Below are 214,687 nucleotides of genomic sequence, written 5' to 3' on the forward strand. Positions count from 1 at the left end.
TTAGTGTAGTTCAGGAACTTAACTATGATATACAAACACCTCACCAGTCAGCCATTTCAAGTTACAAAAATGAAAACAATCTATTTTATTTCTCCTACAAGCAGTTACTGATATCCAGGGTAGATACAGGGACCTACATTTCATGCTTCCTTCCCTTCTTTAAAGGAAATTTGAAATAAATGAGCAAGGCCTTACATCCATAAATTGAGTAACTCCAGAGCATTTCAGAACAAGAGCAAGAAAGCATGTAAAAGATATTAGAGGTCCCAGTGAAGAATATCCTGCCACGCCCCCATGCTTGGCCCAAGGAGGGCACAGCATGAACATCTCTGCCATTTCCACCCCTCACTGCATGGAGGGAGAAAGGAGGAAGGAGGGAGGGAGAGGATGCTGCCTCCTCACACAAACTGATCTTTGGCCACGAGTCACTTGTTATCCTCCTGGTGCCTCACAGTAGACAGTATGAAGTCATCACTAAAAAACAAGCCAATGTTTTAAGGACTGCAGAGACGTTTAATGTAATGGTGGGTGCTGTAAACAACTGCTAGGCAATTGATGACCTCCTGTTTATTATAAATAGCTAGAGCACTTGTTCAGGCTGTAATAAAAAGAGAGGTGTTGACATATATAATTTAAACAAGAACAAATTTGAAGATTCAGTGATACCCTGCAGTCTATGGAAGTACATAGCGGCATAAGGAACTTCTCCCACTTTTCTGAGCATTTACTAGTGCTTAATATCCAAATATGAACCACAGAATATTTCAGGAAATACTATACTTACAAAGATGGGGGAATACAGCCCCCTGTCAGATTTTTCCTGACAAAAAAGAAAAAAAAAAAGAATAGATTGATATTTTAGGAGTTTCAAATAAAGACCATATAAGATATACTCTGAAACCTATATAAAACATATATAAAACAAAGGGAGCTAAATATTCCCAGGTGTAATTGACAGATGAACTCAAGTATTAGAACAGTATTCCACGGAAGTCATGGAAGGGGGAAGGAAGATGTGGGAACTGGGTGATGGTGTAACACAACCTGTAGCCACTCCTTTCCAGAAGTGCAAGCAGAGAATATAAAGTCCTTTTCTTTTGTTTCTGGTGCTGGGTCCTGCAGCTCTTTCTGTCATTTTATAGTAACACCTTGGTCACATTATAGTTATCAGGAGAGGGGATGGTGTTGCCCACACTGCTGGGGAGCAAGGCCACAGCTCCTGAAGCTCTGTGGGTTCAAACACATTGTCCTGTACTGATTGTGCTGGTGCTTACCTCAGCTACCCATGGACCCAAAATGCCTTTGCAGTTCCAAATTCATGTAAGTAGTCACTGTAGCTCTGCTAATGGCTCCTGCTCCTCAGCCCCTTCTGCTCTCCAGCTGGACTGTGCACAGGGCTTGGCTAACCAAAGGAGTCATTAAACAGACTTCCTGTCCTGCCTTGTGAGTCCATACCTTTTGCTCACTAAGGCACATTTATGTGAGCTAAGTTGTCTGGACTTATGCTCAGTATTGCAGCTACACAATTTATCTTGCATTATTCTATGCCTGTTTATTACACAAAGTATCTCACCTGTACCATCAGCAGCAAACTGCAGGTCTTGGAGCCCACCCTTTGTTCTTGTCTTACCACCAGATGTCGATATCTTCCTCCTTCACCTCCACAATGAGGGCAGCTCTGCCCTTAAGGCCACAGCCATCAGGATTTCATTTGTCTAAAATGAGAGAAGATTACAGCTGATCTTCCTGGCTCTCTCTTGAAACAGCAAAATAAGAGATAAAATAAATGGCTTGACTGAAACCCTGTAAGAACATAAATTGCAGCGTAGATTAAAAAGTCAGTTTGGTCATAATAGTAGGCAGAGCTTATCATTACATTTCATTTCTTTTAATGGACATTTTCTGCTGTATTTACAGGAACAGGGCAATTCTTTCTAAGCTGAATTGTGCATGTATTCCAGCGTGATTTAAACCGGTCATAGCTTCAGGGTATATATATCTGAACTGCACCATACCCTTCCACTTCTGTTGTTTTCATTCCTGCAGTGACCAAATTGTGATCTATAACTGTTTCCAGTGTGATTATAGAACGTCTCCTTGTTTCGAAAGGACAAATATGTTAACTAAAGCAAAATTTCTCAAATCTCTGACGGATACTTTTTCAGTTCTCTCCTTCTTCTCAATGTTCATCAACTCTGAAGACATAAACAGCTCTTTCCCTCATTCTTGCTAGCACTCAAAAAAAATTCTATTTTTCACTTTAGAAATCATTCTCCCCTGTAGGATTTTTTTTTGTTTGTTTTTACTTTTTGTGGGACTTCATTTGGTTGATTGGTTTTGAGATACGGCATCATTAGAATGGGAGTACTTTACCATTTTTATTAGCATCTTATCTGGGAGACACTGTACATCCATAGCAGCTAGTAAGCAGCACTGTTCTGGGGTCATCTAAAGCACACAGAGCTGTATGCAGCAGTCCCTGCTGGGGTTTTTACATTATTGAATTTATCTGTGTAAGCCTATGCTAGAAGCCATCTTCCAAACAAGTCCTCACCAACAGTACATGCCAGTAGTCCTTGAGAGTGAGATAATGTCCTAAAATGTACCTCATTTACAAGAGCATAAAAAGGGAAAAACAAACAAACAAACAAACGTAATTTGGAGAAAAATAACCCTTTTGAGTCCAATCTTGTTTTGGCTCTTTATCTTAAACTTGGCATATGTGTCCCTGAATATCCTCAGGCCTTAGCACCACTGGAAAGCAGGAGAGCCATGAAGGCAGTTGGTAGCAAAATCTCCTTTCTGTACACCCTCACACTGGCCAGAGACAGGTAGGAATAGCTCTGAAATTATCCTCTCAGACCCAAAATACTGTCTAAACATGAATTGCTGGTCAGAACTTTGAAAGAGGTGCTATGTGCTTTTAATCTGTTTCTCCCTGCACACTTAGTTCAAACAGCAATTTTGACTTGTCTTCTAACATATAAAGCTTGACATACTTCACAGAATAGAGTGGTGCTGAACTATTTCAAATGCCCACAGGACTTCAGTTATCCCTCTTGCTCTTCTGCAATGATGAATGCTGTTGAAAACAGAGAGGCACTGGTACGGCTAGAGCAGGCAGGTGCCTACTGCATGCCTGCAGGCAGAAGCAGCATCACCAATGCTGTGCTGACCGCAGGGTCCAGTCAATAATCCATGGCAAAAAATGTCACAACCTATACAATATATCAGGAGATTTGACAGCTGGCAAGTGGCATTGCTAGCAGTGGGATGCCTCGATGCAGATCTGATTTTAGAAACTTTGGAATGTTTGGAGGTTTATTTTTCAAAGCCTCTATTAGGTATCTGCACAACAGAAATTAGAGAATTTGTAAGATGCAGTCATTTGTATTGCTCCATCTCCATAAAAACACATTTTCCCCCAAAGTTGAAACAGTGGAAATGAAATGTGTTCTGATCTCTAGTTGAAAGTGAACATTAACATACATTGTATTACAATTGAAAGGATTAAAAATGTACATAATAATTTCTATAATTTTCAAAGAGTATATTAACATGCGTCAGAAGACTTGTTAAATTATACTTGTTATATCTGTTAAATCAAGATACTCTCTCTTTCTCCTCTGCCTAATTTCTATTCCTCTACGATCCAGTCTTTCCCACTGTTGCACAATTCTTCCTTCTTTCACTCCTATTCCTCTTTTTTTTTTTCACATCTTTTCTCAAGTATCTGCTGTCATCATTATCACATCTATTCTTCCCTGACACTACATTTTTTTCTCCTTTATTTCTCTACTTCCCAAACGTCAGAGTTGTCACCTCTTTCTCAAATCCCTTTAAAAATATTTCCTTCTTTGCTAGCTACCTTTGGGCCTCACCTAAATCTCACTGCTTAGGCAGCAGTTCTTTCTTAGGTGGTAGAGAGGTACTGCATGCTGGTAAGTTGAACTCATGTATACAAACAAAGAAAACTACAATTACAGTCTTTGGTTGTAACAGATAATTTAACACCACACTAATTAGGTTTTAAGGACTGGTTCCTGAACAGTGCAAAGAATCCTTCTGGACATCCCTTCAATCAATCAATTGGCTTGCAGTCTCCTTACAGTGCTCAGAATTTTCTCTGGTAAATGCATCATCACTCTGAATCTACTGGCATTTTTACAAATACATTTGGTCATGGAATGACAGCTGCAAGCAATGCAGATAACACTCAATTAGTAGGAGACTGCAAATAATGTGCTTGTCAGACACCTCCCAGTCCTGCTCCCTTTCTCTGAACATTCAGGCCAGGGAATATATTTTTGCCTCTACTTTTCTGTGATTTGCATTTTCATTTGCTAAGAGTATTAAAATGTCTTATTTATCTTGGACTGCAGCATCAAAATCTTTGTGCATCTCATTCCCTGCAGAAATTTCCCAGGCAAGTATTTCCCCACTGCATCTATTTGTTTAACAAAGGCAAAAGATTACTCCAATGAAAAAAAAAAAAAAAAAAAAAAAAAAAAAAGAGGCGGGGAGTGGATGCAGATTGTCCTCAGAGAAAGCCAAAATCCTTCTGAAGAATAATTAACTTTCTGGATACAATTCAACAGAATGCCATTGTGTGTGTGAGCATGTGTTAGCAAAGACCAGAAGCTTCACAGTATATAAGCCCTCTCTTAGCTGATTGAAATAACCAGAAAAAGACCAGTTCAGCGCATTTCAGCGTCTTTAGCATGTATCTTTAAGCTCTCAGCCAGAATTTCTGGAACCACTTATATATCCTCTGAGAGCCCTTAAAAATTATTCCCCTCTTCCAAGCACTGGATTCTTGAACAGTGGGGAGGATGAGCAAGAGAGAGATTATTATTAGAGAAACACAGCTTCAGCCTGAACACTGTCGTTGGCAATGTGTTTCAGATGATACATAATATATTCCCTTAAGCTAGTATTAGAGGTAGGTCATTATTTTGATACCTCTCTTACAGCAGGAATACAAGCAGCCAGCCACCACTTTGGAGCAGAGGTGAGGTGCTCTTAGTGTGGGACACTCCACAAGGGCTCACAGAGAGGGAGGACTCTGAACTGAACCCTACATTTAAGTTCAGCTTAACTATCCAGACTAAGTTTTAATTTGCTTCCTCTTACGTTGGCTCAAAATCATCAGTGGGGGAGTGCTGATCTCAAAGCTGATGCAAATGAAGCTTTCTGATGGCTGACTTTTCCCTGTGTGCCAATATTTTCTGTGGTTTTACCCCATTAGGAGCTTGGGTAAATAGTTTATGCAGATGGGTTAGCTCCCTGCCCATTATTTTCCCATTCACCTAGAGATGAAATTCCTAAAGATTCAGGCCATGGGGCTTAAATGAGGTTTTATGAAATAATATTTTTCTATTCTAGAATAATACCTGTCATAAGGAGAAAAAAAAACAAAAACCAAAACAATTACAGGAGTTAAGATTACCACAGGCATATCCCAGGCATATCCCAGTGGTGGTTTTTTTTTGTTTGTTTTTGTTTTTGTTTTTTTTTTTTTTTATCTCATTATCATTCCAGACTTACCACAGTGTTGGTGATACTTCACAGAGGTGCAAAGTTCTTCAGCTGAGTCACTGTTATCAGATGTTATGCTCACTATGAAAACAAAGAAGTTTCTGTTGATTCAAGGTCAGGCAAGTCCCACTGCACTGGTCTACTGAAGTTACTTATGACTGAGCACACTTTCTTCAGTTTCCTCTCGGAATATGTGTCCTGTGCCACACGATTCTTTTTTAGATCTTTTCCACTCTTATTTTTTCAAACCAATTTTGACTCTGTAGCTTCTTCCCTCAACATAAGGCATAAGTTTTATGTTGTAAGCCTGTCTTAAATTCAGTAATTGTAGGGATTTTTCTACCAGGGCACACACTTTTTCAGATGTTACATTATGTACGTTCTCTTTCCTTCTCCACAAACATGCTGAGATTACTAGTTGCTTTGTCTAATCTTACCTTTTCCTACTCACTCAGCTCTATAATCAAAGGTGTCTGAGAAACAACTGATCTGACTCCAGAAGCAGGGTATATTTGATTAGTTAGTGCTATGCAGATATAGCTGACTCATCCAGAGCAAGTCTGGGGGATTTACAGGCTCAGTTCAGCCTGCTGAAGTTTGTGCCACACCATCTTGCATGATATATAGGTAAGTCCTCCCTTGCCCATGCAATACTGCAGTGATAGCTGTGCCTTGAAGTCCTTTACTTGGACAGCAGACCCTGCTCTCTGCTTTTCTGTAGTTGTCTCAATAGGGTAACCATCTTCATTTATTTATTTATTTATTATTCTATTAACATTTGAACTAATATATCTGGAAGGCCACCTGGTTCTCACTCCAAGATCAGCATTATGGGGTACTTTTCCTTGGAAATATTCTTCACTGAGTTTATTAAAAATTTTGGCTACCACTAGCTATTAATTGGGGCAGAAAGATGTACCAATACACTAATCTGAGCCATAGGAATTAATGGGAATATGAGTCCTCTGCTTAGCAGAGTTATCATAACAGGAGCAATTTTAATCCCTCTTGAGCAAAACTGGATTTAAGCCAGTTTAACCAATACACAAAAGACTCTGTAACTAATTAGCAGGTCTTTGTAGAATCCAGACCCCAATAAATATTAATGTGATGTCCTAAAGAACAAGCATTATGTTCCTGAATCATACATTTATTAAGTCAAGATTTGACCTTTTTGGAGATTACATGGGCAAACTCCTTCACTCTCTGCAAACACAGGCAAAAATCAATCTCCTGAAAGCATACGCTAAAAAAATCCAAATGCCACATCCTACATTTAATGGACATATCTGATTAAAATGAATACAATAAATAAATACATACATACATGGAAACCTCCTAACCCAGCTACAATAAATGAAATATTAACACAATACACACGTCTTTAAAATACCATGCATTAATGTTGAATAATGTCAGCTATTACAACTATTTTGTTCCTCCCACACTAAGAGGAGAGTCTATATATACATAATTACTGCTAAAAAGAATCTACACTGAATGCTTGCTGTAGGTACAAAGTCAAACATGCCAGAATTAGTAAATGCTAAAATGAAATCTATCAGTAGTGCAATCATTCTCTATTATGCATGCATTCTGGTATTTTCCTCCCAAATAAATGATCATTGTGATTTCAGTTTTTATTCTTTGTGTGCATCAGCACAGTGCTCTGATGCAGAGGAGCAAAAGATGGCAGAGGTGGTTGCTGTCCTCCACATGGACCAGTTGGGAAACAAACCCTTTCCACCCCATGGGCCACAGATTGAAGTGCTGGTGGTGAATGGGGGAATTTTGCTTGGTGTGGGGCCTCCTGGAGCTCAAACAGGTCTGCAGTGCTCAGAGAAATGATTTACTCAAATAGCAGATGGGCTTCCTACAAGGAGCTGTGCAAATGAGTTGGTGGGAGTTCATTTTGCCATGTTAGCCACCTACACTGCATTCCCATAAAACTTTGGAGAATAACACTGTAGGCTAATCCAGTTCCCTCCAAAAGCCTTTTTCTACAGTCAGCTGATATAATAAATATGTGGCTGGAAACATCTGGGATAAGAAGCATCCTCTTTTATCAGGCCATCATTATTTTCAAAACTACATTGATGTTATTGAAAAATATTTTTTACTCAAAAACTAAACAGCGTTGTAGTAACAGATATGCCTACTGCACATCTGCAGCAATACTGCAACAGTTACTTAGCAACCAGTAAGATTTTTCTTTCCTGACAGGACAGGGAAAAAAAAAATGATATCATGTAAAGGAAAAGAAAAATTGGAAACAAATTGAGTTGAATAAAAAAAAAAAAAGGAAATACTGTGTTAACATTCAGCAGGCATAATGATCTGGGTATGTTTCTGCTGTTTGAACCAGCAATTGCTGCACAGCATTAACTCAACCTACACGTTTAAAATCAAGGACCAATCTAGTTTATGTTTTTCTATCATTAAGAAGCATTATCTACCATCTTCTGACTATATTCTCTTACCTGTATCATATTACACGCCGAAAGAGGCAGAAAAAAGACAAGTGTCATGATGACTGAAATTTCCATCGGCAAGCACGGTTCCTTGCACTGCCCAGGGAAGGCAGCCTCACCTGGAGCAGAGTTCTGCGGGCAGCAAGAACCACCAGGAACCTGCCTGTGCCTTTTGCTGAGCTGGAAACTGGGTGTTGCATAAGGAAGAGGAAAAGCATGTCTGTGCACCCTGCCCTAGCTGGCTAGCAGGTGTTAAAAACCACTGGGACAGATAGACAGACAGAAATACACACACACACCCCTCCCTTGAGTGGGTCATCCTCCTTCCTCACTGCTCCCTACCACCTCAGGCAGAATTTAGAAGTTGCTTTGATTCACTTCAAACAGTGAAGATTTAATGTACATTCTGGCATGGAGCAAACTTAATGAAATTTCTATACATTAACTGATCAAATATAATTTTTTTTTTTTTTTTGCCTGGCTTTTATGATTTAGGAAGGAACGAATCATAGTCTGAAGGAAATTACAGACTTAATTACTGAAAGTAATGGTGCTATGAATAAACATTTAGATTCTCAGCAGGAGGTAATTACATTTATGATAGTTTTGAAAATTTAACACTGCAGCTTTCTCTATAACACAGCAGGGTTTCATCAGGATGCTATTATATATATATATATTACCTTCCAAGGCAATAAGAGTCTTAAGTATAAAATACCAGAGACCAACATTCCATTCAGTACTTAATTATTACATTGTTTTTTTATGGTACATTTGAGCAAAGATATTAGCAGTTAGCATTTATTGAACATTTTCTATGGAAAGTGTTGATCAAAATACAATAGTATTTTACCTGGTGTTTCCCACTGAAATACTTTTTGCCAATAAAAACTAAAAACTCAGTGGGCTTTTGTTTTCTTATTTACTTGCAGGTAAAATCATTTCAGGATGAAATCCCTCCAAACTCTGTTAATATATGTGTGTGTGTATATATATATATTTTTTTTTTTTCCCCACTGAAAACACTAGAAAAAAAATCCAACCTGTTCTTCCACAGCATTAGAGGTGGCACAGGTCTGCCACCATAATATTTTATATTTCTATAAAACAAGTCAAACTCAGGAGAAATTAAAGGATTTTTTGCAAAGCATCAAAGAAAGAGAAGGGGTTGTGCACTTGGGCTTTGTTAATCTGAATTTTCAGTTAAGTATCCACTTTTGTAAAAGGCCTAAGGGAAAGGCCATGGTGAGTGGTGGCCACCAGGACCACAATTGCAGCATCTCTTTACTGAAGCCTGTTTCTCACTGATTTCTCGTATTTGGTATCCCTTCCTTGTACAACAAATGTTTTATTTTGTTTGTTTTGCACAGTGTTTGACCTTTCTTATGCAGGCCACTTTCTTTTACAGCACAAGTGGAGTTGTGGCTGTCAGAGGTAGGTACACCAGTTTCAGCAGACCTGAGATGACTGTAGGCTTTGTGAAGGGCATGAAGGTGCCATGAGGAGCAGATAAGACACCGGAGCTTCTTCTTTGCTCTGAGCACTAAGTGAGACAACTGATCCAAAGGAAACCTACCCTACAGTAACTCAGCTTTCAGCATGCTGGGCAATTTCTGCAATTCAAGCATTTTGTGCACTTGCAGGATGCTACCTCACCTTGCCTATGAGCTTCTTCCTGAACAACAAATTCATCAATGGGGTTTTTGGGATCTCAGTGCAGAACACCCATGACACACCACATCTCCAGTTTCTGCAGGGTAAGATTCCTCTCTTGCTGTTTCCAAACATTCCCAAGCAAGGACGTATTTTATTGTCTAATGATGAGCAGTATAAGAGCTGGCTTCGTTTTGGCTCTGTGCAACCAGCCTGATGTACATTTTCATTTTCACCCGTGCTTGGTAGAAGGATCTTCTCAACAAGGAAGTACCAGTATCAGTGTCTTCTTGCTGCTTTTAGCCTAGTCTGTCACTGCCAAAAGAGGCTCTCCTTGCTTCTCAATGTGATAAGTCACAGATTTCTCTGCAGCTTGTCCGAGAAGGCAAGGTAAGCCATAAAAAACCTGTGGTGAAGTGGGAAGTTCTGACTTACAGCAGTCAAACAGGGCTGCGAAAGCTTAACTGAAGACACAAGAATTTTAAGAGGCTCAAATGGGTATCAATGCACAGCCTTCTCTTTTTTTCAGCCTTTCAAACACTGCAAGAATTGCCACTCTGTTAGCATAGATCTGAAAAGCTACTGCACATTCTCTATGGCCATGGCAAATGTGATATTGTTGCTACCAGCCTGAACGAGACAGCTCGACTCCTCCACTGCAGAAGCAGCAGCAGGCAGATTGAATTTCCGTGGTGATCGTAGTCCTATAGACCTCTTGACACTTGAGAGAGAGATCTTTCTTATGATTGTTTCTTTATTCATATTACACCTTCAATGTCCTTCCAGTAGGATAGTCACAGGACTATTTTGAAGAATTTCTAGTTTCTTGTTTTGTTACTTGCAGCTAAATTAAGTTTTCTATATGAATCCTGGAAAGCCTGAAATTCAACTGTATGCAATTCAAAAGAAAATAGAAATAGACATCCATGTAAACAGATAAATGAATATCAGCATCCTGGTGTGGACCAGGTGCCCTCCCTGGGCTCATGGAGCACACAGGAGGCTTGCAGTTCCAGGCTGGGATTCTGCCAGACATGTTTAAACCCAAGATTACATGTAGCTGATTTTCCTTCCCTCTTTAAAATGAGAAGTTCATTATCTCTTCTTTCCATCTACATGCCTCACTCCAAACCTTCAATTAAGAGAAGGATACAATAGTTTTTTAAACTCCCCTATTTTAGACTTGCTTCTTCACTTTCAGTGATTCACCACATTAGGGAGACTTGCTTATAGAGGAAGTAACTCTGAGAACAGCTAAATTAGCTAAACAGGCTGGCGTCTGTCATCAGGAATGGATTAAAGTGACCTTTTGAAGCATGGGACCAGGTTCATAGTTACCTGTGGCCATACTGAGGTGGCTGCACCATGCTGCAGGGAATGCAGGACAAAACACGGTTCCTCTTTGAACTGTGTGGGTGGAGGGACTGTCCATATTAACTCCTGCTTTTTGGGAAGCTTATTGCTTCTAAACCCCACTAAGTGTTCAAAACAGAAAGATGGCAAGAAAACAGACTAAGACAGGCTTACTTTGTCTCCTTACGGAAAAAAAAAAATTCTCTGTGAGGCCTTAAGTAGGAAGACACAGAACTTTAAGCCTATCACCTAGACAAATATCTGTATTCAAGCAGCAGCCAAAGCTAGTTTCTAGGCACCAGAACAGGCTTGTCTCCTTCAGTCAAGCCAATCTATTTCTGTGCTATTTGCTTCTGAATCAAAAAAAAAAAAAAAAAAAAAAAGCAAAACAAAGAAACACACAAGATAAGCATGATATTGCAGCCTGTTAGTGTAAGTTACCAACTAAATGTATAAAAATTTGGTAGAGCTTTGCTACCCAAGAAGTATATACATGTACATTCAAAGACAAATGATGTGATTTCAGCTTCATTAAGTCAAGAAACCTGAAATCACATGTGAATTATCACAGTGAGAGATGTGTCCAAACAGATTGATTTGGACCAAAACCCAAACAAGTAACAAAGTAGACTATTTACCAAAGAATCAGCAGAAGGACAACTCTTGAGCTTTGTTATCAGATGTGCTGTTTAATTTCTAACCAGCACTGACTGCACTTCAAACCAGAACAGGCTTCAAGAACCAACTTCTCGTATAGCACAAAGGCTTGCAGGTGTTCAGGCAGAGGTCTATCCACAGGACTGGCTATCTTAAGTTTTAGTTTTCAAAGTCTTTAGAACAAGAATCACTCTTTAGATTGACTAGGCACCAAAACAGTAGAATCAGTACTGACAACATAGAATGCTATCTATGAAAGACATTGTACTGATCAAACTGCTTTCTGCAATAGGCACTGTGCCTGGGTGAAGTGTTAGAGATCTCATGTCAGTTCAACTCAAAGAAACATGACTTGCTTAACTACTCTTTAAATATGCGTTACAAAAATGCAGAAGCTCTACCTTGCTTAGTAAATATCCATCTTTAGAGGTAATAAAGCTCTTGATAGAAGATTGTTCCTGTTACCTGTAAGTGACAGTCCATACCTGCAAATGAAGGCCTGTTTGGAAAGGTAGCAAGGGAGCAACAGAGGATCTGGTCTTCAAAAAATCAAGTATTGAAATAAATCTGATTTTGAAACCTAACACCAGCCTTGAAAGGTAAGAGATCCTCTTTAGAACTGAAAGAAAAAAAAAAAAAAAGGTAAATGCTAAAAAATAGTTCACAGTTTCAGTGAGGAAGATACATCTTGAGACAAGTGAGTGAGGGTTCAAAGGAAGGCATCATGTGGGAAATACAATCCTTTGCTTTTTTTTTTTTTTTTTTCTTTAAAAGCACAGTGCTGGAAAGCTTAGTGAGTGGCCTTAGTGGGCCTTCTAAACAAGTGAGAGCAAGGTGCTGAGTCAGAGAAAACACCTACCCAGGCTAAGGACCAGCATCTCTTAAAGTAACCTGAGCAGAAAAAGTCCTAGAGTGAATGACACCTAAAAGCAAGTGGCACCAATATGAGCTAAGGGGTAAAGATGACAAGATCTGATCACTATAGAAGCCACAAAAAGAACACTTATCCCCAAAAGCTGGATGGGCAAAAGCAGACTGATCTTTCTCTGGAAGAGAGATGCAGTCATAGCATAACAGCTACATGCTAACAACAGAATGGAACAAGAATGCCACTTCTATTACTATTATTCTCTGTTTGTCCTATTCCCCCTCCCTTTTTTTTTTTTTTTTTGTCTTGCTATATACCTAAGCTGTAGGTTTTCTGGAGCAAGATCATCATTTCTGATATGCATGAGCAGTAACAAGCACAGTGGATGCCTGATTGCTGGCTAATGTGACTTACAATATAAATACCCAACAAGAAATGCTGGGGTAGATGAAGGGTTACCTATCAGCACATAAAAGATGACAATGGGTGCTTGAGTCTTGCACGGAAGTTCTGCTTACCCAGTGTTATACAATAAAAACAAGACTAAGTTAACACTGAAACTATTTTCAACCATTTTTATATGTTTTGCTTAACTTAAACCACATTTCTTATCTGTTTAAGATTGGCTAGATCCAAAGCATTCACCCTTTCACTTGAGAGGCTGATGAAGGCCCTTGTCCCTGATAGGCTCAGATGCTTTTTCACAGGCACAGAGAAACATCTCCTTGAAGGTGTTTTAGCTGCCATCAGTGCCTGTAAAGGTGAGAACTGTGGACTCATAAGGAAGTTCTGAGCTCCAGACATGAACGTTTCTCTCAGCAATGTTAAACTGCATGAAAAATACATACCTAGGGTTTCAAAGAAGTAAAATGTCTGGAAGAGTATGCATTTAATTGACTGTCCATTTCTCTTACTTAGCATAACAACATTTCACTGTATCTGGAACAGATACTGCATTTCTCAAAGCAAAAGTGACTTTTGGAAACTCTTTGGTATACAGCCGGATGGGATTGCTGATGAACCCTATGGTCTTCTTGGAAAAACATCAGCTTCAGCAGCTACTCTTCTAGTGTTGTTCTCAGTTTTGCTGTTAGCATTCAAGGGATAGTTAAGTTCCCTGCATTGCAGATAGCCTTTTCAGTCAGTGCAAAAAACTATGTAACAAATTTATTTTCTTTCCAAAGCTGACATTTATAAAGACTTCACAATTTAGTTCAGAGCCATTCCATTTAGTAGACTGGTGATTTAAGCCTTCCATGGCAAATGAATCATAAATGCTGAAATCTAGCTCAGCTTTAGTTTTACTGTTGTGATAGGAAACTGCACTGAACAATCTATAAATAAAGGAATGTGGGAGACTATACATCATAAATATTTATTTCCCAGTTTATGTTTCCCTATCCATCAGACAGACCTGTGGCTGAGGCTGAAAATGTATTTGTGACTAACACTTGTAGCAGCTGCAAAACGAGCAGTGGGGACATCTCATGGTCTTTATTAATTTAGAGGTAGTGGGAAAGTGGGACCAAGTGTCTTAAAACTGTGTCCCAGTAGTTTTCCTGACACATTTCACAACACGAGCTAGCCAGATGTTCTCATTGCCTCTGGAGACAAAATGAACATAGCTTTTGATATCAGTGTGACTTCTGTCTCTGTCAGAGAGCCACCCCCACAAGTGAAGAGCCGCTCTCAGCAGTTGCTGCCCACAAGCCCACATCCATTCTGCACTGCCGGGTATGTGGCAAGAAAAGCAACAGAAAGACTTCAAGAGGTAATGTTAAGTTTAGATCTCTGAAATCTTGAATAACTAAGATTTTCCAAGAAAAAGTGTATCCTTGATGGAAATGCATTCATCTACTAGGAAGGCCACAAGCCCTTGTCATTATGCAAGCAGTTGACATTGGAAAATCTTTAATTCTAGAGCCTTTGAGGGGAAAAGGGAACAGATATTTCACTCAGTGCTCTCAGTTTCTGCTTTTTGCTGTAGAGTATTTTTAACAGCATTAATTATTGTTTGCACTTGAAGTGTTCTCTATGAGTCAGGCTACAAGTTAACCCACACTAAATAATAATATAGAAGCAGCCAATTAGTAAAAGTGCATCAAAGCTCTCTGTAATACAACCGTACTAGTGGCTGATATGGGACTTTTGATTTAATTACCGGGCCTAAGATGTCAAATGATTGAACAAACCAGCAAATCAATGAACCGTGCATATACAGACTTAAAATCTGTGGTGGCAAGGGATCTTAAAGTACCAGTCAACACATTACTCTTCAGTGAGTCATTTTTGGCAAAAGTTTGCTGAGAGGTTATGAAATCTCTGATGTAGGTTTTCAGAACAAAGCCTAAGCAATCAATGCCAATGCTTATTCACCTGAACTATGAGATTTTTTTCCCCTAATGTCTAATTTAAATCTTCCTTCCTCAAATTTAAGCTTGTTACCTGTCCTGCTAGCCTCAGTCAATATGAAGAGCACTTTCTTCCCTCCCTTTCTGTTGCAGCCTGTTACAGACTCTACCTGTAAGCGCAGAGCGTGCAGGGGCTGGAGTGAAGGGACCCCCTTCCTGTGTGGTGCACACAGCTCCCACTGCAAGTGGCAGCAGGTCTGTGTGGGATCCGTACCACGTCCAGTGATGTAAAGAGCTAAATCAGCCCTGGAGCCACAAATCATTGTAAATCCCATCCCTGCTACCCAAGCCTCCGCAGGGACTCTTGTTTATTTCCATAGATGAGAGCACTGGAAACCAGAATTGCTGTTGTTGAGGCTTGATAATGTATTGGCCTTAAATATGACTCTAAGTTGGAAATACATGCTTAATTCTCTCCTTGTAAGCAAAAGTAACTCTTGCTTTGGCTAGAGCTTGTCCAACCTGCCTAAGCTAGAGCTTGGCCACTTTTGTGTACAGTCTTCACTTGCATATTGTGAGTATATTGATATTTTATTTCTTCTTCACAAATTTTTGTTTGACCTATTTAAATTACACAATTTGGAAAAACAAACCCAGAAACATTATCAAGACAAATTTTAAATAACACAAAAGAACATCTCATATCTGGCTTTTAAAGATTGGGATTATTGCTCTAACAGGAGAAAAAATACTGAGAAGTTGCTGGGGGCAGAAAGTGAAAGTTTTCTGCTTGCTTTCTTTTCTAGCGAGTCCTGAAAGTGGAGCAAATGCTGACCTCTAACTGTGATACTGCAAAGTGAAAATGAGGACATTCTGACAGAAAAATGGAGCTGTGTGTGCCACTGTGTGCAAGTTGTATTATTACCAGTGCCCTCAAATTACTAGATATTTAAATTTAGAGACCCATAATTTAGATGAAGAGTGTAACTTCTTAAAACAAACAAGTTGAACAAGAACAAATAGACAAAAAAAAAAAAACTATCACACAATTTAAGGTAATAGAAAGTATGGAATGGGGAAAGATGAAAATTTCAGAGATATAAAAGAGAAAAACAACTTAAATTTCACCTCTCCATGAAGTATAAGCCATTACATTTTTTAAATGAATGTTCAATCAACTGAGGAATCTCAAACTGATAGCTCAGTTGTGCCCTTAGCCCTAAGGATAGCAGGCTGAATGCAACCCCAGTGTTTCCATTACAAGACACATGACAAGAGATGGAGAGGATGATACTCATGGCAGGGTTACAACAGCCTCCATTTCTGTGTAAACATCTCCCTATTTATACAATCTATTAGCAGACATCACATGGGAACTAGGAGCTGAAGTGAAACTTCTGAGGTGATTTCAGGGCTGTTTCTATCAAGCCAACAGAAAACAGCATACAAATGCAGTGTGCAAAACAGACAAGCTACTGAAAGGTGCCAAAAGCCTTTATAGTGAAAGAAATTGTTCTTTGTGAGGTAGGATAGAAAACTAGAGTGTTTGGCAGGTGTGTAACAATGGTGGCAGACTTCTCTACAGAATTAATTCACAAAACACAACAATTATTTTTGAAGAATAAAGAAACTAAAAAAAAACATTAACACATGTCTTCAGTAAAAGGACTTTCTTGGGGATCATGCCTGAGAACGGAACTGCTGACATACTGCCCTAGCAGCCTGACAATACAAGAAGCGAAGGGGAGCATCCTCCAAGAGCCTCCCCCAGCTCACTAGGGCTGCCCGCGGAGGCTGTGGTCTCCTCCCCAGCGCTGCGCTGCAGGTTTGGGGCTGGCTCCCTCCCCTTCTGCAAGGCATGCACCGGCACTGGTAAGCCTTGCAACTTCTGCTCTGAACAGGGTTTTTTCCTCGCCAGATTCACTTCATGAAGCATTATCTAGAACACCCTATTTATTACCCTGAAGCTCGTATTCCCGGTTATATTGCATGAGCAATGCTTGAAGTCACTTGAATGGTATCCAAGGATGCAACTTTACACAGCTAAGCTAATTGGTCATATCTTATTGCTATCTGCACTTGCTTCTAAATAGACAGTAACTGATCCCAGAGAGCCCATTACAGTTTCTTTATACAGAATATTTTATAAAGATACGCAACACATTTATTAGAACTGGTTTTGCTACTAAAAATAATGTCGTTAAGCTTCTCTACCCCATTCACAACATATTTTCTACTTCTTGCTGTCAGGCTCCAGCTCATATTATGCTCCCCCTGGACCTCGTTTTCCTTTAGTGTCAGTGACCCCCATGTCACCCATGTGTCCTCCCTGCCGCATTATCCCCGTTTGCCACCAGGTGTCATCAAACCTCCCACCAGCAACGTGGCTCTGCTTACTGCAGGATTTGGGATTTCCCCCCTCCCCCTTATTTTTTTTTTTTTGGGGGGGTGGGGAAGTGAAATCCTCGTTAGCTGCCAACAAATTCACACAACAGTAAGAGGGCCATTTTTCAGATTTCCCCACACCTTTCTCTGTTTTGCTAATGTTTGTATCAGAGCAACAAGATGCAAACAGCACCCTCCAAACATGCACCCTTGAGTAGTTAGCATCGGCTCACCTGGCATTTGTTACGATTTTCTCCAAAGCCTGTCTGGACACACAGTGCTCACCATCAAGCCTAGAAAAAGTTTTCTTTGTGTCCAGCTGTCCTCACGTTTCAACAAGGTGTCAGAGTTCCCAATTACACTGCATCTACGGGGTGGAAAAAGGTGTGAATTGAAGAGGCACCAGAAGGAACACATCTATTCAGGTTTCACTTAAAAAGAAAACAAAACAAACAAAAATTAAAACCCCACAACTCTTTGTGTATGTCCTCCACCTCTACCTCCCCAAATCTTTGCATTTTCAACAAAAATTTTAAGTGCTGTTTCTACCAGTCACAGTCTAAACGTCCCTTTCTGTCATTTGTCCAGTTCTTCATTTCTATACTCATTTGAGATGCAGGGGATTTTATTTTATTTTTTAAGCCATCTGGACCAGAAGCTTGAATAAATTACAGGCAGTCACCAGGGCTGTTAATCAGATCCCTGGTACAAAATCATTACCTGGCAAATGTAGAAATAAACCTACCCTGAAATCCCACAGGGATGGTAGTACTTGCTGTGTACTTGGGGGAGAACAAACCCAGCCCAAAGTGTGCACATCATTTATCAGCAAATACAGCAAATTACACATTGCAACAAAAAATTGTGCCACCAAAGCTTCCAGTATCTTTCCAAAAAGCAAATCAGATCCAGTAAGTAAATAAGTTATGTATTTCCCAGTCTGTTACTTTGTTTCAGCTCACACAAGACAAAACCTTTTCATTGATCTGCCTTTCTGGAAAGGCCTTTTTTTTTTCCGTACCTTTTGAGGGAGCTAGGCTGGACTGGATGTTACCCAGTGCCGTTCAGCTCAGCTGCCTCCTGCCCAGGTCAGCAAAGATTCTGTTTTCTTCCTGGATCTGAGGGAAGCACTCATGTCTTCACTTGTGGTTATTTTTCTGTGAGGCAGTTTGCAGGGTCTCTTTAACTTATTAAATAATAGGTAATTTCACTTATTAAATAATAGGTAGAAAGAAAATAAATTACAAAAGAATAAGGAAAATTGCAACCTACAGACCCTCTCCTTTCTGTGCCTGTGATGCCCAGAATTGCTCATAGAGGAGGCAAGCACACCAGAGAAGGATGATTTGGGGGAAGTTTCCAAAATCTACAGAATTCCAGGCAATTCTGGCTTTGACCTATGCAAGACTTACAAAAAAAAAATAAAAAAATAAAAAAAATAAAAAAATCAGGCATTGCAGGATTCTACAGAATGAACTTTCTGTTAAATATAACCCATAGATTTCACACAGAACTGGTTATTATTAACATCACATATATTTGACCTAGATTCAGTAGCTTGCAAAGTGCTACATTTAACTTCTAAAGTAAGAAATAATTAAATTGAAGAATAAGTCACCAGGCAATTTCCTATTCAGTTCATTTAAAGTCAGATTCTTGCTGCCTTAGAGAACATGAGTTATACTACTTTAAGTTTTCTTAATGGACCAAGTTCAGAAGTGTTGTGAAATTAGGCATAACTGGGTACTGGCTGATGAGTCTAAATTGGCATATAGCAAACATATTGAGAGAGATGAACACATTTACATCCTCTTTGAGGCTCAAGAACACAATGGGCAGGAAGTACTACCAGATGTTATGGATAGCTCAAAAGATTGCGGCTCAGTGGACACATACCTGCTTCTTTCTTACTTGGGCAAACACTCAAAGCCTGGATTTGGCAGAGGGATCATTGGGCTGTTTCCAAAAGATATGTTTGCTGCTATGTTAGATGTGCTCTGCAATGGGTGATCAACTTTTGCAATCGCAGCGGTTCCATTTCTGCTGTGTTGCATCTCTCTAGGGTGCTTTCTTCAAGAAAAAAAAAAAAAAAAAAAAAAAAACAAAAAACAAACAACTGGGATGTAACAAACATTGTACAGGCTGCTTCAAATTTTATTCCCCTTTAGTCATCAACTCTATGAGTTATGTTTTGAATTCGTGTTGAAATAGCATCCCTAATTAGATTATTATAGGTTTTAATCTTACATCTAACTAATTCTCCAGTTAGAGGTTCTCTAGGTTTGCACCCCCCCCCTTTTTTTTTTCCAAATTACAGTGATTACATTCAGCTCAGAACATTTTCAACAGAAATTCTTAGTATTGTGAAGTATAAATATTTCCTATTTTCATCATTATATATATGTATCTCCATTGTTCAGAGACTTTATCCCAGTGTAGTTTGGATCCAGATTAAGATATATAATTAAAAAATTAAGGATTTTAGGATTCTTTTTTTTAAGTTTCCAGTCTATGACTAATAAAGTATAGCAGTTTTTAAGGTCTTTACAAGATGCTGTTACAAGATGCAACTTTTTACTCTATACTGTATTTTCGAAGTGTCTTGTTAAGTTCTGTGGCAAACAATTCTATTGACTTGCAACAGTAAACCAAAGTAAAAAAAGTGTTTTGGTTACTTATTGTTTTAATGCTGCTAGAAAGAAGAAGATTCTTCTTATTAATTCAGAATTAATAAATAGATAATATCACCATCAGTAACGTATACAAGCCAACTATCATGCCTTCTTAACAGTACACAGAAACAAGCACATGAATCACTCTGGTCTTCTGTTTTGTCGAGATACAAATAACTTTGAAAAGTGGATTTTTCTCTTTACAACACCTGCACATACTTCCCAGAGATCAGCTTCTGCATGGCTCCAGGTTCTTCACCAGAAGGAAACAGCCCCATGCAGGCCAGCTGAAGAGTCACAAATTTTGGGAACATTTCCAAAGCTCAAAAAAAAACCAACAAACATTCGAGGTTTCTAGGAATCATGACTCAGTTGGTTAGAGGTTTCACCCTTTCCTTATTGTCATTGTAAAGCCACCTCCAAACATCATCATAATTTTAAAAAGTGATGTGATCACCATTTTGCTCTTCTAGCTCTTCCATTTAATAACAAACAGTGGGTGAGGCTAATTTCCCATCAGCAGAGTGGCTTGGCAGCTGGTTTCACAGGCTGTTTTGATTCAGTCCTAGTAGAAATGCCCATGGTTTCCCCTTTGCAAAGAATCACCAGCTGTTTTTAAGGCTGTGGTCTTTCTTTTAATCAGCAGACAATAATAAAAACTCCCTGTATCACAATTATATACAAATGAGATGCTCACAGAGCTGATTTTTTTTTATTTTAAATGAAATTAGAAAGAAAGTGGGTCATCTGTTGAAATGCATTGTTGTAAGAATTGCTTGTTGGAAGCCTACAGACAGGTAGGCTAGAGCTGAGTAAAGTCCTCTCCTTGATGGCCCACTTAATAAGATCTATCAAACAACTTTTTGTTTTATTTCTTTAGATATTCTTTAAGTCACAACACAGAAGTGCACTGCAAATCACAGCTGAAATCTTGATTACTCAGAATGTAAAACAAACATTAGCAATGTGAAAACACACCTTCACAAGCACATTTTCCTCCTTAACTATGTGAGCGCGTTGTACCTCCTAGCAGCTCACAAACCACACCAGTGTTATGAGAGCTCCCTTTCCTTTTGTGGCCCACCCTGCCCACTCTCATTTTTACAAGGAACTCTGGTTGCCTCTTTGCTTGGGGAAGGAGGCAGGAAGCCCAGACACAAGAAGGGCACTTCTGCCCTAGGGAAGAAGCAAGGCCTAGACTCAGGTGCTCCAAAGAATCAACTTTTCAAGATACGAAAGGGGATTGCTGTAGTCTTGTCTTGGTGGCAGACAGGCAAGAGGAGACAGACCTCTTGTCCCTCTTATATCATCCAAACCCCTACCATTTTCTTTGCCCTGTTTGGCAAGAGGTAGGCTCATGCTGTTCAATCATGTCAGCCCTCTAAGCAGCTCCTGTGAAGTCAGGCAGTGAAGACCCATTTTTCACTCAGCCTCTGCAGAAGATGTTAGAGAAGATTTTAAAATTTGAATTGCTTGTGAAAACCTGATCTGGCACAGTTGAAACCAAGAATTAACTTTGAATGAAGCTGCCACCTGCCTTCCTGAGGAGATAATATATCCCAAAAAGGAAGGGTTTGCAGGCATCACTGGACCTCTAAAGCAAGCATCAGATCTGGCAGAAAATGTGCTTAATGCAGTCAAGGCTGACAGAGCTTAGATGAAAAGAGAAGGGTCATGGCTGTATTGTCCCCTATTCTTAGGTGTTCTTATGTACTAAAATTGACATCACAAAATCTCCCTAAAGTTGTGGTGGTTCTTTATTTATTATTGGTGTGTGTGTGTGTGTGTGCATACAGGGAGTTAAGGGAGAGATGGGAGGTGGGTTTTTGCTTCTGTAAGTGGGCTGTAGGGAGGATTTTGAAGATGGACTCTTTGGTTACTTTGTTATTTAGGGACCGACTTTCAAGTTCAAATGCAGAATGGAACAAAACCTCACAACTTACTAGAAAATGAAGATGGGTTTCAGTCACAAAATGGAGGATGGAGCTTTGTTGAGAGACAAGAGAGCTGATACTCAGGAGAAACAAGTGACGTGGTTTGATGTGGTCAAGAAAGGAGCTGGAGAGAGGATCAGAGTCATCTGATGCAATCAGAAGGCTAAGCAGGATGCTGCTGCAATAGCTTGTGACGTAAGATGGTGAGATCTTGGCTAGCAGAAACCGGTCCTTGAACAGTGGGAAAAACCTTCCTCTTACAGCTGGAGTGGAGGAAGTGTCTGAACAGAAAAATAACTTGGATGGATTGCTCAGTGGAGAAAGCTTAACCAAAAATGGCATCTTCTTATGAGCATGAGAGTTACTGAAGGAAACACAAAATCCCAAGGAAAAGAAATGTAAATATTTCTTGCTTAAGAAGAACCATTTTGGGGTCTGCAACACAGGAGGGGGGCTCATTGCCAGAAATATCCTGAAAAACAAGGATCAGATTTAGTGGTTTGACAGTACCAACAGGCTGATGTCCCTGTTGAGCATTTAAATCTGCCAAAATTACATTGTATAGCTGAAGCATAAACTGCAGTCTCTGAAGAAGTCTGTGTGCCCTGGTAACACTGGCTGCACCTAGCCCAGGGAAGGAGATAACAGCAGTTAACACCTCCTTACCAATGCATCTTCCAACACCACTGCAGACAAACAATTTTATGTAAGACTGATCTAAACTTGGCAGCACCCTTCCTGTTGCAAGAGACTTCATCAAGCTAGACGTGGCCATCCTGCCGCTTGTGCTGCCCATGTTGTGCAGCTGCAAGCCTGTCTATGCCTGTTCCTCTCCTCAGTACAGCTGGTGGAGAAGGGCTTCTGTGCAAGTGGAAGTGGTATCTGGTTTCTCACTGCTTTCTCATTTAACAAAGACACAGCAGAGCCCTGCACATACCCAGCCTCAAGTAAAGGGGATAGCCTGATTCTGCTTCTTCAAACAACATATGATTTGGTTGATGGGATTTCTTTTACTACTGTTTATTTCAATTTCATAGGAATCGCTGTACCTCCAACCTAAGCTGTGATGTTAACACATCACCTTTGCCATTACATTGCATGTAACTTAGACAAGTATAACTAGGTGGCTAAGGTGTGAACGCCAACTTCCATTTTTGTTCCATTTTCATCTGTTTTGCACAATAAAATCACAATATATGCCTACATTTATTTCAGGGGGAAGAAAAGAATCATTTCTGTTTATATGGTTATACAGCTCTGGATTTGTTTTCAGAGAGAACATTTCTGAGAAGTACATTTACATTAAAAAGAACATCTGTCCTGCAGATATTGCTGACCAGAAACTCCAGACACAGAAAGCTGTCTCTAGCTTCTGTAGCCCTTCTGTTGCAATTCAGAATCTTATCTGCATAATTCAAAATATTACCTGCATAAACCAGTGCATATTCATCAGGTTCAGCTAGCTGTGGCCTTACTGCCTGTTGCAGTGTCCTATTATAATCCATCCTCTTGCTTCTACTTGGCTACATTGCCAACACATCCTTTAATAGACCATGCCTAAAAGAAAAGTGACTAATTTTTATATAAATCTTTTATTATTAGGTCTGATAGAGTGAGAAATAAATACGCAATTCAAAAACAAAACAGTCAATTGCTCCAGAACACACTTACTGAGAAATAAACGCAGAACCAGTGTTAGTCCTGGTACTTGATGCAATAATGGAAGTCGCTTAGCTGCAAACACATGAAGTGGCCAAGACTGGCAAGAAATTTTTCAGCAAAAAATATTTCAGGTTAAAGTGTTTCATATCACCTAAACAAATTAAGCTCTGTGAAAACATATTTGTTTTAGCAAAACTCACCAGGCCCCAAAAAACACCACGCTGCAATTACTGCAATATCCCTTCTTCTAGATTGAAAAATACAACCTCAGAACCTCCAGAACGTAGCCACAAACCTGTAGTAAAAATAATTTCCCAACCCTGTAACTTTCACTCTTACCTTTCCATATGCACCCGCTTTTAATCTCCCCTTTTTCATCCCATTAGAGATAAGATGCTTGTCTTCATTTTGTCAACGTTTCACAGCCAGTCCCACTGTGCTGTGAATGCTCAGTATATTTAGCACCACAAAGTACAAGGGTTTGTGACCTGCTGCACTCTGAGCTTCCCCAGGGTTGGACACGGCAATAACCTGCCTGGACATCATGCTCCACTTCTACTGTGAAAACTTGTTACCTCTATACAGCCAGAACATCCCTTCCTGCTGCTTGTGACCATCACCTCTCACCCTTTATGGGCTGCTCTGAGAAATCTCTGTCTCTCTTCTCTACAACCACCAACTGGACACCTGGGAACAGCAGTAAGAACTGCCATCCCCAGCAAACTCATCTCACCTCACTCTCTTGTAAGCCACGCGTGCATATCCTAACCATCGTCCTAACCTCTTATACTTGCTCCTATTTGGCAACATCTCTCTTGTGTCAGGGGCCCCAAACTGGACAATGAAACCAGGCGCAGCTTCAAAAGTAACCAACACGAGAGTTACCATGTCCCTTAACCAGCCGGCCATGGTTTTGCTAACGCAGCACAGTTTTCAGTTAAGCCCTACTGCCACAAGGGTGCAGTGCAGACTTGTGTTCAAGTTGTCCACCACAAAATTTGGGTGTACCCCCACCCCCGGCCCTGTCCTGCAAAGCTGCTGTGGTGAGGGGTCCCCGGGCTGCTGTATTGCAGGGGTGAAGCTTTCTCTGATGTAGGACCTGGCTTTTGTCCAACTGTTCCTACAGCTTGCACAGATCCCTCTGGACGGCAGCCTTCCCTCCCAGCCCTCTGCCTGGAAGAGCAGGCTCCCCTGTACGGTATGACCCACACATTTGTTGAGGGTGGTCTCCATCCCATTGCACAGGTCGCTGATGAGCATGTTGTGCCTTCCTGAAGGCGAAGTAGTGGCATCCCCAGCTCTCCCCTCAATGGTCATCTCATCACGGACAACATCAGACTGCCCTGGCATGATTTTGCCTTTGGTAAACCTATGTCAGCTAGTCCCAAACTATTTGTCTTCATAGGCCTAGATCCTTGGATCCTCCTTGTTGACTTTATTGAAGATGGGTATAACATTTTGTGGTCACTGGGGACCTCCCTCAATGGCAACCTGTCAAAGGTGACAGGCTGGATACAGCCTCCTCCATGCCTCATGTTCAGCACCAGTTCACTGTCAGCATTCTGCAGCACGTGCAGGTTCACTGGGTCTGCACAGTGCCTAGCACCACACTGCAGCAATACAGATAAATATAACTAGGATGCTAAACCAAAGAGAAACATTTGTATCTCAATCTTACTTTAATCCCCAAACATTATATATAAGAATTTGAAATACTTAAAAATATACACTTTCACCTGAAATTCTGCTCTTTTCAATAAATACTTGGGAATATTTAGGAAGCCACTTGAAACAACAATAAGAAGAAGAAAGAAAAAAAAAAAAAAAGAAAGAAAAACAGTTAAAAAATATACTAGGCATCATAAGAAAATCATCACGACCACTGTGACCAGAAGGTGACAGCTGTGGAGATTTACTCTCCAACCAAGCATGAATAAACAGGACAGTACCTCACTTATTCAAGGTGATGTACAAAAACATACAGTGGGGCCCACTGGGTTGCTGCCAGGTGCATAAAGATAGTGAAATACTTTTTCTGGAGAGCTTAAAACAGCCATGTCCTTTTTAGACACAAAGGTGACAAATCCTTTGAAAAACTTCTGAGCATAAAATTTATAGGTCAAGAGTAAAGGTGTAAAAATAAGATAATTTTGTTTTTAATAAAATAATTTCTTCTTACAGGAAATGTTTATTAGGTCATCAGAACATGGAAATTAATTCCCAGTGTAATGTTATCATAGGGGTTCAGGTGGTGATATGGTCAGAGTAGTGTGTACACTAGCTTCTGTCTTCTTTCTTCTGCCATCTGACCAAACTGAGAAGGAAAGATTTTTGTTAGTTTTCTGAACTGCAGCAACGAGAGGCACACAAGTATCCTGCAGCAGTCATAAACAATCTTATTTCTTTGTCCTAAAAGCATTTATCTGTATCCTCTATTTGATAGCCTTTCTAGAAATCTTTTGCAATACAGGGACTGTGGTCCAGCCACATGCATCAGCAGCAAAGAAACCCATCTGATGTGCCTGTGCCTAGTCTGGATCCTCCTTCTGTTGCAGGAAGATGGCAGTGCCAGGTGACAATCCCTGGCTGACACAGTGCTCACTGTAAGCCTTCTTCTGGTGGCACAAACTTGGCTTCGTGCACAGGAACAACTTGCAAGGCAGAGGTAGAGCAAGCACCCAGCATTAGTGTCCCTTCACACTGTGACCATTCCTGCAGTGAACAGACCTGAAGTAACAAACCTATGAGGGGATCAGACCCTGTTACTGAAACAATCAGCTCGTGGTTTGTGCATTCAGTGTATTTATTCAAAATGGCAACTGCACTGTAAATACACATTTCAGAACTGTTCTTGGCTAAAATAAATAAATAAATAAACATAGCCAGCTACCTGTGAAATTTCACCTCAGGAAAAAACATCCTAATGGATCAAAAAAGCAGATGATGGCCTTTGTACAAGTATGACACAAAATCTTCATTTAGAGCTCATTTCCAAAATTAAAGACCTCAGCAGGCATAAGGGGAGGCTTTGCCATTTATCGTCTAATTATTATCTCAAATGCTCAATCCTGTGTGTCATGGACAACACTTTAGTGGCAAAAGGAGCTACAGTGCACAAAATGTAAGTTAACGCGGCAAAGAGTACAAAGGGCTTTGAATATGGCTCTGAACACCAGTCCTCCTTGGGTCACAGTTGCAGTCTTTTAGCTCCTTGTGTTGCACAGGTTAAATAATTCCACTCATTGCTGGATAATGTGACAGAGCGTTTCATTCCCAGTGACCTAAATATTCCTCCCATGAAACATATTCTTGGAAAAAATCAATTTTACAACAAATCTGCATATCACTGACCAGTCCCCTCCTTAGCACAGGTTTTCTGTATTTCATATGGTAACATTTCCAATGGCAGAAACTAGTAATTATTTTCGATTTCTTATGAACAATAGTAAGCTATAAAAAGCAGACAAAATAATGTTTTAATTCATGGACAACATCTGTTTCCTGAACATCCAACTAAAATGCATGCTGCTGTAAATGTACCTCATGTCGAACAGAAATCAGCTCCTCATGCAAGGCACTCCTCTGGAAGTGCCAAGTGGTTGAACCTGACTCCATCCGAGCATGAGTTACAAAATCAGACACAAACAGGTGCACAAGGAGGAGTGTCTCTGTACCACCTTGTAATTCTCACTGACTACAAGATAATACAGCCATGGCTGCTTCCCCAGAGGATGGTAAATGCCTGGGCTCCCTTTCCTATCCATTTGTAGGTTGTTCTCCAGCCAGTTATCCTCTCACACCACAGTTGACTGCTCCACTGAATAATGGAAACTGGGCAGAATTACATTTGCAGAAAATGCTCTCTAATATGTTGCAACTATGAGGTATATATTGGTTGTAAACTCTGTATTGCAAAGTACCTGACATTTTTACTCCTTGGCCTTTGTGGAGTTGCAGTGGTACTGTCAGACCAATAGTTAAGTCTTTTTACTCTTGAACTCCTTAGTTTTCACTTTGTAGTTATGAAGAAAGGATTTTTACAGGGCAGATGAAGCTTTTCAGCAGGGAAAAGGATCATTTCAAAGCTTCCCCAAACACCTGTCTTCAACAGCCTGCTGTGGCAAGCTCTGCCCATGCTTCAGAGCAAGTTCTGGCTGCAAAGCAACCTGCTTGCAGCCTCAGGTATGCCCAGGCTGGCTTTAAAGTTAATCCTTAACCTCATCAAGAGAAGGCATTACCATGTCACAGTACATTGGTGGTGCAATAATAAAAACCATTATCGCCCACCTGGCTCTCCTGCCTCTTTCTCCAACTCTCAGATATACTGAATGTTTACAGTCTTACTGCAAAAAAGCCCCAGAAAAGGCTGTAACAGGATGTAGCAAGGCAAAGAAATTAAGATATTAGGGAAGTAAATACAGGTTCTGTAATTATACTTTATTGCAACTTGAATGCTTTGCTTGCTCCTAAAGACTCCTTTAGCTAAATTTGTTTGTTCCAAGTGTTTTCTTCTGTACCAACAAATAAACACAAGAAGCATGTATATTTTCCTTATTATTTTATTGAAAAGATACATTTAAAAAAATACACAGACATTTTACTATTATGGATTGCAGATAAAGATGCTCTAAAAGTTAATTCTCTATATATTTTTTTGTTCCTTTCTTCCATGTTTTCCCCTATTGTCACATAATGACTTCAGTCTGAGTACTGCATATTGATATCACCTTTATAAAAGGGTTGGGGAGGTAAGAAGAGAGGAGGGGCATTACTGCAATATAATAAGTAAACAGATAAGACAGTCAATTATAAATATTTCATGTTCTGTACATTATTGCATTAGGGAGCCACAACGTTATGCAGCATCGTTACAAAGGAAACTAGTTAGAAATGAAGAAAAAGGATATTTACGTACAAATACATGGATCCATTGTCTTCTTGAACAATGCATGTGAGCTCTGGTAATGTGCAATTGAAAAGCTTTTTTTTTTTTTTTTTTCTCTTTAAACATTGCTTAGCAACACCAGTGAGGAAACAACAAAAATAAGTTAAATAAAAGTAGCAAACAAGTAGTAATCTTAACTATATGTTATATGGCTTTCTAGTTTTAATCTCTCTAAATAAAGTGTGACACAAAAGAATTAAAAAAAAAAAAAACAAAACAAAACTTTAGCGCTGCATTGAGTTCAAACGTCTGCACAGAAACTAAAAACCTTAAAATCAGACATGTGATACATCTTCAGTACTACACAAGATACACCAGTACTGGGGCCTAGGACAGTATACAATCCCTGTCAACAAGAGCACATTGAAAAGAAAAGGACACAGTTCATTTTTGAGATGTTACCCACAATCAAGCACTTGGCTCATCTATCTTTTTCCATGCTAGATTGTACCCCATTGGTTTCCAGAGGGCTATTTACATAAGTGTGAGCGAGGAAGACCCTAGTTTTCAAGTCTGCCAGGAAAATACTTTATGTTCCTTGTTTCCAAGGTGTGTCATACACATTGCAAAAAATAATAATTAATAGATACATGAATCTTTAATGATATAATTTTATGAGCGTTTAAATTTTTAGTAAATCACTGTCTATTTGGATTAAAAGAGAGAGAGAGAGAGACTGAGAAAGAGAGCTGTCTAGACTCCAAATGCAGTACCATCAGTGATGACTTTTATGGTGCAGTGGGTTGAGGTGTCACACCAAATGGCATTTCAAAAGAGAAAGACCCCTTGCTTGCTTTTCTTTCACCCTTTCTACTGGCCATAGCTATCTCTTGTTTACGTTGATCAAATCAGTACGGTGCAAAAAGTATCGAGGCGGGTGTTGCACGGATGGGCCCGTGGCCCGGCCGGAGGAGAGCTGGGGGTATCGCTGGTGCCTGGAAGAGGGAAGCAGAGGGACGAGGAGGGAGGGACAGAGCAGATGACACTGCTGCAGCCGCCGCCAGCGGAGAGGAGAGAAATGCAGGTGCCAGAGGCTTGATCATATCCTTCTGGAATGCAAGTTTTGCCTGGAATAAAGCAAACAAAAAGGGCAGTGAAGTACATTTCTCCCCACGACCATTCATTCATAGGGGAAGAACAAACCCTGATGCACAGAGCCTGGTGTTGGCTGCTCAGGGGTAACACCCACATTACCCTCTTGCTCTCGAGGCAATTAAAGCAACTAAACTATATTCCACAACACACAAATCTCAAGAGTAGGGCAGTCAGGCAGGTTTAGAAGGGAGCGCCATTTGCAAGTGAGCAAGAGTAAATTATATAAATCATTATTGTTTGAAAAAAAAAAAATATATATATATATATATAAACCACAACTAAGACATCAATGTAAAAAGTCAAGTTTTTCACTTGCAAAAATAAATTGTAGAAATGTCCAGTGGTCAGATTGGAAAGCTGATACTAGTTCAGCCATCTTTTTACCTGCTGATGCAGAGCTGTTCTTATCAACACACACACACACACACACATATTTTAAGATCAATACCATAAATTTTTCTGAAAAAAATTATCACTCAGCTTAGCTTGTGGTGAAACTTATCACTCAGAACTATCTTGTGGTGAAAAAGCTAACCAGAAACACATACAATACAGTTTCACTGAAAATGGCAGGTATCACAACACATACATGTTTGTGGGGCAAAGATGCTCAAATCTTTCCTTTGTTAGTGGAGGCCTCTGCATACCTGATACATTATAAAACAGTGCACACAAATGGGGAAGGTTATTGAATAGGGAGACTCACAAAAAGCCCTCAGCATTTTCATTTGCCTCTATACAATTAGAGAGACCCATTAGTAGTTTAGCTTTTAAAGGCTTTTCAGTGCTTACTCTTGCGCACACACATTTGCATGTCTCTCTTTCCAGCCTATGACTTGTTTTTGCACCATAGATGACATGCACTTTCCCTTAATGAATAAAATACAGGCTGAGTCATGAACGAGCAAATAAACATACAATCTGTGTTGTGCTGCAGACAGCCTGAACTTAGGCTGCATTGGACTGGCAGAGCCAGCTTGGGGAATTCTTGGAAATGCAGGTGGGTGTGAGAGGGGAACAGCAGGGGGCACAGAGGGAGGCAAGGTGTTTTGATAGTGATAGACACTGCCCAAGCATGCTGATAGGCAATCGATTCTCCTAAAGAACTGATAACTCTTTTTCAGCAACATAATACATCTGCTCAGCCCTCTGCTTTGCTACATAGAGAGTATGAGCATTAGTATTTTTATATCTTAACATCATACGTCCTTTTCCCTGATTGCATCCATCATAACTGAGAGTTATCTCAGGTGCCTGGAAAGACAGAATATATGTTTCAGACTTCAAGAAGTGCACCAATGCAACAGAGCTGATACCTTTCCACAGGGCATGTGGTTCACATTCCACATCCCACTGATAATTCCCTCCTTCCTAGAGGTAAATAACACTCCCAGAGTCGTCTGCATGCCTTTGATGGGGCAGACAGCATACATAACTATCTTCAAATCTGATCCCAGCACAGAGCGAGCCTGCAGGGGGAGAAGCTCTGTGCAAGTGTCAGGTCTGTCATGCTCCTGTCTCTGTGTGGCGGGAGTCCCCAAGGTCACAAATTCATACAGACAATGATGAGAAAAAAAAAATACTTACTGCTAAAATACTTGGGCTGCGCTGCAGTTTGTTGTAAGGACTATATTTAGGTTTCATAGGCTTTCCTGCAACTCTGTCCTTATGCCTTCGGCTGGAAATGTGCTGAAATAAATATTCTCACATTTAATTAACTGGTTAAACATTTCTCAACTTTGAGTTTCAGACTGATTTATCGGCAGGGTATGCCTAAGCCCCTGTTTGTAACATACAGTAGGTTCTTTAGAGAGAGCAAAGATGAGTTTTGCTAAATTAAACATAACCATTTGGAGCACATCAAACAGAGAATGAGAAACTAATCAAATACAGCGAATTCTGTGATCCAAGAAAGGCTCTGCAAATTATTGGTATTTTGGTTAGTACTTCCGTTTTCTACTTGAGAAACTTTGAACCAGGCTGAGTGGTAATCATTAGGTCATAAGGATATTCAGACATAGGAGGCGAACTTCCGTCTCTCTAATACTGTTCAGTTGCATAAATAATTCAATATTAACTGAAGGAAGAACCAGTACCCAGGGGTATGTGTACACCATGCAATTTAATACTGTCTTAGAGATAACTGAAGTAACTGTGAAGGAGAGCACAGGTTCACACAGCACAGCACCATCCAGTTGGAGATTCCAGTTTGGGTATCAGAAACAACAAATTTGTATTGCATTGCTCTGAACCCAGGGCTCATTGGCTTGGTCAGGGCAGACCTGCATCTTCATGCAGCTATGCTGATATTGCAGTGCTAATGATAGGGGTGCTCCACACAGTTGAGACATATCCCCGGTATTACCCTCCCACTGATTGTCCTAAACCAATAGAGTCAAGTCACATTCTCCCTCTTGGATTCAAAGATTATTAAAAAATATCCCAACAGATTAAAACAGAACCAAAACAGGAATTCAGAGAACCTTGGCCCAGGATTTCTGGTTGTTGGGGGACCTAAGTTCAAATTTATTGAGCCACAGAAAACTTTTAAACTAGATCTACTGTGCTATTAATTGATACTGACATTTTGTCCACCCCTGCTTTACAACTCTTGAGTCACCTTCCCCCCCCCACCCCCCCAATTTTTTTTTCTCAGTTGTAACAATTAGGTGAATTCAATGGATATTTAGAAATATTTGTGGGGTGATGGAAAACAAATACTTTGTAGAAGTTCATTTTATGGCAAAACATCTTCACACAGATCTATATCCCACCTATAATATTGCAACATAACTAACAACAAGAGATTTAAGCCTCAGACACACACAAGCTACCTGTTTAAGTTGAATTTCTGAATTAACATGGACATCGCAGATTTCACAATGAAATGTCTTGTTCTGCAGTCCTGAGCCTTTATTGCCATTCTGAACCTTCAGCCGGGATCCAGGTCTAGGGTAAGACTTAATGGGGCCAGCACCATTTCGAGCCTCGACCATTGTCTTGTGCTTGGAGCCTAATGGACACACAGATTGAAGATGAATTAATGACCAGCATCATACAACCTTGTCCATTAGCCATGGCACTTCTTGTAACACATTTATTTTCAAGACAGAATAGTCAGAACTACCACAGGTCAGGATTAACAAAGACCTTGCTTTTGGTCAGCATTGCTCCCACTTCCTCAGTCCAAGGGGAAGCACAACAGAAGAAGCATTTGTACAGAAAGGAGTTGCAGGGATGCTGGGCTGCTGGCTCCTGTGTGGGGGCAGTGTGTGGCTGCATGACCTGGTTTGCCAAAACCCTTCGAACAAAATCCAGAAGCTAGTGGATCACAGCATGAAAAGGGCATTAGCCAAGAGAAAAAACAGAGGGATCATTCAAAATCTGTGAATTTGTGACTAAGCCAGCAGCCACAATACAGATGGATGATATGTGGAAGAAAAGAGACTGCATGGTATATTGTCTCTGTTACTTGGATTCATTTTTTTTCCAAGGATTTACCCAGGGCCAGAATTCAACCTTTGGCTTTAAATGTGGGAACTGATAAACGGTCAATGAGGAAATACTTAAAGATTTCCCCTGAATCTATATGATTTTGGAGGTCCTGGTCACCCTGAAACTTGAGGTGTAAAGAAAGACTATACTAAGCAGAGACAGGAGTTTTCTGGATTAATCTCTTTGAGAAAACTTTTATGCACAGGCCATCATAGCAATTTCTCTAGTACAGGTGCCTCAGAAATAAATCTATACTGACTTCTGCTGAAGTGGAGGAAGGCAGATTTAAGAGCAGCACATATTTCTAAGAATTTTAATAATTAAAACAGAATGGTGACTGTGGGACCATCCAGGAAGGTGTAAAATGAGAGACTGTACAGGCACACAGTTATTACCACAGCTTGTCATCAGAGGTGGTGGCGGTGATGGAGACTGCAATAAGTATCCCCGATTTGGAAGAAGTGGCTGCTTTTGCCATTTCAAAAATGGATTACAGCTGTAAAACCAGCTTCAATGGTTTGTTAACAAGCTTTACATCACCAGCACATCACAGAGCAGCCAGAGTACATTAGAGATTGCTGCTTGTGGCCTTTTAAAAGATTTATGAGAGGAATGAGGAGAGCATATCTGATTCTCAATAATCCAAAGATTCTAGGACATCTAGGAAATTTAAGGAGTCCACACTAAAAATAGCAAAAATATCAAATAACAAAAGTTACTAAAAATTGTGCCAGCAAAAAGCAGACACCAGAGACAGACAGCTCAAATATGAGAGAGATACAGAACTGACATTTTAGAAACCTTGGTGCTACAGAAACCACAATGGAGATATCATGGAATATGACAAAGTAACATGAACTGTAGGGATATTGTCAGCTAAAAGCTTATAGAGTACTTGACAGACAGTTCCAAAATTTATAGAGAGCTTTAATAAAATATCAAACATCACACATCAAATTGCCATTAACACAAAAGTTTTAGCAACTTGCCATTGTAAGTTTTAACTAAAAGACTCTTCAGTGAATTCTGGCTACCATGGTATCAGAAAGCCAGTTTTTACCTTGAATTTTTGGAAATTAACACAAAACTCACGTTGTGTACCTACTCACCTGTATTGTGCGCTTCTAGTTGTGACAGAGAATTTACAGCCACTTTGCATAATGAACAGTAAAGTAGTTTTTTGGCTTTTTCCTCTTCTGACTCAGACACTGTGCTAGGAGCCCCATTTGTGCTCTTGGAGGATGATGCAGGTGTTACAGGTGCTGCTGCTGCTGCTCCAGGCTTTGGAAGAAAAGCACCCGCTTCTGTACTGGAATTCTGACTTGCACTATTGGTTTTTGCTTTCCCTTTGTCTTCTAAAAGAAGCAAAATATCTGTCAAATATGCTGCGCACAAACAATCATACAGCAATAGTCCTGTGGTTTTAGTGAAGCTAACACAACAGGGGCCTAAGTCATCCAATTTTATACAGGCCAGCAGCATCCTTGAAATCTTGTTAAAATCCAACCACAAAATGTGTGTAATGACTTTCCTGCTTTTAAGTTTACCATTACCAATGACTTCAACAAAGTCATGCCAGCTGCTGTTGCTGTCATGCTGCAGCTCTGGCCAGCTGAAAGGAGCCCAAGAAAGCTCAAAGGCAGCCAGGGTTAAAGAGTGAAGAGTGCTTAGAAACTCATGAGGCTTTGTACTGGGGATTACAAAAATACTCCCAAAAAGCAATATATTGTCTTTGGAATGGCTCGAATTTCTCAAAGTCACTGGGAGGACACTCAAAGGCTCCAGCACTGTCTTGACATATGATATCCCTCCATTCAGCTAGAGTATGGTGCTACACTATACACATGAGCACAGCTGTTAATATTTTTAGATTTTTCCAAGAACTATTCCCCACACATCCGGAGATTTGATGGCTCTGATGTGCATTCAGCATATTCCTTTATCACTTCACAACCATGAATCAATAATCTGTGCTCTTATGAGACAGGTAGGCAGGTATTACTTCATTTTACAGATGGTAATCACAAGGCAGAGAGATTAAATGTCTTAAATGTGTCTAAAGAGGAACTTTGAACCAGAGCCAATATTCAAATTGTCCTTGCGTACGTGTTGTCTACAAGAACTCATTGCATTTTAAGTTATTCAGTTGCAGTCCTCCTGACCACAAGCTATACTGGTACCAGCTCACCTATAAAGTACAAGTGATGAGAGGGGGAAAAAGTGCAGTGTTGCTGGTATGAGCAGCCCTGACAAAATGGACACATGAAATGAAAGCCTCAGACTGAGACCTGTTGTCACTGAAAAAAATGCCACCATCAGTGGAACAAAAGATCACAAAGTTTCAATTCTATTAAATAACGGTGGCATCTGCCAGTTTGCATTTTAAGATTTTTTTTTTTTAATTTTTATTTTTTAAATATATAGAAAAGGACTATAGATCTAATTTTATTAAAGACCAACCAATATCAGCCTAGACATTTCTATATCTCTGAGATTTATGCAGTATCAAAGGCCAGCTCTACATTTAGGATTAATCATAGTTCCATCACTTGCAGCACAAGCCCAAATAGGACATGATACAAAACATATGGGATAAAGTGCATAAAGTAATATGTATATGATGATGCAGATTAGCATCTTCTCAAAATTAATGTTTCTTTCTTGTTTTATCAGAACAAATTAGAAACTCATATAGCTACTTTTACATTGTATTTTTTTTTCCATGCACATCATTTATACTTTATACTTCAAAACACTTAATCTCTAGTGAGGAATACCACAAATTTATTAGTACTGTCATTTCTTTAAGTCCACAAGATGACTGTTCCCTCTACTTCAGAGAAGAAAATCTGGAAAGGGATGAGAAGAGCATTTCTTATTCATTCACCCACTGCAATTAATATTTAAATGGCTTGTATAAATAATGTCCTTAGTCATTCTTTATGACCACTGCTAGATTCTGTCTTGACTTTCATGACAGTTTTTTCTGGTTGAGATGGGACGTTTTGATGTCCTTCAGATTCAAAAGAACGCTAAAGTATTAAGTAACTGCAACAGGAACCAATGTCTAAGTACAATCACTTAACAGCAACCTCTTCAAAATTACTTATATCCCATCTGAAACCTATGGCATAGTTTAAAATGTGTTGAACCAATTTAAAAGCTAGGTTCTATTTTGAACACTCAGTTATTTTTAAATACTGCTCCTTGAAATATGTTTACAGCTACTACACTCTGTTGTAACATCACTCTGCGCATCCTCCCAATGCTGCATTACCAAGAATTCTGAAAACAGGATTGTACCCCCTACAAGAAATTGAGAGCACGTGTGAACTGTGAACAGGCATTTTGATACTCAAAATGCATGGGTTTTGGCATATTTCCCAGAAGTGCATTGCAGTACATCAATTTTAAATTGTTAAAAAACAGCAGAAAGGAAATTCTAATAAAAGAATTGATTATTTTTTAAAATAGCTATAAAAATACTTTGAAATTACACAATATGAAATATACAGGACATAAAATGATCAAGTATGAAGCCTGCTATTAGGACTGAATATATGATAAAGCCAGATTCTGAAAGTATTTTGATTGATAATGTATGACAAAAGAAAGCGATGTTAAATCACAGTTCATAGACTATTCAATTTTAATGTCACTGTAGTAATCAGTTACATCTGCAAAAACCTCAAACAGCATATGGCTTGTGAGCATACATAAAATAAAGGGTTTTGATAAATTACATCTGCTAACATGCTAAATTAAAGAGTTTTCAGTATGGAAAGTTCTCAGCAGTGCTAATATCTACAGGGAAAGTGTTCTGAACTGCTGCCATTTGTGAGTTCACATTACAGGATAATAGACTTCTTGTTGTTGTTCTATGCGATAAACTGCCAGACTGCAAGAGGCATCGTGTCCAAATGTGTGGGGGCCTGACTCGAGCAGAGGAAGGTTCTTTGGTATTTTGCCTTTCAGGCCATAAAAGAAAAATACACCTACAGAACTGCAAGTCTTATGTTAGTATATATATAAACTATACTTCTACTTGGTCTGTCTTATATTGTTTCCCATTATTTATTTATTTATTTATTGATTGATGTAAGCTTGGTGCTTGGTGGTTTTGAAACACTCCCTGGAGACTGAGATGGGCTTGCTCTGGACAGAGGAGCCCAGCAGAGAGGGGTGGCCCTCACTGCCCCACGTGCAGGCACTGCACAGGTCTGTTCTCCAACCCCTCTGTTACATAGAGGAACAGATTTCCAGTTGTGGATTTTGCCATTAAGCACCTGTAAAGTAGGATCCTAAACAATGGAGAAAGATCCATTTTACACAGGTCACCAATCACCATCAGAGAATGACAGCTTTCCATTGCTGAATTTAAAAGCTGATTGAAAAATGCAAGATTTCATTTCCCATTTCTCCTCACTTCACCAGCCACCATTAAGGGATATTTAGTTCTGAGGCTCAAATGCCAGCAGATGTAGTATGTCAATATTTAAAATATTCCCAAGGTTTACAGCATTTTCACTCTTCATAATACAAAGCAATTCTAGAGTATATAATGCGTAACGCGATGACAAGAAAACTTCTGGAAAGCTAGAGAGAAGTTAGCAGCATCCAGCTGGGCAAAATTCTGCCACTGTCTGGGCTTTTGGAAAGAACTACAGTTCACATAGTAATTGTATCATTTGGAGAGCTTCCTCACACTGATCAGCTCCATGTGCCTGTGTGTTTATGTGGAGAGATACATGCCTCTATATAAGTTGATGTTTCCTTCCACCGTTTTAAGTGTTTAATGCAGAACATCTTCAAAAGTCGTAATTGGAAGGTTATTAGACAGTTTAACTCACACAGAAAGTTCAGTGAGCTAAGTACATATTTATCACTGCAGTGGGACAAGATTTTTTTTTTCCTGCCTTCTAAATCAGAAAATTGCACTTCCCCAAATGGGCTTTGGATACTAACTTATTGTTTTCAGTCTACAGAATTCAAAACACCATTACCTACAGTTTTGTTTGAGACAAATGCCTACCAAGTATTCAACTATGCAAAGCACAGGAAATGCAGATCATATACATATAGAAAGCAGGAAGATCACCATCCTACAGCTCCTCAGAAGGGAACTGGAATCAGAAGACCCAGACGGTGTCAGTCTCCTCCCAGCAAGCTGCAGCTGTGACTCAGTCTGACCCAGGGTTAACTTGAAATGCCCACATCACAACTCACATGCAAGGAGTCCATCGAAAATCTAATTTGTACTGTTGCACTGTACTGGACTATGTTTGTTTTCCACACAGAAGGCCATACTTCATCTGTGTTAAATTTCTGTCTTTTAATTAAGTCTGCCTTTTCCTCAGGACTCCAGAGAAATAAATCAGTGTTTCATTTTGAGCTCTTACTGAAGCCTGAATTTATTTTGAAATAGAGCCCAAGGAAAAAATTAAGCAAGCTAATTAAGTATTGCTTTGGGCTTAGTAATACCAATGCTCTTGTTGCCTACTTACATTGTTTCAATTCTGCTTTGAAGTTGTTTTCATATATTCGTGGTTGTTTGCCTCATGTCTGCGTCAGCACCGTTAGAATTCAAGACTTATTTATTTAATTAGTAGTACCTCATTTTGGCTTTATGTATCCAAGTTAGAAAACAGCATAGGATAACATCTGACAGCCTTAAATCTAACCGGTTCTAGCTCCCTGCCAGTCCAAGTGACGTACCGCCCTGTGTAGTTCATGTTTCTCTCACTACTGTTGCTGTTACAGAGCTCAAGAAGGGGCAAAGCCACTACCATACAACTTCTTCCCTGTGACACTCAACCTGCATTTCCTTTGTGCAGTTGTATCCTCTCCTGGTTCCTAATAATGGCATGTCAATGCTCCATCCCCATGCACGGACTGACCATCAGTGCAGGCCATACAGAAAACAACACAATTTTTTTCCCCTAACCATTTCATCATTTAATTAAGCAGTTTAGTTAACAAGGTACTTTTAAGAGAAATCACTTTGCTTACTTTGTAATTTGTGTCAAGTGTTTATAATTTTATAATATATATATATCTGTACCTTAGATTTTTATATTTTAAAATGGTCTCTTACCATATGAAAATGTACTAAATAGGTCTTGCTTTTTACAGCCAGGAAATCACTATATATATATATATATATACATATATATATATATATATATACACATATATATATATGTATGTATATATAATTTTATTTTTTTCTCTAGAGTGTGAGTGATGATTTCCATACACGATAGATAGAAGTTTTCACTTGGAATTTATGATGAAAATATATGTGCTGTTTTTAATGGAGAAATAAATTAAAATTCATGTTTCTTAATCCAGATTCCTAATAAAAATAAAAACAAGCAGAATTATAAAACTCGTGTATAAACCTAGAAATTCAAATGATACCAGTTTTATGTATCAATAATAGCTATTTCTACTTACATCCTACAACATGTCTACCTACAGTTTTTATCACTGAAGATGTACATAACATATCTTTGCAATAAACTTCTGCTTCACAAGCTTGTTCAAATAGCAACCGAAATAAAATTTACAGGTTATCCAAGATTTAGATTATGTATGGGATACACCTGCAGAAGCCCTTTCCATCACATATACCAAAAGCTTTTAGGTAGAGAGTACTGCTACAATCCTAATAACCCTTACAGAACTGTCATGTACATTTTCTACCTATACTTAAATAAATCTACTCAGAAGTAACAATGTACTATTTACTGAGAATACATTTCTGCGTGTGTGTGTACGTATGCTTCACACTTATCTTTGTTACTTGGTCATACCTGGCATCACCCAGCTGAGCAGTAGCCTTACACAAACTACTTACAACCAAAACACAGTACACCAGTTGTAAAGTGGCCACTGCTGCTCTACACGGCCCTGCACCAGAGCTCTTTTGAGGAATTTGCTAATTTCTCATCCCACAAATTGAGATTAGATTTTATGAAAGATTATATTATTATTATATAGTTTTCACCTTCTCAAAGAACAAAACGTACTTCCAGCCTGGAAAAGAGCATAATGGAAAAACTGTTTCTGGTAGTCTAGATATTTTTGATTCTCTTTTATAAAAGTAAGAAAACAGTAAATACCTGAAATACTTATGGTCCCTTTCATCTTGAAGAACCTAAAAGAAACAGTTGTGCAATTTCCAGTGTAACTTCCAGCCTCAAGCTATGTTAGGAGACCCACAAGGAACAAACTAAAGCACAGCTTGATCACTGAATAGTTATCAGTGCCATGCTACCAGAGAACAGATGATGCATGGTTAAGTGCAAAGCGTCTGGCAGTATCAGCCTTATTTACAGCTCTGTGCTACACCACATCACTGCTGATGGAACAGCTTTTAAGAACTTGGATAGCTTGATGATTCTGACCACCTCATATTAATTTCTGACTATGGAGTTTCCTATGGTAACAACAATAACGAAAGTGATTTCTGAAAGGAAGAGTTTCTGTTTTATTTATGGGTTTTACAACTTTGAATAGCTTTAGGTTGTCACTAGAAATGAAGTGCAAAGAGGTACGACAGCCCTGAGTTCACATGGACTGTGTGACTGGGCACCAGTATTAACCTGAAGTGCTTATTTTTTAGACTATTTGAGACTCTGAGGTAAAGCAGGCATATCTCCCAAACAAGCAGAGCTGTACTGAGGGAAACCAGCTTTCAGGTTCTCCCTGTAATTTCAACAGCTCCAAATATGATTATGACAATTGGGCTGCATTAAACAACCTTTAAAGCATTCAGTGACTGCAGAATGAGACAAGGAGATCAATCACGTTGTTAGACTGTTGTATAAATATTTATACAACAAGTTATACAACCTTATCAAGTGCATAGCAAAGGTAAACTAAATTATATTAATTACATCCATATAGAATCCAAGAAATTTTGCTGAAAAACTAATAATTGTTGTTAAATTGGTCTCACTAAAGGCAGAGTAAAAATGTATTTATTGAAAGATAAAATTCTAACTCAGTTAAAACTCAATATTTTAGATTGTTGGCATGTCTGACACAAAACTAAGTGAAACTTAGTTTCTTCCTACTCTCCTTTATAAAGCCACTGACAATGCTGAAAAGAGGCCAGTTAGTTGGTATTACTGCAGCTTTTCATTTGACCTTGCCATTCTGAGCTTTCTGCACATAACAGCAAGACGGTCACCAGACCAAATGATCAACAGTTTAAAAGCAGAGATCACAGCTGCAGACAGACATATATGAAATCACAGGAGACAGAACAGGTCACCAACATACGCATTGGTGTGGCAGCCAAACTTTTCATAAGCTTTCTTCTGTTTTTCACTCCATCACGGATAAAAAATATATCTCAAGTGATGGTAACAAAAGTAAGTGTGGCAGCTGTTTGTAGGAAGATCTTCACAAACAGAAGAACCAGAAAAGGTGTGAAGGTGGTCACAATGGCTGAGGGGTGGTAAGTGCAAGTCAGCACCTTAAAAGCACACTATAACAGGAAAACAATGCACAGAGAGCTTTGAAAGTGACGGATTTGAAGAATTTGGAGAGAGAAAATCAGCTGCTTTAGTTCATTTCACCATAAAATGGTGAAATAACATAGAAAAGCTACTGCTCTCCTCCCACTGAGAGTCCAGGAGTATCCCTGCAGCATTGCTTCTGAACATACCTGGCTTTGACCTAGCTGCATTTGTCAAAGACAATAATGCCATTATGAAAAAGGAAAACTATGAAAAATAGTAATAAGAAATAGTACAGGGAAGAAAGAACTGGATATTAAAAGCTGCACATAGAAATACCATAACAAAATTCACAGTATTTAAGTCAAAAATACAGTAGCAGAGAGATAACCAAAGAGGTTGCAAGGCTGTCTGAAATTTTTAGCTTAAATATTTATATTTATATATATAATATATAAATATAAATAATTATATATTTATACATATATAAATATTTTATATTTATATAAATATAAATAGATATTTTAGCTGAAATATTTAGTTTAGTTCTGTTTGCCCTGAAACAAGATACAGAGGGAGAAGAGGATCAATGACTGAATTAATAGGAGGACAAAAAGGGCCTTTCTCAATCTATCAGCAGAAAAACTCTAGTGAATAGAAATGCAGACAATAGTTCCAGTAAAAAAAAAAAAAAAAAAAAAAAAAAGAAAAGCATCAAACCATTGTTCTTCACAGAAAGTCTTATCTTCTGCTGGCTCACACTGTTACAAAGGAATAAAGGATGCATTTAAACAATTAGTTATCCTTTTCATGAACAAAAAGATGAACACTGAGTAATATATGCCATGAAGCCAATAGAAGGAAAGCAATTAAGTCACTGGTGGTCACAACCTTTACAGCATTTGTAAGCACTCCATCCTGCATCTCATCATCACCCAAAAAAAAATAAATAAAAAAAATAAAAAGAGCATTAGATTATTTCTTGACACTCATTAAGACAGAGTTAGCTAACTTTGATAAGGGATTTTGAAATCTTTTTTGTTTTATCTCCACATTTGCTGACTAATGAGACTCTAATGGCTGTCAGACAAAATATCTACTTTCTCACCAGTTGTGCAGTCTACTGAGAAATGAGGCTGAAAAACCCGTAGGGCTCTGTTCTAGAAAAATTCCACTGCAAACCTACATGCAAATCAGGCAGCACAGAGTATCCATTAACCCTCTGGTTACCTTTAGCTTTTGTAAAACGCTCTTCCTTGTACCTCAGGCCTGTCTGAAAAAAAAAATGGCTAGGTGTTATATAATGAAAGGTACTTACATGAAATAAATGGTTGACACATTCTAAAGAAAACCAATTTTGTTTCCATACAAAGATGAGAAACAAATGGAAGCTATAAATATGAAGCTTTTCATCTCAAGCACATATGTGCACTGAAATAAGCTACAACACGTTTTGTCAAGATACTGAAGCTACATCAGGAAACGTTTGGATGGCTCTGCAATATTGAGTGAGCTCCTTAGCTAGACTGATTATTTGATTAACTGCATCACTACTCTCCAATTGGCTTAACTGAAGGATCATTTTCATTTCAGAAGTATTGCTTGCTTGGCTATGGTACAACAGTGATGTTGATACTTAATTTCTTAGATATTTTATTTCTGAATTGGCATAGCAAAGACTCTAGGGAATTCTTTTACAAAGGAACCTGTCTCTTTTTCAGAGTATGAAATAAATTTGCAACTAATTGGATTAAATGTTATAAAGGTTTGTTTTAGAAAATTTGGATGCTCCTAATTCTTATGAAAGTAGATTGCTGACAATCAGAAAATACTCAGAAATCCACATAGTTCTGCCACTGCAAAATCTTGACCTGAAATATTTATTTCTGCACCTACTTGTACAACTTCTTCAACAGAGAACGCCTGCTGTTCCAACTACTTGGTGCCTTTGAGATGACCCTACAGCGTCACCTACAGTTTTTAGTCAATTATTTGCATACTTGCAGACATTTTTCCATACATAAAAACTTATATTGAAGTAACTGTGTAAAAGTTATGGATCAACAAGGAAGACTCACATTTCAAACATTCCTCAGTTACAGCAGTATTCTTAAGTGAGAATATCCCACACTTTGCATTCTTCAGTACTGTTGCTCTATGACTTGGTAAATTTATTTTAAAACTATCTTAATCTTTCATGTTTTCTAAGGTATGCCAGTCTATACTGGCTGGAATGGAAAAAATTAAAACAGACTTGGAGAACTATTATATAGTTTGGGCAAAGTTTGAAATATAGTACATGACATGATAATAATAATAATAATAAAGTGACACCCAGGATAAAGAAAAAAAGTTTTACTGGTAAGACTTACTTTCTCTAACACCAGACACTATTGTGTTTTGTAAATATTTTATACTCCTATTACAGACTGCCACATTTATTTCACTAATACAGGAATGCAGTATTCCACAGTATTTTATTGTCTTTTAAACATTTTAATAATATAGGAATATTTAGAAAAATATTATTCAAAAATTATAACAGCGTATTCTATCCAGACATCCTTCAACTTCTTAAAAATGCTTTGGGTCCTCTCCTCAACCATAAAATTAATGTTATGTCCTCCATCTATGAATCTGAAATACATTACTAGAAACACATTTTACTTGCAGTTTGTGCTTAAATAATCTTAAAATTCTACCCACAGCTTCTAAAGTGATTTGGAACACAATACAAAATTTATGGGCGTCTAAATAAATTAATCAAGAAGAATGGACATTCAAGTACGTACATGCAAGTACATTTTCACAGTCCTGTGTCTGAACTACTGACTCAGTACTTGCCTGGGCAGATCTGCCATTGAAGCTGACTATGAAACACTCATCTTCATTTCAGTTAAATGACATCTGTAATTGTGCATTCTTACTGATTTCAGTGGCAGGTTTGCCTGAAGACTGCAAGTATGTAGTCACATCCTCAAGATTTGACCAATAAATTGCATATAACTTGCCTAACAGACATGCAAGTTGACTTACTCGCCTTGAAAGAAAAAAAAAAAAAAAAAAGGAAATAAAACACAACCTATTGACCATATATACATATTTATGCTATAGGAAATGCAGCATGTTTCTCACACCAATTCAGTAATGCAGCAGCTGTAGAATTAAGGTTGAAAGGATAATAAAGTAAATTTTCAAAAGACCTATTTAAATGTCTGATGTACCAGCCAGGGATATTTTTGCTTTTGTTTTCAATTCTGGATTTATGAACTATTTTGTATCAAAACCGACTCACAAACTTCATGGTCTCAGTTGTCTGTCATGCCCTAGCAACAAGCATTTTTTCTTGAGCATTGTATTCGAAATGTTGCCTACTTTTATGCTGCATAAAAAAATAAGTATGACGAATATAAAGATGAGTAAAAACAACATTTACCAAAAAAAAATCTAGACACAGTATTGATGTATGGAAGTTGCTACTAGACTAGACTGGCTTGTACTCTTTGAAGTCTTTTCCTTTACTTAAATAGTTGGTGAAAAAATACAGGGGGGAAAAAAAGGCCACCAGCAAAACTATTTTTCTCACTTGTAAGTGCATGTTTTCCAGGAAAAAAAGGTTCAAAAATAGAACATTTACTTCATTTAGAGGCCAAACCAAAGCATCCTGAAGAAACAGTATTGGGTCTTACCCATTGTTTTACATGTGGAGACTAAGATCACTCAAAGCCTGAGAAAAAGAAAGACCTTTAATTCTCAAATTTTAGAGATTTGACACAACCTCCAACTTTGGCACAACTAGACACAGACGAAACTCCATTCAACTACTAATTGCACGAGTTATCATAAGCACTCTGTTATTTATTCTCTGATTATGTGGGAAAGCTAAATGTCTGGCATCAGATGAACAGTCTTACTTCTTCAGCAATATCTTCAATAAGCTTTGGGGAATTATTAGATACAGATAAAGCAACTCCATCCCAGGCTTGTTATAAAAACAAAACAAAAAACAAACAAACAAACAAAAAAAACCCTGCAGATATCTTTATTGGGAATTATCCATTCTAATGAATTTAAAGGTCTAATTTAAGTCCTGCTGAGAATATGAGAACATCCACTGATTTGAATTTCTTAGTCATCTAAAAACAAACCTCATTCTTGGATCACAAATGAATTTTTTTCTTATGCAAATAATACTGTCATTTGCCATCAGAATAACTATCTTGAGGTGACAAAAAAGGATATATCATTTCTCTCTTTTGAAATTTTTACAAAATCTCATTCAAAAACCTTCACTTTTTAAGATTCTTCTGAATCTTCTTTCTTCCTACTAGAAAATTGCAAAGCAGACGAGTGACATTGGTATCTCAATGTTACACTCATTTTTTGCTAGCTGCTTCTTTTATTCTCATTTTCCCTCCTTCTCCACTTCCATACCTGAAGACTTGAGAACTCTTGTAATACGTTGCATAACCAATTATGAATAAAGAATGATGTCATACATACTAGTTCTGCTAGGTTAGGGACATTGTGCCACCTCTGGCTTCCTCTATGGAAATATGTATTTGATCATTTGCTAGTATATTGTGACTTTCCATATTTATTTTTTCATTCAGTTATCATCCAAAAAAAATTGGATATTCAACAGGCACATCATTAGCAGAACAAGCAAGAAAAACAGATGCCCAATATAACAAGAAAAGAGTTGCCAAGAGATTCAATGTATATAAGTGGATTCTTTAAATGACTGTATACATATAGATAAAAACAAATAAACAAAAAAGTAGCTGAGAACATCCCTGGGCTCTGCTCCAATGACCAGCTATATCTGTAGTCACTCTTGCTTAGCCCAATGCCTATCTTTACCTCTACCCAAAGTAAGAAAAAAGTGCATAATTTTAAAGATGCTAATGAAAAAATATGCAACAAATTTCCAGTTTTTACAACTGGAATAATTTATAGTAGTACACTGCTTTAGTGATCTAGGGCACATGAATGTTCTGGCACACAGCAAAGCACAGAGTAGTATTTAATCTTTGTCCTGGTTTCAGTTAGAATTAATTTTCTTCCTAGTAGCTGATGGAATGCTGTGTTTTGGCTTAGGATGAGAAGAGTGCTGATAACACCCCGATGCTTTAATTGTTGCAGAGCAGTGCTTATACTAAGCCAAGGACATCTCAGCCTTTTGCTTTGTCCTGCCAACGGGCAGGCTGGGGGTGCAGTAAGAGCTGGGAGGGGACAGACCCGGGACAGGTGACCCAAACTAGCCAAAGGGGTATTCCATACCATCTGACGTCATGCTAAACAATATATAGGGGTGGCTAGCCGGGGGGAGGGGGCCGGACTGCTCGGGGTTAGGCTGGGCATCGGTCAGCGGGTGGTGAGCAATTGCATTGTGCATCACTTGTTTGTACATATTATTATTACTTTCCTATTATCACCATTGTATTATTATTATTGTTATTATTATTTTTATTATTATTATTTTCCTGTCTTATTAAACTGTCTTTATCTCAACTCACGGGCTTCACTTTCTATTTCTCTCCCCCGTGCCAGAGAGGGAGGGGGGAGGGTGAGCGAATGGCTGCGTGGTGTTTAGCTGCCGGCCGGGTTAAACCACGACAGTATACTTTTAATGCAGAGCTTCTGCTTTTAAATAAATACAGGAGAAAAAGGTTACCATTTCTTCAAAACAATCTTGTGCTTACATGTACTTCTGATTTATATAATGACTGGAGAAAGAAAAGATTGACCTTTTCCAATTTGAACAGGAATTGGAAAAGCTTAACAATGTAATTGTGTCAGTCACAGAACTTATTTTTTTTCAGTTAATTTCCTATAATCGGTTTGCAGTAGAGGTGCAGAATTTGATCTGTGCTAGTTAATATTATAGGCAGGCTGAGGAAACACCTGAAGAATTCCTTGGAGCTCCTGGAAGTCATCAACACCAAACCATGCAGAACAACTGCTTTCCCATTTAGCTTGTTAGAAGACACACGTGGGAAAGATGAGGCTTGAAAATCCCATTTTGAAAAAGTATGACCAGTAAGAATGACAGGGAAGAAAGTGTTTCAAAAGTTCAAACCTAATAAAATGATTTCTTGTTAATAGACTTTGATTTGCTAATAATCTTTCTGATTAAACTTTCATCCTAAGGGCATAAACCAAAGAGCAACATCCTAATGTAGGTGCTGAAATAACCCACCAGTACATGCCCAGAGACTATTTGCTACTAAATCCAATATCAACATTGCATCACTGACAGCATATTTTACATATCAATACTGATAATAAAATGTTCATGTAAATGCATGCATGGTACTTGCACATGAAACAAAAGCATACATGTGATGAATTTATGAGAATTCCTGAATTCTGTTTTAGATCATCCACCAAAAAAGCACTGTGGTCAAGCAGCAGATTCCATATAGTGCCTTTATATCTATTTTAGGGATGGAGTTTCAACAGGTGGCAGTATAGAGCAATATAGAGCATTTTTCTGAGGGCTGTAAAATGCTTAATGAAAAGAGGACAAACCCTACCATCCTCAGAGACCTTCACAGAAAAATACCACTGGAATGACTCTCCTTGGTGGATGAATCTGATTGAATTTACCTCTTAGAGCTGACCATAAACTAACTTCTTTAACATAAATACGTCTGTACTTAGCAGGCACTATCTGAATACACATAAACACAGATGCATTATTATTTTGTAGCATATAATTTCAGTAGAATTCTTTATATAAGCATAAATGTGAAAAACTGATGAGGTTTTTCAGTAGCTTTTGATGGAGACTAGACATAATGACAATCATCTCAGACAGGCATACAAAAAAACCCCTCTAAATATGACTTGTTAACGTTGATGTACAGCAAGCCAAAGAAATCATTGTCATGTTCCTCTGCTTCTACAGCCTCTTTTCCACAAAATTCAACTTCATCACAATATAAGCAGCATAGACTTTGAGGTCTGGATGACTTGGAAACTTTACAAAGGATTTAAGAATAAATACCCTAGAAACATCCTAAACTTTGAAGTTCTTATAATGACATCTCCATGACAATAGCCTAGAATCCCCCAGAACAGATATACTACAGATAGCTGTGGAAGCTGTCCTATCTCCTTGTTCTTTCGATGAGATTATTGTGATTTAAAACAAACAAAGAAAAAGTTTATTCCTTTAAAATAAAGTGATGAATTAAAAATAAATATTAAGAGGGTTTTTCAGAATTGGATATCATTTTTAGGATACTCTAAGCACAGAGATGCATATGGAAAAGTTTAGTTTGGCAACTCAAGCAACATGACCAAGGGAGTGTCCTGATGGTTGGCTTGTGAAATATGAACTAAGCCATCCCATGGGACATCATGTCTCATTCATAGTTGATGAATAAATAGCACTGGTAATCGGGACACTGAAGAAATCCAACTCGTCGTAACGTGCCTGAGTAAGTGTGATTCAATATGTAGCACTCTACTACGGAATAAAAGGAATAAAATATACAGGTTTATTTTCAAAGTGCCCACAGAAAGCCCTCAATGAACTAAAATCACTGACAAGACCTCAAGCTCAACTTTTTTTGTTTTGTTTTTTGGTCTAATGAAGCTTGTAGTTACTGGTGCTACTTAATGGACTAACTTATTACCATATGTCTACATGACAAAGTAGCACTTACGTCTATCGGTCTGTCTGGGCTGTTTTGAAAATCTGAGCTAGCCCACTTGGGCAGCAGACACTATACCATGTTTTAGCATGCTGTAATAACTGGACTAACTCCTAAAAGACCCAGCTGGATCAAGAAACTGGCAAAAGAGGTTTCCAGTCACATCTTTTTCCTGCTTTCCTCGCCATACACAACAGACCAGCACAGGACTGCTTATATGATGGAATATAATCAGCATGACACTGAACATTTAGCTGCTCTGAGATGCAGTTACAGAACAAAATGGTAGTAAGAGGGGCCAGAATTTGAAACAGGATCCAGAATTTGGCCTGGTTAGGTGCCTGGTATTGCAGATGTACCAGCTGAACAAAAAGGACTTTTCATAAAACATCCAAAGGGTGCATCTGTAACAAGTCCCAGGTAGCAGAGCCTGCTGATCTTATTTGAACAAGAACTGAACTTGAAATGCCCATATATATCTGTATATATATACAGATACACAGACACATATATGTATAATTCACAAACAGCTCTCACTGAAGAGGAGAGAGTTCATATACAGAATGGCTCAAAGAAAAAAAAAAAAGTCTTTATTTTTTAATTCTGAAACCTGTTTTTGACTTTTTAATAGGTTATAACCATTGCATTTAATTCTTGATTTGTATATCAAAGCAGAATTTTAAGAAAGTGATTCTGCATCATGTCTCCTTCATTTTGAACAATTTATTTCGATTTAGAAGTGTAATCAAAGAATTCCTCTTCATTTGATAAGTAAATAGTGGCATTTTAGTCCATTTATTATCATAAGCATTCCTGAAGGACTCATCACTATAAGCATCTAGAATATGCTAGACTGGAATCACAGACACCCATCTTCTGTTGCATTCTCAGAGCTATATTTAAAATGCACTCTGCATATTCTAAACATATTCTATGTACTTGTAGCTACCCCTGCCCCTTTCTAAAGGGATGCATTTCACTGGAAATACCTATGCGCACACGTGTGTACATTACATTAACACAACATCTTTCAGCCTAAAGGGCTTGACAAACTACTGAACAGTGCAGACTTTTTATAAAGTTTCTCCCGTATACACATATATTTCTGTTGGAAGCCATCCTGAAAATCATGGGGTCCCACAGGGAGGGAAGGTGATCTTTGCCCCACATGAAAGAGCAGTTCACAGGCTTGTTAATGCTGCCATCCTGTAACTCTCTCTCAAAGCAGCCACAAAAAAGCTTGCAGTATCACAGCACTCATCTTCTAGCATATGAAGCTGTTCCATAGCTGTTACTATACTTGCTTGGGGTGTTTAGAGAAATTGGGAGACAAGTTCAGAAAGGATACCCTATGGACAGCTCCTGTTTGAAAGTACCCATCAGGACAAGTAGGTATAGCCTAATAAGAGGTGTGGGAACAACCACATTGCACCCATCATCTATGACTTTTTATTTTTCTCTGCTGAAACAATGAAAAGGATAAAACAGTGGTACTCCAAACTAGTAGTAAACAAGTATTTTCTAAATGGTGAAGAGTTTTGTGCTTAGAAAATTAGATCACATAACAGTCTGATCGCACCAGAATGCAAAACTCGTGCAATCCAACCCATCAATATATCCACTTACCTGAAGATGCAGCAGATTCTGCATTCAAATACTATGGCTTTATCACTACATTTGCTGATGATCAGTTTACAGAAGTTATTTCTGAATCATATTGTATTAATAACAGTGGCAAACATCTCTTTCACACACATTAGGAATCATCACAGTGAGACCAAGTTCCAGAGTTGCCCCTGTCCATGTCTCTGCAGGAGCCCACATTTTCCTGAAAACTCCTCAAAATACCTTAAACATTAGTTTAATCGTTGTAGCTCTAACAGCAGCCACACTTCTCAAGTTGAAAGGAACAGTTGTAGAGAGACCACTGCATCATAAGATGTGAAAAATAAGAACTGGATGAATTGGGGTCTTGCCTGTGATAGATCCATCACACAAGATGAGCTAACACTGAAATTATTTTTCTGATTGCTACTGCTTCTGAAAAATAGCATGACATCTAAAATAGTTACGTCTGTCCTACAGAAGAGGTGGCTCTTTAGCAAATTTGACATTTTATTTCAGTATATAGTATCTGTTCTGTCTGGAGAGCTTTGGGTCAGATGCCAACAAGTCACTCAAAATGATAGCAAATCAAAAAAGCTGTTAGTGCCCTTTTATTAGCAGACCTATGTAACGTAACAGTAAATTCAGTTTATCAGTGTACCATGACACTCTCTACCCATTCTGCATTAATACCAGTAGAAGTACAATAGGCAACAAAGGAACACTGGAACTTAAGTCTCTTCTCTTCTTAGCTTCTTATTCTCCTCTTCCATACTCAGTGAATGGACACCAGGAACAACATTTCTTGATGAACATTTCTGAGGAACATAGCAATGCTTCAAAATACAACAGTTAAAACAGTTTCACAAGTGGTGGGATTTAATTCCTTTCCTTGATTCCATTTAGCCCCCATCTCCTTCCTATACTTACAATGCATTTTTTTCAGGCCTACGCCACACCCAAATAATCCAAACTGAAATCACCCAGTTTAAGGCAAACAGTGCCAGGCCAGCCAGTAGGCCAAACAAAACAGAGCTCTCTGCAGCTTCTCTCAGGATGGAGTATATGTTAAATCTTCTATTCTACCAAGTTGCCAATTTTCACCATACTTCTATTTAACATACTTCTACTTCTTTAACACACATTCATCTCATTAACTTTTTTACATGAGGCAATAGTTGTGAAAACTCGTGCAGAGCATGACAAAGATAAGAATAGATGATATGACTAAGTTTCATTTCCTTAGGAAAACAGGATGAAAATGCCACGGCCACAAACAGAAATTAAACTCTTAGTATTAGATATTATTTTTGTTTTTAAGGAAAAATGAAATATACCTATACAGTGAATATTTGGTAATCCATTTCTCAAAGAACGAAAGCTGTGTTAGAATATTCAGAAATAAATTAATGGAAAAACACACACACACACAAAACAAAACAAAAACACCACTGACAAGGACAAAAAAACATCCACCATAGCATTGATTCCCAGCAGCAACACAGTGATTCTTCTTGCTGAAATAAGCATTATGTTAAAGAGCTAAACATGTTCAAGAATGCTTTCCCTTACAGAGGCTATTGTTCATGTGCAGCTAAACAAAATTATGGTTTGGTTTCTTGTCCATTTTTTTTGTTTGTTTGTTTCTTGTCTAGTTCACTAAAAATTCCTGTCTCCAAGACATTTCCTGTCTCTGCTAGCAGCACTCCATTTGGATGTGGAGAGTTTGTCACTCCAGGTTTAGAGTTTTGTCCTCCTAAACATCTCACCTTCAGTCTTACAAAGAGCAGCAGCAGGCTTTGAGCAGCCTGCTCTTCACAGGCAACTCTGCTGTTCCCCAGACTGGAAGAAAGCATATAACTAAATCACCACAGAAATTTATTTTGAATGTAGAAACACTTTTAGTGGTGTAGTCCAACAGACACAGATGGCAATCTGTCTAATTTGTGTTGAGTAATTAATAACATGTAACAACATACTGTCAAAACAGGGGCATTATAACAATATCAGGAGCAGGTTTCTCTTGTTGCTTAGATTATTTTATCCTCTCTCAAAAACTGGAAGTAGAGGAGTAAATGATTTTAGATATATTGCACAGAGAAGAAGAAAATTAAGTCACAGACAGATCTTACAGGCTGGACTAAGAAACACATGAGACAGCTCTAGACTTAGAGAAAACATTGAAAAGGAAAATAATAGAGTTGGTAAAGATGCTGCAACTTGTGTTACTTGGCCATCAGCCTTTGGCACAAGCAGGGCAGGCAGCGCATAACACAACTGCATAGCAGGCATTCCTACACAACAGTTAATTCCTCTGAAGTTTTAACTAAAATCTTATTAAACAATTGTCTGAGGTTTTAGTGTACATCTGGAGTGGCAAGTTGTTTTAACTAAAGCTATTTTCGGTGTTTCACAGTGTAAAATATTTACCAAATGTTTTAAATCTCTTCCTATTCGATAATGCACATTTTATTTAGAGCAAATGGTACCTTGCAACTGTTTTATAGTAAATTGGCATGTTTCCCTGAACACATATCATTGCATTCACACTATCTCACTCAAATCTAACGTGATTTTCTAGGTGATTCAATGCAAAATTTAGCTCATTGTTAAGGAACCAAATGCAGTTTTGTTGCTGTGGGGAGAACAGGACAACAAATACCCATGGGTGTGGAAATAGTTTTGGTCCCTTCTTTCTCTCTCTCTTTTTTTTTTATTTTTTTTGGTCAGAAAACTGTCTGTGCCAATCATCCTATGGCATCCAAATCAAGCTCAGCTCTGCTGAAGATAAATGGATATCAAGGCAGCAGCAAGTCTATCACAACCAGATATCAGACCAACATTTGGGTAACCCACAGTAGGTGCTTTCTCCTGGATGACAAGTACAGTATTTCAGACTGTCAGCAAGTTCAGGAAATTCTCCTGTTTCACTCAGTAACACAACACTGACAGTGCAGAAAGTGACTCAACTCTACTGCAATTAGTGTTACTGACCTTCCTCAAATTACTGGCATGGGGGGAAAAAAATCGTGATGTCAAAGAGATAATGAACTGTGGAAGTCAGGCAACATCTGTGCCATAAGGCTTCACTACATTTCCATGGGCGTGTTTCTGATTGGAGTAGTACTATTCTACTCAGAAAGGAAAAAAAATGGGGAGAGATTTTTTGTACTTCAGCAAGAAATGTACATCTCAGATGGATTCCCCACCCATGTCCATCTATTACTATTCTCACATGAACAACAAAGCTTATATGAATAAATTTGATAAGAGGGTCTTCACAGTTAATAAGAAACACCAGACATCAGCACTCAGAGACACCACATATCACAGATGTGGGGAAAAAAAAAGCTTTGATGGCATCAAAAACAATCAATTCTGTACAAGAAAACATAGCAAATAGTTTAGAAAAGACAAGTCATGGATCAGTATCATGCAATCAGATTCTCATACAAACACCAAAAAGTAGAAAATAAACAATGTATAGGACAAAAAGTTTTCATTGACCTGATTTGTCAGAGATGTTGGCTGTGACTGGCGTAGAGCAGCTTGTGTTAGCCTTTGCGCTGTCCTTGGAAGACCCAACTTTTGGTTTATTTTTCGTTGCCTCTAGTGCTTTGACCTTCTTGGCATGTTTACTTCCTTTGTAGTGGGCCTCGGCCTGGCTCTACAAAGGAGAACAAATCAGGCTCACTTTTTTTTCTGTACTTCTGTATAACACAGTGGACAACAAGGCAGAAAAGTGACACTTTCAATAGTAGGCACCATATTATTCCACTTAGAAAGTTTTAGCATCTTTATATTAGTAGTTTTCCTAGATGTATTTTCTCATATATTCAGATGACAGGATTTTAACGAACAGTTTGTGTTTTCACTAACTAGGAAAAAGAGGCCTCAGGATTAGATAAAGCTCTGCCACTTCTAATGTAATTCTTTGTTTCTATGCTGCTTGAAGATTTACATAACTATACAAATGTAAACAAGACCAATTGAGAAAGATGCTCCTCAATTTTCATGTACCTTTCCCTAGTCTTAATAGCTTGTAGTGTGTAGATGTACCATGCTGTAACACGATTAAATAATCCATTTTTTTCTTCTGTTTGATCTAGTACAAAAGTCAAAGTATTTTCATCATTACACCAACACCAATTGAAACAGGCATTAATGAAAATGACTTTACTATTAGATCAAGCAGAAAGGGGTAAAAAGAAGAAACACCGTACTTCTAAACTTCAATAGGCCCAAGTAAAACATAAGAAATATTTATCAGTCTTGATTGTTTTATAAATTGCCTTCCATAGTTTTTTCCAAACACTAAGAAAATTGGAACCAGAAGGACATGAAGTAGGTAAGCTGATATGTATTATTTTCTCTCTAGCGAAGTGTTGTATATGTATATTTACAGGCTGACGAAACAGAACAGCAGAAATATGTACTAAGATGCAATGTTTACTTCTCCTTTGTCATCAAACTATCTGTAGAAACTAGGTCAGTGTTTTTGAAACTGCACAGCTAAAACTAGACACATAAATAAATGCCTGTTTTTTCAGTGATTTTAGTTCCCTATTATTCTTCCTGAGTGCATATTACCAGCTACTTTGACAAGTCAGGCCACATCATTAGGTGCAAACTAATGAACTGCATGCTTAAGCCAAACCCAAAAGTTTGGAAATATTTGCAAATGAGTTTTCAACACTTTTCTCATTTGCTAAGAAATCAATTCACTAAAAATGGATAAAGAACACAGTTTCATACAAAGCCTAATATATTTTCATAACATTTTATATATTGCTATAACGTTTTCATACTACTATTTAGCAATAGGTTTGTATTTTTACTATTACCAAACAAGGTTTATTTAATGATTTGAGACATACTACTATGTGCCTCTATTGAAGGTTACATATTAACTATAAAAGTTAATATTGTAGTTCATTTCAATGTAAAATGGTCAGAGAAAGCATGCTTCATGTAAGAAGATGACCACACCTTGGCACCTGGCATATAACAACATCAGTGCAAGGAAACTTTTACTATGTTCATGCAAAACCACATTCTCACTATGTTATTTAGTTCATTGTGTTAAATGAAACAAATTACATGCTTTATAAAAAGCAACTATGGAATCCAGACTTCTTAGAGGTTATAAAGAGTGCTGTCATAATGAGGAAATTGTCGTAAGGTCAGCAGAAATAGGCATTACAGTACAGTCACCTTGGGACAGCATAAAATATATATATATATGTATATATATATTTTATACAAAGGAGTGAGCGAACAGCAGAAACAGCTGGAATAGACCAGACAATAGGATAGACAATTTCGTGGAGTCTTCACAAAAATTATATGCACCATTAAAAGTGATGGAGAACTGCTGTTAAAACATAGGAGTTAAGTTCTTACATACTGAACCTTTGTGATTATATACCCTGTGGAACACAGTGCTTTCTAACTCAAAAGGACGTTGTGGCTGCAATTTTTTCCCAGTAGGTTTCAGAAAGCAAGCATTGAGTAAGAAAAGCTCATATGTAAGTTTTACTTTGATTTCCTTTGAAATTGGGATTTCTAATCTTCATTAAAAAACAGTAAAGGTTCTACTCATCAGTCGCTATTGAACTATATCATGATTTAAAAGTCTTTGAACTATTAATACATGTACAAACACAATGTAGTATAAAGAAAAACTACATGGCTATACCACTACTACTACGTGCACTACTTAAAGGGACACTTGTCAACTTCTGGGTTGGAGCTCCTTGGCTCCTGATGAGGTAGAGAAGTACAAATTGTTCGCATCCTGTTACATCAATGTGCCTTAAGCATGAACAGGAGCAAAGTACCATCACCCTGTCTCTCTCCACCCTTGCTGAGCTTTGTTCATTTCTCTTCATTTTGCTGTTGCCACATGATGCACTAGGAGTGTCAACCACCAAAAAAATTACATCAACTATTCATGTTTTGCACATATGCACATGCTTGTACATATGTACAGAAATTGAAGCTAAAATTGAGGTGTATGTATACCCTTTTCATTCTGATACTTTCAACTTTAGAAAAAAAACAGTACGTACAAGATTTTCCACTCAAGTGCTCTCAAGTTGATGATGTCCCTTTAAATACCCAAACTCTATGCTTCGTGCATATGTGTGCTGTTGTACTCCCTGAGACCAAAGCTACAACATAGAAGACATAGGTGCACTCAAGAGAAAGGCTTAGTAAGTCAAATTCTTGATAATAAGCCTTTCTGCTGATATTTGCAATAATAGTGCCAGCAATATCAGTTAGAACCTACTACAGTCTTTGATTCCTTTCATTCAATCCTCATATAGTGTACATGAGACCTGTTGAAAACAAGCAAGCCCAAGCAGGATTAAAATTTAGATTTTCACAAACACAAATGAAGCCTCATGGAATGTGGTGAATGGCTTCACTTTTGATTTAAATTTCATAATTATGATATTTACATTATCAGTTTCATAGTTGTATATTATAAGGACCGAAGGTAGAGCAGTGACCATCTAAATCTAGCTTCTGAAAACACCTGCCTTTCCCAGAACTTTTTAAACAAGCCAATCATCCTCCAGAGTGGAGCAGAGAGTCCATCTCTGTTTTAAAGTTGCTAGGGATGAAATAACTACCTCAGCTAAATTGTTTCAATAGTTCACATCATCAGTTAAGTACATGCTATTTATTTTTTCACAGAAGTTGTGTATTCTCAACTTTCAATGGCTAGATTTTGTTAAAACTTCGGGTTTTAGGCTTTTTAAATGCATGTGTATTTCCATGGCACTGTGCATGGTAACACACAGATACTCTTTTCAAACGTGAAGTTAGAAGAGCATCCCTTGAGGTACTGAAGCAACATTTTCTAACCCCTCCAGAGGCACCTGAAGTTCAGAGCTTGCTTATTATCCACTGTGAGATGAATCATTGGATTCCATTGTTTTCTGGTAACTAAAATGCAGAATCAACATTAATGGTGTTTCCTGTTACTGAATTACAGACTTTATTGCTCTTCAGAGTTTTCTGGAGTCATAGTAAACAAAAGAAAAGGACAGACATGGGAATCTGAAGTTGGAAAGCAAGTTCTAATTATTTCTGGTATCAATCATACTGATTATTAATGTCCTGGGCATTACTAATCCTAGTTTTGTAACATATTTACACAGCTACCACATTATAGGCAAACTTATTTGCTCAACGTCCCATTTAAAACTTGTTTCTGGCAAAATACAGCAATATATTACAGGCAACAAGCTTCTGTAACATGTGACTGAAATATTAAATGTATCTTTGAAACAAGCCATGACATTTATTTATTTATTTTCAGTTAAGACAAGAAGCTGAACTTTTAATTTATTTGAAAGTCCAGAAGTTTAGGACACATAAGTTTTAAAAGACACGTGCTGTATAAAAGAAAGGTAACTTAAAAATTTTAATGATACAAAAAGAGCAAAATTATAAATTACTATCTTTGGAATATAATATTTTAAATAGATAGTGAATGTACATTTTTATCAATATTAACACTATATTAGTAACTAACTCATGAAAATTCTTTATAATCAAAACTATATCTATCTGTGAAACAAAAAATGTTGAAAACAACAGAAGTGTTATTTAGTTTCTGAAAACGAGAGCTCTAAAATTAGGAAAAGTCAAAATACCATAACTTTAATGGATCTCACTGTACTCACGTACTATGATGCTTTTTAACTGCATAATAATTTATTACTGTATATAGGCCTGCATTTACTATAGAGATGAATCAATGAAGGAGAATAATTTTGTTGATGTCATTGTGCCACAATTCAATATTATTGGAATATTTATTTTTTCATTTAAAAAGATCATTACTTCTGTTCCTTATATTATCAAAACTAAATGTCATCATTGAACTTGCATTACTATTATCATTTTAAATGAAATGCTTGCTAGGTCAAGAAGGGCAGGGGTTTTTGTTTGTTCAGTTTTGGGTTTTGTCTGCTTGGTTTTTGTGTTTTGAAAAACTGGAATAAAATATTTCTTATGAAAGAGCTCCCTATCTAAAATGAAAATCTAATTTTCACTTGTTTCTAAAGCTGAATGTGGTCTACTAGCTTGATATATACACATTTCTCCATTTTAAAATGGAATCCTCCTCGTTATTAGAAATTATAGGAACCCACTGGGTACTGGTTAGGAAGTTTAATGAACAAGAGGAGTGTCAAGCTACAATAAATGTGGAATTAAATAACAGAATGCAAAATATGTCTTTGTACTGATATAGGCCAAATTCCACAAAATTGTTCATGCATTTGTCTGGCATTAGTATTTGATCAACAGAATGCCTATTATAAGACACTAAACAAATGTCTGTTTTTAGAATATCATTGTGTAGTGAAAAAGACATGTTTTGAGATCCTTTGCAAATAGCTTAGAATATACTCAACAAAGACAAAAATACGCAGTTTTTGCTTTTTTTTTTTTTTCAAATTTCTGTACCTTAAAATATTTGTCTGTCCACTCTTTAAGCAATATTGATTATCTCCATTCAAACCCATTAAATAGTATGCAAAAACAGACTGTTAAGCCTTTTTTTAAAAAACAAACAAACAAACAAACAAAAAAACAGGCTTACAAGGCTAAAACACTAGCTATAAAGGTTAATGACTTGGTTGTATGGACAAGCTCTTCCTCTCAAAAATATATAAAAATATATTCCATTTGAGACATACAAATCATCCAAATGTCACATTTTACTCAGAATCTGAAGTTACTTGTAAATTGCTGCTTTCAGCTGTCAATTCTTAAGTTTAAAATCTAAACATCAGGACATTCATCTTCAAGACTACATGCAATACATTTGCTATGATGTATTGCCTTATATACTAGATTCTAACAGAATCTAATAGAACATCAACAATGCAAATCTTCATCTTCTACACATAAACATGCTTCCTAAGAAAGTGTGACTATCATTAGCAAGTAATATCACGAGTAGCTTTACTTTGCATAAACTTAAATGTATGCATATATAGAGAGACGTATATAGAAAGATAAAGATGTATAAAGATAACCAGGAAGAACACAGATCATATAGATTCATTGAGAGCCATATTACCTTCAAGAACCTATTAAAATTCTGCTAAGTACAAAAGTACAAAATGCAGTACAAAAGATGACAGAAAATTACCTGTCTGGAGCAGTGACTGACAGTATATTTGAAATCAGCGCTATTCATTTTGACAGTTCACAACTGAGTGAGTTTGAGAATCTATTTGCTGTGTGAATGACTAATTAAGTGAATTTATTACTACATAGAGAAGGAATATTAACCTATCAGATCTCTTCAATGACAACCTGATGCACCTGAAACGGTGTTGAAAAATTTTATCTCATCTGATATTAAGAATAGATGTAATTGAAGAAACCTGTAACACCGAAGTATTCATGCTTTTGTTACACCAAAGCTGTGTGTTATTTTTAAAATTTTGTTTTCAATATATCTCCAAAATCTAATTGCTCCAAATAGTAAGGTAAGTTACTATTGAAACAGACATGGAGAAAATGCAAAAGCTGTGAAAATCAGTTATGTCATAAGAAAGCAACTAGTCAAACTTAGTTTAAAGCTCTGTTAAACAGCTGTTTTTGAACAGAACTTTCAGCACATTATAACCCTGCACTCTGTAATCATGCAATATTTCTGTCATGTTGAAGCTAACAACTTTCATCATTTTGTCATTTCTGCCTTCAAAACAGAAAATTACCTTCACAAGTTCCTAAGATTTATGCTTTTAATTACCTCCTTTTTGCTTCACTACTCTTCAAACCCAAAGAATCAATATAAATAGTTTATTTATAGGAAAAATATAAAACATTTGACAAAAGATTATAACAATTATGCAGATTTTTATTTGATGCTATTGATTATTTTGTATGTTATCTTTTTGATAGTACAAGTAATCCATTCAAATTTGCAAAGTTAACGTTTGGTAACAGTAGCCTAAATTTCAAAAACTTTCCTTCTGTTTTTGTTTGTTTTTTTAAAAGAAGATCACAGTCATCACATCATTTTTATTAGCTATAAAAGCATTCAATAAGTTGTCTGTCAGCATCTCTTAATGCCCAACTGTTACATCTGCTTTTTCTGATCTGCCCACAAGGTGTTTTTTTCTTTGGTTTCTGAGCCTTTGCAGGCAATAACAAAAAGCAGCACTGATTTAGAGTCATAAATCAGAGAGCACAACATGTTATACAAACACATGTTTATGTCAATGAAATGATATCTTATCAACAAGGTGTTACCTAACTGGCTGCATCACAGCCAGGGACTTTTCTACAAGAAAGGGAAAGTGTGCATTGAGGGAAGCACATACTTCTTTTAGATGTGATCAACAGATGTTAAAACTTTTTCAAAAGGAAAACAACAACCAAAACAGCAAACAAACAAACCATGTGGACTGCTGGTGTAATATTTGTGAATTTGGAGTACAGATGGTGAGGAAAGGGACTGGATTAGCACTGACAGTATCAGCTAGTGCCCAGGCTCCTGAGACTCTGGGGAATATCAATGCAAATAATGAGAATAGAGCAGAGGAAAGCTTCTTGATTTCTATGCACAAAGAAAAACAATTTTGCCAAAGCCTAACAAGTACCCTTGCAAGCATGACTTACTTTTCTCTTACTGCTGCAATTTGCAGTGCCAGACACTAGAAAAGAGCATAACAGAAAACTTGGGAACAGTCTGGCCAAAGTTCCACAGCTGCTGAAGGGACTTACTGCCACACAGCAGCTACAGGAGATGCTGCAGACTTGCCTGGTGGCCAAAGGGAAGAGGAAGAATGAGCCAAGTGTAGGCAGAGAAGAAATCTACTGGGGATAGTAAACAGCCATCTTTCCGTTGCCCTGTTGCCTCTGGACCTTTTATAGATACCATAAAGATACAGCAGACCTTATTTGAACTGCTTTTTGTTTCTGCTAGAATGTCTGCAATATAAATAATTAATATCTACAAACCAGACCTATAAGGTTAATATGAAAACTTATTTAGCAAAGCTTATCTATATAGCCTATATAGATAGATACACCACAGGTTTGGAAAGAATCCCAGAATTCTTAAAAGGGAAGGAAAACTAAACAAAACAAACAAACGAAAAAAAAAAAAAGTGAAAAAAAAAATCACCATTTTTCAAAGGTTAAGATACATCTGCTTGCTCTTGGTGGACTAATTTCATCCCTTGCTCTGCTGGCCTTTACATATGAGTAAGATCTGACTCACCACTACAATCTGTTCCATGAAGAGGACTCTTTCTCTTCTGCTGGATAGTGTCTGCTGGTAGCAAATGTAACTGAGATATTTCACAATTTTTCTGAGCTAGATTATTAACACAAAACCAGAACTTGAACTTTACTCAAATACTAGATTTTGCTGTGTTGGAACACATACTGTTTCATCATCGTGTAGAAATTAAACAATAAAAATGGTGGTAACAAAGGTTTTAATGCAAAGATGGAAACACCTATGTCTATTATAATATACTGAAGTGAATACAACAGCAACAATTAATAAATATTATTTTATTTTAAGCAGTTTTCTAAAAAAGGCATAACAGAATAAAGTTTATGCAGGAAGAAATCTATATCTCAATTCTGACTACTCTGATTAATCAGTCTCATCAACTACTAATCCTGACATTGATATCCCTTTTAAATTGATATTTAACTTAATCCAATGCTATTTGACTTCCAGTACTGACCATCATAAGAGTTTGTTTAGGAAAAAGCTTCTTGCTCTATTTTGTCCTCCTTTTTTTTCTCATTTCACTTCCCTTCATGGTTGACAACCCTACTAACTTCCTTTACTTTTTTTTTCTTCTTCTTCTCCCCTGGAATCATATTCTTTAGGTCAATTAACTTTCTGCTATTTCTTTAAATGCTTCTCTCATAACTAAATTCTGCTCCCCACCTCCACTGAAAAAGGAAAAATAAATAAGCACAGTTAACAAGCTGAAAATCTTAGAACAGATTTTAAAGTTTCTAACAAAAAAAAGCTCTCTACACTCAAAGTGTGGAACTCTGCTGTCCCCTCATCCGTGTGGAATTATTTACATTTCTCCTATAATTGCAGGTCTCTCTTTCCACATCAGCTCCGTTTTTATAAAATAAAATAAATAAAAAATATTCAAACAAAATATTTGATTTTGTAAAATACCATTCCATTCTATTTTAGTTTCCTTATTTTCACTTTTATGAAAATCATACTAAACCCAAATATATTAGCCACAGTCCCCAGTTAAAGTAGTTCAAAACAAATGTTGCTCTATACAAATGATTAAATAATTCATGAAGAAAAAATCATAATTCATTCAGAAAAATGTATGTGTTCTTGTATTTTACTTTTGCAAATTTTCTTTAAAATATATTAGAATAAAGCTGAACTATCAGACACACTGTTAGGCCCACTGTGCCATGCGAGTGTCTTGTGCTGCAGTATAGTTTTAACTGTCTGGTATTAACAAAAGAACTTTAAGTAGTACTTTTATACTGTGTGACAAATACCTGAGCATCTCTCTACAAAAACTGCATCTACAAACAACTTCTGTTCTCTGAAGGAATAATACTGAGTGCCTGAATGTATACCAACAGAAAAACAGGTATATAAATTTGATTCTCTTTAATTGAGAAAAACATGGTGTTCCTTAACTCAATGGTCTGCCTACTGGCAAAGTTAACTGCATTCATTTCTAAAGGTTCATTTGGGAAATGTTCGTGATTAGTATTAGTGCATTTGCATAAGTGTTGTACAAGTAAAACGTATACCCTGTGCCTTCTAGTAATGGTACATAGCAGGGATGATGGAAAAAAGGACAAAGGGGACATAGAGTTGCACTGACAGTCATTGGTAACATATAGAATCTTCCTTAAATTAATTATATATTCAAGCTATAGCATCTTTCTAGAAAAGATGAACTACATTTGTTTTTCATATTTTCTACACAAACCTTGCCTACCAAGTCTCTTCATACTATTTCACATTTCATTCACATTTTCTTCATGAGCTTACACAAGCAAAACAGCATAAGTAGTGAGCAACTAAGGATTTCTCCTTATTCTGCTTTTACTAAACCAGTCTTACAGTGTAATATACCCTTTTGTTCCCTCTGTAAGTCTAAAACCTATAAATTATTCTATTTATAAATCATTGGAACTAAACTCTTTGGTTTTCAACTCTGTAGGTAAACAGTTAACAGTTTGGACTCACCTCAATCTTTTCATAAGTACCCTTTCAACCATATACTGTATGACAAATAAAAATTGCATATATTGTTCCTGCATACTTGATACATTATAATAGGCATAAGTAGTAGAAACTGGAGTCAGGTTCTTGGTATCTTGGTTCTTATTATCAATGCCCTGTTATACAAATGATTTGTAACAGAGCTTAATTAAAAAAATAATGCTGACCACCTTGCAACCTTTTTCCTATTTTTCCTTGCAACCTATTTTCCTATTTTTGCTATTTAGGCTTTGCTTCTTTGAAACACAAAGAAAAACAATGCATGATTGTTTTGCATGAAAAACAATGCATGTTTGAAAAACAATGCATGATTAACAACAAAAAGAAATCCAATATGACTGTGAAGAAGAAACAAGATGAAGGACAGAAGTACTACTGACAGAGGTCACTTTTGACCTCTGAAATCTGCTATTCCAAAGTCAAAATATTATGTCCTGAAGAGTTTTAAAGATCATAGATATTTTCTTTGCTAACCAAATTATTATCCTGTTTCAGAAAAGAACAGGGAAAGAATAACCTCACCCCTCACTCCCCCCTCCAAACTCCATATGGTTGTTCCCTAAATTACCTTTTGAGATTTACAAAGCAGAGACAAGATAAGGAAGAGAACATCTTGAAGAGACATATTTATTTCCCACATGTATTGACAGATCAGACTCCAATGCTTAAAAAGAGTATAGTTTGAAGAGTATGAGTCAAAATTAATTTCTGTCTTGAAGGAGGATAAACTGGTCAGACTAAAACTAGACTAAGTTTGCATGCGGATCTTTCCTCGGTTTTGCTTTTAAAAAATGTTTTAAAATTACAGAAGATTGAAAGATCCTAAAGAATTCAGTTAGAAACTCTTTAGGAAACTAAAAACTCCCAGAAAACTTTGCTTCTCAAAATAAAGAAACCATCACTTCAACATTAGGTATGTTTACTCCTGGAGTGAAGACAAATTATTTTAAAAAGTGTTCCATCCCTGATATTAGACTTTATCCTCCTGCAGATAGCTGCAGATCCCTGCTTCTGTATCTGATGTCAGGACACTCTTAAAAAAGCTAAACCAACAAACACACTAACGGATGAAAAGAAATCTGAAACCTTTGCAATTTACTGCGTTAATTTAATGGGAGGCTGGAAAACAATAAATTGACTAAGTCAGAAATATTTTGGTCTATTGATCCAGACCAGTGAGTACCCACAGTGTCAAAAAAAGATTACAGGCAAGGAAACCAATTTTCTTCTCACAGACAAATATCCAATACTCAGGCAGTAGATAGAGCACTACCGGAATCAGGTCAGAAGCTTCAAACACTATGCAGCTGAAATTCATTTAGGAGGAAAAAAAAAGTAAGAAAACTACTTAATAGCTATTTTTTGTCATTTTTATTTCATTTGCTTGCATAATTTAGGTCAAAGGAAGTTCAAAGGAACAAAATGCCCATCAACTACAAGGAGCACGTCAGCCTTGTAGAGCTAGAAGAAGGAATTGTAACTATGAAGTGGATGAACTGCAAATTTCATTCTGCAATGTGCTACACTCAAGAGTTTGATGAAAGTTATAATTTGATGCCGCCAGAAAGGGTTTCAAAACATTCTTCGAATGTTGCACAGTAGAACAGATCCACTGAAAGATTCAACAGATGTAAAGACTGTTCCACACCCCAAATAAAATTTCACATTATAAAGGTCCAAAAAGAAAAATACAAGCAAAGAGACCAGGTTTTTATTTTTATGAAGGAGGTTACAAGCTAAGAAGGAACTATGCATCATCATGTCAAGGAGTAACAGACACAAGAAAATCCTTGTATGCATGCATGTAAAAAAAAAAATAAAATCAAGAGATTACAAAGGAGTCTGCAGAGCTGATTGGAAAGGGCATTATCTCTGAAATTATGATAATGCAGATTACCACAGGCTGTGGGGAAGGAATAATATTTAAATAAAATAAAATCACACACAAGGAAAAAAAAAAAGGCAACACACACACAGATGAATAACTCTCAAGGTTAGAAGACTGAACCTGGAGAAAAGGTTTAAAATCTTATGTAAGCTTCCCAGGAGAAGCTGAATAATGTGATGAAAGGCTACACAGATTTTACAGTAGTAGTGCTATTCTATGAAAACTTGTTTTCCAAATATTTTTGTATGCTCTGGTTATGAAATGTTTTTGAAACTTTAAGAATTTTCTAGTATTAATAACACTACTAGAGTCTCAGCACATTCTAAAATCAAATTTCCAGGTTGCTTTTGAAAGCCCTGTTAAAACAAGCTGCTGTAGAAAGTAAGGAACTGCTTTTTATCACTACCAGCAACATGGTCTTGATGCCTCATCCATTCTTAAAACCATCCTTTACAAAAGGATTTATCTCCTAGTAGCTAGAACAGAGCATTTTGAGCATGTTTAGAAAGAAAGGAGTATGACAGAGTACGAATACAGCCACCCCAGAAGAGGGAACAAGGCTGTAATCTGACATGCTCTTCTGATGTCACCATTTAAAGCAGAATACAATATGCATTGTTTGTTCTACCTTGTCAGCAAGTCTAGATAGGAAAAATTGCTCAGTTGGCAGATGTACAAAATGATACACTATTTCATCTCTTTTTTTGTTTTGTGCCACTGAGTTGCGATATAAGCTATCTGCCTTGAAGTACTGTTTGTCCATCCAAATGTCACTGTAGACAAAATGAACAACTCCTCTAGGGACCTGACCCATGAGCAGGCAGGACCCTGACCTCAGAAAGAGAGGGAAGAGAAGGAACAGGCTGAGCCAGCCTGTGACAAAAGAAGGTTGAACTCAGAAGCAGAACTTTATTGGTTCCTTGTTCTAATCAGTAGAAGTAGGTATTTGGACCAATAATCAGAGCAAAAAGATTTTTTAAACTTAAACCTTAACCTTAAAGAGAAATGACAAGTGAACTAAGTTTAAAAAAAAAAAAAAGAAAAAAAAAAGAAAAAAATACTTTTGAAATCTGTTAAGTAGATATTAACCACTTCAAAGAAAGTTTAATAAGCTTGTGAAACGATGACAGATTTTTGATTCAGAAATCAATTTGAAGGTAAGACTGCAATGCTTCAAAATCCTCGCCAGCGTAGACAAGAAAGTCAAACTGGGAAAATCACATTACAAAGTCACTTCAAAATAGAATGGTAGAGGCAAGAGCAAGAAAAGCAGAGCAAAAGGTACCAATACTTTATTGTGAAACTCCAGTAGTTCCAACCACTCAATAGCCTTGAGGAGCTGTCTTCAAACTATTATAGACTGAAATTATGATAGCAAAATATTTAATCATGCATCACTTAAGTAATAGTTCTTACACTTGAGAGCAAGTACAGAGAAATACAGAGGTGCTGTTTCATTGTATGTTTTTACTGAAAATCATGCCTAAAGATTTACTGTCTGGAACTTGAGAAAAAAAAGTATAGTCTAGTCCTCAAATCCAAGAACAAAGGTGCATGGTAGCAGTCAGCACCAGTCACTCAGCTGGTCTGTTTGCCTTGGCAGTATCCCTCTCAATCAATTAGTTAAGGTTATGTGTGAAGACCACTACTTTCCAGATACTTTCAAGAAAAATGAAGAACAATGTACCACTGCAGACTTCCACTCTGAGTGGGCAAGGCAACAGCCCAGCAGGTTGAGCAACATGTATGCAGAACTATGACTGACTTTGGGAAGAAAAAAAAAAAAAAAGAGCCTTGGATTAATTATTGAAATTGTTACCAAATAAAATAGACAAGGGGTGGGGTGGAAGGGATGAAAACAACCAATACTCACATCAGAGTTAAAGCGAAGCTGGCAGACATTACAGGAAATGACTTGTTTCTTCTTTGGGGGAATGGACACTCCAAAGGTATGGTTTATGACTGCTTTTTGCACAGGATCCATCTGGAGAACAAACAACGATCCATTTACAACTTCTCAGGGCAATATACAGTAAAGAAAAAATAAATAAATAAAAAGTAGCTTTCTACTGGAAGTCTATTCTTTTTTTTTTTTTTTTTTTTGAGATAAACAAAGGGAAATAATATTTCAGTCCTCATAACCTCATAATAATTAGATTTAACACAGTTTGGGGATTTTGTAGCCTGCCAGAGCTTATAAAAACAACAGGCAGCTCCATTACTGCTGCCACCCCCAGGCTACCAAATAACCTCTCCCCAAACCCTACACATCCTCCACATTCTCAGCACCTGACAGTCACATCTAAATTGCAAAGAGGCCCCAAAAGCCTCCCCATGTTATTCAGCAGGCATTGTGAAAATCAGTTTTGCCCCCTAACAAATCCATGTCATTTTTCTCTATTTGTTTTTCTGTTCAGTGATAGATATCATCAGTTATTTGGAATATATTATCTCCTGGAGATTTCTTTGTCAGAGAAAGTCCTTTGCAGGCTCCATTAGAAACATCATTTGCTTAGAAAATGGTCGCAATCTCCAAACATTTCTATGTAGAACTGGTGAGTGACAGAGCCTGTGGTAAGACTCAGGTTCAGAGGAGCAGGCAGGGTATGTTTGCACAAGGAAAAAGTAACCAAAGTTAACACAGTTCAAAAAACATTTTGACACTCTGAAAAATTGGAGATAAGTAAAGCACTGACTATAATAATCCTAAATTTGATCATTTTCACGATTTGGAAATGATTACATCTATGCTAAATTCCAGGACCACTGCTGAACACTAGTTGAGAATATCTAGTTGAGAAGTCTGCAGAGAGCTCTGTTGTTAACTCTACCGGCATGGGGGAACAGCACTGGAAGTTAAAGGGTAATAACTGCTACTGCATTAAGGTCTCAGTTAAGCATAATGTCTTGTTCATAATGCAGTATAGATACAGATTAAAATGAATTTATTGATTCAAAGATTCAGTCATTTTATCAATTCGTATAAAATAGTATATTTGGAGTGATCTCACAGCTGACACTGCTCTGAGCAGGAGGTTGGACCAGATGACCTCTGAGGCCCCTTCCAACCTCCATCATCCTTTGAGCACTTGTGCATGCATGGTCTCAATTTTTAAATTAAGATATGAAATAGATTCTGAAAAGGAGAGGAGGAAAACGGTGATCTACAAGAAAAGATAAATGCTCATTTCCCAACCTTGTCTTTAAACCAGCACAGGAGAAAATAGTTCAATTTGCTTGAAAGTTACATTTTTCTGAAGCTTGTTTTGCAGTCACAGTGATGATTTTTCCTTTACAGTACTATTTTAAGAAATGAAACCTGGCTGTTTAATCTTGGATGATACACATCACATATCAGATAGTAAACTGACTTATAAAAGGAAAAAAGGAAGTTGAAGTTAATGATTTATTAATTAAAGAATTATAATTTCAAGTTAGCTGTTTCCAGAGTTTCCAAACCTGAGAATAAAGATTGTAATTTTTCCTTAGAACAAAACCATGCTTCCAGAGAAACCTGCATTAACAAGGATTTGCTCTGCATATATGCACATCTACAAACTCAAAAATGTAAGAAAAACCTTTTGCATCATATTTGCCTAAAAATAGATTCTCTAATAATCCATTACCTAACATTCAACTCCTACTAAGCAATTTTATTTTCATTTTTGGGACTAAAGCTACAGTGGTTTCTTGCTAGATTCCTCTTAAACCAAATGCATGGTTTTGTAGATGTTATTGCTATCTAATTTTCTGGAGATAATACCATTTTTAATCAGCTTTTGCTATTAAATTCTGGATTTCATTGCCACGGCGGTACTATGTTAATACAAACAGCTACAAAAGTAAAAACATCATTTAGAATGAAATAGCGGATTATTAAATGACACTACAGTGTTGCTACAACAAATGTGATAAAGTCTAAAATAAAAATTGAAATAAACATCCTTATTTCGTGTTTCCTTATGGACTACAATAACAGTTTAAAGTTTAATAGTTTAAAATAAAACAAAAACCCTGTTTCTGTCTTGTTCCACTTTTTGCATCCCCCCACATAATATACCACGATTATACATGCAGATTAAAAGTTTTTTTTTTAACATTCATTTTATAATATATATGCTACTTGATACACATTATCACATTTATAATATATTAAAAGATTGCTGTATCATTAGGGAACAGCATTTATTTATTTATTTATTTTTAATGGCGCATATGTTTTACTTTTCAACTTAACTACTAGATCTGGTAATCTACAACTAAAAAGTAATGCTGAAAAGTACCTCAACCATTTGAAGCGTCTGAGTTCAGTGAGAAGTAATAGCAAAAATACCCACTAGTGTCTGCAGTCCCATTAAAAAAAAAAAAAAAAAAGGAAAAAGAAGCATTGCTCAATGATCCCTCTGTGTGTTCCAGATAGCAATCCACAGTGCTAACATTAGCAGTCGTCAGTCCAAAAACATACAAGGCAGACTATGCACAGAGTCCCAGTTTCAGACAGATGCAGCAGCACAAGGACAAACTCTCACAAATAGCAGAGCCTGTGCTGCCTCCAGAAAGTACCACTCGGGCTCCCCTGGGAGCAGTCACTGATCCTTCCCCAAACCAGAGCCCCACATGTAGTCACAATTAGAATTCAAGAAGCACAACCTATTAACAATTAACAGGTTTTACACATATCAGAAACCGGGGTAGATTACAGCATCCTGGAAAAAAAATAAAATAGTATCTCTCTGTTGGAAGATTAATGCTGCAGGGTAAACTGATCTCAGATTACTAAACAAAATTATCCTCTTCATTGCAGGGAGGAAGGGCGTGGGGAAGAGGGAGCAAATTATTTATTGAGATATATATTAGGAAACGACGCAGCGCAGTTCGCACAGTTGGGAGCACCAGTATTTAAAAAACAGTTCTATATTAAAAAAAAATAGTAACTACATAGCTACCACAAATTCAAATAAAAACTTGCACTATGCTGTTTATGCTACAGAATAAGTGAATAAATAATTGATTCTGGTAGCCATAAACAAGTTTAACAACCTTTTAGTCTTGCTCTCTTATTTCAGTTCATTTAATAAAAAGTTAAATTAAAAACCATCTTTCCAACGAAGTTGGATATACTATTGTTTTGCAATGAGTCTTCCTAAACCCATCTGAACTATTACAATGTGCAAGGATTATTATTACAGTGAGCAAGGAATCTGTACTGGTTTCAGCAGTAATCTCCCACTAGTACTTCTTTTTCTCCTGTTTCAGAATATGTAAATATAAGAGACATCTACAACCACTGAGGTTGGTGACAGTGACTTTTGAAGCACTTCTGAAATGTTAATGCAGCAACAGACAATCAAAAAGCATAGAAGAACACAGGAGCTAAACTCTACTGCACCTCCACCTCATTTTGCCCCCTGCAAACAGCCATATGCAGTCATCAAGAGAAAAACAAGAGCAGCACAAACATACATGGCATTTCCCCCAGATATATTTGCATTTGATCTATGTATTTTTTCCTATCTGAAATTTTGCAGAACTGAGCTCCATTCCCTACAACCTGCTGTGTCAAGAAACAATTTTTCTTCTTTAAGCCTGACTCCATACGACTCATTTTTCTAAGGTCTGTACCCCATACAAAATTGTATCTGCATTGCTTGATCATTCTGCACTTAGAAGTTGTCCCGTCCTTGGACCATCCTTGCTGCCCTTCTCAATTCTAAGAAATTGGTACAAATTCTATCTAACTTCTCAAAATGCTTCATATATTACTCAGGGTGGATCAGAGCTGAACTCTGAGCAGATGTTTTTCACAGAATTCTATATCATAAACCCAAGTTTCCACTCCCAAGTGAGAATGGCCAACTCATAGCACATTATGTTGCATGTGAAGTTTTGTGAACTTTTCCTTCATCATTTCCTGTACATCACTTTATATTTATCTCGATGGAATTTCACCAGCCATTTGTCTTGTGTACACTCTCAGTCTCGTTACAATCTTTCACTTTTTTTTTTTTTTGTCTTATCTTTGTTCTTACTACCTTGAAAAACAATTTCCCCATTAGAAAACTTCCTCAACTCACCGCTCAAGTACCTTTTTGGCTTGCAGTAATCCTCTTATGCCAGGTTTCTTCAAAATCTTTGCTAAGGGGCTTTGTAAAAAATCTTATGATAATTCAAAATATCTCAGTCAAAACATCCTTACATATTCGTTGACCCCTTTTGAACATGCTTGTAAAGAAAGTTTCCCTTTAAAAAGTAATTTATGATGACAATTTCCAAACAGTTTACAGTATGATGTGTCCCCTCATACTATTCTTACTAAGGTTCCTATTAATTTGCTTGGCAAAAATATGTCATCTAATAGCTTACATTTTCCACAGAATGCATTTTAAGAACTTGCATTACATTTCACACAATTCAGCCCTCAGGTACAAAAGTAGTTTATATGACCTGTTACACACTATCATCAGTAATTCATTTTATCCTTGAGTTCTGTTATAACACTTGCTAACAGAAACTCTCCCTGCCCTATTTTTTTTTTTCATGGTACCACAGATTCTTCTTTTGTGCCCTTTAGGAAGCAATCCAGACTACATGTATACTAAGAGACATCAAAATAGGTACAAGAAGGAGGGGAAAAAATTGAGCAAGGGCATCAGGAGAACTTCTTCCATTAAACTGAAGTTCTTGTTATTTTAGCATGTCTCTACACATAGCAGACAGCACAAACAACAACTTGTAGGCCTCAGAAATAACTGTAGTGATCCTGTTAAGATGTAAGCTGCTGCAAACAAACAAACAAAAAGGCTGGATAAGATTTCTAAGCCTTTTGATTGAATAAATTGAACCTACACTGCAAGAAGAGCTGCTTTTTGTGATATTGGAAACCCAGAATACTTTCATTATTTTTTGCTCAGGTGTGATCCTCAATTTAAAAGTTTGGATAAACTTAGATATTTATCTGAACTGAAGCTTTTGGTGCTTGCCTAGTATCTAGTTAATAACAACGCAAGCTGCTGATAAAGTAGCAAGGCTAAATTGCTCATTAGACATCTACACTTGTGATGGTGCATTGATCTATATTTGCCATTTCTACCTAATGACGTACTCTAAACTTTCATTCTGTTCCTGATCTATTTATCTATCAATACATGGTAAGCAAGTGTCATACATACTATTGCCACCACTTCAATGAAAATCTACACCCAAAAGCTATCTTCTCATAACAGCAGCAATAAAGCTTCATGTCAGTGGAACCAAGGATCTCCAAATCAAAGTTTAAAATTGTGACTGGTAATTTATGCCCTCCACTCAGTTACTTTCTATCATGACAACTCTCAGGTCAAATCTAAAATTGTCTGTCAGAAAAATATTTGTAAACAGAATATTGATAGGTGGCTATGAGAAATTTAATGAAGTATCACTTAAGAAAATTCTGTACAAACACTGACAGTGGCTCTAAGGCATACTGTGCTGTTTTACTCTGATAAAATAAAATTTTTAACCGTATATGGAACAAACTGATAATACAATCCAGTGCTTACCTCTGGCAATCAAGGGGAGCAAAGAGTGACATATATAAATTACCAATGCAGGGCAGCACCTAAAATAAATCCTCATATTTTCTAAACTGCTGGGCTACCCTCTTTACGAGTGTGCCTTTTAAAAAATATTATAAGCAAGTACCTAGGCAAACAGCAACAAACATCCTGCAGATCAGATCTTCTCAACATCCTTCTTGATCATGAAGCTGTGTGCTGACATGGGCTCATTCTGTGCTTGAGCTTGAAGTGTCAAGAAAGCTGAGCATGCTGCTATCATGGAAAGTGGTGATATGCTGAAGTTTACTGTTAATTCTGCCAGATACACACAGCCTTCTACCACAACCGTACATATAACGATGGCCAAATCAGTTATGGAAGTGAATAGCCATACTCAACAGAGCACATAGTTAAAATGTCTTGCACAAAATCAAAACATTCAAAATGTCTTGCACAAAATCAAAAAATTCATCACTGTGATGCAACATTTGACATGATTAGCAAGCCCAGACTGTCAATAATCTGTTCTCTCCATGCTCGTGATGCTTTTGTCACAAGAGAGAACATATTTCTCATTGGGCTAAAGCTAGGAATAATATACTGTTCAAGTGGACACTACACCATTTCACATTTCCTTGGTTATTTTACAATACCAGGAACATCTACTAAGGCACACCTCTCACTTTTTTTGAGGCAGCTCTGTCATCAATGCCCATGTATTGGCCCTGCTCGGCTAGCACAGAGCACATCCCCAGAGAAGTGCTTCTACACCGTAAACATGCAGGTCTCCAACCCCAACCTCCCCACATTTCTATCTCAATGCTCATTGCAATGTTTTGGGGTTCAAAAAATCAGACATGTAAATGGCTAGTAGGTGAGCCAGCAGACGTAAATGGCTAGTAGGTGAGCCAGGGGAGAAGTCCTTCCAGATTGTCTGCAGCTGATTCAAAGATTCGTGCAAATATTTAATTAGAATAGAAAGAATAATGAACTTGTGACATTATAGTTTTTTGCCATAATCCTATGGTCTAACTGAGGATTGCTCTTATCATATTTTGTTGTTTAATTACATCTCTTTGTACTTGCACATCATGTATTCACATATAGCATGAAATTTGGATCTTACTGAGTCAAACCGGACCATATTCAGGCTGCATTAAGTCCATAACTTTACCATGAGTGTCTTTGGAGCAGCATCTCTCCGTTTTGTTCTTTTTAAAAGTCTGAGTAAGTGCATTTTCCCAAGTTCAGAAATACGTAAGCATTCTTGCATTCACTGAGGCAAGGCAGGCTGCAGGGACTAATATCTCCCTTCCCTCCCACATGGTTCCCAAAATACAGGAACAGCATTGTGCTCTGAACACAAATGTCCCCGAGTACAACTCCTCACTGTGTTTGCCTCTTCCCCTCTTGATCAATTTGGCAGCAAGCTCTAGCTTCCCCAAGGAAAACAGTGGCTGTGATAGCTGTGACCTCCGCACACTACTACTAGTAAGGGAAATCAGCCTGAAGACATTTTAAAGCAAAACAAAAATCTTGCTGTAATTCAGTTGCTAACATGTCAGACACTACAGATACCCAGAAAGAGTTCTTGAAATAACAGTGAGTACTTAAAAATAAAAAATAAATAAAAAGGAAAGAGAAAGCTTTGGAGTTTACATTTCGACATCATTTTTAGTACAAGACAACCACAAGCACACCCAGAGCTGGGAACAACCTTTTATGTGTTAAAAGAGATGAAATATTAATAAATTCAGCTTCATCATTTTCCTTTTAGAGGTTAGTGTTGAGCTAATTTCATTTTTGAAAATTCTACATTATTTCTGCCAACATAGCTGCAGGGCTGGAACCCTGGGCTCGGGACATTGATTTTCTGTCTCCTGCCAGCGGCAGTTAGGCTCCCCTCCCTGCTTTATGTCCACTCCTACAGCATAATGCAGAGTCCCTTAGTGTACTATCATCTTGCTTGTTCCCCTTTTGAAGTCCAGCCTGCACAGGAAAATGAAAAAGGGTGATTCTCTCTTTGTACCTGTATCTGCAATCACACAGAATACTGAAAGCAACATCTACAGCAATTTACAGATTTGTTTTAAGTTAGAAGAAACCATTACATTTGATTTCCTGAAAAATGCATGACAGTTTCTCATACACTGGAGAGCTTCAGTCCTTCCTATTACAAAGTCTAATAATGTGTGGTCAACCAGAATCTAATTTATTTTTTTTGGGGGGGAAGGAGGGAACATGACCTTGATTTAAAAGTTTCCAACTAAGATAAATTTACACCATCACTGGGGAGGCAATGCTAATGATCAACTATTCCCACAGCTAACATCCACACTGTGTCTGTTACAAACCACTCAATCTAGTTGTGCCTCACTCAATTAGATTAAAGGGCACCCTAATGTCTGAATGTGTAGACACTTGTATACACTGCAATCAGATCAGCTCTTAACCGTCTCTTGGGTAAATCAAATAAGCTGAATTCCTTAAGCCTCTCATTATAAAAGCCTTGATCCATTCAATAGTTTTTCCTCTGACTCCTCTTCAGATTTTCAATATGCCATTGAACTATAGGTACTAGAAGTGACAACAGTATGCTCAAATACACTCTCTCTTTACCTACTTAATTAAATCTTATTTCTTTTAACAAGAAATGCACTCATCTTCTTTTCTCAGCATCAACTTGGGAAGCATAGCCCTACATCTTTACTGACAGGCCCATTTATTCATCTTGTAGTCTAGCACAAACAATTTTGCTGTATTTTGACCTAGTCAGAGGAGCAGAGCTGGCTGAAACACCACCAGCCTGGGAGTCTTCTGTCGGAGCAGAGGCTGCTCTCAGTTGGGGTTTCATTTAGAAAGTCTAATTCACAAGAACTTGTCTGACTGAGCTCAGGAGGCCAAGTGTGAATCCTGGTCTTCTCAGCAAAATTTTTTCTCTCCTAAACCAGTGCAAAATAGTTGCTTAGAATAACATAAACAAAAGTAAAAATGTTCTACACTGTCTGACTGAATTAAAACCAGGGATTTCCCGATCTTTTGCTCTTCTGTTAACCCTATCTTTGCATTTGACTTAAATCAAGAAAATCAAATATTAAATAAATAATGTAAAAATGTAATTATTTTAATCTCTCCCTTCCCTTCTCCCTATATAATAGGGTATGATTAAGCATAGAGATCAAAAGAGAAATGAAAAAAACATCTTTTAATGCTTTTTTTATTATCTCTCTCTTTTTTTTTTTTTTTTTCCATTGCTAAGACTATTCCCTCTTATTCCCTCTACCCTCCCTTCCTTTCACCCATGGATATATTTATTGTACATTAAAAATAAATACTGGTTTAGAAAATCATTAGGAGAGCCTTAAAAAAAAAAAAAAAAAAAACTGTTCTAAAAATTAAATTCCACTGCTGTTTTAGAAATTGTAGTAATTAAATATATATATATATTATAATATTTGATGTCTATAGAAAGACAACCCAACAAAACAAAGAATTGGCAAGGCACCACAGTAAAAACTTCTGAATTTGGTCTCAGTTTCATATAAGGCTTATCCACAGGTGAGGATACAGGTACATAAAAGGACCGAGTTTGCAAATGTGAACACCAAATTATGCTGCTTGCATCGTTTAAACAGAGGATGCCTCCATTTAAAATAGGTTAAACTTATGGAGGAAAAAAAAAAAAAAAGAAAGGTTAAATTTTCTGCTCTTGACAGGAGTGGAGATTCTTGTAGTTAAAATAAATAAACAGAAAGCTGCTCAAAATGTTTTGGGACAAAAGCTGGGACAAAGGAGAATTCCCCCCCCTTTGCAAATGGAAAAATGGAAAACAAGGAAAAAAGTAAATACCGAAGGTTTAATGCTTTGTTTTATACTAAACGGAACCAGCTAAAAGAAATCAGCAGCTTCATTTTCAAAGCATGCAGATTACTCCTTTACTACCATACAAGACTTTGCATCTGTATGATGAGTTTTGAGGACCATGACAGACTAAAATTGAGAAAAACAAAGTAAAACCCCAAAGGCTAAAGCAATACTTAAGTGATATTACAATTTCCCTTCCATTTGTGATTCTAGTGGCTCCAAAGTTTAACTGTACTTGTATTATTCATCTCAAAAATGTGGAAAAATATATTTGCAATCTTGGGAAAAAAAAAAAAAAAAAAAGTTGAAAGGTCTAAATAACATGTTTACAACTCTTCAAAATCCTCTGATGGAAAATGCTATATAGCTGCTATTTATTATTAAGGCTGCTGTTATTCAGAACACTTGGCTGTGTTAAGTTAAATGAAAAACACTACCAGTAATATCTTCCCTTCAGATGAAGAAAAAAATAAAAACATACTACTGTATGAGACAAGCTGGAAATCAAACCAATAGCATATGCCGAGAGCACAGCTCTTCTTTTTACACTGTCTATTACCATCTGACAATAAAAAAAATACTAATGGGTAAACTAATATGAAAAATTACCTTTCAGTAGAATCCTGACAGAAGACTCAAGCCGAGGAGGTACTAGTCAGAAAAACTTAGATAATGTGTGGGGTGAGGAAGATTCCTAATTCTTGCTTTCCTCTTTAAGGATGCCTTTAGACCTCACAATTTTATTTTTGAGGGTCTGCTTTAAGTTTTGCTGGCAGTTCTCTTGCTCCCAGCCTGTTCCAGAACACCAATATCACATGCACATAAGAGGTATCCTCTTAGGTAGATATGAATTTCTTCCACATTTCTGAACCATGTTAAGAGAAGTTAGAGCCAAATTCATGGCCTCAATCAATTCTTTGAAAAGGAAAGAATAAGGACGCGGGAAACCTAGTCTTCTGAAATTAATTAGCTTTGTTACCTTTCACATACTAAAAATATGTATCTAAAAATTGATAAATTATATGTATATATGCATTTTAGCATAATTGTATAAAATAGATGAATATAAATTAGAATCAAGTCAGAACTGAAAATTTCTTATGTTAGCTGACAACCATCATCTACTCTCCCCAGTAATGGATAAGGCTTTCTTCACACAAGCAACATGATAATGTTTCTGTTTGTTTTCTTATCAGTACCACACACTACACAAGCAGTTTTTAAAATGCTTGTGATTAAAATAAAAGAAAAACACTGTATTCGTATAAGAATCTCTAAAAGAGAATTCCATTTCTAATCAAACCTGCCCTGAAAATTAATGCATAATCAAAATCTGATTGTTTGTATTTGTTTGTAAATCTAAGTAAATGAGATACAGAGTAGGCAAAGGGAAAAACTGGTCTTTTCTAACACATCTCATTCTCTTTCCATAGCATTAACTTGGGGTAGCATATGAAGTTTGTACATATCCACTGTGGGATCAGACAGATTGTGTACAGAGAAGACCAGGTTGAAAACTACAGATCTTGAAATGAGCCCTGCTCAGGTAGTTGAAATGGGCTGGTCAGGACCTCAGACCTGTGTACCATCAGTTTTCAGGAACGCCAACAAAAGACAGCTTTCACACTATGACTATAAATTGCCATATGCTATTCTTAAATTCCTGTAAAACTGAGTGAATTTAAATTAAAAGACCAGCAGCTATATCCACATTCAAAAAGAGAGAGTACAACAGCCATTAATTCTTGGCTAATTCTTGTCATTTATTAATTAATCACTTCAGTAATTTTTACTTTCTCATGGTGGGATGAAAGCAAGCTGTAAGTGAGGGCAGGAATGCTGAGCAGGTACAGGCAGCATGCCACACAAGCAGGTGCTTCTGCATTCAGCTGACACATCAAGAATTGAGACTTTTCTAAAGGTGCTCTGGATTCTTTCTTAGGACAAGAGATCTTGTAATTAGAAACTACTGAAATCTCTATAAGCTCAGTGGTGAAACACACGCTCCCTGTTTGTCTTAGACTGCAATTTTGCAACTGCCTGCTGTGAGAGGAGACATTTGCCTCATAGTCCATCTTTCTGTGGTCTAATGTCTGAAATATTTATGGTTAATAATCTTCCTCCTTTAAATATCTTCCTTGTCATGAAGACACTACTAACTTAAGAAAGCAATTCAATGAAGATAAAAGCTTTTCGGCTACTCCGTGTGCTGACAAGGAGAAGGAATATGTACTGTGGAAGTGTCAGGGAGACTAATTCCCAGCTTTCTGTAAAGACAGATGAAACAGGCAGCCAAGGAATTGATCTTCTGAAGGACTCAGGAAATGTTAGAATTTGTATGCAGAAACTGTAGTTCTTTAAGGAATTAGGCTGGTGACCTAATTACTTGTATGGACAATAACAGAAACAGTGGAACAATTCAGGAACCATTTTTCAAAAACCACACCATCAACATTGAATTCCGTTAAGGCAGTAGAAAGCCAGTGTGCTGGGAGACATCTGCTTCTCGCTGGCGTGTGGCAATGCATTTGCTCCTTAGAGACAGGGCTTCCTATCTGGCTGCTGAAACTGGGAAGTTAAAGAACCAGGCTTATCCATCCAGATCCTGCTAGAGAAAATGTAAGATAATGGGAATCTTCAAACAATTATTGTTTGAGGAGAATCACCTGTAAAGACAGTCTATTATTTGAGTTGTTTCCCCACCCCCCCTTCTCCCACCCCCCCAAGAATAAAATGCGTTAGAGACTAGAAACAAGTCAGAAAAATATTTATTTAGACTCTTATTTAACAGAGAGTTGTTCTTTGAAGAGATTTCTGACAGGAGCTAAGGAACCTACATCTTTAAACTGAAATACCACAACTGTAAAACCTGTCAAAGAGTGAGTGACAACTCCCTGCTTTTGGCAGCACTTCTCCCTCCAGTGTTCCCTTTCCACCTCCCTTTCCACAGACTCAGTGCATCTTACCAGGTGTGTGCTTCAAGCTCAATCTTTTTTGAAAGTTTCAACAGAAATAGCTCAAGTACTTTGTGGGAAAAATACAATGCTTTGAATAAACATTTTTCAGGGCCTCCAAAGACTAAGAATCTTCCAGAAATTCATGCCACGTTTGAAAGAGGTTTCTGATGATTTGCATCAGAGCCATAGAAGGACAAGGAGGATTCCCTGGCTTGGTGTGAAAAGACTAAGGACACAAAGGGAAGGGACAGACACTGCCAGAGGAAAACTGTGTCACAGCAGCAAGAATTAGCCTATGAACACAGCAGCAGCAGCCTGTGCTTCCACAGTTCAGGCTTTATTATGGGGTTCCTGAACATCTTTTCTCTTTTGTAAACAACTGGGAAAATATGCATTATGCTCTCTCTCTCTTTTTTTTTCCCCTCTGTCATTCATAAAAGGTATCCCTCAATTCCTCATATTGTAGTTTGGATGATTTTGGCTATGCTCTGGAAAACATGCATTATTCAGACTGCAGAATAACTAAAGGTAAAGGAGGGTAACTTTGAAGTGCTCCATGAAGTGCACCAGAGGAAAACTGAGGAGATCTGTGTGCCTGCACTAACTATAAAAAAGGGCACATAAGAGGCCTGTAAAAAAAAAAAAAAAAAAAAAAAAAACAAACAAACAAAAAACTTGCTTTTTTTTTTTTTTTTAAGACAAAAAAAATCAAAACATAATCAAACCAGGCCAAACCAAATATCCAGCTACTCTACAAAACACTGCTTTTAAATTATTTGCTTCATTTTTTTTTTCCTGTGTTGTTAGGTAATGAGATCAAGGTATGCCCTTATGAAACTTCACCAAACTTCACCTGTTCTCAGGAGCAGAATATTTCTGAGGGAGACGAACAGAGCAGGTTCTGTTCCCTTGGCACTGTGCAGAAGGGAGAAGGGGAAATGAGAGCACAAGGACAGGCTGCATGGGACAGGGGACAGTAGGTAATAGCCTGGCACCATCCAGTTGGCTGCATCTGGAATCCACTCCTCCTGTATACAAGCCTGAGCTCCAGTGTGTACTTTGGCATGGCAGCACAGCTAAGTGGCTGAAATTCAGATTCTGCGAAGGAAACAGAAAGCTCCTGCACTGCAGAGCAGTGCCAAAAGCAGGAGAGGCTCTTGGCACGCAGGGTGAGTAGCCGGCGATATGAGGCACAGCGCTCTGATCTGCTTGATTAGGGGGCCCTTCAATTTTGAGGGAGAGCAAACGAGAACCAGAGAAGTAGCATCTAAAAATGAGGAACATAATTGAAAATGCAGAAGAGGAAAGAGCAAATTAGTCCCTGCCGGTAGTCTTGTTGGGTACAGGCCAGAGATACTTAGTCCAGGCAAGGCTAATGATGGAGAAAAGACAGAGATATCTGACTATGTTACCAGTCAGCTCCTCTTTCCCTTCCTGTAGGCTATTCCAGCTGGCTCACCTTCCCTGGCAAATGTAAAATACTTCTGGTCTGCTTTGCAAGGGGAGATCTGAACTGTAATGCAAAGACTCAGCATAACCTACTGGAAGAGAAATAGACTCTGAGGCAGCAACCAGGCCACATTAACCCCTGAGTCCTCTAAACTATGAAGGCACAAACCAGCATTTAGAAACCAATTGTCGTATAGTTAGATGGAAAATATCTCACTAATGTGAATGCTACAAGAGATACTATAATTGTTGATTACCCCTGAGGCCATAACAAACTTGGAAGGAAGCATATGAATTGCTGATTATTTTCTATGATGATGGAATCTCAGAAATTGCTGATACTGCTTTTGATACTGCTTTTGTGCAAATCGACAGGTCCCTGGCTACACCACTTCAACTAAATTTGAATCAAGCAGTGCTGCTCTCATTTCAGGACAAGGTAGAATGTGCTGGAGTTTTCAGTGCTTTTTTTTTTTTTTTTTCCTGGGGACTATACATCCCTTACAGGGAGATGCAGGCAGTGATCATTCAGTTTGCTTTGTAAGATAAAACTTTGCTTTCATCCATTTTAGCTCATGCATAGATATAACCTTCTGTGATGTGACCACAAAGCATATTTTCCTCATACAGTCCACAGAACAGATGACATAATAAAATGCATCAAGAATGTGCAGAGAAAGACTGGTAAGGAAGATGAAGCTTTGTGGTGAAAGCTGGTGAGATAAAATCCAAAGATTGCATTATAATAGATGCACAAAGGGGACATAATTAAAACTTGTGATAATCTTACTTTTGATTTTCACTAACATTATATACTTTGAAGTCTCTCAGATCTTAAAATGTAATCAACATGCAAGATCTTACATGTTAAGGAATCATTAGTCTTTTTTTGCGTGTTAAAGAGCATCTGTATTTAAACAATACCTTTTTGCACAGCTTCTGTTCCAAACTGGAGGTACCAATTTGGGAACCTCCTGGATGCCATTCTACTATAAATAAAAAATATTCTAAGTCATACTAGCCAAAAATTTGATTCAAGTTATGCATTTCATACAGAGGGATACAAGTAACTGAGTAAGAGTTTACAGAACTTGATGCCAGGACTAACATGCTGTCCCCTGTTGCTGCAGCACTTCTGAGAGCACTCCTGTCCTTCCATGCACCAGCCCATGTTCAGGCTGTGACAACCTGATCACACTTGTCCTAAAATGACAAAACTAGTTGCCAGTGCTCCGAGAAGTCCAGGAAAGAACAGTGCACCTGTTCTGCAACACCTTGCTGCTTGGAGTCCTTTATTCTGCACTCAGAAGATCCCTTTCTGGCTGATGCATTGAAATAAATAATAAAAAAAAGCTCCCTAGCTGAGGAATAAAGGCATGTATCCAAAAGAGTCAGTACCAGCATCCCCAACTAATTTGGCCTACATAATAAGGCCAAGTCCTAAGGAACAAAGAAAAAACCATTTGGAGCATGAATTGCTAAGTACTATGCACACACCCACATTATTTTTAGAACTACTGCTGATTTATGAGAAACAGCAGAGAGGTATCTTAAACTAAATCACACAATTCTGTCAAGAAAATAAGATATACATAGGGTATTCTTTCCTTTTAAAAAATCAGGGTCTGCTCAGCATTTTGTCTGAAAGTACCCCATGTGGAGAGAAGCATGTGATCAGAAAATGTTCACAAAGGAAATGGGAACACTGATGTTTCATCTGTAGCACCACAGATGTTTTCAGAATTGAAAACTGTCAAAGTTACCTATATAAAAAGAGGATTTACCTCAGATTTTAAATATATTTCCATAAATAAAGGAAGTTATTTTGGAAACACGGTAGGGGGTATTCCTTTAAACATGTTTCTATTTAATATAATTTACCTTATTCTTTGTGACCTGGTAGTGGCAGTATCAAGCTCTTCAAAGAGAAGAAACAAGAAACTTTTATTTTTCAGGCCACTGAAATTAAGTTAGAAATAACCTCCTGACAGGATTTAGAAAAAACACTTCTGTATCTGTCTGCCACTGAAAAATAAACAGGTTGATGCAGAGAAGTTTTCTCTCGAGACCACATTTCTTTTTCCTACCTTCAGTGAACATATGAAAGGATGAACAGTGGCCCTGGCATGTGCTGGCGGTTCCCTCAGTCCTACCAAATGCAAAGAGATTCAGAGTTGCATGCCAGAGGTGTCACTGACCACAGCCTTTGACAAGTCCTCTTGTGAGTGATTAATTTGTAAGGCAAATGATGGTGTGTATGTGCATGTGTGTGGCAAAAGCTCTTCCAATACTCTGGTACTGCATGAGAAGAAAAATTAAGGAACTTTTGAAGATGCATACATCATGAGTGAACTGAATTTTGGTTATGTTTACTCAAATTTGATCTTCTGGAAAAAGGATTTAGACTTTATTATATTTATTTATTTACACATCTTCCCTCTCCACCCTCCCCCCATTTGTATTTACTTTGATAAAAAAGAAGAAAAAAAAAGCATAGAAATGTACATTTGCAAAGGTTGTGCTAAGTTAAAAAGAAGGGAAATGTATGACAACTGGTGTTCACTGTGCCTGTCAGAAGATAACTATGAATGATTTAGTTTTCCAATGAGCTTTAAAGTCCATTATAAAAGGCTATTAAGGAAAATCAATACATACAAGATAAATGGCAAAGTCTATGAATTAGAAATAGTGTAGTGCTGAAATACTGATCCTCCAAAAGGAACATTTAAGAATGTGGTGTCTGTGGTGCATGACAGTGTGATTTTAGATAATTATCAAGAATTCCAAGGGAGGAATAGAAGATATTTGCTGATGACCCCAGGCTTCTCTTTTAATAAAACTCATAGAAGTTTGGAGAGAAATGGCAGGTGTGAAGGATAAACACTCTGGCAATTAGGCAAATAGAATGTAACCTAGATAAATGTAAGCCAGTGTACATAGGCAAAAACAGCCTAAATATACAAATTAATCTGCCTCTAGAGGCTACAGCAGCTCAGAAATTCAATAAAAACACTGGCATGCAAATAATGGTTGACTACAACCAGAGCATCCCTAAAGAAAAGGTTCTCTAAGACTTATGTACACTTCTGTGACAAAGCTCAGCTATAATACCAGTGCAACTGGAAAACAGAAAAATCAATAACAAAATTCTCAAATGTATTAGACAAATGAAAATGAATATGAATTGCATCATGCCCCGGAGATGAGCATGACATACTGCTATCTTAAATTGTATTAAGTTTTGACTCCTGCACTTTAAAAATACCTGAATTTTCATCTTTTCTCTCTTTGTACACAAGTATGTGTGTGTACCCTCCAGATCGGTACACGTGAATAACCTCACATCTCCCACAAACACACAAACTTTACATGCCTGTTTTGTAATGAATTAATAATATTTGCTACAGTTTATAAAATAAGTTGGGCTGCCAACATTTGAAAGAAGCTGGATATATGTTACCTTATAACCATCCCACAGTACTGTGTGCTCAAACACAAGGCCTGTCAGCAAGGTTTATTTGCAAATCAGGAAGAAGAATAAATCCTCTTGCTGTATTAACTTCAGACAGAAGGAAAATTTGCAAAGGAAATGTTTGGTGGTGGCTCAGTTGATCCCTGCCTGCTGGCAGTGATAGTGCTCCCCTTCCCGTCCCTCCACAGCAACAGTGACAACCGTGAGGCAACGGTCATGGATGAGCAAAGCATATTTGCTGACTCAGCAGAAATTACCTGGAGCAGTTTCTTCCTGTTGCTATTAACTTACTGTTTGCCGATTTGTTCTATGCTGAATTAGCTCCACAAGCAAAACTGAGTGGCAGCATGCAAAATACTAGTTTCAGTGCACTCAACATGTTTAAGTCAGTGGAGGATCTAGGCCTTACCTGCCAGTCTGGTTTTTCCGTTAGCTTTTTCTCTTTCTTGTTCTTTTTCTTTTTTATTATTTTTTTTTTCCCAACTCATGGAAACATATACACTCAGGTAAACACTCAAAATTATGCCATTACTCATTAAAGCTCTACCATGGGCCTTTTCTGTGTGCAAACAATGCCCTCACATACCAAGTTTAAAAAAAAAAAAGATGGGGCCCATTTGCAGTAAGAAGGTTGGGTAACAGCCTGAGACTTTCACACGAGGGAACAGTAACAATCACAGCACAGACAAAAAACAGGGTTCTACTAAAACTAGGCTTGTTTCAATACTGCATATTTTAACTGGCTTGGAAAACATTACAGTGAAACTAAATGCAGAAGCACCTTTACTTACTGTGTTAAAATTTGGGAAGAATCCAACAGCAGAACTGCTGTCCACGGGGAAGGGCATAAAGGGTTTGATATCCAGGGAAGGCTGCATCATCAAGGCAGGTGTGCGCACAAGGGTGGGAAGTGTAGTAGTGCCTGCCAAGAGCAAACAAAACCAGGAATTCATAGTATTCTCCTTTTCACGTTACACACAGCATAGCTATCTCTTGCTGACACAACCGCCAAGAACAAATAATGCATGGAGGTAATGAAGTGGCTCTGCAGGAGTTAATATCATTAAAAGAAACCTATTTCCACACACTAGCGATGAGGCAGAACACTTCCCTATGGCCATGCATACTCTGAAGCTGAAGAGGAGACATATGGTATATAAATCACCCTGGCAGGTAGAATAAATCCTCCTAAAGCTGAAAAAATCTTCTGTGCCAAAAAGGCCAGGATGGGCGCCCATGGAAGTCAGATGCTTTTGCAATTCATGGTTGCCTATTAGATCAGCTAGCACAGGCAGTACATGCAAGCTGAAATCCAGAGGTCTGTTTCCAAACAGTGAGCTGTGTGTTTGATTTTTCTTCTTCCAGCAGCTTCTGTAACTATTAGGTGCTGTACAAACATCATTTCATATTTTATATATATATGTATATATATATATTTAATTCCTTCTGTTTTACAGTGCAATGCAAATATTAGAAAATGGACAACAGATAATCAGCTTGCACATACACAAACTCTCTACACGCAATGCAAATCAACATTTTCTTAATTGGAGCACAAATCTTTCTCCCCAAAAGTGGGCTTTCCAGAAATGCACATACTGGAATTGTTGCTGTATACACTTGAGAATCACTCCCCAACAAGACCCCAAAGGAATGCGAAGGCACAGATGTCCAAACATTCATTTGTAACTAACTGTTTACCCACACGACAGCATGCCTAGCACACTGCTTCCAGCTATGCCTGTGGGAGTAATTTTTCCCCCCTGAAATCAAACAAAATAGATTTCAAACAATATTTCCATTCACTGAAATCAAAAATTAACTAAAAAACAAACAACAAAATTCAGATGCTCCTTCCTGGGTTGAATAAATAATTCAACACAGACTTGAGCAGGCACTGGAACACAATCATAGAATCATAGAATATCCTGAGTTGGAAGGGACCCTTAAGGATCATCAAGTCCAACTCTTGACACCGCACAGGTCTACCCAAAAGTTCAGACCATGTGACTAAGTGCACAGTCCAATCTCTTCTTAAATTCAGACAGGCTCGGTGCAGTGACCACTTCCCTGGGGAGCCTGTTCCAGTGTGCAACCACCCTCTCTGTGAAGAACCCCCTCCTTATGTCAAGCCACAAGTGTCCCATGTCTTTACAGGAGGGTGAGTCATTCTCTGCCTCTCTTCTAGGTCCCTTCTGCCAGAATTTCTCCATCATTACTTCCCTCTCCTGCTCACCAGTGGCCAGCACATCAGCCAGGAGTGTAACAGTTCTCTAGGGAGCTTCTTTGGTCTCAAACAGAGCTGACACAGTAACTAAACTTTTTTTTTTTTCCTCTCTCTCTCTCTCTCATCGAAGTTGTCAGAGCTTTTTAAACTCAGGAGGAGAAAAAAGGAGAAAAGTAAACCAAGCAGTTTTCCCTCTCTTCTCCCACAAAATCAAATAATTTGCATCTCCCTATTAGGGACATGCAAAATTCCAGGCAGAGAAATTTTCCTCCTTCTTCATCTCTTCGCTTTGCATCCACAGACATGACTTCAAACCTGTAGTTTCTTCATTCTATAGTATCTGAGAGGAAAGCAGAGTTCAGAAGCCAGATGGGGCTGCATGAATTTATTGGATGGCCAAACACTTGAAACTAGCCCTGAGCTCAAATTTTGTAGATGTTGGAGACACAGTCAATTTGATCACAGCTGCAGCATAGTAAACATTGTATTATGGCCTAGCAGATGAGTAACAGGCTATAATCTATTCTCTGTTCCTTCTACAGGCAAAGGGTGAGGATAGCAGAAAGATGGGTCATTGACAACTACAGAGAGAAAACTATTAGGACTCCATCCCAACTGAGCTGCACAACTTGAAAGGAAAAATATGCTTGAGATATTGAGAAAATATTCCAGAATATTTTATCTCTTCTCCTACCCCAATACTTTCATAGATGCAAGTTTTTTTCAGATCTTTAAGTCAGTTAAACCCTGCATTCTGCATGAGCCCCTGTAACTCATTGACACTTGTGCTTATTTAAGTCAAAGCTTATTCAAGTGGAGTCACAAATGTCAAAAAACTAAAGGCTGTCTAACATGCCCATAGTTTCTACTTCATATCCATAATGGAAAAAAACATAATGCATCAACAGGAAAGCAACATCTCAGAGGATTTAACCAAAGAAAATATCTTTGACTGCAAAAATGATGATTATTTCTACTCGCTGGTTCTGAAACAGTAGCTTTACATAATTTAGATTTCAGAGTTGTACTCCAACAGCAGCTACACTGTATTCAATTACCTAAACTCCATAAAGTGCCATCATCATCAAACTTCTACAAGTTTCTCTTTGAAGTTCAGAAGCAATTAAAGATGCACGGAGTTAAAAAAGATCTGTCCTCTCTTTGCATATACACACTTCAATTAAGCTATGAAGCTAAATATGAAGCAATGAAGCTAAATATGGTTACATCTTTTAACTAAATTTTACAGAAAAAAAGACAACAGAATAGAGTTAAATTGTGACTTGTATTTAAAATCAGAACTAAGCGAGGTTTGTGATGCTATATATAACCGAGGTATAGAAAACATTTGGCCTAAAAATTTTAAAAATTAAAAATCTATTAGCATCCTCTGCTAAACAATGCAATCTTCATTGTATGCTTCAACTGAGTACAGATCATTTAAAATACATCTGAAATCTGCCCACAGTTTAGCAGCCCATGGTGTTTCTGCTGCCAGCATAATGCATGATCACTAGATTAGGATACATTCAGAGCCCCTGTGGAATAGAAAACATACACACCTACCAGATTGATTAGTGTAGGCATTAATAATAAATTTGTTCACTTCTGTTTTGCTGTTTACTACTCCTACTTTTGCCGACCATATACCAGTGGTCCTGTTTGACTGAAGTTCGATTTTCAGACTCACGTCTGAAAGCCTCTGGAAGAATGATCAGGCAAGGATGACCCAAACTAGAGGAGGAAGCACTTCAGGACAATGATCTGATCTAACAGAACAGGGCATACTTTTCCACTGGCATTTCTTCAAAAAGTCAAATAGATTTTTGCCATCACTACACCAGGTCTGTATGCAGACCTGAGCTAAGCAGGAATACTGGCATAAGAAAGATGTAGCTGACAAGCTTCATTATCATAAATTTAACAGATGTTTACCATTTCATTAGCATTTTAATGATAAAGACAATTTACCATGTCAAACACAGATTGTTTTAAACTACTAGTCTTTGGCATAAATATAACTGATCTTTCTTGTAAATTCATTTGCTCATTTCAAATTTGTAATTTCTAACCTTAAAAACAAACAAACAAACAAACAAACAAAAACTTCATTTGTGACTACCACTGTGGGAGCTACCTAAGCACAGGGGATGAAAGCAACAGACTGCCAAAATTATGCACCAAACCTCAACTGGTCTGCTTGATTGTTGTCTAGGAGAGGGAAAACAAACTCGTCTGATCCAAAATGTCTCATTTAAAAAAAAAAACTTTTCTTCCTCCTACACATCTCAAAAGCAAGTCCCTGTGTAATGTGTTCTGCTTGTCTTTACCATGTACACATGGCTTCATGCACTCTGAAACTCATTGGGCCACTGAAGGCTTTACAAAGATCAGACTTTGTTGTCTTTATCCAAACTTGATCTGTGTCTAAAAATAAAGGCACATAATTAAGCAATTAAAGCAATATTTTGGGGGGAGCATTTGGAAAGTTTTGTACCAGTCTCTCCCATGGCAGTACCAGTGAAAGATGTGTTACAGACAGCCTGGCAGGTGGCAAAGGGTCACAAGTCTCCAGCAACTCCCCTGCTCTTCTTTTCCTCCTCCACAGAACTGCAGAAGGCACAACTGGCAAGATCACAGTCGAGGCAGAGGCAAACACAACTAGCTCAAGAGAGGTGTCAAGTCCAGTGAAATCCAAGCACACAACTGCTCCCTTTGCACCCCTCTGAAAACTACTTGTGAAAATATTACCTCTGATTTTCTCTTGAAGAAGAAGACCATTTTCTATCACATACAAACACACAAAAACATGTAATGCCTGCACGTTAATTCCTCTAATTTGTGTCAGTATTTTTGTATGTGTGCATATTACACATATCATACAAAATCATAAATTACTCATCTAAGACATTTTGTGAAAAATTTCAGCATATATAAAGAAACAAATTACTCTTTTCAAAGTTGAGAGCATGGTCTTGGAAAGCTTTCACTAAAGGTCACTGTAGAGAAATCTAGAGCCATATTCAATTCCTTCCCATTTTTAATTACTTAAAGATGTTAACACAACACGACGGTCTTCACATCCAAGGAAGAAGTCCACAGTCAAGCCAGGAGTAAGTGGAAGAGTAACTGAAGTGCTATCAGGACTGAATTAAAGTATCCTGTAAAAAAATTTGTATGGACTGGACAATCTGCATCCACTTCACACTGCATGTGGTCATCTTTGTTTAACTTGTGCCCAACACAGTATTGGGTAAAACATTAAAGGGGCCTCATCTGAGTTATCGACACCCACCACCAGTTACATCAAAGTTTCAGTTTAGGGAGAGGACATGCTGGCTTTCTCATCCTTGAATTGTCTGACCATTTCTGGCTATAAGGAGCCATCACTCTCTAGAGCAACGTTTAGTTGTCTCACCCAGTCAGGGAACCGTAGCAACATGTGAACAACTGATGGGATGGGTGAATCCTGGGTTTTCTCCTCCCTTGACCTTTTTAGTGAGGCATTTTTCAGACACTGCTTGAACCAAAAGTATCCCTTCAAGGGGCAGGGGGTGACAACTTGTCCCTTTTGTTTTGCACGTTGGCTGAATTTGTTACGGATTGCAACCACAGTATGCACAGTCACCCTGCCTTTACACTTCACACTGTCATTTCAATTTACAGCTTTTTCCTTCAAAGTTCAAGCAGCCTTAAGACCAGGCAGAACATGTTTGAAATGTTTCATGGAACAATTCTGAAAGAATTCTGCATGCATTCACCCATAACCTTTATCTGAGTCTCCACGGCTTTCAGTTAAATTTATTAATTTTGTCAGTGGAAGCTTTGAATGTTGTCAGAAACATTTATTTCAGCATGTGCCTCAAAAACTGTTCTATAAACAGGTTAGAGCCAGAGGTAGTACCTAGGCTTTCATAACTATAAAACTATATTCAGCTCTATTGCCTGTGACGTAAAACAAAACAAACACAGGAAAAAAAAAAAAAAAAAAAAAAAAAGAAAAACACAGCCAAGCCTACACTTGCTTTTATGCACCTTTATGGGAAAATTGGTATAATTACATTATGTTTAAAAAAAGAAATCAACACCTAACTACAGAAAAGCACCCCATTAAAAAAAAATAAATAAAAATCAATAGGTATCTTGCCAAGGTTCCAATACCTCCATTTCATCATGTCGCAGACCTAGCTACACTCAATAGCATGATTTTTTTCACCATAAATTAGAGGCAAAATTAGTCACTTGAATGTTACTAAATTTTTTAATTTTGGTATTCATATGACATCTGTCACCAGAGCACCTACCATATCTCTCTATATTGAGCAATAGAATACTAGTCTTTTTTCTTTCTCAAAGCTTACATGATTTAAGAATCTTCTAATATTGCTTGTTGTATATTGCTATACATGGGCATTACAGAATGTCATGTGCTCCTTTTCACACATAAGATAATCTGCTAAAAAAAAAAAAAGTGGATTCCAAGTAAAATACTTCTGAGTTTCTGAAAAGCAGGTGCTGATATCAAAATGCTTAAGGTAAAAGCTATTCAAGGATATTCATTAATATTCATGAAGTTTAAGACATTTTCGCCTCTTAAATACAAAACAATGTGAAGAAATAAAGCATTTTTTTTTTTTTTAGAATTCAATCAGCAAAACATTGATTCCTTATAATATAAAATTATGATAAATGAGATTTATGATATCCATAAATTGCATTGTGTTGAAAGTAAAGTAGTAAAGAAGAGAGAAGGCCACTCCTTCAGCAGCTTCCCTAACAGCAAATTAACATGATCCGAAAATATATTCTCTATCCAGACAATGTAACTTGTTTTTAAAAATACCTTGAAACAAAACCTCAGTATGTGTGAGATATGACACAGCCCCCAGTTGACAATAGGAAAAATACTAAGAACTTCTGTGTCCCCAGGGCACCATGCAAACTAATTCATTAATGAACGAGGATGCAGGTCCTTTGAGGGTTAATATGGTTATCACCAGAGCTAGTAACTTACACGTCTTTTAAAACTTGGGATGCACTGAATTCATTCTTCAAATGTTATTCAGAAACCAAAGGACCAATCAGACCTTCCACTGAGATGTTAACTGACTTAAACAGCACAAATCATACATGTACACCCTCATCAGTCTGACAACTAAAAATGGATACAATCCTCAAAGATTTTTTTTGTGTGTTTTTTTTTTTGTTTTGTTTTGTTTTGTTTTGTTTTTCTTTCAGAAGCCACAAGGAGAGACAGCAAGAACTGTTACAGAGCTTACAACTATTCAACAGCATTCTTAAGCAAGAAGCACTCTGCATAAGCATCTTAACACAAGTTATGAGAAAGCATTAGCCCAGGCCTATGTTGCAAAGCAACATACGCATACAAAATTTATTTTGTATTTATTTTTTCAGTGGTTGTTTCAAAAAAGCCAGAGGCATTTGATGCAACTTCACTGCAATGTACAAATAACCTATATAATGTGCAGTTTAAGATCTTTGTGCTCAAGTATGAACTATCTAAAAAACACGTCAGATGATGAAAATAATTCTGTCCCTGCAAATTAAAATGTGATTTACAGTATGCTTTAAGTTACTATTTCCATTATCATCTAGAAATAAATGTATTATTAAGACATGTTAACAGAATTCCATATTCTCTTTTTGTATAAAATCAGATACCATGAAATGAAGTATTTCTACTTTTCAAATACGTGTAGGATTCCACTGACTAGGTCAATACCAAAAATTAATTGAAACTTGATGCTGCTGAAATTAATGGAATTTCTGCCATTTCATCAATCCAAAAAGTCGACCATTACTTACTTACCTAGTGTTGATGATTATATATAGCTTATTTACAATCAGAAAAAAAAGAAGTATAACTATATATTGCATGTATTTCTTAAAAGGATTCTGAAATAAAAACATAAATCTGACTGACTTGGAATCACTAATTTCTATGATTTTTTAATATTCTTTCTCCAATGTTTTATGCAGACTAAATATTGTAAATACCATACATACATTTGATATGAAGGCAATCAGAAAATCTTTACTGTAATAATAATAATATATATAGAGAAATACAATAATATTTCTTCTCCTAATCTCAACACTTTGTACACCAAAATCATGGAGAACAAATAGCGATGTCTATCAATAGTAGGGGGTGGGAGCATAGATGGATAACTACAGAAAACTGTAATTTCATTATTCTAGAGACACGTAGATCAAAACATTGATCAAGAAATTCTTACTCTCCTTGCAGTTGTACTGCATTTCTAGTAGTTTGAAATAACTAGAATCGCTGTAGGTTTTATATATAAGATAGCACAAAGATGGAATATGCAGAGTAGTCCAATAATTAGAAATTGAACAGACAACCTTACATTTTCCTTAAATAACTTACAATTATCTGCTCCTAACTTTTGGGAGAGCTCCATCCCTTCCCAGGTTTACAGAATGTGACCCACATCAGCATTCTTTCTCCTTTTGCCTCCAGTCTTGCCTGGATTCTTGCAGCAGAGAATCCAGTGCACACTAGTGCAATACCCAGATTGAATTTTACAGCAATCATGCTACATTGCTCCACACACTTTTTGCAATATTTATATTCCCAAGTCAAACAAACTCTAGAAGTATTATACTAGTATTAATACATATCTGTTGGTACTGGCTCCTTCTCAAGCTTAAGCAATTAGGTAAAATGAGGACCATTCTTCACTAATACATGTATTCAGAAGAAACATTCTGGCTGCAGCAGAACCACAATTTCTTATTATGTGTAGGCAGTATGGAAATATTTGTCATTAGTAATTTAAAGAGCTAATTTTCTTATAATTTTCTAAACTAAACAAGATGATTTGGTTGACTGAAAAGCAGAGCGGCTTGTTACATCTTAACACCATCTAGTTCAGTAAGTTGGATTTTAATCTAAACAAACAGTGACAACTATTAATAAATGCAATACTCCTGCCTGCATTGAGGTCAGCTAGTTTTGCAGTCCACTCCAGCTTCTTTTTCTTGGAAACTCCTGGCTTGTTCAGACCTCTTCCTCTGGTACCCACAGCCTGAGCAACTCTGCCCTCTCCTCTGTTCCCACCTGGTTCTGGGAAATGCTGCTTTGGAGTTGTTTTCTCTTTTGAAGTTGTCCAAATATGACAGAAAAAAAATAATATATAAAACACAGCGAAAACAGCTGTTTCTTTTTCAGCTCTCTTGCCATTTATACAGAGATCTCTCTGAAATCCTAAGGATCTCTTTTGTTGTTTTACTCAAATCATCTGCCCCCCCCCCCCCCCTTGTGTTTTCCACTCTCCCAATGCAAAGGTGCAATGAGAAAGCACTATTTGCTTTTATGCTGTCATCTCTAATGAAAAGAAAAAATATCACCACCAGCCTACTGAAGCCACAATCTTGTCTAGAGCATAGGACAACTTACATCCCATGTTTGTTTTTATTGTTTTTTGTTTTGTTTTGTCTTAGATGCGTGTTCTTGGGTCCTGGACATTGAAACAGTTAGCGTCCCAGGATGAAGCACAGTAACTATCTCAGGATCTCAACACAGTAACTGTGCCAACAGTTTATTACCATGCCAGTACAAGCCCAAGCGCTTTTTCCCCTTTAGGGAACTGCTGTATAGTGATGAGCAACTTCTTAAAATAAGTACCTTTATCTAGAAAATGGAAAAATTATTAGGGGAGAGTATAAAAGTATCCTTTGATTTAACACAGTGTTTCCTTACAAACTGAAGTGTCCCTACTAAGGAACAGCTGTAAAAAAAAAAAAAGACTCAATTTACACCACCTTAAAAGTTCCATAATACTGGGGATAGAACCTGGTTGCACTTTGCTTTCTAGAGAGTGAATTTCCCCTACACTTCTCATATGATAAGATGTTTCTCAATATCTAGTCCTTTTATCCCAAATTCTGACACAACTGAGCTCATCATCTAATTTTTAGTGAAGCTCAACACAGCCTTTCCTTCAGGACGTCCTGAGCTGCTATCCACTAACAACAAACAAGTATATCAAAGAGAATGTTGATGGGTTACCATTTTGTTAATGCTCACATAAAGCCATCACACCTTATCTTTTACATTTGGAGCATTTATGTCTGCACTTGGCTTCTTTCTCCTTATTCCACTTCAATACCCCAACACAGCAGCTTGGCAGCAGTGTACACAAAGTTAAAAGTGAGTCTAGACCCAGACACAACCTCACAGATGTGTCTAACCATTTAACCAATTAGACAATTATCAACTCTCTTAAAAGTCGTCATGGCTCAGATAATTTCATGCTTCATTTGCTTTTCCCACTTTCTACACAGTCACCTCTGGAAAACTCGGTTACACAAGTTGTTTCTCATTTTCCTTTTCTAAGATCTTCTTTTGGCATTACTCCCTAAATGTCCATCAGATAAAAAGATTGTATCAACAGGCAATACAGGTTTTTGAAAGTGCTCTACTGAAACTGTCTGCCATGGAAACCAGGTTCACTGATTAATAAAGTTTAGCTTTCTGTCTAATAAAAAATTGTCAATGTTTCAGAAAATAGAAGTGCTATAGATCACCAGTGCCTTAGAGTATTCAGAAGCTGCAGAGGTTAGCTAAGATCACACAACCGTGAAACATTTTAGCAAAACAAAAGCATAAAACAGACCATGCAGTCCCAGTTCCCACTGCTAATCGGTGTCATGATGCTTACCTTAGTACCCAGGGCTACAGTCCACCTCCACCACAGCATTTAAACATACGCACAGTGTGAGACTCAGAAATAAATAATCCTTTCATTTCAACATAGTGCGTTTGTGATGTTAGGTGCTATGAGACAGTGGGCAACCAACAAGTCCAAACAAATCAGGGCTTCTGTAATTGTGTGCTTTACTTTAATTACCCTTGAGGACAGTGTTTGCAACATGACTCCAGAGGGAGGGCAGCCTACTATTTGACATCACCACACAGTGGCACCTTTCCCATTATTATTCTTGTAATTAAAGTTAGAGGTTACTGTTTTAGATGGCTAGCTCGCTGCTACAGAGCTGTATCTTTTAAATAGGTTCTTTTTATTTTATACTTTATTTTATATTTTTATTTTCAAAAGGGATGGTGTCTGAATTTTTGAAAAAGTTAATAAAAGGGGACCTTGGAGCGCAGGGTTACAGAGACACTTCAGGGTCATGAGATTCAGAAGAACAGAGTCCTCAAGTCCTCAAATGTGAATTAAGGAGTAGTGATTTATGTATTCTCAATGTTGGGATTGATGAATAAGTAAAAAATTAAAAATCTATAAAATTATAATACATGGTATGTACCCTCTCTTACATGGGAAGGAATGAATAAATAGATTTAAAACTAATTGATCTGGTAGCACAGATCACCACATTAGTAGTGTTATTGAACATTGATTAATGACTGGCATTCAACTAGAAACATTTTCGCTTTTGGAAGCAGCAGTGCACCAGCTCTACCAGGGATATATCATAAAGAGTTTCAATGCTGTTATGTTTTCAGACTGCATGACAAGAACTTGGGCAACCCTACCCTTACTTGCATTCACAGTCAAAAAACAAATATAAAAAAAAGTACTTAACAGAATGTTTCTGTAAAATTAAATTGAAATTGGACCAAAACAAACAAACAAACAAACAAATAAACAACAAAAAAAAACACTTTAATATATTCATTGACTTTCAACAGAACTTCAGATAGTGTAACTCTTGGAAAAAAAAGTCAGCCCTAATTTCTCAAAGAATAGTTAGTATCACTTTAATATCACATTTCATAAATTAAATCTAATTAATCAAATAATATGGAAATAAACAGAAGGTAATAGTCGATGTGAAAACAGCATGAAAGGAGTTTTATGAAAACTTCCATGCAGCATGCATCTAATCTACTTTCCATGACCACACTTGAGCAGACTGGGCAGCCCCACTACCCCTCCATTCCCAACTCTTCCCTTGAGCTAGCACAGTGAGTCAGGCCACCTGGAAACAAACCAGCAACAAAACAACAGAAGAGAAATTTCCTTTCAACCAGACCCATGAGCTGATTAAACTGAATCCACGATAATGCAATGGAGAGTACTGAGATGGGGGTGTACGAAAAATGAGAAGTGTTGTGACCAGTGCTGTTTCTCACTCCTACCCAGACTCACCTGAACCATCCCTCAGCTTCCTGGCAACATAGCAGACAAATTTAATGCCTGCCAAATTGTTTCTGGTTTTCTCTCTCTCAGGACAGCATCTGTCGAATGTGTCAATGTTAACTCAAAATCAGCTTGTGATATGCAGCAATCCTTTTCTGCATTCACAGAGCAGCGATCCCTGCTTGTGTACCCTATTGCTTTTTACTCAGATCCTGTTCTCCTTCGTATGCTTTGGCACAAATTCATTTGTCTGCTTTTTCAAAGGGAAGATAACACATTAGTTCTTAAACTCAGTTTGGTCCTTCTCCGCTTTTACAAACACTGTGACCCATCTGGTCTCTTTTAATGATCTGGGACTTCCTCTTCTCCTCACAAGTGGTAAGAGCTCCAGAATTCCACTAGCACAAATGTCCCTGTACAGCATTTGTCAGATCCAGCATTTTGAAGATCCCAGTTCAGCAAAACACTAACTCGTTCTTACATTGCAATCTCCCCCTTTCACTTAACTTCCCCTCTTCACTTATTAAGACGATCATCATGTTAAAACAATTGATCTTTCTGACACCAATAATGCAAAAATGGCACCACGCAATCCCAGCTTCTTGACTTCCTGACATCCATATAATAACAATCCAGCTTTTTCCCTGGTGTTTTGTAAGCATTGTAAGTGCATTTACAGAAAAACTTCTTAAAGTTTGATGCTTATTCCAGTTTCATTTCTTGCTCTTTTTTTGTTTGTTGTTTCTGTTTTAATTTTGTCCTATATATTTATATTACTCTTTCTTTATTATCCTTTGTAATTTGAACTACTTTCCATTTCCTATCTATACGTACAATCTTTGTGCTTTAGTACACAAAGAGCTTATATTTTAGTCAAATTATCCTTGCTGCACTTCCTGACAATTTGCACTTGTGCTCTTATTAGATGTCTTTAAAGGAACTTGCAAACTCTCACAGTAAGTTTGATAAAAGAAGTAGTCAGATAAGTGAGTCTTGAAGAAAAATAACACTCAATCCTCTGTGCAGAAGTCCTTTCACTACTGGTCATTTCAGGTGCTACATTTTTTCTATTAACAAATAGTAGCATTTTGGTGCATAACTTAACAGGAAAGAAAATTAGGTAAGATGCCTATCCTGTACTTATGCCTATTAAGAATATAACTCCCTCTTATCTCTAAAACATATTTTCACTATCTTAAAATGTAATATTTTACTCTGTTTTTAAAAGCAGTAATCTTTAACATTTAGTTTCCTCAGTGCTAATAAACTGGACAGATCTAAGCAGCATACAGGCTTTGGCCTGCATCCTGGAATGGGTAGAAATATTTGCCTTGTCCATTCTCTTTTTAACCCCCTGACTATTTACCGAAGTAAAGATTAAGCCTATGATTTTGAGAAGTAAGAATGAAGCAATGCACAATCTTCCATGCATTTTTCTCTGCTCTGAACTTTACTTCTCCTGTATTAAGAAATAGACCATGTTTCCAATCACTGGTCTTTAAATTCTTGTTTGAACCTTTTCCTTAACTCTCTTGAGTGCCATGCACATTTGCTATTGCTTCATACTTAGTTCTTGGCAAGACTGAAGTAATGGAAGCTTTGCTGACTGAAAGGCAATACACATTAGACACAGGAAAAAAATCTATAACATAGTTCTGCTCTTTTCCTTTTAATTACATATATTTGCTATTGAGAAATACTGAGAGAAGTAAAACTACTTGTGTACCTGGAGGTATAATGTGCAATGTACAAAACTACAGCAAATGGTCCAAACCTGCACGCGTTACCCTGGTGTGAATCCATCGTTCCTTTTAAGTCCCCAGACTCACTGGAATTAGCAGCAGTACAAGAGTGAAATTTGGCCAGTTAACTTGAGCAGAAGGAGCTCTGTGTAGACACACCAGCTGACAGGCCAGATGCTATAGCTAGCATTTTGCAGTGCAAAGGAGTAACAAGAGGAGGTACTAGGGCATTTGTTAACGCACTTATACATTAACAAAAACTGCTGCATGCTATTCATTGGCTAATACTTCCTAAGCTGCTGCACAAAGACACCCAGTAAATGCGTGGGATACACGAACACTGAATGGAAAAAGGGAAACAACTATGATACCACAGAGATCACAGCATCTGCATCAGGAGGACCAGAGCAACAAGCCATGCAGAACGACCTGTAGCCTGAGGAGGTGATCACAGCTTATACCCCTCTATCTACCACCACATATTCTGTACCACATGCTGCAGCTTCCTCATCACAAACACTCTCTTTCCATTGCTTTGCAAACATCCTGAATCACATCTCCTTGCACTAATTATTGCCACAGTAGCATGCTAAATTGGGCAAGAGAAGTTTGCAAAGATAGAGATGAAAGACTGGTTCCTTAGTTAAGGCCCAGGTTTATACATTCCTGTGGATACAGCAATCATGTTTTCACAGTCGCCTACATTCCAGAATGGGTTTAAAATATGCCATATATTTCTGCAATAGAACAGCCTTTCAGAGTGAAAGCATACTCCAGAATACGCTCACTGCTGTATAATCTAGGGAATCTAACCAATCTAAACAGAGTCACTAATTCAGGAGCCGGGGTTGATTAAGGTAATTAAGAACTAGGCTCTGAACTTGCATTTTCAGAGGTATTCCCTGGAGGTCAACCACCTACAGGAAGAGCCCATACTTTTAACATGGTCATCCCCAACAGATAACATGAGTAATCTCCCTCTGCCTCCACTGGTAGTAAGTACACCCTTATAATTTGTCTCTTTTTCCAGAATTTTCAAAACCATTCTCTGGAAGGATTTGATATTAGAGTCTGCTTGAAACTCATCCATAACTATAGTATATGCCTTTAAGCACAGGAAGAAATCAGGCAACTGAACTTACCATTAATCTGCTTTTATGTACTCTAATCAGAAAGATCGGGATGGCCTAAGTTGCTTCAAAATGGAAAAAACGTCCTTAGGTATTTAATTATAGCCAGAGTGCAGAAGAGAACTGGAAAGAGAAGAATAAATCTTTTTTTTTATTTTTTTTTATTTTTTTTCCAGTAGTAGAATATTTACAATAGAGAGAAGTAATCTACATCTACCCTTTAAGTTACACATATTAAGATTTTTGCTTATTTTGCCTTTTTTGTTTTAATTGAATGTCTATTTCACTAGTTTTGTTTTGCAAAGACAGTTTCTATCTTACAGCTTACTTCCAACACAGAAATGCCTACCTCTACGACACTTTTTCCCTGGACAAGAATCTCAAACATCTCCTATTACACACTTCTGAAAATTACACAAAACAAAAATGAGTCATGCATAGTGAAACTTAATCCTCAGATGTCTTTTCTATAACAGAAAAACAGAAATGTATGTAGCATATTTTAAAACTGAAACACACATTTGAATACAGATCAGTGACCGATACCTCAATTAAAAAAAAAAAAGAAACAAAAACCCCTTGTTTTTAAACCACAATGCAGCCAGAATAGGGAGATAAAATAAAATAAAATAAAATAAAATAATAAAATAAAATAAAATAAAATAAAATAAAATAAAATAAAATAAAATAAAATAAAATAAAATAAAATAAAATAAAATAAATCTCAATATTTTTTTCCCCCAGATTTAACAGCATTGATTTCAACAATGAACATAACCATCATTTTACAACAAAACTTAAGGAAAAATGTCTTCTGGCATATTTTAAATTATTTTCCAATATTTACTGCGAAATGTTCATCTTATGGGGTAGGATCTCACAGTATTGAAGTCTTAGCATCCATGATGAAGTAAAGGGAGAATGAACTCAAGCTGGAAATAAGAATTTCTAAGCGCAGCTGGACTCCACTGTGGTCAGAAGAAGGAAACTTCAACAAGATTTGAGATTGTAAACCACTATGTCTACATTAACAGGGGTATGAACCTGATGAGCTTTGTCCAATATTTCCATTTCTGTATGTGCATATTCAATCATAACAGTAGAGTAAATCTGTAAATCAATATAAGACCATATGGTCTTCATATGGAGGGACAGGTACAGATCATAGATTGACAAATCAATCTATTAGGCAGCTGTATAGCAAAAATAAGGCAGACAAAAAGCTACAGAAAAGAAAAATATCTGGATGTTCTATCTGAAACGTTTATTATTATTATTTGTTTGTTTATCCTTCTAAAGATAACCTTGGTTACATAGCAAGAAATATGAAAAGGTACACACAATAAAAACATCTGATATGTTTCCAAATAATACTTCAGTTGCAAGAGTGAGGGACTAACCTGCCAGAGTAGCAATTAAGGTTAATGAGGGAAAAGCCCAGTTCCCTCTTCCACATAAAACTACCATGTTTGAAGCCAATAACCTGACCACAGCATGAGGGACAAAGCTCAAAGAATCAATAATTTTCCATGAAGCAAGGAATTATTGGTCCCTTACTGACAATGCTTACTGTGTTAAGCAGTGGGTACCTTTCAAATTGAAAAGGATTTACAAATTGAAGAGACTGATATAAGAAGCAAGCTGTGGAAAGTCTAGCATATATAAAGAGTTACATATGTATGTGCTAGTAACAATACACAACAGACAGAGAGGCAAGGGAGTAGACTGGGTATAAGACTAGTAAAGAATTGTGGAAAGGTTTGAAAAATAAAAATATTTTTCAAATATTTTGAAATAAAAATAAAAATAAATAAAAATAAAATAAATAAAAAGACACACATACACATGGGTCTGAACATTGGGGAAAGTTTCTCAACACCAAGATTACGCTCAGTGACATTTAATGTTCATGGTGGCACTCTCTGAGCTGAACCAGACTGTGGAAATAACCTCCCAAGAGAATTTTGGAGTCTCAGCAGCACACACATCAGTATCAAGACAATAAAATAGTGTTATACATACAGCAGAAGCAAAGCTATATGGGCAACTAAAGAATTAAATGATCACCAATGGATACAGTCACTGCAGACATTAAAGAAAAATTACAATAAAGATATTTACAGCCAGTGTCATATACTTTTCTTTTTTTGTAGTATAAACATGGCCTTTCTTGATTTCAAGGAGACCGTGTCTTTCAGAGATAGTTTTATCACAAATTCTAGGTAATAGATAGATACAACAAAATTTAACAGAAGAAAACAAAAACACAAACATATCCTACAATTTGCATCAGTGACGTCACAAGTGCAGTGGATTTTATCCTGTGCAGACCACAGCCTTCCTGCACAAACAGGATTGTCAAAATCTTAACATCATAACATGAAAGCATATAGAAACATCTACTTTTTTGTTGTATAAAGAAATAAGAAACTTTCATGTAATGTTTAAAGTAATTCACTTATTTTGTATCTGAAATTTGCGTTTTTGTTTTCCTGTTGTACTTGCACGTTCTTGCATTTTAATTTGAGAGAACAGTATAAACAGTAACAGAATCACTCTTAGAGTTATATATCAATTCCTGCAGAAAATTAAAGCGAACAAAAAAAAATTTCACATCTAGACTTCTGTCAAATATGATTGTTGACAACTGAATAGTTTATAGTGCCCAACACACTACTTGCAAATTCTGGGAAAAGAAGATTGCTAAAATTCCCTCTCACTCCGAAGGTGGAATTTTCCACTTTATATAATACTATTTTTGTCAAAGCAATTTGTACAGAGTCCTGCTACCACCATACATGAAATGGAAAGTTCCATAGCTGTAATGAAACTGGGAACTTTTGTTCATGGAACACTTTTATTTTCATATTTTCATTAAGGACTAACATATCGTAGTCAAGAACAGGGTTTCTTATCTGTGCAATAAATATATAAAAATTACAGTTTTATTCACAAATATAATTTGCATCTGTTTTTAAATGTTATTTTTCTATAAGACATTTCTAGAAAAGTTCATGATAACACATCGTAAGCACTGCTGCTCATTGCCTTATACCCACTGTAACAATTTGTTTGCACGCAAGTTGCTGAGAGCTCAATCAGTGAAAAGGACAGACAGCTTGCATTTAGGGACATTAGGGTTTGTGCAAGTTACAAAGAAAGATATTTATTAAAGCATTTATTTTCTTTATTTTATTTTTATTTATTTTCTAGGGTGACTAACGACTTTCATCCATTATTACTAGATGCATCAACAATCACTGCAAAATAGGACTACACAGAATCTAAAGAAGTCATCCAATCCATCTACATAAAATGAAACCTCTTGATAATCTGGAAAGAATTCTACTTTTAAATCTATGGCATCTGTCTAGCTCTATGCTATTTGAAAATCCCTTTACTATAAAAAGGACTCAAAACACAGGGAAAATAAGTAAAGGTAAGAAAAAAGCTGGCAGAAGAAAAAGTCTGCTACTGGCTTCATGGTATTTAGTGAGATTCCTGTGCACGTGCATAGCTCAAAAAGTTAAAATCAGATCTTTGAGACAGATCTTAGTGAACTCTAAAGAGATATCCATTAAAAACTACAACTATCTGTAAGATGTCTCACATTTAAAAGAATGGTCAGCAAGATTACTTGCTACTTACTTTGCATATATTACATAATGGGAAGCATCAAGATCTTGCTTAAAGACTGGAACTTCAATTTCTTGATAGAAAATTTGGAGGAAAATAATCAGAGTGATTATTTTTATTAATTATACAGATTAATTGATGGAGTTATAACAACTGTTTAGGCATTTCAATGTTCATCCTTTGATAGCAACTAGATTAACAATGTAGTCAGGCACTGGAACAGGTTGCTGAGGGAGGTGGTGGAGGCACTGTCCCTGGTGGTGTTTAAGGAAAGGTTGGACATTGAGATTGGGGATATGGTTTAGTGGGTAATGTTGGCATCTGGGGGACAGTTGGACCGGATGATCTTGGAGGCCTTTTCCAAACTTAATAATGTTTCTGTGATTCTAGATATTGAGAGATCTGTTCTAATACCAGTGAAAGCAATTTAGACATGTGGTCCACCTTTCCTTGAGACTCTGGAATCCCACTTCTCAAAGTTTTTCTCACACTGAAAAAGTTAGTTTCAAAAGTATAAATACATTTTTGACTTGCAAAAATATTCCACTGGTGATAGATCACACAAAAACGAATTGTATGCAACCTTTAGTTTTCAAAAGTGTTTATAGAGATGGATTTAGAAAAATAGCAACTTTGTTTTATAGGTTAAGCAACGTTGTTAGATTTAACAGAGAACATATCAGAAGGGAAATACTCCCTGGAAGATTCAAAGAGGGGATAGGATGGCAACAGGATAAAAAATGTCACCGTAAGACAAGGTACAGAACTAAGCCTGAAGTGATAATGATTTAAAGCAGGCACTGCTCGGCTTGGGGCCAGTCTGGAGTCAGCTGGTGGCCTTCAGTTCCTCCTGGTGTACACAAGACAGACATGCAGGCATATTTGGCACTATTACATATGTAGTTGTCTTTCTCAGGAAACAAAACAGGTATAGAGAAGCCTCTATTACTCAAGTTATTGCAAATGGAGCCTGTCAATCTCAAGTGTTGCTGCTCTCTTGTCTCTCATAAAAATATAGTTAATTTTTCTAATCGACTACAGTCCTGCAATTCCATCAACTCATACCAATTAATCTCATCAAAAACACCCGAGTACATTTGCCTACATTTATTTCAGTTTCATTTAGATTCCCTCCATTCTGTCTTGTTTCTTTTATATATTACATATATTAGCATATATTACATATATGCTTCTTTTACATATTACATATATGATTCAGGTTTATCTACAGACCTTGAAAACCAGAGGTCTGCTCAGAAAGCTTTTGGAATAGAGACAAATGAAAACAAATAAGGAAACTGAGCTTCTTGAGTGGGAGATGAGGCACTAGCAGCCCTGAAAGCTTTGAAGTTTTGTTTTATGAATATCCCCTCTATTACCCCCACCACACCCTCCAAAAAAATAAAAACAAAACAAACAAACAAAAGGCAAGAATATTTTTTTCTACGCATAAGGCAAGGAGACAGTGAGAGCTGGACATGTTTCTTAATGCAAACAAGTATCTGAATAAAAGAAAACTAAAAAAAAAAACAAAAAAACAAAAAAACACTGTTGCCTTTATTCAGGAGGGATAGAAACAGGTGTAACTGAAGCCATGAGTAACCAAGGACCACATGAATATCTGCCCAGTTCTCTGAAGTCTAGAACAGACATCAGATGGTGTCTTGTACTTTTGTTACTGAACGAAGTTGTTCTGTTTATCTGTGTCAAATAAGGGCTTGTGTGATGCTGTCAAGTCTGAAAAACACCTGGTTGCAATCTCCACCTTCCATCTTTCCTGTAGAGTAGAAAAGCCTTCTTTGATAACAGACAGCTCAAATCAGGAACCTTGGATTCAAGAAATGAAGTGACACCTTTACAAAATACAGAGCACTAACAACACATTTATTGGAGAAAGTAGCATTTGAATTCAGCTAATTTAATACTCCAGAAGACATTTTGGTACATGCTGTATTGATAGGATACATATATATTAAGAGGCAGAATTTCCACAGTACATCTCATTGCCAATAGTTTAAAGAGAATTGTCAAATATTGGACAAAAATTACTTAAAAGAATACAGTTTTATTTTCATTGACTCATCCATCATTACTTTTGTTTATGAACAGATTTCCTCATTCATTACCTCTCAACTACATAAAAACTACTTTAATTCCAATTCTCCCAGCTCTAACATCAAGCATCTTTCTTAAAATCATTCGCCTCTCACAGCTGGTTTCCAGCACTAGTCTCAGTCTGATTTACTCAAGGCTTTTTCTCCAAGAATGATTTTCAATTCTACATGTCAGTAAAATATCCAAGCCCCTGGGACCATGGGATTGAGATCAAAAGTGGCAATAGCCCCCTTTTATTTATCTGTAAGAAAAGCATTGCCTTTTTTTTTTTTTACATGCTTCCTTTTTCAGATCAACACTGAAACTAGATGAGAACATTAACCTTTAACTTTTACCCTATTTAGGAGCTTTGTTCTCTATTCCATTGACAAACCAAGCAGAAACCTTGAGTTCTCCTCTTGAGGTGGCATATAATGTATATACAATGAGCATGCAACTCATGCCATTACAGAAGGCAAACCACAGCTTTCTGTTGAATTTTGAAACAGTACCTCATGCATAATTTATAAAATCTGCTGATTGCATCAACCTTACTTTGTAATATGCTTTCTGCTTTAAAATGTCACATGCAATACTTCTGTCATAGGTGCAATATCTATTACTGACTGTATGTGACCCTGCACTGGCATCCATTTTGTTGTTATCAACAATCACTTGAGCATTACAGATTTTTATTTATTTATTTATTAATTTATTTGGCGGATAACATCACCTACTTCTTTGTTGTTACTCTTTAAGTTGCCATGGAAGCAAAAGAACAGTTGAATAGCAATTTTAATGCTTGAGAAATGCTTATTCTTTAGTAATAGGATGCTACTTGCCAGTGTGGACTCTCAGGGTTTAATGGAAGCTATTATAAATAGTAACTTTTGAATCAAAGCCTTACTCAAAAAAAAAAAAAAAAGGCAAAAGCCAAAAAAAGAGACTTGTGTTTCTTCCTACCCGCCTTAGTTCTACTAATAATGAACTGATGCAGAGATCTCCCTGCTGTGACACAATGCATCAACACAGGAGAGTCCTGCCCCGTATTCTGAAGTAGACAACAGTTGCTGCACAGAGAAACCGTGCTTACCTTTTCTCTCCAAGTGTCTCTATGTTGCAAGTAATCTCAAAATGGAAAAGAATAAGAAAATTCCATATTTCATCTTCCTCACCAACTCAGGTAAATTGCTGCTACATCCACAGAAACACAACACAAGCTATGAAAATATCAAGGATCGTCTCCTTGAATTAATTCTCTTAGCCACACAGTTCTCCTCTTTCTCTAGCGCAATCCTTCCTACACAGAGTAGGAAGCTCAGACTAACAGCTGAGTCCTGCTGCTATCTGCCCATAATCCACAAACTCACATAACTGTACAACTTGCCACTGATGGGAACTGAGCGCACGCAGCCCATGGATACTTGGCACATTTCAGATTCCTGTCCTAGACGCCCAATTCCTCTCATCTCCCCACAGCTGCTGAGCAGACAGAACATAAGGGATCAACATGAGTATCACCTGAAGCCTCTTCTACCTTAAATCCTGTTGTTAATCAGTCAGAGAATTTCTAGAGGTGATTATAAGCAGCAGAATATGACTGGTTTGGTACAGAGACAACATGCAATACAGCAGAGTCTTGCTCTGCAAAGCCAACCAGTAGGCAACGTGCAGCTGTCAGAGACAGCTGAATGAATATTTTCCTACACAAGAGCTTTCCCCTCACCCTGCTGACAGCTAGCACTTGGCACTGCTGCCCCTCTCCCAAGACCTCAATGGCAACAAGAATGCAAACCCTGCCCCCAGGGACTGCAGGGTGATCCTCTCCCAGTAGCAGAAGCAGCTTTGGCTCCTCAAGCTTTGGCCCCGTGAAGACTGAGGACTGACTTTCCCTTTCCCATGATGTACAGGATAATAGTCAGGAAGAAATATTCTAGCAGGGGAGCAAGTGCTAGAGGAGACGATGAGGAAGACTGAGATGAAAAACGTTTATCTTTCTTCACCAGACATCCCGGCAGAAAGATGGCTGCACTCCCTTTCCCAGTCACTGAATCATCTCTGCCTTTGCTGCCCACAGCCCTGACTCCACACTTGTTGTTCCTCTAGCTTTTACAGAAACCTTCCTGTAAAAACCCACAGCTTTCAACAATGCCATCTCTATGTCAAGATGCATTCTGTTGACATCTGGAAGATCACTTCACACTGAGGATTATGATCTTTTACTTGGGTTGGACAAAAACTGCTTTAGCTAAGAAGCCTTGAATTGACTCTGGAGCTCAGGGAAGCAAAAGCATTAAATGTTAATACATGAAAGAACATGCAGGCTCTGAGAGCAGGGGGTTGTTTCTCTAGCTTGGGAATTTCCAGCTGAGTGAGAACCTTCTATTGATAAACTGAATTAAACACAGGTTGATTCTGGTTTTACAAATTCTGTGATCCATAGCAAAGGTGTTTAAAGTGGAAATAAAATTCTGAAGTAGCACTTGTTTAGTTCTTTTGAGCCAATACTTTTTTATTACTTTAGAGGGAAGAGGGGAGACAATGAGGAAATAAATTCTCACAGTTGTTTAACATCTCAGACACTTGCCTGTAATGCTAAGACCTAAGGGACATGATGCAAATGATCAAAACAACAAAGAGGAATGAAAACATTAAGAGCAACTTCATCAAAAAGAGAGCGAAACCACACTTCACATACACTCCTGGCCCACTCCTCAGAGTTTCATTATTCCAGCCTCAGTTTTTCTTAAGCAGATCCTTGTTCTAAACACAGGCTACACAGTACATCTTTACAGACATCCAGTGAGAAAGGAACTCTGTTCTTACAACAAGCAGTTCATAGGCATCAACAGCCCAAGGACAGAGTGCAGATCCACTCTGGGAGAGCTCCCAGGGGAGCAGGACCTGGGCATCAATCACCCCACCAACACTGCAGCAGCTGCTGATTCCCAAGGGGCCTGAGCGATCCCACTGGTCTTGGGCTCCAGGCAGAAAAATAGAGCCCAGCACATCACGTCTGACAGGACCAATCCCACACCTCTCAGAGATGGAGGCAGAAAATAAATCTGCTAACAAAATAATGTGGTTTCTGATCTGATGGAAGGGAAGGAAGTTCACTCACCATGAAACAAGGTAAAATTCAAAGAGAAGAGGAAAGACTGGCAGCGTCAGCTTAATCCTATTAGCATTTTTATCAAAAATATTTGGAATTGTTCCCATCTTGGAAGAAGATATTCTCTGAAACACAATTTAAAGAAATGTGTGACAGTGCACGAAATAGAAGGGCTTCAATTTAAAAGGTTATATGGAAAGACCATGCTATATGAGGAAGACTTTCAGAAAAGTTTGTTCTGTGAAAAAAATCCAGATGGAATTCAAAAAGAAATAAAAGAGGAAACTGATAACTTTAGGGTTACACTGTATTTGAGGACTGACATATATTCAGAAATTATGAGGAATATGAGAGAATGAGCATTTAAAGTATAATAGCTATTCACATAATTTGTGAGACATGCTGGTGTAGCATCTATGTGAAGTCTAGCTTAATTCACTTTGTTTAAGGAAACTGGGGACATGGGGGGACATAACTTACTCAAAGTGAGAGGTGTTCTTTCACCTCAGGCATGACAACTATGTATGAAAAAATAAAATCAGTGCCCTGAGATAAATTATAGACAGTTACCTTGTAGTGGTAAAGGTTTGCCTAAGATTTCAGCTCCTATATTTGTATTTTAAATATCTTAAAGAAGGACAATGACTGGGCTAGCTAGGGGTGTGGGAGAATGGTACTCAGACTACTCAAGTGCAGAGGAAGAAAAACGTTTAAAACAAAACAAGTGGAGGGCAAATGCATGTAGTATTAGAAAGGATCCAATCAAATTATGAGAATGAGAACAGTGAAGAAATTGGCAAACTAACAAAGATCATTGGGAAACTTCTAGCAATGAAGACAAAAAGGAATTAACAGTTTTCTTGCCATATTAGTTTAGTACTTTCTATCTAGGCCTTAGTCAATGAAATGAGTGACTCCTTGGTGTGCAGGTATAGACCTGGGAAGCCTTTCTGTCTAGAGGTTTGGCAGAGAGGAGCCACACTGCTACTCACAGCAAGGGGCTCTGGGAAGAAGCTGGTAAGGTGATTAGAACATCCATGCAATGGCCTTGTAGCACCTCATGTTAAGAAACTGCTGCCTTTCCAGTAAGTCCACCTTTGTTTCTCATGGTGCAATCATTCCAGATGCAGTTTAATGGGAGTTTGCATATTTCTTCAGAGGTCAGCATCAGGTACTGGGTTATTTATGTTTCTGGTTCCTTAGGGTATGACAGCATCAAGAGGATTTTCAAAATTCTTATGAAAGGTTTTAAAATTCCACCTGGAATTGTATTCATAATTGGCAGTATTATATAATTTTTAAGTACAGAATGACTCAGAATTGGATATGAAACACTGACTTTATAGCAACTTTGTTATGCTTCTTAATATTTCTTACACTTTCCTTGCTCTAAGGGTCTAAGATTTCAATCCCTGATGTTTGGATTTACAATAATTCCTCTCTTTCATGCAGAAGTCTTTCCTTTGTTTAATTTTAAAAAGCAAAGACAGTGCTGAAATCCTCATTTTTGTTAAACTTGCATAACTAGCTCTCAAAGCACTTCTCAAATAGCTGTAACAGAAGGATTTCCCAAATCCTACAGCTAGTCCTCTAAGAGCAAAATAAATCCCTGTGCTTTATAGACTCAGCATGTTAAATGTATATGGATGAACGTTTTCTATGTAGACCAAGAATTAGAAAGTTTTTTTTTTTGTTTGTTTGTTTTTTGTTCTGTGGTTAGTTTTCCTGTAAACAGCCCACTCTCTTCTTCCACAAATGCTGCTAATTCTTTTAAACTCTAAGATCTATTCAGATCTTGTAACCTATCTTTGAAATAAAGACTATTACTATACTGTAGTGATACTGGGGAAGCTAGTAACAGCTTTTACTTTTATTTAAATCTTATTCCTATCCAGGAATCCAGATGAATTTTTTTTTGTTTGCTTGTTTCTTTCACTATTATTAAGTCTTAATAGAATTCCATCCCTTTCATTATCTCATACCATTTCTCAATGGCCAAACTTGAACAGGGACTCAAAAAGTAAAATGATACTGTTATAAATATCCCAACAGCAGACAGCTAAAAAAAGTAAGTTGACACCATTTACAGCTGTTGGAAGTAAGTATTTGGCTTAAAGAACTTCTATGTAATCTAAAAAAATATTTCAAACACCATATATACAGAGTATGCCACTAAAAGTAACTGCAAGATTACTGCATACAAAAGAAACATCAATAATCAAGTGACAGAACACCAAACATCACCTTTATGAACCCGGCACCCAGGATAGGAACCACAGACTAACATGATCACAGGGAAAGTGATATTCAAAAAGTATTTACAAGTTCTCTAAATAAAGACAATTTTGAAATAAAATATTTTAATGATGTGAGATCCTTAAACACAAGCAGAGAACACCATTTCTAATGCTGCTACTATGATTAGTTTAGAAGGAAATAGTATATGTATCCCTCACTGTAGCACAAATGTTTGAGGAGTAAATATTGTAAGCAAAGAATATTCCTTAACTTGATGCACTGGGACATAACCATGAGTGATAAGATTGAAGAAGGAAATGAATGGTATTCCTAAGGATGAATACTGGGAAAACCAGTAGGGCAACTTGACCAATAAAGCAAAAGGAGAGCATCCCATGAGAAAGGTGGGAAAGCCAAATGGCATAGTACCTCTGCAAGAAGCTCAGAAAATAATGAAGATGGTGAGTGTAGCCGATTTTCAGATATCTTAATATCAATTTCACTAATGTTCCAATTTTATTTTTAGTATTCAACTATCAGATGAGTTTTCAATGTGATAATTACTGTAATTTTAAAATTTTAAGAGCACAGAGCCATGGAGTAATCTTGTAGTCTCTAAAATTGCTGATTTTGAAGTATATATTTTACTATTGAGTGCATTCAGTGAAAAGCTGATTGATTTTGTTCTACAGCTGGAGTTGAACTTCATCAGAAACTACACATCACTCCTGGTGGATGACTGCACTCAAGATGCGGAACCAAATGGAAAATGACCTCCCTTCTAAGATTTTACTTCTCTCTCATTTAAATCAGATAAATACCAGATCTTAAAGATTTCTGAGCCTATTTCTGTTCTCACATATGCTCACATCAATGAGATTAATTTCATTAACCTCACAGGATGCCCAACAATAAAAAAAAAAAAAAAAAAAACTAATTAATTAAAACAAAACAAAATAAAGCAAAATAAAACAAAAAAATACACGAGAGAAAGAGACAGAACAAGCCAGTCAGAAGACAGTTTCAAGTGAAGTCTGTGTCCCACACCACACTGATCTGCAGTACATAAGGCACCTGATACCCCACGGACATGCTAATCAGCACATCAGAGCTGCAATACATAATTTCAGGAACCAACTCCTCATTCCACTGTAATAAGTGGCAAAAATGCCAGCAAAACCATAATTAGAAGCTAACAATTCAATGCTTAGGAATAACATTTACAGGAAAATAGAGTACACAGTGCTTCTACTTCATAGCCTGTCACAGCACAAATTATAAGGACACTGGTAAAAAGGGACACTTCACCACTTCACTCTGTCTCCAAATATTCCCTGTATCTTTTATTGTTTGAACAGCTACCCTGTCAGTGCCATCAAAATCCCACAGGCACAGAAATTACTTTTTCAGTAAAACTATAAGATTGAATCTCTATCCTTATTCCTCAATCTTTTCAAAACCTTTAAACAATTTGAATTAGTCTCCTTTTATGTCTATAGTGCCCTTAGTTTCCTATAGCTCTAAACACACCTGGAGTCAAATCTCACTTCCCACCTTCAGTGATATCCTTACTCTGCTCTTGACTGTATTTTGTTTTCAGTTCAGCAGCCTCACTGCTTCTGTAATTCTCTCTACCATAATACTGTTGATACTTGTTCTGATGTCTCTTCTGTTCTTCAGTTTTTGACAGCACAGTTAAAAAGCAAAACCAACAAAAGTGAACAAATAAATAAATAAAAAACAGGAGTTGCAAAGGGATGATTCTTACAAAACACACACTTCACCCATACAGAGTTTCTTATCAGCCCCAGCCATTGATTCACTCTCATCGGCATCTTGAAAGCTAAGTTTTAAAAGGCATATTCCAAACACTGTAACTAACAAATCCCCTATTTATAAAGCAGCATTTTACTAAGTTTCCCTTAATTCTAGAACTTAGGGCTACCTGAAAGAAAATAGTCTGGCATTTGTATTAAACTAAATGAAGTTTCTTTGCTTTGCCAGAACGTGGGATGGGAGACAACAGGGATTTATGGAGAGCTTTAGCTCTGGATGTTTTCTTTCAGGACAAATTAATGAATTCCTATGAGTTTTTAATTATTATTATTATTTCTTTAGGACTTACAGCTTTTTTTCTTTTTTAATAAGTGAATAAATCTAAGTTCCTAAATTAATGTCTTATAGTTAAATTAATATTCATACATCAAAGCAGACAAAACCTGATTTCTACTCAGGGCCAATTTTTCTATGATTTACTCATACACACAGTTCTTTGGCTCTCTGTCAGGAGATAAACTCGCCAATATCACAGGGCTGCTTTCTTGTCCTATTGTGCTACTATCTGTCATGCAAGAAAGCTGACTAACTTTTCAAAGAACTTTTCAGAACTATTTTTAGATCTATTACTGACATCTCTACCTAAGTTTCAGCTGTGCCACCATGACATGCTGACAGTCATTAATATACTGTAACTCAAGTCACTAAAGAGCAGCTGTTGATGTCAACAAACTGATTAATTTTTAATCACAGGACAAAGCACGTGAATCAACCAAAGAAAAGGCCTGGAAGTTATCATCAAACAACCTCTATAATCCATATAATTCTCCTAAATTCAAGTAAAACAGAAATAAAAAGATTTAATATTTATTCTTAAATAGCACAGAACTTCCAAAATAGATGGGAAAAAATGCTTTAAGATTTCTGGGAAAAGCATAATTCTTTTGATATTTTAGTTATTTTTCTGGGATTAAGAATTAGATGTCTATTCATAATTCTAATATTGGATTAAGCATCTAAGATTTATGCTACAAAAAATCAAGAAACATAGAACTGCATATGTTTTCCTATCTTTCTTTTAAGGTAATTTTGGATGTTGTATTTTATATCACATTTTCCAGGGCTAACTCATTAGCCTCTTGCCATAATTATATCATTTAGTCTAAGTCTGGTTTCATGAAGCACCTCATTTTGGAAAGACCCACCAAACAGACTGCTAAACAAGAAACCTGAACCACATAAGATTGAAAGGTCAGCCCTTGTGCATCCCCAGTGGTGGTGAAAAGAAAGAGCCTTTCAATTCAAGTCCAACAAGCAAAAATGAGGGTCCTGGTCTATCATTACAAGTATGTTTGATAATTGATTCTGAAAATATATTCTTAATCTTTGAACTACAGCTAATATTTCATCTTCAGCAGTACAACTTTGTATCAGGGAACTACTTTTTCCACAGAAATCATTATCAGCCTGTATCCAAATGCAAGTTATGAAGTTGAATGTTTACTATTAAATTCCAGAAGAGAAATTTGAAAGTGTTTGTTATATCCAGCAGCTTGGTCAAATACTTCTTACTGTTTAGTCTTTGATAAAATTTTTTGTTTTCAGAAATACAATCACCAGAGTTGACTGGTATTTAGTGTCCTTATGAAAGTTGCAAGATATTTTTCCTTCAAGACTGTATATAACAAGTATAGCAGCTAAATTATTAATGATCCCCACTGTGGTTTAATCTTCCATTTAGAATTTAATTAAGTCTGAGGAAAAAAAGTGCAAGAAACCTATTGGCTGATTTGTGCCAATTAAATGCCTAAGCCTTTCACACCTCCTTGCATATGCCGGTCTTTACTTTCGGTCCACTCTCTAAAACAACACTAAGCAGCCAATTTCACCACCTTTTTTTTTTTTTTTTTTTTTTTTTTTTTTTTTCTCCTGAAGTCAGCCGCTAATGCAAAGGCATTTCACAAACACACGGGCAGCCACAATGTTATGTTGTGCTATTACCACAACAGAGAGACAGAGGTAACATGAGAGTATTCCTTTTCATCTAGCATGGTGTCTCACCATGTCAGACACTGACAAAACTTGTATTACTAAAGCTTCAGGTAGTCTATATATGAAGCCATCTTTTCATTTACTAAATTACCATGATACTTCCTAAATGCAGATGACAGAGATAGATGAAAATGATGCTGACCACTCCAGAACCTCCAGCCTTCTATGATAATATTCGTGAAATGTTTGGAAATGACCACACCCTTACTAAGGTATGGTTTAAAACAACTTCTAATACCTGTTTAATATTACTATGAAATCTCACATAAGAAGCCAATCTGATTATTATGACAAGTATAAATTGAAATTTGAGCAGTAAGAAAAGTGGTTTTGCTTAGCCTTTTCTCAATCAGGATAGGTTATTGTATAAGATTAAAACAGATTATTCAATATTTTATTCTATAAGATTAAAACAGACACCATCCAAGTTATTAAGCAATATGGTGTTTTAGTGTAATATCGTAAAGTGTATGACTGAATGCTTTCATGAGCAAGAACAAGAAATGCTGGTAAGAAGGAGCAAAATATAGTAGGATGAACTTGAGCATTCGTTTGTGTTGAGCAAATGCCTTGACGTTTAACAATACATGTATTGTTGAAGAATTACGAAGAGTAAGAGTTCAAAAAGAAATTTTCTTTACTCCATTATGAAAACTCTCTTTCTTCAGGTTCCCAATAAAATTTGGAAGGAACCATCTAATTCTTTAGCCATAACCTTCAGTTTAGTACAAAGCACAGCTTCTCCGAGGACATGTATTTTAGTCTAAATACTTGTAAAAGTAGAGGGAAAAAATGCTTAGAATCTAATTTAGCTAAACATGAAAACCTCAATGTACATTCTCTCTCTCTTTTTTCCTAGTACCACACAAGCACAACCATATAAGCAGTATGCTAAGCAAGAAAGCAATACCAGATAGAGACATGAAGATCTGAGTTGGCCAAACACTGTTGTTGTGTTTTTTTTTTTTGAAAATAACATTAACAAGTACCTTGTAAATGCTGCTGAGATGCCTCATCTCTTGTGGATAATTGCATTTATCAATGTTATAACAATTATTATCTCTTTAAGTGAAGGAACTTGCTTTATCAGGTAACCCTGGACACCAATTTGGATCTGTGCCCAAACAGCATATATAACAGTTCTCTGGGTAGCATTGCCCTTTGAAATATATGTCTGAGCTTCATTTCTCATTGGTAACAATGGTTAATGAAATCACCAAACAAAAACTTCAATCACAAAGACTAGACAATTAAATTGGGTTTCGTAATGTGAGCTGAACTTCACTTACTGGCTTGTATTATTACAATAGGTAACACACTTAGAATAACTAGGGGGGTTGCAGGATACTTTTTATTATTAAGACCATGTTTTTTCAGTAGCCTATAATCTGTCAGTCAGACAGCTGAAATTTTCCTTGTCTAGTTTAAATTTCTGTTATCATTTTAAATTTTAACTCTCTTCTGAGAACACAATAAAAATAAACTAGAGGGCATATATGCTTAAAAAAAAAAAAAAAAAAGAGAGAGAGAGAAAAATTGATAGATATCATCCAGTTATGATTACCTGATAATCTCCATTGTTTAGAATTCTTAAACCTTTTGCGGAGGACTACTCACACTTCTGTTGACTACAGATATTTGAAGAATCTCTTGTGTCTGTCCGCCTGATCTTTTATCTATTGACAAAACTTCTGAAGAGTTAAAAATCATCAGTTCTTACCCTCACCATTATCCCACAGAGACTTCAACGACTTTCCAAGAACTCCAACTAATCTCAGAAACAATCCTGTTATATAAAAGCTCGTGTCATACCTTCAACCTCCACACACTTGTTCCCCTACAACAGTTGGAGCAGTAAAAAAGAACACCAGGGTAGTGAACAAAATGTCCACTCTTAAAACTGAAATTTAGCAAAGTGTCTCAATACTTCAGCTACCTGCCCTCCCTCCAATAAGCAGTTCTCCGCAAGGAGTAAGGGGGCAGGCAGGTCTTTCTCTCAATAATTCTTTGCACATAGCACATGCCGTTCACAATCATTCTTAGCCACAGAATTTAGGGAACAAAATTTTTCAGAGTCCTCACAATAAGTATATTGGAAAGAAAAGGAACCAAGACAGGTTTGACTTCAGAAAAGTTCCTGGATCCAGCAACCTTCCTCTAGAATTGAAAAATTTCATCTTAATTGTCAGTTAATATAATCAGCCCTACAGTTGAGACAATTACAAGTATTAAGTATGCTGTCCCCTCTTGCCCCTTTCTGGTTGCACTGAGGTAGGCTGTGTTCTTGCTTCCCTTGCCTACAAGCCTGAGAACATGCCCCTGAAGGCACCCAGCACAAACAGAAATAAATATCACAACAAAGATTGCAGGAAGATTTATATTCTGTATATCATACAGAAAGAAATTATGCTAAGCCATATCAGAACCAGATCATTCCATAACTAATATATGGAGTCTCACAAAAATGCAAGTGAAAGACCTGATCAAAATCCCAGGAATTAAGCCAGGAGAAATCTGTTTCAAATACATTTTTAAACAATCCCTTGCTTTAATTGCACAACTCCAAATCTCAGCCAAAAGGTTCTACAGAATTCAAGCCAAACCCATCCGCAACCGTACCCATCTTGAACTATAAAGAAAGTTGTTGTTCACAGGGATCCTACCTTCTTTTACCAGCTAAACCAAGTTTTGTAGGAGAGAGCACTGCTTGTCTTTGTGTCTACTACCCTATTGATTGTAGTGTAAATATTAGGCTTCCTGCTTGTGGAGAAACTACTGCAAAGTTTCTTTCAGTTCTGTTTGCACATTTCAAACGTGTGCGTGGTTCAGAACAGGGAAGTTTATGTAATGTTCCAGAGAAACAGCAGTACATCACGGCTCATTTTAATTCAGGTATGAATACATGACACAGATGAATTCACAAAACGCTCCTTTCATCTGAAATTTAAGTAGTAACCCTATTTCCCCTGAAGGTTTAAGCTGCTTTAAGTGACGAAATGATTATATTTTCCTGTTTCTTTAAAGCAGTACTGGATAGAAACAGCTTAGGATGAATCTCCTGAATTTATTCAAAAGAGAGCACACCATCAGCTATAAGGATATTTGAATAAGTCAATGCAAAAGATCTCAATGTTCTCTGCAACTCCAGAACATGACGATTTTAAAGTTTGCTGGAAGCACTTTAGTAGTAGAGCATACAAAATCATCTTTTCCCCAAAGGCCAAATTCTCAAGTATTAAACAAAGCCAACTATCTACTTGCAGAAAACAAGAAATCTGTAGGTGCACCTGGAATATTCACCTATCTAAACACAAACATATGACACAAATTTTATATGCACTCTGTCGTTCACTTCCCATCACTGAACATCCTGCTTAACAGTAAAGCTGGCTTCACCTTTCCTATAGAGAGAGCTTTTTAAAGTTATTGTTATTAAGAAATATCATTGGCAAAGTGACAGTGGAGTACTTCTGTACTTCTGGATTGCTCTTGCTATCCAGACACCCACCATAAGCCCAGGGTCCTGTTCAAACACACCCTTTTCTGCTCTCACTGCTGCTTCGTGCTCCTACCCTTGCTAAAACTCACATTATCTTCCATTCACAAGTTTCCACATTCTATTGGGTTTCCTCTTTCATTTGGGTCTCAGTTTAATAGAGCTGTATGTTCTGTATAAAGCAGTTTTGATAAGTTAAAACAACCCTTTTGCTCTGTTTGTTTGTTTGTTCTTTAAACTTTCTGCACAGACAGAATTTTCTCTGCAGTTTTCATTACATTTTAACTGTCCTCTAAGGCTTGATACCAACTCTGGGACTCTCACTTCTCTCCCTCTGCTTGCAAGCCACGTTGCCAGGACAGTGTCACCTTGGGCTCACCAGCTCTCGGCCAAGAGCAACAGACAGCCACTGCCTGGCCAAAACACAGACCACCCAGCACCTAGACCTTATCTCCTGGGAGCAGGCAGTACTGAGATTTGGGGCTGTCTACACTGCCCAGCAGCCCTTTGCTGCAAGTGACACGCAGCAGCCTTGCTCGTCTTGCTCGTCACTTGAGCCAGTGAGAAACTGCAGGTAAACATGAATCTTGCTGTTACCTTGCTGTCTGGTAGTAAGCAGGGAAGTTCTGACCAGTGATCTTAAATAAGCATCCTGAAGAAGGCATGGAAGGCTCCAAGTTCAGAGAGAACAAATACATTTCTAATACAGAATGCTGAAATCACTGAGCAAGCAGTAAGAACAACCAAAGAGGCAGATTTCTCTCAGACTTTGCTGTTAAAACCTTCCATAGCACACATTTCTTCACAACACAGCAAATTATCATCATGACTGTGACTGAATACACAACATGAGACAGGGAAGCAAAGGTCTAGAAAAATCAGAGGGCATTTACCTACCACAAACACTTCAGCACCCAAGCTGCAATACTGTGGTCATCAAATGAAACACGAGCACAATGTCTCGGGCACATACGGAGAGAGACCGGGCAAGGCTTACAAAATAGCTGTACTTGCAATCCTGAAGCACCTACAAATATGCAACTTACTTTGCTTAAATCTGACCAATCTAAAAACTACACGAATCCTAAACTCTCAACAAAATCGTCTCCCTAGGGCATTTTCTTGCCTTTAGAATATTAAAACAAGGAGATGGTAACCAAAAATGACGGTCAATGGATACATGTCTTTCTCGGTAAACTGAGAGAAAAAAAAATGTTTTAAAAACAATGAAAGCCTATGAAGCTAAATTTTCCACAGCCCAGAGATGATGATACACAGAGCAGAGAGAGTTTTATAATGTTCAATTCACTGCAAATGAGCATTTCATCAGTATTTATTTTGATATCTGAAAAAAATTCCAACTGCATTCCTCCCAATAAGGTTGCCTTGTATGACATAAAAATGTTTTCTACAAGGTAATCTTTTAACTACAAGCAGGACTTTGAGGATAGGAGAGAATTTATCTGTTTTCAACCTAACAAGACATCCTAAGAGGAACTTTCTGAAAGCATCATGCAGATATTTAACATTGGTGTTAAGCAGTACAATGAAATCTGCAACATATTAACATTTCATAAGCTCAATAATTTGAAGTTGTTCTTTAAAAGAAGGCATTCCCTATTTCAAATGTTATTACTATTTATGGTTGTTGGAACTCTCATATAACACTGTATCAGTCAACAGGATTTAGCAGCATAATACTAAAAGGAAATTAAATACATTCAATAATCAGGCATTAAATTTTTACACTCAACTATCAGCATGTTCACAAGTAAGAAACAAATTTATTTTAATATTTAATATATTCTTCCAATGGGCTTACTAACAAGAATTTTCATTTATATCTTTCCTTCAGAAAATGTCATGATTACCATCTTAACAAGGGAAAAAAAGAGAAAGTTCAAATGCTGATTTTGGCATTTGTATTTCTCTGATGTAGTTTACCTAAAGATGAAAAAGTATCTAGAAAAATAGATCGTAGACACTCACAAAGTTAATATTTCCTAATTCAACTACTCAGCTCCTAAACTATAGCACACAATTACAGCTTTCACTAATGGGTTGCTATTAAAAAATAAATCAGCAGAAACACTGCGTGCATTTTTGCTTCCGTTCAACCGGAGCAAGCATACAGTGTTGTATTATGCAGCTAGGTGAGACAGCTTTCAACCTCCACATGGTATTACTTACCCAGAAGCATGTTTCTCATCTACAGTTAGTTCAGCAGAATATGAAGCTCTGCACAATAGATCTAGCAAAGGGAATGTTCCCACAAACTCCTTTTTTGACTCGGGTTGAGTTTTGAGCAGGGTTTGAACTCGAGCTGCTGAGAAATATGCCTTGCCCCATAAAGCCACAGGGATACTTTACTTCACTCTCATTGGTGAATGACACCTCTTCAGACTACACCGAAGTGATGCAGACAGTCAGTAGCTGGTGCCACTTTAATTTGAGGAAACAAAACCACAAGAGAAAGAAAAAAGCAAGTAGACACTACTCTAAAGTTTTAAAGTGGTATATTTTAATAAAGCTGCCCTGAAACTGCTTTTAGTTGCCTAATCTTTGAGCAAGGCAAAGACTCCTTGCAGAACTCCTGTGTTACACAGGGTGTTTATTTACACAAAACTAAGTGTCTCAACAGTAGGCTAAATTCAGGTTCTGTAAAAGAGAATGTCTGATGTTACCACAGTGCTTGATTACCTCACAGCTGAATTTGTCTCATTAGATACAAGATACTTATTTTAAAGAAATATCAGCAGTGAGCTGGTTTGAGATTTTTTAAACCTGGAATAGCATGGCTCAAAAATCACCTCCAACCCTAATCTGAACATGGAATAGAAATGTTTAGAATGCTACATGGTAAGTACCGCAAGTCCATTAAACCCCATGACAGACTGGTTCTGTGCAATCACAGTTAACCCCTTATTGCAAAAGCAAAAGGCAAGACACATGAAAGCTGGGACTGGAACAATAAATTGCTAAAGGAAAGAGGTGTCCATGCCCTGGATCACCTTGCTTTGGGATGTGCTGTTGCAGCACATACAGTCTGTACAGAACTTCTGACGCCTCGGAAGAATGCTTCCAAGAACAACTAAATCAGGATGCTTGAAAAAAAAAAGTTTATCAAAACAAACACACACACTCATGCATCACCAGGAAGTCCAAGAGCATTAGGGACAGTTCTTTATCTGATGCAAATTTGTGCAGTTGTAGTAAAGTCAGACAATCCCTCATAGTCAAACTGAGGATTATGAAACAAACTTTGTGTAGAACCCTCCAACTTCAGTGCTTTGCCTTAGATGTACAGAGATAAGAACTACTTAATTTCCCTGTTTGCTTTTATAAAAATAAGAGGATAGGAGGAGGGGGAGAATAGGATTTTTAAAAGCAAACTACTTGAAACAAATTTCCTCAAACCTAGAAATAATAGACAAAATGTTTCTGAACAGATTAATTTTGTATTCAGTCCTTCATAAAACATTGTTCCAGTGACAACACCCTTCTTTAGGGTGTGACTATTGGTTACTCAAAGCAGCACACATGAAACTTCAGCCTAATCTTCTTATTGTATTCTAGAGCCTACCACTCCTCATCCTCTCTACTAAAAAGCAGTTTACTTCAATAATTACCTGCCAATATGAATTGGCAGCAATTACTTGATTTTGTTACATGTCCTGAACTATTCGGTACTCTTAAGAGTCCCCTCAATTTTTATTTTTATTTTTATTTAAAAGGAGGGACATTGCTAGTAGTAACAATCTCAGAAGAAAAAAAAAAAAAAAAAGTGGAAAAAATGAATCAGTTCTGACATAAAAAGGCAAATAAAAATGAAACCCAATTAAAAATAAACCCCTCTGATTCTAAGTAAATCTTGTGATCTTGGAAGATGTGACTCATTCTTATTGCGCACTTGGTATTGGCAGCACCAAAACACTATGAAACTTTATGTGGGTTTTATATAGACTCAGATGACTTAGCAAGATGACCAGTATTCCCAAGTAAAAACTACATTCTCTCATGCTGACAATTATACTACTACTTGTATTTTCTGTGAAGTCTGAAAGTTTTTTTTTTTTTTTAAGTACACTGTAAACTGCAAAAGTGTTTCATACGTTCCATAATCATGTTGTATATTTGTGCATTATAAGACGATGAAATGGCAAGGACTATATGCCCCTGAACCAGCAGGCATGCTTCCCTGACTCCCTCCATTTGTTCAATGTCTGTAACATCTCCTTTTTGGCAATGCTTGATAGCTTCTTGTTAAAGCCATTACAATGCACTGGCATGCTCTGGTCCAACCATGTAGCTGCTTCAATGCACTGTAGCTCCCTTCTATTTCCCTCAACAGCACACAGCAGCTGGTCTCACAGAGACTAGCCTTCAGTTGCAGGCATGCTTTCAGGACTCACTAAACACAGTTTCAGGGTTTTGGCTCACATTAAAAATGTGATTTCTGGGACTAGACAGTCCAAGTTTTAACTCCAAATCTCCCTTCCCTCCCATTTAAAACACATTAACTCCCATCTACTTCTACCAGGGCCCACTGTCCCACGATTGTGGAGGTCCCTTGATTATTTTTGGGCCTGATGAGGCCCCTTTGGAGATACCCAGACAGTGCCAGTACTGCCATGGCTCCTCCACCCTGTGAGCGTGTTGGCCTGCTGGGCCACGAGGGCTCACCAAATGCGTGTGCAGGCCCAACTGAGAGGACAGGGGTGAGGAGGGAAGCCAGAGGAGAACACTCCATTCAAGCACCAGACTGAAGTTGTCATGCAGCTACTGCATTATAGATGGTGCTAAAGAGCTAAAGAAGGAATAAAGGTTAGGGAAGGTGCTGGAAAAGAAACTAGAGAGAGAAACAGTGGAATACAGAGGATAAAGATGAGGGGAAAAGGGCTTACAAAAAAAAACGCACAGCATAGTATGTGAGAGAAGAATGGAATAAAAGGCAAGGCAAAATGCTATTTTAAGATATCGAAAGGCAGATAGGGAGAACTGAAAAGAAACTAAAAACATTAGGGAGAAATCAAAATAAAAAAGGCAAAGAACAACAGTAAATGAAATATGACAAAAATGAATGCATTTTTTCCCAGCTAGCTATCAGGTGCCGACATTCCAGAAGATAAGGCGGTACAACATTCACTGCAAGCCTGGTACCTACCACCACAAACCTAATTAAAGGAAATAAAGCATGCACAAGAGCATGCACGCTGGGACTGCAGAGCAGCAAGAAGATAAGCAGTTGTTGAGCCGCTTATCTGAGGGCCAGTACACTCAGGACTTGCTCACAAGCAGCTCCCATAGCCAAGAATGAAAAGCTGACAGACAGCTCAACTGGTAAGATCCTCGGGTGGTATCTTTTTACCAAAGTTAATGCTTTAAATTTCCATACACACCCTGTGTTTTTCTGCCATCTCTCATGTGTCAAGGCTAGAGAAGTGATACTTGAGCATTTGTAATGTCATTTATTATCTTTGGCTAACAAGTTTTAATAACAAAAGTAACTTAGAATCCAACAATATCTACATAAAACATGGGACTTCCATTCTTTCTGCTGCTTTGATACAGACAAGTCTCCCTAGCAGGCTGTGATATAACAGGCTTATATTTTGGCTGATTCTTAGAAACCTGGAGAATTGTACTGTCAGGATGTGACTGAAGCAAAATGAACAGTATATGTAGATGTACTTTATTTTCAGCTTGAGCATAGAGCAAGTCATCCTTCCAGAATTCCAAAATTTAGCACTCGGGACTTCCATAGAGATTAGTGTCAAACAGTAATAATGGCATCCTGCTGTCAAACCTGTAAGAGGCTTCTCTGCATGACTGTGCTTAGATCCTTTAGGTTTAGTCCTTTGCTTTCTGTGCACGAATAATTCTTCAGGTTTGTTGTACTTGTTCTCAGGGTTGTATCTTCAGTGCAACATCTACTAGTTGCATATAGAAGTGTTGCAGAAGTTTTTCACAAAAAAAAAATTGACTATAACTACTACATCTTGTAATAGCTAGTAAGTTCTGTTTTTATGCTAAATTTTTGACCATATTATTATTGTACTCCCCATAATGATTCTTAACCTTCATTTCTGTCCACCGAATATTTTCATATATATATGTTGAATAGAAGAATGTTAGTGTTAAGATCTTGATGAATTCATAATGAAGACAGATAGATGGAATATTGCAATGCACACCAATGAACTGCAAGTACTCTCCAGAGAGACTGACTTAAACCAGCAGCTAGTATACGAATAAAAGACCTTTGTTCAATGAAAAACACAGCTATCCGACCTCTTGTAATAAAGGATTCACACCCATGCTCCAAATTCTGCTAAATACAGGAAGTACCAAATCACGCACATTTTGTTTTTAAAATTCAAGGCAGGATTCAAAGCAAAAGCAAGGAAGGTAGCTTCACCAGGCAACAGTGCAAACCTGTCACACATGCATGGGTTTCTGAAGGTCACATTCAAGCACCATTTTTGTCCAATGCATTTTATGCAATCCCTAAGAATCATCTCAATTTGAAGGAGCAAAACAGAAGTCAGGAGACTGGTAGAATAACATGATCCTACTGTACAGACACACAGGAACATGCAGGAGACACTGTCAAGTACAGATGAAATTTTGACCTAAGATAAATATTTGTCATTATAAGGTCCAGATGACAGCAGACATTTCAGAGTCATTCCAATAAGTAAGTACTTCACTGCAATCAGAAAACAAGAATAACAAATTTATTTTCTGCTTTGGATCTTGTGCTACCAGGCACCACTGGAAAACAAACTTTCACGTGCAGTACATCAGATCCTCTTACCCCCTCCTTATTGCAATAAGCACAGATTCTGAAAGACTTGTAGCCTTCCAGTTCTCCAACTCAGTTTGCACTGGATTCCTCTATAACCTTCAGAAAGGTTTAGAATAGAAAAAAAGGTTATACTTAAAAACAGCAAAATTTTAAGTCGTACATATATCTTCCCCAGCTTTTGCTTCTAAAATTCAAATAGATATATATTCATCATAATGTTAATGATAAAAAGAGTTCATAAATAATGTGAATAGAGGAGAATCACAGAGCTTAACTAGCTGCAAGCTAGTCTATACAAAATTCTGTAAAACATCCCTTGATGATTTTTAATTTTATGTATTACAGTGATGCTGAGAGGTGTCAAGTGACATTAAGCTTCACAGTACTAAGAGCTCTGCATACAAGAATTCCTGACCTAAGAGATTTCAATGTAAGTAAGCAGTACCAAAAAGGATACAGATGACAAGTACATCAGGTTTTCTATGTAGTGAATTAAAGCATCTGTGACTTTCCCAAAATCAAAAAGAAAGTGCTTGATATGCCCTGCTATATAATACCAAATCTTCTTTACTATGTTTTATTCTGATTTTATTTTAAATGACCTGTTCAGACATCTTTACTAGAGCTAGAAAGCAGTTATCCCATCACAACAGATAAATGCCAGTGACATTGTTCCTTAAACATAATCAGCTTTTTTAGAAAGTGATGACACAACATTTAAAGAAAGAAAAAATACACAACCACCACCAAAGGCTTAACCATTCCTATGCCATTTGCAAAGCACTTTGTTGCTGAGGAAGAAGCAACTCTCATGCCCTAGAGATTTCAAATTGTGGTGCAAAGAATTTCATGGTCAAGTTGGGGAATATTTTTGCGCTTGAATGAAAGCACGAGTGCTTTCAGGGCAAAAGAAAATAGGAAAAGGCAATAGGGGACAGGGATTCAGACTACTGAAAGTACCTCCTACAACTTGTACAAGGGCAGGCATATTGTGGCATATAGTGATACCAGAAAGAGATACTGTCTCATTTGTACTGAAAGTATTTGACTCTGCTATCAAGAATACCTTGAAAGGAACTCTATCTTGAGAGCCACCCTTTCATTTGACACCAGAAATATGAAAATATGGTAAAGGCTCTGGGAGATGAGTATGCTCATGACTTTTTTTAATCAGCATGCTTCTCTCTGTTGTTAAGGGATAATGGACTTTAGCAAACCAATCATCAATTCATGGCATAAATGGAAGCAGAGTAGGTTGCAGTCACAGAAATGTCAGATTGATGATAAAAAATGAGAAAGACATTTATACTGACATGAAAATGTAAGTTTAATACAGCCTTCTGAGTAATTATTTAGTTTGAAAATACATTCAAATCCTTCCAATGACTGTAAGAAGCTTAGGAATTAAAAAAAAAAAAAAAAAAGAAAAGAAAAGAAAAGAAAAGAAAAAAACATACTGTTTCTCAGTACAAATATGCCAAAAAGTTTAACATAGACAAGAAGTATCAAAAGGCAGTTTCTTATGAAGTCATAAAAAAAATGAATGACACATCCAGGTGTACTATACTCAGGGCTAATAGTTTAAACTCCATTAATCCCATTTTAAAGACAATCTCATAAAAGCTGCTCATTTGCCCTTTTTTCACCTCTCTGTAGCATTTCAAAACAAAATTTTAAATTAGAAGCAACAGCATAGCAAATGTAAAAAATAAATAAATAAAAACAGCTGAGGCACTGATTTATTTTATTTTATATTTACATTTTTTAAGCAGATAATGGCATATTGATCAGTTTAAAGTTCATATTTTTGGCAGAACTGGCCTTTTTCATAAATAACACTCAGAGTGGATAGAGCAAGCCAATGACTTGTTCAAATTTGTACTAGTAATGACTCAAAATTACTTTGTGATGTTTGAGTGCTGGGTTATGAAAACAACATCCTGATGCAAGAAGGAACAGAAGATAAATGAAACCATGTAAGGAACTACCATCCCTAATTCACAGGTTCACTCATTAGGGGAATTTATTGACAGACTTATCTGAGACATTAATGTCTGTTTCTGCTCAGATTTTACTCCACTCCCCCTCCCAAGCCCTCCCCAAATGGACATTCTCATTTAATGACAGGGCACAACAGGAAATTTCCACACACGAAAACACTTCTGATAAAATACAGGGCTGGAAGGCTATGCAGTCTCATCCTAATCCGGGTGTTCCAAAAGGATTCAAGTATGACAGAGTGCAACTCACTCAGAATTTGTGTTAAACTATAGTTGTAAAACAGATGCTGAGAAAAGTCTCCTGCTTTCAGGGGCTGAGTTGCTTAACTGGCACAATCTGAGCAGCACAATTTCCACCCCTGCTCTGTAAATGTGAAGCAAGTCGTCTGTTCTTCCGTGGACTGTGTATTGGCTCCAATCTTCTCCCACACAGCCTCTCCAAATTAAAAGAGAACTGCATATTCCCCAAACTCCTTTCCCTTCAATCCTTCCTCTCCATTTGCCACTTTCTCTGTTTTCCTGTTCTTTGTCTTTCCATCTATCATTTCTCTACTTAATTAGCACTTAATTGCATTATGTGCAGCTATGATGATACTGGCCTCTTTGTTTGCTCTTCTTGTACAATGAATCCTTTTCCTCTTTGGTGATGTTCAAGTTAGCAGCTATTTTTTCTGGGTTTGCACTGGATCTCATACTGAAACCTTAAAGTATTTCTGCAGTCCACCAGAGCAGTGATACCTACTGCAGAGCTGGCTGGAGTGAAAGCACACTCCTGTCCCGGCACAGCTGCTTTGCAGGTCATGGGAAGGGAGAAAGCTGCAAGGAACGGAGACATCCAGCACATGAAAATCCATGTCAGTGTATTTTGGAAGTGGAAGATGTGACTGAGAAGTAGACCAAGGGCTCTGCACTGCAGGGTGGGGGAAAGTTTCTGGGCTTAGGCAGCTGAATGCCAGTATGATAGGACAGGGTCTGTTGTAATGAGTTCCCTCTGAAACAGACAGATGTGTGCTACTCTACAAAAAGAACAGTCTCCCCCAGAGCATGGTGACAAGTAGTAGCTCGTTTTTATTTCAGCCTTAGGTGTGAAAGCCAATTAAACTGCTTAACTGACACAAGACACTGAGTTAATTTTTCTTGGCAGCCAGCCTTCTCTTTCTACAAAGCCATCAAATTGTGCACGAGCTTTCCAGAGATGGCATCTGTACAGACGCATCAGAACTAGAAGCAGATTTACACCTGTTAAAATCCATCCCCAAAGGTTTGCAGGTTCACAGATGCACATGGTTATTTGAATGTCTGTGAGACTCCATAAGTATTTATATCTAATACGAATACAAACATATGCTCCTAAGGCTGTGTATGAACAAGTGTGAGATGTACAGAAGGTTGGCTGAAAATTTCCAGGCTTTGGATGGGAACAGAAAACAGCACCACAGACCTGGACTCACTATCAGACCTCCACCCCTGCACTTCTGATGGAAAATTCCATCAGTTTGCACTTTGGCATCCAAAGCTTACACTTCTAAAAGCATCACATGATTTTTGTGTAACGTATGTTGCTACCAGCCCAAAAGCTCAGTATTTCAAAATGAAGTAATTGCCTTCTCTCTGAATCACGTTATATTCAGTAAGCTTTTTGCCCAGAAGGTTATTTGCAATATATCGATGACGTCCTCTCTTTCCAGTCTGGATAAAACACTAATCTTACAATGTTAACATCTGAGCTTCTTATTGATACCTTCGCTGCCTTTTCCTGCATGCATTTAGGTATGATTATTTCCTCCAGGGAATAGGAGACATACTTGCTTTATCCGTTTGGGACAACCTGCTCACAGAAGACGCCCTTCCTTCATCAGAGTATTTACTCGGCTAATCCAAGTTCTCCAAAGACATTTAAAGCACTGATAGCAGTAAGATCATTCCAGATACCTGTTAAGAATTTCTGAGCAATCTAATTTAATTAGTCATCTGAGTTTGCTCAATTGGAATGGCATACATTTTCACCAATTTCTTAAAATGAATTGCTGTGTTCTTCAACAGATTAGCACTGCAGTCTGCCACCTCTTTGGCAAAGTACCAGCATATTGCAATCCATGACAGGACAAATTTATGCCCATAAAAATATAATTGAGTTTTTAATTGTCATAGAGAAAAACAGATAAGCACCACTTTTTTTTTTTAATGCAACAAGCATGAATATTCATTTTTTCCATCTATATCTCATTCAAATTCCCTTAGTTCAGTAGTGTTGTTATCTAAATAAAAATAGAACTGTAAGGCTGACTAATTTTTTCCTAATCTGGTGATCATTCCTGAGGGCTATTTCAATATTATCTACCATTCAGACCAGTTTCAAAAAGCCTCTGAAGCTACACAGAAGCAGAGAGAAATTGCAGATACTGTGTCCTTGGATAACTGGGTCATATCTGCCTGGGACTTGAACCCTTAAAAATAAAAATAAAAATAAAATAAAAAAATAAAATAAAATAAAATAAAATAAAATAAAATAAAATAAAATAAAATAAAATAAAATAAAATAAAATAAAATAAAATAAAATAAAATAAAATAAAATAAAATAAAATAAAATAAAATAAAATAAAATAACTACTCAAGCTTCTTTAAGCAAATGTTGCTGAAGCAGTGCAATTGCAGTTTTGCCTGCTTATCCAGTACTAGTTCCACGTACCGTGATAGTCCAGTCCTAAACAAAATATGGGCAAAACCTTCTAATATGGATGAGGATTTCATATGTCCTACTTGAAATGATACTACAAGACAGATTTTGTTTAGCTAGTCAGTTCCCTAGGGAAGCATTATACTTCCCTACACAGAATGAAACACAGATAATAACTGTATAGGAACAGAGGAACTAAGAAGAGCTGATCGACATGGACTCCACACTACAGTCCATTACCTCCTTTAGCCAGACAGCATTTAGGCACCTAACAGGATAAAGACAGTTTAATGGAAATTAGAGACAAATACATTTTCTTTAAAGCATGTGAAGCAGTTTTGGACACTTTCCTTGAAGTACTCAAGATAAATCAAACCTTCAGAGGAAGGCTTGTCATCAGTCCTCTCTTTCCAAACATACCCGATTATTCCCAGGTTGCTTTCTCCAGTAACATCTGGCCTCATGGGCTCCGTAAAAAATTGATATTACTCAATATTTTTCCTTTTTTTTTTTTTTTTTTTAATATAAAGCTTAATTTTAGAGAAGTAAATTTTGTCTTAAGCAGAGGACCACTTTCTGTGCCTGAGTCAGTGTTTAAAGCCTGCTCGTCTTGACAGCTGTAAAACTGCACCTTAAAAAGATAACTTGCACCGTAATTATTATTATTATTATTATTTCTGAGGTAACAGTAAATTACCTTCCATGTCTACTCTAGCAATCAAATAATGATGATAAAATGCCCTACCCCTCTTTATTTATATCAAAAAAACTTCCATATCATTCTTCCTAACTGCTTCAAAATTCTTTGGTCCAGCATCAAGCATCTGATAGGATCACAGTGGAGGGTTCTTTTATGCACACCCCCATCCATCAAATGCAAATCAGTTCTTGCACCAAGACCATGATGCTAGATAAACAAGTCTACGGGACCTGTTAAATGCTGTATCAGGCAGCAGATGGAGCCAGCACCTACCTACAAGCCTAACAGAGGAACATTAAAGCCCTACATTCACTTGTCTAAATTTGCCCTGTGAGTCAGGCTGGCAAAGTAGTTAAGAGTGCTTCCAGCATATGAATTTGGGCCTGAAAAGTCACCTGCTTCTCATCTCCCCAGACTTTCTGACTGGTGTAGTGACTCTCTGTACCTCAGCCCTGCTATTCCGGGCTTTACACTATTTCGTGGCAACTCCAGGTCACTACTTCAGTGGATTTGTACGTTACCTGGGATGTTCTCTTTCAGATCCAAGGAAGACGTGAGCATCTAGCAATAGGGCTGCACAGAGCAGCCTGCAAGGCTAGGGCACCCTGTCTCCTTTCAAAGGTAGATGAATAATGGTGGTCTGTACTTTTAAATCTCATTTTCACTTCCTCTTGCAATATACAAAAGTATGTTTTGCTGGGAATGGATTAGCTAAGTGGTTCAGGCTTGCTGACTGCAGTAGTGCCAGTTAAAGTAAGTGCTTTAACAAGTGCCTGCACTCAGCGAAGGGCAGTGGGAGAAAGGAGCTCCCTCGCTCCTGACTGATCTGCACTTATTTAAGAAGAAGGATATAATTTTACTATTCCTGCATTTTTGTCCATGCCTGTTGCTCTACTGAGCATGTCATACCTTCTTTCATTTTATCAGTTTCTAAGGAAAATTTAACTGGTACACAGTAGTTAAGCAGACTTTATGAGAGATGAGCAGAAATGGTTGACCTTAGGGTAACTCAGACTAAGATTTTCTCTTCTCAGTTTCACATTCTGTAGGTAAAAATAACATCTTTCTTTACAATGTTCTTCCAAAAATTCACTTCTTAAGAGAGAAACTCAATAATCGAAAGACTGACTTTGGTTTCATATTTAAAAAAAAAAAATGGGACCTCTAGAGAAAGTCTAAAGAAGGGCATACAGGTAAACAAGCATTTCATTTTTTATCTTGAGTCATTAAAAGTAGTTATATTTTGTATACAAGAAAATAATTATCTCAGGAAGATGTATAGGATAAAAGATGTATACAAGGCAAAAATAATCTATACAAAAAGTGGCGCAAAAAAATAAAGTTTGTGTAATTACTCAGATTGTTCTTAAAATCCTACAAGTCTAGAACTTCTAGTCCTTCAAAATCAGAGAGAAGACAGACCAATATCCATCTTGTCACAGAGCATATTCTCTCTGCAGTGGGTTAGCTTGCAACCGTCACCATTCTCGAACATATCACGAGACAGAGATAGGTCTCTCCTGAAAATCAGAATGGACCCTTACATAAAATCTTTGTGCTCTTCAGAAATGAACTGGACCTGCAGCCAAGCAACTTTCTCCCATCATTGTAAGCAAAGAATAACAATAATGGAACTGTGAAATACAAATATTTCAACACTAAGAAATCAGCTAAACAAAAATGTATGTTATTTCTGGACTACTCTGAACAGAATAACACAAGTAAACTCCTGTCTGTCCCTCCTGGACAGTTCACATCCATTTGTATCAGTCAGCATTACTGGCCCTTGACAAGACAAAAACTGACTAATGAGACAAGCGTTGCATCTATACCAGAGTCAGATTTAGATCTGTACGGAAACTTGAGATGCAAAGAAATGCCAGAGCAGCTTTATCTCAATCCTTCATGTAACCTTTTATTTTCATTGGAAAGGCTGACCAGACTATATAGTTAAATAAAGACTGGCATCAAAATTTATTTTCCAACCTCACGTCTCCATTTTGAGGTAGACTCTTATCCTACTTTTTCCTCACAGATAAATGGACTTTTTTTTTTTTTTTAATTATTATTTTTCCCAACAAGAACATATGCATAAAGGAAGAGAAAACAGCAACCATGTCTGAAAAGACCGGCCGTGAATCCAAACACAAAGACTGAAGAACCGCATAACCAGCCCTGGTCATTTCAACTACTTTCTGAAATTTCAGTATGAAGCAAAAACATGCTTAATCTTAACCAGTTTTGCAACAACATATAATAAAGTTTATAAGTATACATACATCTGCTGATCATGAGAAAAATGTGCTAAAAAGTCACAAGAACGGTAAATTAACCAGATCAAAGACCTTATCTCCTGTTCACCCTTTTTCAAAACAGCTATTGGAACTCTGCAATGACTTCCACAGTTCAGCGTGTACAGTTTCTTGCTTAAATTCCAAGTCACTCCCACTATATATCTATACAGTCCATATATAGTCCATAGGAAAAGAGACATTTTGCCTAGCAATGTATGGAAGACCTAAACATAACATTCGATAACATAAAAACAAGATCAAGATATCTCATGAAATTTGTAAGTATCAACCTAGAAGACAAAGTTGCCACCTATGTTGCTAACAGCTGCAGACCATGTGAAATGATTAAGAGTCCATTTTTGGTACAGATCTCTGAGACATTAAAACTATTGGTTCTTATGACTAAATAATCAAAATTTGAAACATTGTGACTTAAAACTTTCCAGAAAAAAAAAATAAATAAATAAACAAAATCTGAGAATGATCCAGTTAAGAGGCCTTTTAAAGACCTTTACTCTTTCAAGTATTTCTTGATGCTCTAGTTTGAAAATTATAGGAAATCCACTTCTATTTTCAAATTATAGAAATAAGATGTGTAACATAATGCTTTGGAAAGGTAAATATGAAAAACGTCTAGTCTTCTTCAGTTGGTGAAACAGGAAGGGAATCAAAAAACAACAACAAAAAACACTATGGCTTGTCATGTTTTATTTTCTCTCCTCTTCTTATAACATGGAAAAAAAAGTGCTTGTAGACTGTAAACCCCTGAAATAGCACCTCAGACTACATACCCTCTGCTCCTCTTCTTCAGACAAAGCATTTGCTGTAGCAGATAACAATAACCTGTTCACACTGATCTTGAAATGGGATCGTTACCACCTCACATAAGACTAGTGTCTTATTATGAAACTTACTCATTAGATTTACAATTAGGTAAAATCCTAAATCCTTTACTCATCTTGTACCTCCTACTTCTGTGTCATCCAGTGAAAATTTAACTCTCTAGAAAGAAGTCATATCAATTTTTGGTATCACTATGCCACAATTTTTCCTCCTCCCTACCTTACTGGAAAGGAACTTTATTACTGCAATTTTAGTTACCATTTTAACTTAAATAATTTTCCCTTTTTTACATGTTAAGATAAAGCAACACATAAGACAGACCAGAAGAAAATTGCAGCTGAACCTCAAATGAACAATTTTATGTTAGGAGTTCATAAGCAAAGCAAGCATTGGACCTATCAAGAAAAACCTGAAATATGCATCAACTCACAAGTCCCTGGATAAAGAATATTGAAGAAAAAACAGTTTATTATTTATATATTTATTTATTAAAGTGAGTATTCACTTTAATCACACCTGCCACTTCACCTCTGCTTAACATCACTAACACTCAAATTAAAAACAGAAAAATAAGTTCTGCTAAACATTAGTTCAGGAAATGAGAGACTGGCTGATCAATACAAGAAACTAACTTAAAATTCAGACATCTCAGACATCTTCAAGAAATAAACTAGTTGGATGTTGATAAGATCCTTTCAAACATCTTTGCACAAATGACACGCATGTACTAAGGGTGAAGCATTTACTGTTTTAAATACATTGACCAGATGTTAATATTTATGAGCTTTAATATTGCTCATAATAAATGGATTTCTTTTTTAAAAGAAGCCATCTCATATTGTAATTAGATCATTAAATTCACTCGGACTAAAGAGAAACAAATTATAAAGAAAACATGCATTTTTTTTTCCTCCTTTCTACCTTCTATAAATATTTTTATTTATTTTTTATATATTTTTTTTCATTTCTCTTCCTTGCATGCACAATAGAGGACATGTTTAAGCATGCACAGCTACCTTACTCAAAAGGACATTAATGCTTAAGATCCCAAGAGCAGACATTTTCATAACTTAAATTCGTTAAAATTAAAGGAGAAAGCTCAAACCACATTATATATATTTATTTTCAATTTGTTATTATGTATTATGTAATTTCTGTTTTTTCTCAACTTTTTAACAAGAACAAAACAGTTTGTGCTTTAACATAATTTCCCTCTTGTTTTGAAAAGCATTCCTTGAGAAAACCCTCCCAAAATGGGTAATTCCTGGTCTGGTCCTTTTTGTCAGCTATATGTTTGAGAATCAGAGCTGCTTTCACTAAATAACGGAACAGCTGAATAAAAATTCTGCTCATTTAACATCAAATATTTTGACATGCTAAGAGTAAAATTTAAAAAACTTTTCACATAGCAGCCACTGGCAAAGTCCACATTTTTATCATAATTGTGAGTTTTTTTGTTTGTTTGTTTGTTTTTACCACAATTCTTCATTATAAAACAGATACAATTGTTTGAGAATTGCAATTACATTATCCCTTGGTGCTTCTTGATTTTACAGATTACTATGACAGTTAACATTTAAGAGAGCACAACAGTGTTTTCAGCTGTAAAATGCCCAGTATCCAACTTCTATTAACAGCATTGTGTACGAAGGTGAAGTTCAGCATTCCACATGGGAACTGAAAAACTGAAATGTATCTTAACATTAACTACAGGAAATACAGCATATTCATTTTTATGTCTGAAGTCACAGAAGCTGTGACAATTTTGAAATCAATTAAGGATCTGTCACAAAGATCATTTCCTCAGATGACTCTGCAACCCTAGTTTCCGAAAAGTGGAACGGGTTCCTTGCCAGATAGATGTATCTGCAGATATGCTTAAACGTGTTCAGGCTCAGAAGCCACACGATGCATACCTCAGTGTGAAATAGCCTGGGTTTTATATCATTATGAGCCCACTCTGCTTTCCCCTGCTCCTCCCCAAAATGCACTTTCACCAAGAATTTGTGTTAGGTAAGTTTATTATAGTTGCAGATGACTTCCAGATCTTTAAAAAGAAAATATATAACTTAACACAAATGAACTGCATTTCAGTCTTGATCAGATCGCAAGAATACAGTTTCATTGATTCTACACCCATGCAAATTAAAATACATATTAAATACTTAGAGAACAAAAAAAATCTTAGTCTTGTATTTCAGCTCCACTTTACTCTTCTTTCTCCTTGAACAGAGACAAACAGGACTGTCCTGAAAACTCTTCAGTCAAGTTTAGAAACCATTAACTTAAGCTACAAGGTCATCAGGATAAGAACAAAATCAATAGGATTGTCCTTCTGGGCTCATTTCAGATATGGCTAGGAAGTCCCTACAGCACTTTCTTCTCCACACTGGTTCCTTTTTATTCAAATATTTACCTTGGTTGTAATTTAACCTATAGTTTGTTTTGTAAGGTGTCAGTGTTCTGGTTTTGTCTCTAGCACAATTTCTCACATCAAGGGGGACTGAACTGCTGTATGGCCTATACACATCACATCTAAATTGAGCTGAGGTAACCCGCAGCTTGCTGAAGAGAATGAAAAACATGATCTTCACGCTAACAGAAGATAGTACTCGGATATTGAAGTTATTTATGACCACCATTATAAGCTGAAACGAAAGTCTATGTTAAATTTGATGTTATTCATTGAACGTAGTAGCAGAAACAAAACTATCTTGAAACTCAACAGACAACAACTCCAGCATGAGGCAGGGACTGGACTCCATATGGCTGACCAGAGCCACCACAGCTCGCTTGCATCAGCTGTTAGTGGAAGAGCTCTCATCAGGCAACAAGGAGTATCAGCATAGCTTACATGTATGTTTAGGTGTTGAACAGAAACTTCTAAGGCCCTTTGCAATTAGGTCTCTCTCCCACCAATCCTTCCACAAATAATGTGAGCATCAACTAATTTGTCTTGCAAGCAGATAATACCTTATGCCACCCCTTATCTTGGAAATTCCTGTCCAATGGCCACCCTGTTCACCATCATGAACTTTATAAAGGATTATTTTAAACAAACTGTCATCTTCTAGTAGCTAAGTAGATAGTTTGGGAGAGAATTAATATTTAACCTATTTATATTGTACGGCTTTTGAAATAGCAACAGCGATACATTTCTGGGTTATATATCAGCTATTTTCTACATCAACTTGTTTATTTTGGCCTATAACCTTGTTCATTGCCTTTATCTGTAAACCCATGCTTCCCACGTCTGGTTGTGCAGTACCCTGCAGATCTGGAAATCAGTATCATCTTGGGCACTTTACCTTGGGGAGCCTACCAAAACACCACCAATATGCACAGAGGGGACACATGCAAAAATATATACATTTTCATCAGGATACTGGAGTTACTGTTACAAACATAATAAACCAAAGCAAGAATTTTGGGGAAAAAATGAGGAAGACTTAATAGTCAGGTGTAAAACTTTACATTATTTAACTCCAAGTTGTTATCTTTACCCTCAGCGTTCTTCTAACTTTTTAAATGGGCATAGCCTGTAACAATGTAGTGCTTACTTAATTTAATCTCATTTACTTGAGTGCTTCTAAAAGAGTTAAGAAAGTATGCTAAAAGTGTATACTAATAAACTCCGGAAATTCAAATGAAACAAAGCATAATGCATATGAATAAATTCACATTTAACTTATATGGGAAAGTATATAGCATGATAAAAAAACCCAGCTGGTTTATCAACGAATAAACTGTTTTTCAACAGCAACAACTGCAATGGAAAAAAATAAAAATAGGTATTTGGATACCACTGAAATCATATTAAAAGACAATATGTATTCAAAATTTATTTCTTAATTACGGATTAAATTTAGCTATTTGTTCCAATTCAGTGACAGGCACATATCACACATGTGGCTGGAAAAATGACAAACCTATGATATGTAAAACTCTAAAGCTCAGAGTCATAAATATGGTTAAATAATGAAAATACCCTACCCATATTTATAACTCGAAAATGAAAATATTAAAAATTTACTTAAAAATATTTAAGTAAATTAGTACTATACAGAACTTTTCAGCCACTCCCCTTTAGTTTACCTGGATTAATGTGTTGTAGATTTATTTCTTTTAGGAATAAGAGCAAAGAATTTCTAAATGTTATAAAACTGATCAGCCACATATTCACTGACTACATAAATCTTACAGAGGTAATGAGTTAAATTTCAGTGCCATAATCATAAAGTCTGAAAATGTTCATAAACAATATGAAATTTCCAAAATAACTGCACATCTAATATTGTGAGGATTTGCAGCCTTATGAATGTTCTTGATTCAAAAAAAAAAAAAAAAGCAGTTAATCTAAGAAAGGTATACTTGTGAATATTATTTATGGAGAAAAGAGAATTATTAAGAAATATTCTAGGAAGCGTGCAGACACAATTTCTCACACAATGTAATTTTGGTGTATCTTACTGTATGTGCAATGATAAACAAAGCACGCAGCAGTGCAGACATAAGACTTGTTAGTTCAACATGAAAAATTTAGCTCTGAAGTTCCATTCTTTTTTTTGAAATTATTCAACATTAAGATCAGGTACAACCACAAGTCTGTCTCTAAAGAATAAAATTAGATAAATCTTTCTTTTTATCAGCTACATTTGAAATTTGAATGTAACTAAAGAAGAGAATACATTGATTGAATTTGAGTAGTACTGCTAATATGTTTAGGCACAGTAATACAAGTTGAGGTTTATTAGGTGATAAATATACAAACTTTTCTACTTTACTGTAGAAACACAATCTGTTTTATTTAATTAAGCAACTCTTACAGATTAAAATAGACAAAGTCTAGAAACACATTAAAAGTAGTTCTCCATCAATTGTGTAGAGTTTTGTAACATCAATACTGCTTTTTATAATTTTTGAAGACAGCACATTTCAATAAAATCACATTGGAAGTTTACTTTAAAATGAAAATAATCTACCAAAGTAATAAAAAAAAAAAAAAAAAAAAGAAAGAAAAAAAGCTCACAAATAAAAGGATGTGGGTGATATCATCTGAATTCAAATAAAATTAAACAAATTCCAAGAAGTCTCCAATTATGGCACACTGGACCTCAAATTTTCCACATGTAGCTCAAGATTTGCCAAAAAAACAGCTGGAGTACTTGACTCATCTCACAGAATGCTCCTGACTGTTTGACCTTGCTGTAACATACCATCTGAGTGGTATTCTGTATCAGTGGTGAAACTCCAGGGTTTCAGAGGTTGCATTGGTTTTACTGAGCCACTGAAGAGAAACTTGTGTTTAATTACAAAGCTTCAAGACAGTTACTTAAAAACTTAAGCACATACTCAAGTGCTCTGTTGGACTGCAAACTCAACACCTTGCTGACACCAAAACGTATGCCATTTAGTTTAACCATTAAGCTGATATGCACAGGATGAAGTAGAATACAAGTTTGCCTTGAGTTTTCCTAGCTTTGCTAATTTTGCTTCGTATCAGCAATATTGATATTTAAAAAAATAATAATAATACTGTTTTTTTTCCTCAACAATAGCCCAAAGCAGAGTTTTCAGAGGAAAAAAATAAAAAAAAAAAAAGTAGCAACAAGAGCACTTCACATTAGTAGATGAATAGAGGCTCACATTATTATGCAAGAAGCGATGGTGGGTTTATTATTTATTATTTTTTTTTTAGCATAAATTGTAAGCCAACTTGCCCTGTGGTATCATTTTATTTTATTTTATTTTTTTCTGATAATATTATCATATTAGTCATTCCTGGGGTCTATCACAAATAAACGTAGCTAGTAATTGAAAAATCAGGACTTAATTCAGCCATGAACCATAATTTTGCATTATTACATAGGTTTCTGCCAATTTAATATTCATATACTAAGATAGTTTAATGTTTTCCACAGGTGTTTGAAGACAGTATGACCTGTCTAAAAGCAGAAGTTTCAAGATCCTCAACTCAATTCTTTGTACACTACCACCTTGAACAGGGAAATCAGGAACACATTTCTGGAATGGAAATTGTTTCAAGACTCCTACTGGATAAAGTAAGTGAGCCGCAGAAACCTTCCCTGAAGAGTGCTCAGTAGAAAGCAGTTTGGCAACATAAAACTTCACAAACCTTTCAAATCTCAGAGGATCAAATGCACAATTCTAGATTTGTGGCACAACAATCTGTAACTGCTTCAGAGACATATTTTAGAAACTAATTAATAGTAGTAGTTGGTAAAACTTTTTGTTTATTCTTGTGCAATAGCTAAACTGCGCACAATACTTTTCGATGACAAACACACTGTGATTCAGCTTGAGTTTCATGAAGTGCGACTTGATCGCAGCTACAACAGTACATTTCTTCACAGATCTAATTTTGTAAGTGATAATTCTCCTTTGATCGGTTGCTAAGTTGAGAAGATAATCGAAGGACAGAGAATATCTGAAATCAACTACATAGGACACATTAAAAATACAAATAAGCTATGACAACAAGAGCAACCCATCTTCTTTAACAGACTCGGTATAGCAGTATTCCCCATAAATGGACTACAAATGATCAATGCCCTCACATTAGGGGCAATACCACCATGGTGTGCTAATCATGAATATCCTTGCACAGCCATTGACAGGCTAAGCTTAATGACATGCCAGAAAAAGAATGTGAGGAATAGACAGTAATACCTACTATGGATGCCAAATTAGCCTATCTAGCTTCTGTTTTCAACATCTGAAAAAGACAAAAGGAAAAAATAAATCAAACTTTCTTTTTTTGAACTATGCAGTGTTGCTTCTATCTCTTGCTCTTTGTAGAAGGAGAAAGGTCTTTATCTAATAAACTAAACAATGAAGGCAGTAACTGCCTTTACAAATACAGTTGAGAATCATCTCTGTCCTTTGGATCAATAATACACCCAAAAACTGCCAGTGAATATCCACTCCCTCCACTGAAGACATCTTAATTCACAAGGGATACTGTCTGGAAGGAGTTTTCCTAATGGCATATACAGATCTGAACTGTTCTCCTCCAAGATGCTGACAACCATGGCCATTTCATCATTCTCAACTGACAAAAATGAGAGTAAACACAGTAGTTGGAAAAAAAAAAAAAAAAAAAGCCATAAAGTTTACTGGGCTAAAAAATAACAAAAGGACAAAACCAACCAAGCAAACAACAACACAACTCAACCCCAGTGTCACAAGTACAAGACACAGATACTTAAACTTGTTATTCCTAAAGCCTGTGATTCCTCTTGCCAGGCACCCCAGAATACACCACTACATACGTATCCCAATACATACACCACTATGTATTTAGTTCATAAAACCTTCCTTCCTTGCAGTTTCCTTCTGTTTGCAGAAAGGAAGAACTGCATGCAACATAAGGTCAACACAACTCAAAGTAATTCTGAGGGCATTCAGTATGACAGTGATAAGTGTATAATATAATAAATACAACATATTATAATTTTATGCACAGTTGTTTACCTTACATATTAACAACCCAAAGGTAAATAGCAAACAATTCTAAAAAAGCAGACAAAAACAATTTTAGTCTTATTTATGGTTACAACAAACAACTGAGAAAAATGATTATTCTGAGGTTACCCTAGAAAAGCATCAAGATTTGAGTTAGCTGAAAACCCAAGCTATGGACTTCCAAATACTTCCAGATGTTTCTCCAGTAAGATTTTAGTAATTTATGTCAATGCCACAAAAAGCTTGCCATATTTTTGAACAGCTGTAATTAAAGCGCTGCAATTACATTATGAAAGACATTTAAGTAATACATATCTCTCAGTGACTTGAACTAGTATGTCTTTTCCACTTTTGCTAGATGCTGTAGTCCTGAATTCCCAAGCATATAAAAGGAAATAAATTGAAATGAGAGCCAAATAATTTATGCCCTCATTATGAATATGCACAACTCTGAACTAATTGCAATTCACTGAAGTCATCTATCATTGCTTAGATGACTAGCACAGTACTTCTCTGCCAGCCTCCGTTTCATAGTCTGGAATTAACTTTAGTTATTTTTGAATTCTACATGTGTGTATATTACACACAAGTATATATATGCCTATAAAAGTATAAATTGAAACACTGCTGTTTTAACCCATTGGACAAAAGACTAATAACCAAATCATTCTGAAAATCAAATCATGCTTTGAACAATGGCTTCAGTAATAGATTAGGTCATGCCTTTATCCTTGAAAGCCCAGTTATGAAGAAATACACTTCGAATCAATTCCACATGCCCATAAAACTGCGTGCAGAACTTGATTTCTTATTTTTAAGTTCTGTAATACTGTACTCTGCTTATTTCCAATATCTCCTTGGGATATGTTCTTGCACTCAGGTATTTCCTTGAGTTACATTCACGTACTTTAAGTGTTTTCACTTTCAGAAATTACTCAGGACTTGCTTCCCTTTTCTGTTTTTTTCATTATTGAAATGTTTAAAAGCATTTCAGAAGTTTCCTGTGATACAATCTTTACCGACTCCTATAAAAATAGCACAGTTTTTCTTTATCCTTACCCTTTCCACACAACCTCAATCTCCTAATGTTTGAAAGAACTGTGTTCTTCTTCAAACTGTTTAGATCTTATTTTCTTTTGGTGTTTAAGATTTACTACCTGTGACATATTTTATTGCCTTATTTACTGGCTTCAGTGGCCCATTCTGGGAAAGTAGGCAGATCAGCTACATGCACCCCTAAAGACAACGATGTTAATGACTCCAGCTGATGTTTCTACTTTTCCAGCCAATGGAAATGTGAGCCCTGCTCCTGCAAGCGGCATGTTTCCTGAAGCACTGCCCCAGCTCACTCCAAGTGCTCACTACCTGGAGCAACGCCAAATATATACCCTGGCCTGTTTCACAAGACTGTAGAAGACTATACTCAGTCACCTAACAAAGAAAGAGAAGTCATTTATACTTTCCATGAGCAGGACTATTCAACATAAAACCAGGAGAGATGTCGGAAGGAAAAAAAAAAAAAGGCTTATTGTCTCCAAGAAAGTGGCTAAAGGCAAAGACAGTTCAGTAACATTAAAATAAAAACCTGAAAGAGTATTTCCATGAAGCCTTTCATTTAAGGATCCCCAAGTCATGTAAAGACATTAATTCACTTAGCCTTCTAACACATCATTTCTTTGTTCACATAGCAATGAAAAAAATCAATATGCAAGCCTTTGCTCACAAATCTGACATGCATAAAACCAAGAAAAAAAAGATTAAAAAAATGCATGTTTTGGAAATGGTTCAGTTGCACACATTGTAAAACACCCTAACAATGCTAAATTTCCTTTGTCCAGCAATATAAAACTGGCCATTGAATCATCAATGAATAAACAACAGAAATGAAAATTCATGCAACAAATACCTGTGACTAAGAAATTTGATTCTTCCCTTAAGCAATGAGAAAGAGGTGACAAACCTGAGGGAAACTATCCTGCTGCTAGTTCCTTCCAATTACTGTGGCTTCCCAGACAGACTGTGTAGACCTATCAGCAGTCACTCCAACTTTCTTGATACTCTTGTAGGTACTTACATTCTAAGACATATGGACAAAATATTTAACACCATCCCAACATCTCATGGTCAAAAAGCACTTTAACAGCATTTGACAGATGAAAAGAACGAACAGACAGTGTACAAGGACACTGATTGCAATGATCAGCTTACAGACATGTTTCAAAAACCCTTAAAATATATGCAATTTTATGTTTATATTTCAACTGAAGTACAGAAATTTAAGATTCAGGAAGCATAAAATTTGGACTCTGTGCATTTATCGCTGAGGAACTGGAATCAAGATGCTGAAAACCTGGGCATGAGCAACATAGCCCAGACACCACAACCCAAGACAGGGAGTTAGAAGGTCTCCGATTTCTTCCTCTTACATTCTTCATAGCAAGAAAATCACTTGACTTTAGCAGAGTGATCGTTTTTAGATTTATTTTTTCTCCTACTTGCTATAGTGTCTTCATGCATTATATTTCAAAGTAGATTTTAAAGTTTGGGGGATAAAAGTCTTTCCCATAATTTTGTACAAGTCTAGCATAACAAAACTGTTGATTTTAAGACACGCTTGCAATATAAATAACCATTCACTTGATTCTTATGGCATAAAAGACAACAAGCTCTGAGTAAAATGCATCTCATAATGATGATCATGACTGGTCCTATGCCAAGACAATCCTGAACACATTTTAAGAAATACGAATATCACAAAGAAGTATAAAATCTTTTGTAAAGTGTTTTTGTTGTTGTTGTTATTTTTGCCACAAGGCTATATGAAGAATTATATATTTTTTTTCCATCTTGAAATCAAGATATACAGTACCTCCATATGTAAGATTCCCTTAATTGACACTCACTCACAGGTATTTTGTGTTATAATTTATAATATCTGTTCTGGTTGGTTTTGTTTTGTTTCAATTTAAAGGCATTTTATTAAGCCTCCATGCTCCACATCCTCACCAATTCTTATTACCATTTTGATACCCTATGGTGAAGCTGACAAGAAGCACTGTTGATGTGACAACCAGAAGCACAGAAATCTAGCAAGAAATTACTATGCAAATGTGTCTGGGAAAAGATAACATTAATAAATATTTGCTGACGGGCCTTTTGCTGTAGTAGGTGGCACATTTATAATGAAAACTTAACAATATTTTAAACCAAAGACCAGAAACCTCAGATGTACTTCTGGCTGATGGATGACAAAGAGGAAAAACACTTCTGTGTGTTGTCATTTTAGAGAAAGCAAGCCAATCTCACTACCTGAGATGAAAATATTTTCTTTCCAACTTCTCACATTCTATAGTTTATTTTATTTATTATTATCATTATTATTTTTTTTTTTTGGTAAATAAAACAAGTCTTTTTTTTCAGCAGTTACTAGCAACTTCCAAAACTGTGTTTTTCAAAATACTCAGATAATCTCAGAGCTGAAACATGAAAGCATAACAGGTAAAATTAGGTCATTATCTTTGCCATTAAAAATAATAACAATAATAATAATAATAAAAAAGTAAGTAGCTATTTACAAAAAGTTTTATACATGCTAAACTTGAGTTAATTCTACAGCTACAGGAATGTACATCACAGGAAAACATTCCACATTTTGACTTCATTGTAGAGAAAAAACAGTTCTAAAATTTGACACAAAATAAAATATAAGAAAAGGGGAGGAGATACTAGCAAGTGATCACAAAAAGAAAACATTTAGTTCTCAGTTTAGACTATAAAAGCATAAGAAGATGTTTCAGAAAAAAACTGGCCTTGGGTAACTACTTAACCACAGCAGGGGGAACCAGAGGGAGTGCTCCTATGGCAGGAAAAAAGGAAGCAATTCAGAAGTGACCAATTTTTACCAGTCAATGACATGCAGAAGAGAGAACTCTGCTTCTATTTTAGTTTGAGTGGCTCCACACTAGAGAATGCTATAAAGCAACTTCCTTTTTTTTTTTTTTTAAAAAAAAAAAAAAAAAAAAAAAAAAAAAAAAAAAACTAACTGTGATTTTTTCTTTTAAAACAACAAATTGCAACATCATTTTGGATCTATTCATGGCCTGTAGTCTCAAAATCCTTCCACCCTGAATGAATAGAGGAACACATATGGATCAGGGGTCATCCTGACACCAAAGCATGGGCTTAGATAAACAGCAGCTTATTACATTAAAAGGTGAAGTTTGCAAGCAATATAGAATTCACAGAAATAAATTCCTAGCAATGTTTAAATTTACAGAGCCTTTTCACTTCTACTTCTGTGGGAGAAAATTTGGTAACAGAAAAAGGCCATATTCTGTCAGCAGGCCCTTTGGAGTCAAAAATCCTGAACAACAATTTGTAAGGTACAGAGAGATTAGCATTACACATTACAGTCATAGGCTTAAGAGTAAGCCTGTTAACGGGGACATGTTGTCCAGGCAGTTTTTTGCAATTAAACTGTAAGCACTACTTTAAGTGAAACAGGAAGGAATTAGTCATCCAAATAAATTAGTATGCTTACGCTGTGCCTCCACTCCTCCCAAAAACTACAGAAAGAAAGCTTTGTAGATGGATGGATGCGGGTGCTGTGGACACACTCCAAACAAGTTGAAGACATCCCAAGGATAATAGTCTGAATATCACACAGCATGGTATTGTTCCTAAACAATACAGATGAAACAGGAAAAGACAAGATAACAGGCCAGATACTAGTACTGGTGTACTGAAAAAGACAGACTCTATGAAGCTGTTTACATGGTTGGATTGTGGATATTCTTGGTTTCAAAACTTCAGGTAAAAATATACGCAAAACTTCTGTCAGGTGAATCACATGCTGTGTCTTTACAAACTGCCTAGGAAATAGGCAGAAGATTCTATACTCCCTATTTTCTGTGTCTTTACTGAAGATATGCTTTAGATAAAAGTCTTTTAAATTAATACTGATAAAATTATGTGAAATATTAAATGTGATATAATGGAAATCCAACTAAAACTGAAATCCCTTTTTTGATATTAAGCTTCATGTGTCTAAAAAAAAACAAAAAACACAAAGAGGAAACAATGGTTAGCATAAGTTTAGGTGACAAAAGTCACTGCATAATCATGCATAAACACCATCCTAGGCGGTATCAAGAAATGGTCGTACAACTGCTGCATAGTTGTCATTCCCTACTTAATATACAGGGCTAGAATGGAGGCTAACCTCTACAGAAGAGCAAAATAGACTGGGTATACCACAGGTGGGGGATTCAACCTGGAAAACAACTGTCCTTTCACAAGTGCTCTCTGAGAAAAGCTTGAGCCTACCAGCTGAAAATTAACTGCAGGAGAGGAAAGAATAGCAGAAGTCCAGAAAAATCTTACGAAAAACTGGTAACATGCCACTAACTTGATACTAAGAAAAAGAGCTTTATGCACGCAGTTCTGACTGAAAGAATATTATGGGTAAGAGTACAATGTGAAGACTTCAAAAATCAGGACCCACCATCCTGCTATTGTGGAGGCAAAACTGTCATTTTGATTCACTGGAGAGTCCCTGAGACCACAGATGAAAACCATGTTATTAAAAAAAAAAAAAAAGGTAATAGATACTCTTTCCAGATGTTGCATGATTCGTGTTTGTAATTGCATACTTAATATAAACAGTGCTGGACTTTAAATCAAGCTACCTGGGCATTTTAAAAGGAGAATGTATCTAATAAGCGATTTAATAGTAGGGAAGAAAAGGCACTTCACAGCTTATAATTAGAAAATTTGAATTAGAATTAAAATTAAATTCTCAGCTACAAGGGTAAAGGATTCTTTAAACAATTTAGCAGTGTAACAGATAAATTCATCAAGTCCTAAAGTCCTCAAGTTATTTAGAGACACATTCAAGTTCAATACGTTCTACTTCAGTTGCAGAGTTATTGGACTTAACACCAAGCATTCACATACTAGGGAAAGCAATTTCTTCAATTGAAGAAATTAATGTTTGCGATTATTTTGTCTGTTACTGTACGAGAGGTATGGCTAGGTGATTCCTTTGATCCTCAAAATCTTCCAGCCCCATTATGCATTTGGTTCTGATTTTACTTATACCAGAAGAACCAGGCTAGACCGTACATGGGATACAAATTCTTTGACTTCCAAATATCTTTGTAACAAGCTCGCTTTGATCCGTGTAACAGGAATCTTTTCCTCATTATTCTCAGTTAATTGGTATATGTCCCTTCAGACTTCACTTGGCTCTGGCAGAAAATTGCTCCACAAGCATTCAGCAACAAGGACAAAAAAAGATTGTCCTGTTTCTTGAAGACAGTGGTTCTACAAATGGTACTGTGTGTCTGCGCTGTTACTTGGTTTTGCTCCAACACCTGAAACTTGAGTTTGCAAAACAATTTCTACTGACCCCAGAACTCTATTAAAGGTAGGTAATAAACAATGTGTTCATGCAAATGGTCTAGAAAACAACATAGTGAGGTAAAGAGATTTCAGTTTCAGGATAGGTAGCATATTTCCAATAGGACATTAGTTTCTTGCAGATTATCACCACTCACCAAGTTGCTATTTTGATATATTTTATGATGCATCATTTCTAGCTACATTTTGTGACCATTCAAGATAAAAATTGCTATTTTTTCACCCATGTTCCACACATGCTCTCTATCTTATACATAGGCACCTCGCCCAGTCTTTCCAAACCCCTGACATTTTTCCAGCAGCGTGTCTTTGCCACAGAGAGATCAGCACTGAATAAATGAGGCATATCCTCTTTCAGAGGGGCTGAATCAGTTCCCTTCCACACAGTACACAGCTGTCAGTCGTGAGAATGAAAACCCCTGGTGCAGGAGGGATCAGGCTTAGAGCAGTCGAACAGGCTGCTAATCAGTAACCAGCAGAAAGAACACGCTCCTGCTGCTCTCCACTCTGTAGTTATTCAATTAATTCATGACAATTCTTGTGATTTGCATTCCTATCTTAGTATATTTAAAACAGTTAAAGTAACTTTGATGCATTGCATCAACATTGCAAAAGGAATACTTGAAGCAACCCGGGTAATGTGCTCACTATCGATGTAACCCCAGGTTTTCAAACGGGGAGAGTAGAAGAAGTACAAATACTAGAATTGAACTTTATTTGCACAGTTTATCCACTTCAAGTCTGGAAAATCATAACATAACCAAAGCAAAACAACAACAACAACAACAAAAATAAACAAAAAATGACTGTAGTTAGTCTAAGACAGGTTATGGAATGATAGATATATGCATTCTGTTAGGTATTTATGCAAAAGGGATGAATATTATGATCATAAACACGGCTTGTCTTTGCCAGAGTAGATAGCCCAGTGCAATTAAGTGCAAAAGACAGGATCATTATCTACTAAAACCTGCTCTTTCCTTTTGCCACTGGAGTCTCGACATGAAGTGTGAGTGAAATCTATAATTTTAGCTTCATATAGGTCCATGAATTTCACAGTGATGCTCAGTTTTCAATAAATTAACAGTCGTTTAAATGTATTTCCTGTATATAAAAGACTACCACCTAGAAAAACCTATACTAACAATCAGAGAACTCCACAAAGCTTCTCTCTGAAAGTATACAATTTTTCAGTGAAGGTGGCTTGAAGTTCTACTTGAAACAATAATAATAAAAGTTAAATCATCTGACAAAATTATTATTTAGTAAGCTATTCTTAACCTTTTGAATATTGTTCTATTTAAAAACATACCTATTAGGCACAAAATGGACTTCTAAAGAAAACAGATCAATTTAGTACATTAAATTGCATTTCATAACACAGATAAGAATGTGAAGTACATCATATTTATTCAAATACTAGTCTTTTGCTGTACAAATATAAATCAATACAAAATACTTAAAATCAAAACACTTGTTTTTCTTTAGAATTATTTTTCTGTTAAGTTGTACACTTCCTCAAAACAAATTTTAACTTTCTCTACAAAGAAGTTTCCCAGATTTCTTAAAAATATGTATTTAAATCTAACTAAAACAAAAAATACACTGCAAAATTCATGTTTTCCAGCCATTTGCCTAGTCAGCTGTGATCAACTTCATTTCTAGCTTACAAACACAGTGAATGGAGACAAAACGTGAGGATGCTTAGCATCCCTCACCTCATGGGGTAGAATGCTGCACTGTTGCACCCCTCACATTAGCTTCACTTTCTGCAGACAGAAAGATGAGAGACCAGATCAAGCTAGCAGCCAGGAAGTGAAGAAAAAAACAAACAAAACAACAGTGCATATCTCTTTAGTATTTCTTTACACCTATCCCCCCAAATACCATGTTACTTTGCATCTTGATATCATGTAAAAATTCAAAGGTGGAATTATCAGTGACCAGAAGCTGTATCTTCTTCTGACCTAATTCAAACTCCTATTCATGAAAAATACCCAACATTCTGTGAACACTAACACAAATATATAATGTTAAAAGCAAGAATAATCACCACTAATGTCTCAGGTCAAGCATGAGTGGGAGTGTAGGTGGCTTTAGAAGTTTGGAGCACCCTGACTCAAGTGGAGCTGCTGTTTCATTTCATGCTTCAGGATGCAGCAATGCCTTCTGCTCTCACAAGTGTCTTCTTATTTTAATTTACTTCTTAACTGCTACATTATAAGGAAAAGCTCTACTCTAAATTTCTCCCTCTTCACCACCATGCACATTAACATCTTTCCAACAAGTGAGCATAAGTATCAAAAATATGAGGAGCCACGTGTTCAGATTGCAGAGCACAAGAGCACAGAAAGCCCTACTGTTTATAATCCATTCTTGCCATAGATCATTCGGTCCCTTCTCAGAAGACTCTCATAAACTTGGACCTGATCATTGAATATTTCTCTGAACATTGATATATTCATACATTAACTGTATGAAGTTCAACAAGGCTGAGTGCTGGGTCCTGCACCTGGGGCGCAATAACCCCAAGCAGAGCTACAGGCTGGGAGATGAGTGGTTGGAAAGCTGCCTGGCGGAGAAGGACCTGGGAGTATTGGTGGATAGTCGGCTGAATATGAGCCAGCAGTGTGCTCAGGTGGCCAAGAAGGCCAACAGCATCCTGGCTTGCATAAGAAGCAGTGTGGCCAGCAGGGCTAGGGAGGTGATCGTCCCCCTGTACTCGGCTCTGGTGAGGCCGCACCTCGAGTACTGTGTTCAGTTTTGGGCCTCTGGCTACAAGAAGGACATGGAGGTGCTCGAGTGAGTCCAGAGAAGGGCAATGAAGCTGGTGAGGGGTCTGGAATAAAAGTCTGACAAGGAGCAGCTGAGGGAGCTGGGTTAGTTCAGCCTGGAGAAAAGGAGGCTCAGGGGCGACCTTATCACTCTTTATAAGTACCTTAAAGGAGGCTGTAGAGAGGTGGGGCTTGGTCTGTTCTCCCACGTGCCTGGAGACAGGACGAGGGGGAATGGGCTAAAGTTGCACCAGGGGTGTTTTAGGTTGGATATTAGGAAGAACTTCTTACCAAGAGGGTTGTTAGGCATTGGAATGGGCTGCCCAGGGAAGTGGTGGAGCCACCATCCCTGGAGGTCTTTAAAAGACGTTTAGATGTTGAACTTCACGATATGGTTTAGTGGAGGACTTGTTAGTGTTAGGTCAGAGGTTGGACTCTATGATCTTGAGGTCTCTTCCAACCTAGACAATTCTGTGTGATTCTGTGATCACAATAGTTTTGAGTAAAATCTGATCAAACCATTTGTAAAATTCTTCTGAATTGATACCTGTTCATAAACTAGAAAACACAATCATATAATAAATCACTTAAGAAATTATATCAATTTAAAGGTTTTTTAATAATTACCTAATAGTTTGAATACATACTTTCAAACGAATTGTTCTCCAAGTTAATTTTTACTCATTTTATCACTTCACTTCTTTGCCAGTGGGTATCTTGATACACTTGAGAGCAACAGGATGTCTCTGCCTCAACTGAGTAACCACTAATGAATAATATGAAAAATCCTAAATTCCAAACACTGCCAATTTGCAACAAAAATCTTGTAGACTTTGGGAATTTATAAAACATTTAGATAAATAACTGTTACGCAAATAGTCCTGGGTGAATATTCTCTTACAAAGCATAACTAGCTAACAGTCCATTCATTAGTAGTTGCTAAATTATTACTTCTTTGATTTGGATTTTAAACTTCATTGATTATCCAATTCAGAAACATTACCCACAGAATGATTCTAACAGCACAAATACCATGCTGTAACAATGGTTTCAGTGTAGAAGTCTGCTATGTAATTAAGAGAACAATATCAACTGAAATCTTTTTTTTTTTTCCCCAACAAAAGTAATCTGAAGGAATCTCTAAAGGAAAGTCATTTGACTTGTTTGTCTTGAGGAAGAAAGAAAGAAATTTCTTCCCTGGAAAGAGAAATGCTTGATAGAGAAGATAAATTATTAAAATGAGCAAATGCTAGCATATCTTAAACAGAATGAAAAAGGGACTACAATATTTTTGCTTGTTTCTGCCAAATCATAACTTGTTTCTATCAATAGTTCTGAACAAAAAATCCGGTATTACAAACTTCTGGTGCTCAAGTTTTGGCTTTTCTGAAAGTCTGCACCCTGCTCACCAGCTAGAGTGACTGAAAAGCTTGAATATTTCAGAAGTAAACTGGGCATGTAGGTGCCCAGTTTACTTTTTTTTTTTTCCTTAAAGAAATTGCTACAATGATCACTTAATATAGGATTAATTTTTACTATTCAGGACCTTACCAGAGACGTATCAGGCTTCAGTGGTACCACTAACAAAGCTGGCCACAATACACTAATTGCAATTCCTAACAATAAACTTCAGTGCTTTCCAACTAGTCTGCTTTTTCTTGATGAAGTGATTTCTGTGACTCTTTATCCAGATGTGCCACTCTAAAGCCTAGAAATCTTCCTCACCTCTTTATTTTCTCCATGGTCTATTTAAGCATTCTCTGCTGATTAAAAAATAAATAAATAAATAAATAAATGCCGCCTTTTCTACTCAGTCCCAGAAATATGATTTAATTCTACATATTATGAAACAAAATGTTTCAGCATATCATCATTGGGAACACTCTACACTGAGTGAGAAGAGACTGCACATATGTGAAAATTTAGAATCCAGTTTGAACAAAATGAAAAAAATTTTTAGAACAACCTTCATTGATTTCTACCCTTGCCTTCCTCTCTGTTTCCCCTCGTATGAAATATCCTAAAGAAAGGAAATGGAGGCCCCAGGGTGGAAATCACAAGCTTCCATATGATAAGTTCTGACTTCTGAATCATGTTCTTACAGAATGCTTGACAAAAGCAGAGGAGAAACAACAGTAATGTTGTCTTGTATTAAATCCCACTACAGAGAACTACATAAGCTAAATTTTATGTATAAATAAATAAATAAAAATGAAGGCAGGGAAGAGCTCCTGGGTAGGTTCTTGGCTCAAGAACAGGTTCTAGCCAGTACACTAGGGACTTGTCTTATGTCTCTTCCTCTAACTCAGTAAGAGTACAAATATCACCCAACGGAACAGCTCTACCATACCAGAAGAAAAAAAAAAAAAAAAAACAAAACAAAAAAAAAAAAAACAACAACAAAACAACAAAAAAAAAAAACAAAAAAAAAAAAAAAAAAAAACAAAAAAAAAACAACCACAACCAACACCCACAGACAAGAACAGCTCAGAATTCTCTGGACCTGTAAACACCTTTTAACCACCAGTCTCTCAAGAGCAGGAGTTCAAGCTCACACATATTGAGCCAAACACAGATTTCATATGCTGTCCAAAGCAACTGCAGAAATGAGCAAGTGGTATCACCAAATGCATCATGCCAAGAATTCTTATCCAGCCAGAAGTCTGACATTCTCACGTTGCTTAGCAAGAAAAGTTTACCCACCGATATGCTTTCAGTCATATCTTTTCACTCACCTACCTCCTAAAACACACTGTATGGATCTGAAAAATCTGAGTCCTTAATTTGAAGAAAATATATTTCTCTATTCAGAGATAAAAACAATCTCCTCCTCTCCTCAATCCCCCTCCCACTCCAAAAAAAAAATAATAAACAAAACAAAAAACAAAAAAACACCACCTTTATCATCCCCTCTGAACATCTGCACTGATCATTCGCTGTCAAAAACTTTCCTTGGGGTAGGTCCAAGACCTACCCAAAGCTAAGGAATTTTGCCTTTTATCTGTCCCAACTGCTGGTGTCAATACAAAAGCACCCTTCTTAAACCCTTACAGATCAAAAAGTACCCTGCTTTCCTCACTTCAGAAAAGAAAACAAAATCCTTACAGGAACAAAAGACATACATGAAAGGAAAGTTATTCAGTTCATTTTCCCATGAAAGACATGTTATGAGCACTGCCCAGAATCCAGCAGCTCAGAAAGCATGTGAAAAAAGCACACAGTTTCTTGGCTGAACATTCTGGATGAGACCTCCAGAACATCTCAACTCCCACCTGGCTCCCCAGCCTATCGGCAGGGAACAACATTCATAAACTCCAGCTTCAGCAGTAGGCTTCAACAGGGCTGACACAGTGAGCTACAGTTCTCAGTTTACTCTTCTCCTCTGGCCGGCATCATTGATGACCTTCACTAAAAAAAAGGCAAAATCAAGATTTCCACAATGTGCTTGCCTAGTTTCAAGTCCCAAAGTCAAGTCAACAACATGGTATTGCTTACAACTCCAAACCACTTCCCCAGTCATTTTGACAGTATCCTCTTCTCCTTCAGTTTCCTTGTAAGTAAAATTGTAGTAGTGAAGCTGCTATCCCCTAAACTGTCTCAAACTGTAAAGGATCCCATACATTAACATTCATGTCTTCCAAAGGAGAAGAAATTGAAGCTATGGTGCCATGAGAAAATTGGCAATCTGATACAGAAATGCTCCCTTTAAGCAGTAGGGCACCCTACCAAGAAGTTAAGTAGCTTCATCCAGTGTAACCAGCACTCTGGATCTCACTTCTCTCATTACTTACCAATGTGAAATGTCAGGAGAGGAAATGTGCACCAATAAAGGCACTTGGAAGAGGATGCAAGATCTCTGAAGCTAAAAGCACCTTACATGCAACAAAGTCTTGGAACAGAACTAGCCAGCTTGAAATGTGACAAGCATATATTTATAGTGAAAAAAGCATGGATAAAAGAATTCCACAAAAAATAAAAGGACAAGGAAAGGCATTCTAGCTGAAGTACTTAAATAAAACAAGTTTTATATGTCATGGTAGTGACATGTCACACATTGTTTTCGAAATGTTCATAACAATATTTGATGCCTCTAGCCTCGAAACACGTGCTAGAGAATAGCAAGCAAATTTATTCAAAGGTCCTAAAATGACAGCAACCATATTTTTTAAAGCTGTATAAAAAAGAAACTGCCTCTATTTCATGACTGCAGGATGCTCCAAGTCAACACGGCTTTGAGAAAGGAGGAGCTCTGTTGAGCTGATACTCTGCTGCACCTTCCAAGTGACTTCTGCAAAGAGAAGTAGTCTCCATAGTTTCCGCTTTTCTTCTTTCTCCATGATGATGGAAGGATCAAAAACTGCTACACCCACTTAAATTCACTTTTTATCAGGTACAGCTTCCAGCTCCTCCTTTCCCAGAAAGTTGTATCAGTAAGTGATAAGTAATAATCTTTCCTCAGCACTTAGAGAAGAAGTCTACCACTTCTAGAGCCCACGGGACCTTCCATACAAAGTGCAGTCAGATTTTACCCAGGGTCAACAAATTGGCACAAAAGCAATATTGTATCGTAAAAAAATGCTCATTACAGGATAAAAGTACAGGAAATCAAAATTATGTAAATCCATATAAAAGCAGCGCAGTCTAAAGTTACCTGATATACAGCAGAGATTAATGTAAACTGGACAAAGCAACCCAAGTGAAGTCTAACATTGTACAATGTTAATCACCTTAATCTTTTACTGTGGGTAGCTGCTATTGAGGGAATAGTCTGTAATCTCACAGGGTTAGACTCTCCCAAGAATGGAATATGGCTAAAAATTTTACCTCATCAGTTTACAAATTACATGTATTAAGGAACATTTTTTAAAAGTGTTTACTAACAACTTCTTGAGACTCCTACAAGTTTCCAAATAAACTAACATGTTCTACACATGCATTGTAAAAAAAAAAAAAAAGTCTCTCCTGAATGTTTAGGGTGTTTCATACACTTTTGACAACTGTATTTTGTCCCTGATCACTGAATAAGCACACAGAGCAAAACAACATTGAGGGATAATAAATTTTCCATATCATGAAAAAGTTTATTGCAAAATGATTAAAAACCACTGTATGAAGTGTAAGAAGGTGACAATTTAATATCTTTATGTCACGGTTGACAAGCATATGCTTAGGAATGTTATCTATAAAACTATAAAGTCCAAAATGCTAACAGGAATGTGAGTAGTTTAGGTCACTAGGGACAGTTACCCTTTATTAAAGTCTCTCTAGATCTCCATCACGACCCACTTTTGTTGGTTTTTGTTTTGTCTTTTTTTTTTAGAGGGCAGGGGAGTGTGGGGTAGTTTTAAATTTTCTTAATCTCCAAAGAACACCTTAGCAGGAGCTATCAGCTTTGACAGAACACCAAAATTCTGGCAGTGAACCATAAATTGACCATTACCATAAAAAGAACTGCTAAATGAGAAACCATGTGCTCAGTATAAAACTAATTTCATGCTTTCAAAAGCACACAGTGGCTTCTAGCAAGATAGTGGCCCTGGGACTTGCAAAGACAGATTGGCTAATACAAATGGTGTGTGCTCCTGATGCAGTCTGCTTAGCCAAGCTTTACATGTACTGGCAGTAAATGGAAATTCTCGAATCTTCTGTCAAACAAATACACACTTATCTATAACTTTAGAGCTGAAAGCTATAAAACAGCTGCCTCATAAATATATTTAGCAGGAAAATGCATGAGCTGTCCTAGTTCCTCAAAAAAAAAAAAAAAAAGGAAAACAACTAAAAAACACAGCAGTCTTTACACAGTAAGCATAGACATTTTTAGCAAGGAAATAAAATACTTTTTAGCATCTTCCCTACTTTTATTAAAATAATTACTATCAGCAGATGCAAATATAATCATAGCTGGTCTCATGACAAACTAAAAACATTAACAGAACAATAATGCTTAACAAGAAACTGAGTTTAATAATTATGTGTGTTCTACAGATGAAATTTAAAAAAAATAAAATTAAACAGGTATGAAGTCCATTTAGGTTTTGATAATGCTTCTTTAAAACTTAAAAGATTTACTACTAGAACTTCACAGGCTACCTTTAGCACACTATCTGTTCCCTTAAATAAAACTTACTGCACTAAATCTCAAATTTAACTGGTTAGGGAGAAGTGACAGTAATTTTATACCCTTCTCAAAGCAAGCTGTCAGTGAATGAATTATTGGAAGCTATCCTGGGCATGACAAGTCATAACTTTTAATATTAACAGTGACAGACATATACAACACTTCGAATCCAGTATACAATTTATTTCCTTCTTCACTTCCATAGTTTATCTGGGAGAATTCAGCAGCTCTTATGCTTTACATATCGTTATAACTATAATTTGATATTTAACAAGCCAGAAAGCAAGCTCTCGTAACAGGCAGTTAGTCACACTGTTAATTAGCTTCTTTCTGTAACAATAATACAGCATCACTGACGTGTTCCAAAAACATTTAAAATGCATAGGAAGTCACCTACTGGAAAGATGCCCTCTGCAAACAGCAAGCAAGGAAAGGGAGCTTGCCACATATTTAGAGTTACTTTGAATACTGAAATAAGAAGAGAACTAAACTATGTATATTTTTGTATATTTTGCCATTTTTCTTATCCTTTCCATTGGAGTAACTAAAATACAAATGACATGCACACAGAAATACTGCCAAACATGTAATCATCCACTACTAATATCACATCACAAAGCAATTCAGTGAAGTTTAATAATAAAAATCATGCTCACCTCTACTGGGAAGTCCACTCCACATTATGGCAATACTATTTAACCAGCTCAAATAGCAACCAAGTTACGTAAACAGAACTTCCAATATGTGACCAATATGATCTACGGTGCTACAGAGCCTTTGCTCCAGCTCTGCTCCTCTGTGACAGTGCACCGGTACACCAGTGCTGCTCCAAACCTTCCCAGATGCTGGCTTATTGCATTGCTCATTGAAAATCCTTCACACGCTGGCAACATTTTAGGGAAGGACAAGCACACTCTGAGTCATTTTGTAAAGAAAGCAAAGCAATTTCAGTTCTGTATCTTCATGCGTACAGAAACACAGAGCACTGTCAAAGTAGAAGTCTGAGGTGAATTTATGCTGAGAAACAGGCAACCTAAGCCGTCATTATCAATGCATGAAATCAGCTAGTGATCAAATTCAAACAAACCATAAAAAGAGGCATGATTATGAAAGGCTCTACAGATTCAGCTCCGAACCATACAGAAAGCAGAATCATCTATCTAGCCTGTGTAAATGTTAAAAATAGCTCTGTCTTTTCTACAATGAACAGGAGACAGAGGAGAAGCAGTAGCCTGTATTGTGGTGAGCTTCATTACTGGGAAAAAATCTAGCAGTAAAAATTAATGATTCCTTACAGCTTCTGTAAGTAAGATTAATTTACAATTACACAGATGAACAAACAAGTACTTTTTAACCATGTAACTGACAAAGTCTATTAGCAAATATCATATTTGTTTATATCTAAGGAGAAGCACATATACCTAGATGAAGAATTTCAGAATACCGACCCATCCATACAATCTGGCAGATCAAGTATTTGTACAAAAAAATCAGCAACTAAAAGCATTACATGAACATTGCCTTTGCTTTTGAAAAACAACAATATTTTTTAATTACTTACTATGAAAAATCTCCATGGCTTATTAAATTAATGTTCTTCCTACTCCCACAGAGCCCTCCCAGAGTGTAAATCCTTGTCTTTTCAGGTACTTCATGCATTTTCTTTTCCAAAAAAGGTAAGAGGGCATGTGCCAATGTACACGCTCCCACCCACAAAGATTTTAAATGCACATTGTAATAAGAATCAGATGTAACCATGAAGAGGTTAAGTTTACAAAGAAATAGAAAGACACAGGAGTTTTTATTACAATACCTGTATAGTTATCCAAATATACTACTGTGTCATGAGACAACTATGAGAGAAATTTTGGCAGGACCTGTTCCCAGATTGAGATACTTACCGTACAGAGTATCTGATTTACTTTTCCAAGATAAAACCAGTAAAAAAATATATATATTAATTAAAAAATACACACACGCCTCTGACTTCATTTTATTGTTTCAGTCATGCTTGTATAAAATCACTGTTGGATATACACACTGAACAAAAATGACAACTCCACACATAAAGAAACCATGACAAGTGACCAACCTTTTTTTTTTTTTTTTTAAGTCCTAAACTCTAGAACATCTGATTATCAAACATCTAAAAGCTGTTTCTTTACTACAACATAATTACTTCCTGAAGAGAGGTTAAACTATCCAGAAAGGAATTCTGCAGAGAATTTTAATACATTTATGCACACTCATGTATCAGGGACTAGAGCAACAAGTGATGACTATAGTAGCCAATTTTATTTTGAAACACTTCACTACCCATTCCACCCAAAACAAATCCCCCCCGCCCCCCAAACCATTTTTGGTCTATACTAGTCATATAACCAGCTTGCTTATGAGGGTCAATTATGTGCTTACTGCCTCCAAGAGAATAATGTAGAGACTACAGACGGATAATTGGTCTGATACCTATTAACAACTTAAAAAAAAGATTTTTTTTTCCTTTATTAGAGCATTTTTGAATATCTCACTTTAAATCAATTTACCAATTACTTAAAAAAAAAAAAAAAGAAATACCTCAATGAAAAAATAGAATTTTCTTGATGACAGTGGTAGTAGTCTTTTTTTATTACCTTTACCTGTACTTGTCACAGCGCAACTATTCAAACACAGAACAAAGTATCATAGATACAGTTTCCAGCTATTAGCAAACAAGAGACTATCTTTCACATCAGCTCTGTCCCTTGGTACTCAGTCCCATCATCATTTTCTAAGAAGTATCAAGAGCATCAAAACAATACAGTAAAGGCCCCTAGTTTCAGAGCAACTAATTAGAACTGTTATGAAAGAAAAATATCAGTCAGATACCATAAATGTATTTCATACTGTAAGAAAAATGATAACTTGCATAATAACACATATTTCCTAAGGAAATTGTGGGAGATACTCAAGGTGGGAGATACCGTCTACCAAATGCAATCTATTTGGAACACTGAATAGGTAAAGAAGTCAATACACATGGCAGTGAGAAGGGGAATACTAACATAGTTTCTCAACAGCTCACGAATCTAAGTTAACATTACAAGATAATATTTTCCAAACAGACAGATTTTGCCCAGAGTAGGACAGCAAAGAGGGGAAGGAGCTCCGGAGGGCACCTCTCTTTCACAGAGGAAGCATAGGTACAAAGCCCCCAGATGCCACCCCATTTTGTGTCTCCAGCAGCTGAGCAGTCTCTCAGCAGCTTTCTTCACACTCCTTCCCAACAGATTGGGCTGTTGGCAGCAGACAGAGAATGCAGAACAAGGCTGGCCTTAGACAAGTCTAAAACAGGTTTGGGAATAAAACAAGAAAGAGTAAACTCACAGTGCTTCCTCTTCTACACACTAATATCCTCCTCTACACACTAACTATATAGCTATATATGAAGAAATTTAGGAGGACTCAGCTCACCAACTTTTTCAAGTTACTTTGGTTGCTGCTTAGCATTCTTCTGAGTACTCACTAGAATAAATAATAAAAATATTGTGTAATGAAAATCAGATTATTATTATTTTTTTTTTTTTTTTTTTAGGAAAAAGGACAGGTAAATGCTGACAAGGAATTTGAGAACCTAGATCAAGAGGCTTAAAGCAAACAAAAATTTTGTTCTCTGTTAAGTTCACACAAATTTTATACGGCAAATAATCTACATGGCAAAAAGCTAGTCTGGGCTCAGCTCAGGATTCAAATCTACATAAAAAGGCAGACCTTTAAGATCAGGTTCCACTGACAATTAAAATCAATGAAAAATTTCACTGAGATAAGAGAACCCAATGCAGGTTCATTCGGTTGTAACATCCCAGAGTTTAATCTTTGATTTCTGATACTCATCACTGATCACGAAGTTGCATTGACATGGTCAAAGTGATTTCTCTACAGTTTCATAAAGCAGAGTCTTTCTCACAGGCATCTGTGCAAATATGAGTATGTGGATGTATGGCTACCTGGAATATTTAAGAGCCATTTCTTGAGGTTCACCAATAGCCAATTTTATTATTTATTTATTTATTTATTTTCAGATAAAAAGAGTCAGATGCTTAGAAAATTAGTTATTAATTTAAATGAGCTCTTTAAGAAGGTGCTTTTCATTTGAAGTAGCTGAGGGCGCTTCCTGCAAGTTACCTGTATAGCCCATGGATCCTTTAAAGGATAATTCAGAGTACTTTAGCTGTGAGCCTCGCTGCCTCCATTAAACGGAAACGATGCCCAGACTTCCCACTTAACATGGCACTACACAAGGAGGCAAAGAAGATCTATTCTCTATTGCCAAAAGCGTGTATGTGTGTGGTGGTGGGGACCCAACACCCGACCTCTCCACTATTCTCCTCCCGTGCCACGGCTGCAGCTGGGAGAAGCCCAGGGGTCCGACCTACGGGGGTCAGGAGCGGAGCTGGGGGAGCAAAAGCAGCGCTCAGGAACACAGCGGTGCCCCCCACAAAGCGGGCACTGCTGGCAGCTCGCCGCTCTTAAGCGGATCTCTCTCTCCTACAAACAGCGGCTGATGTTAAGGACAGGCGCCGAGTATGGCGCAGGCTGCAGCCCCCCCTGCTGGCCGCGGGCCCGGCCGCCGCCGGCGGAGGGAGAAGACCCGGCCCGGCATCCAGCACCCCCCTAGCCCTGCAGCCGGCCCGCCGTGGCCTGGAGGGGGTGACCCGAAGCGGCCGAGGCCGCGCCGCGACCCCTGAGGGCTCCCCCGTCCACCGCGGGGCTGCCGCCGGGGCCAGCTGCGCGGCAGCAGCGGGCCGTAGCCCGAGGCTGCCCCAAAAACACAGCGCTTCCTTCTCCGCACGTAGGAAACCAGTGAAGGGACTCCAGGTCCAAGCTGCACCAGCAGGTGGACGCTTGATTTATTGCCTTCTGGCAGAAAGCTGGCAGGGTGTCAGAGGACAGAGAAAGGCTTTTGGCATGGTACTGCAGGGTACTGCCCCTGCTCAGGCAAGACAGGAGGGGTATCAGAATTATTAAGGTTGGAAAAGACTTGCAAGATCATCTGGTCCAACCATACCCCTACCACGAACATGACCCACCAAAACACATCCCAAATACGACACTGAGCCTTTCCCTAAACAGCCCCAGGGATGGTGACTCCACCACTTCCTTGCGCAACCTGTCCCAATGCTTGGCTACTCATCTTGAGAAGAAATGTCTCCTCCTTTCCAATCTGAACCTCCCCTGGCACAACCGGAGGGCATTGCCTCTAGTCCTATTACTAGTTATATGTAAGAACTTGTGTTCCAGGCCTTTCACCAGCTTTGTAGCCCTTCTCCAGACACACTCCAGAGCCTCAATGCCTTTCTTGTACTGAGACACCCAAAACTGAACGCAGTACTTGAGGTGAGGCCTACCCACAGCAGAGAGTACAGGGGAACAGTCACCTCCCTGGTCCTGCTGGCCACACTATTCCTGATACAAGCCAGGATGCCGTTGGCCTTCTTGGCCACCTGGGCACGCTGCTGGCTCATATTCAGGCAAGCGTCAACCAGCACCCCTAGATCCTTGTCTTCTGCACAGCCTTCAAGCCACTCTGCCCATAGCCTGTAGCACTGCTTGGGGTTGTTGTGGCCAAAGTGCAGGACCCAGCCCTTCACCATATTGAACCTCACCCACTGGCCTTTGCCCATCGGTCCAACCTGTCCAGGTCCCTCTGCAGGGCCTTCCTACTGTCTGGCAGGTCAATGTTTCCCCCCAACTTGGTGTTGTATGCACACTTAGGATGCACTCAATTCGCTCATCCAAATTATCAATAAATATAGTAAAAAGGGTAGGCATCGATAAATATAGTAAAAAGGGTAGGCATCAATACCCAGGGGAACACCACTTGTGCCCGGTCCCAAGATGGATTTAACACCATTCTTTACAAATGGGTAGGAATTGTCAGTGGCAAGGAAAGCAGCAGAGGTTCTAATCCCCAGCAAAGTGACATTGTGGTAGCCTAGCCCCTCACTTCTATCACCAAGCTAATGAAAATGAGTAGCTAGATTAGTGCATCAAGTCATCCAAACCTTTAATTTAGTCAATGAAGTTCTCGATTTGGTCAAATCAAGGAAATGGTAAACTTTAATTTGTGTGCAACATAAAGAAAAGCAACTGTTGAACTTGCTTTTGATTGTTTTAATTTTAAAATGCTGTGGCGTTATTGACTTGTACAGGCAGGGTAGTGAAGCTATTTCTAGATTCAGTAATGGGGAGAGACAGAGTCAAAGTAAACGGGCTTCAGAAACAGATCATACTTTTTGTAAATACATGTTACTAAATACCTTTTGATTTTTTATGACAATTTTACCCTTATTATAGAGAGTAACTTAAGTTTTCTCTAAAGAGATATTTGGGCTTTAAGTATATAGACCCCATCATTTATACACTGTACAGTATTATTGCCAGGACCTGGAATTCCAGTTAGTAAGTTTTTCCACAAGGACCATTACCTATTACTGAAAGTTAAAAGCAGTGAATTGGGATTAAATCCATGAAACACAGTGGAGGTCAACAATTAAAAGGATGCTTTATAACATCCTGAGGCCACCCATCACAGAGAGGACCTTTGAAGAGGAGGGATATGAAAACATGCTGCATGACTCCTTCATGTCCATCCCTGTTTGGAAGGAAGCCCACCAGGAGCCAGGGAGGCTGGAGGGCAGCAGTGGTGCAGAGATCAGTTCTGTTGCACATGGCAGAGATCAGTTCTGTTGCATATGTTCAAACCAGTTCTGGCAGGTCTATAATCCTGGTCTCTGTATTGTCAGCATACATTTACAGGCACATATATTCAGAAGTACTTTATTTTCAACAGAAATATTATTCATTTCACTTTCATTTTGTGAAGACAAAAGAACCCCCCTCCCCCCCCCATAGATTAGCAGGAACCTTTGCAGAAAGCTTCCTGCGGCTTGCAGAACTGCTCACCAACTGGTTCATTAGAAGGATACTTAGTTGTAACAGTGAGGTATGAGAAGGGCTATTTGCTTGCTTCACACAAGTAATAAAGTCTGTTCATTGGTGAAGTGAGATGAACAGAATTGTTCTCTTACCATCTGCACAATTAATTGTTTACAGTGTTAGCCAAAGAAATGGGAGAGGCAGACTCCCATTACAAGGGCTAATAACACTCCAGAGGACATGGATTAAAACTAAGCCTGGATAACATAAATTTATAAAAAAATAAATTTCTTACTTTTTTTTTTTTTGAGAAGTGTTCTTTGAGAATGACGTTTTGGTAAACATCGTTCCCCTAATGTCTCTTAAGCATTATATTAAACTGTCTATGCAATTATAGAAAACTGCCTATGCAAGGCATTTTTTTTCCTCTAAACACTTATGGAACTAACATCCCTCAGCTATGAAAACAGCATGCCTATTTCAACATGCACTGGGCAAAACAGCATAGCTAGAAAGTAAGTGGGATGCAGTCAAATATACAGATCAGGAAACAAAGCACACTGCTAAAAAAAAAAACACAAACACACGAGTTTAACTCCTATGCCATATGGTAACCCCAAAATGTGTGTTCCAGCAAACATAAAATGTTCTCAGCTTCAGAGCGTTCTCTGGGCAGCAGTGCAAGAAAATCAGCTACAATCCCCAGGAATGACTGGAAAGACATCAGGTACAGGTGTCAAACTAACAAAAAAGCAACAGAAAATATACAGTCCAAACATTTTGTTTTCTGTCAACACAAAATAAATTAATTGAGAATGTCTCATTCAAAATTAAGATACTTTAAGAATGCACAGAACTACATCATTTAGGTGTTTTTCAGTAGACATTTTGGGGGCCACGGGACTTGTATAAGTGATACCCTTACACTACTTGGTTCTAAACAAAGCAAAAAAAAATGTAAACAAAAACCCACTTAAAATAAAGGAAAATGAGACATTTTGCATTTTCTTTTTTTCTTACCCTGTACTGAAGTTTGATTGTATCAATACACACACACAAAAAAAAAAATCAAAGTAAATCTCACTAATTAAAAAAAAAAAATACAACTTTTCGTGAATATTTGAGGTCTGTTACTTATCAAAACTAATGTACTAACAGTTAATATGCAGCAGCATTTGCTTCTTCGGGACAACAATTCCTTAGAGCGGCAGCGTTTTCTTGTCTCAGAAACAGTATGATTTGCTATACCTCTTTTAATGTGACATGTAAGGAATGCTTTTTAAGATCAACTTTGGCACTTTGGATTGGGATTTGGGATTTTAAAGAAAAAAAAAAAACACCCTTGATATTTGTTTAACAGAATAACAGAAAGGGAAAAAATATCTACTTCAACTATCAGTAAGAAAAGCATCCTTAAAATGCTCTAACAAATTTTCTTCAGTGTTTTTAGAGCATCGCAGAAAAAGGATAATCCTGCAACAAAATCCTTAAACACAGAACATCAAAGCAACTGACCATCTGGCATACCAGGACCCTTTATAAAAAGGGAAGGAGAGTTCCAGCATCCTTTCCCTTACAACTGTACAACTTCAAGTTATTTGTTTGATGTGTTCAAACTCCTACATGCCTAGAGAAGCATGGAAATACTACATTTTTCTCAGAATAGATAACAGTGATAACAGCTAAGTCTAACACTTAAAAAAAAAACTTTTAAGATGTTATGTACACCTTTACATACTACACAGTAGGTGTATTTTGCCAAGCATTTGGGACCTTTGCTTTGCCCAGAAGATAAATACTATTTCATATTACTTTTTTACTTGAATGAGAGCAATTAAAATTCAGGACAGTAGAAGCAAAAATGATGAAAAGACCAGGCCAAGATATAGCTTTCCCCTCCTCTTCCCACCACTATATTCCTTTAAACGTTTCTCCTGCACATATAGCATCCTTCCAGAAATTTGTTTTTTGAACAAAGATAGATGACAAATGCATGACTATTAGAAGCCAGGAGAGCTACTTTTAAATAGGCTATAATCTCAACTACATATGGCCCAACCCAGTCATCAATCATGCAGTGATGTAATACTGCCTAAGCAAAATTGGCTTCACAAGAAAAAATAATAGTAGTAATGCTGAACATGACAAAATATTAATTACTAGTGTTAATCTGTATTAAGCATAATGGTTATTCTGGGTTGGGAAAATCGAGCTTAAAAGCTTCTTTAAATTTCTTGACCAAAACACCCAGCATCTCCTACTGATCATTTACCTGTGCTTGTACTTGCAAACAAGGTGCCAGGAGCTGTACTTGTAGGGAGTTTTCCATTATTTAACTGCTTCACTCTTTTCAGGTGAGACTTCCCATTGTAATGAACTTGAGCTTGTGCTGCAGAGTTCAGCTGTATATTGCACACTTCACAGAATGAAAACAGGATCTTCTTCTTTTCTTTGTTTAACTGATAGTCCTGTCTGTCGTTCCTCAGTCCCTTTTCTTCAAAGCCCCACAGAACAGCTGGCTGATTCATAATCCCATCTTCAAAGACATGGTCAGGACTTAACGGACGCTTCATTCCTACAAAATAGACAACATTGTTACTGGAAACCGACTAGTAATGCTTAATACCAAAAATTAGCATTTCTGTTTTCAAAATGCATGAACCAAAGACCAGTTCCAACAAACAAGGTTCCATGTTACAAAAGTATCTCTTCAGAGAGAAAAGCATGCATCGTGACACCTCAGAGCTCAGAAATAAGAAGATAAGCAGTATCTCACACTGTGCCAATGACAATTCATGTACTCTGTTCTGTAAGCTATTTTAAAACAGGTTTATTACTGCCTCCCTAGAAGAGGTTAAGATCATCTTCAAATTTATTTCAACTGCCTCACTACAAACTGGTTCCAGAGATTTTCACTTGCCAGTGCCTGTAACTGCTGCCCGAATACAGTCATTCGACCAAAGCAATGCCAACAATAGATTTTCTTGAAACATTGTTTGGAAGACAGCATATTGTTAAGTAAGACTAATGCATACTTTCCACTGTTACCTACACCCAAATCTTCAGCCTTCATATGAACATTAAGATGTCTATAATAGGCCACTTAAGATGCCTGTTACACACTTTCAACTCCTTTGCTACTAAAGCTGTTACACAAAGAAATGCCAGCTCAAAGGTTGTTCTGTGGAAGCTAAACAAATGCACAGTAAGTGACAGTCCCTGGACAACAACCCAAGAGCCTGGAATATTCACTTGTCCCTAGAGAGTAAATCCTCATCATGATAAATTAACCAAGTTGCACAAATAATAGTTTATATAAAGTTTATATATAGTTTATACTAAACCAGTAGAGGAGTGGGGGTGGGGGGGTGCAGCAGGTTTATTTCTTTATGGTCATTTAAAGGATCATTTCTATGGAGGGATGGAGTATTTCATCACATTCCTTACTCTAGTCCATGCTTAAAATGTTAGTATTTGTACTAACTCCTCCCCAGGCATGAGTCACTCATCCAGTATTCCAAGTAAACAGAGCTCATAGTCACATATCTGTTTCATACAGCTCACAGTTCTGCCATTAAACAAATAAAATATAAACAATACATTCATTAAGATGTACATCAAATATTAAAACCAAGAACCATTATTGCAGGTTCCAGGTACCTAATTGCTTTTTAAAACAAATACGAGTGGATCCTGAAAACCTAGGCTAGATGCTGTCACACTAAATCATTTAAGCATAAGTATCATATTTCAAGGCAAGCAACCAAGATCCTCAACTCAGCTGAGCTTAAATGACATTTTCATCTGAAAATTTAATCTGCTCAGAGCTTTGTTATTTGTTACTTTTCAATGTATTTTTAAACCATAAATAACTTTCCCCCTACTCCCTTTGTTCTGTTTTCTTTTTTTTTTTTTAATTAATATTATTTCTAAAGCACTGCTGTAGTTTCTCTCTCTGGAGAAAATGGTTCTGGAAAAAAAAAAACAGCTTATATATATTTTTAGATGCTACTAACATACAGACAATGATTTAATAAAATAGATAACAAAAATCTCAGCTCTCAGCTTGTCAGATTTCTCATAAGTTTGATTGCAGAAAGCAAATGGTAAATCAATTTGTAATTCAGTAATAATCTTGGTAATTCAGTGAAGTTTAAGCTCTTTATGAAACTCCATTAGTGGGGATGCATTTAAAACTGGCAGAGGCTAATGTCTGCATTAGGAAGCAGCAGGGACTGGAGGACAGATTCACAGAGCAGACAGCTGGTGCGAGGTGCCTGCAGTAGCAGCACCACCTTTCAAGGAGGTTATTTTGGAAAGCAGCAGCCTGGCACTGAATTAGCCCACAGTCACTGGAGCAGGGGATGCACACACTCCCGGACTGCATGTTTTGGTTTAATTTCACACAGAACAATGAAGCCTTTCAGTTGGTAAAATCTGAGACTGCTCTGCAATATAACCAAAGCAAAGCAAGTGGGGAAGATTTGAAGTCTTCCCTTAAAAGTGCACTCCTGACGTGACCCAAACTGTTTTTCATGTAGACACACCCAGGAAGAACAACCAAGAGCAGCAAGGACTTGAACACCGCACCTACACCCTAGGGCAGCACCCCAGCTGCCAGACAAGCAAGAAAAATAATCTTCAGACCAAACAAAAAAAAAAAAAAAAAAAAAAAAACAGCCACTGTCCAATTTTATTCTATCTGTATTTTCTTTTTTAAAAAAAGGTTATAAACTTTTTTTTTTTTCTCCTACAGACTACCGTCATAGCTACATTAACACAGGACAAACAAGTTATACTGGAAGCAATACATTTCTACTAATTTAAGAATTAAAAACCACAAGCTGAAGTTTTAAAATAACCTGGGCTGCCTAGAGCTACATGTGTAAGTTAAAATGTGACTTGACTGCAGGTAGTACTGGCCTCCCAACAGCTGCTGGGCGCAGCAGATGCAGAGCACTTCAGAACCAATACCTGCACCAAGCATCTCCAGCCTCAGCTTCAGAAGGGCAAGCAGCTGCATGCTTGGGTCCGATCCTGGAGAGGACCCATATGTGCAGCCAGATACTAAACCCTGCCAGCCCTCAGAAGTCGGTCTGTTCCCACACAGAAATCCCAGCTTTTGTTTTCCTGGGATTTGAGACCTGAACATTTGTCACAGCAAAGCACTTCAAATAAGGTATTACATAGGCAGAGGCAAAGCTGCGCTCCTGCCTGCTGCAATGAGCTTAGGGGACCCCATGCATGCCCTGAATGAGCAGACAGGTTGCTGCCCCACTGGACAGCTGGCTTCAATGACTAACTGGGGAAACACTGCACCTCCAGAAACTGATGCAGCCATCTTCCCAACCTGTCCTACAGCCAAGGGTGGTTCAACACACTATGAACATGCAGGCACAGTCACAAAACACCTTCCCTTCCTCTCTCAAATTGCTCTTATCAGAGAGAACTGCTGAGGTCTTGCCCATTTGTGTAGGTCCCATCAAGTAGTTGGCATTTATAAAAGGCCACTTACAATTACACTTAAAATACAGACAGGGATGATCTGTACTTGAAAAACCTTGAACACTTGAAGTGATGGGATAAGAAGAAATTGTTGGTGACAAACATCCACTAGGATTTTACTGCAGTAATAAAGTTTCTACTGAAACTGTTCATAACTAAACAGTTTCTATGGTGTATATATTTGCCTAGAAAAAGTTATCACATGAAAGGTCCTGTCTTTAAGAGTCTGTCTCCTTTCTTCTTTAAATTGAGGGTTGGAAAAACACCTTCAAAAATCTCTGCTGAAACACCCTGGCTCTTGAGTACGTAGCACATGTACAGTTCTGCATTGGGTCAGCATAAGAATCTCAGCATGAATGCAGATGTATTTCCCAAGAGATAGCCTTCTAGATAAAGGTCACCTGAATGTTTTGCACTTCTCTGAAATAAACTTGTACATTAAAAAAAAAAAAAAAAAAAACAAACACACAAAACAAAATGCACAAACGTAAGACTTGAGTATTCTTTCTACCCTCTAAATTTCCTAGTCACTTGAATTTATGCAAGCAAGCATCGGCAAGTTTTATTTTCCTTAAAAAAAAAAAAAAAAGAAAAAAGCCTTTTACTGCAGACAGACTTTGAGGAGTTCTGGATAGTATTTGTTCTCACTCAGCAGGAGTCAGATATGAAATGGGGCCAACTAGTTCCTCAGGCTAAGCTGAGGAACTCAGCACACTAACACACAGCTCACTAACATTATCATGTAACAGGAACAGCTACTTGAGACTGCAGTCAGTGAACTGAGAATTACGAGAAGTTACATGATCTTTATACTCTGTGAAATCAAAAAAGTCCATTTAGAGTAATTGTTATATATGAGATTGTGATGTTTTTAGAAGCAGCTTTAAGACTAAACAGAAAACTATGATATCACTACATAGGAAATTATGTAGTGAAGGATGGAAATTATCATATGGGGAAAATACAACAATAGATCAGGACTTCGAGTAAATCTGGCTAGACTTAAACCAACACAGTTGCTTATGTTCACATTTAATTCAACATAAATAGCTATTGAAAATTCAAGTTTTATAGAAAAGATTCTATAGATACTTGGTGAACCTGTGATTAAAAAAAGAGTAAGCCCATAATTAAGACAGGATATATCTATAAATGTTTTCATACTAATGGGTTTTATTAGAGCTGAACATAAAATTAATTTAACAGTAATTTAAGTGAGAAAAACTCTTCTGTAATGCAAATATGTTGTTCCTACTACATGTGAAAGATCACCAATTTCCATGTGTAACTTGCAATATGTATGCATAATCTTCACTTAGAAGCCACAGAAATCACTGTTCTTTCTGAACACACATGAAGACAGATCTGCACAACTCCACAATTTGGACAAAAACACATCAAAGTAGTGAGCTTCTAAACCTGAAGTATACATGCACAAAAGAAAAAAAACAACAACCACCACCACTGTAATAATTTACATCAAGACTGTAGATCAGGAGACATATTTATTCCTGCCCTCAAAGATGCCAGCATTTTGGGTACTTTTCCTAGATGAAAAAGAAACAAAAGGGTTTTGGCCCCAAACACAGCAGAAGGCACCTTTTGCTCCGTTATTGTTGCCACAATACCTGCTACTTGCCTCAACCCCTTACTTACCAAGCCCTCCTTTTGCCTGTAACTGGGTCTTAAATTCTTTGCTCTGTGTAAGGCAATGGAGTACCTTTGTTTTAGAAGCAAAGGGCTATAGCTCAGTCGTAGACATATATTTTTGGCCTTTATTATTTACTGAACAAGCCGTTAATGCTACCTGTTTAAGGCTAACAAATTTAATTTGCTTCTGTGAGGTCCCACATTTGTGTAACCTGGATATAGCACGGTATAGGCCAAGTCTCAGCAGCAACCAATGGATTACAACCACAAATTAAAATGTTCCATACAAAAAGCACACTGGAGTGGCACACGTATTGCAAAGGCAGTGTCATAGCACTGTAGCTGTATTTACTCAGTTACTTAGATGACTAGACCCAAGTAAAAATTGAAAAGCAAGAGCCGGAAAACAGGAGGAAAAAAAAAAAAAAAGAAGAAGAAGAAACAAAGAACACCTACGTATGTTAGGAAACATCCAGCTGAAATCCAAAAAAAAAAAATCTTAAGTCCATAAATGGACTGCAAGGCATACTCATTTTTCACATTTCCTTCAAAGTCTGCTGCTTTCTCTTGCAAAACTAAGGGTTTTTGGTGTCCTCCAACTTAGGATATTCTATGAATCTAAGTACAATCTCAAACTGGATTAATTTTTACTCTGATTGAGGTCACGCAAGGAAGAAATGTGAGTATAAGAGCTTTTAGGTACTTGAAGTACATTGTTGCCAGACTGAAGTCCTTCCCCTCACATTTCATCCTCTGTGTACAGATCCATCCAATAGATTCTGCAAGCAATACCACAGCAAGAATAAATTAGTGACTTATGACACCACATTAAAATTCTTAAGTGTCATGAGATACCCTGTTTGGATTTCTGAAACCACATCTTCTCAGCCTCTTGCAGCTGGCAAAGAAATCTAAGCATGGACATCCTTTGTATTTGAAGCTCAAGGCAATTAGCCTTTCAATTTAGCTAATTTACTTTTTAAGCAGAGTTGTGCTTTCAGAGGAGCTACAAAGAAGTATTAAATATAGTACACTGCTGTAGGTGAGAATGTGCAAATCTTTACTCAAAGGAAATAAGCTTTTGGTTATCCTAATGAATTAGTGATGGTTACATGAAGCATTCTTTTCCTGAGTGCTGGTCTAAACTTTTGCAATGCCTATTCCTAATTAGCTCATACTTCAAAGAACCACTATGCTGGAAATGTAATGAGAATGCCATTTGTCTGTGGATCTATGCCAGGTAAGCAAAACAGAAAACGTACTTTAACAACTTGCATACAGGCAAAGAAAATTTTCTTTATTACCCTTTGCAAATAGTCAAATGAGTTATGGAAGATTCAGGAACAAATACAAAAATTAATTGGCTTTTTATATTGCTACTTTTCCAAAAAGGTTCATTCAGACAACTGGGAAGGAAAAAAAAAAAAAGGAAAAGAGAAAAAAGGAGAGACCTAAGACAGTCTTGTGCTGTACACCTCTTAGGCACTTCCTATGGAGAAAAAACTGTGCATGCAGATGGACCGATGAAGCCTGTGTGCCTAAGGAGCTGCTATCTCATAGTGGAGCAAGTATGATTCCATAATAGCTCCTCAAATCTGCCATATAACAATCAAAAACAAAAAGTTCAAATACCTCCAAAGCACTGTCTAAAAGAAATTCACTAGAGCTGCTTTTGAGAAGTCTTATGACCTCTCTTACATTTTTAGACAGTATTTCCCAAACATAGATAAACTATCAAGAGGCATATGGTTTGCACCATCTGGGCAACAAGTTCTATTGGGATACTGTGGTGAACAGCATATGCATAGTGCCTTGTGCTCAGTATCCTACAGTGTTAAAAAAGCACTAGAGACTATTTTGAAGCCAACCTTGAAAAATCCCCATATGTTTAAGGGACCAGTTTCCTTTAAGAATATGTTCCTTTTTCTTTTGGTACAAATCAAAACAGAGAACTGCCATGTTTAATCTTTGTCTTGCTCTGAAATTCCTCAAGGAGGCATCGTATTCTGCGATGTCGCCACCTGTCAAGCTATTTATTACCCCATCATATACAACCTATCAACTCTTCCCTACTTCCTTCATCTGCTCACAAAGCATACAATGCTTGGTTTCAAAGTTACAATAACAACTGAATGAGTCAGGAAAGGAAGTAATGTTTTATTCCTTGTGCAAGATAAAGAGTAACCAGTTAATCATGCACATCGCCCAAGCACAGTTAAATAAGGTTTTAGCCTGCACGTATTTTGGTACTTGTTTATCAATGGGGATAGGAAGTCAGCTTGCTATTCCTGTACATGAAAAGTTTTGAATGGTGTAGTATGACAAATGGCTGACAGCCTCCTCACTAACACATTTCAGAATATTTAACATTTGAACGAGAATCTCTTTAAAGTACAAAAACAGATGGTTGTTTCTCAACACAAACATTAGCTGTTCAGTACAAGGTAATTCATAAAATTGAAAACATTCAAGTAGCTAGTATTTTGCTCTGCTTTACCAGCCCTGAAATTGTCCACTTCAAGGAAGCCTAAAATTAGACCTGCTGTACTAGACTGGGAGCTTCGCTAAACTGGAAATAAAATCACTCTGGATTTAGATTATCACAGACTGCAGTTGCATGTATCCATGTCTGTAGCTACCTCTAATTACAAGGGTTCCTCTTCAGCACCCATACTCAACAGATTTCTGGCCTTCTTGACATTAACTATAATAGATTTACATATGGATTTATTTGCCAAAGAGATGTATCCTGCCCTGAAATGATATAGCTGACTGCTGCCAAGAAGGTTAATCAAGTTTTAAGTCTAGGCAGCTATCTTGGATTACGCTTCATGAAGAACAGATAGTTTTCCAGCTCACTGTATCACGATTTTGCTCGATGAACCATTTGACAAGTTGATATCTCCTTGTTGGAACCCTGTTATTAAACAATGATGTTTTTACTACATCTGTATTAAGTACCTTTACCTAATTGTACAAGAATATGTAAATACTCAAAGTGTCTAACCTGTGGTTGTATCCTAGGCTTTTATCCTCCCCTTCCAAGTGCATAAATCCACTACAGAGGGTAGACCTACTAGTAAAAAGGCTACTCAGCTCCTTTAGATTTCTTTACCAAACAACACTGGTTGTCAGTATCAGGTCATATTTCATCTAAGAATTCTAAGCTTTTATCTTTTTTTTTTTTTCTATCCAAAACATAAATACTCTGAAATTGTGATGCAACACCCAGGAAGGAGGGGAAAAAAATAAATAAGACTCAATAAAATTAAATGAAATCACTTCCTCGTTGGCCTAAGCCAGGATCTTGCATACCAAAATGCTCAGCAGCCAAGAAAAATAATAAAAAAAATAGGATGCTCTTAAAAGGGTAAACATCTGAAAAGTACAAGTCATTTTAATAACAATGCTGCTTCCTCAAAAGTAGATCAAAGTAACAAAATTGCTTATTTTTCCCCAAGCAGAAATGATTTTCTTAAATGTACTCCCCAGTTTTGCCTGTTTTCACGGTCTGCTTACATGAAACTAGGGAACATCTTATTTTATTAAATTGGTAATTGATAAATTGTATCATATTGTCTCCACAGATTTTCTAAGATCATTTCCTATATCTTTAGAATTTTATGAAATTGCTGGTTTGAAGCGTTTGCTTGCATGTTAACAAGTATTGCATCCAAATACTCTTTTAAATCAAAGGACTCCTCTTGTATTCCTAAACAGATATATCCCACATATAAAGCATCTACACTGAATAGCATAAAACGTTAGATACAGATTTTACAACTCAAAAGACCCAAAAATAAGCTTAAAGAAAAATAAAGAATATATAGTTTGAATCTGCCCTCAGCAGTAATCAGAAGGACCACAAAAATTAAGAACAAATTGCTTTAAGATGTTTTAGAATCATATCTTAACACAAAGATAACTTAATACCCCCAACTTAACAAGTTAATTAATTGGAGAGTTGCTACAAGATACACAGTACTTCTGGTGAAGCGTATTTCTATTTTAAAGTTAATTTTAGGCAAGAACTTGCGGGAATAAAGATCAAAACCCAGTGACATAATGGGATTCCCACTGGGTGTTTGTACCTGGCTGTTACTTTATCTTGCTAGAGCATAATCACATTTGAGGCTTACGCAAAACTTTGGTCACAGAAAGCAAATTATTTCCTACCTTTCTTAAAAATATCAAGAATTCACCTGAGCATATAAGGAAGACACAACAGAAAGCCAGGAAGAGTAGGCTGCCTTTGTGTTCATATAGCAGAAATCTGGCAATGGCAGGAGCTGAGTGTAATTTGTACTGAAAACCATTAATTCCACATAAAGCCCAGCAATGCTGCAAAAGGGCTCCTGGACACAAATACAAGAACTTTGAGGCCTGTGTGGAAAGAATAGCTGTGCATGAACAGAGAACAAGCAACATTCAAAAATAGCGTGAGACTGAGACACGTCAATTTGTCTGACTGTACTAAGACAATGAGCAAGAGAAAACCCTGCTCAGAACAGGAAGCGTGACCTGTGGCAGTGAAGGCCTGTCCCAATGCACTCCTCAAGGGATGGTCCCAACTGAGTCACCCTGAAGAGACTGTCAACTTCCATGTAAACCATTGATTCTCTTTTGGAACGGAAGAGATATTAGAAGCAATGTAATGACAAAGGGACATGACATGTTTTGTCTTAAACTACTTAAGAGTTATGATCAAGTTATGAGAACCACCCAGCCAGGAAAGTGACAGCCTGTAAAAAAGCTGAGGTATTACCTAGTTTGAAGCCATCTGCAGGGCGTGGCAAGGTTCAGGTTGGCTCTGCCTTGAATGTACCCCTGCACTTTCCATTTTCTGTGTTTGAATGAACCACAGCTAAGCACATGTGGTTCATCCAGCACAGAGAGGCCCCCAGCAGTGCTGCAGATACGGATCGCTCCCTAATTCCGCCTGCTGGGCAGGAAGAGGCTTGAACAAGCATCTCCTAAACTTGAACTGTCGGTCACCTCGGGCTTAGCAACTGCTGCTTGCAACATCTATTCTCACTACCTATCCTAGTCCACACTAAAATACACGCTTCAATTTATAAGGAATGAGACAGCCTTCTACTGGTTTTGCTGAATTAGCATGTGTGCGCACTTCCATGCTTCAGATAAGCCACTGTGCTCTCCCTTCAATTCTTTGAACCACCTGTTTGCGTGCATTTGCTCATACAAATTTGAAAGACAAGCCCTCCTTATTTTTTTTACATATCTGCAAGCATAACAAAACTGTTGCATTAGTTTAATCAGCAGTTTATAATCTTTTTTGCGTAACTCTAACCTTTACTTTTTATTTTTAAGCTGAAAAAGGTACTACTTGAATTTAGTGCTCATGTGAGTTTTTATTTGGTTTTCTTCCCTTTTATTATTCATTAGTGTGAATTCATTAGATACTCCAAGATCTAATTAGATTAGGTACACCAAGTATCCTGGAAGTACTGAAAAACAAGAATAGTCAGGTCAGCTATTTGAATCAGCACAGAAAATGCCATTCTGTTGAACTTCATACTCACTTCAGCAAATACATAGACTGGTGAAGTGTGAATAAAACATGCTTTAACACACACACACAAAAAAACACACACATCTTAACTGCAGTATAAAGCAAGTTACGCAGCAGATGCAGGTTTCTTCTTTTCAAAGATGTTTATACTCAATGCAACCCAGAGCTTCCTACTGGCTTCACTATCGAAGTCCAAGTAAAGAACTTGTCACATAAGTGACAGGGGACCCTTCCAACCAAAACTGGTCTAAATAGTATTTCTCAAAGCATGCATGTCAGGACAAAGAGGTTTAATACATAGAGGCAGGAAGAAGCTGAATGAGGAAAAGTTGAAATGTGTGCATCTTCATAGTTTGCCTTTGTCTACTCACAGTTTCCCCTTCTCACAGAGGGGGATGCACAGACACGAGCACCATATGTGTGCAACTCCACTCTTGCATCTGCAGCAGCAAAGCAGGCTCTTTCTCAAATAATTTTACACCTTTGGGTCCAAATTCTATGATTGAATGAAGTCATCCCCTTCCTTCGCCCGTCCACTCAAATTATACTGTCAAAGCAAGGACACGTTTTATTCTGAAAATTTACGCTTATTAAAGCATCAGGTATGATCCGACAAGAGGCATCTAAATACCTCCTCTGACAGAGTGGCTAAGAGTGAGAAGAATTAGTCTAATCTCAGAAGAACCAATAAACACTAAAGACCTACCAAAAGTGCAGTGCAAGTTCACCATCAAAACTAACAAACTACGGAAGAACCACCTCACACCCACCCATACACCAGAGAGAAACCCAGGACACACAAATTTGTTTTTTGCTGAATACAGCATAAGGTTTTTGCAGTGCTGACTGCATACTAACTACTGTACTAACAAGCAGTGTCTTCCTTCGGACATTTACAAACATCAGAATGCTTATTCACGACAGTCCCACATATCATCTGCCATCCCAGATGGTGACTGGTGGGATGCTGATTTTGTCCTGAGGCAGTTACCACCCACCAAGACAGTATATGCAGGGCTAAACAAAAGCAAGTGCCATCTGCTGCCAAGTTTGTAAGACTTTTTGTGACCTGCTAGGTTAGTTTATTTTAGATCAGACAGGTCAGGAGGCTATCGCTCTCCAAATGCCCCGTAAAAGAAGGGTGAGCTGTGGTGTAACAGACATGCAGTAAATCTCAAGAACAAGTTACAAGGTGTTGTGGAGCTGAGCAGCAATGGATTCTCACTGTCATCAGTGGCAAAAGGCTCAGACAGCCCACGAGCTCAGAGGGAATTGGAGAGAAACTGAGACCAAAAAACAAGATTAAGTTCTGCAGAACTTAGACGTCTTTTGCCTCAAGAAATTTTTAGATATTCTCATTCTTGCTGACAGGATGTTTCCTTGCATCTCTCTACTGCTGTCATTTTGACAGCTGTTCATCTTACGATTTCTTTCCTATTCTTCTCCTACCCTCATATCTCTGTAGACTCGTCTCATCCTCCTGCTCATGTGCTGTCACACTATATACACATAGTAGAAAGAAAAGTTAATTAAAAAGCAGAACCATTGTGACATCTTCTGCCTGCTTTACAAACTTCCTCTTACTCCCGTCATCTGTCACATCTATTTATGGATGGTTAACAGAGAACACAGCAATTTCCCCAATCTGGGACCATTAAACATTCAAACTACATAAAATAATGCTACACATTCTCCTTCAATCACCTCATTAAGTCTCATTTCACACTAATAAATAATCAAGACCTAAAGAAAGTAAAGCAAATCGGGAAAAAAACAACATCAACCAGTGCATTTTTTGTAACATATTGAAGCCACTAAGTACATGAAAACCTTTCACTGTGGCAGGGAATTCTGCAGCGTACAGGTTATATCACCGTCTGTACAGATGGAGAAGAAAGCAGTGCCTCAGCTCACCCCTTAGGAGCAAGAATTTCAAAACACAGCCAAATTGCCTGTAAGTCGTTAAAATCAGAAAAACAGGACACAAAGGAGATGGAAAAAAAAAGTCAGTACTGCACAGTAATGAGAACTACGGGTTGCAGAGGTCTCTGCGGGAGCCCAAGGCTGTGAGACCCCCTTGCGCTACAGCCCACGCCAGCATCAGCAGGGATGCTTCAGGAAGCCCAGCAGCAGGTACTGCAGGCAGGTGCCTCCAGCCAGCACAAGCACATCGCTGCCTCCAGCATCCACATCACATAGGGCAAAGGCAGGACAGAAGAAAACGCACCAAATGGTCACCTTCAAGTTGCAGCTTAGCTCTTAAGTAGAGGCCCTCTGAAGACATAAAATCTGGACTAGTACATGTAAAGAGGAGGTCATGTCACTCCTCTCCCCCCACGCAAGCAACCAAATGCAAAGGGGGCACAGGGTGGAATTTCTCCATGCCCCCACCAGAAACTTTGCTTAACTCCTTGAAATTACTGTTTGCATAGGTGTCAGTCCGGCACCACCTGAAATCACACCTTTGAATCAGACTGCTTCCTCCACTTCAGGGACCTCAAACACCCATTTATGCATCCTATTGTGGATGAATGTGCAACACACGACTTAATAAAGTTGCCGCGTAATCATAGTGTGATTAAAACTCAATTCCACAATAAAGTTATCTAACAAAAAAATCTGACAAATAAAATTACACAATTTACAGTTAGTTTTATACATCCTGCCAAGAACAAAATTCTGTCATCTCCTTAGGGATATAAATATTTTTCCACCTATCACATTACCACTATGTATCCGAAGTCTCCAGAAATTCATGCATACTGCTCCCATAAAAAGTAAAAATGTCATTTTGAAAGGGGATAAACTTTTGATGAGGGCAGTCACACTGGAAATTGGCCGTTAATCTCCTCTAAATAAATATAACCCCCAGAAAGATGGAAGTGTGAGCAGAATATATATTTTTTACACTTGAAAATGCTGAGGTGCGCAATAAGAAGCTTTCACTTTAGCGCTTACAGCTGAAGTTATCCTTCAAAAGCCCATTTTACTCTCATGAGATATTTCTCTCCAGTCATTCACTTTTCAAAGCCTTTTGCAACTTTAAGATTGCAGTAAAGCTGACTTTTATACCGTTTCAGTAGCTTTTTCTCCCTCATCCAATCTGTTTCATTCCTTGGAGACATTTGGTGTTTTTTCAGTTTCCTCAACACTTAATTAAGAAATAAAGAGAATACTCTTTTTGTGATGTATAGACAGTAGACTTACAATACATCCTTATGATAAAGAATTCCTCCTATAGATCACGCAACTGATGAAGACCTTGCTCTCACACTAGCTTACCTAATTCACCTGTACTGCAGGTGCACTTCGATAAATAACTGATAATAGGGAACTGAACACAATTTCTGGAAAAAAAAAAAATCTTTAAACATCGTTTTATTGCCTTAAAAGATCCAGTGGAGTAAATACACCTCCTGTGCTGACATCACCAATACGGTATTTTGAAACACCAGACATTTGGAAAGGTTCACTTAAGAAAAACTAATTCATCAGTCTGATGCCTCTCTTACTTCTGACGCTACACTAGCCAGTCCATGGCTGCTAGCTCTCAAAATTCTCATTATTCAAAAATTCTCAAAACTGCAGCATTAGCAATTTTTCTTAAGCCTGGCTCAGGCAGTCATAAAAACCCCTGGGAACTCTTTTTTTTTTTTTTTTTTTTTAAATATCCCTCTAATCCTTGCAGAGAAGACTGGAAACATAAACCCTAAAGGCTCAAAAACTAGAAGGGAATTAAAGAGAAACCAATTTTAGTTTTCTCCTAGGACCAGACACAAGATTTGAGTGTTCAGAAGTGACAATGTTTCTTGCAGTTAAGCAGAAGTTTTGCTGTCCTCTTAGCCATGCACTTGATCAGGTCCCCTATTGTTACTGTATTTTATTGCTGTCAAACACACAAGACTTAAAAAATACCTTCAAGTCCAGTCCTCTTAAACCTCAGCCTTTATCATTTAGCATCATGTATAAAGCCAATTCTCCTGTACTGGGATGTTAGCTTCCCTTATTCCCACTAGTAAACTGCTCCAAATTGGCAAAGCTCTGACAATCAGATCAGTCTGGTCATACAAGGTTTTCATGGGTCATCCCCTGATGCTTGTTCTGGGCCAGCAATGATTGCTGGTTTAAGGTTCCTCCTACCCTGCTATGTGCAGGAAAATAAATAATATTCTCTGATGTACTTTATTAAAAAAAAAAAAAAAAAAAAAGCACGTGTTTCCTCTTCCCTCATGTTACCACAACCTCCCCATTCTCTTAGCCTTTACTCTAAAGCTAAGGAAATCTCCCCATAAAAAAAATACGATCTCACTTTCCCTGACCAGAACCACTCTCTGCACCCACCTAAACTCATTAACAGCAGCAATCACATCTGCTCCCTAAATTCCAGATAAGGGCTCATCAATACTGCAATTCCAAATTAGTGCTTCCTTATCCCTAAAAAGCAGGAAGTTCAAGCATCATCAGTTCATTTACCAACATAGTTGTAAACAATACACAAATCAACTTTTGATTTGTTTAATCACAATTCATTAGGTGTAGCAATTAAATAATTGGCAAGTATCAGTGAGAGTTCTCAGCTATTGTAATTCATTCAGCTTATGCTAAATGGCTGATTCAATCAGTAACCAAACTGTCAATTAAATGACACTTTGGTTTTAAATATTTATCAGTCCTTTAGCTAAGATGCACAAACAAAGTCCAATTCAACCATCAGCAGAAACAGACTGCCATTTTTCACAGGAAACCACATGGGAAAGCAACTCGAGTTCTAAGACTCAACAAAATATCCTTGCAAAGGAAAGGATATTGCAGATGTAGCTTCCAGAGGAAAAAAAATAATCCAAATACCTCCCCTGAAAATCCTGGTTTGTAGCCAGTTTTCTCTAGAAGTGAATCCATTTAGTCAACATATTTATTTTTCAGAAATTACACAGCCATTAAATGGCATCCTGACAACCTGCTTCAATATTTTCAAACAAGCATCACAAATGCAAAGATGAGAAATAACTCTAAATTTTACAGAAGTAACTTCTGAGCTTTTTGTTGTTGTTGTTTGTTTTCCCATTTGCTTTTAAAGACTTTCGCACAAATTTAAAGTAAGAAACGAAATTGACACTGAGAAGTTAAGCGAGATGGCAGTTTTGGTTTCTCAATACTTTTAACCAACAAGGTCTGACATTCAGAGATCATTCTTGAACTAGGCTGATATTGCCAAAGTCTCCTCAATCCTGTTAAAATTTTAAGCTGGGTCATTGGCTCCAGCAACAGTTCTAGCTAGCTGTGCTGGCGATGATCAACAGGTCCTTTTCAGGAAATGGGACTGTACCCTAAACCTTGCTCTCCCTCTTTGATATATGAAAAATCCCTTCCCCAAGAATAACAAAGGAAACGTAAAACAACAATGACAACAAAGAAAAAGACACCAAGCAATAGGGAGAAAGAAGCATGCTAAGAGCTAACTCAACACAGTTGTAGAAACTATAGCAGAGCCTTCAGATACAGTACAACTATATCCTGACACTGATCAACCGTGAGGTCTTGGCCATTAAAAATATTCAAGGTTCACATTGGACCATGACAAATTTGCAGGAGAAAATCACAGAGCAGACACCATTTGCATGCTATTAAGTTTTCCATTGTGTAATTGTTGCCCAATTTTACATTCCTAACACTGCAAAAATTCTCAAAGATAATCAGTGTGTGAAGAATGGCAGCAAGCTCAAGTCCACCTTTGTGTTTGCTCAGCTTTATAAATGCCAATGACCAAACAATTTACACACCTAATCACCTATAGATTAATCGCAGTCAAGATGTCAAAAGCCATAACATATGTTCACTTGGTCAACACAAGAAACAGAATATAGCAGATTAGTCTACCCTGTCTTGACACAGAAACAAAGTTCTTGCAGAACTCCTGAGCAAGCACAACACACCATTACAGCACATTGCTACAGCTGGACAAAGCATATACAAGCACGCGCATATATAATATATAATATATAAACAACATACAGGCACCTTGTCAGATTCTCTCACTCTACCCTTTCCATAAAAGTTACCCTAATGCACAAGCTAATCCTTAAATAATACTTATATAGTTTCATCTGTGAAGATGGCATCTGCAGTTTAGTTACCATTTACTAGGAACCTGTTTTATCCAGACTTTCAGTAGATAAAAAACAAAACAAAACCAAAAACAAAAAAAAAAAAAAAACTTGCATTTCAAACACTAAGCAGTGACTTCTACATTTATATGAGAATAAACTGAAGTAAGAGACTTCACAGGGTCCAGACCCAAGAAGAGGTAACTCGTAAGTTCTTTGTCATGATTTTCTAAAGACATTTCAGACTGCTATAACAGCGGTGTTCAAGGTCTCCTTTAAATGTGCAGCAAACAATATCTTCATGGTTCTGCAAAAGCACCAGCTAAAGGTTTCCAGACTATATTTTGAATTACACTGTAAATCCAAAGGACAAGGTCCATACCTACTTAAACTTGCTACACCATTAAGCATGCTTCTGGATTTAAGACTACATCAAAAGGCTCAGGTACTAACTGCATTTTTACTCTCAAAACAACCTGTAGCATACTGCCAGCTCCTGCCCTGAGGGCATAGGTTATCTAGATTATCTGGATGAATCCTGAACACTAGAGAAATGGTTTAACCATGCAGATTTTTTTAGATACAAAATTAGGTATGTAACTATCATTTTAAAGGACCTAAACTCTTCTTCCTATGTCTGAGTGCTTGCAATGTAAACAGTCATTTATGACCATTTGATCCTTTCTGTTGTTGACCTTCCCAAACCAAACAGACAGATGGACCAGAGAACAACAAAGCCAGATTACTTTCCTTCTGCGGTCATTCATGTGATTCCTTTAATGAACATGCTTATTTCAGGGTTTGCACAAATTCTGCAGGGAAGACTTAACAGAGAACCTGGAACTGTGTAATCATCAGCTGACTTTCCTAAGCCAATTCATACTAACAATTTACTGCAGAACACTGAAAGAAAAACATAGCAATTTCTCCTATGCCCATAAAAATCATAGTGAACTCATTTACTGAAAGTAGGATAGAAATCTAATCAAAGAAAACCATATGGAAGAACTATATTCTACATAGAAGTAATGAATTATATTCCAAATTAATTCTTGTGCAAGAAAAATAGTTGGGAACAAATAAATCAATGTACTAAAACTCTGTCAGAGAGTGAACTCATTTGGAAAGTACAGCTGTTGTGCTTTAGAGATTTGGATTAAAATCCATCATTATCTTTCAGTTAATACTCTTTCACCAACCAATCAGCAGTCATATGGTGTTTACCAACCCTGGTCACTTAACCCACTTGAATGGCCTTTGTGCTATAATTTGTACTTCAATACAATCAGATTACTTCTAATCTAAATGATTTGTGTCCTTTATGGGACAGATAAACACTAATCCCAATGTTCCTAAAACATTGCAAGCCTAAACATTGCCAGTATGACATTCAGTATCTGCAGTTTTAATGGAGTGTTTCATTCAAATTGGAAAATGTTTGATTTGATTGTACTGACCTTGCATTTTAGATGTTTGTTCCAGCTTTCTTTTACAGACAAAGAAGAATTATCAGCAAAAAAGAACACTCAAATTTACAAAATCACCAGCAAATAATCATTATACTGATACTGAGGCACTACATTTTGATCAAGTCATTTCACACACACAAAAAAATTTATTCTTTAAAAGTAGACTAAGCAATGAGAAATATTTTAGAACTTCTTGCTGAGCAAAGACATTACACGTGCTGCCCACAGCCCCCAGCTCTCAATTTAAAAAGCCCTCCTTCTCCAGAACACTTTTCTGAGGATTCAGCAGTTAAAATGTCCCCTATCATTTGTGTTCTTCAGTTAATCTTGAGTGACGCTTGAAATAAATTGCACTACAATGAGAGTCTAACATCCAATTATATTTGCCAGTAATACGCTTAGGCTCTGATCTCATGCAGGTGGATCAACGAACATGTGACAAACTTCCTAGAAAAGGTGGAACCCACAGATGCAAATACTTTTCCATGATTGGAACCAGGTACATCAGTGTATCTGTGACCTCAAAAAACGCCAGAGTTGGTAAGAAAAATACAACAGTTCGGTAATAGCCTCCTGGGGACAGCAAGTATGCAAACACCTCAGTATATAAAGATTATCAGTGTTACCCTATCATATTCACACAACCGCTAACATTTTATTTTATTTTTTTTTAACATAGAAAAATGGGTTACTAGAGAAAATCATTTTCTAAAATAATTGATTGCCAAATTAGGCAGGGATAAGTGTACCTGAGAATTGGATAAACATTTCCCAATAAAAAATTAAAATGCTGGAAGATGTGTACAGCATCATAGCTAGTACCTTACGTAAATCTAAACATGATTACTTATAATACCTCAGCACAGGTTACTTTTATTTCATTTCAGCTAAATACTGTTTCCTAGTTGATGGACTAAACTAAGAAGAGAAAGACAAGTTTCTTCTGATATCCCACTCATAAGCAAATTGGTTCTCAGCAGTAACTTTAGCCTACCCTGTAGCAAAGAGTAAACAAATATATGCAGAGAAGTAGGAATTACCACCACTGTCAAAATTTTACTGCCAAGATGTGAGCCTGACAAGTAAACCTTTAAAAAACCTCCATCCACATTTGAAAGGAGTGATGCAAATCTTGTACAGCAAAATGTAGAGCACAAGACAGACTGCAGCATGAAATTTGCCATTCAGCAAAGAGTACTTACAGGATTACTCTGCAAATGGTGCATACCTTATTCTACTTTGGAAATGGCCCTTTTGACATATCTTTTACTTGGGACAAGATCCCTATTAGATATCATGCAACTGCCTTCTGGAAAAGGCCTAGCAAATATTACAGCTTGTTAGAGATTTCCCATGTGAAGTAACAAATTCACAAGTGCTGGGAAAGCCTCTGAAATTCTGTAATTCATTTTTAGAATTACCAAAACCATTAAAACTATAAAAAAAAATCCAGAATTAACTGATTTGAATTTACAGAATTGTAGTTAAGAACATCAGAAACACCATAACAAAGATGTTGTAAAGGCAAATATTCCAAAACTAATAGAAACATAATTAGAGAAACTTCTGGCATAAGGGTAACAGAGCACACAACTTCTTTTGTCACAAAAGTTACTGAAGTAGACAAAACAGCCACCTGGCGAATGGAGGGGAAAAAAAAAAAAAAGAAAAAAAAAACTCCTCAAAAGCCCTCAGCTAACAAAAGCTGTTGGTCTGTTAAGGGTATTCCACCCTATTACTGGAATTCACAATATACAAGCCATACTAGAATACTATTCCAGTCACAATATCACAAGTCATGCTAGAATATTATTTCTCTCAGATTAAGAAAAAGTTAGAGCTAGATTGAGAATACATGTAACAACTACATTAAACTAAGTTTGAGCAAGCAAGACTACATGTTCATTTCTATTCCTATTGGCTATTTTTGTGCTTTATGGAAGGGCCACATTCCCTACTCACTCCAATGAACTGGATATGTGACAAGGAAGCAAACAACCGTAAGTCACAGCAACATGGACTTTTACATCCTTGCCATAATAAATGAGAAAATGCTTACAGTTGCTTTCTCCTCCTCCCCAGCATACTAGTCACCTAGCTAGGGAAGGCATTAAACAATTGGAGGTGTGAACCCAGCCTGGTCTTCCACTTCATTAAGTCATATACCATTTTTACATAGGAGTCAGAGAGCTATAAATCATGTGAGACAGAATGAGAACTAATTCAAGGATCAGCTAAGCATATAATTTTGCAGTGTTGCACATCAGAGAGCTTTAAAATTGGCCATATTTTCTGTAAAATATTATCAAATATTACAAGACATTTCAAGCAGATAGTTTTTTTTTCCTTCCCTCCCCCTAATAAATGGGCACTACTATATAAAAAACATCAATATTTAATTTCCTAGCATGGAAGCACCATGAAATTCCAAGTCAACCTTTTGCTCCTTTTTTAATAACAGACTTAACTCTGCCTCACACACGTGTAGTGGTAAGTCTTGAAAACAGTGTTTGAATGCAGTCTTTTTTTTTTTCCTGTTAGACCAAGCTCTTCTGCTTTTGAAAAGAGAAATTCAAAATCCAAGAAATCTATACATGTACTAATGCAAAGCATTAATCAAACACACCTAAATCTAGCAGTTAAACTTAACTGTGAACACTTCAGGCTATTTACAGAATTCCTTTGCCTACAAGCTATGGTTTATTTCAGAAAAACAGTCTATTTCCTGAGACCAGATTTCTAAGTCAATACAAGTACGTGATACAACATTTTCTTTGAAGGTTAGAGGAAAATCTATTGGAGACATGTTAACTGAAAGAAAAAAGTAACAACCCAAGAGGGCTTTTAAGTATGCATAATATTACTGTAGCACCTAGAGCCTCTGTTAGTGGGTAAGAAACTCATTATACCAGGGTCACATAAAAATTGAGCATGAGGATGATCCTCCAAACCAGAAAGCATTTTCCTCAGGGGATTTTTATATAGGTATGGATATATGTTTTATTTTTATTCCTTCTCCATTTTCTCTTTAATGATATAATAATTGCAGCTACTGAAGAAATTCATCATCATCAAATGCAAGAAAATTCATTTCACAGGTTTTCAAAATAAATATATTCATCAATCACAATAATGCATAACTGCAAGGCATAGTCAAGTGCTTATATAGCAATCTTATCTGTTTTCATAAATTTGCTTTCCCATCAAATACTTTAAAATAAGGAAGATCAAATATTTTTCCACTCTGAATATGTACACAGGATTTGCAACTAAAAAATAAAGGCCATTCTTTTATTTGACTGAATAAAAACCATGTATTAGAAATGTTTTAGAAATAGTTTTATTTCAGGTTTAAATGACTGGAAATGGGGCTCACAGACATTTTTATTAAATATGGGGCAGCATCCATCTGAATATTTGCATTTTACCCTAATATCCTAGTGACTGTCTGGCCACTCTTCTAATTTTTAGAGATGGGTTTCAACAAGGAAGGGTGACATATATCAGATACACAACTAGGCCAAATGCTAAGGTCAACAAGCCATCACAGGTGGGAGGAAATTAGAAAAGTCAAGAAATACAACAACTGAAGGAAAGGCCACAGACCAATGCCTTAAACTGTGTGATGGGATGACAAAGAGGCAAGCTTGGAGGGTGGCCAGGACCAGGAATGGAAGGGAAAGGGACCGAGGAGGGCACAGGCTGCAGCAGCAGTGCCCCCAGGCCAAACCAGGCTGCCAAACCACCACTTGCTCTCCCATGCTCCTTAGTGCCTGCCCCAGCACCTCTCGCATCTCCTGCTGTTGATGTCTGTTGGCACCCCTCTTCTTGCTGCCCACTCTGACCCCAGCCTGAGCCAAAAGGAGGGCAAATCCAGCCCCATCTCCAGCCCAACCCATCCTGCCTTGCCTCTGCCCCAGGAAACATGAGTCTAGGCTACCCCAACAGCCTGGAGACTGCTGCAGTCTTCAAGAACTCATGGGACCCGACTCCCGTGCCTGACAGGTAGAACAAAACACCCAGTCACAGGCCTTCACCTTGTTTTTCCCAGGCCTAATTCCCCATGCCTGACTGCAACAAGTTCATCCAGAAAAGGCTTGGCAGGTGTGATGTTTCCTCAAAGACAACATTCCCCAACAGGAAGACCTCATGGAAGCTAAGGATCTCACAGATGCCCTGCTCCCCTCCCTAGCTTCCCCACCCAGCAGAATGGAGCAACTCTGTCCTCCTGCTCCAACTGATTACAGGCCAAGGGTGACCTTCAAGTCTTCAGGATCCCAAGCATCCTTGAGGAAGTTTCTCAGATTCACACTATCCTAATAGCTCTAGCATGTGTTTGACAGTACTCTGGTAAGTGAACTGAGTTCCACTGAAAGCTTTTTGGAAATACCATGAAATACAAATCCCAGTAACAAACATCCTGGAGGCAAGAGTGTGACACTGCTTAAAAATAAGTTACTGTCCTTTTTTGAAAACTAGCCCATTCAGAAATGCAAGCTGAAGTGATCAGCTTAAATAGCATAAAATAATCCTTTGGTCCAATGCCAGATATACTTTAAAATATCTTTAAAGGTTGAAGATGCTATTTGTTGCAATAAGTCATTGTCATGAAAAGAATTTGAGGGTTTGCACAACCTGTCAAGATGGAAGAATAAGAATGACAGCAGCATAATAATACACAACACCAGTGGATTCAACACATATAGTCAAACGTACATAATCAGAAACGCAAAACTTTGACGCAGCATCACACAAAACATGATCTCAAACTCTGCGAAGACAGGAGCCACTCCATAGAAAACCACATTAATATTACAAGCATATTTATACAGTAGTAGTGCATGAAAGCAAATCTGCCAAGACCCCCAACACTCAGCATGAAACAAGCTGTTGACTCCAAATTCCTCATTACAGTTCCCACAGTTATCATAACCACATGGTAAAATAAGCCTCTGATTAACTGCATACAGCACATGGAGCAGGAAGCGGCCGCAGTGCTGCATGCAGAGATTACAAACCCCACACGTTCCTTTCGGCCACAGACTTCTTCTGTGTCATGTCATCTAGTGCTTAAGACCAGCATGCAGGTTTTTGTGCTAGACTTTTTTTAAAAAACAAAACAACAAAAAAACCTCTAAATCAGATTAGGATAAAGCTTTCCTCTGAACAAGGTCAAAGTTTTTCTGTCCCTATCCATACCTAGATATCCATTTTAAACATGGAGAGAAAAAAAATCAATTCCTTTCTAAAAAACTACTATACAGAAACTTGATCAATATTCTAATTTACAGTTAGGGAAGAAAAATGAAAAGCTTTCGAGAGCTACAGACAACACATAATAAAGATCCACAGTGTTCCTCCAAGGGCAGAGGCTTTTCAGGCTTTTAAACTGCAACAAACCACCACTAGGTTATATGAACAAATACTGGCTGATGTGAACTCACTTAAAGAGTTAAAAACAATCGTTACAGCATTCCTGTTTTGTCTCACTCTTCTTCCCCATCCTATGTGCAACACAATAAACTGTAATTATGAGGGGACAAGTGGTACTCATCACATTTACAGAGTTAACACACAGCATTACAATAGTGTTGAAAATATAACCAATCTATGAAGTTAAATATATAATTAAATTATGACATTAATTCTGTCAACATTTATTACTGATCAGTGCAACTTTCTTTAATGTTTGCCAAAGTTCATAAAGCTTTATTTTTCTGGTTTCTTAAGCTATTTTTGTACTACTCTTGACTTGTAGACTAACCTACACACTGAGGAGAGACAGCAGAATTTGACTTGAAATGTTTTCTCAAATCTGGTTGAAAGGGAAAGAAAATGCTAGTGTGGGCGGCTGTTGTCTAGCCTTTCAAGAACATCTCTGCTCAAGAGCATCTGCCACCTGCCTGCTGTGAATAGGCTCCATGTACAGTGGTATTAGACTTGCTCAAACTAGATCAGTAAAATTACAGCAGGCTCAAATACTTCTATGAGAAGAGCAATTTCTATCTAAAAAAAAAGTTATTTGTTTGCAGAAAACATTAACTTTGAGCAGTTTAATGCAATATAAAATAAGACAACACCACCAAATGTCACTACCTCTATTGTTAAAGCATTCCATGTTCTTCTGTATTACCTATGGGACTGGGAATGTCATCATCTCACTTTGACTGCCCCAAACTTTTTATCTCTAATAAGATTCTGCTACTTCTGAAAAAAACATTCTGTCTAAAAGAACATGCTGAAGTTTTCCATGCTGGGATCTAATGAAATAGGAGAAAATACCAGCAATCAGACAAAGCATGTCAAGCCTAGCCTTTAATGCTTCTCCATACAGTAGTATGAAGTTGATTTCTCCATTGCTTCAGTCATTCCAAAACATCCAGAAGCTACACTCTCAACCATTTGAAATGCACTGAACAATGCAAGACTTACCAAGAATCCTTAGGACTGAATTTAGGGATTGTGTAATTTGCTCAAAAAAAAAAATAAAATAAAATAAAAAGCATCAAATAGGCTTTTTAAATTACAAGACCACATCTTTCCTCCTCTTACAGACCAGAGATGAATCAAGACAATCAACTTAAGTCATGAGAACAGCTACCCCCCAAAAAAAAAAAAAAACAAAAAAACAAACAAAAAAAAACCTGCCTCATTTGGTGTAAACTGCCTCGTTTTGGTGGTGGTGGAAGCAGGGGATCACAAGAGAAGAGATTCTCCCAAGGTTAAGGCACCTGAATGCTGCAGTGCAGAATCTGTCTGTAGCCTGGCCTCTACCACAGAGCTGCTAGCAATGCTAAGCAAGTCATTTAAATCAAGCCTTCCACCATCACTAATTGTGCATGCCTTTCCTACAAGCCAAACTTCCTAAGAGCTCTATGTTTGCACTTCAATGCAAGGCAACAGAAGTGCTGCCATGAACATGCAGTACATCACTCCAAGCGTTGACATACCAGCTCCCACAATTCTCCAACAGAGCATCTAATGCTGCCTGAAGACCTCTCTGTGCCAAAACTCCCTGTCCACACAGGGGGAAGGCCACCCATTTACATCATCAAAGTGTTGCAAATATTATTTATTTATTTTTACTCTTTGCAAAGCACACAACTACTACTACATCAGTGAAAATAACACAGTTCAAAAATGACATTTGATTGACAAACCACACACCAAGAGACCCAGCCATTTGTCAGTAATCCAGTATTAGCTATCCTGCTCACAAAGCCTGGTGAGAGCCCCACAGAAAAAAGCAAAAATGATTCTTGAGTATATGCACCAACAGGCTCAGTTAAGGTTGTACATACATTTCTGGTATTTCCTTATTTTCAAATAGCTAACTTAGCAACTTCTAAATTCTGTTAATGCTGTTTTATGTCTAAAATACAGGTATGCTCATTTCACTGATTAGCAAGGGAGTGGGTGAAGCATCAGACATGGTTCTGACGATGCAAAAACCCCCCCAGTCTACCCAGCATGAAGTTCTGGCATACAGTGCACTAGCACTGCTGAAAAGACTGCAGTAATGGACAGAGGTAGTATCTTCTTACATAAAGCTTTGACATTGATTTATAAGGGATTTTCTTACTTAGTAACATCCATTAAATAATCTCATTTTAAAAGAAAAATGAAGTGCATCTAGGCACTCACATGCACCTGCAATTTCAAGTCAAAGATTCACCATCCAATTATTAGCAGGTGGCCAAAGGAAGAAAAATTAAGCAATTTTTTTCTTTGTCATATGCAGTCATGCAAAGATGGAGACTAGGTGGCTTATATTCTTCTGCTGTCTTATATTAGCATTTCCATTATAAAAGCCCATTAGGAGGATCCTATACATTCCTTGGAAGTCTTGCTGACCAGGGCAGAGTACAGGCACTTTAAGAGTGTTTACTTAATATCCTCCTCAAACTCATCTTCTCTGTAATAAGTCCTGGTAATGAGTCCCTATGCTCAAAATTATTGTTTTTCCCCCGACTTTGGAAAACAAGCTCATTTTCAAAGCTCATAATTGTGGTAGAAACAAATGAACACTGCAAAAAAGTAAGCCAAGTTACATAAAAATCGCATTATAGTATTTTTCTTTTTTCTTATTTTGAAGCATACCATGGTAATGCTGTCTGTCACATCATTTGTCCTTGAACTAATTAATGTTTGAAATCGTATCAGATTATAAGACTAAAGAGACCTGATAGCCTACAGTATTCAAATAGGATGTACTGAGAAGTGTGAAATTAAAACTCAACACCATGAACTGTTAAGCAAAGTCTCTGACCATACACTGAACTTCCCAGTACCTGTGCAAGTACATACACAAAGAACAACGTGGCCTACAGCCATAATCACACATGCTATAAACTCACACGATCATACAAGTTTGGTAATGGTGAGCAGTGTTAAAGATTCAGTAGGTGGCATCCTCTGCTGGGAATAAGCACACCACCAGCCACCATTAAGTAAAACAACTATAAAGCACTCAGTATTACAAGACTGGTTCTACACCGGCAGCATTTTGGCTGCCATGCTACACCAAAAACCACACAAATAAGAAAAAATACCACGGTACCTTAAAAAAAAAGAAAAAAAAGATTTAATGTTATGTTATATTATAATTCAAGCTTTACATAATTTTACCTTGCTTTCCTGACCTTCCCCTGTCATTTCTATCAGATAGAGAATTGTTCCTTGGTACCTGCCCTAAGCAGTTATGTTGCCTTCCTTTACACTCGAGGATTACCTTAGCCTTATCAAGATCACCTTCCCTGCCACACAGCTGCAAGTGATGTGGTGAATGTCATCGTCGTATTATCACAGAGTGGGCTGGCTTTGGGATTTGTGGTTTATTTGCAAGAGGAAACTGCGAGATGTCTCTGTGAGTACAATTCACCCAGCTGTAGGAGATGCAGTCACCCTGCTTCACATGCAGAATGAATGACTTGGTTGCAGATATGCCCCAAGCCCCCCCATTTTCAGCACTGGCATCTCTGCACCAAACAGTTCTCCAATAGAAAGCCAAGAGTAATGAAACACTCTCCAGTGTATTCTAGAACTAGAGAATTTTACCAAAACACAACCTATCATCCTGTCATGAGGTAAAATAACCTGGAAGAAGGTCTTGAGAAAAATGAACCAAGATGGGTAAATGCAGGTCCTGAATTTCATCACTGAACACACATTGCACTTGTTTGAAAATTGAAACCTGTTTACTCCCTGCTCAAGATAGAACTGCAACATTTTAAAACCTACAAAATGTAGCTTAAATGAGAAGACTTCAGGTTGTAACATAAGGTGAAAAGGACTTTGTGTGTCTAGCATTAGTACAAGCAAAGGCAAAAAAGAAATATATTTTCGCTAACCTCCTCCCCTTACATTCCCATATTATAAACATTTAACACCAAAAAATGTTGTTGCCAATAAAGAAAGCATTATAGGGTGATTTGACTGAGGAATTAAGCAATTATCAATGCTTCCATAACAGCTTACCTTACTCATACCCAAATAATCATCAATAAAGTAAACAGTGCAGTTTAAATAGATGTGCATTAGCATCACCTGTCCTTCCAAGATCTTGCCTGGCAGTCCAACAGCAGCAAAACAGGAAGGTGCCAATATTGATAAGTGAAGGATTGGAACTGCACTGATATAGTTAGATTAGTTTACAAGTCTTCTATATTTACAAGCCTTGGCAGCTCAGGTTCTCTAATGAATTTTTAACATGTCAATTAATATGCTTATACAAAGCAACGTCAGCTTTAACTCATACACAAGAAAAATCACAGTTGCATGCAGAATGTACAACATATGTGTTAAGAGGCTACATTTCACTAGACAGAGATACTGAAAAGAATTATTGCAGACAATCTGAGAGAATGTATCTAGAAAAGGAACAATAAAGTTGTGGAGGTTAATGGGCATGATTCATCACTCTTGCCAATATGTCAGCATCAAGAAATATGACATGTTGCAGGGCATTAAAAAAAGTGGTTTTGTTTGTTTGTTTGTTTTTTGTTTGTTTTTGGGGGGGGAGGGAGTGGTGGTTTGGGAGAGGGAAGGGCATCCCCCCCCCCCAATGTCCTGTCGTTAAAAAACACATTATACTGAAACAAAACACTAAGTGTTGTGTTATCCCATAGTTCATAAACTTACTGTTGATGCCAAGAATTAAGCACTGTTTACTTAATAACACTGACTTCCACTGTGTGCAACAGTATTAGTGCTGCAAAACAGTAGCTGGCGTTCTTTCTCCAACAATGTGGAATGCAGTCAAATGACTGCACTGTGAGATGTGATTTTGCCATAATTTCCTAATTTGCTCTGTACATTACATAAAAAAAAAGACAATACAGTTTTTCAAGGTGTTCTAGATGTTTGTTTGTTTTTTCCTTTCTCCAAATATTTTTATTTAAAAACATTTTCATGTGTTAAGTAAATACAAAAACAAACTTCCCATAGGAAGATTAAGCATAGTCTCTGGAGCTGCAGTACAAAGATAAATTTCACCTCTGAGGAGACTCAGGGCATTTTACACTTGCAAAGAAAATAAAGAAAGAAAACAGCCCTTCAACTAATACCCAAATTGCTTCTGTAAAGCTAGGCAAGCAGAGCTTCTGGTGAAAATCCACCAACCAGCTAGTGGGACGTTGCAATCACACAGGAGAGTGAAGTTCCTGCAATTCTTTCAGCTCACTGTACAAATTCCCCTTTCAGTAGCTGTAATATGGTAGCACTTAGCATCTGCCTCTGCCTTCATTGCATCAGAGGCAATATAGGCTCACATCTGATAAGATATTCCCATTTGTATCATGATGGATGACAGACGTTAAGTACTGACTTTCTAAAGCAAATACAAAAGTTACAGAACTATTTATCTGCTACAAGTTCATATTCAAGGAAAGTTATCAGGTTTAAACCATGTAACAAAAGTGATAACAGGATTTCAGAACGCAAGCTATTCAGATTGCAAAGTCATCTCTTCTTTGTATTAACTACAAATGACTTAAGTTTCGCAATGTATTTCAGCACACTAGAGCCAACCTTGCACTTAACTTTTGTCTCTGTTACATCCCAGCACAGCCTGTCAGATGTTTCAGAATTCAAGGCTACCACAGCTGTTCCATATGTTCATTTTTAAAATAACACTAATGTCTCATTTCATAGATTCTCAACCTCTTTGAGCAAATATTCTCAAGCCACAGTCCCTTGTGATAACCTGAAGAGCAAAGACTGCAGTGACGCTTAAGCATCTGTTATGTTTTATGCAGCAATCCTCACTGCTGTTCGAAAACTAAGGACTTCCAAGCTAATTAGCTAAGAAACCTACACTCCCCCAGAAGATTATCTTCCACTAGGCTTTTTCCTGCTTTTATACCATCTTATCCCTGAGCAAATGTAGTCAAGTAGGAAGACATCCTCTCAATTAAAACTTCACTGAAGAAATCCAAGAGAGGAAAATGATAGGAACAGCTAAGAGCAGTTGCTCAGGAGAGGCTCCCATTGGAGCGATCACAGCCATTGCCACCAGCGCAAAGCCCAGCGCAGACAGAACAGAGCGGCAAGGGACAGCTCCCGCCATGGCGTAAGTAGGCAGGATGACAAAGTCTCTTGACACTGTCTGGTTTTTGGTAATACTTTAAAGTTTGACTGCGCATCCATTATATTATTCATCGGGGGAGGGGAAAAAAAAAAAAAAAAGCAGAGGACCTAGATAGCTTAATGAAGATATGTAAGAAGATTGTTTCTTTTCTGATTCCTTACCACTTTATGGATTATTTAACAGAACAACAGAAAGAAAATGTTAGCATCGCCAATTTCACAATTCCCAATTTCACTTCTGCCTGCCTGAAAAGAATCACACCAAACCCCACTCACTGGAGAAGGTGTAAGATACAGAAAAGCCATTCAAAGAAACTGAACACCAGAAGGGTTAGGAACAAGTCTGTGTTCATGGAAGGACACTCTAGCATCCAAAAAGCAGAAGAGGAAAAAAACACATCCCCTCGCTCCTCTATCTAAGCAGTCTACTGACCCAGTGAGCTGGAAAGAGCAGCAAGATGACTTACTTGGGAAAGGAGAAGCTGCATAACCCATTCACACCCGCCTAGTGCTAGCTCCGAACTGCACAGAGAGGCAGCTCGTTCTCCTCCTCAGCTGCCCCCGTTTGGGAAGGGAAGGCCAGCAGGGCTGCTGCCCTGAGAGCAGCAACGAGCACACCCTGCCTGTCCTCAGCTGCCCGCACTCCCTACGGGCTCTGGCCACAGCACCCAGCGTGGGCCTTAAGCAGCAACCCAGCGACACGTCCCACCTGCCTGCTGCGAGGATGCTGCACCGCGTCCAGCTACTTTTCATTCGGGCATGAAAACGTGCGGGCTCCTGACAGTAACAGAGGGCTTGTTTTGCACCTCGTTTTTATACTCTGTGAAAGACATCGCTGACATAGCAGCAAAGAGGATGGAAACAAAACTATTTGCTATCTTCTCCCTGTACATTCAGTGGTTTGCTGCAGCTAAACTTTTGCTTTGAAGATTTAAAGTTACGAGTGCTCCCAGCTTTAGAAGCACCAGACTTTCCTAGCATCCAAACTTTCCTATTTACACTTTCCTTCTCTAGCTCAGCTGCAAAGACCTACCCTTAAACCCCGCCAGCAGAGCTCCCTCGCTTCTTTCGGGGCCAGCACGCAGCACAGGACCGTTCACAGCGACCCAACTCCGGGCACAGCCCCGCGCCCCCCTCCCGTCCGTGCCGCGGGACGGAGCGCGCAGGACCCCGGGCTTCGCGCTGCAAGCACGCCGCCACCCCGCAGGGGCTTGCGGAGAAGACACCTGGAAACTGACCGCGGGCAGCGAGCTCATCCAGGGTGACTCCTGGCTGCGGGCTGATTCCGCCTTCGCTAAAGAAACGCCCCGGTCCCAAAGGCGAAAATACTCGCCCCGCTCACACCCCGACCCGTTTCGCGGCGCGCCCGGCATTTGCTAGCGGCGGATTTGGGGCTGCGGGGAGCCGCAGCCGCCGCCCCTCACCTGCGGCTCCGCCCGCCCCAGCCCCAGCCCCAGCGGTGACATTGAGCAAGGTCCCTGCCCCGCCGCGCCCGGCCCTTACCTCCGCCGCCGGCGAGAGGGATGCGGCGGGGCAGCCCCGCTCCGCCCGGGCTGAGCCGAGCTCGTCCCAACTCCGCCGGACCCCGGCGGCTCGCCCGCTGCCGCCGCCCCGGCGCATGCGTCCGGCCCGGCCCCGCCGCCCCGCCTCAGCGGGCTCAGGTGCGGTGAGGGGAAGGGCTGGCCACGGCCCGCGGCGGCGCTGAGGGAGGAGACCCGGCCCCCCGGCCCCGCGGCTCTGCTGAGGGGCGAAGCGCCCCGAGTCGGGGCTTCTCCTGTCGGAAGGGCCCACGGCTGTGCCCCAGCAGCACCAGCTGTCCATAAAACCCGCGGAAACACCGTGCCGCCCGCTCCTCCTGCCGCCCTCCGGCTCCTGCCCGTCAGGGCTGTGTGTTTGCTTCCTAAATTCTGACAGATCTTAGGAGCCGAAAGCCCACCTGTGGGCTGTGCAAAGCGGCTAACGTGAGCAGTAACTTGTGGTTCATAAACCGTGCAAAGCCGTGTCTTAAATTACCTTAGAAAGCACCCCTTTTGCAAGTATCTAACACAAATCACAACAAATGACAGACACATGAAAATAAACACAGACTTCAGTATAAGTACTTCTGTAATAGTGCCTTTTATATATCCCTTCAGGAGAACGTGATCCAAATGTCGAGGGAAATCCTCAATACTTAATCTGTTTGTTTCTCTTCAGAAAGGAAAACAAAAACATTTAACATTGATTAGAGAAAACTTGCTTGCTGTATCTTAATTTCAGCTTTTGGAGAACAGCAGTGCCACTCGATACTGTTAAGAATTGCATCATACCTTGTTTACGGTCCCATATTCAATAAATTACTTCATAATTCAGGAAATGTTCAGAGTTTGAATTTCTGGCTTAGAAGAGATCTGAACACTAAGCATCACTAGGTGTTTTTGAACGTTTGCTGGTATCTCCTACAGAGAGGAACAGAAGCTGAGACCAGGACACATACTTTTTTTTTTTTTTTTAAATACTCCAGAAATTCTGAGTTTGTCTGAATCTCTAATGGAAGAACAGATGACACAGTGGGAAGAACCCAGTTCTGAAACTGGGAACACTGGACTGCTTAGAGAGGAACTGCCAGTGTATGCAACCCCTTCAGTAGCTCAGCTAACAGACAAAAAGATCCAGGCTGGCAGGATTTGGGATAAATCAAATGCTAAACTGATTATCCATCACAGATGATCCACGAAAGGAACATCTACATATGATCACGCACTAGCAATATGCAACATTTTAATATTTGTTTAATTTTTATCTATCTTTTTGCCCTTTTCAAGACAAATTCGCTGTAATCTAGAGCAAGAGTCTCCAAAATGTTTTCAGAAAGCTCCAAATATCTATCAAACTGTAAAAATCAGAAAATTTCCCTTCATATCCAACTGTTAAATCCTATTGTAAAGAACAAGGAATATTATGTTCATGAAATATTATTTTTCTATATAAGCAGCTGTTGTGGTTGCCATAGAGATGTTATTCAATCTCAAATTGGAAGGTGGTCTACAATGGCCATGCATCATATTCCCTGTTAAGACGAAAATGTTTAAGAACCTGTGTGAATTCTGTAACATTCTTCAGAACAAATGTACTTCCATTTAGTAGCCCTGCGGTTTTTTATTTTTATTTTTTTTTTAAATGACATTTCAGAGAAAGCTAGCCATCAACCACCTACAGAGAGATGTAATGGCAGATAGATAATTGTATATAGCTTTGAACAGTTTATGTGAAAGTATATTTTGGATCTCTTTGAATGAACTGGTCTCTTCAGAAACAGCATCATTTAACCCATGATTGTAAGGCCCTTTATAAAGCATTTTGTTTAAGCCTTTCCCCAGTTGTTTGAAGTAGACTCCAGCTCCCTATCAAATGCTCTACTTTAGAAGATGGCAAAGAGGTAAGGATGGAAAGTTTTAAACTCTATGTGATCTGTAGTATCGAAGTGTCACCTTTGTCAAATGCTGAAATCATGCTAGAAGTTATGAAATGACAGAACTGTTGCACAATTAGTATTTCTTAGGAGTTGAAGAACACCAACCAGTTGTAAAAGTGTTATGAGCAGCAAAAAGACTCTTTAACACAGGAGAGCTGGTGTGGAGGTACCTGGCCTGAAGCCAGAGGAGCCCCCCAAGAAGGAGGAGGCAAGTGTTGCTCCATTCCCACTGAAGAGCTGCATGACCCAACTACAGAAGGAGGCCAGGGGGAAAAAGAGGGTGGGCTCCTATCCTGAGTAGCATGAGAATGTGCAGAGGAGGAAGAGGACATTTGTGAGTGGAATTAGAATTACATTTTATCATTTCAATTTATTCAGAACATAAAATTGCTGTTCTACCAAAACAAACTGAAAATCTGCTGTTTTTTTAAAAATCATTTATCATTCAGAATAGATTTGATACAACATGAGTGTGTCGCTTAAGGGACTGGATCCATGCAGAATGGTGCCTGCAAACAAACCTCTTAGGGATGCCTTCAACACAAAATTGGCTAGGGAAATCCCAAAAGCTGGAAAATATTTCCTGCCAAACCAAACAGTAATATTAAAGGCCAACACCAATCTGTAGCAGATTACGGGGAGAGGTCACCACTGGGAAATTTAGAGCAACCCTTACAGGCATGATATACCCTGCAAAAACTATAGTGTAAGAAATCCAAGTAACATTTTCTCTTTTCTCCAGAAAACAAACAAACAAACACAAAAATAAAAAGACAGCTGATGAGCTCTCTACCCTAAGCCATTTTGCATATATTAAAGACCTGCTAATTATTATGAGCAAACCTTCCTTTATTTGACCATTGTACTTTTTTTTGTGAGAATTAAGGTTCAATAAGTTTTTATTCTCATCCATTTTGCAAATAAGTTGCATCTAAGTACCACAGGGCATTTTAAGTATGAACGTAGGCTTTATGTTATTGGCAGTCTTGGCAAAATATGAAATTAGTGTCCTAATTCTCCAGATGGGGATTTGCCTCTTTGGTCTTTCATAAGGCCAATGAAAGGAAGAAGAAAATTTTCCACAGTCTATAAGTCTCCCTCTTCAGAAATACACCCAAGTGTTTCCAATTCTCCTTTTCAAGTGCCCTTTCCAATAACCTAATCAACGTTAGCCTTTGTGGGAACTGTTTGAGTAAAAGAGATTTCAGAAACAGGGAGACTAACCGTAGAAACAAAGAACACAGAGTCAGTTTGGTATTTCTTCTCTGTCAAGTACTAACTTTTCATACATGTATAATGAGAAAAGTTTCTAAGTGTTTACCTCAACATCATCTTTTCCAGGCTAATTGGCCTAAGCTCTCCAAATTCATTTTCTCTTGACTGTAACTGATGATGAGCAGCCTTCAGTGTTTGCTTTGCACTCTCCAGTTCCAAGACAGCACTAGCCTTGTTGCCACGTAGAGGTGAAGAAAAACTTAACTGCGAGTTTGCTCTTCACTTTCGGATTGTTGTGCTGCAACACGTTAGCCCTGCTTATTGCTTGGTTTTGCTTGTGTTTGCCATATTAATGGTCTCAACAGCATATTCAAAATCAAGATACTGGATTGTTATTTTTAAACCTTATTTCTTCACCAAGTTCTTCAAGATGGTGGATGGTACGTGTGCCTATGTTAAGCAACATACCTGCCATTTATTGGTGTGTATGCATACTTCCCTAGGAAACAACACAATGCAAATTTGAAATAAGCACTGTCTTCCCTTAATTATTTTAGTTTTACACTTTTTAACAGTGTGAATGTTTATTACTTGTCTTTGAGCCTTTCATCCATTTGTTGGAATGCAACAACTATGTTAATTTTCATGGTTATCATATGTCTTTAGTCATTATTTTAAAACATCTACCACAACAACTCTAGAATTTGGCAAAACCAGAAAATAATTGTAATGATATTGTAAAGCTTCTTATTTATACCCATCTTTAATTAAAAAATATATATATTTTTTTTCCTGATGATTTCCACCTTGTTCCTGTGATCTCCAAAATTAACGTTTATTGGAGTTTTATGAAAACATAGTGAAAAGTATGACCACCATCTTCCCTGCTTGGAAAAGCATGGTGAAGAAAGCCCCTCTGATGACAAACATGAACTGCTGTGCCTGAATCCATGCCTCTGTCGCTAATCACACTGAGGTCTTCTGGTGTTTTTTCTCACAATGTTGCTTCAAAAGACTAAGATTTTTCCCTACTGGCATGCAGTTCCTTGTTTGTCTCCTGATTATTTGTTTCTCATTTAAGTTTTTGTTTTTATTTTAGTTGGTTCTGGATCAAGCATTTTTTATTTTTATTTTTTTAAGACTTTTGGAACTTCCTTGATTTCCTTACTCAATTTAAAGAGCACAGCTGTATATACGTCTTGAGGTAGGTTCCTCTAAGCGAAGCTGACATTTTATAACTAGGTATCTTATATGGCTATTCTGTAGCTTCCCTGTTACTGCCTCTGGGGATACAATCCCAGATTTAGTCAGATCTCCATCTGCTTCTCCTGTAAAACAGACAAAGCAACTACTTAGCCACCTTCCTACTTCCTCACCAATCTATCTTTGTTTTTTAAGTAGGGCAATGATTTAGTTTGTTATTCTTTTCTACCATATTGATACACATCCATATTTGATGCAGTCCTTGTTACTTGATTCTTTCTGCAACTTACTATTAACTCTTTACTGCTCTGTCTTCTTTATTTTCCTCACAGAATTCCAAATTCCTGGTGTCTTAAAAGTATGTTTAAAGCTCCCAATTGTACACTTAGCTTCTCAAAGATACCCCTTTTTTCAACTTGTGTCTGCTAGCTCTAGGGACTCCAGTATCTGATTAATTTAGCTTTGGGAGGGTGCTTTCAAATTATCTGCGTTATTCAAAATTATGTGAGTGATAAATTGCTTATATGATTATACTTTAGTCCATGAATTACCTGCAAATTATTCAATCATACATAACTATGCTGTTCATACAGTGTCACAGGTCAGTTAGTTCCTATGATACTATTTCTATTTTCTTGTTGCATATTGAGTAAAATTACATGGATTTAGACTGTAAGGTGTTTGGCACAAGGAATTGTTTATTATCTGTCTACATACTGCTTAGAAAAATGAGCTATTTTTAGGGTTGTCTGCACACATTCAATATCAATAATAAATAACACACATCTCAGGACAGTTGTAAATGCTTCTTCACAGAACTTTCTGGCTTCATTTACATATTCACAATTCTTTTCAAAATCACTTGTGAACAAACATTCATGTTTTGTACTACGTCAAAACAGTATAAAAGTTACAAATCAGCAATAAATATTTTGCTTTACTGAAAGTTGCATCTGTACTTCATTACTTTCCCAGCTATGTGAAATGTTTTTATCTTTTTGCAGTACATTCTTCCTTTGAGAAAATGAAGTAGAAAAAAAGTGATCTAAACAAAAACATATGACATCTTACCAAGCACTTGAAAACAACTAAACCCTTCCTTTCAGTCACAATCTGTTCTAAGAATAAGGGCTCAGTGATACATATTAAGACTATTCAATGTTATCCTGTCCCCAGAGAATATCAGCTTCACAGATAACATGGAAACTTATTCCTCTGAATAAGTGATTTACTGTGAATGCTGGAAACCTAGAGAGTTCATAATTTAGAGAATAATTCCAGTAATACACAGGAAAAATATTTGCAAAAGAGTTTCAGATGCTTTAAATTCTATTTCAGTTCAGGGAATAAGAAAACTCCTAGACAAGGAAGAACAATTGGGTAAAGAAAGTACACTAGTGACATAGGACTTAAGGAGTTGAAAACCAGCAGAGGGAACATCTGAAAATCTCCTGGTAAAGTATCCAGGTAGGCTAGCCAGATGGCATATTATTTGTTTTCACTACTTCATTTAACATGGAGACAAACTGTTCTTCAGCTGAAAAACAAAACCAATTAGAATATTTATTTCCCTCAGTGTTCCTAAAGCAGCCTCCATTAAAAATCACCAGGGATTTACAGATAAGAGCTATGCAGTTTCTCTTTTAAAGTACAGGTGAAAGATCAGAATCACCTCCTGAGTTCCCATCTGTTTTTAAAAATAATACTACCTGCACAGCATACAAGTAAGAGATTAGAAGCTCTGAGAAAGACAGCAAAAGAAACTTGAGTTAGTATGTTTTTTCTTCTGTGTCAGTAAATAATAATAATTTTTTTTTTAAAAAAAAAAGGATATATCATGCATGCTCATGTATTGGAAGTTTTTTATTAGTATAAAAATAGTGCAATGAACTATGATTCCAAGAAAATCTGAATTTAAAAAGATCATTCTTCAGCTAAAGGGCAGTCTCCTCTCTAGGAGATCTGCCAGTTCAAGGACAGGCAATAAGCCAAGCATATATAGCATAGCTTTGCCACTTTGCCTCTTGTCCCATGAAGAAAAAGTACAAGATACAAAATGCAGTGTAAATGCCAGTAGTTTAGAAACTAGTCATCTTCCATCTTGTGCTGTGGACTGAAAAAAGTACAAAGAATAAGAGTAATCTTTTATTCTTTACATAGCTAAAGCTTTCATTGGAAGAGATAGTCTGGCATAAAACAATAAGAGTGATGGTGAGTGACAGGCTCCTTTCTTTACAACAGCCTCAGGACCTTCTCTGAAAGATGAGAATAAAAGAAAGTGATATGAAAATGCATTACAAACCCTGATTGCAAATACCTGAATTAGTACTACTCAATATGAAATCTCAGTGCACCATCCAGAATCACAAAGTAAATAACAGGCCTTCTAATTAATCTCTGGAGAAAACTTCTCTAGTGACTTCAACATGAATAACAGGATTTGACTCTAACTATAGCTCTGTCAGTATCTTCAACAAGCCTAGCAGTGCACCCTTGGCAGCACAGGTGATACTAAACTAAACTGGTATAGCATGCCATAAAAGGTACACACTGGAAGCTTTTGCCAGCAAACTCTGGAAGTTTGCACCAGCTGTGTCTTTTATGACATACTGACACTGTCTCTGATGACATACTCTTTTAGACATGCTCTTCTGTCTGAAAAATTGTGAGTATTTGACTGCTGGTTTGTTGTTTTTTTCCCCCCACACCAACAAGGGGTTGCATATTGAGACTTCTTTCTCATGTAGAAACTTCTCTGTTTCCACACTAAACCTTTTTTAAAATACAGGACAAAACCTGAACTTAACTTAAATAGCTTCCTCCACACAAAATCTGAATGCAAACCAGGCCTAAGAATATTTAAAGGACAAGCTGCAGCTGTGCTCCTCTAATTTCAGCAAAGATGTGACAAATTATATCAGTGGGGTGGATGTCTCATAGAGCCTCTGCATGATTCATATGGTTCAGTCTGCAGGGCACAGTACTTGGACACCTGCAAGGGAATGCTTGTGCCATAAGAATGGCATGGGATGAGAAATTAGGGTGACCAAGAACAAGACTTTGTTTATTTGGATTTACCATTTTCATAGATTTTTTTTTTTTTTTTTTTTTGGCCTGCACATATGTATTCAGTTGAGTCCCAGAAAGTTATTTGTGCTTAACTAGTAGAAGGAATGGATATATTATGTGGACAAACAATTTTTGAAATACACAGGAATTTCATGAAGCATTGAGTCTGGGTTATGTTATTGGTTAACGACTAATACTGCAATTACTGAATTTTACTTGGCAGATAATACAGAAAATAAGTTTGGGAAACTTGAATGAGTTCGGTATTTTAAGGATTAATTTTAATACACAGCCTTGTAATTACATTGTATATTTAAAAGAAAGAAAAAAAAAGAAAAAAATGTAATGTATAATTAAGTAATTAACTATTAAATGCACAACCCCACAGATTTACAAAATTATACCCTTATAACTACCTTATTTGCCACTAAGTCCCACAATAATTTTTAAATAATAAGTCTTTCCTTAGGATGTCTGTATGGGTCCTGTGCATTATGATGTTAAGAGGAGATTAATTCTGTCTAGAAATCGGAGCAACACTCCAATTTTGCATCTGATTTTCCCAGGGTTTCTAACCCAGCTGAAAAAAAAAAAAAGTTGATAGTTTTATTTTTTCCCAGCACATTTTCTTTCATTCACTTACTCATTCATTCTGTATAAAAAGGCAGCAATAGATACTGCTTAATTATATGCTTAACAGATCAAAAGCTGCCTCTCTATGATTACACAGTTCAAAAAAAGAACAGTCACCAAAATAGTAGCCACCAAACCAAACTACATCAGCTGTAACCACAGAGGAGCACATCAAACCTCATGTGTATGGTACAATCTGCACTACCACGAGATCTTCCTTCTCTTTAAGAGGGAGGCTTAATGTGCCCCCAAAAAAGCACAGCTTCAGCACAGTCAGAAGAAAACACAGAAAGGGCACTCTTAGCTCTCAGAAGGGAAGTGCTTGGATTACAGCTGCAAAAAAAGTCATACCTCATTTTGTTCTGGTGGACTTCTGTGCTCCAAGCTCCTCGAATAGCAGTGCCACGGCTGGAGCAGGGAGGACTCTGTGACATCCTTCCCATCCCTGTCCCAGCCCTCCCTGTGGTCAAGGCTTGCTGCAGGGCACAGGGGCCTGAGGCACTTGCATATGCCATGTGCCAGATACTGTTTCACTTCACAGCTAGTAAAAAAATACATTGTGGTGTTTCTATCTCATGAGGCCTCTGTGGACTGTAGAGTAAATCTCTCTCCTGGGTGCTGTGTGAGCCAGTGTCAGGCTATAAGGAAACACAGCAGTATTCCCAGGTATAAGAATGGGTCACAGGGATCTCTGGTGGCTTTTCAAGACCTATTACACGATTCAGAGATTTTGGTAACAGATTTACTGCTTGTGCTAGAAAGGGGGGAATAAATTCTCCCTGAGCTCCTGCCATGCCCATTCCATGGAAACTCTGAGGGGACACGAACTAATATTCTGCTTTCCACATAGGTAAAACTACAAAACTATAAATACAGTTTACATAATAAGGAGGTTTTATCAAAGTTGGTCATTATATTAAGAAATAAATTGAATGGAATATGAATGACTTCAGGGAAATGAGCTATTAACTTACAGGCTATTTTATTAGATGATTCACATGCACTCATGCTTCCCCTCTCCCCTTCATTGTAAAGGTGAAATGAATGATTAAGTTGATCAGGATCAAGTCCCTCTCACACAATTTTAGATCATTAGGGACAACTTTCCATATTTCTTTTCCCAACAGTCACAGGAAATAGACTGTTTTGGAAATACATGGCAATCTAGCAACTGCATGGCACAGACAGGCTGTTTTGTCTCAGCAAATGAAATGATGTATGACACGGCTGTCTCAACTGTCAGCTATCATGCCATAAAACTGCAATACCCTCACTCATTCCTTTTGAAACTTTAAATCTAGTCAGCAGACTCAGTGTGGAGAGTGGCTCACCACGATAGCCTGCCTTTAGTCTGCCTCTGCAGTAGAATGAGGAATACTAAATGAGCAAGTAAAAAGCAATTTTATCAAGAGCTCTTTGTAGCTGCCCACTGGCAGCTCTTGCTGCGTGGGCTGGTGGTTATGGAAGTGAGGGGTGTCTGTGTGTGAACCTAGCACCATGTGCTCCCTTCCCATTGAATAATGTAGGTCCTTAACAAAATAACCTCCTACCCCAATCTCTTTAGAACTTTGCAAAGGCAAAGCATTTCAAAGCATAATCATTGTTCTGCCTCCTCCTATAAGAGAAAACTGTTCCTTACTGGTGGACATGTCCCCCTCTCCATGTGAAATCAGGCTGTATTTTGAGCAATTATAAATGTGTTTCCTCACACCACGTGCGACCATTCAGATTACTGACAAGAGAAAGTGATAGGAAACGAAAGAGCCTGAATTAGTTGAAAGGAGACCACATTGACAGCTGAAAGTCTTTGTTGACAACAACATAGTAATGAACATTAGAAGCAATCTGGTGAATTAGTCATACACATTTCTGGGTAGCAACTGTGGAAGAAATACCAGAGTTTCACTGTGGACAGCTCAGTGAACGTCCCTGGCCAACATGCAGTGACTGGCAGCAAGCAAATACACAGACTGCCACAAAGTACAAGGAAAAAAAAAAAGACTGAAAATACAATGTCATTTTGAAAATTAGTGGTATGGTCCCGTCAACTGGAATGCCACGTTTGATGACCCTAGAGAATGCAGCAGAATCACAAAGGCCAGAGTGAAAGAAAGGAGAAGAAATAAAACTGATAATAGGCTGTAGAGGCTTTCCCTCTGAAGGGAAGGGAGCTGTGAAGAAGTGTTTATAGAACAGATGAATAGAAATGCACTTAGCACTGGACATCTACAATAATGAATATTATACAGAAGAGAAAATGAGCACTTCTTACCCTATTTCTTAACAGGAGAAACACTCAATGAAAATGAAAACACATTTAAAACAGATTGCAGCTTTTTTTCTCTTAATGTTGTGGATGATCCCATAATAATAGTCTGAGAGATTTGTGGCATCTTCTTCTGAAACACTGGCCCATAATGAACTAAATATGTCAGAAGTAATTCAAAACAGGGTGGAGCAGAAAGTGCGTTAATATAAATAAAAGGGTCCTGCTAGCAATGGGAGACATCCTTCCTTCCCCCTTTAATTTATTTTCATAGAAGAAGATTATAATGGCCTTAAAAGAACAAGGAGAGACTGGAGTCATTAGGAACAAGGAAGAAGATGGAGTAAAAGCCAACGATAGGGTTCAAGTGCAAATTAAATTTGTCATGCAAAATGAGAATTTCAGACTGATGACAGCTGCCATGCAAGTAACCTTGAAAAGGTCTCCTTCAACTGATATATGGATCATTAAAATGATTGGTCTTCACTGTATTTTCTTCATAAACTACAGTAAAACTGTAATTATGGAAATAAAGCCTTCCTATAAATACTGTGAAATGAAGAAAGTGTTTGATTATGTATGCGCCTGCAAGGCAGACCTTGAGCCATAGGTTTCTGCCCTCTGCACTAAAAACAGGCAGAGCTGCTTACCACATCTGCGGTCCCAGCCATGCAGACCACAGGATGCGCCACCCGTCAGCCATCGCCTCTCCCCAGCAGCCTTGTCTTGAGCATGCTGTTCTGGTTAAGCTTAAACTTAAATAACTCCTGGAAAGGAAAGTATAATTGCATATATATACACACACACACACACACACATACAATGTCAGAACGTGACTAAAACATACACTAACATTGCTGGTATCTGTAATCCCACCTGTTGAAATGTCTGTCATTAAGTACAATAAAAATAAACAACTTTCCAATTTAGCAGCATTATGTTATATCATACATCACAGAAAAACCATAGCTAATGTACCACATGCACTTTGTTTTCCCCAGGTGGACTTTGCAATATTAAAAATTATGAATATTTTGCACTAACACAGTATAGATAAAAAATACCATTTGGGATCTATTCAGATAGTATGGCGATGAAGCTCTTTATAAATAGGTGAAATTTATTGCAGTGAACTGTCTTAATTGACACATACAACTCATCTTAAGCTCTTATATAAAAAGAGAATGAAAATAGAAGACTTGGTATGCACCTGTGTGTATTTATGCATACATACAAAACTAAAAACCAAAACACATTTTTCCAGTATTTTTTTATTTGCCTCTCCGTAAATAGAGCACTAAAAATGAAATGAGAGGAAAGAATCACTTTGCTAAAATGAAACAAACTGACTTGGTGTAACCAGGGATGAATTTAGCCTGAGGAACACTGCGGCTGGGTCCTTCCCTGCAATGGGCATAGTAGCTGACTGATCCTCCCACTTTCTCTACATAGCCATAATCATATAAATGGGCTCAGCAAGAGAGGAGGAAATGATGGGCTGTGAAGCACTTCTGGATGGCATCTCAAAGAATTGCTGTTTCAAACAGGTACAATGATCAAAACAGGCTGATGCACCACCTTTCTTCTACAAAGAATTATAACACTTTTTATTTTTTTATTTTTTTTTCCTGTGAGTGGAAGAGAGGACAGGAAGGAAGAGAGCTGCAAAGGGGCATTTTTTTTTTCTTTTCTAAATGCACTTTTTCAGTCTCTCATTTCAATTACTGATCAAGTAAGTCATTTGGCTCCGATTTTTCTTAAGCACTTTTGTGTCTCACCTCTGGTGACTCACAATAGAGTGTGCAGCACCAGAAGAAGGTGCCCTGTGAACCTCAAAGAGCGGCAGCCTGCAGACCAGACACCCAACCTCAACGCCTGAACAAAGGAAGCATATTCATTACAAGTATGTGTCCCCTTTGAGGTAGTCCTCTCTTCAGTATTCTTTCCTCCCACGGAGCCACAAAAGCTGCCTGCACCCCTGCATAATGAGATAAAATGTTAAGAAATCTTTCAACTGGCTATTTCTTTGCCAAGATTAATGCAACTTTCTGTCCACCATCCAAGTCCCCTGACACTGACAAGCATTCACACAGGCTAGCAGAGGAGAGCAGGGTGCAGGGACACGTAGAACCATAGAATGGTTTGGGTTGGAAGGGACCTTAAAGTTCCAACTCCCCTGGCCACCTCCCACTAGACCACGTTGCTCAAAGGCCCATCCAGCCTGGCGTTGAACACTTCCAAGAATCGGACATCCACAGCTTCTCTGTTCTAGTGCCTTACCATCTTCACAGTAAAAAGTATCTTCCCAGTATCTAGTCTAAATTCACCCTCTTTCAGTTTAAAGCCACTGCCCCCTGCCCTATCACTACACTCCATGACGAAGAGTCCCTGTCCAGCTTTCCTGTAGGCCCCCACTATGTACTGGAAGGCCACAATATGATCTCCACAGAGCCTTCCATTCTCCAGGCTGAACAACCCCGGCTCCCTCAGCCTGTCTTCATAGGAGAGGGTGCTCCAGGCCTCTGATCATCCTTGGGGCTCTCCTCTGGACTAGTTCTAACAGGTCCATGTCCTTGGCACAGCGTCTCACTTTATGCTACACAAAAAGTTAGCCATGCCACTTGGCCGACCATAGGCCTTTTCAGCCAGCCATTGCGCTTCCCTAAGGACCTCTCTTGGGTTGAACACAGATCCACCCCTGCCAAGGTAACACATACTGTCTTCTGAAACTGAAACATGAGGCAACATAGCCTCTGTCTGCCCTGAGGTGGTTATGGGTGTGCTGACAGACATGGCCTCTGAGGTGCTGCTCTGGTGGCCAGAACCACCCAGAAGACAACCTTACATCTTGTTCCTTTGGGGCCACTGAAGAACCAACAAGCCAAGGCCCATCAGCATTGCACCCACACCTCTATGGCAGCAGCACCCCCAGTGAGCACAGCACAGTCCTTACTCTGCCACCAGCACACTGCCATTGATCACCACTTCTCCAGGGAACTGGAGCCTCCTCTCCCAGCCCCTACTTCATAGAAATGGTGCAGCTTATTTTCCTCATGACAAAAAGTTACAGTCCCCACTTTATTTTATAGAAGAGTGGAAAAAAAAAAAAAAAAGAGAACATACAAAGGACAGAGTTTAAAAATAGAGTCAACATGTGGCAAGTTTTTTTTTTTTTTTCTTAATGGACTTGTCTGTTTACAGTTTAACAAACCGGTTTGCCAACACAGTGCAAGGTTTTAATTTGTCTTTCCCTTCCCCCCCCCCTTTTTTTTTTGTTAAAAGAAGTTAGAAGAAAGTGCTTAATGATAGTTATAAGGAGTAGAAAAGAATATTTCTAACTCCAGTCACAGCCAAATTATAGACTTGCTTGAGGAAAATATGCAAGAGAAAACTAAATATAAAAACCAAAGCATCTCCAAGTGACCTTGTTTTTCCAATGTATAAAGCAATATTTTGCTTATGCCACTTTTAACCTTGTAATACATGCGTTATGTGGTTTTAATTAAAATGGTCCCTTGTTTTGCATTTTGACTCCATTTCTTAGAAAAATATTTTGACTAATAATAAGTTTTTAAAAGTAATACTAGTTTCTCTAATTGAAAATATATTGAAGGACAAGCCTCCCTGTTCGCTGCACGTTATTAGAGTAACTGAAGTCAATTGTCTCTGTTGACATAATGGATTCCTGCTTTTTTAAATTCTCCAAGAAAATTAGCCTTCTGCTTAGGCGCATTTCCTTAATATTGAAGTATAATTCAAAGTAGTTTAAGAATAGTCAATGAAGATGAAATAGCATCTTTCTTCATTTTCATAACACTGTAAAAATATAATGATAGGGAGGCTCTTAAATTGCACCCAGAGCTTAACAAAAGAGTCCACCCTAGCTTCCTTATTTATTAGGTGGCTGACGTGCTAAGCTATTTTAGATTATTTCCTGCATTAAAACGTTAAGAAAAGTTATGTTATTGCAGCCTTAAGTAAATTAAATAAACATCATACTCTTAGGTTAAAAGAATGCACTTTATCTAATTAGCATTATGAGTAATTTTCAAAACTGAATGTAACATTCAATATGTATGTGATCTGTACGTGAACTTCAGTTAATAGGAGCAAAGCAAAAAGAAAAACATCTTTGTAGTCAAGTTCACATTTTCATGCAGTACTTTGGAGATGAACTAACTACAATTTAAGATGGCAATACTGCTTTAAATATCAACTAAAACCACTTTAGGAACCATGACACGTTAATGACTCCTCTAAAAATATTTTTAACAAACAGCAGATATTTTTGTCACAAAAATCTATCTAACTGCTCTTGTACTATTAGATTGCATTTTGGTGATTTGTGTAACAAGACTATCTAAACAGTCTGGCATTTTCACTCTTCTTTCGGTGAAGAGCACTTGCGACTGAACCTTACGGCTTGGTAAGACTGAAGTAGCTCAGCATTCAGGTTACCTGTGAGGCAGTCAGGCAGTTATCAGAACATGACCCAGAAGTACCTGAATTAGGTGACTGCTGATAGTCGCGGTTTCTATACAAAGTCATAACCAGATCCACCTGCACAAAGCCACAGCTAAACTAATTCAATCCCACTTTTAAGTAACTTGGAATAGAACGGTTGAACACAACAGTTAATACAATACAATCTATACTTCTTGAAGCCTTTTGGCCAAAATTGCTGTTGAAATACAACGTTGCACTCTAATACAGACTAGAGACATGAGTCACTTCATCACTGTGAATGGCCTAGTTAGCTAAAGAAAGAAATCCCAGGATCACTGTGCATCATTCAGCTTTACAACAGTTGAAAGGAGAGACTAAAAACAAGCAAACCCAATTGCAACTTCCCCCTCCAAACCAGAACTTTTACATCACCACGCAGCTCCTGGAACACCTCATTTTGAATACCACAGAGCATTTTGAGTTATCTTTGTAAAGAATGTAGTAGAATAACAATAATAATTTTTAAAAAGGTAGAAAGAATGATCAGGCCTATGGAGCAGTCCCACATGAGAGATTAATCAGATTACTTTTAACTTCTGGAAAAGAAACGGCAGAGAATAAACAGCTTTAGGTCTTAAAAATCACAAGTGAGATGGCAAGCAGGAAACCATTACACACTTATTCACAAAACAAATCAGAAGGAACCAAATAAAAGTGATCAAACAGAAGCAATGAGACCTACTTTTACCTGTACTGTACAGGTAAAATACTGTAAGTCTGTCACAGGATGCTGCTGTCACAGGGATGCAAAAGTACTAAGTTAAGACACTTCATAGATGAGGTTTTATTCAGAGATGGACATAGAGCCTCTGGCTCAGGAAACAGCAGCCCGCTACAAAGTGGGAATGCCTTCTGTATACTGACCCGCGTCAAGACCACGGTGGGGCTGGGGACACGTGTGGCCTTGCCACAGCCCAGCCATTCTTCTGAGCACCCATCTGTCACCAGGCATGTGTTGGAAACACTGCTCTGTTACTGCTTTTAGGTAACTTTAAGCTGCTGATAGGAGCAATGGTAAAAACAACAGCTATTGTCAATAGCTCGTTCTATTAAGCATCTATTAATATTTCGGGGAATTAAAGCACAATAAATTGTGTATGCAGCAGAGACCCCAGCTCAAGCCCTAATGTCACTCCCCCTTTTTTTCCTCCCTTAGAGAGCACAGTATCTTTATTAGCTATATGAAACAAACCAGAAAAAAAAAAATGGAAATGTTGTTTAAGCTGTCATCTCCTGATCAGCATACCAAAGATCAAATGAGTATATTTTAAGTAAATGAGGTTTTGTATTTTCACAAATAGTGTTTTAATGCATTTCCATTTATTACAGATGTAATTAACAAGCTTTTATAACTTGTACAGAGTATTTGAAAAAGCTATGGCTTGATAAAGGTTATGCTATTAAACCCATGATATAGTAAGGGAAGTATTAGTCTAGATAAATTAGGAGTCTACAATTATTAAAACATTATGAAATACAGGTAATTTTGAATAACACTACTGAACAACTATCAGAGAAACAATTATCAGCATAACTTTTGTTTTTAGAAAGCATTCTCTCATATTAACGTTCCTTGGAATTTGCACACATTTAGAAAAATGCACAAGTCATTTTGAAAATGAGAAGCATAACAGGAAACAAAAAAAAGAAAAAACGCACTACAGTTTAAATAAGAGATGCCACTAAAGCATTTATAGCTATGTGATTCAGCATGATGGAAACTTTGATTTCTCTCTGCAGCATGAATGTATTTTCTGTGCTAATCTGTTTGACTGGAAATGTTTTACTACATGAAAACTGGCAGAAATAAATTCTGTTAAATACAGAATAAAATAAAAAGTGTCATTTTTCTTAGAAAAAAACATTGTGACAAGCTTTACTCCAAACTAATCTATTTCCTTAGGAATTGTTTTGATTTCTGTTATTAAACAGCTCAAATGTATTTCTACGATGTTACAGATGATGAAATGATTTACACATGAAATGTGCAAATTTTCATACACCCAGCAATTGTGTTCATTTTTCTGAGTGAAAAAATGCAGTCTTATGGCACCAATTGTATAATATACGACTATCACTTTCCTACTAACCATGTCTACACAATTTTCTATTTCACTCTAAAAGACTTTCTGAATTTTCCTTAGCTAGTGATGAAATCTAGTCTTAATTGGATGATTTTGATTCTTTACTCAATGAATGTTAGTTGCTTCAAGTGACTCCAGATAGAACAATTTTGTTATAAACTGCTGCAACTGATTTTTTGGGGCAAACGTTGCTTCCAATAAAGTTTTGCACTTCAGGCCACACAGTTCCAAGTGAAAATAAGATTTGGAACACCTTTTGTTTCCTTTTTTTCTTTTAAATATATACACTTGGAATTACTTTCCTTAAACACTTCCCTTGTAGAGCTAGAGTTGAAGTCTATATAACTTGAAATCAAATTCATACTTGAAATTCCCCCTCCCCCCGTAAGATCACAAGTATAACTAGCTCAGGATGTTACAGTATTAAAAAACACTGTGAAAAGTAACACAGAACAAGT

At 37.5% G+C, this 214,687-nt stretch overlaps 1 protein-coding gene and 2 long non-coding RNA genes across 18 annotated transcripts in view; 1 reads left to right on the forward strand and 2 right to left on the reverse strand.

Annotated features, from left to right (window-relative positions):
* LOC137858317 (uncharacterized) overlaps nt 1–20,557 on the reverse strand; it is a 20,566-nt gene extending 9 nt beyond the window's left edge. The window contains exons 1-6 of one of the 3 annotated variants that reach the window (XR_011097641.1): nt 20,158–20,557; nt 19,173–19,346; nt 18,298–18,433; nt 17,510–17,643; nt 5,548–5,619; nt 1–1,715 (exon numbers count right to left, since the gene is read on the reverse strand). The exon at nt 1–1,715 is cut by the window's left edge and continues 9 nt beyond it. This is a non-coding gene — a long non-coding RNA (uncharacterized lncRNA). Of the gene's footprint in view, nt 1,716–5,547; nt 5,620–8,281; nt 12,292–17,509; nt 17,644–18,297; nt 18,434–19,172; nt 19,347–20,157 lie in introns of those variants that run through there. The other 2 variants (XR_011097642.1, XR_011097640.1) reach the window with 2 other exon arrangements.
* A 7,530-nt stretch (nt 20,558–28,087) lies between these two features.
* ZNF385B (zinc finger protein 385B) lies at nt 28,088–197,576 on the reverse strand. 14 transcript variants are annotated; one of them, XM_068685854.1, is made up of 10 exons: nt 107,334–107,727; nt 100,860–100,914; nt 100,523–100,633; nt 86,052–86,182; nt 67,857–67,967; nt 54,324–54,483; nt 34,189–34,434; nt 32,419–32,597; nt 31,172–31,273; nt 28,088–29,556 (listed from the first exon to the last, which is right to left on the reverse strand). In XM_068685854.1, the coding sequence occupies exons 4-10, from the start codon at nt 86,139–86,141 to the stop codon at nt 29,338–29,340; spliced, it is 1,107 nt and encodes a 368-aa protein (XP_068541955.1). In that variant the 5' UTR covers nt 86,142–86,182; nt 100,523–100,633; nt 100,860–100,914; nt 107,334–107,727; the 3' UTR covers nt 28,088–29,337. The 14 variants fall into 14 exon arrangements, with proteins under 14 accessions (XP_068541955.1, XP_068541944.1, XP_068541945.1 ...); XM_068685843.1 differs by lacking the exons at nt 100,523–100,633; nt 100,860–100,914; nt 107,334–107,727 and adding exons at nt 166,225–166,527; nt 197,303–197,576; XM_068685844.1 differs by lacking the exons at nt 100,523–100,633; nt 100,860–100,914; nt 107,334–107,727 and adding exons at nt 166,225–166,527; nt 197,038–197,053.
* Nucleotides 111,093–112,570, forward strand: LOC137858320 (uncharacterized). The gene is made up of 2 exons (XR_011097644.1): nt 111,093–112,051; nt 112,283–112,570. It is a non-coding gene; the product is annotated as an uncharacterized lncRNA (long non-coding RNA).
* Nucleotides 197,577–214,687: the final 17,111 nt, after the last annotated feature.

This window comes from Anas acuta, chromosome 6 (genome assembly GCF_963932015.1).
Source record: "Anas acuta chromosome 6, bAnaAcu1.1, whole genome shotgun sequence".
In the NCBI taxonomy this organism is placed as follows: domain Eukaryota; kingdom Metazoa; phylum Chordata; class Aves; order Anseriformes; family Anatidae; genus Anas; species Anas acuta.

What these genes read in the sequence shown, in the direction of transcription:
- ZNF385B (XM_068685842.1), bottom strand. Translation starts at nt 196,294, where the DNA reads ATGGGTTATGCAGCTTCTCCTTTCCCAA. An exon ending in TGCAGCTTCTCCTTTCCCAA is followed by an intron (nt 166,528 to 196,266) that starts GTAAGTCATCTT and finishes TCTATTTTGTAG; the next exon opens with GAATGAAGCGTCCGTTAAGT. An exon ending in GCAGCCCAAGTATTTTAGCA is followed by an intron (nt 29,557 to 31,171) that starts GTAAGTATTTTT and finishes GCTTTATTCCAG; the next exon opens with GCAAAACTTGCATTCCAGAA.